We start from the raw sequence: 231247 nt of genomic DNA, 5'->3' as shown, positions 1-231247 counted from the left end.
GCAACTTCGCCGCCTGCATTCCGCTGCGGCCATCTCTTCCCCCTAGAAAGGAGAGTGGCCACTGCGGAACCAACGAAAGAATTGACATGCTGCGTCTTTGATTTCTGCACCGCATGTCAATTTCAGTGCGGCTTGGCCGCAGTGTGTGGATGAGATTTTCGCAAATTTCATCCACTTTGCTGGCTAATCCCGGGATTAAAAACGTGGGCGTAATTTCTGTGCCGAAAGTTCGCACGGACATTCCGTGGCAATGCTCCCCTGTGTGAACCAAGCCTCATAGTAGTGTGAGTGGCAGATGTTGCTACAGCCACTGACTGACACAAATCTTGATAATTATAAAATTGCCTTTACCTTCAACTTCTTATCGACTTATTTGTCAGTTCTTAGCTCTGTGGTTGATTTAAATAGAAAATTCCCTCCGATCTTAGATTCAAATGCAAGTAGGTTATTTTTTTTCACTTCTAAAAGGGGAATACAATTGTTTGAACGATTTCAATAATTGATAATTAATGTGAAAGATACTTAAAGGGGTTGTCCCGCACCGAAACGTTTTTTTTTTTTGCATAGGCCCCCTGTTCAGCACAGGACAAACCCAAGGGATGTGTTGAAATTAAAAAAAAAAAAAATTTTACTTACCCGAATCCCCTCTCTGCAACTTCTTCCTTCTTTTCCTCTAAGATGGCCGCCAGGGTCTTCACCCACGATGCACCGCGGGTCTTCTCCCATGGTGCACCGTGGGCTCTGTGCTGTCCATTGCCGATTCCAGCCTCCTGATTGGCTGGAATCAGCACTCGTGATGGGGCGGAGCCATGCGATGATGTGTAGAAGGGGGCGGAGCCAGAACACTGCTCGTGCCCGGACCGACCAGAAGGGAGAAGACCCTTCTGCGCAAGCGCGTCTAATCGGGCGATTAGACGTTGAAATTAGATGGAGACGGGGATGCCAGCAACGGAGTGGGTAAGTGAATAACTTCTGTATGGCTCATATTTATTGCACGATGTATATTACAAAGTGCATTAATATGGCCATACAGAAGTGCTTAACCCCACTTGCTGCCGCGAGACAACCCCTTTAACTATTATATGCACTGGACCATTTGTAAGAAAGCTGGTGACTTGGGCCTAGATTTAAAATTGGCATGTTGCTTTTGTCTTATAAAATCATGCTGAGCTTCTGCATATCTGCCGCAAATAGACCTTATCAGTTCTAGAAGTCATAACTATCAATATATCGTCTGTAAATGACCTAATGCGATGTTCTCTTCTAGCTATATTAACGACTGAAATCCTGTTACCCTTTTGATTAAAGTATTGAAAATTCGGGGTAAGTACAGCAAAAATAAATGGAGGCCTCCTCTCGTTTCATTGCTCACTGAGAATCCAGGCAGAGGATACATGTTAGCATTTGGGTATGGCGTATAGTAAAAGAACAGCAGATAATTCCTACAGAAGACTTTTTTCAGTACAGCTTCCAGATAGCTCCAGTCTACGCTGAATATCTTCTCCCCAACCAAAGAAAAGAGAAGGTGTTTAAGTGAGGAGACCACATCAATTCTATCAAGCATGGAAACAAAACTGACAACAAAAAAATCTGCCCATATTTCCTTTTTATTTCTCTCAGATATATGTCTATTTGAGACATACTTGAATTTGTTTTTCCAACCACATTTTCTGTCCGTTTCTTCAAAAATATTTTACTGAAAGAATAGATAATTTGGAGGTGGGGTGGAGCAGAAGCAAACTAAGCTCAAATTGTGCCACCGTCCTCTCTAGTGCTTGGCTTCCTAATAAAACCACTTCGCTCCTGAACCCAATTTATACCTTCCCCTGCTTTCCTCCAGGATATACAAAAATTAAGTTCTTCGATAGCATTTGATCTCAACACAACCACTATCTCCAATTCACAAGATGGGTGATAACTGAGGCCTCTTTCACATGGATAACAGTGATATTGCTGCTACAAAATATCAGCTTTGTACATGCAATTTTGTAGCCCCACTGCTGCCTTTTTCTTGTGAAAAGTGTCAGTGTATTGCTGCTACTGTAATTTTATTATAAGTTGATAGTTTCTAATGTTAAAAATGTATCGCATAGCATGAAAATTGCAAGTATGTGCTATGCGCTAAACAAGGAGACTCCATAGGGAACCATGGACTACAAATCGCAGCAATATTCAGCATGTTGAGATTTTTTTTTTCTCTAGCAACACAGCATCAGTGAAAACCTAGTTAGGCTTCTTTCCCACGAGCGTATATCGGCCACCGTTTTCACATTATTTGCAATGGGCAGGGGGGGGGGGGGGGGGGGAGTTAAGTGCTAGCGCATCCCGGTGCCTCCCATTGATGGCTATAGAGAAGGGGCGGGGAGAGGGTGGGAGCTTAGCTCTGCCCACCTCCCACTCCTTGTCCACAGGCAGCAATGGGAGAACGGGATAGGTTGGTGCTTAGCTCCGCCCCTGTCCCACCCCCTCCCATTGCAGAGAGCCAGCAGGGAGGAGAGCAGAGGGAGAGAGTTTAGCAGCCACGCTGCTAAACTCCCTCCCACCTCCGGCCACTGCCATAGGCTCCCATAGGAGCCCATGCAGTGGCCGACACATTCCAACCCAAAAGATAGTTCCAGGACTATCTTTTGGGCCCGACGTAAAAACACCCGGCGCTATATTGGGCAGCTAGGCGCTTTTTTATCTGAGGAATACAACCATGTAATCTGATGCATTGGAATCCAATGCATCAGATCACAGCGTATATTAGCCGGCCCTGAAAACGGCCGAATGATATGCGCTCGTTGGAAAGAGGCCTCAAGGTGAAGAAACCCATAGGAACCCATGGGCTTCACATACATGCGTTTTGTAGTACTGTTGCATCACTACAAAATCGTATGATGTTTTTTTTTTTTTTTTTTATAGCCTGTATGAAAGCAACCTGCTTGTTGGCGGTATGAACGCTGAGCTCCCTACAGCTCAATTAATTTCAACGACCGCACCAGCGATTGCTCAGCACTCAAATGCGGCAATTTCTGGCACAATTATCTAAAGACTAGAGTGACCCTGTACATGTCTAACCTCCATTCTATTAATGCAGGGACTTTCAGGACCCCCATTCTGAGGATCAGTGGTTGGAGCCCCACATATAAAAGTTCTGCCCTACCCTGGAGATATGGAATAACATTAAATCCTGCTCTAACTCCTTTTAAAAGGAACCTGTCATGTCCCCACAGCACCATAAACTATACAAGTCTGTGGGAGAGCGTGTCAGATTTTCATGCTGCACGCTGCCTGCACAAGGGGGACACCACTGGATCGCGAGTAAGTATGAAAAGGAAACAAATCTCCCACGTCCCCAAGCAGCACCATAACTTAGTTTATGGTGCTGTGATGACAGGACAGGTTCCCTTTAAATCTATCTTTGTTTCAATCATTTGTATTAAAATTTTAAAACAGATAACTGTGATAATCTTTTATTGACAAGGATATATTAAATACTGTATATACTCGAGTATAAGCCTAGTTTTTCAGCACATTTTTTGTGCTTTAAAAGCCCCCCTCGGCTTATACTCGAGTCAGGGAAGGCTTAAAAAGAAACATCAATACTCCCCTCCCAGCCAGCATCTGTGTGGTGCGGCAGGCTGCTTGAATTCTCTCCGCTGTCACTGCCCGCCGTCCTCTCTGCTCAGCTCTGTCATTCCCCGCAGTCAGCGCTGTGTAAGTAAGAGCTGTGATTGGATCGAGCACCAGCCAATCACAGCCGACACTCAATCATTCACAGCCAATCAAGTTGCTTTAGAGTTCTCCCCACTGTCCTCTCCATGCTCAGCTTTCAAATCTCCTGCCGTCAGTGCTGTGATTGGCTGGCGCTCAATCCAATCACAGCACTTACTTACACAGTGCTGACAGAGCCGAGCAGAGGATGACGGCAGGGAGAAATCAAGCAGCTTGTTGCACAGACTGGGAGGTGAATATGGAGGTTTTTTTTTTACCTAGTATATACTCGAGTATAGCTCGGCTTATACTCGAGTCAATAGGTTTTCCCAGTTTTTTTGTGGTGAAACTTATTGTCTCGGCTTATATTCGGGTCAGCTAATACTTGAGTATATACGGTAAACAAAAACTGATCAAAAAGTCATGTGCTTTCAGTCCTTTAAGTGATAGGGCTCTGAATATGACAACGAAAAGCATTTTTCTTTTTAATAAATACTGTATATACTCGAGTATAAACCTGATTTTTCAGCACATTTTTTTTGTGCTGAAAATGTTCCCCTCGCCTTATACTCGAGTCAAGGAAGGCTTTAAAAAAAACTCCATACTCCCCTCCCAGCCGGCGTCTGTGTCTCCGCTGTCATCCCCCGCCGTCCTCTTTGCTCGGCTCTGTCATCCCCCGCCGTCCTCTTTGCTCGGCTCTGTCATCCCCCGCCGTCCTCTTTGCTCGGCTCTGTCATCCCCCGCTGTCAGCGCTGTGTAAGTAAGAGCTGTGATTGGATCAAGCGTCAGCCAATCACAGCCATTGCTCGATCATTCACAGTCAATCAATCTGCTTTAGAATTCTCCCCGCTATCATCTCCCTGCTCGGCTTTCAAATCCCCTGCCGTCAGTGCTGTGTAAGTAAGCACTGTGATTGGATCGAGCGTCAGCTGTGATTGGCTGGCGCTCAATCCAATCACAGTGCTTACTTACATAGCACTGACAGAGCTAAGCAGAGAGGACGGCGGGGGATTACAGCGGGGAGAACTAAGACATCTTGTCACACGGATGCCGGCTGGGAGGAGAGTATGAAGGGTTTTTTTTTTAACCTAGTATATACTCGAGTATAGCTCGGCTTATACTCAAGTCAATAAGTTTTCACAGTTTGTTGTGGTGAAACTTATTGTCTCGGCTTATACTCAGGTCGGCTAATACTTGAGTATATACGGTATAACATGGCATGTAGCATACAGAATCATTTGCACAGTAGTCAACAGTTAGATTGAAATTAAAGAAGTATTAAAAAAATATTAAACATGTAGAGAGAAGAATAGACACCAAGTTTGTAAAAGTGGCATGATCAGTGTTCAACGCATTTTTTTCCAACTCGCCCAATGACTGGTAGGCGTATCCTGGGGTAATAGCCTCCTCGCTACAGAGTAGGTGCTAGACTAACATAAACTCCATATGTGATAGAATTTTGGAAACCTAAAAAAGGTGTTACAGGCAAGCATTTTCTCATACCTTATTATTAACATTTATAGAGGTTACAGTTTCTCCTATACTAAGGACATTTGTGTTTTTCCACTATCTCAATACGGTAAAACTAGATAACGCTAATGTCTTGCAACCCAATATCCAAAACTCTGGTGGGATTGTGTGTGAGACAATAATCATCAAGGCTCTGTAGGGGGTTTTCAGAGCTACACAGCCAACCAAGGAAGATAACATTTGAAATATGAAGTCCCAGTATTATTGAAGTGGGCAACGCCACAAAACATGTAACAATGTACCCCTATTGCTACAATTTCTCCAGCTGTTGAAAGTAGCTAGGATACTTTTGAGCTAATCTGACTGGAGTATAAATACCATCTCAATGTGATTTTTATTAAAGGGGTTGTCCCGCGCCGAAACGTATTTTTTTTGTTTTTTTTTTAAACCCCCCCCCCCCCCCCCCCCCCCGCTTCGGCGCGAGACAACCCCGATGCAGGGGTTAAAAAAACAAACCGCTCAGCGCTTACCTGAATCCCGGCGGTCCGGCGTCTTCATACTTACCTGCTGAAGATGGCCGCCGGGGTCTGCTCCCTCCGTGGACCGCAGCTCTTCTGTGCGGTCCATTGCCGATTCCAGCCTCCTGATTGGCTGGAATCGGCACGTGACGGGGCGGAGCTACACGGAGTCGGCATTCTGCACGAGCGGCTCCATTGAAGAGAGCAGAAGACCCGGACTGCGCAAGCGCGGCTAATTTGGCCATCGGAGGGCGAAAATTAGTCGGCTCCATGGGAACGAGGACGCCAGCAACGGAGCAGGTAAGTAAAAAACTTTTTATAACTTCTGTATGGCTCATAATTAATGCACAATGTACATTACAAAGTGCATTAATATGGCCATACAGAAGTGTATAGACCCACTTGCTGCCGCGGGACAACCCCTTTAATGTCTCCATGTGTGAATTACATTTTAATAGAGATGAGCGAGCATGCTCATTCGAGCAGTAGCATACTTGAAGGTGCTCGGGAAAATTTCATTCTCTCCTCCCCACATGTAACCAATAAACATACAGGGAAGGCTTTGGCACCTCCTGCTGTGACGTGCCAACCCTGTGCACGTCTATAGCAGTGACTGGCTGGATCAGGTGATCTCCGAGTATAAAAACTCTGGCTCGCCTCACATGCATGCTGCATTAGCTGAGGGACAGACCTGCTGCTATTCAGGGAAAGCGATAGCGTAGGGTAGAGGTTGCAGTTAGGCAGGGATCCTTGTTCCAAGAACCCAACAGTTCTTTCTAGGACTACAATTCCTCTCATTGTGTGCATCAGCAGTTTAGCTGGCTGGGAGCAGTAGTGCGCACAAAGTATTCTCAAGCATCCTGGCTGTATACTGCATACTGTTACCGGTTTTATGCAGTTTACTGGTAGTGGTGTACAGAGAGTAGATAGGAAGTAACAAAACTCATCATTTTTCATTTCTTGTGGGGGTGGGGGTGGGGGACCTTTAAGCGTACGCTATACACCTGTGTGTCCTGTCAATCTACGCTAATTAACAACAGTTTACGCTGTTTAAATTTGTTTTTTGGCCCGCTCAAAGCGTACATTATATATGCATGTGTGGGTGCTGTCAATCTACACTATCTAACAACAGTATACACTGTTTACAGTGTCTATTTTGGGCTATAAGCGTATGCAAAATACCTCGCAGTTTGCGTTGCATTTTTACCAAATGCATTCTACAACATGATGAAGACTAGGGCTAAGGGTTGAGGTTGAGGACGTGGGCGACCGAATGAGGGTGTGGGCAGAGGCTGAGGTCCTGGGCGGGGTGAAACAGTGGCTGCTGCTGAGGGATTAGTAGAGTGCCGCGTATCTACGGCACGCGTATCTTCAGAGGGGGAGGCAAGTGCAGCACCCGAACAGGTTGGAAGAGCAGTGGGGTAGCCAGAGGCAGAAGCAGGGCCAGAGCAAGTAATCCCCCAACTGTTCCCCACAGCACCTCCTCACGGCAAGCTCCCGTGCAGAGGTCTATGTGTTCGAAGGTCTGGAGGTTTTTTCAATGAGAGCGCGGCTGACCAACGAACAGTGGTGTGCAATCTGTGCCACACCAAGATCAGCAGGGGAGCCACCACTACCAGCCTGACCACCACCAGCATGGCATATGATGGCTTAGCACCTGACAAGGTGGAATTAAGGCCATCCACCACCTGCAGGTCACACCACTGCCTCTTTAGAGACTGCTGCCCACACTGCAGAGGGTACCCTTGCTACTTCCTTCACATCTGTTCAGCGTGAGGAAAGCTATGTTTAGCGTACTGGGGCTCTGGCACACATGGCTAACTTCATGTTAAGCTGCCTTTCCCGTGACCTTCGCCTTAGACACATTCTGGCCAACACGGATTACTGGGTGTTCACCCTTCTTGACCCACGGTATAAGGAGAACCTTTCCACTCTCATTCCCGAAGAGGAAAGGAGTACGAGAGTGATGCAATACCACAAGGCTCTGGTGGAAAAGCTGATGCTAAGGTTCCCATCTGACAATGGAAGCGGTAGAGGACGTAGTTCAGTGGGCCAACTAGCAGGGAAGATGCGAGGAACAGGCAGCATATCCAGCGCCAAGGGCAGGGGAACACTCTTAAAGGCCTTTGCCAGTTTTATGGCACCCCAGCCAGACTGTGTCACCACTCCCCAGTCTAGGCTGAGTAGGAGGGAACACTGTAAAAAGATGGTGAGGGAGTATATAGCCAACCGTACCATTGTCCTCCGTGATTCCTCTGCTCCATACAACTATTGGGTGTCAAAGCTGGGCACGTGGCACGAACTTGCGCTGTAAGCCTTGGAGGTGCTGGCCTGCCCTGCCGCTAGCATGTTATCAGAGAGGGTGTTTAGTGCTGCTGGGTGGATTATCATGGATAAGCATACCCGCCTGTCAACTGACAGCACCGACAGGCTTACGCTCATTAAGATGAATAAAGCCTGGATTTCCCCTGAATTCTCTTCTCCACCGGTGGAAAGCAGTGCAACATGAAGATTCTTTAAGCTGGAACAGGAGAACCATGCACCCTCGATCACCCCAAAAAAGGGGAGACGTAGCTTGGTTTATCCTTCTCTGATCTTCCTCCTCCTATAGCAGCATGTCAGCACACGGAACTGCCAATTTTTCGGAGGGCTGCCTCCAGGCTCTGTTAGCAAATTAAGCAAGTACAAGCTCTGTTAAAAAAAATTTTCAGGGTTTCGCCTGCACTCTTGGTACACAAATGGTCCGGGGGTTCGCCTGCACTCTTGGTACACAAATGGTTCGGGGGTTCGCCTGCACTCTTGGTACACAAATGGTTCGGGGGTTCGCCTGCACTCTTGGTACACAAATGGTTCGGGGGTTCGCCTGCACTCGTGGTACACAAATGGTTCGGGGGTTCGCCTGCACTCGTGGTACACAAATGGTTCCTGGGTTCGCCTGCACTCGTGGTACACAAATGGTTCCTGGGTTCGCCTGCACTCGTGGTACACAAATGGTTCCTGGGTTCGCCTGCACTCGTGGTACACAAATGGTTCCTGGGTTCGCCTGCACTCGTGGTACACAAATGGTTCCTGGGTTCGCCTGCACTCGTGGTACACAAATGGTTCCTGGGTTCGCCTGCACTCGTGGTACACAAATGGTTCCTGGGTTCGCCTGCACTCGTGGTACACAAATGGTTCCTGGGTTCGCCTGCACTCGTGGTACACAAATGTTTCGGGGGTTCGCCTGCACTCGTGGTACACAAATGTTTCGGGGGTTCGCCTGCACTCGTGGTACACAAATGTTTCGGGGGTTCGCCTGCACTCGTGGTACACAAATGTTTCGGGGGTTCGCCTGCACTCGTGGTACACAAATGTTTCGGGGGTTCGCCTGCACTCGTGGTACACAAATGTTTCGGGGGTTCGCCTGCACTCGTGGTACACAAATGTTTCGGGGGTTCGCCTGCACTCGTGGTACACAAATGTTTCGGGAGTTCGCCTGCACTCGTGGTACACAAATGTTTCGGGGGTTCGCCTGCACTCGTGGTACACAAATGTTTCGGGGGTTCGCCTGCACTCGTGGTACACAAATGTTTCGGGGGTTCGCCTGCACTCTTGGTACACAAATGTTTCAGGGGTTTGCCTGCACTCTTGGTACACAAATGTTTCAGGGGTTCGCCTACACTCTTGGTACACAAATGTTTCAGGGGTTCACTTGCACTTTGGGTAAAAAAATGTTTTGTTGTAGAATGGATTGTTGAATTGTTGAGATGTGTAGAAGTACTGGCATCTGAGTCACCTTTATGCCCACGTTTGTGGCTGATGAAATTTTGTGATGGAGCTGGCATGGGATTGGAATAATTGGAACCCAACAGTCCTTTTTAGGACTACACCTCCACTTTTGTGCATCATCAGATTGGCTGGCTGGGACCAGTAGGGGGCACAAAGTATTCACAAGCATCGCGGCTGTATATTGCATACGGTTACTGGTTCTATACAGTATACTGCTACTGGTGTACACAGACTATATAGGCACTAACAAATCTCCTCTCATTTTTCTTTTTCTTTGTTTTTGGCTGAAAGCATTTGCATAATAGGCCCAAGTGTTATATAGAGCAAATCAAGAGCACACACAAGACTGTACACATTTTACACTGACTATTGTTTGGCTGAAAGCATACGTAAAATACCCTCAGTGTGTGTGTGCTCTCGATCTGCACCATATAACAAGACTAAGCCACAAAAAGACAGTGTAAAATGTGTACAAAGCGTACGTAAAATACCTCGCAGTTTGCGTAGCATTTTGACCCAGTGCATTATACAACATGATGAAGACTAGGGGTAAGGGTCAAGGACGTGGGCGCCCAAATGAGGGTGTGGGCAGAGGCCAAGGTCTTGGATGGGGTGCAACTGTGCCCTGCACCCTGGGTAAAAAAATATTTAGTTTTAGAATGGGTGGTTGAATTGTGGAGATGTGTAGAAATACTGGCAACCAAATCCCCTTTATGCCCACATTTGTGACAGAGGTGGCATGGGATTGGAATTATTGGAACCCAACAGTCCTTTCTAGGACTACAACTCCTCTCATTGTGTGCATTAGCAGTTTGGCTGCCTGGGACCAGTAGTGTGCACATTGCATTCACAAGCATCCTAGGTGTATACTGCACAGTGCTACTAGTGTACACAGACTATATAGGAACTAACAAAACTCCTCATTTTTCTTTTTTTCTTTTAGGGTTTTGGCTGAAAGCATTTGCATAATAGGCCCAAGTGTTATATAGTGCAGATCGAGAGGACACACAAGACTGTAAGCCAAAAAATACAGTGTAAAATGTGTAAAGTGTATGCAAAATACTTTGCAGTTTGCGTAGCATTTTGACGCAGTGCATTATACAACATGATGAAGACTAGGGGTAAGGGTTGAGGGCGAGGACGTGGGCACCCGAATGAGGGTCTGGGCGGGGTGCAATTGTGCCTGGTTTGGCCACTCAAATTTCCTCAAAGTACATGCTGTCTTTCGCTGGGGCACTGCTTCAAAAGCCTCTCGCGGAGAGGCAGGGACTGGGACAGGCAGTAGCTTATCAGTCGCTGGACCCCCACCTGGATCCCCTGCTGCCAGTACGAGCTCAATGTTAAAAAAAAATATTTCAGGGGGTTCACCTGCACTCTGGGTAAAAAAAAAATCTTTCAGGAGTACACCTATACTCTTGGTACACCTCTTTCAGGGAATCGCCTAAACTCTTGGTCAATAAAGGTTTCAGGGGTTCACCTATAGCCTAGGTGAACCCCTGAAAGATTTGTGTACCAATACTCCTGGTAAACAATTACCCTGCACTCTCGCTCAACAAATCTTTCAGGTTCTCACCTGCAATGTTGGTAAAAAAAATTTCTTCAATTTAAAATGGGTTGTTTTCTTCATAAAAAATGTAGAAGTACTGGCCTCCGAGTTCCCCCTATGCTGGCGTTTGTAGATAATAAAATGCTACGACGGAGGTGGCATGTGATGGCACTTACAATTGTACATTAAATTTGTCTGCGCTTTGTCAGGTATGAAGCACAATTTTAAAGGGTCACACGGCGTACAGAAACATTTCTATTTGACGCTTCCTCAACCGGCAGAGGCGTTCTGTGCCTGGCCGCGCAGAGGGGATGCCCGGGTCGGTCGGGTGGGCGGACAGGCAGAGTGGGGACTCAAGACTCCGTGGCTCTGTCCCAAAGGGAGGCGGCAGAGGGGCGGCTGCGGCGCGTTGACTCCAGTGTGCGCATCCCCACTCCTTCTCGGCGCTTTGAGAAAATAGGTCAAAGACTGCCAGCTTTCCAATAGTGCTCCTGGACAAAGGAGGGTTGACCCGAACCCCCGGCACGAGAGGAGAGGGCTGCTCCTCTTATGCATGCTGTTCCGCGCAGGGGTGGCGTCGGTCCATCGGATGGCAGGAGCCGGAAGGACCGTCCTACACTGTCACGGAGCTGGAATGGGGACAGCTGGACACTGCTCTGGGAAAATTTTTCAGTACGCTGTGAACGCAGGCTCATGAGGGAGATTGGACTGTGATGCCAGCATGCAACACAGGAGAAGAGGTAGTGGTGTCACCTGCAGGCGGTGATTGGCCTGTGTTGCACCTAGTGTGGTGCTCAGCTAAGATGTGCTATCGCGTGTGCCTTGCCAATTATGATCTGGCCCAACTAAATTGTCAGGGGGGGGGGGAGGAGGAGGGGGTGACTGCCAGGCTCTTGCCCACAATTTAGCTTACTAGTTTGACCTGGGAGCCTCAGATGCATCCATGCATGCTGACCCTGCTGTTCCCTATCCATTTTTGTGGTGTTTCCATCACTTTGACGTTTTTCGGTGAATCACACACCCTCCCCTATGCAGAGCATGGGACACCTTGAAAAATGCTCGAGTCTCCCATTGACTTCAATGGGATTCGTTACTCTAAACAAGCTCTCGCGCATTATGAAAAGTTAGACTTGAGCAACGAGCACCCAAGCATTTTGGTGCTCGCTCATCTCTACATTTAAGTGTAAGGTGTCAGATAAATAGCCCGTTTCCATTCTTTTTTGCTAAATATTTGAGCAAGTTCCCTCTCAGATTCCTTTAGTGGATATTTTTAGAAAAGCACTCGACCATGCAATAAGGTATAGATAGGCTTTAGCCATTTAGTTATTGAATAGGTTTAGTTTACCCTGAAACAAAGAGGGTTTATGGGCATTTAAAAAAAAAAAAAAAAAAATGGATTTGTATTTCTAATGAAGTGCAGGGCTCAAATGGTACCGACACTAACTGATCCTAGGGTACAAGTGATTTTCCCTCAATAATTGTGCCAGAATAATGAGATCCACTTAGGCCAAATAGTTGGGGGCCCCATTACAGGTTTTGCATTGAGGCCCAGGAGCTTTAAGTTACGCCTCTGCATTAGGCCTTGGAGTTATTCAGGTAAGAGAGAGTATGGGACAGTCTAGACCACCAACAGCCTACAGAACTGCACAATCTAGAGGTCCAGTTATTGCAAATGTGGACCGATATGCTGCAGGATACCCTACAGCAGGGTCCCCCCAACTCCAGTCCTCAGGGACCACCAACAGGTTATGTTTTCAGGATATCCTATGGTAAGAACACATGCGGCAATGCCTGAAGCACCGACAATAATTACATCACTTGTGCAACACTGAGGAAATCCTGAAAACATGACCTGTGGGGGGTCACTGAGGACTGGAGTTGGGGAACACTGCCCTACAGAACCTGTATGCCTCCATGGGCACCAGCATCACATATTGCATCCAAGCTAGAGGTGGCCCAACAGGGTACTAGAACCTTACTTCAAGTATCCAGTTTTCAGCAATAAATTATCCTTTTACTCTAATATTGTAATCACTTACATCAATGTTACAAAAATCACACAAAGTTTTATTAGATTCCAAGAACTTCTTGATTTTTTTTTTGGACAATGAGCATCTACAATCTGCAATCCCAAAAGAATGTTAATTGTATAACCATTTACAGTAAATACCAAGCCAAAAAGATTGACATTTTATTTATAATATGTGTACACAGTAAGGTGCTGGATTTAGACATAGTAATAAACTATTACTGCACCATTTCATTCCTATACCTTCATGATCTCATTCTGTGGATCTTACAAAAACCGAGATACTTAGCATTTTTTAAGCATCCTTATATTGTTTACGTATTGTCATCTAACCTGGCAGAAGAAACAGAAGATGGATTTTATTTGTATGTAAAGCACCTGCAACACCTCCACATACTAGAAGTGACCAGTGGTTGTGCTGCAAGCAATTATGTTACAAACTGCTTGTTTCCATTAAAACTGTATGGTATAGAACTGAGGTGCCATGCTTGTCAAAATACCAAAACACAAGTGAAAGGGCTCATTCACATGGGAATATGAAAACGCTACTTATTTACAGACAGGAAATACGCCGTTTTCGTCTGTAATTTTCAGTGTATCTGGTTGGCTTGCTTATTTTTTGCACATGAACAAAAAAAAAAGCCCATTGACTGTAAATATGCAGTGAGTATGCATGTATCATGTGTATTTAGTACATATTTCAAAATGGGCTAGCAATAATGAGCAAAAAAAAAATAGGACATGCTGTGATCTGAAGGTCTAAATACCCCAATGAAAATCAATGGGGAGTCAGCGCTCTATTATTTAGGCAATAGGGGCATATATACACCTGTATAAATAAGCCCTAACCAGGATTGCTTGCTGTATGTGTCCCCTTCATACCTGGGCCTAGATCTGCATTTAAATGTTTGACAGGTCTGCTGATATGGAAGAACAAAATCACAAACTTCATATTGTTTAATAAATGATCCTATATCTCCTCCCATTCTATAATTAGTCAGTCCGCCTGCAATCTGCTTTAATTTTGGAACGTTTCACCACACAGCAAAGTCTTTCAAAATGATCGATCAGCAGCCAGCAGGAGATGGTGCAAAGAAATACATGGAAAGTAGTATGAAGTAAACCATTACCAGGACAGTTCCTGCAAAGAGAAAGTTCTTCATGTTACATCAAGACTAATTACAGATTAATGCATGCAGACCATTTCTTAGGCCCCCTTGTCCACGGCTGAGGCGGAATATCGCTAGCGGGGGACGAGGTGGGAGAGCTGACAGATTTCAGCAGTGAGCCTAACAGATGTACACAACACTACCTCCAAACCAGATGTACATAACCCAGAACAGACACCGGAATGCTGTTGTGTCACATGAAAGTTGTCATATTACAAAAAGCTGTATTAATGGGTCTTTACTGGTATCAGGTTAATAATTCTTTAGAATTGAAGCTCTATAGCCTACTGAAAAAAAATTATATATACACTCACTATAATTTATACCAAAAACTGAGGTAAATGATAGCACAGATTAACAGCAAGTTTTTACATGCTGAAGATTTCAGCAAGTGGCAGATAGCCCAAGGTGCGCCATACGTAATTAGAGGTGTGTAGAACACTGGTCTTAGAATCTTTTGTAGCCCAAAGACTGCTGACTGTAAACCAGTCAAGTACATATGTAGTCCTGCTCACATCTGAGAAGTGGATACAATGCTATCCAGTCTATACAATGCTGCATGAGCCAAGTTATCAGAGATTTGTGAAGTTCATGTATCAGTCTGCAGCCCTGGTTGTTTAACTCAAGGAACACTGACCACCACCTGATTAGCTCTACACCAGGAATAAAGCTCTAAGGCTTCCTTCACACCCAATTTGTCAGATTTCTTGGTTTTAAAATGCTGAACAAAATGTGTCTTTCCTAAAAATGCTGTGTGCGAGATCACCTATAGCCAGCAACTACCCAAGCCAGAGTCTCCTTGAAAAGTTGTAAAAGACTTGACATGTCACTAGGGATTTTAGCCAAGACGACAGAGCTACCTACGGATTGGGTGAAAACGTGTGTAATTGAGTAAAGAATTGGCTCAAAGATAGAAAGCAGAGGGTGGTAATAAATGGTTCATACTCTGATTGGTCCACAGTCACTAGTGGGGTGCCACAGGGTTCAGTATTAGGCCCCATCCTGTTCAATATATTTATCAACAACCTGATAGAGGGGCTGCACAGCAAAATATCAATATTTGCAGATGACACAAAATTATACAATATAATTAATGCAACGGAGGACAATGTGTGGCTACAAAAAGACCTAGATAAGCTAGGAGCTTGGGCAGAAAAATGGCAAATGAAGCTCAATGTTGATAAATGTAAGGTTATGTACGTGGGCAGGAGAAATGGATGTCACCAATATACACTAAATGGGGTACTGCTAGGGAAAAGTGATATGGAAAAAGACCTGGGCGTACTAGTGGATTGTAGACTAAACTGGAGTAACCAATGCCAGTCAGCTACTGCAAAGGCAAATAAAGTCTTGGGATGCATAAAAAGAGGTATAGGGGCGAAGGACAAGATTATCCTTCCATTATATAAGGCACTAGGCAGGCCCTACATGGAATACTGCGTACAGTTCTGGTCACCGGTGCTCAGGAAAGATGTTACAGTATTGGAGGGGGTTCAAAGAAGAGCGACTAAACCAACACATGGAATGACGGGACTGGAATACCCAGAGAGGCTATCCAAATTGGGATTATTTACTCTAGAAAAAAGAAGGTTAAGGGGAGATCAAATAACTATGTATAAATACATGAGGGGACAATACAAGGATCTCTCCCAGGATCTGTTTATACACCCAGGACTATGACGTTAACAAGAGGGCATCCGCTACGTTTAGAGGAAAGCAGGTTTCATCACCAACATAGAAAAGGGTTCTTTATGGTAAGAGCAGTTAGACTGTGGAACTCTCTGCCTGAGGAAGTAGTAATGGCAAAATCCATAGAGGAGTTTAAAAGGGGACTAGATGTCTTATCTGGAGAGGAAGGATATTATAGGTTATAAATCTAAGGTTAATTGTTAATCCAGGTATACAGGCAGGTAGGAACTATTAGGGGTTGATCCAGGGAACAGTTTGATTGCCATTAGGGAGTCGGGAAGGAATTTTTTCCCTAAAAGGGCTAATTGGCTTCTGCTCTTGGTTTTTTTTGCCTTCCTCTGGATCAACAACACAGGAGGATAGACAGGCTGGACTAGATGGACATTGTCTTCATTCAGCCTTACAAACTATGTTACTATGTTACCTATAGATAGCAACCCTGTTCATCAAAAGAGACAGCTTGCACCCAGAGGAGAGGCAATTTGCATACACCTTTTTCCAGGGAGCATTGCATGCAAAACTCCCTATATTAGCTAGCAGTCACCTCCAAAGTGCACATAAAACCGAGTACTGAACTGCTGTAAATGCATCTATATACTATCAGAAGTGTAACTTGTTGACTGAATTTGATTTCCCAGCATCTTGCCAGCTCATCTTGAAGACTGCTACACACAAGAGGCAGACCATGCAACTGCTATGGAGTCCCCCTCTCTCAGATACGACCATCGTTGGCTACTGGGTAGAGATAACGCATGCAGGACCTTCCTCCAAAATGGGACACTTTTCCACTTCCTAGTTTGCATGCCATTTAAATGACCCTTAGGAACTGCACTGCTAGCAATGGGAAACAAAATGCCCGGGGTGGCAAAGCTGGATACCATAATGGGGCAACATTAAGTTTTTGCTATAAGGCTCCATCTCTTATATTCTGATTATGTTGGAGCAGTGGTGTACAAATTAAGAAAGTGAACACATAGTTCCTCAATATATTAGCCTGTATATCTCTAAACAAGACATACGTTGAAAGATCATACTATAGAAGTATTTACATTTGTGTTTGTGATGGTTTTGCTTACAAACATTGGTCTTTTCAGTAAATGGTTTAATTTTTTTTTTCCAAACAAAATAAAAAAAAGACACTCAACTCCTTACCTTGAAAATAGTCACACTTCCCATCCATAAAGATGTAGTTCATCAGTATCACACTGAACATACTGGCCCACAAGTGCAGATCACTAAATATCAAAGTGAATCCTGATGGCTGCATGGAGAAAAACTTAAAATTAGTTAAGAGGGAAATCACAACTGTATTGTCTAAGCAGTAACCTCTTGCTTTAAGGATGTCCATACACAATGGATCACAGCTAACTGCACAACGTTTACTGCCAATTTCCATGCTGCACCTACACTTGTAAGTACAGGTACAGGATGGCAATTAACTATGCAGGTTACCACAGTTTATCCGCAATGTGTACAGTCACACTAAATGGTGAAGGCCAAAAAGGTCATTTGAGAAATTTTATGTAACAGTGATATTACCGATATGTACTATACCACTGTTAAAAAGGGATATTAGTCAGTGGATAAAGTGTCAAGTTTTCATCCATCCACAGGACGGGTGAAACCGGATATACTGGTAGGGGGCTCTACCACTGGTGAAATGTCTATTTCACTATCTGAGCCAGCAGAATGGAATGTGCCGGACGCATCGTGTACTGCTAACAGTTACCAGAATATGCAGCTTGATAGAAACACACGCTCATAAGCTCAGGGCACATTTTTTACCTACACATAACCCTCAGGCGTCATTTGACGACCCATTGCTCATTCCCGCCCCTGCCCCCTCCATCGAACACAGAAAGATTTTGCACCTGAAACCACGTGATGTCGGACATCCATGACGACAGCAACTCATGCAAGACTGTATGTAAAAAGACCATATTTGGACCACCCAATCCCATGCTTTGATTTCCAACCACATATTGCTTCCTGCATGTCCATAAAGGGCAATTAACTCATCATGCTATACAAGATGCTATACGCCTACTAACAGAGTCAGGAAGACTCTACACTGACAATCTTGTCTCCATGCGATCTCTTCCATTGTGCGCACAATCTCTGAACATAAATTTGGAAGGGTGCAAACATTCCTATTGATTACGCCGTGGACCCCAAAATAAAACCACCACAATTTCAATGGGGTTGACGGAAATAGCCGAGCATAGCGCTCAGTCATCTCCACAATTGAGATGAATGGAGTCAGTGCAGTGAATGTACGACCAGCGGCCCATTCCCAACTACACTATAGAAACGCATGATCCCCACCGCTCTTTTAAATTTAAGCCACTGACCAGAATACCCCTTTAAATGTGCAGAGGGAAATTGGTCCAGATTGCAAGAAATACAAGTCCATTTAATCTGTTTTGCTGACCATAATATGGAGCCAAATTTAAAAATCATCGCATTAAATTTACATGGGTGCATTTTTCTGGCTGTATTTTAAAAAACATGGCACACACTTTTGTCTATTTTGCATGAAAAATAGACCCATTATAGTCTTTGCAAAGCGATTAAAATATGGAGGCAACTGTAGGTCATTGGTATTTGATCTGTATTCGCATTCATTGGTAATTTTCTATTGAGTAATTACAGATCCACATTTGCTCAGTAGAAAATCAAACAGAGCAAATACAGAGGCAAACACTGATTATACACTTGCATCATCATCTGGAACACATTTATTATGGATCTGTATTCCAATATGATCATGTGAAATGGACCTAAAACAGGGGGGGGGGGGGGGGAAGCCATAAAACCATCATATTAGTATCACTAAACAGTGCCTGGTCCTCTAGGGTCGAAACACTGTTAACCCCTTTAAAGACCGGAGTTCTAAATGGAGTGGCATGAGCTAAAATATTAACAACTGATCGGGAAAAAAAGTGACCATAGCAAGTCAGCCAGGAGGAAATAGATACATATGAAAACTACATCTCCAGGAAACTTGGCAGACGCACGAGGCAGTGGAAAAGGTCAAGAAATTACATTGTGATTTAAAGAATAAAAAGTGGGCGTACAGTATATGACCAAATGCAAAGCACTAGGAGGAGGACAGAAAGGAATGCCAATGACAGGTACTTACATAGAAAATGGAGAACAGCACTAGAATAGGAATCTGTAGCATGCACACTTGCACCGCGATGCAGCTCCCAATTTCTATGCTGGGAAGCAAAACAAAATATTAAATAAAATTACGCAGATAAGGTTGCCTAAATGAGCGCCAATTATCTTAGCGAATCATTAACATTCCTTGCATTTGTCTTATAATAGTGTACTTTTATCCTTTATTCCGGCGATAGTTTGTGCCATCACCTGGTAATATTTGAAACATGAGGGGACAAAAGACACCAGGCGCATGTAGTTTACAAGTTCATGTACAGGAAACAATTATTAGGTCAGCATAAGGAGACCTTTAACAAGAGAATCAATTATTGTTCGCCGTTTACCCACGGGTTATGGAAACCATGTACGCCATTTCCATAATTCCCATTTGCTTCCACGGGCATTATGGAAACTGTATATAGAACAGCTAGGTCGGCTGTTTCAGTGATCCTGGCCTCGGGTGGTCACAACATACATACAGAGTGGTATTCTAATCGCAGCCATGATTAGATGAGGTGGAATATGCGTTGCGGTAAGCGCCGCATTTTAAATCGCGTTTTTTGGACGCAGCATTTCCGCATCATGGAGGAGCGCTAAGCGATCAAAAATCAGAACAGATACTGCTCGAAAATTGTGGTGCTGAAAAGTGCTGCGATCAATGGGCGGTCTGAGCAGTCCCGTTGAAAACAATGAGCGCTTTCTACTGCAATTAGCGCGGTGCTGAGGGCACTGCGCTAATCGCGGTAAAAACGTCTGTGAGGAAGGCCTAAGAAATAAAAAATTAAATCACAAAATTTCACCTCAAAAAGAAAAAAAAAAAACAAAAACAAAAAAACAGATATCCTATAGCAGCAGAAAATTTTAAGTTTATGTTGGTGGCTAAAAGGGTTACCCAAGCAGAAAAGATGCCCTATAGTACCATTAGTAGCAAAATGAATTTAAAGAACAAAAATAACCGCATAAATTGTATGGCTACGAATACAAGAAGTCTGATCGGCAAAGTGGGTGAGCTTGAAGCGAGAATGACTGATGAAAATTACGATATAGTTGGAAAAACGGAAACATGGCTTGATAAGTGCGATTGGACAGTTAATTTACAGGGTTACAATCTCTTCAGAAGAGACTGTGGTGAACAGAAAGTGGGAAGGATGTGTATGTTAAATCGTACTAAATGCCGAAGCTACGGGGGATATAGGTGCAGGAGATGAACACGTGGAATCTCTGTGGGTAGAAATACAAAAAGAAAAAAACAAAATCCTGAGGGATTTTCTATAGGCCACCAAAAGCAACAGAAGAAACTGAAATCTTATTAAGGCAGATAGAAGGGTGTCAAACCGCAATGAAGTAATCATGGGGGACTTAAATTATCCAGATATAACATAGGAAAACGAAACCTGCAAATCTCACAAGGGTCATAAGTTCTTGAGAACAGTTAAAGATAACTACCTTACCCAACTTGTGCAGGAACCAAACTAGTGGGAGGGCCATTCTGGACTTAGTACTAACAAACCGTACCAAATAATGAGGGTGAAGGTTGAGGGACACTTGGGAAATAGTGACCACCATATAATTAATTTCCAGCTGTCATTTCATAGGAAACCTTACCAGGGAGTGACGAAACTAAATTTTAGTAAGTTTTAAAACATCCTAATTAGAGATGAGCGAACCTACTCAGCCATGCCCCTTTTTCGCCCGAGCGCCGCGATTTTCGAGTACTTCCGTACTCGGGCGAAAAGATTCGGGGGGCGCTGTGGGTGAGTGGGGGGTTGCAGCGGGGGGGGGGGGGGGGGGGTGTGTGTGAGGGGGGGGGTGAGTGAAGAGGGAGAGAGAGAGAGGGCTCCCCCCTGTTCCCCGCTGCTACCCCCTGCTCCGCCACGCCTCCCCCCGCCCCCCCAATTCTTTTCACCCGAGTACGGAAGTACTCAAAAACCGCGGTGCTCGATCGAGTAATTACTCGAAACGAGTAGGTTCGCTCATCTCTAATCCTAATCACCTCAGTGAGTTCATACCATTTAAAAAAAAAAAAAAAAACACTAATAGAAGGAAAACAATGTGGCTCAACAAGACTAAGAGTGGCAATAAAAAGAAAAGAAAAAAAAGCGTTTAAACTACTAAAACAAGAAGGCAGCGAAGAAGTGCTAAAATTATAGAGGGGAAAAAATTTGTAACGAAAATATCAAAATTGCTCAGGAGGAGGCAGAAAGACGGATTGCCAACAAGGGCATTTTTCCATACTTTTTGAGCGAAAGCTTCTCAATATGGCACATTCCAAATATACAACAATTGAGAGTTCTGGTTTGAGATATAGGCAATTTGTAACCTGTGCATAGTTTTTACTATGGTCAGCTTTTGAAAAAGGTTTTCCATGCAATGCTGAAAATGCTGCATACTTTTTTGTACATATGGAAAATTCTGCAGTGATTTTGTTTCCATGCACTGAAAATAACTAAATAACATGAATACATTTATTGATAGTTGTGTGTGGCTGTCATGTGAGTGTTTGACGTCACTATCTAGATGTCTGGAACACAGTCAATGAAAAGACAAGTTGGGTGAGGAAGAGTGATTAAGTGAGAAAGTTCGTATCTCACCGCTTTTCTAGAAAAGGGAGGGGAAAAAAATTGACACACACACACACCAAAATGCCAAGTATACTGTAGTTTGGAAAAGTAAAGCCTGACAAATGGACACCAGCCTAGATCAAATTAGCTGCATTAGGCAATATAAGAGGCAGGAATGCAGCAAATCCTGTGTGAACCTAATAGTTAAGGGCTTATTCAGACGACTGAAAACCCGGCTGATACAGTGTCCCTCTCTGCAGGGGAAGGAGGCGGGCCAGGAGCAGTGCACTGAGCTCCTGTCCCCTCTCCGCCACTCACCACTATTTACAATGGGAGGGGGCAGGAGCTCCGTACACTGCTCCCAGCTCTTCCAGACTGCTCCCCATTCAGAGAGGGACACCGTATATTGGCCGGGCGTGAAAATCCACCTGAAATATACGGTCGTCTGAATAAGCCCTAAGGGGCATATATCGGCCGCGTATTCACGCCGGCCGATATATGCGTCCCTTTCTGCAGTGGGAGGAGGCTGGAAGAGTCGGGAGCAGTGCTCTGAGCTCCTGTCCCCCTCTCTGCCAACTCTCCACCTCCTCTCTGCCCCTCTGCACTAGGAAGGTGGGACAGGGCGGGGCTAATTCACGGAACTTAGCCCCGCCCAATCCCTTCATTGAAAATAGTGCAGCGGGGCGGAGAGGGGGTGGGAGCTCAGAGCACTACTCCCGACTCTTCCAGCCTCCTCCCCCCTACAGAGCGAGACGCCGTATATCGGCCGGCGTGAATACTCGGCCGATATACGGTCGTCTGAATAGGCCCTAAGACTGTACCTGTGTATGTAAAACTTTATTCTATACATTAACTCCTAAAACAAAGTAAACAAAAACACAACAACATTTAAAATATAAACATGGCAGACAGGTAGCTATGGCAGAACAGATTCAGCGACAGGTAAAGAATTGCTTTAATACCCATTAATTTACCAACCTTAGACTCAAGTTGTTCAGAAGTGCAAACTGGATTCCATTCACAATTTCTGGCATTTCTGGGATCATTGCTAGGATGGTGGCTCCAATAAAATACTGAGGAAAAATTAAAAAACAAACATCAACTTGCACTGTACACTAACAGATCCCATCGCAGCTAAACTATGTAAATACAATTAAGTTCTTAAAGAGGTTGTCCGTTTTTCATTGCAAAATTGTTCCACATCCCAAACTAAGCTTAATATACTTACCGTGGTGCCAGAGCACCGATTCAGAGCTCTAGCACCACAGTATCTGATGGGTAATATCTGTGCCTGTGGCCTGGTGATGTGCTGTAAACACGCCACGTGGGCTTCTATAGAAGGCGAGGCAATTATTTTTCTTAAATATTGGATTTCAAGCCACCCCTATTGCTACGATTGTAGGTTGGAAAATCCCTGTTATGTTATGCCAGTTACACGAAAAATTTGTGCTATCCCATAAACTATTATGTTTTACTACAAGGAACTCTATACTAACTCACGTCTTACAATAGTTTTTGCTTCAAGGGCCCCTAGACAGAAGGCAGTCCTGCACCTGTGCAGAAGTAGGTGGCGTTTGGGAAGCGATCACATTTTTTTTTTTTTTTAAAACACAGAAATAGTGCAGAATTAAAAAAAGTGTGTTACAATGCTGCAAAAATTTTTTATAAAGCGATTACATTTATATACAAACTGGAAGCCCTTTAAAAAGGTTAAGCAAACTATATAGGAAGTCATATTAAAGGAAATGTGTCATAAGAAATGACCCATTAAAAATAAAAAAACCCACTAAGGTCTTCAGTTTAGTTTTTTTTTTTTTTTTTTAAAAGAGGGGCGGGAGGGCCCTTTCCATAGCAAGATCTACATAACAAAAAATAAAAAACCCTAATATACTGTAGCTTTCACACTGACCAGTAAGCCTAATCATGTTATACTTCCAGTTCCGTAAGTAAAAAAATAAATGAATTTTGAGCCATTATTACAGGTAGGATTACAATGCAGAAACGCCTATTGAAGACACGAGATCCAATCTTTCTTTTTTTTTTTTTTAAATGAACGTTTATCGGGATTTTACAATGTCCTAATAGCAAAAACAAACAAATTAGCACAATAAGGAGTTGCATACATCTCTCTGCAGTAGGAGAGTTGATTTTTTTTAAAACCAATTGTAAACTAGAAAACGAATACTACAATTCCCAACCGAAGAACCAGGACAAATAATTTTGGCCCAAAATGACTTGAAGTTGAAAGCATCTAAAAATTAAGGCCCATTTAGGCGGGACGAATTTCGGGCAAATGATGGCAGCCACTCGTCCTAGCATACAGCTGCAAGGGAGCTAGTATCGCTGGCTCGCACAGAGCAGCCAACAGGGGGGAGGGGAGGCTGCAGGAGATTTCTTCTCACCGCTGACTTAACATACAGCCGTTCAATACTGAACGGCTGCTATTTACAGCGAACGATCGTTCAGCTCATAGTCCATGCTGGATAATCAATGGACGATGAGCTGAATGCCGTAAAATGGAGAGGGGCGGGAAAAAGCGAGAAGGGAAATCTCCAGCTACCCCGCTATAAGCCAGCAATACTAGTGAGCGTATGCAGGAAAGAGTGTCTGGCATAGTTTGTCTGACATTTATCCCGTCTAAATGGGCCTTTAGCCACCAGTAAGGTTAAAACAATTGTAATTGTGAGAAGCTTCATAAAATCACTTCCTTCCACGATATCGGAGGGGATTGCATTACGTCTGGCAAGTGTTGTAAGTGTGGGAGATATCGGTTGCGCTGTGAGTGTATGAAGAGACCATTTTGTTGTCTAGTCAGGGATCAGAGGACAATATTACAAATTTTTATAGAGTGATGCTCATGGGCACAGGCAAAGCAGTTTTGCAGAAGGCAGGACCCCTCAACAACAGGCCTCTCAGACTTTGTTCAGGGCCCACTGCTCTACATTCAAGGAGCACCACTGGATTAAAATCTGAAGGCAGCCACCATCCCATTTACACCAAATTAGCCAACTAGTAAAAGTTAGGAATGGCTAGCCCTCCTCCCTCTGTGGGAAAGCAAAGAATTTCTAATTTAATTCTGTGTAGAGGTCCGCCACAATATACGGAGGATTGTTTTGTGGAGAGCTGTTAAAAAAAAAAAAAAACTAAATAAAAAACAAAAAAAAACAGCTTATGGATTAAAATTGGGTTATCAAATATGTATAAGATTTTGGGCAGTAACTTCATCTTAATTAAAATTTGTATGGCCCACTAGCATCAGAGGGAGGGCAGCCTAGCGGGTCGCAAACTCTCCTGACCAACACAAGGCCGGGCAAGGTTATCCTCACAAAAACAATCAGACTTGCGTACCACTATCCGACCAACATAAAAAAAGCAGTTAGCGCTAAGGAAGTCACAAAATGAATCAACTGCTAACAAGCAGGCCTTATCCCAATTAACCTTTATTTCTGATACATTCTGGAATAGAGTACCGAAGTCAAAAGAGAACTCTGGATCCTAACCTCGATCATCACCCCCGGAGGGAAGGACCTAAAGAACTCACAAAGTAGAGACATTGCCCCCAGCAGGGTTCCCGAAAACCGACGCAGAATATCCAGCCTGTGACAACATAAGGGGACTGCTAAAGGAACCATCTAACCCGACAAAGGAGGACTGACCAACCGAACCTCAAGATGGACGCGCAGTCTCCCGGGAATCTTGACCCAGGACCTCGGGCAACCGGGCCATTCTTTTATACTTTGAATCCCTCTATAGTTTCCTACCTGTTCCATTTCTAACTAACAGTATTTCCAACTAACAGTATGCCTTCTAAACATCACAGTCAGAGGGTCCTCTCTGCCTCCCTCTAAGACAAGAAGCCCCTACTCCTGTCCTCCTTTCCTTCACACTAACATTCATATAACCACTTATCCACCCTCTCTAGTGTGCCCCACCTATTTGTCCCTCTTAGACTAACCTCAAACGGGTCTGGATGCCCATTACAACTTTCAATAATAGACGTGGAGTGGGGAAGCGTGGCTCTCGGACTCGACCTACCCAGCCACCCCCCCACTAGGGACCGCAGCATCACACTGCTGCATAGACGTTTGCCATGTATATTTGTAGAATGCTTTCCACAATTGAACGCAAAATTAACTGTTGTTTTCTTGTCATTGCTCATATGTGGACTTATGTTTCCCCCCTCTTCCCCCCCCCCCCCCTCTACCCTCTCGTGTTCCCCACACCCCCTCCCGTTCCAGGTTATACCCGCAGGAACGATAAGGTGCCAAGATGCCCACCACAAACTACGGATACCCCCAACAGATCCCAATGGCCAACCTGACGATATGCTCTTTTAATGTAAAGGGCCTCAATTGTCCCAGTAAGCGTAACCAAGTGCTGTACAGGCTCCACAGGAAAGGGGCGATGATAGCGATGCTCCAAGAGACACATTTCCCATGCACCGGCATGCCGGACTGCAACAGGAACAAATATTACCCCAAGTGGTTTCACTCTACTCATCCCGAAAACAAAACCTGTGGGGCCTCGATAGCATTTCACAAATCAATAGCCCCAGAGGTACTGGCCCAAAAGTCTGATGAAGAAGGGAGGTACATATTACTGAAAATACTCATCGCCAACAAAATTTTTACAATTGCCAATTTGTATTTTCCTAACCAGGGACAGGTGGGGTTTGCTTCCAGAGCTCTCCGGGAGCTTGCAGAATTCGCAGAAGGATCACCGATCGTGCTAGGCGGTGATTTCAACATGTGTATGGAACCCCGACTGGATGCCTCCACGGGACGCTCAACATTATCCAAAGCGGCTATCCGTAAGGTACAGAGGATACTAGTGAGTATGGACCTGGTCGACCTCTGGCGCATCCTCCACCCGGGTAAGCGTACTATATACCTTCCAATCAGCACCATGTAACCCCTCGAGAATCTTCTTCGACAGATTGAGAAGTTTGATACTCCGGTTCATATGGAAGGGAGGTTCTAAAAGACTCAGTTATAAAAGCCTGTCCAAGCCAAAATCTAAGGGAGGGGCGGGCCTACCCGACTTTAACCTTTACCATAAAGCCACTATAGGAACCCTAATACTAGACCTACACCACCATGAATCAGATAAACTATGGGTACAAATCGAAAACGAGAACACCTTTTCACCAAAAGGAGCATTTTGGGTCCCGAAAGGGGTCAATTGGGAGAAAGCGGAGGCTTCAAGCCTGATGACCACCCTCCTGGGGGCATGGAAAGGGGGCTGCCGGACAACAGTCCCGGGTCCCCTCACCCCTTTAACCGGAAACCCTCAGATCCCTGCAACACTGGGCATTCGCAGTCTGGGATTCCTACCCCTCGGAACGGAAGCTAAAATAGGGGAGGTGATAGACACTCAGGGCGTGCGCGACCTGGCGAACATGCAGGGAACGGGGGGAACTCCCCCGGGCTCATGGATGCAATACCTACAGATTCGTAGTTACCTGGGGAGGGTGAGACCGGAACAGGGGTGGAACCTAAACCTTACCCCGTTTGAGAAATTATGCAGTGGGGAAGAGACGCCGAGGCATATTGTGTCAATACTGTACAGTCAGCTACTAGAGGAGAAACTTGATGGTCATACCCCCAGGTGGATCACTGCGTGGGAGGAGGTCCTGGGCAGGTCCTTCCCCGGAGAGCTCTGGAGCAAAGCATTCCAACACACCCATAAGATGTCGGTGGCCAGTAGGTTGCAGGAACTGAACTTTAAAATACTATCAAGATGGTACATGACACCAGAGAGGCTTCGCTCCCTCTTCCCATCAGCCTCAAATACCTGCTGGCGATGCCTTGGGGAAGTGGGCTCGATGCTACATATATGGTGGGAGTGCCCCATGATCAAACCCATCTGGCGAGACATGGAAAAAATTATACGGGAAGGTGTGCAGGGAACCATTGACCCTGACACCAGAGGTGGCACTTCTATCCATTCCTCCCTCAGGAACCCACTCGCTCAAAAAAGGCCTGCTGAAATTCTTTATCATGGCCACGAGGCAGGTAATACCCAGATTCTGGAAGCAGGACATGGAAATCCCCAGAGGCGCGTGGGTAGGGGCAATGGATGAAATAGAAAGATTAGAGAGACTGAGATCACAGGACGACGAAACCGGACGAGAGAATTTCTACCGCACCTGGGCAGCCTGGATAGACACACGTAACTCTCCCGTATTCACTAGGTGGCTACGGGACGGCAACTGTGAATAAAAACCAAAGGGTTTCAACCTGGATTCCCCTCCCCGCACCCCCCCCCCTGACCACGCTCTCCCCCTAATATCTTACCCCCCCCCCCCACCTTCCCGTGTCTGTCCAGTAACAGAAGAGAATTTACACAAAACAACATTGTTCTTCATAATGTTCTCTTTAATAGTTGCAATAATCAGTTCGAGATGTGAATTTCACACTACTAATACTACTTGTTAAGTAATGTTATACATGCAACAACTGAGAACTCTGGATCCTGTAAAAATCAGCATATAATGCTATATGCGCCTCATGGGTCCGCAACTGAAACTCAATGACTGACATATGGATCTATATGGCAAGTGGCTCAAATTACAATGGCAAATAGGGCCGGAGACAGAAGGCAGCCTTGACGTGTGCCCATAGTAAGAGAAAATTGCGTAGATTTATTAGTCCTGACTTGAGCTACATTTCTACATTCAAAACTGAGAACGCTCCCCGACCCGCTCCACCTCTATGCCAGCAGCACTTAGTGACGCAAACAATACCCGCTCCTGTGTGACAGCACAGGAATGAGCATCACTGGGACGTGCTGTTGGGCATAGTTTTCCCAACAGCTCGTCCTGTGTAAAAGGGCCATTAGTCTAGGGGTATATAAGGTAACAAAAATGGCAAATACTGGACTAAGCAGCCCAGGATCAGTAACTATGGCTCCAAAACATCCTCACTAGCAAGATAAGCTAATAAATGGCCAGTTTGTCACCCTGATGAAGAAAAAAAAAACAAAAACCCACACACAAGGTGTCAGGAACTCAAATAGGTTTTCTTTGTATTAACAGCAATTTATACTCTGCAGATAATCAAGGATAGAGTGATTAGCTATGTTAGGATCTGTTACACAGTAGCTCTCTGCCTCAGAAAGACATCGCTCCAGATACAGAAAATTCCTACAGCATGATAAGCTAAGTGGAAATGGCTGAAGTAGAGGATCCTTTTCTGAAGGCCTTAAAAGGCCTCCCAGACTACAGACTTGGATGCTGAATTAGTATTAACCTCCCAATAGTTCTCGGCTTTCTGACTAGTATAGTCACAAACCTCAGGTTTATCTAGCCAAATTGGACCAAGTCTCCACAGGTGTGGCACCGTCCAAAATAAAGGGCTCACTGAAGTGGTGAGTAATCAGACACTTAGAGGCAAATAAGACATCACACACCAAAAGACACTCCAGGGACCAAAAACATAAGCCAATCTGGAAAAGAGAACTGCGAGAAGCAGAGTGACAACAAGCAGGATCATGCAGGTACCTTAGACTCCACACCTCCCTCCACAAATAGGAGGAAGCCTACACAGGCAAATGAATGCAGCGTCCGAGGAGCAGGCCCTTAGCCAAGGAGACAGCAGGGTAGATAATTAACCTTGTCACGGGGCTCTCCAAATGGCTAGATAAGAACCCGCCCTGGTTGGAAGGCCAACATTTAGTAACCTAGGTTAACTCAAGTCCCGTTTTCGTCATCGTGACTCCAATGTTCCTGCTTTGGTGGCAGATCACCCGACGAAATAAAGTAGTCCACAGAGTACTTTTTAAACAAGAACCGGGAACGTTCCGTCCTGTTCCTTTACTTAAACAGTTCATAAATTAAGAGAAGACTAACTTGTACACATTGAATTATTAGCAGACGTAGGCTTACATTCCTCGCCTGGTTCCTTTCACTTGTGCAGTTTGGGTTTCCCCAAGGTATTTCATCCACAGCTATCTGTTGGATCTCTCTTGGATAAAACTCTTAACTGGACAGATTCCAGACTTTTCATACTTTTAGCTCACAAGTAGGCGCTCACTTCTCTCGCATCACTTACGACTTCTCAAATAGAAACATGCTGTTGCACACCCACGCGGTATTCAGTAGGTCCTAGATTTTAAACCCCGTAAGGGCAGGCTTCTCACAAGGGTTCCAAGCATGGCTGAGCTTTGGCAGAAGCCATAGACCATCTCTTCAGCTTCAACCAACTCCACCTGCCACTGACCCGCTCCCTTTATGCCTCTGCCTACTGAGACCTGACTCACGTGCACATAAACTCAGACAGACATGTGACTGAACAAACCGATATTTTTTCCCCAGACACCAGACATTAACCCCTTTGTACCTGCAGGTGCTAGTACACAAACCATAAACTCATACCACATTATAGAAAATGACAGAAGACATACATTTCCATGTAATGGAGGGGCCCTAAACTCTGGGCCACTATAAGAGCCTACAGAAGCAGTCTGTGTAAGATGGTCACATGACTGGTCATTAAGATTAAAATATCAGTGGGGCTGGATCTAGGATCACTTTGGCCATAATGCAATACCTGAATGGCAGCAGGAGGTGGTAAATAAAACATTAAGTATAGTAAGGAGGTGTCCATTAAAAAATACCTTGAGTATAAGAAAATGACCCCTTGAATAGCATGATTAGGAGAGCTGATAAAACACACGTTTAAGCACCATCACCTTGAAGCTCTGCAGGTGTGCTTCCTGTAAAAAGGAAAATATGAGCCCTCTTAAAAATCTGGAATTAAGGGGGGGGGGGGGGGCAGATAGGCATAAGGCATCCGCATAAATCCATGGGAACAGTTGTGCTGTGGACTAAACCTGAAAAGCAAAACTCTAAGTGGACAATAACCCTTTCCACCCTACCCATCCATCCAAGGGCAGGTTTAAAGACGAATGAACGTTCAACAATGGGAGCAGGGCTGCTCCCAGAGCTAAAGGCCACAGTCAGGGCAATATAGCGCATATAAGTGTGAATTTAAACTTTAACCTGGGGCCGATCAGGCAGAAACCTTAAGGTGGTAATGGGGGTTATGGTTGACAAAACAGTTGCATCAAACATCTTTTTAGAGATGTGTAGGCAAACACAGACACCAATACAGGGTCAATTACAGATAAATCCATAGTCAGCAAAAAGCCTACCTATCTCCATGAGAAGACAAAAAAAAAAATAGATAGCATAAAATGCCATCAGTGTCAAACGAGTAATCTCAAGCGGTCAGCAAATCTAGAGCACTGAGGATTTATTGATGCTCCAGACATGAGTTACCATTAATTTAGCTGAGTACAACATTGCATAGACCAACTGTTTAGTTTATAGTATGACCCGCCCCCCCCCCCCCCCAAAAAAAAATCTGTCATAAACAAACAATTCAACTTACATATTAGCTTTTGTGCATACATATCCTATTAGACGTAGCAATTTATGCATCGATTTCGATAGAACCATTTATAGTGTTTGGCGTGAACTGTGATATAATCCAGGTTCCCCATATCTTTTGAAATTTATCTGGACATCCAGTGTTGGCAAACTATTTTTTCGCAGGGGATTGTATTAACCAGCCTCGCCCATACGGACACCGGGGGAGTCTCCACAAGCCACCCACCTCATTGCAATTGTCTTCCTGGCCAGAAACAAAACTTCCCTAAGAGGGAAGGGGGAAAAAAGGGAAGACAGGAAGGCGAACACCTCCGGCCAGAAATCTATGATGTGTGGACACGCCCATATTAAAACAGAAACTTGCGTTTAGCTGACAATTATGACAAGAAAGCATGGGAATTCTATCTATTTTATGTAATCTAAATCAGGGTTAAAATAGGATGAATATGAAGTAGTTATCAATTTGTTATTGGCTGGGGTTACAGTTGGATGCAAGTTCATCAGAGCTAGCCAGTCTTCTGAGGATAGCGTAGGGATGTGAGATTTCTATCTGTCATATACAGTCAATGCGTTGTAGCTAATGTGGGCGGAAGGGTCCCTGTGATTTTAATATGCAAATTTTAAGATAGTCAGAATTGTTAGGTAGGGAGGGAATTTTGCATTTAGAGCATGGTGCTCTAATAGTTGGTATTTGAGGGATGTATACAAGGATACTGTGCTGGTATCATTTATTCAATTACGCGAAAACCTGCAACGTGTTTATTCCCAACTTGGTCCAGTACCTCTGGTCCGGTAATAGATTACAATGCTTTTAGACCCAACGATTACACAGGTCTGCAAAAAAAAGTTTAAGAGCCGTTTTGGTTATTCCACGTAATCTTTAAATTTTTCGGAATGCTGAATCTGAAAATGATCTCCATTTTGTCATAGGACATCACGTTTCCTGACAATTCAGTTATGTTAAATAAGGCAATACCTCAAAATAAAAAGACTTAAAACTTGTAATTAAAATTAATTTTATATTAAAATTTTTGAACTGAAATGAGCTCACTAAAAACACAAATAGTTTCTTCTTTCCCGTGAGGCTCCTCTTGGTACATTTACGCTTGCGAGCAGCATCTGAAATGTCTCTCTGAAGCATCCAACAGTAGTCTGCCATTAATGTAATGCTACATTTCCCCTGGTATCTTTCCATCTCTAATGTCCTGGTGGAATCGTTCATCTTGTTTTTCACTCACAGCTCCCAAATTTTCAGGAAAGTAGTTGAGGTGGGATTGAGTTTGAAAGTACATTTCCTCCATCAGGCAACCTAAAGCTTGAAATGCTTTCAGCATTCGTCCGGCGATCTTTTGGTAGTCAGGATCTTTCTTATTGCCTAAAAATTTTTCTATGACCTCTTTAAATGCAATCCGCCCTTCTTTTGGAGAATCAGTCATGGTATTGACTAACTCTTTGTCAGACCAGACATTAGAAGGCTTATAGCTGATCAACGCCTTCCTTCAATTTTGCCTCCAGGAGGCCTGGAAACTTGGTGACCAAATATTTGAAGAATTCTCCATCTCTTGGAAGTGATTTCATGAATTGCTTCATCAATCCCAAATTTTATATAGAGGGGTGGTAGAAGAACTTTATGTGGCGGTACCAAATTTTCTCAGAGGACATTTTTTTGACTGACTGAGCACCCTCGGCTGCCAACTCTTCTTGGTCTAGTGATTGTCGGTCTCGACTGTCCCATAGACACAGAAAACAAAAGGTATTTGGTATATCCAGCTTGTTGCCCAAGCAGCATGCACACTTGCCAACCGTGGTCTTCATATTTAAGTTTAGGAAGAACCAATTCCAAGTTCTTGTAGGTTTCCTTCAAGTGTATGGAATGACCTACAGGGATGGAAGCGTAAAAACCGCCATTGTGTAGCAAAACTGCTTTGAGACGTCTTTTGAAGAATCTAATGAAAAGACCATTGCATTAAATTACATTGGATTTTGAATTGACCCATCAAACCTTCGACATCGATGCAATAAACCAACTTGTCTTCCTGGGCAAAGTAAGGAACGAAGTCCTTTTCACGATGTCTGAACCATGAAAAAGACAATCCTGGCAATAATAAATTCCTGCTTTTGAGCCTTGAACCCAGTAACTCAGCGGCATCTTTGGGAAAATTCAAGTCTTACCAAATCATTCATCTCCTCCTGGGTAAAAAAATCTTAGTCTTGTATCATCTTCAAAGTCAGAACTTGATTAGTCATCTGTTTTAGGTATGACTCCACCTTCATCGGAGCTAGGTATCTCATCCAAGCTAGCAGTGAACTGGATATGGTTTTCTCCAGCAGGTTTCGGGGTATTTTGTAGCTTCCAAATTGTATAGTGTGCACACATCATCGAGCAGATCAGACACAAGCTATCAATCTCATATCCAAAATGGCTCTCTGGTCAGAAACACCCAGACAGCCCCTTTTATTGTAAAGCATACAATGGGCGTGCAACCGGTTACATCAGTAACATATAGGATTCTCATTTGTCGGATCATATAGAATCCCCCCCACCTTCTCTCAAGTCCAATGTATAAGCAAGTCTTTGTCTTACAAACATGTGCTCAAACCTGAAACTGAAAGTAGATATCTCTTTGTTGAAGAAGATTCTGTGTGGGGGATGGGGAGGTCTGGGAAAACACTCAAGATGGACACAAGCAATGACATAACACTGTGATTTAGCTCTTCCCTTATGCAGCAGAGTTCCACATTAGGCTGAAGTCACAAAACACACATAATACGTCTAGTTTAGTACAAATCGATAGACATTTTATACTAACTAATCATCATGTCTATCACAATGGTACTGGTATATCTGTGCCATGGGACGAATTGCTGAGTGAAGATTGGGGAATGAAAAGGAATGCTTCAATTTGGAATTATACCCTTTCACATCGCATGAACAAAAGTAACAGTCGTCACTATGGTTCTTTTGCTCTCGCCATACCATAGGAATCCCATAATTGAAAGCTTTTTTCTCACTGTTGAACTAATTTTGGAGGTCCTCAACACACCATTTGCACACTTTATCTTGATCTGCAAGTTTTAGAACCGAAGTATACTTTTTTCACAAAGTCTGTAATATTCAGCTGTTGCTTCAACACTGTATATTTCACCACAAATAAAACAAACTGTCAGGCGAATTAATACACTCGCAGAGCCATAACGCCAACTTGGGGAAACTTGATTAAGGAATGACAGGTTAACACGAAAAGATTGTGGGAGTTACTCCCTGCGGCCACAGCAGCAGATAGCGGGCGTCTGGGACAGAGCTGAGAGGCGGCACAGATACATCTGCGGAAGGGAGCAGATGGCATGGGGAGATGCTCTGTGGCTTCGTAATTCACAGCGCAAAAGGCTTCGCCAGGGGAGGTGGGAGGGCGCAGCATCACAGTAGGGGGGATTCCTAGAGCGGCTGCAGTGTCACACTGTCAGCACAGGTGCCGCCTAGCGGTTCGCCACAGGGAGAAGGGGGACGGCTGGTCTGGGGAAAGCGATTGCTGCAGCGTGCTATGACCTTGCTCATGGCAGCCAATCAGCTGCTGGGGTTGTCACCACCCTGCATCTTGTCTCCACCCATACTTCTGGTGGCGTCAAGGTACAATAGTATCACAGGCAAGTACAAAGAAAAAAAAAAATTGAATCAAGCCCATGCGGTCAGCTTGCAACATGTTGATGTTGGTTTCCATAAGCTCACTCTGGAAGTTTTTTTTTTTTGAAAGTTATATTTTTTGGCATTGTATATCTTAAATGAACTGATGAATTAATTCATAGTAATTGTGACTAAGTTTAGTTAAAACCCCCTAAGAAACAAAAAGTACCAAAAATTGAGAAAGATTTGCTACATTTGAAAAGAATTTATCATTTTGTGGTAAATCCTGATGTCTAGGATTTTTCAAATTTTTTTCGTTTTCAGCGCACCAAAATACATGGTAATTTGTTGAAAATAAATCAAACAGCTTTTTATAGTCACAGATCTGTGTTATTGCTCAAATTCGCTTAAGCGATCAAAAGTGAGCGATGGTTTTGCCTATCTAACTGACCGCTCATTCAGCGTCTCCTTTGCTGGCTCCATCTCCCCCTCCTCTCCCCCTTGCTGTTAAGGGTCCCCAAGGGCTGGGTCCTCGGCCCCCTCCTTTTCTCGATCTACACAGCCCCTATTGGACAGGCAATCAGAAGTTTTGGCATCCAATACCACCTCTTCCCGTGACATCTCTGCATCTTTCCTCCAAAACATCAACTGTTGTCACTAACACTATGTCCTCTACCTACCTAAAATTAAACCTCTAAAACTGACCTACTGGTATTTCCACCCTCATCCTGACATCTCCATCTCAGTGTGTGGCGCCACCATAACTCCCAGACAGCACACGCGCAGCCTTGGGGTCATATTTGACTCTGATCTCTCCTTTACCCACATCCAATCTCTTGCCCAAACATGTCAGCTGCACCTCAAGAATAATCACAAGAATCCGCTCTTCTCACCGCAGACACGCTAAAAACGCTTATTGTTGCCCTCATCCACTCTCGGCTCGATTATTGCAACTAGTTACTGATTGGCCTCCCCTGCACCAGACTCTACCCTCTCCAATCCATCCTGAATGCGGCAACCAGGCTTATCTTCCTGTCCAGCCGCTACTCAGACACCTCTGCCCTGTGCCGGTCACTGCACTGGCTACCCGTTAAATACAGAACTGCATTTAAACTCACTACCTTCATCCACAAAGCCCTTCACAGCGCAGCGCCACCCTATATTGCCTACCTCATCTCAATCGATCACCCAGCCCGGGCACTCTGCTCTGCTAACGAAACTAGACTGAGCACCCTTTAATTCGAACTTCTCATTCCCGCCCCGAAGACTTCTCCAGAGCAGCACTGGTCCTCTGGAACGCACTACCAAAAGGATACCAAGGCAATCCAGGACTCACAAAACTTCAGGCGTGCTCGAAAAACGCACCTCTTCAGGAAGGCATACCGCGTTCACTAAACAAACCCCTCTGTATGCCGCCAGATATCCTGCTCCCTGAGCTATTGACTGCAATCCTTGCCAGCCACCATCAACTGCCACTGCAGTCATACAGATTCTGCCGCCACACATCTAAATGTCTGACCATTGTCTATGTGTATAGCATACCTCACACTCCACCTCGCCATACTGTGCACATCTCCAGCCCTTTACCTTCTGTATCACCCCATTACTTGTATGTAAGCTCCTTGGAGCAGGACCCTCACCCCCATTTCCATCAACTGATTTCTATGCAACCATGGTTCTGTAATTTTTGTACTTTTGTCTTTCTGTATTCCCCCGTCTATGTATGATGACCATTTAAAAGTAACAATCATTGGAAAATGGACGATAAACAATAATTTAAATGATAGTTTGTTTGCATGGCATGTGCATCAGTGAAGGGAAAAAAAAAAAAAAAAAAAAATTGTTAAATGACTGAACAATTTTCATTTAAAACCCAACGATAAGCGGACTACCAAACGATGGATTTTAAGTGGACTGACAAACTATGAACGAATTACTAACGAAAAGTGCATAATGGGCGAGTATTTACACGTAATGATTATCGGTCACTTTCAACACTTTACATATTTCAGCGATAATTGTTAGGTCTAAATGGGCCTTAAAGCAGAATTATGCCAAAGTTTGAGATCTCAACACATCTGTGAAATGTTAGAGGTTCTTATTAATATGCCAGACAAGGTTAATTTATGTAATGGTAGGGCAGATTTGGTAAATTCCATGTTCTAGGAAATTAGGCAGATTCTTTTCTGACACCAACTCAGCCAGGTAGTAGTTGGCTAGGGGTAGTTTTTCCTCTGTAAACCAGGGTTTTAGTTTTTGCAATTGGCCCACTAGATAATAGGAGTTTAAATTTTGATAAAGCCATCCTGGCTTGGTCCTTGGGTCTCTGTAAAGTGGACAGCTTCAATTTGGAGCAAGAACCCCAAATGAATACAGTGATAAGGAAGTTCAAGGATTGGAAGAAAATTAGTGGAACCTTCACTGGCATGTGTTGTAGGGTATAGAAACACTTGGGCTGTATAACCATTTTGATCAAATTAATTCGGCCTGCCACGGGGAGAGGTAGTTTACATCATAATTTAAGTTTTGTTTTGACTTGTTCTTGTAGTAGAAAGATTGTCTCAGCAATTGCCTGTTCTTGATCATATACCATAGTGATTCCCAGATATTTAAACCTAGAGCCCACCAGCAGGCCATACCTGGGAGGTGAAAGTTATTGGGTGGGTCTTGAGAGGTATACATAATAGCAGATTTTGCCCAATTAATGCATAGTCCTGAGAATTGAGAGAATGTTTATTATGTTAATCACTTGTGGAAAAGACTTTCCTGGGCCTTGAAGAAATAGAATCATGTCATCTGCATACAAACCAACTATACTTTCTTGCCCCTCCCACCGAATACCCTGATCTGTTTTTATATTGTAAAAGTTTAGCAATAAATGCTCAAGGAAGAGCTCTAGTCAAAATGCGATGAGCACGTTCAATGCACAAAAGAGAAACAAGGAGCCTGAGTCATAGGTTTTTTTAAGGAGGGACTCCACATAGTCACAGGGTTGTCTCCACTCCTTCTGGTAGTCCCATCAATCTAATGTTGCATCTGCGAGATCAGAGTTTCAGTTGTTGTGCAGAAGTAGACTCAAGCGCCTGTATCTGAGCTCCAAGTGTTGTGGCCACATACTCTAAAATTAGAAACTCGATTCTCCACTGCAGTGGTGTGCTCTCGTAGATTCTGTACATCTGCTCATAAGCTAAAAATCAGACTGCAAAAGTCTATTCTTTCAGCAATCGCAGACCGACACGCTGTTATTGTCTTAAGTACATCTAATAGTTGGGCTTTGGGTAGCAGTCCTAGAAGGAGACCTTTGAGACTCAGCAGACACCTAATAGAGGATTCGCCATAGTGCCAGTGTAGTGGCCCAGAACATATATTCATGGCCCCTCCATAAAGGTCATACACAATGTTTTGTGTAGATGCACTGTGCAGAAACGGTCTTGTCATTTGTTATGTGTATTGCACAGCTGCAGTGGCTGAAGAGTTAATGTCTAAATATATCCATTTCATGTCATGCGGTATGTTTGGAGTCTATAAATATGAGTGACTGGGTGTGATAAGAGGCTTCTAGTTGTTCAGAGTTTGATCATCAGGAGTTCTTCTGAGTGCCAGCCACATGGGGGTACCTTCAACCATCATGTGGTGAAGAGAAGGAAGAGGAAGAAAGGCATCTTCAGGACATCAATGCAAAGAGCCAGTAGTGAGTGAGGAGAGTGTGAGTACAAAGGCGAACCCAGACCACTGTGCAGAGGTACTGTGTCCAGAAAGTATCTGTGGAGCATCTACGCCTTCCCTTTTTCCAGGAGCCGTTCTGAACAGATAACTAGGACTGTTGGGCGGGTGTCATCCCAAGTATACCCCTTCCAGGAGTGGTGTCATCCTGAGTATACCCCTTCCAGGAGTGGTTCCGTACAAGTCCTAAGGATTGTAGGACCAGCATCATCCTGAGTTCCTCCCAGATAGCATTTCTCTGTATTGTCTGCATTGGTGTATGTACCTTGTGAAGTGTTCCAGTTACTAAAGTAAAGTTTTCCAAGGCCCTGACCATTCCCAGGGACTGAGTTACTAAAAAGTTTACAGTGTGTGGACTCTACTTATTACCAACGTCCTGCGGTGGGCAAGGAATAGTGGCTTATTACCGGTCGGCAAGGAATGGTGGCATCACCCGTGACAACCTAAAAATCTCCGTAAATTTTTATTGGCCATCCCTATCCTAGGGGTGTCCGGAAGCGGCCTAGTGGCACTTGTGCAGAGGTCGCATGTAGTCCTCCAGGAAGGAAACTGCCAAGTACCGCCGTGACCCCTGACAGTTTTATCCTCCCAGCTCCTCCACGTGTGGACCCTACACCACACCACACAAATTGTTGTAGCTTATTATTGAGCTTGGTCTGTTTATAAGGGGCCATTCAAACTAAGAGGATACACAAAACAAGCGTAGTCTGAATCAAAAATATCACCAAGCTGGGAGGGGAGTCCTTGTAGTAAAACATTTTTTTCCCCTCTATCATAAGGTGTGTATAGATATCAGACTGTGGCGAACAGTCCCTATTGGCTGCCGTGTGGTAACAGCAGTCCACCATTTGAGTGCTACTTTAGGAGCAGCTCCCTATAGCAAAGTTACAACACAGGGCGTGCCATTTCAGGTGACCACAAGGTAGTAGCCACAGATTAACACAGTGACGTAAAAAAAAATAAATCTACTAGTTGTGAAGTCTTTTGCATGTATATTAATGAAATTATTGCCACAATAGTTATGTTAGAGAAGATCCCACTGGAGAAGCCTGTTTAATAAGTCCCAAGGGACAGAAGGGGCAATGTGTCTGACATCCACAGTGCTGAGGCTATAGGAGCCAGCAACGTCTTTAGGGATCTGTCTAAGCAGTAGTATATTTTTTCCAGGTAGATTTTGACTATCAACTTACCTGAGACACAGTTGCTTCTTCCAGTATAGGGCTAATATGTTCAGTAGCCAGGTCTGCACAAGCAGACATTAATAGTGTAGAGCCAATAAGAATAACCATCGCCCTCAATCGAGACCAATGGACTACAGCGCTGTGATGATGTCCAGGCACTAAGAAGTAAAGAAAGCCGGTACAAGTAAACAAAACTGGTAAACTCAGACTTATAGGATCTGTTCACAAGGAGTTTTGTATGTGGATTCCTTGCCAAAAACGACATCCTTCTAGCATCCCGCTGAATACAATGGAAATCCACGCCATAACTCAGAGCTGATTTTTCCATGTGCGAATTCCAAAATCTGTACTGCATAAGAATTGACATGCAAGTTATTAACACGTTAGGTGGCAACATGCAGATGTGCTCAATTGAATGGGACTAAATCTTTGTTGTGGGTTTGCATGTGGAACCACAATATGCCAAGTCAAATTCTCTACTATGGCTGACACTGTTGTGGTACTGAAAAACCACTGAAGGATCTGCAGGGTTTTGATATCAATGTGACCAATTCAGTCTATAGGTCAGTGGGGGTCTTTGCAATCAACTCCCACTGACCAGTTACTGAATGCACATGCTAGCAACATGCCATCAATTACCATGGTAGGAAAAATTAACTTTATAAACTTAATTCGAGAAGGAAACTGCATATATTACTATAGCTGTACTACTTTTTTCCAGTGCAAGTCTGTGCACAGATTTAGTGCCGAATCCATATCCCATTCACTTAGAAATCTTGATTGCTGTGGTTTAAAAAAATAAAAAAAAACCTACAGCACCAGCATACGCAAAATCCACAGGTCAGCCACAAATTATGATTTTTTTTTCTATGTGTATTTCACCAGCTTAACATGGCCTAAATGGTCACTATTGAAGTATTAGCCCTTGGCATCAAGAACCAGGTCAAATGCAGAGTAAAACACAACATACATAGTATATTCTCATCATCTGAAAAGTTAGATATGCCCTGCCACAACTTGTCTCTAAGGGCCAACATATATTATGGGTGATAAGTTACTCGTTAAGCTCAGGCACAAGAATATATTTGGATATCTGGGAGGGAAGGTGGGTGGGGGTGAAGCGACTGTCCCACCGTAGAACAAGTTGTCACTTTTTCCCTATTGACCTACAGCTAACATCTGGCCATCAAACTCTGCTGCAAAAAAATGCAGCGCAACACTGTAAAATCACTAAGATTAACATCTATTTTTCCTTTGCCACAAAAGCACCAAAATGCAGCTTTTTTCTGGCAAGCAACTGTGTGCTCAGATGTGCGCTTAAGTGCGTGCTCAGATCTATAGCGAATTCTGAAATGCACTGCAAACTATTTAACAGGTCATGGCTGCTTATGTAACTAGAACCACACAATGCCTGCTGTTAAAAAAAAAAAAATTGACAGACACACAGACACACCTTACCATGACAGTCACTGATGTGAATATCATAAATATGGGAATGAGTCTTCAGTGTAAAAATGAGTCCTATGACATAGGCAGCAGGCAGAAGAATGGAGACCGTGTATACCAAGGGCCTATGCAAGAAGATAAATCACAGGTTTACTAGTGAATCAGTTATCTATTATGTATTACCAATATGCAATGGCATTTTTTGTATACTTCCTGTTCTAATGAGCTGCTTTCTTAAGATTAATGTTGAGAAAGAAAAAATTAGAAACAATGAATAGGTGAGTGGCACACCCGGAAATTTTCCAGGACGAGCTCCACTGCCCATAGCGATACAGCTCGGAAGATTTCCGGGCTATGTTTCACTATGGGAGCTGCAGAGCACAATGCCATAAGTTGTAATGCCAGACCCACACAGAGCAGCGCAGGACTTTGAAAAACAGAAGCAGGAAGATATTGCCGATCTGCCGGCAATCTTCCGCTTCTATTTTCAAAGTCCTGCACTGCTTTGTTTATAGATTGCCATGGAGACCATCGGCTTGTCAGAAGCCAGCCCATGGTCTCTGTGGCAGGGAGAGCTGGTGCTTGGCTGTTAGAGGATAGCCAGGCACCAGCTCTACACAGCAGAGAAGGGAGAAAACCTCCGATCTCTGCTGTGTTGACCATTTAAATGCTGCAGTCTATGCGATTGTAGCATGTAAAGGGCTGTCAACATCGGACCCCCGGAATCTGATAAAGGGGTCCTGATGGGTCTCTATGGAAGTCCCCTAAAAGGGACAAAAATAAAAATTAAAAAACACACTTGTCCCCCTTTACTTATTAAAAACAAGAATTACACACGTGGTATCCCGGCGTTGTAATGACCCAGAGGAGAAAGTTGGTACATTATTTAACCTCTTAATGACAGACCCTTTTTTTCTTTTTTTCCTCCCACCGTTTAAAAAAAATCATAACTTCTTTATTTATTCATTCATCGATGTCGCTGCATGAGGGCTTGTTTTTTGCAGGACAAGTTGTGTTTTTTAATGGTGCTATTTATGGTACTATATAATGTTCTGAAAAACATTTACAAAATTCTAAGTGGAGTAAACTGGAAAAAAAAGACATTCTGCCATCTTTCAGTGGGTTTTGTTTCTACAGCACACAAACTGCAAGAAAAAGGACATAAAACTTTATTCTAAGGGTCAGTACAAATACTGCGATACCAAACTTGTATAGTTTTTTTTGCTGTAGTACTTGTTTTTTTCAGACATTTAATTTTTTAAAGTTTTCTGCTACATCTTCTGCGCGTAATAACTTATATTTCCATCGACGCACTTGATCAAGGGCTCATTTTTGGCGAGATGTCCTGTAGTTTACGTTAGTACCAAATCGGAATAGTAGCAATTCGGAATACATACAACTTTTTGATCGCTTTTTATTGCATTTTGTCTGGGAAACAGGGCGACTGAAAAAGTGCATTTGTGGATTTCCTTTTTTTTTCGGACTACTTTCACCATGCGGGGTAAATAATGCACTACTTTAATAGTCGAACTTTTATGACGCGGCAATACCAAATATGTATTTTTCTTTTATGATTTAGATTTTTTTATTATAGATATGGCAAAAGGAGGGTAATTTAAACTCATTACTTTTCTTTTTTTAAACTGAAAAAGTTGCGAAAAAGAAAAAACCTATTTCAATTTGGTATTGGCATAATCATAGTGGCCTGTAGAATTACTTTAATACATTATTACCTCTCCGCCGCTGCCATGCCCTGTGGGGATGCAGAACACATCCGCTGTGTTTGGCAGATGTTTCCTGCATCCCTGCAAGTAAAAAGAATTCCCTGCTGCATCTGCCACTTCTGGTGCTGTTCCAGTCTCTGTAGTTCTCAGGTATCAGCAGGCGGAATTTTAAATCCCCGGCTGCTGGTAGCTGAGAACTACAGAGCCGAGGACAGCCAGGAGAAGACGCGGCTGAGCCCGGCAGCCGAAGGGAGGTGGGCATGTATTTTTTTTTTTTTAATAAACACTTTTCTTTGTTTTTCAGGGATGGACTTCTATTTAAAGCCCTTCCCTGTAAAATCACTTCAGGGGTGCCGGCAGCAGGACCCTCCACCACAGCTGTCATGTGTGACAGCTGCGGTAGGGAATAATTTATTCCCTGCACGGAATTTTTCCTTGCGGGGATGCAGGAAACAGATGTGTTCTGTATTCCCGTGGGACATGGCAGCGGTGGAGAGGTAGGGTTTACACACACACACACACACACACACACACACACACACACACACACACACACACACACACACACACACACACACACACACACACACACACACACACACACACACACACACACACACACACACACACACTTTTTCAGGGAAGGGCTTATATGTATAGGCCTTCCCTAAAAAAAGAAGGCAGGGGTGCCGGCAGAGCATAGTTTTTCAATGGAGCTGCTGGCAGCAGCCAAAGCTTCATTGACAAGCATGCAGCTGTGTTCACGCGTGTTTTTGCTCACGCCTAGGTGCGCATGTACGCACCCAAGTACGCACAAAAAACACGCTCGTGTGATCCCACCCTAATATATGATAGTGTAACAAGGTGAATGCAATTGAAAAAAACAAAAAACCCCCACAAGAAAAATTCCTTTCAGAATTAAATTTTTCTCTTCACTACATTTAATTCAAGTCAATTAAAATGGTCAGCACCATTTATATGATGCAACAGCAAATTTACTTACTGGAAGTGTATTACAGCAAAGAAAAATACAATGTACAATCATCTTGACTGCACAAGGCCGGTTTCCTATGGACGAGAAACTTGTGCATCGCATCAGATCACTACTTCACAGAAGAGATGGCTGGCATTTTTGCTAGAAAAACTCCTTGCATCAGTGTGAAAACGAGCACGATATTGGGAGAGTCTCTCGGCCAGAAAACATGCTCCCATGTGTAGGTAGCCTTAATTGTACCTACGGCTACCTACACGGGCTGAGAAACTTAGCCCCATAATGCACTCACCAGTATGCACTTTTCATGAACCCCCCTTCCCCCTTCCCCATCCCTTCTGTGAAGGAGCAATCCCTTCGCTACAGGATCAGCCCCTTCGCTACAGGATCAGCAAGCATTTCCCATGGTTTTCATTGGTAAACCTCGCATCGCACCCGCTGCACATCGCATAACGTGCAACGAGTTTTATTGTCCCATTGAAAACAATTGGTGAGGTGTTCTGAGGAACACGAAAAGCTAGGACATGCAGCTCATGTATGACTCCATTTAAAATAATGGGGTTTATATTCGTGCATCTCGCAATATACAAATCTCATGCAAGTTTCAATTCATTCAAGTGAATGAAGTCTAAAGGATAACTATATTGTTATAACAAAGGGCAAGTAAAAGAAAGGGTTATTAAAGAGTTGTGCTTCAGCAGTACATGGTTTCTCTCCTCTCCAATCTCTCACTTTCAGGCACAATCCCTTTGAAATATAACATTTGGAGTAAAAAGGAGCCCAGAGTGTTACAAAACACACCAATGTCAAGTCAGAAAAACTTCTACAGCGTTGGAGCATTAAACAGAGCCAGTACTTACTTTACTTCACTATAGAAGACTGTGGTGTTTTGTTCCATCTACAATGAGATATTTTGAGTGATGCAAGCATTTTAGAACAACATTACTGAAAGAATTAAATGGTCAAGCATTCAACCGAGCCTTTAGAGACACTTTTAGCCACACTTTTTTTTAAATGTACACAATAGGAGATGACCTTTGTTACTTTTATCCTGTACATTTTCGGTAGAAAAACCCCTATTCAGCTATGCAGCTGGGTTAAGAGCTGAGAAAAATCAGCCTTGACTTCACTAACTGCATAGCTGAACCAGGGAGCTCCAGCTGTGCCTGCAGTTATCCCTAGTGCAGGCACAGCTGTCTCCATACAAGATAGTATAAGAAAATGTACATATTGGTGTAATTAAACAAAATGCAGACATTTCCTCCTAATCAGCCCTGACATCTTTTCGATATACTTCTCTGCGCTGTGAAGAGAAAGAAGCAGTCATCTGTTACAGGCAACGCCTCCTCATAACGCACTCAATCCATCAGACTTCATGCACTCAGGTTCTCGGTTTGATAAACTCAAAGAAATCTGATAGAGTTGCGCCCGAGAATCTCACATCACACAGAACACATACTGTCAGTGCAATATGCAGGAGACTGCACATTGCAAGTCCTATTCTCGTGCAACACTATCTCTGCTGCGGTTTTTCGATCTTGCATTGTTACGAGTGAAAAATTGCACATGTAACTACCACCTATGGAACAAAGTAGAATTTCCACGCATCCTGCAACATACAAAACTTGAGCGAATTTGGCCATGTATATACACAGTCTGAGGCTTCACCCAAAGGACTACAACAATACAGAGTTCCTATGATGTCAGAACAAAGGTCCCCAAATTAACTTTAGGCTATTCCCCACAATTAGCTGAGAGATATGAGAACTGTAAATAGATGCATGTGTGTAAATATTTTAATTCTAGATGTTAAAAGCAGATAGGATTTGGCTGGAGAGAGACAATGGTGACGTGTCAATTTGGGGTAACAATTTGCGCGATACAGACACCATTATTAGAAAAGATGCAAAAAACACGCGTAATATGCACCCATGGCAAAAATCACGTCCTTCAACCACTGCTGCATTTGACTTCATGACATGAAAAGTTTCAATGGCAATGGCCTAAACACATTAAGGAAGCTTCCTGCATCTTTTTCTCAGTACTAAAACAGTGTTCACTTTGGGCACTTTAGCTTTAAATTTTTTTTTTGTGATGACTATTTCAACTACCGACACTTCAGGAAAGACAGGTTGTCGCAGTCAACCAGAGGTCTTTAATAAAAGAATGCTGTTTAGCACCAACTACCATTAAGTACAGATATACGCCCTGGCTGCATTAGCATTTAGGATGTGTATCTATCAACTTGATAAGGGAAAGGGTTAAGTTACTTATACAACTGCACTTGAATTCAATGCCCATGTATTACTTACCAACTGAGCGTGGCAATTCTGGCAGATGTACTTCTCTGTTCCATTCTGTCCAAAATTCATGCACTCTGCACAGATCATTTTCCCATAAGTTTTGTAGAAGAGAGTGGGTGCAAATACACCTGAAATATCATAAAACTCTAAATGTACAACTGATATACACAACAAAATAAAATTAGTCTAAGGCAGCACCTGAAAGGCTTGGTACACTCTTCAGAAGCAACACTTGTAAAGCAATTTCTGTAATATAATGTGTAATGTAAGGGAACCAGTCATGACATATGAGCCCGATAAACACTGGTACAAGGACTTATGAGCCATTGTTCCTCTGTAGCAGCCCAAAGGCTGAAGCATATTGTATACTGTTATGCATCTACTAAAGGAAATGTAGCTACTGTATATCAATGTTACCTTTAACTTCCTTCTTCTAAAAACATAATTGTCTGTATATGCAGTCCGCTCTGCTGTGTTTCTAATCTCTTCCTGTGTGATACTAAGCTAAGATACACTGTGTAACCAGGTACCTGGATTGGAATTCACCCACTAACCCCCTCCCCTTACCGTTACTCACTCTACCCCTCCCTACACTGCTGTAATAAGTCTCCCATATAGTTAGCTGAGAACGCAGTGTAAATGGAAACTGGGAGATTGCAGCTACGATCCCCCGTGAGTCTCTTCCTGCATCTCCCGTCCACCTTTTCTACACATAACTCGCATAATTGAAAGTAAATGTACTCTTCCTGGTTTCTTGATGTGATGAAAACACAAGATGAACCAATAAGTGTTATTTTTTAATAAGCCTGCCTACTGGATATAAAAAGCTCTGTGGTGATGTAATATAAGGCAGTCTGAGATTTGAGAACCTTAGTTTCTCCCAGACTCAACGTTTGTGTTGACACAGAATAGGTCTTTGGTCAGTTCCTATGTGCCCTGGGTATACATCAGAGGTCAGATCGCACATCAAAATTATATTATGGGGCTTAAAGGTCAGGGAATGAGGAGTGGTGTTTTATAGTCACTGGGCACCCAGTTCCTGCGCTGTGCCCCTCACCCCAAAAACCATATGTGCCAACATCCCCCTTTTCAGTCCGCTCTGTGCAAGCAGGCAAGTGTGCATACACAGCAGACCGATAAGTCCAACTGTGGAATTTAAGGAGAAATGGTGCAGGAACAGGAGCTCAAGAAGTATAAAACACAGCTTCTTGGACACCATGTTCCCTAACCTTTGGACCACATAAGTTTATGGGACTCAAAAGGTCATGACAGGGTCCTTTTAAGCATTGTGGGCCTATTTTAGGTAGAGAAGAACAGTTTATGTCCATGTCTTGAGACTTAAAAGAACTAAGCACAAACCTTTTAGTTTCAACGGGTTTTATTAAAGTATAGAAATTGATACATTTGTCATTCATGCTTTCACTTTACCCAACGCAGGGGGCAAAAAGATGAGTAAAAGGAATAACATTGATCCATCTTCATATATTTTGATAATCTTTAACAAGTATTTTTTTCTTAATAGTCAGAGTTTAAAAGTATCAAATGCTCCTGAATGCTAGATATAATTTTAACCAAGCAACTTAACTAAAACCAAAGCATAGGTCTTCACTGTTTTATTTCTTACAGTAGGTAGCAATTCTATATATGCTCTTTAGGGCTTAAATGGTCATCGGGTGGGGGGGGGGGGGCGGTTTTAGGTTAAGAGCAGGTTATGACTAAGGCTCAGAATATCCATCAACTCGATCCAGGGTCTCCATAGTTCCCTATATTTAACGTGTCTGTTTGTATGGCATGTAACCTTTCAAACAAAGCCATGAGAAATCCGATTCTGGACTTCGTTGAATGAGAGGGTGGGCTGTTTCCACCTAGCCGCTATATGGATCCTGGTTGCCATGCATATATACTGGATCAGTTTATGTGTTTGGCATCTAATTCCTGGAGGAAGGTCTCCCAATAGGAACATTAACATTGGGAGTAGACCTATGAATAGCCTTTGCAATAACCTGTGAACCTGGAACCATTATCCGGCAACCACCGGACAACTCCACCATATATTAAGCACAAACCTTTTGATGTGATCTAGTTTCTCCAAGTACTGCAAGTTACAAAGTTTATCAAACCCCAATAAACAGCTTACTGCTGGGAACTCATATGATGCTTACCTCCAACAGAAATAAAGAGAAGAGCAGAGCCTACACCAGCTGAGCGACTATTAAATCTTTGTTCCTGATGCTTTATACCTCCAATCACCATGCACAACCCCTGTAAGTAATCACATTTCAGAATGATTATTCTAAAATTCTGGGTCTTTATTGGATGCATTCCTAAAATAGGTTTTATACTAAAATGCAAGTCAGTTCATGACAAGTTCCCTTGAAATAACACTAAGGGCAGCATAAAGTAGTGACCATGGTCTATCAGTCACAGGATAAAATACAGTGGGTTTTAAGAACATCTCTCACCAAGAACTGCAGAAACAAGCTGTGAGTCTTACCAACTCCAGAGCAGCTATTCACCTCACCAACCTGCTTCGATTGACAGTTTTCTAGTCATTACATTGCATATTGAGAAAACTGCCAATCACAGGTTGGACGGTGCCAACAGCACTTATGAATAGGTGTGACTCCTCTCTTGCCAGGAACAAGCTGTAAGTTCCTAAAATCACTGCACATTATCCCATATGTGGCCTCTTAAATCAGCATGGCTAACACTACTTTATGCTGCCCAACGAGGGCAGCATAATGTACATGACAGGCTCCTGTTAAAATAAAACTTTTGCAGAGGACTTACAGGAACGAAGAGAACACATCCCAGCAATGTGCCAGTCAGGGCAGATTTCACCACTTCCTCATAGCACTTGTTATTCTCCCTTGCTCCCTTAATCAGTGCAGTGATGTAGAAGGTCAGTTCAATAATTGAGCCAAATGTAGCATTTACCACTGCTCCCAATGCAAAGGTGCTCTGAGCCGAGATACTACAGTGTTGCACAAGATCGAAAGGGGGAAAAAAAAAGTTGAAATAAAAAAAACTGCACAAAATTCAGTCAAAACCTTGGCATACCATTTTAAAAACTAATACCTAGGAGCATTATGTATAAAGTTAACCAAGCAGACTATGGGGTCACCAACACCAAAGTGTGAAGACAAGACAATAAACTGGGCCATGGGTTAAGGCTCATTTACACGGAGCGGGGGAAAAAAAAATGCCCAAAAAGCGATAATCATTGCATCTAAACGCGCAGGCATTGTGCACTTTTCGTGCACTGCTAGTTGGTCGTTAAATTCAAGCCAACCTAAAAATCATTGTGGGGTCTTATCAGGACCGCACACCGAGTTCTCCGCAGGTAGTGCTGGTAGCATGGTTTCCTGTCGCAGAACAAAAGGTGTTGAATGCAGATAAGAGCCCTCCAGCTATTAACTGCATTCAGCTAAAGGCTTCATTTGCACGCTAATAAGCCATAAGGTAGCTGAGTAGCTACTTAATAATTTACGCAAAATGATCACTCAAAGCTGTCAGTCAAACTGTCTTGAGCAATTTTTGAGTGATCATCACTCTGTGTGTGGGCTTTTAGTTTACCTAAAACAAATGTAAATTAACAATTGGAGTCAGTCATTAAAGTCTAAAAGGGGATTAAAAATGTTAAAGGGGTATTTCCATCTTGGGAATCCCATTTTGGTGTGTTTGAAACAGAACAATGCATTAACCATAGGTTTATTCCCAAAAAGCTCTGTTGTCCGGTTCTCTATTACAGCTATGGATTCCTCTGCCCTCTGGTTTACTACTCATTGCCAAGGAAACAGAACAACTCTCCTATAAAAAGAACAGCAGTAGCTAGTGCTCCTGAGATCTCGGTAATCAGGAGTAAATGAAAGAAGAAGTGCACAAACGCCAGGCCTCCTCTACTATTTCTTTCCATAAAAGAGGTTAGGACGCCTAATCTCTTATTAGCCCCCTACTACCTTTTACTATGAAACTCTCCATTTTCCCCTGGCAATGAGTCTCCACAATCACTTAAAGTTTTGGACTGATTGAGATCTTACCGAAATATATCAATTATTTATTGTTAGAAGGTACAATTTCATTCCCAATCCTCCAAAATAAAAAACAACTTTGATCTTTCATCTTCTGAAATATTTTGTAATTTAAAACTCAAAAACACTAAGGCCGCGTGCAGACAGGTGGGATTTCCCGCGGAATTTCCGACCCTGGAAGCTGCCATAGGATTGCGTTAACAAAACGCAATCCTAGGCAGACTATCGCGCAAAATCTCACGCAGCAAACAAATTGCAGCAGAAACGTCACTCACCGGCCGCCTGGCAGCTGGCACATGAAAGAGCCGGGGCCGTGGGAGCAGGTGAGTGACCAGTTGCTCTCTGCAGACGCTCAGGTCTCGCAGCCGGATCCGACCCGGCCGTCTGCAGGCGGCCCAACTCTTCTCTCATCAAAAACAGTCTACTGAGTAAGAACCCCTTTTGAAATTTGTCTTAAAATACTCAAATGCTAAAAGGCGTCATATCGCAAATCTATTCTAAACTGGTTCAACTCCTCTTACTGCACATAACTGACATATGTCTCACGTTGGGAGGAAGACATACAATACCCTCCCCGACGAAGATTAGTTCCAAATATGGAAATAAACTAACATGTCTGCACCATTCTAACGTTAGACTTTTAAAATCTTATTTCGTTGGTACCTGGTACCTAGCAGAATAGCACATGCAATAGCAGTCTACCCATCAAATTGTTTTCAAGGGTGCTAATCCTTGGGGACCAGACTATGGAGTACATCACTCAACTTAAGTGACTGGATCAGAGTTTATTTCCAGTTCTACTTTAACATACACAAAGACCCTTGGAAGGCACTGTTGGAGCAGCACAATGTAAATATCTCCCCAGATTCTCAGAAATTAATCTTTGTTCGCTACCCACAAAAAAAAAAAAAAAAAAAAAGGGGACAATTTATTGTTTGATTGTTGGCTGCGTTTAGACTGAATGATTATAGTTCATTTTCACTCGAACGATAATCATTCTGTGTAAAAGGGCCTTAGAGCCAGGATTAAATGACTACATGTTAGTGTTCCTATTCTTATCCTCTCCTTACTGGGTTGACTTTTAGAAGATGCAATAAAAGCTACATTTCATTTGTGTGCATGCTAGAAGTCCTGCTTTTTCTGTGACCCATTGGTTCGCTGCTGGAGCGAACGACTTTCTTCCCTGCACCTCCCCATTTACGCGAGGACTGATTCAATCCTGCTGTGGTCAGGTTCCATTTGTAATATTTCAGTATTGCAGTTTAAATAGGTTTACCTACATGCCAGTCCAGGAAGACTTCTCTAAGCCTAGGGCTGCCATGACAACCATCAGCACATCATGGGTTGTTTTAACATGGATATTGTACCACCATTAATTTTAAAAAGTTTTTGATTTGGATATTCAAGAAAGTTTTATATACCATTTTGTTCTGTGCATACAATTTGGTGCTGGTCTTGAGATATTGGTGGCCATTTATTGAAGTCTATATCTAACAGATTAGTAGGACTGTTGACTTTGTTCCACTTACTAAACATTGTAAATGAAATATGCCTCCAAAACACATCCATAAAGACCTTTTAGGCTGGGTTCACATGGGCATTGCACAGAATTTCCATGCGAACCCTCTACATGGAAATTCCACATGCATTTTTAAACCTGAGACTAAGCAGCAATGTGGATGAGATTTGCAAAAAAGCTTGTTCACACGCTGCTGAAAGTCCGCTGTGGACAAACCACATGGAAACGGACTAGCGGCACAGAATTCAAGCCCGTGACATGCCAATTTTGTCACAGTTTCCGCTGTGAGTCCTGTTCTCTCTATGGGTAGATATTTCTGCAGTGAAATACAGGCTGAAAAGCTGCACACCAAATGGCACGGATTTTGAAGCGGCCTTTCCGCTGCGGAAGTCTTGCGGAATTTTCATCCTGTGTGAACCCAGCCTTACAGATAAGTGTCACACATTTGTTAAATTGGTGCTTTGACAATTTGCAACATGACAACTGCCTCTTCAAAATCAACAGATTTATGGTGCCCTCTGGCAGACATAGGGGTGGCAAAGATGCACTTACCTTGCTATAGCCATTCCAATGTAGTAGGACAGTGGTATGATTGAAACTAAAGAAAGCGTAAACTTCACAGGTGAGCTTGTGTAGTCGTTATGACTGTCTACATAGCCAAGAACCAGTGACACAATCACCAACAGTATGAGATCTGCAAGAAAGTTAAGGAGTTGTCCTTTATCCTGCTGAAAACCATATTGTAACAGGAAAGGGAACCATTTACAATATCTGATTGAAAAGTCTCACCTGACAGAAAAAAAAAATCTGACCCAGTTTCTGTTCAAGAATTACTAATTAACCCAGATTACCATGGGTAGACCTGTACCAGTCCTAACTCAACAGCTGTGTATGTAGGTAATCCGGAAAATGTATACATATCTACAGTGCCTAACTACCAATGTTTTTTGTATGCCTGAATGAAACATTTTTAGCATTTTTCCAGTCTTAGTTTTATGTTCCATTTGATAATCTGAATCCGTTAGATGAAACAGAAACAACCCAATGTTAGTTCATAATACCTTAGATTTTTTTCCCCCCAAATGAGCTGAACATGCAAGTGCCGAAAAAAAAAAAAAAAAAAATAATATATATATATATATATATATATATATATATTATATATATATAATATATATAATATATATAATATATATAATATATATAATATATATAATATATATAATATATATAATATATATAATATATATAATATATATAATATATATAATATATATAATATATATAATATATATAATATATATAATATATATATAATATATATATATATATATATATATATATATATATATATATATATATATATATACACACACATACATATACATATACACACATCACCCACAACCCCGCCCCCCCCCCCCCCCCCCGAACATGTTCTACAACAGTAAAGGATACTGACGGCAAAAACATTGAGTCCACCCACAGTGTACTTGTAGTAATAGGCATTAACAGCATAATAGCAGCAGAGGACAACATCTGAACTGCAGGAGTCATCCACCTAGCAGATATATACGTATATAGAGAGAAAGCGGTTACAAAGGGAAGCACAGTGTACATCTGAAGCATCTCCATACAGCACAAAGTTTTGTTAGGAAACTCAAGACAATGTTTTATTGATCTTAGGGAAATTATTACTTAGCTAGGATAAATCCCCCCCCCAAAAAAAATAAAATGCGGCTCTGCCAAATATATTGATCACTGGAAAGTGCAAAACATTTAAAATATCAATTTTAAGTATTAAAACCACAATTACAACACAACTTTGAAATAAATTATGCAATATAGTTGAATAGATGAGATCCAGTAATACTTTAGCGTCTAGCACTGTCCTGTGTTTCAGTTGTGGTATAGATAGTATTCCAGACATTAGATACTACAGCTGTATGGAGGGGTTTTAAATTTCACCATCGGCTCTGTACCCATCCTCTCCCCTGGAGTAAGAGCTAGATTGATGTGATTGGGTGCCCTCTGTTCCAAGCGTGTATGTTTGTTTCGTAGACCTTGTTTTAAGTTTATTAATAACTAGTTTTAGGGTGTTCTTTTCTGTGAAGGGCCATAGCTGTAGGCAATCTATATTTGTTACACAGTGGCCCCTCAAATAGAATATGAATTGGTCCTGAGGCAAGCATTGTACATTGAAAATATCATTTGTTGAAACCATAACTACGGAAAACTTATTTGGTTCTGAAGACGAAAGGTTATCCAAAAATGAAGTTTAAAGCAAATTAAGTTGATAACTAATACAAATAAACCAAGTCCTCACAGAGACGTTAGGGCCCTTTTACATGGGACTGGTCATCCCAGTGATAATGGTTTCTGTGCTTTTACACAGGAACGATCACCACTAGTAAATGGAGGCTGAGTGGCCAGGGATCCCACCTGCCTCCAGTCACAGGAGACAGTCAGGTCCTTTAAAGACTTTGTAAGAATGTTGCCATCCAACAGGTGGTACGGCAGAGCTAGCGTTTCCATCTCTTTCTAGGTTTGGACTTTAAAGGAAAGATAAGACATAAAACAGTGACATTCCTTAGCTCAGAGGGCTGATTAAGCATTTAGATATTTTTTCTGGTTGTTTAGTGTTATTTTAAGTCTTGAGTGAGAGCCAGTGCCAAATTTCTGTATGTGAACATTTATTTAGAGATCGAGAGGGGTGTCGTCTCTGCATTTGTGTTATATTTGTGTCCCATCCAAACCAATTTCATTAGCCTGATGAAGGGTCGATAACCACCTGAAAGCTTGCTGTAACATCACATTTGTGTTAGGCATTAAAAGGGATCATATCTACTAGATTGCTTGGTTTCTCTCACTAAGAACAATCACACTTTCTTCTACTGGCTAACACCGTTCCAAACCTTTTTTTTGTTAAAACAAACAACCACCACATGAACATTTCAGACTTTAGTACCAGGCTTTCAGCAAGCAGTCCTTGCCTATAGCGCACCTTGCTTTCCCGGCAGATATGAACATGCTCTGGAGGCATGAAAAGAACTGTGAATAAAACCCTGCCATTCATCTTTGACACAGGGATAAAAAAGACCAAGATCCAGGAGATGAAACAGGCAAGCCCATGGACTACTGCAAGCACAGGATATCCCACAACCAGCCAGATGTAAGTGCTAACACGTCTCTGTTTGAGAGAAGCAGAATATAGAACATGGTTAAAATGTGTAGTTTTACATGGTAATAACTGTAAACACAGGAGTGCTAGATTTACCCAGTAGTTGACTGTGGTGTCTGGGGAATTTGAAGGTAGTTGCTCACATTTTTCTATAAGGGGAGTCTTTGATAGTTCATCAACCTCTGGAATAGCCTCACACTTTGAGAACCTAACACAGCATTTTCTATGGCGAGTTATACCACCCTAGATGAGAGAACACATTGAACATTATACAAAGCTGCCAACAATTTAAGGTTCAAGGATAGGCAATTTATATGTGTTTTAGTGGGTTTACCATTTACCCAATTCTGAAGGAGTTAAACCACTAAACATGGTGTAAAGAGAATTTTATAATTTTTATGCATAATTGTATATTAAAATTTCAAGAAAGTTACAAAGTAAGAAAACCGAGTTATACATTACAAAGTGCAAAAAATATTTGAGTATGCAATTAAGTCTTTTGCATAATAGCACAAATACCTTCAGCTCCACGTAACAGAATAACGAAACAAAACTCGAACATTGAAAATTAGGACTAAAAGGCCTGTGATCCCATCATAGAGAAGATATCTGGATTGTATTTTTATTCCTAAATAGAGAACATCCCATCTTGGCTTCTATCAATTCAATTAATTTTTCAGTCCCATCCAATTAACAGTAGCAGTCAAACTAGTATCGAGAAGGGAAGGGAGAAAAAAAAAAAGGGAAGGAAATAAAATAAAAAAAGGGGAAGGGAAGTAAGGAGTGGAGCAGATCAAGCACAAGAGATTTGCCCTGTGGGAATTAAGAAGTTGTCGAACCCCAGAACTCAAAGTCCATGCAAGTTGTCAAGAGCTCCATGTAACTATAAATGCCTCAGATTTTTTGTGAGAGTCAGGTATCAATTCAATCTCTGCAGCCCATTCACAGAGAGAGTGGCTCACCAGAGCTAGTGTCATAGTATTACCATTCTGGCAGCAGCTAAGGGGTGTCTCAAGATGCCCTCTCTGATTTGGTCCATAGAACCAGGAAGCAGGGATAGCAGCATTACCTGTAGGGAGTTCTCAACTTGTTTACCAGAGTAGGATTTGTAAATAGCTAGAATGTACTCCCAAAAATGCAGGATGTTTTGGCACTGCCAACAAATATGGAGCAACGTGCCCCTTTTCTCGTTTACACCTCCAACACCTGTCAGGAACTGTTTCATACATGCCATGAATATCTGGCAATAATACAACCTGGAAATGATAGTAATTCCTCTTTTTAGCATTGGAGGCTATGGATAAGCTATAAAAATAAAAAAAATAAAAAAATTTAAAAAAGGGAGCATATTTTGAGAATTCCCAATGGGATAAAGTGCCACCTAAATGTGACCTCATTTAGAGAAAAAAAAGGGGGTGTCCTTGCCAAAGTTGCCAAATCAGAGCAATAGCCGATACAGGCATGATGGGGGGGGGGGGGGGGGGGGGGCGCTATGACCACCAGTAGGAGGAGGTTCATAAGTTTTGTAACTTGGGGAAAGATTTTTCAGGATTCTGAAGAATAAGAACCATATCATTGGCATAGAGCGCCACTATGATTTCTTCACTTCCCCAGCAGTTAACTGTGATAGCAAAAAGTACAACATAACCGTATTGCCAAAGCTTCTATGGCTTGGCACATAAGGCATGGGATAGGGAGGCAACCCTGGCGAGTTACACGCGAAAGAAAAGCTGCTAAAACATTTTCTGGAGATTTGTATAGCATTTTAATCCATTTTAGGAATTGAGGACCGAACCCAAAAACAGATAAGACAAGCTTCTTGGAAGTTCCACTCTAGTGAATTAAAGGCTTTCATTGTATCTAATGAGGCTAAATTTCAGGATATAGTGTGTAACCTGCCAAGAATAATGGTCTGGACTCGGCAGATATTGATGGCTGTAGATTTGCCAGGCATGACGCCGGTTTGATCTGGATTGCTCTCCCCATCTGCGCAGCACCTAAAAGCCACCAGTGAAGGAGCGGTGGAGACTCCCCTCACACTGCTTGCACACTTTCCTGAGGCCTGCCCATCACTGCTGCTCTTCCTCCTCACCATCTGGACCAAACAAAGCACTGGTAAGTGGGTGAGATGCCAATACTACAAGCTTCATGGCAGGAGCTTCACAAGATGCATGCTCACACTGCCATGACACACGCCAATTTTACAAGTTAGTCCATAGAGGGTATTGCAGCTTGTGAACACACACACACACACACACACACACACACACACACACACACACACACACACACACACCATTTTGTAGCTAAGATTCACTTTTAATTCTATGAGGGATGAAAAAGCAAACGGACACCACTTGAATGCTGTCTGTGTACTGTCTATATTTCATTATAAGAAAAAACCTCCCTATACATATGCAGTCTGGTTTTCACCTGCAAATGCAACATGGAGTTTATACACTTTAATTTTACGTGAGGGAGACGCGTGTAATACTAAGGCCGCATCCACACGGGCTACAAAGCACATGTATGTGAAGCCTATTGTTTCCAATGGGTTCTTTCACATGAGATGTTTTGTAGCCTGAAAGGTTTCCCCCCCCCCCCCCTCAATGCTATAGCAGCTGCATATGTTCGTGTATATTACTTGGCATTGCTATGCATAGAATAATTTTTTTGCATACATATTTAACATATGTAAGAAAAACGCACAGACATATCCACCCTTACCTTTAAGATAACTTTTCCAAATGGCCAAATAAAGTATCCTGAAAGCCTCCAACACAGCACACCTACATTAAGAGTAATACATTAAAAAGTCACACTGCTGAAATGCTTTTACTATTTACATACCCAAATATACATCTTGACTAAATACAGCTGCAAGACAAAAGCAAAGTGAACCCTTTGGAAATACCTGGATTCCTTGTTGATTAAAACATACTGAATAATCCAATGTAACTACAAGTGGATGACCACCAATTGCCAGCCCGCATCCTAGATTTGCCAAGCAAAACAGCAAGTTCAGGAGCAGCCTGGCAAATTAGTAATAATTAGCATGTGGTCACCAAGTACAGGCAACCTGAATAAAAACACTTTTTGCCAAATAGCTCTTGGAAGAGAGGAGATTGAGATTCGCATCCTCTTAAGATCATTCCAACAACACAAGGTGGGCAGTTGTGAAATATCAAGAAGAACACAAGGATAACAGCAAAAGATCTACAGGAGACTCTACAAACTGCAAAAACCTCTGTTCAGGTATAGACTAATCATAAAACACTGAACACAAAGTAGTATTCATGCAAGGACACCGCAAAGAAACGGTCTGCTTTCAAATCAGAACACACAGTAGCCCCACTTGTCTTGGGTAGAGGAGGCAAAAGTGGAACTTTTTAGCTCAATGTCATGTTTGGAGGAAGAATAATGAAAGAAGAACTGCAGGTTGGTTGGGGTTGCTTTGCGTTCTCAGGACCTGGGTGCCTTGTGATCACTGAAGGAACAATGAATTATTTTAAAAAGGTGTATCAAAACGTTTTACAAGAGTAAAGGCCCGTTTACACAGAACGAGTGCTGGGCAAATAATGCCCAACGCTCTTCCTAGTGTATAGTTGATCCGTGCTGTTACACAGGAGCTTGATTGCTTACAGCGCAGCCAGCAGGGAGGTGGGCAGCTGGGGGTAGCATTTTCCCTCCGCCCACCTAATTCACTGTAAGCAGCAATCGTTCAGTCCCTGGATGCATTTACACCAACGATAATCGTTCCGTGGCCATTAAACCTTTAAATGCCCCAAACATCATACACCCCCCCCCCCCCCCAGTGAGATCAGGGGAGCCATGCAGGTGTCGTGGCAGTTGGGTGCCTTCTGAAAGGCCCCAGGGCTACCTTTGGATACTGCCTATCAAGCCATCCCCGTGGGGTGGCTTGATAGACTGCCTGTCAAATCGCAGTATGACGTAATGCTATAGCATTATGTCATACTGCAGGAACAATCAAAGCATCGCATGTTGTAGTCCCCCAGGGGGGCTTAAGAAAATAGAGAAAATAAAGTTATATTAATTGTAAAGTTATAAAAGTTTAAAATCACCCCCCTTTTGCCATACCTTTTTTTTTTTAAATTATTAACACAAATCAACATCATTAACCCCTTCCCGCCCCAGGGTGCAAGTTTACTTCCTGGCAGTGGGGTACTTCCCACAACAGGATGTAAACTTACGTCCTGGGGATATCGTGAGATCATAAGCGATCTCATGCTATTTGGCAGCGGGAGCCAGCTGTCAGTGATAGCCGGCCTACTGCTGTTAACCCCTTCCCTGCTATGATCCATGTAGATCGTAGCATGGGATGGATTCACAGAGGGAGCGCGCTCCCTGACGTTGTCAAGCTCTCGCGATATAAATGCAGAGAGTCCGGCTGGTTGCCATGGCAACAGGACACCAGATACCAGCCTCCTGTATTGCCAGTGCCTGTGATCGCAGTAATAAGCGATAAGGCATTGCAGGAGGGAAGTCCTGCAATGCCTTATCACAGCAATCAGTGCTATGGTGAAAGTTCCCCAGAGGGACACAAATGGTATAAAAAATAAATAAATTTTTATACATATATACAGTACAAAACACACAAACCCTTTTTAGGTGCTTTTTCTCATACAACAAAAAAATTTTAATCCCACATATTTGGTATGGATGCGTTCGTAAGGACGTGTACAATAAGTTGCACATGCTTTTTATTCTGCACTAGAGATGAGCAAGCATACTCGCTAAGGGCAATTACTCGATTGAGCATTGCCCTTAGCGAGTACCTGCCTGCTCGGAAGAAAAGGTTCGGCTGCCGGCGGGGAGATCTCTCTCTCCCTTTCTCCCCCCCCCCCCCCCCCCCCACTGCCGCAACTCCTCTCACCCGCAGCTGAACCTTTTCTTCTGAGCGGGAGAACAATGCTCGATTGCGTAATTGACTTTAGCGAGTATGCTCGCTCATCTCTATTCTGCATGGCAAAAAGCGTAAAAAATAAAAAAAACTTAAGCAAAATGCTAATTTTTAGCATTTTGCCTCCCAAAAAACGCAATAAGTGATCAAAAAAGCCATATGTATCCCAAAAGGGTACCAATAAAAACTACCGCTAGTCTCGCAAAAAATAAACCCTCAGAGCTCCGTCCATTGAAAAATAAAAAAGTTACAGGACTTTGAATGCAGCGATTTAGAAAAGAGAAGAAAAAAAAACTTTTTTTGAAAAAAAGGGTTTTTATTGCAGAAAAGTACAAGTTTGGTATCGTTGTAATCGCACTGACTCAGAATAAAGATATCATCATTTTTGCTGCAGTTTGTGAACCGTAGAAACAAGACGCACTGAAAGATGGCGGAATGTTTTTTCTTCATTTTACTCCACTTAGAATTTAACGTTTTTCAGTACATTATATGGCACCATTTAAAAAATATAACTGCCCTCATACAGCGACGTCGATGGATAAATAAATGAATCACTTTTTTGAGGGGAAAGGGAAAAAAAAAAAAAAAAAAGGGGCCGTGTCATTAAGGCCCGATCACAGAGACGTGTAATTAGGGCATTCACACTAATACAACTAGATCATCATCTAATAAAAACTGTGAACCAGTCATGGCATGTATAACAAAACAGTCTTTCTGTAGCATTTGAGCAATAGAAGTTAGCAAAACAAATAAGTCAATGAAAGCGGTGGGCTTTGTAATTATAAGTATAACAGGTTAATGTAGTCTATAATACTGCAAAGAAATAAACTGCTTATGGGAATGTGCCCAGGGTACAGAAGAGTCAAGCCACCTGCTCAATATAGTAAACTTTTCTAAACAGGACAGCCTATACATGCAAAGAGTACATTTACCCATTTGCAAATTTTTTCTGCGCTGATGTACACAGTCACTGCAGATCATCCACGGTGTGGGGGAGGAAATTCACAACCCCACCACCCCAATTGCTTCTAACCTTCAAATGCACTGCAGATCCTAAGCTTCATTAGAGATGAATGCAGTCAGATCCGCTGTAGAATTAAGAATGCTGCGATTATCTGTGCGTGGCATCCGCAAATCATTTAAAAATCAAATCCGCAGGACTTAAAGTGCGGATGCCCAATGATTCTCTATAGGCAGCTAGAGACCCACACGGATTCAATAAATAAAATCCGCCCGTGGACATTGGGCCTTAAAGTCCTGTACAGCAAGTACTGGTTCAGTCATCCAAACTTTATAGAGCCCGGAAATGCATTGCTAAACAGTTTCCAAAAGGAATTTAGTCTAAATGAAGAATATGTCAGAATCTAAAGGGAGACCGCTCTTAGGCATCATGTCCACGGGCATAATTCATTTGGCAAATCTGCATGTGTCTCCCGTGCGTGAAATCTGCAGATCAATTTTCCCATAGAGAATCATTGACCATCCACGGTTAATTTAACAGCTGCGGATGGGATTTATTTTGATTTGCAGGTTTCACGCACGGGGGGGGGGGGGGGGGGGGCGGAAGACAAAAACCGCAGCATGCTCTATTGTAATGCGGATCAGCCCCATTGATTTCTATGGGTGTGGGAGATCTGCAATGCATCTGCAAAAATACTTGCAGATGCACTGCGAATTTGAAGGTTCAATTCAATTAGGAAGGTGGGGAAAGGCTGGGAGGTGGGATTGCATTTTCCTCATGCAAGGATGATCCACAGTGCATCCGTGCATGAAAAATCCGCAATCTGCGATCTCCCACAAGCAAAAAAAAAAACAAAACAAAAAAAACACAATTTAAATATCACCTGCAGTGTACCTGCTGCGGAAATCCACATCAAATATCCACAGGGGCCGTATTAGGCCCATGGACATGAGGCCTTAGGGTCTTCTGGGAGCAGAATTTCCATCCAGTCATGTGTTCAATGAGTGTTACATCCCTGAATTTACCAGTCAGCTTTTTTCCCCCTGCATCTAGATATTATTCTTAATTACACATAAATATTGCTAGTTAACATACCATATGGAAATCCTAGAATGGAGATAAACATCACAACTGAAACTAGCAGATAAAACAGGCTGATCCACCATCCAAACATGATCAGATAGAGAATATTCCCAAATGTCAACGTTGAGTCTGAAATAAAATACCAGTACATTAGGCCAAGACAGTCTAGATTCTTTGCACAACTAGTGTACAAAACATTAAAGTTATGTGAATGTTACCATACCAACTGATGTTTTCACTACATTCAGTTCAGAGTAGAGTTCCTTCACAATATCTGACCGTTCCTCCCACGGTCTCTCCGTTACATGACCTTTCCACTTTTTGAAACCAAACTGTTAAATGGAATAAAGGGAATCGTCATATGGAATTATGTGAATTTTTCGTTCTCAGAATGCATACATTTCGTGCTGAAAATCATTAGTAGCAATAAGTTTCATTAAACGTTCTGCACCATTTGGCTTCTGCAGTTTCTAAGAAGTCATGGCAGATCTATAGAAGAGAATATGCAAGAAAGAAACCTCTCGTCTGTATGGAGCCGTGATTGGTATACAGTGAAGAGGCTGCAGCCGTGCAGCGTTTTTAAGCGGCTGATCGGCAAGGGTCCCGAGTGGTAGACCTACATCAATCAGATATTGATGACCTATCCTAGTGTCCCATTTAGACTGGACGACCGTTGTCTAAATGACTATGCAAGCGCTGAGCAACCAGACTTCAAGGCTTCCATGTGAAGCGCTGAGCGAGGAGCGTTTACATACAATGACAAGACTGCGATTCAACAACATTCTGTATGTTGACTGGAAAAAAATAAATAAATTTTTTAGCATTTACACTAGATGATTATAACACAAATTTGTTTGAACAAATTGAGCGATAATCATCGTGTATATGGCCCTTAAAAGGTAAATCCCTTAAGAAGATCTAGAAAGTGAATAAAAATTTGATAGTCACCTATTTGGTAGTGGTATTTGGATAGGTGTAGACGTTTTTTGGTCTAGGAGGCAGGATTTATCGCCATGGTGCTGTGTCCCTTAACAGTTTTAAGCCGGGTTCAGATGGAGCGTATTGTGGCTGTATTTCTGCATCCTTAATACAGATGTGTTCCCTAGGCCGATTGCAGGGTTAGCTGACCCCAACGCTGATCATGGATCCTTACGATGCTTTGAGTTCAGGTCAGTATACTCAGTGGTCAGGGCCAGGACCCACGTCTATTACAGATGCAGAAATGCCGCTGTAATATGCTTGTCTGAAATCAGCCTTAAGCTTCCCTAGTAGAGCAGGCAAAATAACCAAGTTTCCTTTCCCTTAGACTTGCCTTGTAGTTGTTAGAAAGTTTAAGAGCTTCCACCTCATTCTCTGCAGTTATGGTGGTTTTAACAGGACAGTTTTCACAAAGTTGGACTTCTTCTGAGTGATGAAGACAATAAGACTGGGAGGAGGTTGTTCCTACAAGTCAACAAAAAATAAATGTTAGAAAAACGAAGGTTATGTTTGTCATAACTAACATTAAAGTGTTAATATCTATAGTGCTCTTAACAGGCAATGACAGTTTTGTTTTCTTTAACCCCTTAGGCCTCCCTCACAGGAGTTGGCAGAAATGCTGCGTTTACTGCAGATTCTGCCCGGTTTCAGCAGTGCTGGCATGTGTTATGCCAGTGTTCTCAGCACAGCTGAAAATGCAGCCAAGGATACTGGAAAAAAACAAAACAAAAAAAAACAAAATAACCTTACAGGTGCCGTTGGGGTACCCACCGCTATTTTCGGAGCTTCGGGCACTTGTCAAGCCAGCAAAGCACGTACTGCTTGTGACGGGGATTGAATTCCCCGCCTCCCAGCAATAGATACAGTATCGCATTGAATGGCTGTGATTGGTTCCTCAAGCGTGGCTCTGAAACTGCAGCACTCGAACCAATCACAGCCATCGCATTGAATAGCTGTGATTGGCAGAGCTGCGGCGCTGAAGAACCAATTAGAGCCAGCGTTTCCTGGAAGTGGGTTTTTTGAAAGTCCTGACCAGGAAGCACTGACTGAAGACTACAAACAAGTGCTGGAGCTGCAAAGGAGAACTGCGGTGGAGCACTTATTTATTTATTTATTTATTTTTTTAAATGCAGCTATTTCAAGCCCCGTCTCGAAAATCCTGGCAAAGGAGCGTGACTTTATAGCGACACAAAATCATGTTAGCATCACGAGAAAATGCAGCAATATCGCACGGAACACAGCTGCAATTTTCTTGCAGCGATCTCACTGTCGCCCGCGTGAAAGAAGCCTTGGATGGGTTACCATTTTCACTTCCACCTTGGTAAATACTCCAAGAGCAGTGGAAATGCCAAAAGGCAAGGACACAAACTGAAAGGTTTCTGAAGCCAATCTGACTGCAAATCCAAGATACTTTTGGCATATTGGGTCTATGGGGATGTGGTAGTACCCATCCTTTAGGTCAATTGCACATATTTTTGTTAGAGTAATTGTGGATCTAATTAGTTATTGAAAGTTTAAAATGGAAACTTAAATGATCTTAGATTTTAGTTCTAAAGGAAGCATTGGGCTTGCCAACTAGGAATAATGGGCAATAGAAACCCATTCCCCATTCCTCCCTGGGTACTGAAATAACCTCCCCATGGACAACAGGTCCCAGACACCATTCTCCAACCTTTCCTGAAGTAATGGAGATTAAACAAGAGTTGTTAGAGTCAATCTTGTACCCCAAAGATATTATTTGTAACACCCAAGGATTCTTAGTTACCCATTTCCAGCAATCCTGGAATCGGGATAGTTTTTTTTCACCACCCCACCATCACTGGCCCCAAGTCATTGTTTGGACTCTGGTTTTCGACTGAGGAGGAGAAAGTTCCTATCCTTTCCACCTTTTGAGGACCATCTCTTCAGTTTACCTTAAGTTGAAACCGGGGTTTACAAAAGGAAGGGATCTTTCTAAATTGCCTGTTCTACAGAAAGGTCACTTTACACTGACCTGGCAACGGCCTTGGAGTAATCACACTATGTTGATGAGATCCAGAATGAGTGTCTGTAAAATCAGCCTGCATATTTAAGGTACATTGTCTGTCACAGAGAGATCCTCTTCGATGGTGCGGATCAAATTCACGTGGGAAGTCTGGAGGGGGAAAAGAAAAAAAAAACAAACCCACCATGAACATTACACAGTTAATGAGGCAGAGACTCCTTTAGTAAAAATATAAAAATCAGAAACTACTGAAACTACTGGTTCTGCTTCAAGTAGATAACCATAATGTGATCTTATTAGGAGTAGACCAGTTACTGTTAATCAAGTATAAAGTCTTGACAGATGAGGAGGGGAAGACGACAAACACTTACATCACACTTAAATAAGGTTATAAAGCCTGCTAAGTGTACACTTCTTAATGGCACTGTGCTCTGTCAGCCAGATCTTGTACTGTTCAATAGTAGAAAATGTTAGATTTGCCACTAAATATTTTTCTACACTAGGGGGTGTCAGGTTTTATAGCACATTGCAAACAATACATATACAAGCCTGAACTGAGCTTCTGCACCCGGGCAACCACATCAAAAACCGCACGTGCGGTGTGACTTTTTACGTTTTTTCGGTGTGGTTATGGTGCAGAATGTCCGTTGCAGATATTCCACAACATTTTCCTCTATGTGGAAATGTATTCTAGAGTGGAAGGAAGAGTCACTCGTGCAAGGATCTATAGTGAGGGAATGTCAATGCGGGCTCTCTAGTGGTCCGGAAACAAATCAGAGAAAAATCAAACCACCTTCATTTGTCATTAGACAAAAAGGCCAATTAGTCCAATAATAGTTCCAATCTCAAGATAACCTACCACCTTTAAATTAAGAGGAAAGAGGCCCACCCTCTGCCTTTGAGACATGGCCATTGCCAACCTGGATCACTTCAGTATATATACACACTGTAAAGGGCCAGAGACAATCCTCAATATACTAAGCATAGGCCATTGCCCGACATTGCCATGGCCTGTAGGCTCCAATGTGATTACATAAGGTGGCTACTCCCAAGTCCTCTCAGTTAGGAACCTAACTGAGAACAAACAGCGATTGGGTGTAGTGGTGGAGCGATGGAACGCTGGTCCAAGGTTCCTAGGTAGGATAGAGAAGGTGATCACATATCCACGATGGCCAGGGAAATCCAACTCCACTTTTTTTGGTTGTTTTTTTTTTTTAACAAATAAGTCTTTACGTAGTGTTCAGAAAGTATAATATTGCCAGGCACGCACAAATCAAGTATAAGCATGAGTTACACAACCTGACAAAGGAATAGCCTCATCGTAGCTATATCAGCTGCTGAGAATGACCACTATATAAGGCCTGCTGTTGACACGGGGTAAGGAAGCCATCTGGTGTTACAAAATTAGCAGTGTCATGACCAATACAGATGCTAGCCTACTACAATAATCTCTGCATGCAACAGAGGTAATGAGGCTGTTTGATGTGCATTAAAACTATGGAATCATACTAGGTGTAATTGTCATCTGCAGTACAATTACTACTGCTGGAAGCGGGCAGTCAGATATTTAGGTATGATAGGATCCTCTTCACAACTAGGAGTAATATAATCTCTTCTGCTTTCAGAAGGAAATGGCGCAGCTATGATGAGCATAAGGCCACCACGTTAATACCAGGTATAGCATCCAGATGTGGGGCCGTTACTTGCATGCAAAAGGCGGATGTAGTTGCCTGATACTTGCAGTAACTTCATAAGGAATGCGGACAATAGATTCCAGTGCCAATGTCATAGTCTGTGTCGGACACCTAACAGTAGTATGATGGCCCCTCCTAGAAAATGGGGAGAAAGGTGATGCTACAAAAGACAGGTATGGGTCTAAAAGTATACATACTCCCTCCATAGGGAAGAGAAGTGAAGATGCTAGTTTGCGCTATAACTGTATTCAGGCAATATAGATTTTAGGAGCAATACATTTACCCTCCAAAAGGAAAGGGAAATTATGTGGCATGACCCTTCTCATGACTTGTTGGTGTGTCAGACAGAGTCCGGCAGTACTGCACATATCGTCCAACGGAAAGGAGAATGCAACTGCTGATGCTTGCCATTACTGTGTAGCAGTATCAGATACTGTTCTGAGCAGTAATCTGGCAGCCTCCTATGGCAAGAGAAATGAGGTTGCCAACTCCCCTTCTAATTTGTAGGCATGCCCGATTAGTAATACACTTACCCTGCTATGGAAGGGTTAATAAGACTGCTGATGTTCACCACAACTGCATAGTCCTGTGAGATATACTTTAGTAGTAATACCCTTCCTTGGAGGGTAGAGGGTATAAGGTGTGTATACTCAACTGCTGCCCAAGTATGATTGATGCTGAGTACTCAGTGTTTCCATTAGGCAGTGTTTATACAGGAAAAAACCCCATAAAGCTGAAACTGATTTGTCCTGCAGGAGTGTGGCTGGTGGGAGACACGAACACTTCTTGCCTAGTGTCACCTCCTGGTGTAGCAGCTATACCCATGGTCTTGCTGTGTCCCCCAGCAACATGAAAGAAAAATGTGAAATATTTAGAATACAAGCCATGCGCAGGTGGGGTGTGGGGTGTGCGTAACCTACAGCAGGAATAATGTAGTGTGGATTTCTAGTCTACAGCAATGCAATTTTTGCTGCTTAAATTCACTGCAAATCTCACTTCTTCAAACAAGGTACAAGATTCCAGACAAAATAGTGCAGCAAGCTGTGCAGTTATGTGAAAAATGACAGGAGGCAAACAACTGCATTAGTCAATTGGGTTCATGAGATATATACATACAGCTCATGCCACTAAAAGAGTCCTCACACAGAATCACGCAAAAAAAAGTTATGGGGCTATGAAAACAACAAAAGGCATTTCATTTAAGAAGAGGGCTTTTAGTTGGGTTGAAAAGGGGGAGCAGGGAGAAAATGTGCCATTTTTCAGAGTCAGTACCATTACAATACTGTTGTTTATTGACCTTTTTTTAATCTTTGTTTTGCTACTTAATTTTTTTAAGTAGCAAAACAAAGATAAAAAGGTCAATAAACATAACAGTATTGTAATGGTACTGACTAAAAAAATGGCACATTTGCTCCCTGCTCCCCCATTTAACCCGCTTAAAAAAAGAAAAAAAAATTTGAAGTTTTGCAATAAGTTAATAACACTCAAAAAACAAGTATACTTAGGCAAGTGGACACAGTGCTCAGGTGAGCGCTACAGCCCCCTCATTCTAGCAATCAGTGAGGGTCTCAGCAGTGGGACTTCCACTAATCAACACTGGACATGCCTCTATAAAATGGCCAATATTTTCTAAAAGTGCACGTTCTTAAAGGGTTAAGCTAATTACCCAAGGAGTGAACTGTATCAACTGTAAACAGAGGCAGTCCCATTCATTATAATAGATTTCTGTATTTTTAACAGAACAGAGGCAAACAAAAGTTTTCTGTGTTATAGAAAAAAAAAATCCATTACAATCAAAAGGGAGAAAAAAAACCCAAAAACCACACACACACACCTAACTATATACACCAAAACACAGATGTAAGGGTTAACCTTTTAGGCTCAGTTAACATCAGTGTTCAGTTTTCCTGCTCAGTTCAGGAAGCAGGTGAACGGCACCCCTGGATGTACAGTTCTGTCCAACGCCAAATTGACCATAATGAGGTCAGTTCGATTCCCAGACAGCAGTCTAGTATTTTGCCAGAATACACAAAACAGCGCAGAAATGTTTCCAAGTGTAACTCAACAAAAAGGTTCCTCCAAAACTGATGCGAAGGAGACCTAAACAAAGAAAGACAGCAGCAAGAGGGGTAGCTTTCCATTAACAGCAGTGTTAAAAAACTGGACCCGGTGCAATTTGGTTTCATTCCATTTTATTTACTAGAAATAAAGAGCAGGCTGTCATTTTGCTCCAGTGTGTGGGAAAAGGAATTAATCCATCCACATTGTATCAGTTTACTCAGGATTTCAGCAGAAGCCACATTGAAAGTTGCAACATTTGTCTTCCATTTCCAAAATGGAAAACCAGGTAGAGATCTCCAGGTGAGGCAGAGATCTCCGTGTGAGGCAGGGGGTCTACAGGTGAGGCATGCACTGGTATGGGCGCAGTGCTCAGCATCACAGGTAACATACACCGTTACTAACCAGGTGAGGGGACTGTCTGCACACCTGGCGGGCACTGCTCTGCAGCTTTAGTTTTATAGTAGCCACAAACAGCTTCCTTCAGGTTAATGCTGGACTTGTAGTTCTACAGGACAGCAGCGCCAAGTTGACAAGGAAGGGAAGGGCCAAGAAACAGCGGAGGAAAAGGTGAGGCACCGACATAAACTCCCTGCATGTCACGACACAGAGCACCAGTCACAATATTCAGGACAAAAACATGTGTAGCCAGGCACACAACAGTTCTTACCAAAAGTGTCGTGAGTGAACCTCCTGCGCCGCGCATAGTCCCCGTTAGCTGCCATGTCCACTGTGAGGAGACTGCAGCCACCACACGCGGCCGGCGCCGAGCAGCTGAGCGCTTTTGAAACAGGATTACTGATGTGCGCATGTGCAGCTTGTGTTGCTCTGAAGCACGCCAAGATTTACAGTTGCAATTTCAATCAGGAGCAGTAGGAGGCGCACATGAGAAATGTCTATTTATTGTAGATTAGAATACAGGATTCTAGAAGTTAGGATGTTCAGGTGCATTCACGCTATAAAAAAATCATAACTCTTTTATTTATTCTTCAACATAGCTGTCTGCAGGCCTGGTTTTTTTGCAGTTGTAATTTTCAATGGTACAATTTATTGTACCATATAATGTACTGAAAAGATTTTAGGAAATTCTAAGAGGAGTGAAATGGAAAAAGTTAATTCTGCCTTTTTTGGGAGGTGTGTGTGTGTGTGTGTGTGTGGGGGGGGGGGGGTCTTGTTTCTAGGGCATACTCATTGCAGCAAAAATGACGTTAACTTTATTCTATGTGTCAGTAGTAGTACCATTACTACAATACTACATTTATATAGTCTTTTTGTCTACACTATTTAAAAAGATATATATCTTTGGAAAAAAATGAAATTAATTTCTGTCGCCATCTTCTGACAGCCGTAACTTTTTTTATTTTTCTGTCAACATAGTCTCGTTTTTGCAGGACGTCTTGTAGTGTTTATCAGTACCATTTTGGAGTAATATAGCTTTTTGATTGCTTTTTATTACATTTTTACTTGAAGGGCGCATTCAGACGACCGTATATCGGCTGGGTATTCACGCCGGCCGATATACGGCGTCTCTCTCTGCAGGTGGAGGAGGCTGAAAGACAGTGCTCCCGCCTCCTCTCTCCTCCCCTCTGCACTATTTGCAATGAGAGGAGGCGGGACAGGGGCGGGGATAATTTCCGGGAATTAGCTCCCCCCATCCCGCCTCTCCTCATTGAAAATAGTGCAGGGGGGGTGGAGAGGAGGCAGAGAGGGGTTATACAGTGTTATATGCCTGGGTCCCCCATCGATGCTATCCCTCTTTTGATGTCCATAGGACCAGTACGTGCTTGCTGACCAGGATTGTGGACGTACCAGAGTTTCCAGGTGAAACCCAGTTGTATCCGGGTGAGTCACTAATTTTTCTGGGTTCTCACTCACCGGATTCCTGGTGGAAATCTCGCGGTGTGGCCGCAGTGAAAAAACGCAAGATTTCTGCCAGGAGAAGCGCTGCTTCAAAACCCGTGGCACTTAGCCGCGGGTTTTGAAGCGGCCTGGCTGCTCGCTCCTCTGCTGTGGCCGTCGGTCCCATAGAGGAGAGCGCGGCGGCAGTGGAAGAAGAAAAAAAATTAACATGCTGCGACCGGCGAATCCGCGCTGCAGGATCGGCTTCTGTTGGCTTTGCCACAGCAGATTCGCCGTCCCGTGTGGACGAGAGTTCTGAGAAATCTCGTCCACATGGCTGGCTAATCCAGGGATTAGCGGCCGCAGGCGGATTTGCCGCGGCGTAATTCCGGACGGAATTTCCGCGGGAAATCCGACCAGTGTGAACCCAGCCTTAAAGTACTACTTTGAATATTCTCTGACCCAGCTCTGGAGCTCTGCCTTTATTGATTATTGTCTTTTCTTCTGTTTGCTATATATTATAGGAGGGAGTTTTTGTTATTTATATGGGTTATGTGAAATAGATATTCTCTATCCCTGATATGCGATTTGTGATGCCCTGAGGTTTTTGATAAACTATAATTGGCCCATTTGTTGCCTGTGAATTAACACAGACAGCAAACAGCCCCAAATACGCTAGTGTACTAGAGGCCATATAGGTGTGCAACATGCTATACAGCAAACCGGTAAAATTGAATGTTATCAAACTACTAATGACCACTTGTCAGTTAGTATGTGAATGCTTCTCATGCTCCACCCCTGGTGACGTCATCAAAGGTCCTATAACATATATAAAACACAGAGCCTGACCGACAGAAGAACAACACAGTTAGGGCTCTTGAAAAGGGGAGGACAAAAATAACAAAATAAGAATACAACTAAGCCGTTATACAACTCAGCAATCCTGACAGAAGACACTGACCTAGCGCCACCACAGAGATACGGTGGGCTAAAGGACCTGAGGTGATGTCACTGCTTAGGGATGAGCCATTCTGCAGGTTGCTATAAAGTACTGTATGTGGGTTCTTCTCATGCTCCGCCCCCTGGGGACATCATCACAGGTCTTATAAGATATATAAAACACAAAGCCTGATCAACAGAAGAACAAGACAGTTACATCTCTCGAAAAGGAGAGGACAAAAATAACAAAATGAGAATACAACTAAGCCGTTACTATCTCAGACACAACTCAGCGGTCCTGACAGAAGACACCGACCTACCTCTACCACAGAGATCTGGTGAGCTAAAAGACCTGCGGTGACATCACTGCTGTGAGAGGAACCAAGCTGTTTTTGTCTTGTGTGGGGATTAAGATGGATGTAGTAGAGCTGTGTGTGTGATATATGGGGATCATAATGCATGCACCATGTAGCAGAGCTGTGTGTGCTGTGTGTGGTCAGGATGGATGTAGTAGAGCTGTGTGTGTGATGTATGGGGATCATAATGGATGTACCATGTAGCATAGCTGTGTGGCACATTGCACCACCAGAAACACTGGTACTGGTAATTTCCTGCTTTGAATATTAGACACTGTTATGACAGTTATGGTGCTTTTAGACGGAACAGTTATTGCTCAAAAAATAGTTCAAACACTAAAGTGAACAATAATTGTTCAATCTAGAAGCACGCCAACGAAAATGACGAACGATAATCGCTCGGTTGTTGTTCATTTTATGCAGGCATAAGAATAATCGTTGGCTTATTTACCTATTGTTCGATTTAAACAGCAATTGTTCAGTCATTCTGATTCACTCATACAGAGAACAACTGAATGTTTCTAAACGATTTCTCGTTTGAACGAGCCAACGATTTACCTGCCTGCATAAATGGGCTGCACCAGTGTGAACGAGAGAACTCTGACATCGTTAGCTTGTTCACTCATTCAAACGATAAATCGGCTCGTCTAAAAGGGCCCTAAGTGTATTGTCTAGGAAATACAGGACTAGCAGACTTTGACACTGATATTACCAAATGGTCATGAAAGAATTGATTACACGTCAGTGCTTTAGCCAACACAGCGTTTCACTCTAAGGGCTATTTCACATGACGAAATTTGCGCAGCTAAATTACATGCGCAAAAAAATCACGACTGTTCGAACCAATGGTTTCCTATGGAAACGTTTAGATGAAGGAATTTTAGCTGTGCAAAAAAGGTGCACCTCAATAGGTAGGACATCAGTGACTGAAATCCATGCAACTCAAACTCCCTGCTGTGTGAAAAGATAGGACCTGGCCTATCTTTGGTGCGTGATGCGCAGGAGTTTCCATGGACTACTATGGAAACTGGACTAAAAGGGAGGGAGTTCTGCCATGCTGCTAAACCCAGAAGCACGTTTTAAATATACTGATGTACACATCTGTTATTCCCTGCGGGGATGATATGACTCCCCGGGGGTTCCCTTCATCTCTGCAGGGCTGGGGGGGATATCCACGCAGTGGGGAGAGAGAGAAAGCAATGAAGGGAAGCCCTTTGGGAACCCCCTTCTTCTACGAGGGGATGGAGGAATTCTCCCAGCACCCGCAAAACCATGGTTCCCATGCAGGGGAGAAGAAAGAAATCCCTAGCAGTACAATGCCGGGGTTCCCCTACAGGGAAAAAAAAGGAAATCCCCAGCAGCACAATGCTGGGGTTCCCCTGCAAGGGAGAAGGAAATCCCCAGCAGTGGAACCCCGGTCTTGCCACTGCTGGTGATCTCCCTCTCTCTCCCTGTAGTGGGGATATCTCTCCAGCCCCGCTGAGTTGAAGGGAGGTCCTGTGGCTTTCCTTCATCTCTCTCTCTCCTCCAGAAGCAGCAGCGGCGCTTTCTTAAAGCAATACGCAGCTCCCAATCGTGTGAATGGGCAATTTCACTGCTGATAAAGCTCAAAACTTGATAGCAGAAAATCGTCCATTCACGCGATTTTTAGCAGAGTTAGCTGCGATTTTTTTGGGGGGGGGGGCGAGGCTAACTCCTGCATTATTTTATAGCCCATGTGAATGAGCCCTCATGCGGTTTTCTGTGAACATAAAGTTTGTGTAGTTGGTAAAAAAAAATCGGTAATTTTATCTCTTCTGTCCAGAGGGTGTTCTCCCAGAAAGACAGCCGCTTCCAAATTCATTCTGATAAACTGCAGTTGGGGTTTTCTCACATTTCTTTCTAGGTTTAGCTACTCTGCTTCCTGACCAGTCTCAGTAGTAGGATTGGTTAGAAGCCGTCCATTCACACACAGATTTGGCTGGGGAAGAACCTGCTTTTGTCTTTCTAAGTACAGGTGGAATAAGGTACCTTTACACGGGGAGATTATCACCCATACTAACGCTGGAAACAGCAAATTCGGGCAAGAGTTGTCCTACGTACAGACGACCGCTGACAGAATACGGAGCAACAAATCTTTCATTGGTCAGAGTCGCTTGATTTTTAGTCTACCTAAAACCCAAGTGACTTTCGGCCGTGTAAACAAGAGTCAATCAATTTTTGAGCCAATGCTTGTTTACTCCATCTCCATTCACAAAATGACTATTGCTCCTGTGTGATTGCATAAGAGTAATAGTTGCTGGGATGGCGGTCATGCCGTATAAAGGGACCTTTACTCTTTAGCTTGACGTGATATACCAGTTTGTTGTGTTAAGATACGAAAACAATAGCTTTTTAATGGGTTATGATTATTTTCTGCATCATGCTATCACAATCAAGCTAAAATTTGTCCCATCTGTAGGTTAGATCAGATTTCTGGCAGATTTCATTGGCCATTTGCAAAACCAATTTTCATATTGGTCTAAAAGTATCTTTACACGAGATGATTATTGCCCAACTTATCAGTGGAAGCAGCAAATTTGGGCAAAAGTTTTCCTGTTTACAAGCAGCCCCCGGCAGGGCACTATACAACAGATCAGAACTAAAAACCAAGCAACTGCTGGGCCGTGTAAACAGGAGCTGCTCAATCTTTGATCGTGGACCGCTCCGTCTCCAATTGCTAGTATTTAATTAGAGTGCTAATATAGGATGCATTAGCTCATTAAGGAAAAGTGTTGTAAATTCTGTTTATTAGTGTAAATGCCATAGTGTAAATGCCATAAATGCTGAAGTTTATTAAGAGAAATGTGATGACAACTGACGGTTATTATACAACTGTGTACTTATGTACAATGCCATCTGTTTGTGTGCGTGATTAGTAATTTATGCTTATTGCATAAATAAATTGTTGACTGATGATCACAGAAAATCCACAAATCACCACTATACAATCAGTTACCCCATGCTATGTTTAATCACGAGTCTCTTGGGTTGACCTTCAATGCCGGAAAAGCAAACTTGTGATTGTTTTGCTTTTCATAGTGTTACAAATTAATTAGTTTAGATAGCAATGTGATTCACTGCATCATGAAAGCAACATACTTCTCCTTTAGATACAGTCAAGAGTCACAAGACATTGTTCGATTAGTACAGCATTTCCTTTACCATTGCAATCAACAACAAAAAAAAAAAACATAAGTAAACTCTTTGGACTCACCTGGATTTTTGCATTACTAGTAAAATGTGGTCTGATTGTTATTTAAGTCACGATTAAGTTGCTTTTCACACAGGCGACAGCGATATTGCCATGAGGAAAATCGCAGCAATATCGCATCTGTGTTCTGTGCGATATCACGATTTTGTGTCGCTAGAGTCTCACATGAGTGTACAAAGTCGCACAACTGTCTAGCGCTTTTTTTTTTTTGCCGGAATTCTCAGTCGGAGAGGGGGCCGGGGATTTAGGAGCTTTAAATATAGTCTCTACCCCAAAAATAATCCCTATCTGCATCAAAAAAATAATACATCTCCTACCAGACACTGTCATCTCTGGTACAGATCTCCTCTGCAGCTCCAGCACTTTTCTGTAGTCTTCAGGCAGCCCTTCCTGGGTTGTGAATTTTTAAAATCCGGGCCTCCAGGAAGTGCTGGCTGTAATTGGTTCTCCAGTGCCATGGCTCAGTAAACCAGAGCCAGTGCTCGATGCACATACAGAGCATAGAAGAGGCTGTGATGGCGCTAGGATCCCACGACCTTTCCACAATGATGATTGCGGAAGAGACACCAGAAGGACAGCTTCCATTGACTTCAATGGAGGCTGCACAAAATCGCAGCATGCTGCGATTTCTCCTCCACAAACAGAAAAATCGCTATCAATTTCTGCTCGTGGACATGCAATCGCGTATTGCCAGGGCATGCTATAGGCGGTATTTGCTGCGGAATCCAGAGGTGGAAGCCTGGTCTGCATTCCGCAATTCAAATCTGCCTGTGTGCAGGCGGTGTTACAAGGTAAGAAATTGTCCCAAACTCCTAAAGCGTACACACAGCAGATTTGGTGAGGATTTTCCGCAGAGGAATATGCGCATTAAACTTTCAAAGTACTGGCGCCGTTTTTGACATGGATCTGCAGCACACTCCACTCCTCCGCTTGAAAGAGTAAAATATGCTCTAGATCCAGTTCAAAGTGCATGAAACGATGTGGACTTTGAGGAAAAGGGCTCATTCACACAGCCGTGTTCAGTTTCCGTCCATGAAATACGCAGTGTTTTCACAGAGCTGAACAGTGCATATTCCCTGATTATTGCATTTTTCACTTGTGCATAAAGAACACAAGAAGAGCCCATTGATTTGATGGGATTTTTTGGTCCATAATATATGTAGTAAGCTTGGTTCTGGTTCCATGTCTCTGCAGTACATATGGTTATGGTACTGTATCTATGCAGTAAGCTTGGTTCGACTATTGTATATATGTCATGTCAGGTCATTTAAAAAAAAAAAATTTTATGCTGGTGGAGATCCACAGTCTTCATACAGCCCAGGGCCCGTCATAACCTTAATGCAGCGTTGCTGAATTATGAATTCTAAGCTTATCAAAGCATTTTACAGCAGCATGTAAGGTCAGCAGTCCATGACCTCAAGCGCATGTGAGGATTTAACTGGAGAATGTCTTGAGACCAACCTCCCATTTACTACAAATAGATAAGACGACTCCCTCCAGTATAAGGTTACTGTTTAAAGTATTCACGTGATATTAGGCCAAATATACTCGTATCAGAGGAAAAACTGCTTCACTGTGAATTTGCAACCCATTATATGGAAACTACTTGTAGATAAAGGTTAACCCTAAGGGACGGAGCTTTTTTGCTTTTTCCTCCTCCCTTTTAAGAAAATAGTAACTCCTTTATTTATTAGAGATGAGCGAACGTACTCGGTAAGGGCGATTTCGCAATCGAGCACCGTGATTTTCGAGTACTTCACTACTCGGGTGAAAAGTACTGGGGTGCGCTGTGGGTGAGGGGGGGGTTGCAGCGGGGAGAGGGAGAGAGAGAGAGAGGGCTCCCCCCTGTTCCCCTCTGCAACCCCCGGCCCCACAGCGCACCCGAGTACTTTTCACCCGACTAGTGAAGTACTCGAAAATCGCGGTGCTCGATTGCGAAATCGCCCCTACCGAGTACGTTCGCTCATCTCTATTATTTATCCATCCACGTCGCTGTATGAGGGCTTGTTTTTTGCGGGGCAAGTTGTATTTTTCAATGGTAATATTTACTGTACCATATAATGTACTGAAAACCTTTTAAAAAATTGTAAGTGGAGAGAAATGGAAGAAAAAACGACATTCCACCATCTTTCGGTGCGTCCTGTTTCCACGGCACACAAACTGCAACAACGACCTGATAACTTTATTCTATGGGTCAGTACGATTACTACGATACCAAATGTATATATATTTTTTAAATATTAAATTTTTTAACATTTGTCTCCATTTTCTGCAAACAATAACTTTATTTTTCTGTCGACATAGTTATGTGAGGGCTCATTTTGTGCGGTACGTCCTGTCGTTTCCAAATGGTACAATTTGTGAATACAAACAACTTTTTTTCGCTTTTTCTTACATTGCATAAATTGTTGACTGATTATCACAAAAAAATCCACAAATCACTACTATACAATCAGTTACCCCATGCTATGTTTAATCATGAGTATCTTGAGTTGTCCAAAAAAGGGTGACCAAAAAAGCACATTTCTGGCAGTCTGAATAATTTTTTTTTTAAAATCAGATGTTCACCGTGCGGGGTAAATACATTACTTTGACAGATCAGACTTTTACAGACGCAGCGATATCAAAACACGTATTTTTGCTTTATTATTTAGATTTTTTATTGCAAATATGGCAAAAGGCTTTTTCTTGAACTCTTAGTTTTAATAATTATTGAAATTAAAAAAAATAGTTTGTTTTTATTTTTACACCTGCTTTTAGTCCCCAGGGTGGGAGGGAACCACAAACAGCAAAGGTTTGATCACTCCTGTAGTATGATGTAATGCCATAGCATGCATTACATCATACTGCATTCTGACAGGCAGCCTACCAAGCCACCCCACGGGGACGGCTTGATGGGCAGTCTGCCAAACAGCCATGGGGCCTTTCAGAAGGCCCCTGGCTGCCATGACACCTGGAGGGCTCCCCCAATCTCATCGCGGGGGGACCATATGGGACCCCCGAACATTGGTTGGGGGATTTAAATTCAGCTGTTAGCATAGACAGCAGCATTTAAAGGGTTAATAGCTGCAGTTGGCTATGCGGCCGATTGCAGCTATTGCCTGCGGGTGTCAGCTGTAATAAACAGCTGACACCCGCACTGTATGGAGGGAGATAGCAGTGCTATCTCCCTGCATACAGGTCCTGCAATGGCAGGACGTAAAAAGACTATTGGGCTGTCACTAAGGGGTTAAAATTGTTAAAGAACATAGAATAACTGTATATTTAGTTTACAATTATCTCAGTTACTAACTCAACTATAATGCTTTATTCATACTACTAGGCTTCCTATATGGAGAAGATAGGTCTTATGGGCCCGGGTGCAACCGCATCCCCTATAGCTACGCCCTTGACTGACAATAATTACATCACTTGTGCAATACTGAGAAGATCCTGAACCCATGACCTGTTGGGGGTTGTGAGGCCTGGAGTTTGGGAAACACTGCTGTAGACACTCCTTGTCCTGCTATATTATGCCTTTGTGGGCCCTTCAGGTGATTTTACTTGAAGGCAATTACCCTCGTACTGTGGAAGTGAAGGTTAATGGTCCTGGAAACAGATTCCCTTTGATGCTACGGTTGTGTTCTGCTTCTTTTACATGCGGCACGGGAAAAATTTCCAAGTACAAATACACAGGTATGCCTTTAGCCATATTCAAAACAAAACCAGTGTTTGAAAGTCTACTTCAGTTTTGGTTCCAAAACTTTTTCAGCCATGGAACCCTTTTTGAAGCAAAAGTTTCTTGTGGAGCCCCAAGGTGTGGTCAGGGAAAGGTTTAGGAGTGTGGCTTATCATGGCATATGATTTTTACTTCAGTGGTTATAAAAAGGACAGGGCCCTTAACAAAAAAAACAAACAAAAAAAAAACACTGTAAATTCCACAGAAAATTTGCCCTTTGTAGTAATAGCGACCCCCAAATTGGTGGCCCCAGTAGTAATAGCCTTCCCTACATTAGCGGCCCCAGTAGTAAAAGCTGCCCCAGTAGTGATCCGCCATTGGTCCCCACTCTACTCACCCCTGTAGCAGTGTCCGGACAAGTCTGTTCAGGAAATAAATGTCCAAGACCATCAGCATAGCAACAAGGATCACATGACCAGAGTCTGTTGCTATGCTGACCGCAGGTCTTCGACGTTCATTTCCTCAGTACAGGCTGTCCGGACACCGCTACAGTAACGAGTAGAGCGGGGACCTAGACTTTCCGTTGGAGCCCCCGATAATCATTCACGGAGCCCCAAGGGCTCCGCATAGCACACTTTGGGAAACCCTGGTCTACATAACTGTACTACTGCTATTGGTTTACTTTGCTCCCAACTGCCGTCAGGTTCACTTTAATACGATAAAAAGGCTTTGTCCGTGGCAACCAATCAGTACCAATATTAAAATTGGAGCTTAGAAGCAACTCGAATATAAGTTTGTTTTTATATAAGCAAATTCCCAGATTCTATTCACCCTTCTGTGAAGGCAGATTTGACAAACCTCTACATGAGCAAAGCTACCAGACTTTCAAAAAATATGTAATGAAAAGCAAACCTTTAAAAGTTTATTTCATAAACCATTCCATATAAAATACCTACAGCTGGCTAAACGTTGAAATACAAAAACAAACAGTGTACAGCAATAAAGGACTGTCTAAATAACAATACTGCTTAGGCAATTTATTGCCTTGCTTTAATTTTGTTAAATATAAAATCTATACATTCCTCTCACAGAAGCTCCACTGTAACTATCATGACCATTTTACTAAAATATGTAATTTTTAAATAATTGGACAACCCTGTGATTATTGAAAAAAACATTAGTATTTCAACTGAAATCAGTATTCTAACGAGCTCCTTCACCATTCAGAGATATAAAGGTACTTCATACTAGGGGTATCTGTTGTATTCCACCTCAATTATAGCAAACGTTAAAAACAAACTGGATGCTAGACAAATATCAAAAGAGCACAATGCACCCAATAAAGTTTCCAAAACTGGAATCACGGTAATCAGTTACAAACTCCAAAACCTGGGAATATTTTTATGCTTTGTATAGTTTACAAATCACACAGTGAATGAAGAAATCAGGGAGTATGGTTAAAACAGGATGTGCTATAGCTTCCTAATACAGTCTACTGCACAAGGATGATATAAAGTTTATTTACATAAAACACATGGATGTATGTGCAAGACAAGAGCAAAATGCATGGGTGAGGGAAGAAAAGAAAATAAATAACAAAAGTCGTTTATGGAACCATAATGTACCAGCAAGTTAGAGCACACAGATTTCTCTATTTTAGCCAGGTTTATAAATTCCCTGAGAATCCCTTTTAATGACTACAAAAAAAGTAGCATTTATAGCAAATTTTCAAATTATCATCAAAGGTCACCAAAAATCCACAAGATATTCACTCCAGATAAACCAAGATTGACTCTCCTAGAAAAGAAAAAGAAAATTAGAATGAGAACAGATGACAGTTGTAGATCCTACATTGGTATGTTAACTGTTAAGGTTTTGACTAGGGCAGCTTTAGAAGAGACAGTCACTACATGCTTTATCAAATCTGCAGAATGTTAATTCCACTGAGGATCTTCAGAAAAGTAGTGAGAAGATCAGTACTTGCTAATCTCATCACCCTTCACCACTTAATTTTGGCCATTTATGGATTGCACAACTCACAGGTTTAGCAGTGTCTTGTTTGTGCAATTGATTTGATGCGCCAAACAGCTGCATCTCACAAACCTCAATTAAAAACAAAAACAAAACAAAAAAAAACAAAAAACACAACGAAATGTAGACTATTTTTGTCTTGTATGTATCCAACTTTAGAATAAAACATGCGGACATCTTCTCTAGCGATACCCATTGTACGCTTTAGTGATTCATTGTTATAACTGAAAAAGAATGAATAATACATTTCTAAAAGATGGAAAATATTTCCATCAGTCAGAAAACACATTTTTAACCCAATTGTTTCCATAAAAAATCATTTTCAAATTGTTCCACAAATAAAAAAAAAAAATAAAATATATTAACATTGGTCTTTTTTCTGCCCACATTTGAACCGTAGAAAGATTTTGATGTTGCCCAACTGAAAGGGGCCATCTCAAAGTTATGCGCATTAACAATCTAAATCCCTAAACCTAATGCACAGTTTATATAAGAGTATGGAAATTCCTATAAAATCCCCAATCTAATCTACATGCAATAATAGTTTTGGCACATTTCTGTGGCTTTTACTTTACTTTGAGACATGCGGCTGTGAACAGAGGTGTGGTATCTTGCAGTTTTTACACAGTACATTTTCTTTGTATAAGGCTAATTTCACATGGGCGAGTGCGATATCAGGCTGTGAAGCACATCCCGATATCACACTTGTCGACGTGACGTGCTATTTCCCTGTGGATGCAAGGAGTTAGAATCAAAAACATCTCTCACCATTTCGGAGAAGTAGCGATCCTTCGATGCAGCTGACAGCTGCAGTGGCACATTGGGGATTGCTGTGCCAGCATCCCCAATGGGGTGTGATGCTGTGCCAGCCCTAATGAAATCAATGGGCGATGCAAGGGCATGCCCAAAGATAGAGCATGCCACAACTTTCTTTTCCTGCCTCACGGTGCAGGCAGAGAAAAAAAAAAAAAAAAGGCTCATGTGTATAAATCCCCATTCAAAAAAATTGGAGTTCAAATTTGTGCGCCTTGCAATGCACAATTCCCACGCGGGATTCTCGCCTGTGTGAAACCAGCCTAAGGGAGTCTACTTAAGTACACATTTTAGTTGCAAATTTGAAATTATGCAATTTTTGCTTACAATCTTTGTTTGATACAAAGTTGCCTGAAGTTGGTTGTGTATTAATTATTAAAAGTTGTAATTTCATATAGAGTATACTGTGCACCTTCTAGAACATTTAGATTTTGTTAGTCTAGTAGTTTTTAGTGGCAGCAGTATATACTCTTGAACACATTTGTGGATGACAGCCATATACTGCATGACCTCGGTTCCAGCGTTTTTGAGAGCACAAGCTCATGTTGATGTGAAGGACTGTAGTATATATAACCTTCGCACCCTCCGATTGATTATTTCTATATTGCTTTAGTGCTTGCCTGTTCATTTTAGCCACAAGTGTTTTAATGCATTTTTAAAAATAATTCCTGTTCGTTGCAAGGTTACATGAAGGTGAACATAGCCGTCAAGACAACTACAATCAGCAGGTTGTCGGCTTTCAGAAAACAGAAGGTTTAGGGGATGCACAAACCTTAAATAAAAAGTATCGTCCTTTCCAGTTCTGGTAATCTTATGAAGAGATAGGTCTGAGTGGTATACATAAACTCTACACACATTGAACTTTTATTTTTGGGAGGCGGTGTGAACTCGATTCTCTAAGTCACGTTTTTAGCTACTAATATCAATGTTTTATCATTTCTTGAAAAGTTATACTTTGCTACAAAGGTGCCTGTGTTTATTTAGTGCTTAGTGTCATTCTGACAACGTGCCACGTGTCTACTTCCAGAAAATTTATAAGTGCACACGCCCTTGTGTGGGGTGCTGGCAGAGCTTTTTAAAAAAAATAAAATTCATAACTAGGTTTTAATTTGTACACGTCAAATGTGAAAATTGTGCCAGCTACCAGAGGTGCAAAATAGGTAATAGGGCATTACTTACAAATTGATGGGGGTCCAAGTGCTGAGACCCTACTGATCAGGAGAATTGAGTCCCCACGTGAACAGAGCAGCGGTCAAGTACACTCATTGCTGCTCCATTAATGTCAATCGCGATCCCAGAAATAGAGTTCAAGTGCTTGGCTATTTTCAACAGTCCGGCTGAAATGATCGGAGTAGCAGTGAGCATGCTCAACTGCCAGTCCATTCATGCAAAGACCTACGGGACCCGCAGTCTGGGATTAGTGGGAACCCCAGCGGTTGGCCCCCCACCAAACTGAAAGTTATCCCGCATTCTGTGGACTAAGGGTAACTTTTAATCTGGGTAAACCTCTAAGTTTCTGCAGGGCATTTGCTTTTTTAATAGTATCAGCATGGCAAGTTGATACCACTGGCAAGTTACAAATGCTCCCACGGTATGGATAATGCAGCTTTGGAGGATATGCTCCATACCTGGTATCAAGGAGTACCAGGAAACCATGTACCCACATGGCAAAAGTCAAATTTTATAGATAGTTTTTTCTGTGATTTGTTTCCTCCTTTTATACCTCTATTTTGGTATAAGCCACCTCCTGGGGGCAGCTGACCTCTGTACTGCAATTTCTCCAGAAAAAACCTGTGTATAAGTGTGTGAAGGCAGGATACCTCTACACACACTGCAACATGGTCAGTCAGTGAAACTAAAAGCTTGGAAGAATTTCATGTTCAGAAACTATAAAATCGCTGACAGTTACAGGCAGTGTGATAGCCCAAAACAGAGTATTATCCAGACATGAACGACTACTTATTTACAAGGAGGAATAAATGGGTATGAATTGAGAACGCCTTATGTGCTGTGTGCTATCTACCAAAAGTGGTAGCAAAATAAGTTCATTAGAAGAATTGTAGCATTATGGATTTTCAATTTACTTACCCAAGCATTCCAGATTCTTTAGTCTTTATTATGTACAAAAACATCAGCAAGGTATGGAACAAGTTATTTCTCCCCTTGAAATATACAAACAAAAAAGCCTAATATATTAGAATTTCTACTTTGACAAGCTGAAGTATCAGTGATAAAAGAACATACTGCATATACAAGTATGGCCAGCCAAGTGCCTTTTTGGATGCCATAGTAAGGGCTTATGTCATCGGGCGTATAGGTAAAAGGCTGCAGTAGTCCCCCAGCATTTAAAAAATATAGGCCCATGCTGCGCGTACGAAAGTCCACTTACTTTCATTGACACCATTAATTGCGTGTCACGTGGCAATACACCGCGTAAGCAATTAAAAAAAAAAAAAAAGAAAAAGTTACCCATTAGAGATGAGCGAGTATACTCGCTAAGGCACATTACTCGAGCGAGTAGTGCCTTAGCCGAGTATCTCCCCGCTCGTCTCTAAAGATTCGGGGCCTGGCGCGGGTGACAGGTGAGTTGCGGCAGGGAGCAGGGGGGAGAGAGGGAGAGAGATCTCCCCTCCGTTCCTCCCCGCTCTCCCCCGCCGATCCCAGCATGTTTAGAGACAAGCGGGGGGATACTCGGCTAAGACACTACTCGCTCGAGTAATGTGCCTTAGCGAGTGTACTCGCTCATCTCTATTATCCATCCTTCACCCTGATGAGTCAGGGACTGCAGGTTTCCCTCCAAGAGCAGGAAAACCACTGATGCATTTGCAAAGCTTGATAATTTTATCTGCAAGTTTCTTATTTTTGGGGGTAGATCCTCTCTGGGTTAGTGCAATCGTGGGTGAAAGGAAAAATCCTATCCACTGTTTTCACAATAGCAGCACAATGCCGTGTCCTTCGCGATTCATCCAGATCCATTTGAAAATGGATCCAGCGCAACAGTCACTGCATCTACACAAAGGGCAGCCATGACACCAATTTAAACAAAGCCTAACAGAATTAGGCCTCATGTCCACGGGGAAAATCAGATCCGCTGCAGATTCTCCATGGAGAATCTGCAGCGGGTCCCTCCTGCCCCGCGGACATGAGCGCCGAAAATAACAATAAATCAGAATTAACTCACCTCCCATCCGCTCCGTTTCTTCTCTTCACCGCGGCGTCATCTTCTCTGCCTCGCGGCCGGATCTTCTTTCTTCGGCTCGGCGGAAGCGCATGATGACGTCGGTGACGTGCCCCGCGCATGCGCCGGCCCGAAGCAAAATGATCCGGACGCGACTGAGAGAAGATGGCGCCGCGGCGAAGAGAAGAACCAGAGCGTGTGAGTAAATCCCGATTTTTGTCTCCCGCGGATCCGGACGGCTTCCATAGGCTTCAATAGAAGCCCGCGGGAGCCGTCCCCGTGGGAGACCCGCATGAAAATGGAGCATGGTCCGGATTTTTTCATGCTCCATTTTTAAAAAAAATCCCTTTTATTGACCATCCGCGGGTATTTATCTACCCCGCGGGTGGTCAATGCATCCCTATGGGGTGCGGATCCGCGGGCAGAAGAAGAGTTAAAATCCGCTGCGGATTTTAATTCTTATTTTGCCCGTGGACATGAGGCCTTAGAGGGGAGAAAAGTTCCAAAAGACTTGCATTTTATCCCCCCAAATTTTAAGAGGATATTAAAAAAAGTGATGGCATATTAATAAGATACATATTTATTTCATGGGTCAGTGCCAAGACATAACCCAATCTAAGAACTTCACAATGCAATGCTGCATTGCCAGTGAGAATGAAGAACATCTACATTTTTTGCTCACTGGAAACAGTGTAAAATAAATACTTACTAATAATTGCAGATTCTCTATGAGTTCTATGGTTTTCTTAAAATCATGCAGATAACATGTCCATACACGTTTATGTTAAAATGATACCTTTGGCAAGTTGTATATGTGCCTTTGATAGACAAGCTCATAGTGAGGAGGATTGATGTTGCTCTGGTGGATGCAAAAGACATTTTCATTTGTAGTATCTATTGAGAAGAGTATAAAAATCATGACATTAAAATAGGATATTGTTTACTTATACAGCAGCATTTGTAATACAATTATGAAGGTGGCCACTAAATTTTACAGCAGTTCCCTCCATTCCTCAGTAATAAAAAGTAAATGTATTCGAACTACAAAGTGAAAAATCTTCCTGAACGATGCTGCGCCCTGCGTATGTGGTAGACTAGAAAGACCCTTATGAAAATAAATGTATTGAATTTGCATTTACAAAACAAATGTACACATAGACGAAAATAAGAGCAAAGGGCATTAAAAGACATGCCCTGCTGTTTCCAATATATTTTCCAGAACTGAATTATCCATTTTGCTGTATTTCCCTTTCACATTGTGAAACCTCTACAGTGCATATCTGTTCTAGTTAAAGTATATCCTAAGAGCAGCTCAGAAATAAAAGGGAATATTTATGAAACTGTCAACCAATCAGAGCCCAGCTTTACTTTCGCCAGAGTACAATACAAAAGTTAAAGCTGTGCTGTGATTGGTTGCTATAGGCAACTAAGAGGTTTTGGTTGTTTTTTTTGGGTGGGGGTAAAGCCCATTTTATAAAATCTCCCCTAAAGTTTCTTGGAATATTAAAGTATACATTAAAAGGTCTCATTTGTCAAAACCGTCTATGGGTGTGTTCATATGTATTGTATTTTAGTGCGGATCCACACCCAAGTCCAGAGTATAATCTGCGCTGAGGATTTGGGTGCACATCTGCACCGTAACCCAGGCTTAATTGAATACCTTTACTTGGGAAAACAGGGGCCTTTAATGAAATTACATTCCGCCACAACAAATGTGACATTATAAGACTTGCATCTTGAAACCTACAGACAGTTTACACTTACATACCAGGTTTATCAGGGGTCTGCACAAAGTGCTGAGAGGTGAAGGTTTTGCCATCAGGATACTTGGGATGAGGGGGCAGTCGCGAGTCAAGGTACGTACAGAACACGTGCATGAGTATCTTTAAGATTAAAGCAGAAATAAAACTGATGAAAAGTGTTTTACTATATGAAAGCAATTCTAAAACCATCTACACAATGAATGGCTATATGCAGTGAAAACTAAACTGGTTGTTCAAACACTGTTGCCTTTATTAGTCCACTGGTCAAATCAGTCAAATACAGAAAAATATGTGGCCATCTTTGTAAGTTATAGTGAACTTATTTGTAGAACTAGCTTAAAAGTTAAAGTGGTAGTCTCATGGACACAATTTCTTTATAAAATATGCTATTGCTGTAATCAGATGACCACAATGGGTTCAACCAACCACTGCAAGTGAAATGTAGAATTACATGCCATCCACCACAAGAGCCAGCCATGTAATGCATGGATGCACAGATGCAGCCAGAGCCAAAGAACGGCTCTCCAATCTGGCACATTGAAAAGCAGGGGGCCTGTATTAAGCCTTATACACAGCAGGTGGAGAGAAGTTCTAGCTGTGAGACAAGGCTTTTAAAGAAGCACTCCAGCAACTGTTTTTTGTAAAACTGGAGCAACATGCGCCATTATTGAAAAGGAAAGAATAATGTAGAGGATCTTGCCTATATCTATTTTAGTTTAGTTGGCTACTTCTTCCCTGTGATGCAATTTCTCTACTGCAGCCTTCATATGTGTCTGGCTCTTAAGAGGCAAATGGGGTGAAGTCTCATAACATTAGCCTTACCCTGCATCTTATATAAGGCTAGTAGTGATAGAACCCAGTGACATCTAACCTTTTGCCTTTAATAATACTATGGTCACTGCACAATAACCAGAGTATTTTTACGAGACGCTATTTCATTTACACTAGTTTCCTCTGCTTCCCGCTTATGACTGACAGGTTTCTCTGCAGTAGAGCGGCATGAAGCTGTATCACAGAAATAAGACACTGGAAATTCTACAAATGGCACTTACTGGTAGTATAAGCTGTGCGAGTCAGAGGAGTTTTCTAACTACAGCTAGTTATTGTATGGACTCCCCTACCATATATCACTGCTCTCCTAGTCCCTTACATAGGGCAGAAATGATCTCTTCAACATCACTCTATATATGAAGAGACATATAGAGGAATAAGGAGAGGAGCAGGGTGAGGAGGAAAATCTCCGAGAGCTGCCAGGAGAGATTTCATAGGTCGTGATGTAATCCTGAAGTTCACAGGAAGTCCTAAACACAGGCGAGACAGACTTCCTTTCTATACAGTAGTATAGTGGTCAGGCTGAAGATCACATGACAAGACCGCCCATAATGAAAGGCTTCAAAATGTTTGAATGCAACTGAGCTGGGATGAAACACACTGCTAGAATATTGCTGCAGAGCGTGTCTCCAGTGTGTAACAATTGGGCTCGCAGCTTTGTTTGTCACGCATGCGCAATTGTTTCAGCTTCCTTCTCTCTTGGCGCTAACAGGTGCCTCAGCGATTCTACAAACACCAGCCATCGGGTTCCCGCTACTCTGCTGCTACAGAACCATGCATACTTAAGAGAGCTCACACAGAATTTAAGTACACATGGTAGCGCTGTGGAATGGTAGATGATCAGCACCACAGCTTGCCCATACTTCGGTAGAAAACTGTGGAAGCAAGCAGTCCAAGGAGTGTTAAACCATTTGCAAAGCAAAGTTATACTAAAAATTGGACCATTAAGCTTCTTTACAATAGAGGATTCCCTGGATTATTGAGCATACCATCTCTGTCCCCTTTAGTAAGGCTGTAATCATTTCAGGAAGGTAGAGGCCGTACTGGCATACAAGAGATTACCACTGAAGACGTGGCCTTAAATTTGCTCTAGAATTCACATATTACATGCAAATCTGGATCCCAATTTCACCCTCTGCACATCAATGTCTGAAATTCATGACAAATCCGGAAATCTGCACTAGAATAGAGCATGTTGCGAAGAGGTAAAATTGTCAGTTTGCTCACATGCATTGCACTGTACTTTTTTGCAGATACTCTGTACAGAACCTACACTTAAAATCCACAGCAAATACATATGTGAATGCGGCCTTTTCTTCCTTTCACTTCAGTGTGCGAACAAGAACAAAGCTAACATGTTCTAGCCAGGAGACCAGCGACTAGCATACCGCAGAGTCTGTAGGAAGATCTGTGTCCCATTTCCGCCCTTTAAAGTCTCCACCTCCATTCCACCGGAAAGAGCTCATGCATCCCCCATGGGAGAGTTCTAGAAGAAAATAGCAAAAAGCACATGATGAATAGCAAATATCTAATCTCTCGTTATGAATTACAGACACATTAAACATGAAAAAATGCTCTGAAGGGGTCACTGTATTGTGCATATAGAATCTGTCATAAATAGAGCTGATTCATAATTCGAGTCCCTTAAATACGTATTAACCCCTTAACTCCAGTTTATTTTAGCCTTTAAAAACAGTAAAACTACATATTTATAATCAATTGAATATGTGGCTATAGGGGAGAACAAAGTGTATCTTGGTCTGGTGGATATTTAGATATTAAGGGACAATTTAATCCTATGCACATTTGACAATAGAGCCTGGCTTTTGTCGCCTCCCTTTGGTCGGGGAGGGGAGCCCTGGGACTTCAAGCAGGAGGATATTTGCTGGCGGGACACAGAAAGGTTAGGGCTTTTCTGTGCCACCTTGCCTGAGGGAGGTAGGGAAACAGTAAGGATGTTAGTGGCAACCCTGGTGTTCCTCTTCAGTAGGGGAGTCGAAGGAACTCCAGGATCCCGAAAACCTGCAGCTGGAAGGTCTGCCTCCTATGGACACTAAGCTAAAACTGAGTGGTTAAAGGAGGGGTACAGCTGGTAAGGGGAGTCAACTCTTCCTTTGCTTAGTGTCTGCCTCCTAGTGGCAGGAGCTATAACCCCCCAAAATTTAAAAAGCCATGTTTGGAATTGTCGCATCCGTAGTGACCCATGTAAATTGAATACACTTTTTATCCCACATGTCAAATGCAAATTATAAGCAAAAAAAAAAAAAAAAGAAAAGAAGCAAAGCTGCTTTGTTTTTGTGCATTTTGCCTCCCAAAAAAACCACAATGAAAGTGATTAAAAAAGCCATACGTACTCCAAAGTGTTATGAGTACAAACTAGTACTAGTTCAAACTACAGCTTGTCACGCAAAATAAGCCCCCATATGGCTATGTTGACAGAAAAAATAAAAAGTTATGGACTTTAAAAAAATGGAAATGAAAATCCCTCCAAAAATTGTCACATCCTTAGGTCCAAAACAGACCACGTCACTAAGGGGTTAAACAAACCAATTGAAAAACTAATGTGATATTTTGCAGCAAGAAACAAATACAACAGAATAGCATCGTCTACAATATAGGACACAGAAGTTATTACCTTTAATACGTTCAAAGAGGTATTCCTGATTTGGAGTGATGTCCAGGTACTGAACAATAACATTGAGTGAAGGGATCAGAGGTCCCTTTACAAGAGCTGCTTGCTTTAAACTGCTAATGCTGGACTCTAGAAAGAAATAAACAATTGTGCACATTGCCGAATTATGGAGGGAAAACTCTATAGCTGAATTGATAGACATGGGCGGTAAACAAAATGATCACTATGAAGTACAAAAACTAATTACCTAGGAATAGAAAATAACAATTCTTTATGAAGCGTTCTTCCTAATTTGCCTTTTATTGCAATAGTTCTATATTCCTAACAGGGTGGTAAGAAATACATACGGTAATAAATGCCAAGTATTACAGTTTCCCACTGGCATTCAAGTTAAGTGATCAAAATAAAACCCCGCTCAGCAGAAGTGTTGTGGCGTCACCCACATGATTTTCTAATAAATACTCAAGGGCCCAATGTAGTACACATATGTAGCCTTTTAAATCTGCAGGTGGTGACGATGGGGGAGAGGGGGGGTGAAAAAAGCACCAATTCAACTCTTGGCAAGACTCAAAAAAAATTCCATGAGAAATCAGAAAATTCCATGACGCATATGAACCCTGTGTTATCTTCCCAGTTTCCCTTTGGGTTGATAGGGCTACCAAATCCAGGGAATTCGTAGTGGTTTCCTCCAACACCACAGCTCGAGCGTCAATTTTTCTTCCGTCTGCTATCCTCAATGTCCACGTTTCACAGCCATATGTTGCAATCGGGAAGATAATAGCTGTGATTAACCTCCGTTTGATGATGACTGACACATCCTTGGACTTTCATATTTGGTCCATGCTCACCATGGCCTTATGCCCCAGTGCTAATCCACACTTGATCTCACTTGTCAAGCTGCCACAATGATCGATGAGAGACCCAAGGAATACAAAACTATTAACTACTACGTTTTCCTCTTTGTTGACCTTTATGTGGACTTCATAGTTGGTGGTGGTCATTATCTTTGTTTTCCTAATGTTCAGGTGAAATTCCATCTTCTCACTTGCTTATTTTGGCTTCAGGATTAGCATCTTCAGATGTTTTGGTGTCTCTGCTTACCAGGGCCATATCATTTGCCCTGTGGTATCTTAAATTAGTAATGGTTCTTCTACCTTTTTTCAACCCCATACCCTGATCATTTAAAGGGGTTGTCCCGCGCCGAAACGGGTTTTTTTTTTTTTAAACCCCCCCCCCCGTTCGGCGCGAGACAACCCCGATGCAGGGGTTAAAAAAACCACCCGCACAGCGCTTACCTGAATCCCGGCGGTCCGGCGTCTTCATACTCACCTGCTGAAGTTGGCCGCCGGGATCCTCTGTCTTCATGGACCGCAGGGCTTCTGTGCGGTCCATTGCCGATTCCAGCCTCCTGATTGGCTGGAATCGGCACGTGACGGGGCGGAGCTACACGGAGCCCCATTCAGAAAAGAAGAAGACCCGGACTGCGCAAGCGCGGCTAATTTGGCCATCGGAGGGCGAAAATTAGTCGGCACCATGGAGACGAGGACGCCAGCAACGGAGCAGGTAAGTATAAAACTTTTTATAACTTCTGTATGGCTCATAATTAATGCACAATGTATATTACAAAGTGCATTATTATGGCCATGCAGAAGTGTATAGACCCACTTGCTGCCTCGGGACAACCCCTTTAAGTCCAGCCACCTCTTTATTACTTCCACATACCCTATCCTTACAGAGATCAGCACTCGCACAAGCACGTGGGCACAATGATCACACAAGCAATATATAAAATCGAGAGGTTTGCAGTGTTCTGTGATGAATAAGCTGTATTTAAATAGCCCTGAAGAACAGATATAACAGTCTTCCATACATTATCAATTTTCTACTATTCAAAATATTTACCGCCTATTTGCAACTCTGGACATCCAAGCCGCCTCATCTGCATGTTAACAGTTTCCATTTCTTGAACCAATGGCACCAAAATAGTTTCATTAATCCACTAATAAAGGGAAACAAAAATTTATGCAAATAACACTTCATTTTTCTGGCAGAAATTGTATATTTCAAACATTAATAAAGAAGGACATACATTCCTGAGTTTTTCTGTCCATGAATCCATGTGGTCTAAAAGTTGGCGATTCATTATAACTCTTGCCCATATCTAAGAAAGGAGAAAAAGAGTTAATCAAGTTAAAAACTTTAAAAGCTGAATTGTGGAGAACTTTGTCAGGGGGAGGGGGTGTCTGTCTAGTTTTGAAAGAACCTAAAGACTGCTTTTTCACAAACATTTTTCATCAGCATTGTATCAGTTTTTTCTGTCTGCAGTACGGAGACCCCACTAGAGGAGCTCTGATCGTCTGGGCACAGTTATCTGAGGAGGAAATGCTCAGAAAGGGGATCGATCCATAGGTTATCCTGAAGAACGGAAAGTGGACGTCCCGGTAAGTTTCCAAGGTCTGCCCTGGTTAGACTTGTACCTGGAATCTCAAACTCTTGCTGAGAGGTGGACGAGTGACAGTAGAGGCATTCTATGGCCATTTGTGTATTGCGTTCAAGAAACACTTTAATGTTTAGAAAGCAACCACAAACAATGTGCTGTAGTTACTACTGTACCTCCTCTGCTGCCTGCTTGGAGCCAAGGTCTGCCTCATCCTTGTGTGCGGAAGGAGCCTGAGACCTGCATGCCAGCTGGTACTGGTACTTCCTAAGCGTGTGAGCATAATCTCCCATGGAACGGCTGTAATTCCAGAAGGTTGGGCTATTTGATGTGGAGCTGGATTCTGGACTCCCTAAATTACCAGTCAAAAGAAGTTTTGTAGTAACATCAGAGGAAAATTCTAACAAGACAGGCACACCAAATGTCGTCACATGCACATCAAATAATAGAAAGTGATACAACTGAAGATAGGGTTTTGTACATGCAAGAACTGTGCTTGCTAACCATAACATAAGAAGTTTAAGTTTTCTTAGCTAGATATCAGAAATATTATTGCTACATAAAGCCCTTTAAAGAACCTCATACCCAGCTGAGAACGCTGTTGCTTTTCTTCTTCACTACGGAGGAACGTATCCAATGACTTGAGATCAGTCATATAGTCATCCTTGCCAGCAGGGGAACTGTAAGCAAATGGTGATGAGCGATACCGAGATCTTATCCCACTGTTTTCCAGTGGACCAAGGCTACTGGGGTATGAGGGTGATCCTTGTGTTGGACTAAAGCTTTGCATCTGGATTGAGAAATACAAAATTACAATTGTTTTCATTAATAACCCATTCAGAAAATTTTTTAATCCATAGTCTTAATAAATTACCGATCGTATAATTATTTTATCATAACATTACATTCTGGATGATATACCTGTGTAATATAAGCAGTATTGTTGAATTATATCACTTCAAATCAGTATTTCACCGAGCCACAGATCTAAGGGCTGCTGTCCACGGACGATCTTGCATTTTGTTACTCGTGGCGATAACCCAGCCGCAAGTAACGCAGTGCAGACTTTCCATAGCGTTGCCCTCTGTCCACGAGCGGACTCAAATCGCAGCATGCTATGATTTGATGCGATTCTCCGCGGTGAGCCTATCTGTCAGAAAGGCTCACCGCAGAGAACTGTCAGTTCTCTCTCCTGCTCCCCGGTGGCAGGGGGCCTTAGACATTAGGAAATAATAGCTAGTTTGCATAGTCAATGCCACATATAAAAAATTTTTTGAATAATTTATTCTTTATTGAAAGCACTTTGAAATAACAAAACAAACTTGAGGTAACAGCCCAGTCTAAGGCTTCATGTCCACGAGAAAATTATATTTAGCAAATCTGCACATTAAAAAAATGCCACTTTCAAATCTGCACTGGAACCTCCGTTCGGAAGTTTTGTGACAAACTATCGGAAGAAAAAGAGCTACATGCAGCAGTTTTTCTTCCGGTAAAATGCCAGACAGCTGAGCGGAAACCAAGCGAACCCAATTATACTCAATTGGGTCCGTTCAGCGCTGTTCAGTTCTGTCATAAGACTAATCCTATTTGGCCAGGGAGTTCCCATTTCCTGTACCCCAAGCGGAGCAGGAAACCAATACCCCCCTATGCAGATGTGAAAGCAGCCTTAAATACCAATATTTGCTTAAAAATTATTTTCATATAAAATTGCCAGTGTTCCCTAAACCCAAATTAAAAGTCTGTGTGAATAGAGGATTTAAAAAAAGAAAAAAAAACCGTCAAAAGGACCAATACTGGAACCAGAGATACGGATGAGGAAATACTGCCAGACACGGGCCAAGATAAGCAAGCTCAGTATTAGACAGCTAGGAGTGAGACAATAAAGGGGGAGATTTAACCCCCAAAAGAGAAATCTTATCACACCTTTTATTTGAAGGGGGTGCCCACCAAAAGCACTGCATGAAAACAACATTAACGTCAGGGGCTTTTATTCCACCTATTTCATAGAGGTTAGTTAAAGTGGAAAGTTTAATTCTAGCACAAGTGGCACCCCAAGTGAAATTGTTACAGAAAAGTCCATTGGGGAAGTAGTTTCTTTGGCAGGTTTGGGTAAAGTGACAATAAGGGCCTCTAACATCTCTGAGGGAAAGGAACCCTTGTTCATTGCCTCATTAAACACCACCACCATATAGGGGGCCAGAAGGGAGGAGAATTTTTTTTTAATAACAACCGTTAGCAAAACCATTGGAGATTTGAGAGGTTTTAACGTTTTGAAGGCTTCTAGAACTTTAGAGTTAGAGACCGTGTGTAGAAAGAGAGGCTAATTGGTCAGGTGACAGGTGCAGGAGATTAATGTTCTGGAGACAGTTTGAAATTTCTTTCAATTGGAGTTGATAAATATTTGTATCTTCTCTTAGATTATAAAGAGAGGAGTAATATGAGGCAAAGGCATTAGCAATTTCTTGGGGACGAGTAATTTTATTCCCACCAGAGTCTAAAAGATATTCAATGTTTTCCTTAGATTCAAGATTAAGTTATTCGACCAATAGCGCCCAAGGACGGTTATCATGTGCATAAAAAATGTAATATTCATTTTATGAAAAATATCATGTTTTCCCCCAAAAGACTCTGAAACTTGGCCCGCAACCTAAATATCTCTTCTGTTCTTTAAGGCGTTCTTTTCACCCATAAACATAATTGCGAATGAATTTTATGAGCTGATGGAAGTTCACTCATTGGATATTACCTTGGTGTAGCTATTGTTTGGGGAGTAAGGTACAGCTGAAGAAAAAGAACTGCCACTGCCTGGTAGCAGAGCCTGCATCTGGGGGCTGTACCCACTGATGAAACTAGAAGAGAACTTCGGACTGGTACTAGGTGAACGTGATGGACTGTAGCTCAGTACACTCTGCCCTTGCATGTTAGGAGGAGATGTAGATGCTGGGACCACACTTTTCACAAGATCCTTCGGTGGAGTACATTGCACATCTGCAAATAAGAAATCAGTATTAGAAATTAAACATTAATGGAGAATCTACACACCAGCTTTCTTTGAAATGTAAGGTTCTCAACCGATATAACATCAGAATGGTCTGAAAGGGAGTGAATTTCTTACCGAAAATTCCTTTTTCCCGAGCCATCCTGACGGCAGACATGGAGGTTGCACCTTGACCTTGTAGGGACAGGAAGCAAGAGACTTCAAAAGGCTCCTCCTGCCTCCCATTCACCAGTGTCTTCTAAATTACTTACATGGACATGTCGTGGTTAACCAAGGAAGATTTTATTGCTCCGAGACAAAATTAACATGGTTAGTTCTTTTGAAAATAAACAATAAGAGGGTAAACTTACCCGGATTAACCAAAGAAATTATGCACAAATTTACCGCATAAACAAAACTGTCCAACATAGGAGCCTCTGGGCTACTGGTTCGTGCCCGCACAGGCGTAGGTACCACCGTGTGAATTTTCGGGAGGGAAATACGTGCCGTCAGGATGGCTCGGGAAAAAGGAATTTTCGGTAAGAAATTCACTCCCTTTTCCCAGCGCCATCCTGACGGCAGACATGGAGTATACCAAATTAACTCTCAGGGAGGGACCACTGCTTGCAGGACCTTTCTCCCGAAAGAGAGATCGGAGGAGAGGTCCGTATTCAGCCTGTAGTGTTTTGTGAAGGTATGCAGGTTGGACCATGTGGCTGCCTTACAGATTTGTTCTGGCGTGGCCATGGCCCTCTCTGCCCAGGAGCAGGAGACTGCCCTGGTTGAATGGGCCTTGAGTCCTTCAGGGATAGAACTGTTGCCGGAAGAGTAGGCCTGCTGGATGGTGGATTTTATCCAGCGGCTAATGGATCTTCTAGAAGCCGCTCTTCCTCTGCCCGGCCCCTGGAATTGGACAAAAAGACAATCAGCCTTCCTGAAAGATGAGGTCTGCTCTAGGTAGCATAAAATGGCCCTCCTTACATCCAGGCTATGGTAGTCTCTTTCCCTATCGGTTTGGGGATTTTGACAGAAGGATGGGAGAACAATTTCTTGCTGTCTATGGAATTTTGAGGCTACCTTTGGGAGAAAGAAGGGGTCTGTTTTTAGTATGACCCTATCGTCCTGGATTAATAGGTAGGGTGTCTTACAAGATAGGGCCTTAAGCTCGCTCACACGCCTTGCCGTTGTGATAGCTACTAAGAACACGGTTTTGAACGTGAGGAACCTAATTGGTATCTGCTCGATAGGCTCAAAGGGGGGTTTGCACAGGTTTTGGAGGACTAAGTTTAGATCCCATGGGGGAACCATACTGCGGATAACTGGCCTCATTCTCTCTGCTGCTTTCATAAACCTGCGGATTAGTCTATGCTCTGCTAGGGGCTGATCTAGGATGGCCGAGAGTGCTGACACCTGCACCTTCAGGGTTGCCGGCCTCAGGTTTTTGTCTAGACCCTCCTGGAGGAAATCCAAAATCTCCGCCACAGAAGTGTCGAGATTGGAGACTTCCAACCCCCTCCAGGAGGAGAATCTTTTCCAGATTTTATTATATATAGCAGAGGTGACGGGTTTACGGGACTGGCGTAACGTCGCGATGACCCTAGAGGACAGACCTTGACTTAGTAGCGTCTGTTCCTCAATATCCAGACCGCGAGGTTCAGTCTCTCTAAGTTGGGGCACCGAACTGGGCCCTGCGTTAGAAGATCCATCCTGGATGGAAGGCGGATTGGTTCCGTGATGGCGAGTTTTAGGAGTACCGGAAACCATGCCCTTTTTTCCCAGTGTGGAGCAATTAGGATCAGTGTGATGTTGCTCTGCTGGACCTTCTGGAGAACCCTCGGGATCAGGGGTATGGGGGGAAAGGCGTATGCCAGACTGAAGTCCCAACTCTGGGAAAAGGCGTCTAACCCCTCGGCCCTGTCCTTCGGATCTAGGGAAAAGAAGGCGGGGCATTTTGAGTTTTTTCTGGTCGCGAACAAGTCCACCTGTGGACTGCCCCAGGTTTCTGCAATATGACGGAACTCCTCTCGATTCAGCGACCATTCTCCGGGGTCCAGGCGTCTTCGACTGAGGAAGTCGGCTGTCTGGTTCTGGGACCCCTTGAGGTGGACCGCTGTCAGGGATTGTACTGTGGCCTCGGCCCATCTGAAGATCCGGGCTGTTAGTTTCAGCAGATGCACGTTTCTGGTGCCCCCCTGGTGGCGAATAAGCGAAACGGCGGTCACATTATCAGAGAAGACTTTTATGTGCCTCTTCTTTAGAATATCCTGGGATCTGTGAAGCGCTTCCCAGATGGCCCTAAGTTCTCTGTAATTCGATGTCTGGGTACGCAGCGTCGGGCCCCACTCGCCCTGGAGCAGGCGCTGCCCTACTTGTGCTCCCCAGCCAGACTGGCTCGCATCGGTTACTATCGTGATGAAGGGTTCTGCCACCCATGGTGACTCAGCCTGTAGAGTGTGGGTTGACCGCCACCAGCGGAGGGACTTTAAGACAGATGATGACATGGGCATCCTCTTATCCAGGGAGATGGGTGTCCCATCCCAGTTACCCAGGATGGCTCTCTGTAGTGTTCTGGAGTGCGCCTGGGCCCAAGGGATAATGCCGATGCAGGAGGTCATGAGGCCCAGGAGCCTCATTGCGTCCCTAATTACCATTTGTTTTTTCTGGCCGCCCTCCTGTGCTGCCAATCTAAGACTTTCCTGTCTGAGTGGAGGCAAGGACAAGGTCTGAGATACTGAGTCTAGCCGCACCCCCAGGAAGGTTTTCTGTGTTTCGGGGAGAAGACTAGACTTGGGGAAGTTGACTATCCACCCCAATCTTTGAAATAGAGAGATGACTCTGCTAGTGTTGTCTCTGAGGGTCTTGGATGAGGAGGCGATTACCAGGAAGTCGTCCAGGTACGGGATGATATTTATACCTGCTACATGGAGATGCGCCACCATCTCTGCCACTATTTTAGAGAATACTCGGGGTGCTGTAGAGATGCCAAAGGGTAGGCACTGAAACTGAAAATGGCGTACCCGACTCCCTATTCTGATGGCAAACCTCAGGTATTTATGGTGTTCTAGCAGGACTGGGACGTGGTAGTACGCGTCTTTTAAGTCGACGGTACTCATAAAGTCTCCTCTTTCGATCAGGGTTACCGCTGACCGAACTGTCTCCATTTTAAACCTTTTGTAGGTAATAAATTTATTCAGGCCCTTCAGATTCAGAATCATTCGAAAACTGCCGTTTGGCTTTTTTATCAGAAATAAAGGCGAGTAGAATCCCTGGCCCTGCTCTACTGTGGGGACCCGAACTACCGCCCCCATTTGCAGCAGTTTAAGGATTTCATTTTCAAAGATATCCTGCATGGCAGGGGATTGTGTGGGGGTGATTCTGAAGAAATTGGGGGGCCGGGTGAAGAATTCTATCCTGTACCCCTGGGCTATGAGCTGCAGGACCCACGGGTTATCCGTTATCTCCTGCCATTCTCGGGAAAAATTTAGTAACCTGCCCCCCACCTGGTATTCTTCTATAGGGGTAGGGGTTGTTTTTATCTTACCCCTGCCTCCTTTGGGGTAGGACCAGCGCCCAGTTTTTCCTTTGCCCCGGTATGGCTTGAAGGATGGCTGGCGTTTGTAGGAAAATCCCGTTCTGGCTTGATCCGGGAAACTGTGAGTTTTGTCCGTGGCTCTTTTCAGGATCTCCTCTAAATCCGCGCCAAAAATGTGCTGGCCATGAAAGGGGATGGAACACAGTCTTCCTTTAGAGGCTGTATCTGCCTTCCAGGTTTTCAGCCAGACTGCCCGTCTGGCCATGTTGGATAATGCGGCGCTTCTGGCCGCCAGCCTCATGGACTCGGCAGATGCGTCTGCCAGGAAGCCTGTTGCGGACTTTAGTAAAGGCATACATTCCAGCAACGCCTCTCTGGGGGCCTTCTGTTTGATTTGGTCATCTAGTTCCCCTAACCAGAGGAACATAGACCTTGCTACGGAAGTCGCTGCGATGTTGGACTCTAGCGTGTAGGCCGTCGTTTGCCAGGCCCGTTTCATCAATGAATCAACCCTGTTGTCCATTGGGTCTCTAAGATGTGAGGAGTCCTCAAATGGCAGGGCTGTCTTCTTTGCCATTCTGGCCACCTGTGCGTCTACTTTAGGGACTTCTTCGTAGACGCTCACATCCTCCTCCGCGAAGCGGAGTCTTTGTTTGTACTCGCGGGACAGGAAGAGATGTCTGTCCGCAGTAGCCCATTCATGCATGATTACTTTTTTCAAAGTATCATTGACTGGGAACACGATGCGATTCCTTGGCCTGAGCCCGCCAAACATGTCGTCCTGTACGGACCTAGGCTCCACCGCATCTTCTAGCTTCATTGTATCCCTGACGGCTCTAATCAGGTCATCCAGGTCCCCGGATGAGAAAAAATACTTCTTATCCTCATCCTTGGTGTCAGAGGGACGGTCTGAGAGTTCGCCGTCTGACAGGTCGCCTGGGGATTGCTCAGAGTCTGAGCTCGACAGCCGTATGTGGCTTGCTCTCTTAGTGGCCTTTTTTTCCCGCTGGGCTGGGGGGAGGCTGGAGATCGATGCCCGGACCTCCTCCCTGACTAGGGATCTAATATCCTCCCTAAATGCGGCCTGTTCATCCGTGAGGATCTTTGAAGTACAGTCTTGACATAACGGTTTTTTGTACGCCTCATCTAACTTTTTGAGGCACAGGGCGCATTTCTTGCACTTTTTCCTAAGGTCTTGCTTAGACCGGGTGGATTCCCTGTCCTGCAAAAGACACATGCATGCACATAAGGGAAAAACACCTACACAATGTTAATCCCTGGGCATAACATTCCTGCAGCAAGTCACACTTACGGTTTGCAGGGCTTCCATCTCTGAATCCTTTGCAGTCATACTTGCCAAAAGTGTAGACAGGATCAGGCCGACAGATAAATCCTTCCCTGAAGGTGTACTGTCAGTGGAAGCTTGCCGGGGGGTCTCCATTTTTAAATCTCCCGCTGGGTCCGGTCAGCTGGCGGCGTCTGACGTCACCGCGTCACGCCGCGTCCTTAGCTCCGCCCCCCGACGTTGCGCGCGGCCGCGCCGGCGTCCTGGAGGAGAGAGGCTTCTGAGCCCATGGCCCGCCGCTCTCCCCGGCTGAAAGACGCTGCCGTACATGATGCAGGAGCGGACTCAAGGACCTCTGGTCCGCCGCTCCGATGCGCTGCGGTGGTGATCCCCGGGCGGTCAGACCCGTGGCCTGCCGTGCTCCCGGACCGCGCTGACTCTCCGGAGGTAAGCGGGGAAGCAGCCCCATGGACCGTCCGCCCCGCTGTCAGCAGATTCCTTCTGGAGAAGGTGAGAGGGGAAAACGGCCCGCCGATGTAATCCTGTGGCTCCCTGGAGGGAGCACCTCTTGCATGTCCCTGTAGGGACAGGAAGCACTGGTGAATGGGAGGCAGGAGGAGCCTTTTGAAGTCTCTTGCTTCCTGTCCCTACAAGGTCAAGGTGCAACCTCCATGTCTGCCGTCAGGATGGCGCTGGGAAAAAGCAGCATTTCTTCTTTTGCAACATTTTGTATTACATTGCACATTACTGTGAGAAAAATGGAAAGCATTTAGCTGTCGACACAGCAAATTTACAACTCTTAACCCCTTCCCAACCGCATAGTGTAAATATACATCCTACGGTTGCAGAGGATGTATGGATTTGGTTTGGGAGCCCAATCAGCTCCATACCTGACCATCCCCAATGCTGTTTTCAGCAGCTGTGATGGAACCCCCAAGAGTAGTAAAAAGAACTGTGGGAACACTCCCTTTGCCAAACAGCAGCAGTCTCCCCTTATCCACTTTCAACCGTGGCCGCTCAGTTTAGTGTGTACTTCTCAGAAGGGGAAGGCAGAAATCGCTGCCAGGCAAAATAACCAGGCATGTTGAAATCCAACTGCTAGATCACAATGCGCCCTTTGGGGAGAGAGAGTCAGAAGGCTCCCATACACATTAGATGGTTGGTAATTTTGCCAAAATTGGCCAGTTCCATGGTATATATCAAATGTGTATGACTAGAGATGAGCGAGCGTACTCGGAAAAGCACTACTCGCTCGAGTAATGTGCTTTATCCGAGTATCGCTGTGCTCGGGTCTGAAGATTCGGGTGCCGCTGCGGCTGACAGGTGAGTCGCAGCGGGGAGCAGGGGAGAGCGGGCGGGAGAGAAAGATCTTACCTCTGTTCCTCCCCGCTCTCCCCTGCAGCTCCCCGCTCCGTGCCGGCACCCGAATCTTCAGGGATGAGCACAGCGATACTCTGATAAAGCAAATTACTCGAGCGAAGAGTGCTTTTCCGAGTACGCTCGCTCATCTCTATGTGTGACCAACTCAAATCCTCTATAAAACCATGTAAATGCTATGAATCTGTATATGTAGATTTGGTCATTTGTAAAATAAGAGCTGCTGTGAGACAATCCTTTGGAATAGAGGGAATATTAAAAACCCAAAATTGAGAAAAACACTGCATATTCTATCAATTTAATTTTCAAAAAACATTTTTATATAAATGTCAACACACACATGCCAATCACTACAACACAACTGAATGCTTACATGAATTTTGTACTCCAAGAAGTTTTTGCTGGGAGGGGCTTAGTGTAAGATTTGGCGATGTCATCGTGTATTTGAAATACCTCCAGAAGTCAACCAATGCATTCAGACTAAACATTAAAGCAAGTGCCAGCTCTGGTAAGGAGAAATGTAAAAACATAATGTTACACGATAAGTTTATACATATTACTTACATTTACTTTTTTGTACATAATGTAAAACAACCAGTAAATGACCTTTTACTCTAACCAAGTACCACTAAAAGAAGTATAGCCTAACAAAAGGGGTTGTCCATGCCGATTCTGACCATCACCTGACCTCACAACTGCACTCTGACAGAACGTATTAAAGCAGCTCTCACACATGCGTTCAGAAAAGAACTGCGTGAAATCAATGGCAGCGTTGTACCCCGGCATTTCGGAACATCACGCTGATTGCGGTATAAAGCATTATACCGCAATGTGCTCACAGCGAAAGTATAGCGTGACAGACGGCTTCCTTTGACTACAATGGAAGTCGGCTGCGTGTTTTCCTGTGGCAATTAGAGCATGCTACAATTTCTTTCACGCTGGAGAATTCCGCAGCGTGAACACTGAAATGCAGAAAGCTATTAGGTTCAATAGAACCTGATAGCTGCGGGATAACGCAGCAGAAATCCATTTGTGGGCATTAGCCCTAATGCAGTCAAAAAAGGTTAGAGGGCTTGTCAATTGTCCTGACATGTCTGTTTTAGTATATACTTTTGTTCCATATAAAACAATTCTGAAGCATCTTTTCTTACAACTGAGTTGTTATTCCCCTTGCAAATTTATGACCAAATTGACAACTGGGCGTTACCATTTTCCCTGACAAACGGGTCACTGGAGAATGTGAGACTGTGTTGGGGCATCTCCAAGTAGTAACATCCCGCTAACAATTACTCATTCATTTTCAGAAGAAATAAAGGAACATCACATTTCAGAGTTTTAAGGAAAGATGCTTCAGAATGGTTGTAAGGAACAAGTATTTACTGAAACAGTCATGTCAGGAGAGGCGGCAGGTCCTTTTTAAAAACCAAATGGGACTATGTACTAATAATCCCATATGGTGTTAAAAGTACACGTCAAAAGGTACCAATCATATACATGTTACACAAATGGGGCATATGAACAAGGGTTTCCATTGTGAGACAAGCCCTCTGAGGTTACCTTTACACAGAGCAACTATCAGTCAGTCACTAAGACAAGTTGTTGAAGCGTATGAACACTTGGTCCTTTGCTTTCAATTATTCAGCCAATAGTTGTCCTATGTAAAAGGTACCCAAAGATCTAAGCAAAATGGTGATGAGGGAATAGGATTAAATTAGCATTACAAATGTAAATATTTGATTTATATCCACTTTCCTGAGAAACAGTGCATCAGAACTTACCAATGTACCATAATGGCCAGCATGAAATCTTATAATATGTACCGATTATTTTCCCAGTCCTAAAATAGAAAAATACAATCAAATTAATATATCACCAGAATTTAAAATGATAAGACAAGCTATATTCTTCAGGAGGGTGGGCAGCACTGGCCAATCAAAGCAGTGTGCGGTGTCTTAGAGAAGCGGCACAGCAATCTTTGCTTGACCAGGACTGAAGGGTCGCTTTAACCCCAAGTACCAAAACCTGTTTGTGCCGGACGGCGCGGGTTTTGAAGCTGCCTTTCTGCCGCAGAATTTCCGTGCGGTCCTGCTGCAGTAATTCCACAAGATTTACGCCCCGTTTGACAGTTTTTTTTATGTTTAGCTATTTTTGTATATTAAAAACACTTTTTTGAAAATATTTACTTTTGTGTCACCACATTTCAAGAGGCATTACATTTTTATTTTTCCACTGAAAGATCTATGAGGGCTTGTTTTTTTTTCAGGATGAACTCTAGGGAGAGGAGGATTTCCTGGCCTTCATCATAGTTTGAAAGATGGGTTCGGCAAAACCATGGGTTCTCAGGGCCGTGGCTTACACTGCCACACCGTTAAAGGAAGTGTGGACAAACTCGGGTGGAAGAGGGGTCCCTGTAAGAGAAGATCTTCTCGAAGAGGGAGGGGCCACACAGGGTCAACAAGCAGGTTGACGAGGTTCTCGTACCATGCACGACGGACCAGTCTAGTGCAATAGCAGGCATGCCCTTCATCTTGACCTTCTTGAGAAGTCAAGGTATGAGAGAAAAGGGAGGGAAGATGTACGTGAACCTAAATTTGGCCTAAGGAATCACTAGAGCATCCCACTGTTTGAGCCTGAGGGTCCTCAGATCTGGACACATTAATTAGGAAGTTTGTGGTTGAATCTGGATGGCATCAGATCGATGCTCTGATGACCCCATTTGTAACAGAGCTTGTGAAGCACGTTGGGGTGTAACTAACAATCTCCCAAGTCATCTGACCTCAACAACTCCATGCAGAAGTAACGGTTCAACTTCTTCCGGTCCAGAACAGGTCTGACAGTGCCATCCTTTTTGGGCACCAGAAATAGGTTAGAATAAAATCCCTTTTAGTGTTCTGAGGGAGGAACTGAAACCATTACTCCCCGATGCTATGAGAGGGTTTTCTTTTCGTGGGACTAGTTGTACTTTTAAAATAGTATCATTTGTTGTTCTGTGAGACTTTTTGATCGCTTCCTAGTCTGTTTTTTTGTAAGGTGAAAGAGGCAAAATTTGCTATTTTTGGCATATTTTTGTATTTCTTTTCACAGTTTGCACTTTGCAGGTTAAATAACGCACATACTTTTTTACATGGTTCATTATGAACACGGCGATAAAAAAAAATCATTTTTCCTTCTTTTTACATAAAAAGGGTGATTTGAGTGTTTTTTTTACTTTTGTCCCACTAGAATTCTTGAATTTCACAACTTTTGATAGTTTTTATAATACACTACAATACTTTGTTATTATAACGCCCATGAAGAAGTTCAGGCAGAAGCCGGAACTCATAGGCCACCATAGCTGGCACACCCGAAGGACATCTTTTATCATAAAAAAAATAAAAGTGTATGGGCAGTCGTTAAGATTACTACCCAAATAAACCAAAATATAAATACAAGGGGACCGGTCCACTCAGTATATGCCTTGTTCCTGCACTTGCTTGGTTATACATCTGCGCTTTCCACTAAAAGATGAAGATAGAATAATGTGCTGACGTGGATCTGTGAGTGTAATTCATAGTAGCCTACTGTCCTGCCAAGCTGGCATCATCAGGGGTAAGGGGCTATGGAGAGGTATTGAAGAAACATGTTTAGGAGGCGGCTTGGCAGGTGATTTTAGTTTGCATACGTGAGGCTGTACTGCTCAGTCCATACATAGTAGGATACTACGGACCGAATGCAGGGTCGTCACACTTATTGATATCACATCTATGTGACGCAGGCTTAATTAGGAAGGTTAAAACGGTTAAATCCCTTCTAGTTTTACTCACATTTCTGTATAAATCATTCCGGCCAGAGACAAGTTTAGAAGCCCCCAGGCCAGGACAACATTCCGGGCGTGCGCCTCTCTTCTCATCTGGATGGCTGTGTCAATAAACGATGTAGATGGACTTCGCTGCTCGCTCTTCTCTCCTAGTAAGAGCCAAGCAAAACAATTACCAGCATATCCAAGTCACGATTTTACACAACAAAACACGTCTCTCCAGCATAAAGCTTCCAGTTCTTTGTGTCCGGTTCTCTACGCTGAGGGTAGCAGTGTAGGGACACTCATTTTCTGTTCTGTCACTTATGTGGATTGGTGTGGTAGTTGTTGAGCACATCACGTTAAACTTGCAGTGTGACGTCAGAGACGAGCCTGATGATATGCAAGAGTCCCTTGTATGCCTGATTTATAGATCTCTGCTAAGCAGGCTAAGGCTAGGCTCTGTACCCCTATTAGGATGGGGCTAGGTGGAGACTTTTTGTAGTGCGACTTCCCCAATTGTAACTATGAAGTGACAGCAGCCGTTCACAGAAGTGTATTCAGTTACACGCAACGGATATATTCCTGTACTGCAGCTTGGTTACAATTGGAACGTTGCACTACAAGAAGTCTCCATGTAGCCCATCCTAGTAGAGAGAGACCCTGCATACCATCAGACTCATCTCTGGCTGTGTCCTGCAGAGCTTAAAGGGGTATTCCAGTTGTGACACAAATTTTCAAAAATTCCAGATATGATAGGTGTTTGTGCCATATTTGTGCAGAGCAAGTTGTAGGTACAAATCGTGCAGCCATTACCTTCTTAGACTGTGCAACATTTCTGATGTTTCCTTGCATCACTATTTTGCACGATGGCCGCAGCATGAAACTACATTTTGCACAATTGCCCGCTCTGTACTTCCTTCCTGTCTGTGTATGGATTCTGGCTTGGTTTTCAATTCCCAGTCATTGGTACAAGGCTTGTATAAAGAGGCTAACATTGACTTGCAGGAATGCTGCCTTTCAATAGGTGGTGCTGCAGAGGAATTGTTCCATCTCCCTTATTTGTATATATTACCCAGAGCAGCACGAATGGCCTTATAAGTCTCTTCACCTATTCTAGGTGCTCTCCTTAAATAGCGCCCCCCGTTCGGCGCGAGACAAACCCGATGCAGGGGTTTAAAAAATAAAAAAATCGGATAGTACTTACCCGAATCCCCGCGCTCCGGTGACTTCTTACTTACCTTGCGAAGATGGCCGCCGGGATTTTCACCCACGGTGGACCGCAGGTCTTCTCCCATGGTGCACCGTGGGCTTTGTGCGTTCCATTGCCGATTCCAGCCTCCTGATTGGCTGGAATCGGCACACGTGACAGGGCGGAGCTACGAGGAGCAGCTCTCCGGCACGAGCGGCCCCATTCAGAAGGGAGAAGACCGGACTGCGCAAGCGCGTCTAATCGGGCGATTAGACGCTGAAATTAGACGGCTCCATGGAGAAGAGGACGCCAGCAACGGAACAGGTAAGTGAATAACTTCTGTATGGCTCATAATTAATGCACGATGTACATTACAAAGTGCATTAATATGGCCATACAGAAGTGCTGAACCCCACTTGCTTTCGCGGGACAACCCCTTTAAGGAGAAAAGATAGCGTCCCTGTCCCGCTAAGTACTGCTCTGCTAATGGTCAGCAGCTCTGTCCTGAGAGTTGAAGAGGAAAAAAAAAAAACCCATCCCCGGTCATTCCTACTGAGCATGCCTGACCTGTAGCGCCGGAATACCTATAGGACGTATTCGGGGCGAGCTGGGGATAGACACTCCTGCTGTGCAGAAGGTGATGGTTTGTAGGGCTACAGGCACACAATCCAAAGCAGAACCACAATGCAAACTTTTATAACTTTTGATCAGCATTCATTTGACAGCAACTTTGTGTAACTGGAATACCCCTTTAACATGCAGGTACTCAAAAACTACTACACCAATCCACAAGTGATAGACCACTGACATCAGCGAGTCTGTCACTATACTGTGCTGCCCCCACAGGGTGCAGAAGCTTCCCTTTAACGCTAAAAAGTGAAAAAGTTGTCTTAACCCCCTATAAACCCCTAAAAATCAGGCTTGTGGAACTCTAAAGTGCTGGACATTATTTCCCCCCATCATTTGCCATCAGAGAAGAGTCAGGACATTCTAATGTGGATGGAGATGTCCCGTCTCTGATGCAAATATCGGGGGTAAAGAAGGTCCAGCATGTTAGACTTCAGCAAGCCTGATCTTTTGTACTCAAGGGAGATAAGCAGCCACCAGAAGTATCTGGCAGCAGCTTATTTCTCTATCCCCATGGAGAAAACATGTATGTAGCTAGAATAAGATGAGACATTATGGGGGTTTGTCCCAGGAAAACAACTTTTTCATTATCCACAGTATAGATGATCAGTATCCAGTTGGGTGAGATCAGACTGCTGGGACCCCCCACTGATCCAGAGAACAGGGATCCAGAATGCCCCCAAACAAATGGAGCGATGGTCCGATGCGCACAATACTGTTCCCTTCATTTCTATGGTACTGACCCCCACCAGATGCTCATCTCCTGTCCTGTGTATAAGGGATGTTTCCTGGAACAACCCACTAAGGTCATGCAAAGGATCTTGTTAAAGGGGTTGTCCGAACAGGTTTTCTTATTTTAACCCTTTCCAATCCAATTTGTATCCTGGTTTTTCTAGGGGGCTTACTCTTTTTCTGCTGTTATACAACGGCGCTATACGCAGGCTAAAGCCAGTACTGCATGAGGTGACACGTTGGATAAGCTCCGACAGCAGAGAGGCTGGCAATATACAGTAAAAGAACCCCGACGGACGTCTTCCAACATCAGAGCTTTGCAGCCTTAAATCATAATGTCTTCAGACATCAGACAGTGGATTGGAGAAGGTTAAATCAAGTGTTCCATAATAAGAGATCCTGCAGCCCCCTCTCCTGGATCCCCGCAGCACTGGTTTTCCCTCTGATGCTGTGTTGAAGCTTGTGATTGGCTGCAGCAGCCTGTGTTGTCCCAAGGCAGGCATGGAGGTACAACGCCAGAGATGCAGGAGAGGTGACACCATCTGTTATTATGACAGACCCCAGCAGTGTATAACGGGGTCCGCTGTTCTGCCAGAAAAAAGAAAAAAAAAAAAGCGCTGCGTGCATCACTGCTTTCTATCAGAGATTATGGAGGGCAAAGATGGACATAAGGGTGGCTTCACAGCTGCGTAGGGGGGATTCCGCTTCCTGAACGGAGGAGGGAACGGATAAGAGGAATCCCCACAGTCGATCGGCGGTCTCTGGATGGAGCCAAACAGCGCCGGATGGACTCCAATGACTATAATAGGCTCCATTCGGTTTCCGCTCAGCTGATGGCTTTTCAACGGAAGAAAAAAAGCGCTGCCTGTTGCACTTTTTCTTCTGGTATTTTGGTCTGCGGCAGAACATCCGACCGGAGGCACCAATGCAGATGTGACCCCGGCCAGAACGAATGAAGACTCAAAATTAACACCAAGTTGTTAAATGAGGCACACAGCCTTGTAAAGGGGTAATGCAGGGTGTCAATATTAACCCCTTAAGCAGGAAATCACTGCAGTGTCTATGTATGGTAGTACTACGGCTGCATAGTGCCGCCCCCTACAGGGGAACAGCTAGATGCACTTCCAGATCTCTACTCTTTGTCAGTGAATGGAATCATGTCTATTTACACCCAGAGACGGAACTCCCGCCGCTCCAGCGGTAGAACAGCCGCAGCCATGCCGCACGTACCGCCCCCGGCTGGCCGCTGTGCACACTAGCAGTACCTCGCACGGCATCCAGGAAGGCGCTGCTCTTGTTACTGTCCGCCATGCCGAGGGGTGACAGCCGCCACCGGCGAGGGGTGCAAGGGAAAAAAGACTCTTTCACCAGCGCAGACCGGCCGCACCTCCCGGTGCACAGTCCCTGAGGAACTTCCCGCCTACCGGTAGCGGCAGCATGGAGTGATGTCATCAGCGCCACGTGACTGAGATGTACGGGAAGGGGCGTGGTCATATATGATACAGTGTAGCGCAGGGCTACAGCTCATGATTCACCATGGCAAGAGCTGCCGGAATATCAGATCACTTGGTATTCAGGCAACGACAAGCAAAGTAACTTATTAAAGGGGTTTCTAGGAAGCAGTAATTTTAGTTGAGTAATTCCTCGTATGAGTTGTCATACGGTTAAAGGGGTTGTCCACTTTTAAAATTTAGAGCCCCATTATTTAAAGGGGTTTTGTCATTAGAAAAAAAAATCAATACTCACCTATTCCCATCAGCCTCCTTACCAGATCTTTCCGTCACAGATCTTCTCCTGGCTCCTCCAGTCCCCCTGGTCACGTCATCTCCAGCTGACCGGATCCTGTTCCTCCTGTTTTGGAGCGGCCATTAGCTGCAGTTCACTTTCTGCAGGGCTACGAGTGTTGTAGCTTTAGTGCGCATGTGCGATATCTCGCCACTAGTGTTTCATGTAGTATATGAAACACAAGCGTAGAGATGTCACGCATGCACAGCAAGTGCCAGGGATTCGGCATTCCCTGCTAGGCAGCAAACGCTGCGTCACTTGTAGCCCTGCAGGAAGCAAAACGCAGACAATGTACGGTTCATCACAGGAAGAAGAGGATCCGGCCGCCTGGAGGTGACCTGAGGGACTGGAGGAGCCAGGAGAAGATCTGGTAAGGAGACTGCCTGGGGAGGAATAGGCAAGTATAGATTTTTTTAATGACAGAACTCCTTTAAAACAACAAAACAGAAGAGTACTTACCCTTCTCAGCCTCCGCAGTCCAGCGCTGCAGCCCCGCCATTCACCCAGTCTCCATTTACAGCAGGTGACCGCCACCAAACCAGATGACCATCAATCAGAAGCTGCAGCGGTTACGGGGGGTCTGAACGGTGATGCTGCAGCCTCTGATTGGTTGGCGACGGTCACCTGATTTCCACTGTCAACAGAGACTGGGTGTAATGCAGCGCTGGATCAGCAGGGCTGAGGAGGATAAGGCCCCCTGTCCACGGGCGTTGCGGTATCCTGCGACGGATCCACCCCCCGGGAGCAGAAGCCGCCACCGAATCTCCGCTGGTCAGCCCTATCTGATAGATAGGCTGACCACAGAGAATCGGGGCAATTCACAGCATGCTGCGAATTGCCCACTGCGAGCTGGGAATCACAATGATTCTCCGCTCGTGGACAGGGGGGCGGCGCTTTCCATAGCAGTGCTATGGAAAGCTTCAGAGGGCATGATTCGCCGGCGGTTTACCGCCGGCAAAATCACGCCCATGGACAGGCACCAAGAGTACTCTTCTGTTTTGTTGTTTTAAGTGAAGTAGCTCTAAATTTTAAAAGTTATTTTCTAACTGGACAACCCTTATCACAACTTAAAGGGGTGCTCCTATCTCGAATGGTAACACTGCTGATTACAAGGTAGCTGGGATAACTCAAGATAGGTCGTTGTGGGTCCCACATCTGAAACCTGAACTTATCAGACTTTTAGACATACCCTGTAAATATGCCAAAAAAGTCTGAGATGAGAATAGTTCTTTAAAGAGACTCTGCCACCTGCATTTAGTCCTAAAACCTAAGTATAGGGGCTAAAAGTAGGTGACCCGCTGAGTCCGGGGATGTAAATGTTATACTTACCTTCCCGTTGTTTCCCAGGTGTAAGCGCTAGAAGCCGCTGATATGTAGTCCACTCATTCTAATTTTATAATGGACAGACTACTTAGCAGCACCACTCAATGAACTGTCAGGGCTGACAGCGGGGAAGATAAGTATAACAATTATATCCCCGGACTCTGCACATCACCTAGTTTTAACCCAAAAGGGCTAAAAGCAGGTGACAGAGTCTCTTTAAGGACCAGTCATTTTTTGGGGTTCTGTTTTTATTTCCACTTTTTAAGAGGCACAACTTTTTATTTTTCTATCAACATAACTGAATAAGGGTTTGCCTTATGCGGAATGAGTTGTATCTGTTAATGGTATCATTTATTGTACTACATAAGGTATTCAAATCCAATTAAACATTAAAGGGATTTTTCCATTGTAAAGAAGTCTTTCCCAGCATACCTCTTGCCCCACAGTAATAATCCCGCCTCTTCGATGTAAGCCAGTGACCAAGATTGCAGATAGGTCACATGACCGTGTCGGCCAGCAATTGTTTCTTTTTCACTCTATAGTATACATTGCCGGCCTTTAACTTCTGACCAGGGCAATATATGGAAGCATGTGACCGCTGTGGCCAATCAGAGGCATCAGCGCTGTATCCTGGCTGCCATGATACTAGGAGTTTTGGGTCATGATGCTGTGGCACAGCAGTCACGTGCTTCCACGCAGCCGGTCTACCTGGAAGTCACAGCACTGTCCCGTGGCCCCAGTAGAGATGAGTATGCCCTCATTTATTATTCTAGGGAGGGCCCAGCTGGGGAACGGGGTTTTGTTTTAATGACAAAACACCTTTAAGTAGTTTGAAATAGAAAAGAGATGCAACTGCGCCATTGTTTTTAAATGTTGTTTTAACAATGTGATGAAAATGATGTTCTCCTTATTCTCTGGGTCACTGTGATTATGGTGATGCCAAATTTATGTAGCTCTTTATGTTTTACTACATTTAAAAATTAAAAAAAAAATTATTTTAAAATAAACAAATTGCTTTTGTGTCCATATTCTGAGTCCCATAATGTTTCTGGTTTGTGTTGATGGGGCTGTATGAGATAAAATATAAAGGATTTTTTTTTTATAACAGTGGAATGCATAAAAAACTTTAATTATATTTTTTGTAAACTCCATTTGTTTCCCTTAATCGGCAGGATAACTTTTTTGCTTGGGTGGTTACATTTTTGGGGACACTAAATATATGCAGTATATGTTCTTTGCAGTTTGGAAATTTTCATTCACTAAATCTAATTTAAATTGCACCATTTGTTAAAAATATGAATTATTTACCATATTATTAATCCCATTAGAGGACATTTACTTCTAAACATTTTAGTGTCCATAGGAGGCAGATCTCCATCTCTGCAGGTCTTCTCTCACAATTTTATTTTTTCCCCTTTTGGGTTGGGAATACAGGCCTGGCAGCAGATCACCCGGTAACCCACATGAGGAGGGAGATCAGAGTTGCTCTAACTTCTCTGTAGCTTACCCTACCTCCAGAAGAAAAGGAGGCATAGACAAGCCCTAACTCCTCTGTGGCCTGCCAGCTGTAAGGTCCTTCTCTCACCAAGGGGGAGGTGAGTTGGAGAAGAACACTGTTGGACTCACCATCCAGGCCGAGCCCTTTATTTCAGAAAGTAAGTATCCCAGGCTAGGTAAGTATGGAAATGTCCCTCCCTCCCATGCTCTATCTGAGAACCTTTCCGCCATCCCATCCATCGTCCAGGACACTTTACCCCTCTCATCCACGGTCTGGGACACATTCTTCCCTCATTTCTATGCTCTTTTAGTGCTCCCTTATGTCCTGGGCAGCTCTTTGGTGAGGAGCTCTTCTTCGGCCTCCCCTATCTACCTCATTCTTCCAACTCTTTAGGGGACTTCCCTGCCATGGCCTCTTCTCTTTCTCACATCTGTGATGGGGAGAAGATTCCTGCCTCCTTTCTCCCTCCAGGGCTCCACTCATTGAATGGCTATGATTGATTCATTGAGCGCTGCTGTGATTGGCTGAGCTGCAGTGCTCGAGAACCAATCAGAGCCAGCACTTCCACAATGTAGCAGACTACAAAACATTGCTAATGTGCTGGAACCCATTGAAAAGCATGGGCTTCACATACATGCGATTTGTAGCGGTCACATTATGAGAAAATCGTGCGATTTTGTCTCCCGTGTGAACGCGGCCTAACACTTAAGATTCTTAAAGGGGTTGTCCCGCGCCGAAACGGGTTTTTTTTTTTTTTTAACCCCCCCCCGTTCGGCACAAGACAACCCCGATGCAGGGGTTAAAAAAACAAACCGCTCAGCGCTTACCTGAATCCCGGCGGTCCGGCGTCTTCATACTTACCTGCTGAAGATGGCCGCCGGGGTCTGCTTCCTCCGTGGACCGCAGCTCTTCTGTGCGGTCCATTGCCGATTCCAGCCTCCTGATTGGCTGGAATCGGCACGTGACGGGGCGGAGCTACACGGAGCCGGCATTCTGCACGAGCGGCTCCATTGAAGAGAGCAGAAGACCCGGACTGCGCAAGCGCGGCTAATTTGGCCATCGGAGGGCGAAAATTAGTCGGCTCCATGGGAACGAGGACGCTAGCAACGGAGCAGGTAAGTAAAAAACTTTTTATAACTTCTGTATGGCTCATAATTAATGCACAATGTACATTACAAAGTGCATTATTATGGCCATACAGAAGTGTATAGACCCACTTGCTGCCGCGGGACAACCCCTTTAAGGCATTCCTATTAGTATTTTTGCCTGGTGAGTTACTGCCCTCCCTTAGTGCACTGCACACCGACCACACTGGGCAGTCTGCATGAGTATTAGTCAACCTCATCGATTCCTACTAAGACCTCATGTCCATAGGCGTTTATTCACCGCGTTTTACACGTGCGTTACACAGCCCTGGGATGCGCAATGAATGGAGTCGATGGATTTTTGTTGGTGTATGCACATGTGCCTATGGACACTGCATGTCGATACACGTGAGAAAAAATAGCAGCATGCTCCATTTTACTGCGTATTACAAGCGTACAGCCCTATTGATCTCTATGGGTGCTTGTGAATATGCAGTGTTTACGCAACTGGGTGCATAAGCACTGCGTGTGAAACGCATGTTGCTTGCATACATGCAATGAAGTGATAAAAAAGCAGGAAGAAGTTGTTGCAACCATATGTGCACAAAAAAACGCATACGTGATCATACACAGGGAAAAAGAGATTCAATATGCAGGGATACACAGCTAATTGCACACAGCGTTTTACGCGTATGTCCATGGACATGAAGCCTGAGATAAAGTAAGGGCTCATTCACACGGGCACATGTGTAGAACACTGTGGGTTGGCAGAGATTGTGTATGGCTGTGAGTGCACTGTGCATGGTTGCGTATCACATGGACGCAGACATGTGCAGTGTTTTTTTCTTAATTTCCCGCTCTGTTCAAAGTAGGGGTCCATATGGAGATACTGTCCACACGTAATATATTGCATATGGAGAGCATATCATATGCAGCCCATATAAGTGTATAGGGCTCACGCTGTGTACGTACGCAGAGAAGCAGAGCATGCTGCGATTTATTTCTTGCATATCGATACGCAGTGTCCACACATCGGTGTGCATAGATCAGTGAAAGTCCATTGACTTTCATTGACTCCGTTCACCACGTGTTACACACGGGATATACACGTGCATAATACGCAGTGACAATGTGCCAATCAATAACTAAATAACCTACACATTTATGGAGTGCATCAGAAGGGCACATTACCCTATCATCACCTCTAGTGGTTGCTGCACCTATTAATTCATCCATTTTACTGCCCTCCTTTGGATGAAGGCTGAGGGCTAGTAACTAATCATCTCTTGCTAAATGACCCTCTTCCCATAATTATCGTTACTGTACTTTCTCCTCTTCTTTTCTACTACCGGTAAGTAGAGTTCTCAATGCTGGCAGTTATGTGAGTGCCAATGAGTGTCAGCCTTCCTCTGGTTGGAGTGGTTAGGCTCTACAAATATCATCTTGACTAGTAGGTGTGCTCCATCACATCTAATGTCTCAGTAATTATAGCGAGGCATCTGGCTCATTTTAAAAGTCATCCTTGACATGCTGTTATCATTGTACAATAACAAATCTTCACTCTGATTGTCCTTTTCATCGTCATCTTCGTCCAGACTGGACACATTTGTTAGATTCTCATCCAACCTTGAAATCCACCTTTAAAAGAAAAAAAAAATCTCCAACTGCAGGTATGTCTTGTGTAGATTCATCTCCCCCCCCCCCAGAGGTGATTCTTTTCCCAATTTCGCGCCCCCCACACCCTTTTGGGAACCGTTTCAACTTGATAGCATGAGTATGATGGAGCAGTGGAGGCACACCAGGAGAATTCCCGCCTGTCCTGCTACTTTGGCTGTCTTCCTGGGGTTGTGTTTCTGCCTCCGCTGTGCTGATTGTCCTGTTGATTTCTAAGCCAATGGTTGTGTTGGATCATGGTTCCTACTGTGGGAGAGTAGAGGAGTGGAGGACTGACAATAGCTGAGGCTGGTTTGTTGTGACGCCTGTCTGCAGCTCAATTGAAACTGCAATGACAAAGAGAAGCTGCTGGTGCACATGGATGGTGCTCAAGCGCAGGCCTCTGCAAATGCTACAGTGAATATTTTGTACAGGGTGGCTGCATGTGTCGCACTGGGAGTAACATTGAGTATTGAGTGGGGTGAATGTGTGTAATGCATGGAAGGTTCAGATTGCTTTACCAAGACATGCTGCGAAGTGGCAAACAGGTTAGCGGAATCTACTCTCTCATTCCCACCTGCAGCCCCTGCTAAGAAATGTTCATGAAATAAACACATCTGTATTTGCCTTCTCTGATGGGACTTTTAAAATATTATTTTACTCCTTAATTGAGAAGGGTAAGCATGGCCATGATTTATATACTTTATCTGCTTTACCTCTGTCAGTGAATACTATTATGCAGGCAACTTCAGCACAAACTAGTGGTATGGATATGTAAAATAATATACAAGACAAACCTACTCTACATGATGTTTTTCTAGCTGTGACTCAAAGCAATAGTGTCTTGGTCTCCATTTCTGTTCAGGTTGGTAGCCTGAAAGAGGATGTTAGATTCATAAGACATGATTTGCAGAAAGTTCTAAAGCACAGACAAGTATTAATGAAATGTAAGAAAAAATTGCTCCCTATGCAAGATACAATTAGCAAATGTGAGCAGTCTATCCGTACTTTTTTTGAAGGATGGCTGAAATCAGTGGTTGGAGATATTTTGTCAGCTTTCTTTGCTGACTCATTTAATACTTGAAGATCAGTCCGGCTTTATCCAGAACAAACCAACCTTTATAAACTTAAAGGGGTTGTCCCGTGGCAGCAAGTGGGTCTATACACTTCTGTATGGCCATAATAATGCACTTTGTAATGTACATTGTGCATTAATTATGAGCCATACAGAAGTTATAAAAAGTTTTTCACTTACCTGCTCCGTTGCTGGCGTCCTCGTCTCCATGGTTGCCGTCTAATTTTCGCCGTCTAAAATGGTCGAATGGCCAAATTAGACGCGCTTGCGCAGTCCGGGTCTTCTTATCTTCTCAATGGGGCTCCGTGTAGCTCCGCCCCGTCACGTGCCGATTCCAGCCAATCAGGAGGCTGGAATCGGCAATGGACCGCACAGAAGAGCTGCGGTCCACGGAGGGAGCAGACCCCGGCGGCCATCTTCAACCGGTAAGTATAGAAGTCACTGGAGCGCGGGGATTCAGGTAAGCGCTGTGCAGTTCTTTTTTTCAGTCCCTGCATCGGGGTTGTCTCACACCGAACGGGGGGGGGGGGGGTTGAAAAAAAACAAAAACCCGTTTCGGCGCGGGACAACCCCTTTAAGTAGGCTATATTTGAATCTCCAGGTGGACCATCAAGTCAGTGGGGGCAGAGCTGTTTTTTCACTTTGAGTGTTGAGTGCAATTATTTATGGGCTATTGCATGGTTTAACCTGCTTTATTTAAAACTGGGGGCAAGAGTGGCTGGATGTTATGTTCCGGAGGGGAACAAGGCAGTAGTGCCCCCTGTCCCCTCTTCTCTTTGCTTTGGCAATCGAGCATCCTGGCTGGCTTGATAAGGCAATCACCTGATATAGTTGCATTGCTGTATAGAGAAATTGAGGAACTTGTCCCATTATATGCAGATCATCTTTTGTATAGAGGGATGTGAGTAAAACTATGGGTTTTATTATGTATATTTTTTATATATTTGGTAAGATATCGGGTCTTACTATTAATTGGTAGAAATCTGTAATTCTTCCCTTAGATCCCTTGCCAGTGTATTTTCCATTGGAACGTATGCAGTATTGTATATGATTCCAATGATATCTCCATCTGAAAGTCAATGGGTATCGCAATTATATTTAGTGTATAGAGCTTATCATACTTCATTAAAGTTCTTTAATTTGGGTATTAGATTAGACTCAGACTGCCCGAAATGCAATATGGATGGTGCAGATTTAATGCATATGGTCTGGGACTGTGTAAAATTACGTGAATTTTGGAATGGGGTATTAAAGAAAATTTAGAAAATATATTTTGTTTATATTGGTCTTAATCACAGACTTTGTATACTGGTTATTGTGGATGGGCTTGATGGGTACACTCTTTTGGGAATTCAGAGAACTGTATATCGGGCACAGAAGCTAATTACTGCCATTGGATGCAGCCTCTCCCCCGCTTGCCAACAGTAGAAGATTTTGTTGCAAAGCGAAGAGAGGTTACATCTTTGGAAAGGGGAATATATCAAAATGGATGTTGTTTGACTAAGTTTGAGGAAATGTAGGGACGCTGGTCGGATATATAAGTGAATATTTAATACTGAATGTTGGTTGGATACGGGTACCGTAGTAAAGTTTATGGGATTTAGAGTGGGCTAGGGGGAGAGGCAAGAAGGTAGAGAAGAGTTAGCCTTTAATGTTGTGAGTTTTCTTGTCTATTTAAGTAAGTCTTGTTGGTATGGGGGGTGGGGGTGGGGGGTTGGATCTGCTTAAAAATAATTATGTTTCAATGCATGGTTTGGGTGGGGTAATGATTTACCTTAGGTATATTATGCTTATGTATATACTAATGCATATTAATGTATAGAAATTATGTGATACTGTATTAAAATTATAACTTTAATAAAAATGATCTGATTATAACTTGATAGCACAGATCCTGGACCATCTAGCCTTCCTGATTCCTTGGAAGGTGATCAGCTAAGGGAGAGTCTGGTCGTTCCTTCCCAACACTTGGGGACAGATTGTTCCAGAATTTCCCCTAGCGCTCATTGTCCTGCATCATTAAGTTTTCCCTCTACCACTCATTCACTACATCTCCCCGCTGCACTTTACTCGTTTGTTTCAGTTGAAGAACACTACAGTAATGACAATCCAAGAAGAACCCACAACGCCAGGGTCACAGGTTGTCAAGCATCCTACGGCAGATTGAGTCCCACATGGCGGGTCTCTTGGCCTGCTGTATTCCAGGAGTCGACAACTAGATGGCCAACATCTGCAATCAAGATCAGACCAACGTAGAGGGTGAGCTTTTCTCTTTTTGAAAAGTAGGAAGTCATTGTTAACATTGATTTTACCCTAATCTTGGCTTGGCTTGATAACTAGCAAAGGAGAGATGAAACTGTACTTTTGCTTCTTTCCTATCCCTGCCTTCTTGAGCCTTCTTGTAGGTTGAGTTCTGTCCATTCTCTCATTTCTCTCAGATATTAGGTGTCCTCTGCAAGGCATGGCTCATACCATAGGTACCTTCTAGCCTACATGCTTTCTTGGGATCTTAATCAGATCTGTGATGTTTTTCAGGAAACTGCTTGCGCACATAATCCACATGGCCTCCCCTCCCACTCTAAAACTGCCCCATCTTCTCCAGTGTACAGTGCTCCTGTCTCCCCCGATCTGGTTTTTGGCAGGGCAAACCTGTTGAAAGCCAAGGGCATCACCCTCTTTGGCAGATGCCATTCTATTAGATCGATAGCATTTATTTGTAAATCGACAATGGCTTTGGCCACCATGCTGATAAGGACATTTCCAAGGCTTCACATTTTTCTAAGTTCTATTTAATGCATTTCTTCTTGGCCACATGGGTGAGCAGGTGCCAGCATACTGAGCACACTCATCTTCTTCTTTACCTACCCCTTGGGAACTGCTTTGGAACATCCCAAGGTCTTGGTTTGTCCTCCAATGACACAGACAAAAACCAGGATTATTGTTACTTACCGTAAAATCCCATTTCTCGTCTCATTCATTGGGGGACAGCACCCACACCATATTAATTTTTCATGAGCCCTGGTTGTCTTTCCTGAAGGGATCCTCAGTCTTTTCTGAATCTTACACGGTATTATTATTTTTTTATTATGGTCTATATTATTTAGTGTTCAATATTTTTTTATTGAAAAAAAAATCACAAACTTGTTATGCAGCACAGAAATAAATATTTCCATATGAAATTAGCATAATAAATTTCTAGTGCCATAGGAAATCTGTAATGTCATACTCAATGCCAGGTGATAAATAATATTCTTGGCTTCAATAAAAACTACAAAAACAAAAACTTAGATATTGCAAAAAAAGGGGGTGGGTGGGTTTAAATGCGAAGGGAGGGGAAGGAGGAGGGGAGGGGGGAAGGACAACAGGATCTGTATTTATTTCTTCAAACTTTACCAGCATATTATTATCTGCAGTTCTACAAGTACTCCAACCAAGATTATGGGATGAATATATACTCCAGAAGCACTTCCCAATGTGCACTTCGGGGTAGAGATTGAAATTCAACCTTCATGTATTATGTCTTAACTACAAAATTTTTCAAACAGAAGTAGTCCAACCATGGTCCCTAGTCCCCAACAAACTTCCCGAGTCTATCGTTGCTGTAGGCATGTATCTTTTCATATATACAATGTTCAGAGAGAAGTTGGGTTTGTTTTCTAGCAGCAAATGGACAGTTTCAGACACAACACTTCTGGTAGGTGTCCTTTCGTTTCACTTCTGTAGTACACACAAGTTTTCTCTAGGAGGCACTTTCCTTCCTGACTCTAGGTGTCCTCAGTCCAAGTTAACTGATAGACAATCCCCAGGGGAACACTCATGACACGATGGATCAACACTAGAGATGAGCGAACGTACTCGTAACGAGTACTTACGCACCCGAGTACCGCCATTTTCGAGTACTTCAGTACTCGGGCGTAAAGATTCGGGGGGCGCCGGGGGGCGGGGAGAGGCGCGGCGGTGCGCGGGGGGGAGCAGCGGGGAACAGGGGAGAGCCCTCTCTCTCCCTCTCCCCCCCACTCCCCACTGCTACCCCCCGTGCCGCCACGGCGCCCCCCGAATCTTTATGCGCGAGTACTGCAGTACTCGAAAATGGCGGTACTCGGGTGCGTAAGTACTCATAACGAGTATGTTCGCTCATCTCTAATCAACACACAACTCTTGCCCTTCCTTGTCGGCTAATTACTCCTCTTGTTTTGGTCCTAGTAGGACCAATCACTCTAAGCTTCAGTCCCTGGAGGGGAGATGTCCCACAGCAAATGAGATAGGCCCACGGCTCTGTGCAGGTAGAAGCAAAACAGAGCTTCAGCCTCCCGATGACATGTTCTCCTCCACCAACGACATCTCTGCACACTCCTTAGTTTTCTAGACTACGCCCCCCAACTACTCCTTAACTCCCACGAGACCATGCACAACACACAAGTTAGGTAAGACAGAGTTGCCACAACACAGCTTGTTAGCACTTACACAGAACACAAGTGCACACAAGACAGTTTATACAAAACAAACCTACAACTACTCTAAAGCCACCCAAACTCTGGACTACTACAGTACCACACTTGGTGCCTTTCCCCTCCTGCACTGAGACTACACGTGGGGAAACAACCTGCAGCTAAGACCAGATCCAATAAAAAAAAGGGGTTAAAGGGTGAAAACCAGATGACCCCATTAGAGCAGCCTTCGAAAAGTTAAATTAGTAAGTGATACAGTGGGTCCAGATTGAGGACTGGATGTGCAAGAACGTGGCATGCCATATGATGTTCACTTACAGAAGTTTATAGTCATTTCGTTTAGCACAAAATACACTTATTACATCAGAAATAAAAAGAAAAGAAAGCCAAGTGTTGGGCAATAAGCAACCTTTATTTCAGCAAGTCACCTTGAGATAAACCTGGCCATCTGTAGCTTCTCACTGTATTGTAAGTGCAGATATCAATTCTTATAAATACCTTGTCCTTACTGTGCAGAACTCTCACCTTTACCATGAAATTTCTACTGCTCCTCGCTGCCCTAGTGGCAGGAGTGCTCTGTGAAGAGACATTTTCAGGGTAAGTTTACAATTGTATTTTTTAATGCCAGCAAATGAAAATTGTGCTTAGAGAGCCACCTGTTAATATTTTTTTAGGATTACGACGCTGTTTGATATGCAAAATAACGTGCTGTACTCTCTACTTTTCATTACTCTCAAATGCTATTTAAAGGAGGTTTTCTGATGTTTTTCAAAATTTAGCAAAGAGCACACAAGTGTGTGAAAGAAATAAAAGAATCTGACCCAACCTTTTAAATGTCCCACCACACCAACACCACTGTTCTGGTCCACCCTGGTCTAATCCTGGAAGCCCCTGCAGCGGTCATGTGCTGTTCATCATTCACACGCCACTGGCTTCAGCGAGCATGCAAGTGTTTGGCTGTAGTGGTCAAATGTGTGATTGCTAAAGGAACTTCTAGAACTGGAGTGGGTGGGAGGACTGAATGGACAGCGCTGGAGTGGTGGGACATTTGAAACAGAGCCACGGTTTTTCATTCTTTTACACACTGTTAAAGCTTCAAAAATGTTGGAAAACCTCTAAGTCAATAAAATCTTTCATAAGTGTCTTGGTTCTGGAAATAATGGAAACCATGACATTAGTGTGAACAGAACCATATCTAGTATACATTATTAGCTAAATATACATTATGTTTTTGCATTTATTTCCGCGTGTCATTTGTAAAACAATGTAGAGTCAGTCTATATTGTTATCCAATAGAAAAATAATCAAACAGGTTGTTAGGAAAGATGTATTAAATACTGCTAATAGAGGCAACATAAACCTTTTCTCTTTTTCAGACAGCAGGTGCTTAGGCTCAAAGCCAGCAATGTGGACCAAATACGTCACATGCAAGATCTGCAGTCTCTCTCACACCTCCAGGTATGTTTTATGTGACTTTGACCATATGGATCATTACCTATTGCTAAGGTTATTACAACTAATTTTAACAACCAGATTTGACCATGCCCATTCACTATGACTAGAATATGTAATGGAGAATATTTACATTTTTCTTTGCAGCTTGATTTCTGGACTGAACCTTCTAAGCCAGAAATACCAGTTGATGTTCGAGTTCCCTTTGATAGTCTTCAGTCAGTGAAGATTTATCTGGAATCCAACAACATTGATTACTCCATAATGATTGAGGATCTGCAGGTAAATTAGTCATAGACGGGGTATGATGACAACATGAATGCAACTGTCATAACTCATTTAACGGTTTGTTTGGAGGGACTATAACATCCTTAGTAATCTGAAAGTATTTTGCTTTTTACAATAAAAGTCTTTATATGGTGGATATAAGTTCTGGAAAATGATAAGCTGTCTGCCTTAAGCCTGATGTCCACGGGAAAAATCAGGCCTGCCGCGGATTCTTCATGTAGAATCCCGCAGCGGGTCCCTCCTTTCCCACGGACATGAGGCCTGAAAAGAAGAATTACTTACCTGTCCAGATGCTGCGGATCTGCCCTCCGTCGCGGCTGGATCTTCTTTCTTCGGCCTGGCGGATGTGCTTGGCATGCCGGCAGCGTGCCGCGCGCATGCAGTGTACACTCTATTTTTTTTTAACTCCTGCTCTCCCGCGCTCCCGCGCCGGAGAGCAGAAATTCAGCTGCGTGTGTGCCGCGGATCCGGACGGCTTCCATAGGCTTCAATAGAAGCCTGCAGGAGACCCGCACTAAAATGGAGCATGCTGCGGGTGTTTTCCCACACACGCAATCCGCGCCTCAGGGGGAAATGACATCCGCAGGTATTTAACTACCTGCGGGTGTGCAATGCATCCCTATGGGACGCAGATCACGCGTGCGGGTGAAACGCTGCGGATTTTAAATGTATTTTAGCCGTGGACAAGAGGCCTTAGACTATAACATATTATAAAATAGTTTCTCTAGCCCGAGTTAATAAAAGTGCTTATAGGTGACTTAAAATGATATACCGGCGGTAGTAAATTTCTGTAGGGTGTATTCATTATTTATATTTATGTTGTAGGAGGTGATTGATGCAGAAAAGTTGGAGATGGATGTCAATGAAAGGAAGGAACGTACTTCTGCTGATTTCAACTATGGGGCTTATTATACATTAGACACAGTAAGGGACCATACTTATAGCCCAACAGACTAATTGTCTATGTTTCCTGTTACATATTGTGTCATAACATCTGCAATAACTATGAGAACATAAGAAACGGAATGCATATACATGTATACTGGTACATTTCTGTTTGTGAAGGACTTATTTAATGTTTATTTTTTCACATTAGTTATACAGCGCCATTGATGCTATTGCACTGGAACACAAATCAATTGTCAGCAAACACCAGATTGGGCTGTCTTATGAAGGACGTCCTCTGTATGTTCTTAAGGTAAATATCTTCAAAACATTTTAAAATGTCTTTTCATGTGCCCAATATGGTATATTTAAAGGGTTTATACAGTCCAATTAGCCTTAACAATGAAGAATAGAACCCTATTCAGATAGAAAGTGATATACTGCAATTTAAATATACTTGTGTTACTAAAATCATTATCATACTATTCACATTATAGTTCAGCACTGGTGCCAATCGTCCTGGCATATGGATTGATGCTGGCATTCACTCCCGTGAATGGGTCACCCAAGCTACTGCTCTCTGGACTGCATACAAGGTAAATGTCAGCAATATCAAAGGAGTCTGAGACACAGGGTGAGAAAAAGGATGGAATGTGCGCCACAAGGTCCTGTTGTGCCCTTCTCAAATCACCAATCTCCAATCACCTAAGTTTAGGGAGAGCTGCAGAGTGAAAGAGGGTTCTCTCACAAAGGGAGCCCCCAAAGACAAAAAAAAAACAGTAAACTATTAATACAAAAAGCTCTGCGCTGCCAGAGATGGTGAAAATAAAGAATTGCCTGTGTTTTGTAAATGGAATAGCAATCAAACACTTACTCTGTAGGAGGGGGGTATGTGATGCAGAATCCCCCTCCTTGCAGTGAAGTCTCCGAATGCTTAAAACCAATCTGCTCACAACCGATGTAACAGAGAAAATCCTTTTAGGTTTATTTTTCCTTCTTTAGACAGATATACCGTATGTGCCCAACATACATGTATAGAACGGACAACGCGTTTCGGTACCACCTGCTTGGTACCTTTCTCAAGTCATATATAAAGTTGAGACACACAGTGGGATACATTGCCCATAGGGACCAATTATTATTTATTTTTGTATTTATTTTATCTAATCATTTATATAGTGCATGCATATTCCGCAGCGCTGTACACAGATTGTCATCACTCACGTTGGGCCCTGTCCTCATGGGGGCTCACAATTCACCTGTTACTGTGTTTCTGGGGTGTGGGAGGAAAGCCAGGTACCCAGAGAAAACCCATGTAAACACAAGGAGAAATACATACTGCATGCAGATGTTGCCCTCAGTCTGATTGAACCCAGGACCCATGTGTTGTTAGGCAATTGTGCTAACCACTGAGCCACCATGCTGTATTCTAAAAGAAATGCATACTGCACGATCTACTTTTTTTTTTTTTTTTTTTACTGCATACCGTTTTATGGGATAGAGCAATGTACTACGCAATTTCATTTTTTTTTTTGTAGTATACCAGCCCATTGAAAACCTAAAGGATACTCTTTTAGCTTCTGGAACCGTGTGGACATGCTTAGTGTGTACTGCTGTAGGGAGCTTTTTCCCAGGGTACATGTAAAGCAGAGTCCATTAATGTGATCTGAACAGGACATGGAAAAACTTTTGCAGGCTGCCTGCACACAGCCGAGTTGGATTCTGCATACGGGATCCTGCAATGGAATCTGACCCTGTGCCCGGCTGGCGACCCCAGCTTACCTGTACACCATCTTCTAATCTGTGTCGGCCATTCCCAATGCGCAGTACAGGTTGTGCCGCGCTGTCACTAGGCGTTGATGCGGATCCCGCGACCTTTTCACAATGATGACTGTGGAAGGGGCTCGCGGGGCGGACGGCTTCCATCAACTTCAATAGCAGCTGTCCACAAAGAATCGCAGCATGCTGCGATTTCTTCTCCGCGAGTGTAAAATCGCAATCAATTTCCACCCCCTGTGTAGAGGAAATTACGTTTTGCCATAGCATGCTATGGGCGGCATTAGCTGCGGAATCCGGAGGTGGACACCCAACTCATATTCCGAAATGCAAATCTGCCCATTTGCAGGCTGTCTTACAATGTTTGATAAAATTATAAAATAATAAACTATATTTCCACAAACTGATGAGTTTGAATTTTCTTTCATCCATATTGTATACATTGATGGTAATCCTTAGCTTTCTATTTAAAGATTGTTTCCGACCATGGAAGGGATGCATCTTTAACATCTCTGTTGGACAGTTATGACATATTTCTCTTGGTTGTCACAAATCCTGATGGATATGTCTTTACCCACACTAAAGTAAGTATACAAGTGCCATTCTGTATATTATTACCCATAACGTAGGATAAATGTAGGAAGAAGCTTTAGTGACAACACAAGAATGGTCAGCAGCAATGCTTTGATGATGGACCCTTGAACATTTTCACTTGCAAAGCTTAATTAAAATCAAATGAAAATAGATAGTCAAGGAAATTATATTTGAAGTTGATCTCTGCTTTATTTGTGATGTCATGCCTTATAATAATTATTGTGTAAAGCCTATAGCAAAACAACGCCACAAGCACATTTGGCTTATATTATTGTTATTTTGTTCAGGTTATGATGATGTCATGTTATACGATAAAAACATACAAAGATAATGAGTACAAGTTAAAGTGCAACACTGTCTGAATGTAATTCTTTCTTTCTCAGAACCGTATGTGGCGTAAAACCCGCTCCATTAACAGTGGTAGCCGATGTGTTGGTGCAGACCCCAACAGAAACTGGGATGCTGGCTTTGGAGGTAACTAAGATTTTACAAATAGTTGTTTCCATTCATGTTTATAAAGGACCTGTCAGGTCCTCTGACAAACGGAACAGGCAGCATGCCTTTACAACTGCGTCCCCGTAAATTCCATTTAAGTTTTAGCACCCTCATTCACCCACCATGACCTCTGTTACTTACTGAGTCTGATGTAAGTCCACTGTCAAGTGAGCGGTCTTCTCTGCCCCATGTCAATGGATAATTTGAGAGACATTGTGAAGTGGGGACTGGCCTAGCTTTGTGCTCTATGAGTAAGGGGAGCCACTGCGGATAGGGGGAGGGCAATTTAAACTGTAAAAACTGCAATTGAATCAGTGGCAACACAGCTGTAAAATTAGTTAGCCCGCCCTGCTTGTAAGAGAACCTAACATGCCCTCCTTAAGTACATAGCGGGATGTCAATTTTTATTTACTTACCTCTTTACTTACCTTTTTTTGTAGGTCCTGGAGCCAGTTCAGACCCCTGCTCTGACACATTCTATGGAGCAGGGGCAGAATCTGAGGTGGAAGTAAAGGCGGTTGCTGACTTTATTAGGGGGCACGGCCAAATCAAAGGGTTCATAAGTATCCACAGCTACTCACAGTTTCTGCTTTTTCCTTACGGATATAAGTGTACCAACCCTCCTGACTTTGCAGAACTTGTAAGTCAGTTGCAAATGAATAATCTTAAAGTGGATATATATATATAGATTTTGGATAATACAAATGAGAGCACTAGATGCCAACTGATGGCAGATATCTGCCGAAAAAGTGATCTGAAGTGTTGGATTTTTTTCATCATTGTTGGTTGCTGTGAATGAAAAGTTGTTCATATTGAACAACAGATCCCACCATGCAAATCCTGACTAGGCCACAGATCACGACAGATATTACTCAGAGGTTTTGTTTGATTTCTCATTTTAACTTATGGCATTTTTGTTCAAGTTGAAAATCTTCACAGACCAAATAAGAATCACAAGTCAATTAGAAAATAGACATTTGAAATTCCTTATGTATGCCAGCTTAAATGTCACTTTCACTATCAGTATGCAGAAAATTAGATTGAAATTTCTTATATAGTAATAATTTATGTCTGATGATGCGAGTCTATAGAAATCAGTGTGTACAAGATAATAGTATGATCAACTTGTCATAAAATAGGAAATATCACTATGATGAAATATTGGTTGTGTTTTTATAGAATAGTGTTGGCAAAGCAGCTGCTAGTGCATTGAGCTCCTTGTATGGCACCCAGTATAAAGTTGGAACAATCTGCAACACTATTTGTAAGTATGCATGATAACATTATGTTACCATTAAAGAGGTTCTTCCACTTCTGGCTATTGATGACCTTTCCTCAGGATAGGTGATTAATAGCAGATCAACGGGAGTCCACTGCCCAGGACCCCCAGCAATCAGCTGTTTCCCCAGACTAGTCACTGTATGGCGATGTCTTTCTGTTGGAAGCACACATCTCCATACATTGCTTAGTGGCACACGCTTGTGTTGCATGCCAAGTCCCATGGGACCAGCTGGGGCCACTGCACAATGTATGGAGCTGTCTGTTTCCAGCAGAAAAACCGCTCCATACAAACATGGACTAGCCCCGGAAAACAGATCACCGAGTCTCGGACCCCCCACTGATCTGATATTGATGACCTATACCCAGGATAGGTCATCAACATCCAAAAGCGGGAGAACCTTTTTTTTAAACATGCTTTTCATTCAGTTATTTGTTCATGTATATATGGTAGATCTATTTGCACATTAACAGGTAGTAGATACTATTCAAGTTATACATTAAATATATTGCAGGAACACCATTACTGGTGTTAAAATTACTATTTCTTGTCCGTTGCATTGGGGACACAGCAAACCTGCTCTACAGGTTGTCTGTCTTTTTTTATTTTAGTTTATTATTTTTCCTTCCTCCCCTGTAGCTGGGAATCAAGGGTAAGCTAATTTTCCTGATTGTCCTTAAGTGGGTAGGACAAAGCATCAGACACATTTACTACTTCCTCCAAGAAGACAAATGCATATTTAAAGAAAAAAAGAACAAAAGGGAGAAAACTGAAAATTTCATATGGCATATAAGCTTTGGACAACCAAGTGTTATACAACCCGACCTTTCTCCCAATAACCTCTTCTCAGAACCACATGGACAGAGCAGCAGCACATGCACTTGCAGCATCCTGACTTTCTTCTCTGGCGCTGTTTGCTCTCCAATAGGAATCTGCCCCTCTAAGCAGAGTCCCATCATTCCCTTCTATTGTCCCGGGACAAGGCCACATGAATCCTGCCTTGGCATCATCATCATTAGCTAGGTTCTTCTCGTTATTCTTCTGCTCTCCAGGCGCTGGAACTGTCTAGCTCATTTTTCTGCTCTAGTCTGCAGCAATGGCCTCCAAGCTAACCGAACACAAATATGTTGCTAAGGCCATATCAGCAACATCCAGGGTACTGTTGGAAACTACATGCCATGATACAGCTCTCCTCACTTTTTAAGCTCTCCTACTCTTCTACATCCATGAGCAGGCAGCCATAAGGCCAGCATCACCTGCCAAGAACAAAGTGGTCCATAGCATGGATCTGGCTATTCTGGAAACGGTCCAGATGGAAGGTTTTTTAATGTCGGTTTAACCCTTTCCAGTCCAATTTCTATCCTGGTTTTCCCAGGGGTCTTACTCTTTTTCTGCCATTATACAACAGCGCTATACGCTGGCTAAAGCCACTACTGCGTGAGGTGACACGTTGGATAGGTTCCGACAGCAGAGGCTGGCAATATACAGTAAGAGAACCCCGACGGACGTCTTCCAACATTGGAGCTGTACAGCCTTAAATCATAATGTCTTCAGAGGTCAGACAGTGAATTGGAAAGGGTTAACAGTACTGAGAACACTCAGTACTTTCCTCTTCTGCCTTTCCCACTGGTTCTTCAATCCCTTTTCAGGATTGAGTATAACTCTCCTTCACCCCCTACAAGAACAAGTTATCCTTGACAACCATGACTGTGATTGTATCTACCACCAGCTAGTCTGTGCATATCTGTTTTCAGTGAAGTGAACCGGTCAAAGGCCAAGGACATGCCCCTTCCCTTATTAATGCCACCCTACTATCTTGCAGGCGCTCTTCTTAACAATAGCCAGCGTGATCTGCCTTTCTAAGGACAGGAACACTCTTCTATCCTTATTACCTTGGCATAACACAGCAGCTGCCAGTGGATCTGGCGCTTACTTGCATACACTGCCATCAACAGGCCACCAACACCACCTTTTCTTTCGCACCACCTAGGGTACTGCTCTAGAATGTTCCAAGGTCTTGCTGTGTCTCCCAATGCCACGGACGAGAAAACAGAATTTTTATTACGTACCATAAAATAATTTTCTCATCACGTTCATTGGGGGACACAGCACCCTCCCAGTTATTTATTCTTTGCTTTGCTCCTACTGCTCACTTAGGCTGTCTGCAGACGAGCGGGTCGGATCCGGCGGCGAGAATTCTCGCCGCGGGACCCGACCTGAGCGCCTGCAGAGACGAGCGCGTACTCACCCACGCCCGGCGGCCCCGGCTCTTTCATGTGCCGGCTGCCGGGCAGCCGGCGCATGCGCAGACCGGAGCTGGCGGCCGGGTGAGTAACGTCTCTGTGCGAGGCTCTGCGAGCCCCGCACAAAAATAGGACATGCCGTGGTTTGTTGCCAAACCGCGGCTGTCTGCATAGGAGTGCGTATTGTAATGCACTCCTATGCAGGCTTTGAGCGGCGGAAATCCTGCGGGAAATCCCGCTGCGGGATTTCCGCCCGTGTGCAGGCGGCCTTACAAAGTGATTTAGCTCAGTGCCTGTAGCAGAGTTATAGCTGGTAGGAGGGACTGACTCTTTCTTTGCTTAGTGTCTACATCCTAATAGTAGGAGCTATACCCAAGGTCTTGTTGTATCCCCTAATTAACATGACGAGAAAGCAATTTTACGGTAAGTAACAGAAATCCTGTTTTTAATGTAGCCTACCCTTTAACAAACTCTTTGCATCTGTTAGAGCATAAGAAGTGCACTATTCGACATCACTGAGGAAGACTTTTACACTGGCGAACTAATATCACCATTGAATTATACATATGCACATTGATTGCTGTGGGTGATATGTGATGCTTTAGATCTGCAATGCAGTGCCCTTCTTTAGTGAATGTCAGTTTTTTTGTTCTTCTCTGCTGTACCTTTGGTAAAGCCTTGTGGACTGGAGGTCAGTGAATTAGTGTCAACCCTTTATAATCCATTATTTATCCTTTGTCTAGAAGCTTCTAGTAGCCAACCTAGTGACTAGGTGGCCAACCTTCGAGTTCCAGTGGTAAAGCAACTATTCCATGACATAGTAGTACGCTTACCTATTAGATAGACATAGACCTGAAATTTATATTATTGTTAATTTAGGATGTAATAATATTTTATCAGTTAATATGACCATTATTTCTGGTTGCAGATCAATCAAGTGGTGGAAGTATTGACTGGACCTACGACATCGGAATCAAATACTCATTTGCCTTTGAGCTTAGAGACACAGGACGCTATGGTTTTATGCTTCCAGCCAATCAAATCTTGCCAACAGCACAAGAGACCTGGTTAGGGCTGAAGAAGATTCTAGAGCATATCAGAGACAACCCTTATTAAACATGAACTAATAGTGCAAAATTAGAGTCTGTATAAAGAAAACAATAAAATTTCCATTTATGGTTTTCAATCTTGAAGAAAATGTTTAACATTCTATTTTTTTTCTCTGTTGTATTATTGATTTCTTTAAAAATTCTCCATATGCTGAAACTAGAATTCAGAGATACTGATAATTAGATATTACAAATAAGCATAACAATAGTGTTTTGCACAAATACATTCATGAACAGTGAATCTGTCACATTGCTCTACTGGGATCTGCAGTTCTATAGGTTTCCAGGAGCACACTGCTGCAGGTATGGTTGATTTGGCTGGGTGATCGTGTGGAGTTCTTCAACCAGCCAATCGCCACCAATCTGTGCACATAAATAACAGACCCTCTTATTAGAGGGTGCTGGTAATTTATACCTTTACATCTATTATCTTACCTGAGTGTTGGGAGGCATGTTGAGCAGATCTTTGTTCAGTGTGTCTTCTTCTGTCAGTCTGGTTTATGGTCTGCAAGCATGCTGTTCAGTGTGGTTTTTGTCTGTATTTCCCTATGTCTGATCCACCCGTCCGTTGGTAATAGGACACCTGGTTCATGTTTTGTTGCCCTACCTATTGGGTTGGTGGGCAGAGACCCGAACCATGTCCTGTCTCCTTTGTCTATTGGTAGGCAGATGCTAGGGCCTTGTTTTCTATGTCTGTCCATCTGTACACGTGCAGATGCCTTGTGTGAATGGTGTCCTGTTTCTGATTTGCTGTCTTGTTTGTATTTGCTCTGTTCCTGCCTGTTACCATCTAGGGTGAGCCAGGTTTCCCTAGGTTCCAGCGTGGAGCCGTCCTTATTGGGACGATTGCCCTGCTTGTAGGCAGGGTTCTCTCTTTGTGGTTTTAGTTGTTTTATTAGAGTAGAGACTCACAAGAAAACGAGGACCCTTGATGTGGGCTTGTGAGCTTAGGTTGACTAGCAAAAATACAAACCATTACCTCATATGTACTTATTCATATTTTCATCTGTTTGAGTTGTAGTATATTTGGTAAGTATTTGTCTACCTGGTCTTGTCGTATGCATGTCTGGTTTATGTTTCGATGTCCTTTCGAGTGCATATTCTTTTCTGTTTCACATTCAGCTTCCTAGAGGTTGCGTTCGTGTAGGTCGCTGTTCACACGCCTTGCACGAACATAATAGAATCATGTCACTACAGTAAGTTAACATTTACCCATTGCATACCGGGTGTAATCCAGCTTTCTACTTTCTCTAAGGGTGCTCACCAGACCCTTCCTAAACTAGCAGCCCCTTTTAAAATACTCTAGAGCAGTGATGGCAAACCTTTTAGAGACCGAGTGCCCAAACTGCAACCCAAAATCCACTTATTTATGGCAAAGAGCCAACATGTCAGGGGGCGGGGCTTATCACGACGTATGATTTTACCCCTGTGGTTATAAAAATGACAAGGCCGCTTCAAAATAGACAGGTGGCAGATTTTGACTGCTTTTTGGATGTGGAAATGCTGCAGAATGTACTCAGCGGAAATTTCTGTTGAAAATCTGCAGCATTTCCAAATCCAAAAAACAGTCAAAATCTGCACATGTGTATTTTGAAACAGCCCTGCCAATTTCTGCCACATGTAAACATAGCCCAGCAGTAATAATAATAGCAACCTTCCCCACAGTGGCCCCCAGCGATAATAGCGACCCTCCCCACAGCGGCCCCCAGCGATAATAGCGATCCTCCCCACAGCGGCCCCCAGCGATAATAGCGACCCTCCCTACAGCAGCCCCCAGTATAATAGTGACCCTCCCCACATCGGCCCCCAGTATGACAGCAATATCCCAAGGTGGCCCCCAGTATGACAGCGACATCCCAAGGCGGCCTCCAGTATGACAGCGACAGCCCATGGCGGCCCCCAGTATGACAGCGACAGCCCACGGCGGCTCCCAGTAGGACAGTGACAGCCCACGGCGGCTCCCAGTATGACAGCGACACCCCACGGTGGCCCCCAGTATGACAGCGACAGCCCATGGCGGCCCCCAGTATGACAGCGACACCCCACGACGGCCCCCAGCATGACAGCACCATCCCATGGCGGCCCCCAGTATGGCAGCGACACCCCATGTCGGCCCCCCAGTATGACAGCGACACCCCATGGCGGCCCCCAGTATGACAGCGACACACCACGGCGGCCCACAGTATGACAGCGACACCCCACGGTGGCCCCCAGTGTAGTACTGACACTCCACAGCGGCCCCCAGTGTAGTACTGACACCCCACAGCGGCTCCCAGTGTAGTACTGACACCCCCACCCCCCTTCCCTGAGACCCATATACTTACCGCCTCCTCCTCCTCGTGGAAGCTCCACTCCTCTTCTGCACGGCGTTGCTGCTGGCACTGATCCCGGCACAGACTGTGTCGTCAGTGTGCTGCCGGACGCCTCCTCCCCCTACTCTCGCGAAACCAAGTAGTAGGAGACGTCGGGGGAGGGGGGAGGAGGATCCCGGCTGCAAACTGACATCTTAGTGTGCGCAGGTATATTAACTTTTTCTTCCCCACTTCTGCCTTAATCAGCAATTCCAGCAACCTGATTGGTTGTTTGGGTTGACTGATTCACCAAACAACAAATCAGGTTGCTGGAATTCCTGATTAGGGCAGAAGTGGGGAAGAAAAAGTAAATATGCTGCCTGGAGTGAATGCTGACAGGGAAGCCGCGGCCCCTGCCAGTATTTACAAATGGTGAGTGGCCGATGGCGGCAAGTGCCAGCAGGGAGGGCCCTACGTGCTGTCTTTGGCACGCGTGCCATAGGTTCACCACCACTGCTCTGGAGCATTACCTAGCGATGCCTAATCTCCGCTTTTCCTACTTGAGACACTGAAGCCTCTCCCACTCAGGTCCTGAGGGCACCACAATACTTCGGGTGCTTCTAGGCAGAACGATAATCGTTCAAAAAAATAGTTCAAACGAGCGTAATTGATTATAACCGTTTAGTTTAAATGAGAACCAATAACTGAAAGACGAACAATAATCATTCGCTTTTCGCTAGTCGTTCATTTTATGCAGACATAAAGAGCATTGTTGGCTCGTTCATTTATCATTCGGTTTAAACAGCCCTCGTTCACTCGTTCTTATACATTTATACAGCGAATGTTAAAGATTGAACAATTCTGAAAGATTTCTCTTAAGAATGAGCCAACAATGTATCTGCCAGTAGAAACAGAGTGCATAAGCAAAAGGGGTTGTCCCGCGAAAGCAAGTGGGGTTATACACTTCTGTATGGCCATATTAATGCACTTTGTAATATACATCGTGCATTAAATATGAGCCATACAGAAGTTATTCACTTACCTGCTCCGTTGCTAGCGTCCCCGTCTCCATGGTGCCGTCTAATTTCAGCGTCTAATCACCCGATTAGACGCGCTTGCGCAGTCCGGTCTTCTCCCTTCTGAATGGGGCCGCTCGTGCTGGAGAGCTGCTCCTCGTAGCTCCGCCCCGTCACGTGTGCCGATTCCAGCCAATCAGGAGGCTGGAATCGGCAATGGAACGCACAGAGCCCACGGTGCACCATGGGAGAAGACCTGCGGTCCACCGTGGGTGAAGATCCCGGCGGCCATCTTCGCAAGGTAAGTAAGAAGTCACCGGAGCGCGGGGATTCGGGTAAGTACTATGCGGTTTTTTTTTTTAAACCCCTGCATCGGGTTTGTCTCGCGCCGAACGGGGTGGCTATTGAAAAAAAAAAAACCTGTTTCGGCGCGGGACAACCCCTTTAATGATGACGTCACTCGCTTGTTCAAACGAAAAATCTAAAAGAGCCCTTAGGTGTTACAAGTAAACAAAAAAACAGAAATAAGAGTTAAAACATGTAGACCATCCCGATCCCCCTTACAGGATCACACAGCACCAGCTCCTCTGCAACACGTACACACTGCGCAACTATGCTTGTCTCTGCAATACGTCATCAACCTCTCCTCAATGTGGAATCACAACTTTGATAGCATATCCCCTAAACAAATCATGCCTTCACCCTCTCACAGCCACCCCTGCCATTAACACTGTTTACCACCATTACAATGGGCAATATCATAACTTTTATTAAAGAGACAGTACCATAAATAACTTCAGCATAAACCTTCTAAATAAATTTCTACAATATTAAACAATGTTCAGGCACTGTCGGGATGATCAACACTTTTTAATTTAGTTGACCTGCATGTGCAATCATTTACATTTTTAACTGATATCGGACCTACCCGTACAGGTCTTTACCTGTGTATATGAAGAATAACACTATTTCTGCCCATTATATGACTTGTATTTTGCATTCTTCAGCAGTTTTACACCTCTGCAAGCTCTGTATCTAATTCTCAGCTTTACCAGAGCTGGTGGGTGTGGACCAACTTTGTGGGTCAGTACAAATGTGCCAAACTTATACAGTTTTTAATGTATTATTACTAGAGATGAGCGAGCGTACTCGTCCAAGCTTAAAGCTCGTTCGAGTACTAGGGTGTTCGAGATGCTCGTTACTCGAGACGAGCACCACGCGGTGCTCCACTCCATTACATTTCCTTCCCTGAGAAATTTGCGCGCTTTTCTGGCCAATAGAAGCACAGGGAAGGCATTACAACTTCCTCCTGTGACGTTCCAGCCCTATCCCACCCCCCTGCAGTGAGTGGCTGGGGAGACCAGATGACACCCGAGTATTTAAATTTGCCCCGCCCGCGGCGCAGCACAGATGCACGCTGACAGACATCAGGGAAAGTGCTGCTGATGCTGCTGATGCTATAGGGAGAGTGTTAGGTGTTATTTCAGTCTTCAAGAACCCCAACGGTCCTTCTTAGGGCCACATCTGACCGTGTGCAGTACTGTTGAGGCTGCTTTTAGCAGTGTTGCACATTTTTTTCTTTTTGTATATCGGGCGTGCAGACCATAGCATCCTCAGTCTGCAGTCATTTTACTCAGTATAGGGGTAGTACTGGTGAGGCAGGGTCAGTGGTACAGGGAAAGAGGTATATTGGCTATATAGGCAGTGGGCTTTTTCAAAAACATACTATATTTAGGCTGCCTGTCACCGTTTTCAGTTTACTGCGTGTCTGCTGGGGGTAGTAGTCGCTAATTAATACCCAGCTAAGCGTTACAGCAGGCTTGCGCATAATTGTTTCCTGGCTCTGCTGTGCCCGTTACATGACCGCCGTCATCCCGCCACAGGGAAACAGTACACATTATATCCGCTGCATGCTGTGTCTCTGGTTTTTCACCTCACCATTTTAAAAAATTGAGGCAAAATACTTAAGGCCTACCACTGGGCTTTGTCCACTTCACTGGTTCTGCGCTGTGAATTGCAGCAGCTCAGTCATACGCACCTAGGTCTCACTACAGGCTTGCGCATAATTGTTTCTTGGCTCTGCTGTGCGTTCCGTAACATCATTGTCGTCATCCCGCCACAGGGAAACAGTACACATTATATCCGCTGCATGCGGTGTCTCTGGTTTTTCACCTCACCATTTTAAAAAATTGAGGCAAAATACTTAAAGGGGTTGTCTCACGGCAGCAAGTGGGGTTATACACTTCTGTATGGCCATATTAATGCACTTTGTAATGTACATCGTGCATTAAATATGAGCCATACAGAAGTTATTCACTTACCTGATCCGTTGCTAGCGTCCCCGTCTCCATGGATCCGTCTAATTCTGATGTCTTCCTGCTTTTTTAGACGCGCTTGCGCTGTGCGGTCTTCTCCCCTTCTGCTCGGTCCAGGCACGAGCGGCGTTCTGGCTCCGCCCCCTTCTACGCGGCATCGCGTAGCTCCGCCCCGTCACGTGTGCCGATTCCAGCCAATCAGGAGGCTGGAATCGGCAATGGAACGCACAGAGCCCATGGTGCACCATGGGAGGAGACCCGCGGTGCACCATGGGAGAAAACCGCAGTGCATCCCTGGGAAAGGACCGGTGGCCATCTTGGGAGAAGATTTTTTAAACTCCTTATTTCGTCGGATCGGTAAGTAGCAAGCGGCTTAAAAACCGCTTTACTTTGCTATTTTATGCCAGGAGGGTGACAGGGGGAATGGGGTAAAGTAAAATTTTGAGGTTTGCCGCGAGACAACCCCTTTAAGGCCTACCACTGGGCTTTGTCCACTTCACTGGTTCTGCGCTATGAATTGCAGCAGCTCAGTCATACGCACCTAGGTCTCACTACAGGCTTGCACATAATTGTTTCTTGGCTCTGCTGTGCGTTCCGTAACATCATTGTCGTCATCCCGCCACAGGGAAACAGTACACATTATATCCGCTGCATGCGGTGTCTCTGGTTTTTCACCTCACCATTTTAAAAAATTGAGGCAAAATACTTAAGGCCTACCACTGGGCTTTGTCCACTTCACTGGTTCTGCGCTGTGCATTGCAGCAGCTCAGCCATACGCACCTAGGTCTCACTACAGGCTTGCACATAATTGTTTCCTGGCTCTGCTGTGCGTTCCGTAACATCATTGTCGTCATCCCGCCACAGCGAAACAGTACACATTATATCCGCTGCATGCGGTGTCTCTGGTTTTTCACCTCACCATTTTAAAAAATTGAGGCAAAATACTTAAGGCTTACCACTGGGCTTTGTCCACTTCACTGGTTCTGAGCTGTGAATTGCAGCAGCTCAGTCATACGCACCTAGGTCTCACTACAGGCTTGCGCATAATTGTTTCCTGGCTCTGCTGTGCGTTCCGTAACATCATTGTCGTCATCCCGCCACAGGGAAACAGTACACATTATATCCGCTGCATGCGGTGTCTCTGGTTTTTCACCTCACCATTTTAAAAAATTGAGGCAAAATACTTAAGGCCTACCACTGGGCTTTGTCCACTTCACTGGTTCTGCGCTGTGCATTGCAGCAGCTCAGCCATACGCACCTAGGTCTCACTACAGGCTTGCACATAATTGTTTCCTGGCTCTGCTGTGCGTTCCGTAACATCATTGTCGTCATCCCGCCACAGCGAAACAGTACACATTATATCCGCTGCATGCGGTGTCTCTGGTTTTTCACCTCACCATTTTAAAAAATTGAGGCAAAATACTTAAGGCTTACCACTGGGCTTTGTCCACTTCACTGGTTCTGAGCTGTGAATTGCAGCAGCTCAGTCATACGCACCTAGGTCTCACTACAGGCTTGCGCATAATTGTTTCCTGGCTCTGCTGTGCGTTCCGTAACATCATTGTCGTCATCCTGCCACAGGGAAACAGTACACATTATATCCGCTGCATGCGGTGTCTCTGGTTTTTCACCTCACCATTTTAAAAAATTGAGGCAAAATACTTAAAGGGGTTGTCCCGTGCATTCCGTAAGCGAAGTCAGCCTCCAACCACAGGCCAATAAGCGGCACATTTAATTACAGCGTTCTGTTTCTGCTCTACTCGTAATACACCATGCTGAGGGGTAGGGGTAGGCCTAGAGGACGTGGACGTGGACGCGGGTGAGGACGCGGAGGCCCAAGTGAGGGTGTGGGCGCAGGCCGAGCTCCTGGTCCAGATGTATCGCAGCCGACTGCTGCGGGATTAGGAGAGAGGCAAGTTTCTGGGGTCCCCAGATTCATCTCACAATTAATGAGTCCACGCGGTAGACCTTTATTAGAAACTGAGCGGTGTGAGCAGGTCCTGTCGTGGATGGCAGAAAGTGCATCCAGCAATCTATCAACCACCCAGTCTTCTACGCCGTCCACAGCTGCAACTCTGAATCCTCTGGCTGCTGCTCCTCCTTCCTCCCAGCCTCCTCACTCCATAAAAATGACACATTCTGAGGAGCAGGCAGACTCCCAGGAGCTGTTCTCGGGCCCCTGCCCAGATTGGGCAGCAATGGTTCCTCTCCCACCGGAGGAGTTTGTCGTGACCGATGCCCAACCATTGGAAAGTTCCCGGGGTCCGGGGGATGAGGATGGGGACTTCCAGCAACTGTCTCAAGAGCTTTCAGTGGGTGAGGAGGATGATAACGATGAGACACAGTTGTCTATCAGTGAGGTAGTAGTAAGGGCAGTAAGTCCCAGGGAGGAGCGCACAGAGGATTCGGAGGAAGAGCCGCTGAACGATGAGGTGACTGACCCCACCTGGTGTGATAAGCCAACTGAGGACCGGTCTTCAGAGGGGGAAGGAATTGCAGCCGCAGGACAGGTTGGAAGAGGCAGTGGGGTGGCCAGGGGTAGAGGCAGGGCTAGACCGAATAATCCACCAACTGTTTCCCAAAGCGCCCCCTCGCGCCATGCCACCCTGCAGAGGCCGAGGTGCTCAAAGGTCTGGCAGTTTTCACTGAGAGTGCAGACGACCGACGAACTGTGGTGTGCAAGGTTTGTCACTCCAAGATCAGCCGGGGAGCCACCACCACCAGCCTCACCACCACCAGCATGCGCAGGCATATGATGGCCAAGCACCCCACAAGGTGGGACGAAGGCCGTTCACCGCCTCTGGTTTGCACCTCTGCCTCTCCCCCTGTGCCCCAACTTGCCACTTAGATCCAACCCCCCTCTCAGGACACAGGCACTACCGTCTCCCGGCCTGCACCCACACGCTCACCTCCGCTGTCCTCGGCCCCATCCAGCAATGTCTCTCAGCGCAGCGTCCAGCCATCGCTAGCGCAAGTGTTTGAGCGCAAGCGCAAGTACGCCGCCACGCACCCGCACGCTCAAGCGTTAAACATGCACATAGCCAAAGTGATCAGCCTGGAGATGTTGCTGTATAGGCTTGTGGAAATGGAGGCTTTCAAAAACATGATGGCGGCGGTGGCCCCACGCTACTCGGTTCCCAGTCGCCACTACTTTTCCCGATGTGCCGTCCCAGCCCTGCACGACCACGTCTCCCGCAACATTGTACGCACCCTCAGCAACGCGGTTAATGGTAAGGTCCACTTAACAACGGACACATGGACAAGCACAGGCGGGCAGGGCCACTATATCTCCCTGACGGCACATTGGGTGAATTTAGTGGAGGCTGGGACCGAGTCAGAGCCTGGGACCGCTCACGTCCTACCCACCCCCAGGATTGCGGGCCCCAGCTCGGTGGTGGTATCTGCGGCGGTGTATGCTTCCTCCACTAAACCACCCTCCTCCTCCTACGCAACCTCTGTCTCGCAATCAAGATGTGTCAGCAGCAGCACGTCGCCAGCAGTCCGTGTCGCGCGGCGTGGCAGCACAGCGGTGGGCAAGCGTCAGCAGGCTGTGCTGAAACTACTCAGCTTAGGAGAGAAGAGGCACACGGCCCACAAACTGCTGCAGGGTCTGACAGAGCAGACCGACCGCTGGCTTTCGCCGCTGAGCCTCCAACCGGGCATGGTCGTGTGTGACAACGGCCGTAACCTGGTGGCGGGTCTGCAGCTCGGCAGCCTCACGCACGTGCCATGCCTGGCCCACGTCTTTAATTTGGTGGTTCAGCGGTTTCTGAAAAGCTACCCACGCTTGTCAGACCTGCTTGGAAAGGTGCGCCGGGTCAGCGCACATTTCCGCAAGTCCAACACGGACGCTGCCACCCTGCGGACCCTGCAACATCGGTTTCATCTGCCAGTGCACCGACTGCTGTGCGACGTGCCTACACAGTGGAACTCTACGCTCCACATGTTGGCCAGGCTCTATGAGCAGCGTAGAGCTATAGTGGAATACCAACTCCAACATGGGCGGCGTAGTGGGAGTCAGCCTCCTCAATTCTTTACAGAAGAGTGGGCCTGGTTGGCAGACATCTGCCAGGTCCTTGGAAACTTTGAGGAGTCTACCCAGATGGTGAGCGGCGATGCTGCAATCATTAGCGTCACCATTCCTCTGCTATGCCTCTTGAGAAGTTCCCTGCAAAGCATAAAGGCAGACGCTTTTTCGCTCGGAAACGGAGGCGCGTGAAGACAGTATGTCGCTGGATAGTCAGAGCACCCTCATGTCTATATCTCAGCACGTTGAGGAGGAGGAGGAGGAGGGGGAGGAGCATGAGGAGAAGGGGGAAGAGACAGCTTGGCCCACTGCTGAGGGTACCCATGCTGCTTGCCTGTCATCCTTTCAGCGTGTATGGCCTGAGGAGGAGGAGGAGGAAAGTGATCCTCCTAGTGAGGACAGCCATGTGTTGCGTACAGGTACCCTGGCACACATGGCGGACTTCATGTTAGGATGCCTTTCTCGTGACCTTCGCGTTACACGCATTCTGGCCACTACGGATTACTGGGTATACACACTGCTCGACCCACGGTATAAGTAGAAGCTTTCCACTCTCATACCTGAAGAGGAAAGGGGTTCGAGAGTGATGCTATACCACAGGACCCTGGTGGACAAACTGATGGTAAAATTCCCATCCGACAGCGCTAGTGGCAGAAGGCGCAGTTCCGAGGGCCAGGTAGCAGGGGAGGCGCAGAGATCACGCAGCATGTACAGCACAGGCAGGGGAACACTCTCCAAGGCCTTTGCCAGCTTTATGGCTCCCCAGCAAGACTGTGTCACCGCTCCCCAGTCAAGGCTGAGTCGGCGGGAGCACTGTAAAAGGATGGTGAGGGAGTACATAGCCGATCGCACAACCGTCCTCCGTGACGCCTCTGCTCCCTACAACTACTGGGTGTTGAAGCTGGACACGTGGCCTGAACTCGTGCTGTATGCCCTGGAGGTGCTTGCTTGCCCTGCGGCTAGCGTCTTGTCAGAGAGGGTGTTTAGTGCGGCTGGGCGAATCATCACGGATAAGCGTAGCCGCCTGTCAACTGACAGTGCCGACAGGCTTACACTCATAAAGATGAACAAAGCCTGGATTTCCCCAGAGTTCTCTTCTCCACCAGCGGACAGCAGCGGTACCTAAACAATACGTAGGCTGCACCCGTGGATGGAAGCATCGTTCTCTATCACCATAAAAAACGGGGACCTTTTAGCTTCATTAATCTGTGTATTATATTCATCCTCCTCCTCCTGCTCCTCCTCCTGAAACCTCACGTAATCACGCCGAACGGGATATTTTTTTTAGGCCCACAAGGCTCAGTCATATGACTTTTGTAAACAATTTTTATACGTTTCAATTCTCATTTAAGCGTTGAAACTTGCACCTGAACCAATTTTTATTTTAACTGGGCTGCCTCCAGACCTAGTTACAAATTAAGCCACATTAACCAAAGCGATTAATGGGTTTCACCTGCCCTCTTGGTTGGGCATGGGCAATTTTTCTGAGGTACATTAGTACTGTTGGTACACCAATTTTTTTGGGCCCTCGCCTACAGTGTAATCCTAGTAATTTTTAAGGGCTTCGCCTGCACTCATGATACAGCAAGGTGTGTGGGGTTGGCCTACACTTTTGCTACATAAATGTAACTGGGGCCTTGTCTATACTGCAACTACTGAAATGTGAAAGAGACTGTTATCTCCCTAAACTGCTGCAACGGGAATGTTACTGTGGCCTGTCTTGACTGCTACTACTACTGAAATGGAACTAAGACTGTGCTCCCCCTATACTGCTGCTAGTGATATGTTACTGGGGCCTGTCCCTAATGCTACCGCTGAAATGTTACTAATTATGGGCTCTGACTATACCGCTGCTAATGCTATGTCACTGTGGTGTGGAAACGGAGGCTTCCCGAAGACATGATGGTGGCGAGGCCATTTCCCACCAACGCGGTTACTATTAAGGTACATATTACCAGTCTGACTGGGGCATGCACTGTGGGCCGAAGCCCACCTGTATTGTATGTGACGTTAGCTCTGCTGAGCTGGGCACTGCAATGGGATACATTTATGTACCGCTGATGGGTTCCAGGGAGCCAGCCATGCTGTGGGTCCACAGGGACTTCACATTAGTGATTTGTACCTGCCAGTGTCTATGTATTAAAAACCCCGGTCTGACTGTGGCATGCAGTGTGGGCCGAAGCCCATCTGCATTTCATCTGACGTTACCTCAGCTGTGCTGGGCAATGCAATGGGAATTATTTATGTACCGCCGGTGGCTTCCTGGGACCCACCTATGCTGTCGGTCCACAAGGAGTTGTAACTGCATGTGTCTACTTATAAAGAACCCCGGTCTGACTGGGGAATGCAGTGTGGGCCGAAGCCCACCTGCATTTCATCTGACGTTACCTCAGCTGTGCTGGGCAATGCAATGGGATTTGTTTATGTACCGCCGGTGGGTTCCAGGGAGCCACCCATGCTGTGGGTGCACACGGAATTCCCATTGCGGAGTTGTACCTGCCTGTGACTATTTATAAAAAACCCCGGTCTGACTGGGGCATGCAGTGTGGGCCGAAGCCCACCTGCATTTCATCTGACGTTACCTCAGCTGTGCTGGGCAATGCAATGGGAATTATTTATGTACCGCCGGTGGCTTCCTGGGACCCACCTATGCTGTCGGTCCACATGGAGTTGTAACTGCATGTGTCTACTTATAAAGAACCCCAGTCTGACTGGGGCATGCAGTGTGGGCCGAAGCCCACCTGCATTTAATGTGACGTTACCTCAGCTGTGCTGGGCACTGCAATGGGATTTGTTTATGTACCGCCGGTGGGTTCCAGGGAGCCACCCATGCTGTGAGTGCACACGGAATTCCCATTGCGGAGTTGTACCTGCCCGTGACTATTTATAAAAAACCCCGGTCTGACTGGGGCATGCAGTGTGGGCCGAAGCCCACCTGCATTTCATCTGACGTTACCTCAGCTGTGCTGGGCAATGCAATGGGAATTATTTATCTACCGCCGGTGGCTTCCTGGGACCCACCTATGCTGTCGGTCCACATGGAGTTCCCATTGCGGAGTTGTACCTGCCTGTGACTATTTATAAAAAACCCCGGTCTGACTGGGGCATGCAGTGTGGGCCAAAGCCCACCTGCATTTCATCTGACGTAACCTCAGCTGTGCTGGGCACTGCAATGGGATTTGTTTATGTACTGCCGGTGGGTTCCGGGGAGCCACCCATGCTGTGGGTGCACACGGAATTCCCATAGCAGAGTTGTACATGCCTGTGACTATTTATAAAAATATGAGGCCAGCGTGTGGCATGAGGGCAGCTGAAGGCTGCGCAGGGACACTTTGGTGTGCGCTGTGGACACTGGGTCATGCGGGGGGGGGGGGGGGTTGGGCAGCATGTAACCCAGGAGAAGTGGCAGCGGAGTGTCATGCAGGCAGTGATTGTGCTTTATTGGAGGTAGTGTGGTGCTTAGCTAAGGTATGCCTTGCTAATGAGGGTTTTTCAGAAGTAAAAATTGTTGGGGGGGGGGTCAATCTTGCCGCTATTGTGGCTTAATAGTGGGACCTGGGAACTTGAGATGCAGCCCAACATGTAGCCCCTCGCCTGCCCTATCCGTTTCTGTGTCGTTCCCATCACTTTCTTGAATTTCCCAGATTTTCACAAATGAAAACCTTAGCGAGTATCGGCGATATACAAAAATGCTCGAGTCGCCCATTGACTTCAATGGGGTTCATTACTCGAAACAAACCCTCGAGCATCGCGGGAAGTTCGACTCGAGCAACGAGCACCCGAGCATTTTGGTGCTCGCTCATCTCTAATTATTACTTTAAAAAATAAAAACTTAAATAAATTACTTTTTCGCCACATAATGAGATGCATAAGGGTGCCTGTCTACAGGCATGATCTTGCTGGCGGTAAACCGACGGCGAATCACGCCCTCTGAAGCTTTCCATAGCATGCTGCAAATTGCCCCTATCCTCATCTATCAGACAGGGCTGGCCAGCGGAGATTCGGCAGCGGCTCCCGCGGCGGAGATCTGCGGTGGGATGCCAAAACGCCCGTGGACAGGGGGCCAAAGTGTTTTATTTTTCTCTAGAAATGGCTGTGTGAGGGTTTGTTATTTTGCAGGGCAAACTGTGGTTTTACTGGTGATGTTTTGGGGTACATATGACTTTTTGATCACTTTTTATTCAGTTTTTCAAGAGACAGGGTGCCCCAGAAAAATTAGCAATTCTGTCATTGTGTGTTTTTTTTCTTATGACATTCATCGTGTAGGATAAATATTATCTATTTTAATAGTTTTGACTTTTATGAACGTGGCTATACCAATTACATTAATTTTTTATTTGAGTAATGACAAAAGGTCTTTTTTAACCTTTTTTTCTTTAAATATTTTTTAAAATATAATTATTTCTGCTGGTCATGGATTTCTGCTGTAGTTTTAGATGTGGAGTCTGCGTTATAGATTCCTTGTCGGATTCTGTCATGAGAACATACCTTTACATCAAAGCCGGAATCTCACCCTGTTTGTTCAGGCAGTTGAATACTAGAGATGAGCGTACTCATTAAGGCAAATTACTCGAGCGAGTATCGCCATTTTCAAGTACATGCCTGCTTTTCCGAAAAGATTTGGGGGCCGGCGGGGGAGCGGTGAGTTGCGGGAGTGAGCAGGGGTGAGCGGGGGAGAGAGAGAGAAAGAGAGATCTCCCCCCTGTTCTACCCCGCCGCCCCCCGCCGGCCTCCGAATCTTTTCAGGCAAGCAGGCATGTACTCCAAAATGGCGATACTCGCTTGAGTAGTTTCCCTTAACGAGTACGCTCGGTCATCTCTATTGAATACATGTAAAAATAACCAAGTGGACAATGGCCACCTGTTACATATCTCACAATACAGTTGTCTTGTTGAATAGTCGTAGGTCCCGAGTGGTGTTGCAGTTACGTCCCGGCCCACATGATGCACCATGTCAGCACATGTTCATTTTCCATTAGCACTACTCCTTACTGTTAAGTGGTTAATTGACTGTCTGGGGTTGTTGGCTGCTCAGGCAGTCAGTATAGTTTGGTTATTTAAACCAGTACTTCTGAACAGAAGGTGCTGGTTATACTTTCTGTTTGAAGGTATTTCTGGTCTTGTATCCAGCTCCTGGGTTGAAACTGTGTCTCAGTAAAGATAAGTCTGTTTTTGTTCTATTTATTTATCTGGGGTGTTTGTACATCTTTTTCCTGAACTAGTGGTTGTATACATTTTGAGTCTCATCCTATTTTTGCCACTATTCATCACCGTCCAAACACCTGGCATCAGTACTCACATCCTGAGTGCCATGATGCTAGAAGTTCAGGACGGTGAAGCTACTGTCTTTAACTGGCTGCAGTGGTCACCAGACTTACAGCGAACGTCCACACCGGGTGCCTTGGATGATAAGCTGTGTCTCAGGGGGCCAAAGACAAGCGAGTATGCAATTTTTTTTGTTTTATCCCAAGCCAAGCCATAAAAAATGTTTAATGACATAACCCTTTTAGAAGCAATTCTCCGCACTGTTGGCTATGTCTCCTCTCCCGCCCACCTAGTTGACCTACCTTACACTCTCAGATTCATTGACCTGCCCATACAGGTCATTACAAGCCTCCCTAAAACAATATATTACCTGCTAAAAAAAAACATGGGTGATTATTTGGACACACATGAACTGAAATTCTATATGTGGTTTTATTAAAATGCTGTCTCGCTGTCCAGAGACCCAGCAAACTCCGTAAAGTTTCGTCACCAAGGTTTTTGTACAAATTAATGCTAATTTCTGGTGATTTCAAAGGTCAGGTATGGTTCATCAGAAGGAAACAAAATGAAGTGACACTATTTGATGGTGCTTGTACTCTCATTTTGCACAATGACCACGCAGCATCTTGCTGCTTCCTGCACATATAAACAATATTGTCACCAAAACAAGTAGTAAATGACAGAAGGGAATAAGATGCCGTCAGAATGTGCTGATGGGGCAATTTGAGTGGAAGATCCACTGCGGCATGTTTTAAAAAATTTAAAGCTTTTTATTTGCCAAAAAGATTTTCTGACAAATGATTTTCATGACTATCCACTAGATAAAGTCTAATTGTTGGGGATCCCAAGAACAGGGGTGGGGGATATGTCAGGTTTGCTAAGCAGAGAAATAGCTACTTGTTTTCTAGCCAACTGACTTTAATAAATAATTCACCCAATTCTTAGCAATATGAAGTAGGACAGCAAACATTAGTTCGGGAAATAAATCAAGCACAGCTTTATCTCTATGTCCTAAAGTGACCTTAACAGCTGTGGCAGTTTTTAAAACTTCACAAATAGGTCTTCTTCACATTGGCGCATTTTCTGTCCTTGTGCGGTCTGTGTGGAACTATGAGGCTATAGGCTCTGGCAAGTTTTCATATGAACCGATGGTCTGTGAGAAAAGAAAATTGCTGCATACCCTGTTCTTCTCCATCTTGATGACGTGATTAGGATAGGCAATGTGCACTGTCTATGCCTGATGTGAGATAACATCAATGGTCTCACAATGGTCTATGTGAATAAACTCTTACTAAATGGAAAATATAGGGAAGTCAGCTGTCTATACTACCTGATTTTCATGCACATTTAGTAGTCCGAGAAATGTTTTTTAAGGTTACATGCACACAGGCTTGTTTCCGTTCAATTTTCAGACTGAAAAATTGGGCCAAAAATTGGTTGGAAATAGCACCCACACATTTGAATCGGTGTATGCACATGGGCTTTTTTTTACTTGGACTAGTAGTCTGAGTTAAAAAAAAATAACAGCATGTCCCATTCTTGTCCGATTTATACGAGACTAGCACAATGCGAGTTGCAACGGAGAATCTCAGGTGCAACATTTTTAATGCCCATGTGAATGTAGCCTTACATTGTTGACTATGCATAATTCTATACATTCAACATACATTCATACTACAATAAATCTTTACATAATAAATGTGTACATACCTCAGGGCTGCAAATCACAGGTTTAGTGTCTGTAACTACACGTAAATGCAAATATTATTGGTATTACATATATTCTATAGGTATTCCAGTGTCTTCAATGCATGGGAAAAATACTGTATAGTTAAAATACATTTTATAAAATAGTACAAAACATGTTGTAAATGGTGAAAGTGAGATGGGCATCACTAAAAGTGTGGTGCAACACAGCATCTTTACAAATCTAGATCCATATGTGAATGATTCCAAAGTTCATCATTGAAGTAAGTGTAAAAGTACAGATGTCTACTGTGAACAACAGCATTATCTATCATTTGCAGCACGGCTGATGCCAGGACATAATTAATGGCTTCTGATATAAAAAGTCCTTGGGTAAGGCTCCACTGAGCAATATAAATGAGCAGAATTTCCTATATCTAGTTCTGTTTATCCAAATTATAGGAAAAATGAAGATATTGATAGTTTTCTCTGTTTTCTTGGCAGCAGCATGCAGCCAGAAGACTTTTATTGGGTAAGTACACTTTTTATTTTAATAAAGTCTTATTGTCTGACCTGTAACTGAAATTTTTAGAGACTCGTATTAACTACAAATCCCATTACATACATTCATTTTACACTCTTCTGGACAGTACATCTGTGAAATGAATATGGGCCATCAGCACTTAATGAGATATTACTAAAGATTATTACTGCAACATTTAGCCATTCAAAGGACAGACGTATTTTCACCCAAACGAGTGCTGACTAGACTTGGCAGAGGCTGTACAGAGGTACACAGTGTCCTTGTATTGTCACTAGGAGGAACAGCTTCTTAATATGGCATCCAATGGAGCATTCCACTTTTTTAATTAGAAGTCTATAATCATATATAATAATACCTCCCCAATAATCATGTCCCGTGTTTGAAAGTGGTGACATTTCAGTTTAATCATACCATTTTTTTATTTCCATCTCAGCAGAGATATTTATTAAAAAATATTAGTATTTACAATATTGCATCTAGATAGCTTATTGAAATTACTTGGCAGTAAATCTGTTTTTATTGTCCGATGATTGCCAGCTGGATCACTCAAAAACTAAATATATACTATATACTTGCAGCATGACCAACATGCTGGCATCAATCAACTTCCATTGATGATACCAATCAGCTGATGAAATGGCTAAGAACCTGAATGTGAACAGACTGTTGCATGATTGCAGTAGAGTGACTATTATTGTTAATGAAGAGTAACGTCTGTAATTAGTTATTTAATATATTTCTACTTTTTAGATAACAAGAAAAAAAGGTTTGGTACCATGTTGGCCAGTAGAGTCAAGTGTGATTGTTCTCAGTGAGAGAAACCAAGTAATGTTGTAGATATGATACTTTTTAATGGCTAACAAAAATACATGATGTTAATGCGAGCTTTCAGGTGGTTATTATCGACCCTTCGTCAGACTAATGAAACTGGTTTGAATGGGGCACAAATATTACACAAATGCAGAGACGACACCCCTCTCGATCGAAGTAAATGTTCACCCACAGAAATTTGAGACTGTCTCGCATTCAAGATTTAAAATAACACTAAACAGCCTGAAAAAAGAGATAGGTACTTAATCTATCTCAGTGGACTGATTAAGTATCTTTTTTCTCAGGTTGTTTAGTGTTATTTTCAAGGCCCATTTAGACACGATTATAGCTCAAAATTCGCTCAAAAGTCATCTTTTGAGTGATAATTGTTGTGTCTAAACGGGCGGCCATCATGCACTGTTCGAGCACTAGTTGTTCATCATTGACTTTTACCAAGCTAAAAGTCAGTGATGAGCCTTATCAGTGCCGCGCTGAGTTTTCAGTGGGATACCAGCTGATAGCAATCTTTCGGCTGGTATCCCACATGGAGCTGTCAGTGATAGCTCCGAGAACAAAGCAGCTCCTGCTGTTCTTGGCACTATCAGCTCAGCAAGATACCAGCTGACAGCTCCAAGAACAAAGCAGCTGTTTGCATGAACAAAAGAGCTGCTGTTCTCGGAACTGTCAGCGGTGCCCCACTCCGTCTGCATTTAACTCTTAAGTATCTAAATAGGTACAAAGTTTATGCAAAGATGATTGCTTAAAACTGTCACTCAAACTGTTGTTTGAGCGATTTTTGAGGGATCATCTTTCAGTGTAAATGGACCTTTAGTCTTGAGTGCGACACAGTCTTAAATTTACGTATGTGAACATTTATTTAGATCAAGAGGGATGTCGTCTCTGCATTTATGTTATATTTGTGCTCCATCCAAACCAGTTTCATTAGCCTGATTAAGAGTTGATTACCCCCCCAAAAGCTTGCTGTAACATCATGTATTTTTGTTAGCCATTAAAAGCTATCATATCTACAAGATTACTTGGTTTCTCTCACTCAGAACAATCACACTTTACTTTTTTGATCCAATATCATTTGGCAAAGTTCAAATACATTGAGCATTTTTACTGTAAAGTGGTAGTAAAGTAAAGGGTACATCTCCCTCTGATCCGCTGGTGATGCTATGATAATAGTATGTGTTATTTCTACTATTTCTACGCATGTCATTACCTAACATACAATCCATGTCATGCTTTAATTGCAGTACTGCAACACACTGCTTAATATACAGTATTTTTAATTTTTTGTGGCTATAGAGATCAGGTTCTACGTGCTCATGCTAAAGACTATGCACAGTTGGATATACTGAGAAAACTGGAAGCAATGAAACATTTACAGGTACCTGCAGCTACTTTTAGAGGCTAAATTTTAACTACTGCCATACGTAAATCAGCTATGCTATGTGCAGAACTGGTGTAATAACAGTTATAGAATTTGCAATATTTGAAATGCACATGTGTATATTACCTTTTACTGTGACAATCTTCTATACGCAAATGAAAGTATACAAATGAAAGTATACCTACTATTAGTATTTTTCCTACAAAACAGTGGTATAACTCATTTGGAGCATTTTCTCAATATACTAGATAAGACTAGTTTTTGTTCGTTCAGAGAACCAATACCCTCTTCCCTCACACTCATACTTGTAAAAATATCAGCTACCTATTGCAACCACTAGGGGGATAATCTGTCCATTATATGGACATAGTAATGTATGGACATGGTAATAGTAGCATTATACAGCTACATACAAACTGGTACCCTAGTAGTGGCAATAGACACACATTTTAGAGTGGGGAATGTTAGTGGGGAACTGAGAAAATGTGCATTTTAGTTGTATTAATTATGTTATGAAATTTTCCAAATAATTTATTCTGCCTATACTGTATAAGGCAAAACAATTGTAATGGTCATTATCGTTTATCCTGCTAAAGCTAGCCATACATATTAGATTAAGGTTGGCTGTATGGAACTGATTTTGATGGGATCACCTGTCCATCATTTGGCATATGTTTGCATAAGGAAAGGAGGGCATGTTGTATTTAGTATGTCTGATCCATTTGTTCTTAAAGGAGTTAAGCTGATACCAGAGGTATTTGGCCGTAGCTCATAGCTTTTTTCCTATTAAGAACACATCCATGCTTGGCTGAACTGAGCATGCATATGTGTTGGGATATTGGGAGTAATAGCTGTTGGCCAAATGAGCAGCTAGGTGTATGGCCTTCTCTGCTCATGTTAAGCTATAAAAATATAACCTGAATGTTTCCATCTTATTGTGGGCTATTCCTCATATCCTGAGATGTGCGGAGGGTCTCAGCTCAATATTGCTGTATTTACAGAATGACAGGGTTATTGTACTGCTGGAAACTAGATACACAAAATTACAATGATGATAGGAGATTACTGCATGCAGCCCTTTTTGTCATTTCCTTAGCCAGGAGTGCAGAGCAGTACTCCTATGTAGAAGCTTTATGAGACTTGGAACATTTTTTAAGGGGTTTTCCAGGGAAAATACTATTGATGATGTATCCTCAGAATCGGTCTTCAATAGTTGATCAGACGGGATCTGCTGCTTGGGACCCCGGCCGATCAGCTGATTATGTGCCAACTGACAGCATCGGTATACACTGGGGTTGAACGGAAGCAGATGCCCCAAGCCCTGTGTAGTGGCCGGTGCTTTTAACTGCAGGCACAGCTCCCATGGGTTTTCAATTAGAGCTGCGCTTGCAATTAAGAGTGCCGGCTGCTACACAGGGGTCAGAGCATTTGCTCCCACTCCAATACCAGTGCTTTCAGCTGAAGATCCCAGACGATCAATAATATTTTCCCCAAAAAACAACTTTAAGTCCCATTAATCTTTTTCATTGCAGTTTCTATAGGGCATAGTGTGATACACTTTATGTTCAGAAAAGTTGTATATGCCTCCAAGGCCTATAAGTAGGTTGAAAAAGCTGAAACAAAACAAAACATGCTAATACAACTAAATCAAAAAATATTTCACTTGTTAAAGGGAACCCATCACCTGCCTAAAGCACAATAAACTAACTTATGGCGCTGTTAGGGAAGGTGATAGGGAACTATACTTTTTTATAGTCACCCACTCCCTGGATTCCACGCTGCACGCAAAAATCAGATTATTTTTCAGAGTTCCTTATGTGCCCTCTCCCATACAAGTCTATGGGGAGTGTACGCCCACTTCCCCTCTCAGCAATGACTGACAGGCTGCTGTGAATATTTACATTGTATTGGATATGATCTGCAAATTGTCAGTTTAAAGATATTAACAAATAACTTCTTCTTCAGGTTGATTACTGGCGCAGTCCTTCAAGGTCTGGTCTACCTGTGGACATGAGAGTTCCTAATGCTGCTTTACAGCAAGTGAAGGTCTTTCTGGAATCTAACAGCATTGATTATTCCATCATGATAGAGGATATTCAGGTATATAACACACTATTTTTATTAGCAGCTATTCTGTGGACACTTGTGCAGGAAAAATAAAATAGACATTTGTATGTTGGGCATTATTTCTGTATACAAAGCCAGGAGAAAAATACTCTGTGTACACAGCAGATTGGAAGAGCAGCAATGGAGAGCAATCAAAATGTGTAAATCCAAACGATATATTCAACAAGTATTATTGTATGCTCCTTTTCAATCCTATTCTGATTATTTAAGCCTAACTTGAAATTGTATATTCTTTCCTAAATGCATAGCACAGCCTACAAGCTACAAATCATTGTTACATCCGCTCGGCGCACTTAAGCGCCACTCCTCACAATGGATGCAAGTGTGTCCATTTAAAACACACTTATATAGTATTTGCACTGACAATTTGCACCTCTTTAGGTAAAAGAGGTAAGGACATCTGTCCCTTACTAATCAGGAAAAGTGGGGAGCCCCTACCTAAAAGCAGGGTAATCGCCCCGATAAGGTCGGCCCCACTATCTTCATCTGGGACTTGGCTATCCCTGACTAGGTGCTTGGAGAGATGCAATAAACACACAGAACACAACACTGTGCACACACACTGAACACAGAACAGGACTGCACATAAAGCACATGTCTGCCCACTTGCACAGACATACCACACACGGCACTGTTCACACCAACATACAGAATAACACAACCACATAGAACAGGACTGCACATAGAGCACATGTCTGGCCACTTGCACAGACATAACACACATCAGTGTTCACACCAACACACATAGTTTTGCATAGCACATATAACAGGAATGCCACCCAGAGCTCACATGCATACAGATGGAATACCATAGCCAGTCCACACAACAGGGGAATAGAAAGTCATCCACCATGCTGACATAGGGAACAGTGTCAGTCATCACCCATCTGACACACACATAGGACATCAGACATCTGGAGGCCACACCTGCCAAGGGATAGGGAGAAACCTTCGGGCCACCTGCACCTGCACCTGTGTGGTCACCGTACCACACACTACACAATGCACGCACCCCAGAACGCAAGGAGGGGAGGGACAGCATGTCCCCAGACCATTTTCAGGGGAGGAGAGAGGGACGCTACAGACAAGCATGCACCACACAGCTCTGAGTGGGCTCAACACAAGGTACAACAGTAAGGCACTAAAATGAACAGCAATCTCTTTAAAGGTGTTGCTGGTATTTATCTGCCTCAGACCAGGGTGATTGAGAATACCTTACCCAGCCAGCTTGATTAACCCCTACCTGTTAAGGTGTACACAAGGAAACCTGTAGAACCACAGGTCCCAGACACACTTATTTGCAGATATTGGTTGAAAGGACAAAGTTCCTTGAGAGAAGTAATTTGCACTGTTTTGTCCCAATTCCTTCCTAAAGGCTGATTTACACGCAACGATTATTGCTCAAAATTTGTTCAAATGATAGCTTTTGAGCGATAATCATTGCGTGTAAATGCTACTATTATTTGCTTTTCTGACGAACGATGATTTTCATGTGAGCATGAAATCCATTGTTTGTAATAGCAGGGACCGCACGCTGAGTTCTTCACGGGAGTGCTGATAACACTGTAGTGCATCAGCTGCAGTCCCGAGGAGCTTTATGCAGAAAACAGACCATCTGCTGTTTTCTGGATACAGATCAGGGAGGCTAATTTACATGCAAATGAAGGTAATAAGCTGCTAATGGGCATTAGTGCCCATTAGTAACTTATGCAAAATGATCACTAAAATTGTCAATCATCCTAACTTTTGAACAAATTGTTAGCGATCATCTTTGCATGTAAATAGGCCTTAAAGCCAGGTTCACATATTGTCTAAAAAAATTATGCTACTGATTTGACTAATCTGCACTAAATCCACAACAAATCTGCAAATGCAATTTCATCCATTGCATTGTATTTTTAGTGAGTGGAGCTTGTTAAACTCCTAATCACTTACTGTATTGTGAAATTTTGGTGCAAATTCCACAACCAAAATTAGAAGAGCATATACACAGTGTTTCAGCCCACTCCAAATGTTTGATTCATGCTTGAACTGATTTTTTAGGGGAAGACAAGAAGGCAGAAATAAGTGCTGCATCTTTAGATACAAACTCGTAGGCTATTGAAGTTGGCATCCCAGATGGTCCCATAAATGTTATATTAGCGATAAATCTGTGACTGGACAGGCCACAAAAGTGTAGCAATGTTGTGGAGGTATTCCTCTTGAAGCCCTTCCATGAGAGGCAACACATGTGGCTGCAGGATGTCCTGAACATGTCACTGAGCTGTCATTGTCCCTTGTACCACTACTGTACCATCTCGTACCACTGACTGTTGTATATGAAGGTCCCCCAGACCATCACACCAGCAGTGGGGGCAGTGTGACGCTCCACAGCAAAGGCAGGATTAAGGCGCTCACCCCAGGTTTTTGGACCCAACCGTGATCAGGGCCTAAACTAAACCTGGATTTATCCCTGAAGACAACCTGGTTTCATTCCATAGAAGTCCAGTTTTGTTGTTTATGACAAATGCAAATGAGGGAACGGTGGGTGGATCTCAAAAGCAGTAATGTAATGGGAGCCATGAGACCCAATGTCCTTCAGCCAAACACCTGAAAACAGTTCCGACAGACATAGCCTGTAACGATGGTGCCACCTGTCTAAGGATAGCGGACAACAAAACAGTTGAAGCTTCTGGTGTTTGTTGGATGATCAGATGATCCTCTTTACTGGTGGTCTGGTCTGTTGAAGCTGTTCTGAGCTCGGTCTCCTTGTGTTCACACCCTCACACATCCACTGGTCCCAACACTTCCTAACAGTCTAGTCAGAATGACCAAGGTGGGTGGCAATTCGTCAATACGACCATTAAGCTTCTCGCATTCCAGTAATACGCCCCCTCAAACTCTGACTGTAGGAAATCTCTTCTCTGCATCAAAGAGGCGTCTAGAGGTCAACAAGCTCTACACAAGTGGAAAAAGATGTCCAGTACAGACAAGTAGCCTCTGAGAGCTTTTTTATAGGCCAAAGGTCTTTGATGGCAAGACTGTTCATCTAATCGCGCCACAACTCTATTTATTTGCATATCTTTCTGAGATGTAACTGCATGTGGAGTTTTGCAGCAAAACGACAATTCCTTCTAGGTACTTGATGTTTTTTGTTTTACAAAGAGTATATATATATATAGAGAGAGAGAGAGAGGTATACTTAAAGTAAATGTCGGTCTTCTCTTGAGACGCTTACATATTTTGCTGTTGTATTATCATTTACATTTATTTTCTATTTCTTCCCAGGAATTACTGGAGAAGGAGCAGCAGCAGATGCATTCTGCAAAGTCCCGTGAAAGAAATACTGGTAGCTTTAGCTATTCGACCTTTCACACTATAGAAGAGGTTAATATACATGTTATTCTTATGAATTTTAATGTTTGGATAATGTCAGTGTTAGGGCTTAAATACATGGCTGCGTTTTTGTCACATTTCACTGCCATGTAAATCAGCCAGTTCACATACCCCATACCCTGGCCAGGGATTTATGCCTCATAACTCACAGTCTGGTCGTACTTCAGCACCTTCGCTGCAGTGATCTCTGGCCTCTCTTGGCTGCTGCTCTTCAGCCCCCTGGTTCATCTGGGCCCTGTCTGTCTTGGGTCACTTAGCACTTTGGCAGTCCCCACTTTAAACTTCTGTTCATCCGAGCCCCTTGGTGTTCTACTGCGCTGCTCCCTAGAATGGAGACACCATGGCTTAGACTGGTCTCTATACTCAGCAGCTGCCGCCACATCACAGATCTCTCTTGCTGACCTCTTCTCTAAGTTGCATTACACTTAAAGAGGTTTTGTCATTACAAAAAAAAATTCTATACTTACCTATTCTTCCGTGTGCAATCTTATTACCGGCTCTTCTCCTCCCCGATCTTCTCCTGGCTCACTCAGTCCCCGGGTCAACTCACCTCTAGCCAGCTGGATCCTCTTCTTTCTGCTATGTAGCATCTATTCATTGCATTCTGCTCCCTGCGGGTCAGTGTACAGCGGGGCAGGGAATGCCCAATCCCCAGCAACTTGCTTTAGTATGCAGGTGGGTGCGGGGTCTCACCACTAGTCTTCATGTAGTATATGAATAGTATCTGAACACTCGTGGCAAGACACCGCGCATGAGCATTTGCGGCAATAGAAGAATCGTCTGGCTTGAGATTACATGACCCGGGGGAATAGAGGACCCAGGAGAAGATGTGGTAAGAAGACTGGCGGGGGAGGAATAGGTAAGTATAGAATTTTTTTTTCTAATGACAAAACCCCTTTATTATTGTTATACACTAAATGGCTACATTGTCCAGATGCATGACCCCCACTCATATTTGCCCAGGGGCATGCTTAGAACTTGCTACTGCACTAAAAAAAAATTTAGGAAGAATAATGTAAATTATAAATTTATTGTAGATTTTGAATTTATGTCTCATATAACAATATTTGACGCCGAATTTAGTTGCTTTAAGTGCATTTTTGACCCCTTAATGACATAATTAATTTTAGCCTTAAGAACCAGTAAATTGTTTCCCCTTTCGTGTTCCAACAGTCATAACTTTTTTATTTTTCGTTAGTGTAGCTGTGTGACACCTGGCATTTTGCTAGGCAAGTTCTTGTTTTTTAAAGAACTGATTTTGGACACAAGTAATGTACTACATAATGTTTATTAATTTTTTCTGTGGGGCAATGGGGAAAGCAGCAGTTTCTCAATTTTTAATGGGGAATTTAATTTTACAGCTTTCACTGTGTGGTATAAATAATATATTTTTTATTCTATGTGTCATTATTAGAGATGAGCGAACACCAAAATGTTCGGGTGTTCGTTATTCGTAACGAACTTCCCGTGATGCTCGAGGGTTCATTTCGAACAACGAACCCCATTGAAGTCAATGGGCGACCGGAACATTTTTGTATTTCGCCGATGCTCGCTAAGGTTTTCATGTGTGAAAATCTGGGCAATTCAGGAAAGTGATGGGAATGACACAGTGACGGATAGGGCAGGCGAGGGGCTACATGGTGGGCTGCATCTCAAGTTCACAGGTCCCACTATTAAGCCACAATAGCGGCAAGAGTGCCCCCCCCCCCCCCCCCCCACTGTCAGCATAAAGATCGTCCTCCTCTGGCACAGCTGTAACAGCTGTAGCAGAGAAGAACGATGTTTGCCCATTGAATTCAATGGAACCGGCAATACAGCCGACTCCACTGAATGCAATGGGCTGCCGGCGATCGCAGGATGAATGGTCGGAAAGGGGTTAAATATATAACCCCTTTCCTGCAATTCATCCAGAAATGTGTTACACTAAAAATATATACCGGCGTATAAGGCGACCGGGCGTATAAGACGACCCCCCAACTGTCACCTTATACGCCGGTAATACAGTGGAGCAAAGAATAAAAAGCATTACTTACGTTTTTAGATGATCTGCGGCGCTCCTGCAGGCTGTCACTCCCTCCTGGTCCACGGCAGACAAGCTTTCTCCACGAAAGACTTTAAATCCCTGCCTCCAGAAGCACATGTGCCTTCAGCCAATCACAGCCAATGACAATGATGTCATTGAATGGCTGTGATTGGCTGTGTTTCTGGAGGCGGGGATTTCAAGCCTTGAAATCCCCGCCTCCAGAAACACAGCCAATCACAGCCATTCAATGACATCATTGTCATTGGCTGTGATTGGCTGAAGGCACATGTGCTTCTGGAGGCAGGGATTTAAAGTCTTTCGTGGAGAAAGCTTGTCTGCCGTGGACCAGGAGGGAGTGACAGCCTGCAGGAGCACCGCAGATCATCTAAAAACGTAAGTAATGCTTTTTATTCTTTGCTCCACTGTATTACCGGCGTATAAGGTGACAGTTGGGGGGTCGTCTTATACGCCCCGTCGCCTTAAACGCCGGTATATATTTTTAGTGTAACACATTTCTGGATGAATTGCAGGAAAGGGGTTATATATTTAACCCCTTTCCGACCATTCATCCTGCGATCGCCGGCAGCCCATTGCATTCAGTGGAGTCGGCTGTATTGCCGGTTCCATTGAATTCAATGGGCAAACATCGTTCTTCTCTGCTACAGCTGTTACAGCTGTGCCAGAGAAGAAGGATTTGTCTTCTATATGTTCTCAATGGGGTCAGCGCTGCTGCCGCTGGCCCCATTGAGCGCATATAGAATGCATCCATAGCGAGCAGCGGGAGGGGCAGACTTTCATATCAGGCGGACACCTTATCTCCCCAGCCACTCACAGCAGGGGGGTGGTATAGGGCTTAAACGTTGCAGGGGGAAGTTGTAATGCCTTCCCTGTCTTTATATTGGCCAAAAAAAAGCGCTAACGTCTCAGGGAAGAAAGTTTAATTTACCAGAACACCGCATGGTGTTCGTTACGAATAACGAACATCCCGAACACCCTAATATTCGCACGAATAGCAAGCTCGGACGAACGCGTTCGCTCATCTCTAGTCATTATGATTATATTTATTTTTATAGAGGTTTCAGTGCTTTTTCACAATCTAAGCACTTTTTTTTGTATGGCGCCACATGCCAGGACCAGAGCATTCTTAACATTCCATCGACACACTTGTATGTGGACTTGTTCCTTGTGGGACAACTTTAGTTTTTGTTGCTACCATTTTGCAGTGTATACAATTTTTTTGTAGTTTTTTTGCTGAAGTGAGTGAAATGAAATTTATTTTATAGTACGGATTGTTATGTATGTGGTGATACCAATCATGTTTAGGGTTCTTTTTTGCTTTTGATCTTTTTCAATATTTAAAGCCTTGTATGAGGGGGAAAAAAAATTGCATCTTATTTTTACGCAAAAATGTATAGATGACATGGTCAGCAATGACTGCAGAATCTGTAGAGTTAAATGGTATAGAGGAGTGATTAGATGAGACAGTGCTCATTTTTTAACTCCTTTTTTTGGGAAAGAAAAACCCATATGTGACAATTGGAAAGCAAATATGCTCTCTTATTGATGAAGGATGATAAAATGCATTCCCTCCCCCCTCCTATCCCAGGATAGGGAGATCTTCTCTGTTGCCTTATATCTCTTCTACCTCTCCTCACTGCTCTGCATTGCACATTGACAGTTTGCCTGACCCTATTTTAAATGGCTGTAGTTTTGGGTTCTATCAGGGCTATCAAGATGCCTTTAGAGTCATTTTAAAACCAGTCTTGAACCAGAGTTACAGATGTCCAAAATTGTAACATCTTTTTCCTGCAGAATAAACTGAGCTTATCCTAAATTGCTGGTGGGGGTTAAAATAATTACTGTATAAATCCTTATTAAACGTCAAGCTTGTACCAATCTATAACTATTAGTTGCATTGAAAGATTAACTAATTATTTGTTTCCTTTTTTCAGATTTACAACTGGATGGACAGTTTAGTGATGGAGTATCCAAAATTAGTCAGCAAGATTGATATTGATCAGAGCTATGAAGGTCGTCCAATTTATGCATTGAAGGTGAAGATAGGAGCAATTGCTTTTATATTTGTGCACCTTTGTGGCTGGTTGACAAAAAGTAGTTTACTGCTGTCTCCTAGGGAGCATTCACATGGGTGACAGTGAGTTGCACCCGGCATTCTTGGGTGCAATTTGCATCGTATAGCACATGGTCCCCCAGTCTGTGTGCTGTGCGGGAGACCCCACAACTGCATGTTTTATTCTCAGCACGAAAATAGAACATGCTGCGATTCTCCCGTCTCACTGTGAGAGAAAAATTGCCCATGGAAATACACCCATTGTGCGAGATGCACAAAACTTGAATGATTTTCTCGCCCGTGTGAATGCACCCTTAAATGGCTGTCTGAAGCTGTAACTTCGTGGCACCTGTTATTATAGTGAAGCTCTGGGTCACAAATGGCTGCTGTATGAAGAAAAATAATTTGCAGATAAGAAGAGCATTTGAGGTTTTGTTTCTTTGGGATGAGATGTAGTTTATGGAACCGACACCTAGCAATTGTTGGTCCTGAGGCTAGGACTACACTCGACTTTGTCACTTATTCCCTGTTGCTTCTAGTCCCACTTTTAATCTGTCATACATTGGGCATGTCTGACATAAACATGTGATCTTATTTGACTTAGAAATAAGTTTTACTGAAATATTTAATCACATGAAGTTGATATGTTTCTTTTTTAAGTACTCTAACCATGGGTGGAAGTCCTGTTTCAGTTAAAATAATATCTTTATTTTTTCATTGTGCATTTGCGATTTGCATTTTGTATTGTATATTTGGGTAGATTTTTCGTATTAAAACAGATTCAAAAATTTAGTTTGCTTCTTTTACCCTGCATGTTGAAAGAGTCTTGTGGAAGAATTGCAGAGAACACAGGCAGTTAACTTCCTCCTAATCACTTCTATTTTCGGCTGCCATATAGTTTCGGTGGAGCTTAGTGTTCCAGGTTGTCCATGGCAGACAGACCAGTGGGAGAAGGCTCTTTCTTCAGCCAGTTGCTTTATATCCAGACACAGGAAATGTATAGGATTGGGGTGGTGGCTGCTTTTCTGGAACTCAATTAGAATAACTCTAAATACATCATTACCATTTTTGACTGCAATATGAGATGAAATATCATCAAGCAGAAGGAAGAGATTGAATGAGGAATTCCTAGATTTCTAAAAAATATTTTGTGTCTTTTGATACTTTAATGGTGACCACAATGGTAGCAGTTTGTACATTTTCACATATTTTTATACACTTTTCCTTTTTAGTTCAGTACAGGTGGAAACAAACCAGCTATATGGATTGACACTGGAATTCATTCTCGGGAGTGGATTACCCAGGCCACAGGTGTATGGACAGCTAAAAAGGTTGTGATCAAGGAAGACACATGTTAAAAAATTACATAACTGCTCTAATCTATTTCAAATGTATTTTCAATAGCCATGTTCTAAACTAATTAATTATATTTATACATATTTCTATTCTATTTTGTAGATTGCTAGCAGCTATGGTGTTGACTCATCACTTACTGATATCCTGAATAATATGGACATATTTCTGGAGATTGTTACCAATCCCGATGGTTATGCATATACCCATAGTACGGTGAGATTGCACCCTAAATTGGTGCTGAGACATTGTGACATTGTAGGAAAACGCAACTCTGTAACTACCTTGCTCTAAATTCGTTCACATAATAGCAAAATATAGTAAGTAGTCAATCTGACACACAGTATAAAGGTCCACAATCTTCTAACTCTACCTCCACTGGTTATGTAGTCTTCAGTATTCAACAACAACATTATATTTAGCTACTTTTGGGAAAGATCCATTTACAAGTTGGCACTTTTACAGAAAGATAATTGATTGTATTGTTTGTTTTCATAGATTAATTATTTAAATGATTTTCTGTATGGTTACTTTAGAATCGCATGTGGAGAAAGACCCGGTCAATCAATGAGGGCTCTTCTTGTGTTGGTGTAGACCCAAACAGGAATTGGAATGCAGGTTTTGGAGGTAAAAAAACTTGATTACATGGTTCATATTTCCACCTAAGTAAAAGTAGGGGTGAAGGAGATTTACAATACGATTAAGTCTACATCATACTAAAAGGAGTTGTCCCACGATTAAATATTACATTTCTATTAGATCATGTAACGCATAGTCCTTTTTAATTAGAGTCATTAAAACAAAAATATTCCAGTGTCTTGTCTAGATATTACATACTTGTTATGGCACCCACTGGTGTTCTTTTGATTTCTTCTCAGAATGTCCAACTAACGTGTGCAGTTTGGGCAGTCACACATGCCTGGATACTCTAGTATCTCAGTCCCACTGCCTGGATACTCTAGTACAATGGAGGCTGAGTGATTACTGCTATCATATGGTCTATATATTTTGTCCGTGTGCTGATCATGTATTCCATGGACAGTACATGACCCTTGAAGAGCCCATGAGGCTATTTGCATGGACATTCTTTCACTTGGTTGAGCATAGCACATGCAATGTGCAGAGTCCATATATATCAGACAACAGATGGATGTATGTAAGTGTACTGTTCAATGGGAGTTGTCCTCGAGTTTCTTGGGTGCAACTCACATACAGACATTTGAATTCAGCCTTAGGTGGACGTTCTGAAAGCACATATAAAGAACACCAAGATCAGATTGTTCTAATGGAATAATTTAAGCACAATTTTTGGAGGATTGCAACAGACATTTTTACAGTATCTAGAATGCAAAGGTAAACCATTGAACATGTAGTTTTTTTGTCTTGCAGGCCCTGGTTCCAGCAGTAATCCATGTGCTGAGACATATCATGGTGCTTATCCTCAGTCTGAGCCTGAAGTTGAGTCTATTGCGCAGTTTATTTTGGCTCATGGCAATATTAAAGCTATGCTTACCATACACAGCTACTCCCAAATGCTTCTCTTTCCGTATGGCTACACCCATAATCTAACACCAGACCACGAGGAGTTGGTAAGAATAACAAAAAATTGGACTTTATGTATAAAAATTGCAGATCAATGCCAGTTTTAACATAAGAGCTAAATATTACGACTTTGGATATATTATCTGTTATTCAACAAGATTTATCTAGTTGCCTTACTATGTAAATGCAGTACCTGTTACCTTTTATACTTGCTTAGGCAAGGTCCTTCCATCTGTCATATAACATAACAGCCCAGAGGAATGGTATGTGCACAGCACCAGGCTAGTCCTGCCCAAGAGAAAAATGTAAAGATATTTAACTTAAGTCTAGCAGATTATAATACAGAAGCTATATCTTCTATCCTCTGCATATGTGTCCTCAACATATTCCGCAATGTTGTGCAAGGGTGAGTCAAAAATTATCCACACCCCATCTGTAGAGTTTATTTTAATCAGCTTTCAGAAAAGACAAATACAATCTCTCCGATTTTCAAGACACTATGTCCATCTGTCATCAAGCTTTCATATTCTCTCATTAAAGGCTGAGCCGTGAGCTAAGAATCCACTGCCATCTTCACCTCTTCATCTTCATCTGTTTAGGGCTTCTTACAGGGGACAAAACAGGTGATAGTGGATGGAGCAAGATCATGACTATAGGGAGGATGCTTTAACACCTCAAAACAATAAAAAAAGAAGTTCACCTGCGCGGTCACTGTTGTCATCAGTTGTCGACGTAGACGAGTGTCCAGCTCACTCTTCATGGCTGCCACTTGTGCGACCTTCCTTGAACCTCTTTATCTAATTACACACTTTTTTTGCAACAAAACACTTTCTCCTTACTGTGTATAACATCGATAAATATTGGCCTGGGGCACACCCTAAGACCACAAAAAATGAAGCATTGCATGTTGCTATTCTTTCGTGCAAATCTCAAGTGGTGCAGCCATTTTTTCTTGCACCCCAGTCACAAATTAACTGATGTAACACATTCAAACTTGCACAGCAGTAACTGGGGAGACAGTGACCTACAATGGAAAGCAATGATAAGACAGTGCTGCCAACAGAAGTTTTTTGAAGTGCAGATAATTTTTTGTCTTATCCTTGTATATAAATTGGCATTATCGGTTCCTGTCTCCTATGGGGTTCACAAACGTCCTATCTCACATACACTTAAGGAATTCTTACAAGAAGTCAATTAATTAATCATCACGGTTTGTAGATTTCAGACAAAGCAGAATATCTGGGTAATCCCAGACATATACAAGGAGAACATATAAACCCTATGCAGTTGGTGTTCTTAATTGCTTTTTAATGTGAAAATCCAGATGGTAGGGCAATAGTACTAATTTCTGAGCCATTAGGTTGCCTGTGCACATGCTGCTAAGGAAATAAGATTAGCAGATTATTCACATTTAGCTGAGGTCATCATGGTAATCATAATCCATGTTTTCTTTTCTATTGTAAGTTATGGAATCTGTATCAAACGTTAAGTCATAATGGGCCATATAAACATTGTATGCTTACTAACTGTTCAAGATGGTGAGCCCCATCCAAACTTTGTAATAATTTTTACTTTTGCTATGGCTGTTTTGTGAACTTTTATAACTGCTAGAGACAGTGTTTTTTTCCCATTTGACCACAAGGCTCATGAGCTGTGTGACTAGACATTTACTATGTTTCTCTAGATTGTATGTTTGGAAATGGTTAGAGAAAAAATATATAAAACCTAATATATTGACATAAAACACACACAAAAAGTGTCAGCAAATAATTAATAAAGCAGGGACTAGGAGAAAAATTAGGGTTTCAGAAACTGATTATTTTGTCACCCAACAACTTTCATTGTGTTCTTAGACGGAACTGGCCAAACGAACAGCAACTGCTCTGGCATCTTTGTACGGAACTCAGTATACTTATGGAACTACTATTGCCACCATTTGTAAGTAACACAATTCTAGAACTGTCTTGAATATGGGAATGGATAATAATAGATACAATTGTATCTTCTAAGCACTAACCACATCAACAGCACAAATATATTTCCTGTCCTGACATTTTGCTACTATGTATCAGTTTAAGTAAAATATATCAGCCAGTTGTCTCGACTGTTCACAGAGCATCGGATACAATTGTAACAAAATGTCTGGAAAAGGACAAGGCTAGATGTGTACATGGTTGAAGGCTCTGGATATAATTCTAATCCATGACAGCAATGAGAGATCTTGAAAATGGTCAGGAAATGAAACAAAGTATATTAGAAGCTTCAGGACTTTTCATTATTCATTTATTAAGCTTAGTAATATAAAAATCAAGTTCTGCAAGTGACACAACAAGGTCCAAGAATATGCTAACTGTAAGTAAAGTTTACCATATATAATTGTTGGATACTATCATAGTGTTAAAGACATTGGTCAGTGTACCTGCAGGTACTAAGCTAGTAGCTAGTCAAGGAGGGGCTCTGACAGGAGACAGGCTAGCCATACCTCCCCCACTGCTCAGCCTGCATCTGGAACCTCAAAATCAGCCTTTCATATTTCTGTGCATTATATGTAAAGTAGTTCGATGGAAAATCCATTGCTAGAGAGTGATCACTGCTTAATGCCGAAAGCCAAGGACCGCTCTCTAGCAATGAATCGCCCTTCAGACCTCTTTGACTTTATTTACATATGTCACATAGCATCATAAAAGGCTGATTTTGGGGATCTTGATGCAGGTTGAGCAGTGAAGGAGGTGTATGTAGCCTGTGCCCCATATGTCCCTGTAGTACTACTGGTTTAGTAGTTCTAGGGATGCCGACACATGTCCTTTAGAAACTCAGAATTATATAATTTTGCAAATAATGCTGCAAATAAAAATATTATTTTTTTCTATTTTATTTTCTTCAGACCAAGCAGATGGTACAACAACTGATTGGGCTTATGATAATGGCATCAAGTATTCTTATACCTTTGAGTTAAGAGACACAGGAAAATATGGCTTCCTTCTTCCTGCTGAGCAGATCATACCCACAGCAGAAGAGACTTGGCTGGCTCTCATGACAATTATGGAACATGTCAAAGATCACCCATATTAATTCCACATGCCTCTGAATGATGCAGTGTTGAACACAATTACAACAATAAATTTACATTTTGGTCACTTTTTGTCATTCTCTTATTATTTCTATTACTATGGGAATTGGTTAGTTTGTTGTTATTGACATACACATTACAGTTAATATTTCAGTTTTCTAAATACCATATGTTCTCTTTTAATAGAGTTTTCCTCTGTAAAATTTAAGAAAGAGCGATATTGCAGCACTGAGTATACATTTTATTTAGGGCTCAGTCCCACGGGCGTTTATTCGCGTGTAAAAACATTTGCACTGAATGCGTTAAAAAGAACTCGTGACCATGTTCATTGCCACCCATATGTTCTATCTTTGGTGGTCACGCCTTTTTTTTAACGCACGCAGTGCAAATGTTATTACGTGCAAGTAAACACGCGAATAAACGCCCGTGTGACTGAGCCCTTAATTAACAGATTCTAAATAATGTACTGTAATATGAACAATATTGGCATAAAAAGGGAGGTGAGTATACAATTTGTGGTTACATTTCTGGGAAAGGACACAAGGACTTAATATTTTTATTTATTTTTCTCTCCCCCTTTCTTTTCTTCACATATGAAAAAAATAAATACAAAAATGTGTTGCATTTATTTAAAGTGAACCTAACAACAGGTTGAGGTGGTACTAACATGGAAAAAAGCATAAGGCCGCCTGTCCATGGCCGCAGGAGCCACCACGGGAGACCACTAAGGTCACCGTGATTTTCTGCGATGAACCTATCATTATTCCATGATTTTTCTATGCAAGTAGAAAATCGTGGCGGATTTCCGCTCATGTGTATCAGGCTGCGCTTTCCATAGTCATGCTATGGAAAGCATTCATTGTATTACCCGTGTGCGGATTATCGATGCAGATAACGCAATGCAGAATCGCCTGTGGACAGGAGGCCTAAAATAGCAAAAGAATCCCTCGTCACAATGAATTATGAGTTAACATGAAATACTGCAGGGTTTTAAAACGTGTTGTGTTTGAGAAGTATCCTCTGAGTGTCTCAACTTTGGCTTCGTCCTGCGCAGCTAAGCTTGACTACAGGTCTCTCCTATACCACTATACAGAATCATAGCCTAGTAGAGGGCTAAGACACATAGATTCACAGTACAGGGATAAAGGACTTAGGGCTCATTCGCACGACCGTGATTTCACTGTGCATCGCGTGCATAATACCTGGTGAATGGAGTCAATGGAATGTCTTGCTGAAATGCAAACCAACAGGTCTCTTATTTATCAGGGTTCCGTTCCTTTCTGGCATTCTGAGTGAGAAAGAATAACATGTTGGACTGCCAATAAAAAACTTTGATGAATCCACGTTTTGTTTTAAGTTGGAAAAGCTTGTGTAACTTATTGTGATGTAATTAACATTTTACTGGTCATAGTAAATGCTAGTAATGTCTTTATATCAGTACTCTGTATCACTTATAATCCTTAGGATTTATTATGGATTTACAACGTGTCAAATAAATGTCAGTTGTCTGTGATTTTTTTAATAAGTTGTCTAGAAAATAGGAAAAATCAGGTAGGCACCCTGCCCAAACTTAAATGATAATTGTGATATTAATGCGGCCTAAAAAAAACACCTGTTGCACGCTTTTACTGAAACTGGAACCTACACTTTTTTGTTATGTTCCCACACATACAATATGTCCAGACTGATGCAGGTCTCTAATTTGCATCAATGAGCAGAAATATATTTTTAAGATCTGAAATGATACATGATAGGCTGAAGTTTCCTGACAAAGGATCTGTCCAAACATTGCATTTTGGAGCATAAATCATTATGATTTTGTTTATAATGTTTATGCCAAATCTATTTTATTCATTACTAGTATTGGAGTGCAGGGATTCACACTATTTTCTTTAGTATTTTATGTAATAATGCATCTACATATACATATATAATGTCTTTGAATTTCTTTAACTTTTGTTTTCTAGTTCAACTGTTAAAGTATACCGTATATAGCTATCTATAAAGGGTTAACATAGTGGCGGTGCCTATCAAAAAACACCTGGGGCTATGTTGGGAGGTTGCATCACTTGAAGCCGTTATGTGAGCAAAACAGCCTATCAGTGTAAAATTAACTTTTATGCTTTTTACAAACAAAACGCAAAATAGAGTACAAAACAACAAGAATGGTGCAATAAATAATAAATGTGCATGTACTTTACTGTATTTATAAAAACATATTCCATATTTTAATAGTTGTCATCATATCACTCCAGTCCTGGAACCCTTAGGCCTCATGTCCATGGGGAAAATCAGGCCCGCCGCGGATTCTCCATGCAGAATCCGCAGTGGGTCCCTCCTTTCCCGGGGACATGAAGCCTGAAAATAAGAATAAACTCACCTGTCCTTGACGCTGCGTGTCTCCCCTGCGTTGCGGCCGGATCTTCTTCCTTCGGCCCGGCGGATGTGCTCGGCACGCCGGCAGCGTGCCGCGTGCATGCGCCGGGCACATCCGCTGGGCCGAAGAAAGAAGATCCGGCCACGGCGGAAGGGAGACCTGCAGCGTCCAGGACAGGTGAGTTTAATTATGGTATGGGTGTTCCATGGATCCGGACGGCTTCCATAGGCTTCAATAGAAGCCTGCGGGAGCCATCCCCATGGGAGACCCGCACTAAAATGGAGCATGTCCATTTTTTTCCCCGCACGCGGATCCGCGCCTGAAGGGAAAAATGACATCCGCAGGTATTTAACTACCTGCGGATGTCCAATGCATCCCTGTGGGGTGCGGATCCGCGTGCGGGAAAAACGCTGCAGATTTTAACCCCGTGGACATGAGGCCTTAGAAGAATGTGGGTTCTGCAATTGCTTTCTGCCAGTTCAAAGAGGATATAAGTGGCAGCTTTCCTCCATTAAAATCAATGTAAACCAGAGAAGCCCCAGGCCAAAGATTTTCCTTAACACCTTCACTAGCCGACATACAAAAAACAATAAGACATAAATTCAATAAAAAAGGTAAGAGCAGGCTTTTCTCGTAATGGAAAGGGATTACGAATCATGCAGATCTAGAAAGCAAAATACTGAAAGGCTGGAACTGGATCCGTATACATGTTCAAAGTGAGTTATGGAGGGAAACTTTTTTCAAGGCGATGCACTATGCCATATATGGCTACAACATACCTGCAGCACCGCATAGACCTGATCAATTGGTTGAATGCTCAAAGTGTGGCACTCACACTACCAATTTTGAACATGGCATATGGTCGTGCACATATGTAAACGCGTTCTGGACAACCATAGCACAACATATCTTGAATATATGGAAGATAAAAATATCGGTAGATATACAATCTATGCTATTTCACACTGAACCACAACAGACAATGGACACGCCAGACCAACAGACATTACCACCATTCCTACATATTTTTCTTTTGCCACCCAAATGGGCATTACTTAAGCACTGGTTAGAATGAACAATGCCAGATGTAATGGAGGTAGAAGCACAACTCATACATGTAATGATGCTAGACAGAAAAGAAGTGGAGCGCAACAAAGAGAAAGGGGCAAAACACCATTTTTAAAAAAGGAAACATTTTCTGGTATCACATTTCTCAGATTCTGAGACTTCTGCTATAGTTGCTCCCTTCAAATACACGAAATGGTACCTAATAGAGGAATTGAAGGGAACATTAGGAAGACTAGCAGGGTGAAAGAGAAGCTAATGTTCCCAAAGAGAACTGACACATAAGCAAGAAAATCGCAAGGATCTGACAAACCACGACACAACGGAGGCAAATTGATATGAAAGATCATCATCATTCCCCCACCCTTCCTATCCCATATTTTCCCCAGTCAACTATGCTCCCCCCAATAAAGGGGTTAGGGCAATCGAAATATTGACTAAAGGGATCTAATTTAACCTTTGCTTAGGAAAATGCTTTGAGTACATTTGTTTGGATGACAGGGTTAAAACAGTCTCAGAAAAAAATCTAAATTTTTTAAATGTTTTTCCCCTCTTTTTGTTGGAATTTACTAGTTATGAATATGTGCAATACGAGTACGCTACAACTATGTGTATATATTTTTTTGCTCTGCAAACAGGTGATTTAATATTCATAAGTTGCACATGATCTATGCTATGTAGAAAAAGAAGCGGGATGATAATTGTCTTTGTACTTATTTTTATTGAAAAAATATGCAATATCAACAAATAAAGAGAAGTTTGAAAAAATAATATCAAGGTAGAGGTAGCTACTTGCTCAGCTCTTTCTGTAATTCCCATGGACTCCCATTGACTTATTAATTCCTGTTTTTGCACATATTGTAAAGTCTTGGAGGCAGGGCCTTTACTTCTATTGTTCAAATTGTTTATCAGCTATGTAATGTCAGATTTTGTCTGTTCATGTACCCTTGATTTTGTGAAGTGCTGAGGAATGTGTTGGAGCCATATAAATAAAGATTATTAATACGGAAAAGTGACTACTGGCAGCTAGTTTGCATCAGTAAATAGGGGTTTGTCATGATAGTTGAGGGTCCTAAAGGTGGAACCAGCACCTATTAGGCTTTTGTGGCATATCATGTGAATATGAGACTTAAAGGGGTTGACTTAAAGATACTGATGACATTGATAGGAATATCATGGCAAATCTCAGGGGTTTTAGCCATAGTGACCCCCACTTTTTGCAAGACCAAAGTGACACTGGAACTAGAAAAGTGCTGTGCCATTTCATCTTGCCATAGCTCTGCTCAATTTTTTTGGATGCTGCATAGTTAGCCATTAACTATAGCTGGCCAACCATGCTACTTAATAAGGTGTTAGAATTGGGGTTGCCACCAGGAGTGTGGGGGAACTGGCTGGCGTCTCTGTCTGGGGTTCCCCCACTCTGGTGGTTGGTTGTGGCGGCCGGCGGTGCGCCCCGCATCGTGTGCGGGCGCGCTCGTCCACTGGTCGGCCGTGCGGTGGTCTGGTCAGTGCGTGCCGCCGGGGGGAGGCGGTTTTATGATTCCCCCTGGTGGTCGTGTGACTTCTCCCCACCGTTTGGGCGGGGAGTTCTACATATAGACCTGGTTGGCCAGTCTCTCATTGCCAGTGTTTGGTTTTAAACCTTTCTGCCGACACCCACTATCTCTGACTTGAATTTTAGTGTTTGACTACTGCTTGCCTCTGACTTCGCCTCTGATTATCCTTCGGTACTGCGCACATGCTTTCTGGTTCTGACCATGCCTGGTTTTGACTATTCTCTGGTTGTTTACGTCCTGTTAGCTTCAGGTTCCCACCTGTCTATTTCCCAGTCCCTCCTTCCCGGGATCCCTGACACTAGTGCAGCGTAGGGACTGTTGCCCAGTTGTTGCCCTGGGGCTTAGCCCAGGGGGGCAAGTAGGTAGGGACACAGGAGAGGGTTGGCATAGGGAGTCCCTGTCCATCTGCCCTGGCCAGCCCTAACATAAGCAATGACAAAGTGGCACAGCTCCTACTGCCAACGCCACTTTAAAGGAAGTCTTTCAGCAGTTTTGTCAGCGCTAGGTAGGGGTGGTAGAGCTGGGTTTACATATACTTTTGGCCACAGCTTTATTAGCAGCAGGACTAAGAAAATGGATGTTTATTCCCCTGTGCACTACCCATCATGTGCCCTGAAAGAGGGCCTTCTCTTTAAAGTGCTCCTTGATTTCTCCATTGAGCTGCTCCACAGCCTTTCCTCTCTGCTCTGATTGACAGCTGTAGCAGTCTCCTGTTCAGATGCTACTGTTGTCAATGAGAGCTGTGGAGCAGCTTAATGAAGAAAGTGGAGAGCATTTCAGGGAGAAAGCCCAACTTCAGGGCACTTACTGGAGTGGGGCGCGGGGTGCTTAAAAGTTCATTTTCTGAGCCCTGCTGCTAAAAAAAAACACAGGCAAAGGTAGCTCTAAAGGGAAACTGTCATGTCCCCAGAGCGCATATTTCTGTTTTCAGCCGCACTTAAGCAGCGCTGCTGATTAGAGCCACCTGATTGGCTCTTCGGCACCACGTGACTACACAGCATACACGCGGATTGCCTTCAGCAGCCGTGTGCACTACACACTACAGTTAAGCAGACGTGCACTACACACTACACTTAAGCAGCACAGGGTTAGGGTTTAGGGTTAGGGTTTAGGGTTAGGTTTAGGGTTTGGTATAGGGTTAGGTTTAGGGTTAGGGTTAGTGTTTAGGGTTAGGTTTAGGGTTGGGGTTAGGGCTTAGGGTTAGTTTTAGGGTTAGGTATAGGTTTAGGGTTAGTGTTTAGGGTTAGGTTTAGGGTTGGGGTTAGGTTTAGGTAACCCTAACCCTAAACCTAACCCCGTGCTGCTTAAGTGTAGTGTCTAGTGCACGTCTGCTTAAATGTAGTGTGTAGTCATTGCTGAAGGCAATGCGCGTGCACGCTGTGTAGTCACGTGGTGCCGAAGAGCCAATCAGGTGGCTCTAATCAGCAGCGCTGCTTAAGTGCGGCTGAAAACAGAAATATGCCCCCAGAGCATCCATCAGGCTGTAACTTCCTGGGTTGTAACCACAGGTCCCACTATAGGACATCGAGGCCTTATGTTGCCGTCATGGAGTCTGTTTCTGACAGTTTGGTCAAAAGCATGCAGACTAGTAGTCCGTTGGAGGTCATTCTATAGGGTTCTGGCAGTGCTCCCCTGTTGCTCCTTGCATAAAGGCGCAGACACCAGTCCTGATGCTGTGTTGATGCCATTCTATAGCCCTGTCCAGCTCTTCTTGTATAACGGCCCATATCCTGCTATCTCCTTCCTACTCTTAAGACTGTGCTGGGAGACACAGCAAACCTTTTTGCAATGGCGCGTATGGATGTGCCATCCTGGAGGAGCAGTGCAGCCTGTACAACTGAATTGGGCTGCAGATACTGCCTCATGCTACAAGTAGTGACAAGGACACTAGAAAAGTGCAAAACAAGAGGAGAATAAGTCACCGCCTGAAAAATCATTCCCTTTTTGGGGGTTGTCTTGCAATTTCTTTTCCAGTGTACCTATTTCCTTTAAGTGACTCATACTGTGATCCATAAAGGGCCACTGTGGTGAATTCGTTCCCTATTTATTATGTAACTAGCCCCTTAGTATATATGTCAGCTAGTATCACGTTGTTTAGGTATTCATTTCTGTCTGAAAATTCTTTCCCTTTAGCTCGATCTTATTGTGACTGCCTGAGAATGACTTGGCTTTGTACTCTCTCTAAAAGCTCAATCCCTAGAATTCCTGTTTGATAAAACTGCATGGACTGTAGCACACTGGCTCTTCAAAGGGGGTACAGAAACTCCTGTCACAGTTACTGATGATGATTAGAGGCCCCTGTCACACATTTATAATGAAGGAGGTTCATTCTTCTTGACTGTCAACTAATGGTTTTTAGTTTATTTAGGTAAATACAGAGAGGGTAATAATAATCACAGTGTCCTCCCAGCAGGCAGAAAGGTACTGGCTATAGCTGGTTATGTGATGCTGTACTGATGCATCATGGGATTACTAGCACAGCATAGAGGAAGAGAAAACATGGAAAAATCTAAAAATCAAGATGGTGACTGTTAAGTATCAGACAGGAGACTGCATGGGAGTGAGAGCAATATATATAGGAGATGTCCAGAGTATGACAGGCAATCATGTAAGGGGGCAGGGATGGAAAGTGAGTTTTCGTTGGAGTGGCCCTTTAAATGTTCTTTTAATTTTTTGAGCAGTGTGCATGTCCCATACTAGGATATTAGTTACCTGTGAAGTGTGGGAAAGAAGCACATTGTGAGTTCTAACACCAGATTTGTAAATACAACGTTTGACGTGGCTCACTAATTCATGTGGCCTTGTTGCTGTATGAGCACACGAAAACAAGCCTTATCTAGATAAACTACGGAAAGCTAAGGAATACATCCTGTCTCGTGTACAGTGTATGTCTTATGCAAACTGAGTATTTCCAATACATAAAGAGTTGAGGAATGGCTGATAGTTCAGTTCCGTAAACTGATAGTAAAAGTGACTCCATAGTGGAACTTCAGGCTATATACACTTTCACAAGTATATTATTCATTGCTCCAACACATCTAAGGCTACTTTTACATTTGCGCAGTTACCTCTGTTCGGAGATTCATTGCACATCTGGCACAAAATACCAAAAGAAAAAGTCTTCATGCAGCGCCTTTTCATCCAGTAAAATGACGGACAGCTGAAACCAAAAGCACCCCAGTATAATTAATGGGGTCTGTTCGGCGCTGTTCGGTTTCGTCATAAGACAGAGCCGTTTGTCTAGGGAATTCCCTTCACTTATTCCTATAATGGAGCAGGAAAATGAAACCTCCAATCCAGATGTGAAAGCAGCCTAAAATGAACTAGTAAGCAACTTTGCAAAAGGTCTTAATTCAAAATTTCCTATTGCTTTGGTTCTACAGCTCCTATGCAGGCTATATGTTGGTTCTACAGCTCCTATGTGCGCTATATGTCGGTTCTACAGCTCCTATGCAGGCTATATGTCGGTTCTACAGCTCCTATGCAGGCTATATGTTGGTTCTACAGCTCCTATGTGGGCTATATGTCGGTTCAACAGCTCCTATGCAGGCTATATGTCGGTTCAACAGCTCCTATGCAGGCTATATGTCGGTTCTACAGCTCCTATGCAGGCTATATGTTGGTTCTACAGCTCCTATGTGGGCTATATGTCGGTTCAACAGCTCCTATGCAGGCTATATGTCGGTTCAACAGCTCCTATGCAGGCTATATGTCGGTTCTACAGCTCCTATGCAGGCTATATGTCGGTTCTACAGCTCCTATGCAGGCTATATGTCGGTTCTACAGCTCCTATGCAGGCTATATGTCGGTTCTACAGCTCCTATGCAGGCTATATGTTGGGTCTACAGCTCCTATGCAGGCTATATGTCGGTTCTACAGCTCCTATGCAGGCTATATGTCGGTTCTACAGCTCCTATGCAGGCTATATGTCGGTTCTACAGCTCCTATGCAGGCTATATGTCGGTTCTACAGCTCCTATGCAGGCTATATGTTGGGTCTACAGCTCCTATGCAGGCTATATATGTTTCCATGGCATCAGACAGCTAACAAATTTTGTATTGTGTAATTCTGCATACTTTCTTCCATTTGTCCTCTACTTTGTGCTATTTGAACTTTTTGTTATTTGCTTAACCAGTGAGGGGCCGCTTCCTATCAGTTAGAGAGTGACTATGCATGTCATAATCGTTTTTCATAGGAAATTTTGGCGAAACCAAATTTATAGTTCTGTTTTACTACTTTTGCATCAGAATAACACTTATTATAAAAGTTTTTTTTTTTTTTCATATTGTTAAAGCTATAGCATCTTTATTATTCCTTGTCTGGAGCTGTATAAGGGTTTGTTTTTAGTTAGACAAGCTATAGTTTTTACTGGTACCATTCTGGGGTAAATATGACTTTTTGATCTTTTTTTATTCAATCTTTTTGAGAGGCACTTTATTTCTTTTCCACATCACTCACCGTGATGTACAATTGGTATGCTAATTGTATTTTGTGGGTCAGTATGATTATGGCAATACCACATGTAGGTAGTTTTGTTTAATGTTTTACTACTTTTGCCCGTTAAAATCACTTAAAAAAAATTATTATTTTTTTGTGTTGCCATATTGTGAGAGCGATAATTTTGTTTTCTGTCAATGGAGCTGTGGGGGCTAGATTTTGCAGTAGAAGCTGTAGCTTTTACAGGTACCATTTTGGAGTACATACATCTTTTTATTCTAGGTTTTGAGAAATGGGATGAACCAAAATCAGCAATTATTCACTACTTTGCACAATAAAAGCACTTTTTTTTGTCTCATTATATTCTTTTAGCAAAGTTATGTGGGGATTGTTTTTTGCAAGACAAGCTATAGCTTTTATTTCTACCATTTTATCCTACATATGACTTTTTGATCACTTTTTTAAAATTTTTCTGGAATACAGGACGACCAAAACAGCAACTTTGTCATTATAGGCTTCCATATATAGCAAACATAGAGGCAATTATTAGGCTATAATGACCCATCAGCATCTCATGATCACGTTGTTGGGAGCGCCATTGAGCTGACAAAGAGAGCTTCCTCTCTCCACTGCTTACATGCTGGAGTTGCTAAGGGATTAAGCCTCAGTGATTAAAGCTAGTTCAGATTTTTGCCATTGCAGCCGGCACCTGGCTGTATACTGATGTTGATGATCTCCCGCCCTTGCTATACAAAGCGCAGGGTGGGAAGGGATTAAATGAAACCTTTCACATTGAATAAGCAGTCCGATCTGTAGGCAGTGGGTTATAGAGCAAGGAGATGGGGAGTAAATTTATTTACATAGTTTTGCGGGAAAAGTTTCCGCATAACTTATATAATTTTTTTCTAGTTTATTTCGTGTTATTTCTGTGCACAAAACTATATATCAATTTGCCCAACTCCTCCTGCTTTATAATCTGCTGCCCACAGATTGGACTGCATGTTCAGCATAAAAAAGTTACCTTTAAGTATAAGAATCAGCTGTTACATTTTTGTGAACACACATGAAATCAGTATTTAGCACAAATTGTAGAATTTTCTTATTTCTTAAGCTAACTTCACTATGGCGAGTGCGATATCGTGCTGAGCAATTCAGCCTGATATTGTGCTCGGCAACGTGCGTTTTACATGTGGATGTGAGGCGAATTTTAGACAAAATTGCCTTGCATCGCTTCTTTGAAATTCCAATCCTGTTATGCAAATGTCATGCACAATAGAGGATCGGAAGTGTTTCCCATTATTTTTAATGGTAAACCTTGCTACAAAATGTCCATAGGAGGGAAAGACTCCTGTTGATAAAAGCAGTATTTAACTTTAGCAACCTATCTAGCAGCTGGTTTGTTCCCGACATGTTAATCAGGCATGCAGTAAGTGGGAATTAAAACAGGTGTACAAGAGATGCTGGCCAATCCCCTGGCCAAGCTCACTGTAGTCTATGAAGACAGAACTGTATATATACAGTGACAGGTATGTTAACAGTCTAACAATTCCAAGATGAAGGGTGTTCTGGCATTGCTTGCCTTTGTGGCGGCTGTCACCAGCATGGAGAATTTCAGCGGGTAAGTACAAAGGCTCTACGTTTCTGTTCCCTCCTTATATAATTGAGGTACTTGTACTACCACCATAGGTTTTCTATGTCTGTTTGAAAAAGCTTTTGATTTTTAAGCTTAAATAATATTGTTTATAGTTAAATCCAGCCCATAATTACACATTTTTGGTATTTATACTTATTTTAAAAATGTTTCTGCCGCCAGATATTTCAGAACTAATGTTAGAATAGCACTACCTCCTGTTTGTATTCTGTGTCAGCCACAGTAAATGTTCTAAGGTGGTCACATATGCTTGGTCTTCCTTCTCTCCCCATTCCACTGGGTATGCAGAGGGATCTCTAGGGTGGTGAGTGGCTACTTCTGAATTGCTCAGTATCTCCTCTAACAAGCAAAGAAGACGCTGGAGCTTCAGAAGCAGCTGGTTCACTATGCCAGGGATGCCTCCACATATTAAGTGTAGTACAATAGAATTAAAACAGTTTTCCGTCCTCACAAGGAATTTTTTGGCGTATGGTCTTACTCCAGCCAAGTGCACTTCAAGTAATCCATGAAAGTAAAGTCTCGCAGCTGGAGATCCATTTTGCAAAACTTTATTGCATAGTTAGTTTAGCATTCAACATTCATAAAAAACAGAGCAAAAGCGCAATACCTCCTACGTATTTAAGATTGTTATATTGTTCTTACTTATATGTATAACTACCTGATATACCTGGCTTCGCCTGAGTTAATTTGATACAGGTGTTTACATGTTGTTTGCACGAAAAATTTTATGAAGTCAAAATTACTTTAGAGGAACCAAGGAATAAAATATGTATAAACATAGAGGAGTATTTGATTCTCCTCAGGCTGCATGTACTGATGTCCCTATGCAGAATGTGCCACCCCTCCCACACTCCTCACTTAGGACGTAAGAATGCTAGCTCCTAATTTCATGCTTGTACGACACCAGGAAGTTACATTACATAGTTGTGCATTTACTTTTGCAATTAGCATAGAATTATCAAGTTGTGACACCTTTACTTTTTCTATTAAGGACCTAAAGAATGGTCGTCCCAAATTTCACGTTGGTACGACATCGGGAAGTTACAATGCATAGGAGTGCACTCACGTTTGCAATTAGCATTGAATAATTGAGTTGTGACCTCATTACTTTTCCTATTTAGGACCTAAAGCATGGTCGTGCCAAATTTCATGCTTGTACAACAGCGGGAAGTTATATTACATAGGGGTGCACTTACTTTTGCTATTAGAATTGAATAATCGAGTTCTGTCCCCTTTACTTTTCCTTTTTAGGACCTAAAGAATGCTCATGCCAAATTTCATGCTTGTACAACAGTGGCAAGTTATATTACATAGTGATGCCAATACTTTTGCACTTAGCATTGAATAATCAAGTTGTGACCTCTTTACTTTTCCTATTTAGGACCTAAAAAATGCTTGTGCCAAATGTCATGTTTGTACGATGGCGGGAAGATAGAGAATAAGATTTGGTACATTACACAGGTGTGCCAATACTTTTGCACTTAGCATTGAATAATTAAGTTGTGACCTCTTTACCTTTCCTATTTAGGACCTAAAGAATGATTTGCCAAATTTCACGTTTCTACGACACTGGAAAGTTAGAGAATTAGTGGCGAGTCAGTTAGTCAGTGAGTGAATAAAGAGAAAGTGGGAGCATCAATTGATGCAAAAAAATTCCTTGTAGGTTTTATTCTCCCATAATGTAAAATAGCAGCAATATTTTGACCTGCGATTAGGTCTTTGTCAAGGAGCTTGACAAAGACCTAATCGCAGGTCGAAACGTCGCTGCTATTTTACATTATGGGAGAATAAAACCTATAAGGAATTTTTTTGCACCAATTGATGCTGCCACTTTCTCTTTATCCAGTCTGGTTTATGGGACACAGTTCTGCTGCATCTCGGATGCGTCCTGCCCCAGTGGGGATTTTTTTTGTGCTACTGGTGACAAACTGGACTCAGTGAGTGAGTGAGTGAGTGAGTGAGTCAGTGAGGGCTTTCCCCTTTATAAATATAGATATTCTTCGTGGGACATCTTCTTTAAAAATGCTGAACAACTTGATAGAGGGATTGATAAAAAGCAGATGGAGGTTCAATTTATATATTAATATTCATACTGACAAATCTAAATGTACCAGCAAAGTGAGAAGGAATTACTGATTTGCTGACTATGAATATTCACAGACCATTCTAAAACCAAGTACCATGGCATTAATGCAGGAATTACTGCAACAGACAAGTAAATTACCTAACTGCATACCTTACATGCTAGGTTATTTTTGATGTATCTCACTTGGCCAAAAGGCACCACATATTGACAGCCAAAGGAATTGCAACAGTGAACATAGAATTATCATAAAATGAATGTTTTTGGGAAATATTAAAGCTAAACAGATTCCCTTCATTGTATTGCTTACATTTTATTTGCAGTGTACAACATGGTTTAGCATGTTCTGACTATGAAATTGAATACTAATACTATATAATTCCCCAATGTCTCCACAGGCAGCAAGTCCTGCGAATTCTCCCAGTCAATGAAGAGCAGGTGAACTTGGTTCAGGAGTTGGAAAACCTTGAGAATCTGCAGGTAACAGTCAATAAAATTCTATAGTTGTGGTTACAATTATTTATAGGCAGCTATTGATACAATAGAAATAATACTGAATATTTAGAGTATATTCTAATGTTGCAGATTTATTGTATATTCTATAGTACAGGTCTTCTCAAACTTTTCGTAAAAGGAGTCTCACCAACCAAGATATGGTGATGCCTGAGCCTCACCACCAGTGGTTTATGTCCATATCAATATTATCAAAATTAAAAATATTGCTCAAAGGAGTTTTCTAGCAATTAAAAATTGATGACCTATCCACAGGATTGATCATCAATAGCTGATTGGTGGGGGTTTGCCACCATGGACTCTGGCCAATCAGCTGTTCATCTGGCCAGCTGTCACCCTATATGAAACAGGAAGCTGGTAGCCCTCTACCTTGTGCAATGTTCAGGCTTCTTATGCAAGCACAGCTTCTAATGACGTTAATGGGCCACAGCACAATGTACAGAACTACTTTCTTCCTGCTCTGTATAGGATGACAGCTGGCCCAGTGAACAACAGACCCTTGCTAAACAGCTATTGGGGACCTGTCTTGTGAATATCATCAGTTTTTAAAACCTAAAAAACACCTTTAATTTGTCTTTCGGACCTAGTATAACATTAGAATAAGCTCAAAAGGAAATAGTTATTTTACTAAAGCAAGAGATTGGTACAGTCTGAGAAAGGCTTATTTCCCTTGCTAGATATGGAACTCTCTGCACTGCAAGTTCTGACTGACATGCTTCACTGCAGGATGCCAGTCTTAATCAACCTCACCCAGTGGCATAACTATAGGAATTTCAGTGGTCACAATAGAGGCCCCTAAGGCCTCATGCCCACGGCTAGGTCGGATTCCGACTGCAAAATCTCGCAGTGGAAGTGATTCCCGTATACCCATACTCACCTGTCCAGATCCACCGTGAATGTCTTGGCCGGCGAGCTGGTGCACATGCGCAGTGCAGGACATGATGCGCCGTCGCTGGCGTGGATCTGTGGTGAATCACCATGGGATGAATGGCTTCCATTGACTGCAATGGAAGCCATCCGTGCGATTTTCCGCACAAAATAGAGCATGCTGCGATTCTTCGCAGAGAGCGGAAACTCGCAGTTGATTTCCGCTCGTGGGCAGGGGAAAATCGTTTAACACAGCATGTCTATGGACGGACATTGCTGTGGAATTCGTGGCAGTCGTCTGGCCGCAAATTCTGCAGTGATAATCAATCCATGGGCATTGGGCCTTAGTCAAGCGGCTCAAAGGTCACTTTCACCACAGTAACAGGGCTTTTTCACTTGCCCCTGAAACACTGTTCATCTCCTACTTTACCCATGGGTTGTGCAGACACAAATACAGCATGGCAGTCTGCATACAGCACATCTTCCTCCAATTGCATACAGACTTTGCCTTCTCTATGACGCATCAGAACAGAGGAGACAGGGAAGAAGGAGGAGTCTGTATGCCCATTGAAGGTGGATATGCTGTATGCAGACTGCCGATCTGTGCGACCTGTGAGTAAAGAAGGAGCTGGATTGAGTTTGGGATGGTTGGCACCTTTGGGTTGCAAAGGGAAGAGGGTTATTACTTTGAGAGGCACTATGAGTCTGCGGGGCACAGAGAGGGGCACTTTATAGGATTATTATGAGTTTGTGGAGGCATGGAGGATGCACTGTGAATTTGTTGGGACACAAAGGGGGCTCTTTGAGTTTGTGAGGGCGCACTCAGAGGGAGCACTATGAACTTGTCAGGGCACGCACTGAAGGTACACTCTGTTTGCCAGGGTATACGTAGATGGGGCTACTGAGTTTGTGAGGGCACAGAGGGGGTATTATGAGTTAGTAGGGGCACATACAAAGGGGGCACTATGAATTTGTAGGGGCACACACAGGAAATGTAGTATTTCTTGTGGCTACATGGGGAAATTACTACTCTGTGGGCACACTATTACTTTGGGGGGCACCATAACTTACGATGGGAAGCACTATGAAGGGAATTGGGAGTAACACAAGAGGAAAGGGAAAAAATGACTGCAATCAAAAGACAAGTAATTTGTGATCAGTGGAGGTAACTGCACTGTAATCACTATCATTGTGTAGAACTGGTATCTAACCATTGTTTGGTGACTGTATTATTTAGAGGCATACTGTAGCTGAGGTCTGTAGACAGTCTGGAACTGGAACATCACTGAATGTTGCAGCCAACCACAGACCTCAGCAGTGGACATCTGATGTCTGTCATTGCCTGCAGCAGACTGTGATGTACCATAAACAGCCTGATTGCAGCATGCAAGCCAAGCTCTGGCAGGAAGAATGAAGATACAGTGCTGGTTCTGTAGGGTATAGCTTCTTTTATTATTTTTCATATGGACAGCTTAAAAAAAAGATCTTGTAAAACTCCTTTAAGAGAGCCAGTAACACAGGTGAGAGTTATGAATAAGCAGCTGCAATGAAGAAAAGTTGTGCCATGGGTGAGTGGGGACCTCCGGGGTCCCGAGCTGACCTTTTCACCATTAGTCTTTAGATATGCCCCGATCTCACCATATAGTTCTCAGATCTTTTAAAGATATTATTAGGACATAATGCTAATTTTACACAATTATTGAATTAACCCATTCATGCTTTATTTTACAGCTGGATTTCTGGCAGGGACCCTCCAAGCCCAAGAGGTTCATTGACATCCGTGTACCATTCTCTAGTCTTCAGGATGTAAAAGCCTATCTGGAGTATCACAATGTCCAGTACAGCATCATGATCCAAGACCTGCAGGTGAATGTTGGTTTGCACTATAGAAAAGATCCATGTTTTGTTTTTGTGTTTGTTATTTTATTTTTAAGGGAAAGGAATCTAGTAGCCAGCAAAAAGAGATAATAGTTCAGTGGAAATATGAAGATTTGAAGTCCAGCAATTCACATATTCTCAAAATGTACTACCTAATGGCAGGTGCTATGTCAGATATGCTAGCAGTATTGACTGTATAATACTTGTAACTGTAAAGTTTCTGTTTCGGATGTCTTACTTATGTAGAAAATGTTAGTTAATAAACAGTACAAGTACAAGATACAAACTGACCAACAAGACCGCTTACTTGTTTACAATAACACAATATGAGAAGAACCCAGTTGCAGCTTGGTGAATGTTAGGCTACTGTATCAATCTTTGTTATGAAATATGAATTAGGTAAATCACTTATCCCTTGCACCCTTATAAGCGCTAAACTGTCTAATGGTTATTATGGTACATTTGAAACTGACCTTTCTGTATATATTTTAGATAGACTCTGGGTTTTGAGGTACCCTTGGAAACAAAAGTGTCCTATACCCAGTTGTGTGTCTGCTGTTGTGTAGCCAACAGAACCCATTTAGACAAAGTACATGTTTTAAAGTTGATACTGAATTCCGTGGTTGAATGTATTAATCAAAATATCTTTATCAATATATTTTCTTACTTTTACAGACCTTGTTAGATGAAGAGAAGAGAGACATGAAAATTGGTCGTGCCATGGAAAATGCCCGCTCTACTAACTCATTTAACTATGCCACATACCACACCTTCGATGAGGTAAAAAATGATGCCTGTCAGTACATTTTAATGCATTTAGGCTGCCTGTCCACGGGCATAGCGATATCCCGCAGCAGATCTCCGCCATGGGAGCTGCTGCCTGGGAGTAGGTGAGAGTTTTCAGCTCTTCTCGCTGACCCTATCTGACAGATAGGCTCACCGTAGAGAATCACGGCAATGCCGCGATTCAAATCCCGCGAGCGAAGAAATGCTATGATTCTCCGCTGGTGGATGCTGGCCCTGCGCTTTCCATAGCAACGCCGGCGAATCATCGCCCGTGGACAGGAGCCCTTACTGTATACTCTCTGTATTTACCAGAATCAAGGTGATGTTAACAATGCCTACATACTGCTGATAGTGCTTGCACTCAGGGGTAGGGTCACGTCAGAGACATAACTTGAAACCTCTGGGCCCCAATGCAAATCTGTAACAGGGCTCCTAACTATAATGCTTTATTCATAGCACTGGGCTCCCTATGTGAAAAAGAGAGGCCTTATGGGCCCCCTAGCGCTCCTGCGCCCGCGTGCAACCGGATTCTCTGCATCCCCTATAGTTAAGCCCTTGGCGGTATTCCCAGGGGCTGCCGTGTTTTACTTTAATAATTTGTGTCAAAATACGACTGGCTTCAAATGGGTGATTTTCTCGTGTGTTGTGAGATGCTTAGAAAGAGAACCCATTGTTCCAATGGGTTTATCTACACGTGTTTTTTTCTCTCACAGCGATGCTGCGAGATGAACCGTATGCAGCATACCCTATTTTTCTGCGAACTCACATAAAACTTGTCCATTATTTGCTATGGGCAAGCACCACGTTTGCATGTACATGTCTTAAAATTCATCCTTTATGCCCACAGTCTTTGACAATGTCATTTTTACCTGTGAAATACACCAAAAACTGATATTACTCACCTCTCGCTTACCTCGCTGCTATGACCTCCGCTGTATCAGCATCCTCTTACTTACGGGTAGTGCAATCAATACTGTGGCCAATCTCTGGCCTTAGCCATACTATCGCTGAGGCCACAGATTGGTCATGTGATCAGTTGCTGAGAGGCAAGCAGAGACTAGAATAGTGCCCAATGGTCAGGCATGTGTAGCAACAGGTGAGGTGAGTAATATCAGTTTTTATTTCATTTCACATTTTCTATGCCTCGGACTGCTTGGGTGGCCCCCTTGGGAATGGGGGGTCTGGTTAATTTCCCAGTTTGCCCTCCCTAATGCCAGCTGTTATTACTAAAATGTAGACCAAAGTTTCAAGCTTTGTTCTGTATTTTAGCAGTTTTCCGTTTGTTTCTGGCATTTATGCTGGACAGAATAGTGTAAGGGGGGTCTCAAACGAACGGATGTTAATTGAGGAATCTGCAATCGCCGTCTGGGCGGGAGATCTGCGGTAAAACACAGTTATTGAAAAGTATGTATTTTTGAATTTTCCTTCACACTGGCAGATACGAATTGCATATTCCGCAAGCGGAAGAAAAATCGCCGCATACTCTATTTTAGCACAGATTCTGCGTGGAAGTCAATGGATGCATGTCTTCCGTCGCCCATTGCATATGAGCAGCAGAATCGCTCTGAACTAGCAAGCAGAATACATAGAAAAGCAAGAATATGTATTCTGCTTGCCAGTCCAGAGAGAGAGAGATTGTAAGGCTGGGTTCACACAGGGCGGATTTGCCATGGAAATTCTGTGCGTCATTTTGCTGCGCCAAATCCGCCTGCGTCCGCTAATCCTAAGGTTGGCCGGCCATGTAGACGAGATTTGTCAAAAATCTCGTCCACACGGGACAGCCAATCTGTCGTAGCAAAGCCGGCATTAGCCGGCACGGTGGCGCGGATTCCTGGCCGCAGCATATCAGCATTTTTTTTCCGTTGCGGCCGCGATCTCCTCTCTAGGAGTGCGACGGAAAAGCATGCGGCCAAGCCAGCACCAAGCGCCACGGGTTTTAAAGCTGCGCTTTTTCGGTGCTGCAAAACTGCGAGATTTCTATCGGGATTCTGCCCTGTATGAACCCAGCCTATGTGTTCTTTCCCTGTATGTGATGTTTTTTTCAGCATGGACAATTTGGTGTTCATACACGTACATCCGTGCAAAAAAAGATTGCAACCACGGTCTTCCCTGACAATTTGCAATTATTTTCCGCAGTGTATCGCTGGTCTTCCACTGCACAAATACGCCTGCAGAATCTGACCCATTAGTGTGAGCCCAGCCTAAAACAGCTTTGGTTTTTAATGGATACATTCAGTTTTCTAGATGGGATAGATTAAATGTACCAGAATAATGTCATGAGTATATTTCATATATTCACAGATTAACAACTTTATTGACACACTGGTAGCTGAAAATCCTGGCTTTGTTAGCAAAATTCAGATTGGCAGCAGCTATGAGGGTCGCCCGCTAAATGTTCTGAAGGTAAGATTAATCCATACTTTTGATATATTCTTGGACTATGGGGCACATTTATAAACATCAGGTATGTGCTAACTAAGGATGAGCGAGTATACTCGCTAAGGCACTGCTCGTCTGAGTAATGTGCTTTAGACGAGTATCTCCCCACTTGTCCCTAAAGATTCGGGGACCGCTGCGGCTGACAGGTGAGTCGCGGCGGGGAGCAGGGGAGAGCGGGCGGGAGAGAGGGAGAGAGAGATCTCCCCTCCGTTCCTCCCCGCTCTCCCCCGCAGCTCCCCGCTCCGCAGCGGCCCCCGAATCTTTAAGGACGAGCAGGGAGATACTCGTCTAAGGCACATTACTCAGACGAGTAGTGCCTTAGTGAGTATACTCGCTCATCCTTAGTGCTAACAGCATTTTCAGCTCCATATTTATATGCTGTCTATGACAGATTTCATGTATGTGTTCCAGTCTCCCAATGACTCCTATTATTTTTCTCTTTCCCTATATATTCATACCTGTTTTTTCCTTTTACTCGTATTCATTTTGCTTGTGCTGCACAGGCAAATACTGAAGCGTACCTGTAGTTAAACATCTTGGATCCATAATGTACAGTCTATTGAATTATTAGGAATTAAAGGAATTATTGGACTTTTTAAAATCTTAGCATGATTATTTGTATGCTCTATAGCCATCTAAAGTGGTACAACACATGACATGATTTGAATCCCTTCTCAATAGGCTTTTGACTTTGACATTAAAGGGGTGGTCTCGCGAAACCAAGTGGGGTTATACACTTCCGTATAGCCATATTAATGCACTTTGTAATGTACATCGTGCATTAAATATGAGCCATACAGAAGTTATTCCACTTACCTGCTCCGTTGCTAGCGTCCTCGTCTCCATGGTTCCGTCTAAATTCGCTGGCAGCTTGCTTTTTTAGACGCGCTTGCGCAGTCCGGTCTTCTCCTTCCAGCACGAGCCGCTTCAGTGTGCTCCCCGCTACAGCTCTTCTGCGCATGCGCAGACGAGCTGTCACTGCTCGGGAGCACGCTGGAGCGGCCATTCTGTACCTTCCTCTGTTAGAGGAAGGTGCAGAAACTGGAGCTGCCCAGCGGAGAAGCCCAGCCCAGCCCAGCAGAGAAGCCCAGCCCAGCAGCCCTGAGAAGCCGCCCAGGTAAGTGATGGGTCGGGGGGTGATCTTGACTAACAGGTGAAGTTCCCGGGCCACAGCGGTAGGCCCCGGAGCCCAGCGCTGGGCTCCGGAACCTAGCGCTGGGCTCCGGAACCTAGCGCTGGGCTCCGGAACCTAGCGCTGGGCTCCGGGGCCTTCACCTGGGCTCCGGAACCTAGCGCTGGGCTCCGGGGCCTAGCACTGGGCTCCGGGGCCTTCACCTGGGCTCCGGGGCCTTCGTCTGTTGTCAGGGTCTAGCGCTGGGGAGCCGGGAGCGTAGCGCTGGGGAGCCGGGAGCGTAGCGCTGGGGAGCCGGGGCGGTAGCGCTGGGGAGCCGGGAGCGTAGCGCTGGGGAGCCGGGAGCGTAGCGCTGGGGAGCCAGGAGCGTAGCGCTGGGGAGCCGGGGGCTAGCGCCGGTTACCTGCTGCCTGGCGGTGGGTGACTGGTCGGCGGCTGCGGTGGGTCCGGTCGGCGGCTGCGGGGCGTCTGGTTGCCATGGAGACACAGCTGGCAGCGTCTCTGGAGCGCGCACGTCGGGCTGCAGCAAGCGAAGGGAAAAGAGCCGGCGGCCATCTTGGGGAAACTTTTATAAGTTGCTGAAACGCTGGAACGGTAAGTACGAACCAGCTAGAAAAGTCATTTACAGGGGGGCTTAGTTATGTATGCTTAATTAGGGGGACTGGGCAAAAAAAAAAATTCACTGCTTCCTCGAGACATCTCCTTTAATCTATATTAATTGCTTTGAAACAAGCTATTATACAGAGCATGTTTCCTAGATGAAGAACATCATTACATAACACACATACGCACTTCATAAAAATCATGTAAAAGTATGAAACAAAAACGTATGGTGCTTATTATGAGTATGAACTCAGTGGTTATTATGTTACATATTTATTCTATATGTTATATTCTAGTTCAGCACTGGTGCAAACCGACCAGCATTCTGGATTGACACAGGAATCCACTCTCGTGAGTGGGTGACTCAGGCCAGTGGTCTGTGGTTTGCTAAGAAGGTATGTAATTACACTTTTTTACTTTTTCAATATTTTTATAATTAATGGAAGGAAAAATTGTTATACCGTAGTACATATCATCACTTGACTGCTATTATAATCATGGCTTCGCAAGTTCCTTCCCTACTATTTTTCCAGGAGTTATGATGCGCTAATTTCAATTTGTGCATTTAAACATTTTTTATTTTACTGTTGGGACATTAATTTCAATTGAAAACAAGATCAAACATACATGGGAGACTAATAAGCTACTTTGGTAAATAATAAATGATCTCATGCATTCTATTATTTTGCAGATTGTTACAGATTATGGACGTGACGCATCTCTTACTGCCACTCTGAACCAAATGGATATCTTTTTAGAAATTGTGACCAACCCTGATGGCTTTGTTTACTGCCACACCACAGTAAATATTACTTACTTGGTTATAATGAAGGCATTATTCTCTGTATTCTAAGGTTTCTTTATTTACATGCCATCACTTTATAGCAGTTGTAGGAAAGATTTCAAACCAAACACTTCACTCATTATCATTATTACATTACAGAACCGTATGTGGCGTAAGACCAGATCTCGCAATACGGGCTCCACCTGTATGGGAACTGACCCCAACAGAAACTGGGATGCTGGTTTTGGAGGTAAAAATGCTTCATTCTGCCATGAAGTATATCTCTAAAACCTCAATGTCAGGACCAAGATAGCAGGGCTTAAAGAAAAAAGAATACTAAGATTATTTCTAGGTGGATCAAAGAAATGGCTCTTTAACATGATTATACAATACATCTAATGCTGTCATATTTGTAGAACATGGTATTGGTTAGTAGGGCATAACAGCTTGTGTGAAATCCTGAGTATATAGAAGTAGGAACCCCAGAGTGAAACTCAAAAATAGATTTCTGGATAAAGAAATGTTGTAAAATGACAAAAGGGTCATTTAAATAATCGGAAATTCCTTAATCATACCTTCTTATTGATATTGAGGTGGCGGATCAAGCTCAAACCCCTGCAGTGAAACATACAGAGGACGTGCTGCTAATTCCGAATCAGAGGTCAAAGCTGTTGTTGACTTTGTGAAGAGCCATGGCGAAATCAAAGGATTTGTTTCCATCCATAGCTATTCCCAGATGCTTCTCTACCCATATGGCTACACTAATACTCGTACCCCAGATAATGGCGAATTGGTAATTTCTTTATAATATAATATGTTATTATTAGTGATGAGCAAGCATACTCACTAAGGACAATTGCTCGAGCGAGCATTGCCCTTAGTGAGTACCTGCCCACTCGAGAGAAAAGGTTCGGGTGCCGGCGGCGGGCAGGGAGCAGCGGGGGAGAGCGGTATGAGGGTTAAAATTCTAAGTGCAACACCAATCGGGCCCACCCCACTTGCCCCGCTGCCGGCGGTAAGAAGAGACACCACACACAGGAGTCTGGTCTAGCTCCTCACACGGGAGAAAAAACTGCGCACTTTATTACAGATTACATGAGATCTTATACCCTCTGCCCTCTCACCACTAGGGGGTGATGGGCTCATAATCATATATGGGCAGTCCGGATTTGCGGACTGAGACAGTGAAAATCATATAACAGTCATGTACATTTGAACATCTTGATATCTTGTTCCAGCGCTTCTGGGAAATCGGCCAAGTACATGCGGCCTTGTCTGGTTCCGTATCTTCTCTGAATTTCTTAGAACATCTCTCTCAGCCTTGGCATATCTGATGTAAGGCGAAGTATTAAAGTTTTTTTCTCATTTGGAATTGAATAAAACTTGCATATAGGTATAAAACCATAAAAAACACATATGGCAATATATATATATACCCTCACAAACCCCCCTAAAAAACTTAATATGGAGATCAAGCATCAGACCTTGCACTTTTCCTCGGTCGTCTCTCCCTTGCGTCAGGGTTTCTCCACTGCCCGTAAGTCCCTACTCCTAAAAGGGAAGGGATCCCTACCTCACCTCAGAAGGAGGCCATGGATTCCCTGGGCTTATTTCCGGGCCTCCATACCCTCTATCTGTACAAGTTAACACCCCGCAGGGTGTGCCCTCGCCGGAACCTAAGGTCTTCTGCACTTTCCCTAGGCAAATGGGAAGTCCACTGACAGTCCATCTTATGAGACTGAGGCAGACACAGTACTAGTCCATCTCTCCATTCTTTTGGTAACGTATCTGGTTGGCATTATCGGAACTGGCTCTTCATCTTTTTCAAACAAGGGAAATTTTGGTCACATAAAAGGGATAATACACAAACAGGAAATTACATACCCCACCTCTTTCTGCTAAAATCATATCCACGGCCACTCTATTTTGGAACGCCATGGATGCAGTGGGCCCTAACTGGTCAGCTAACCCTTGTAAAGCATCTCTGGTGTAGTTTACAAACCTCTGCTGATTGTAAAAGATATAATTCATCCAATCTACATTATTATTATTATTATTAACAGTGACAAAAGCAAATAAGGACTCAAAACCTGCTTTAACCTGATCTCTAGAATTAAATTCATCTGGCACCCCCCTTGGCACTCCTATTGTATCTATGTGTACATGTGGATCAAAGCTACCACCTGGAGCGTCAATGTCTCTCCTAGCACGATGCGGTGTTGGATTCTCACCCTCAGTGTAGTCTTATTGATTGCACATTTGATTTATTAATTTGTTCTAAAACAGGGGGCTAGTGTACAGTAGTCAAAGGTGTGTGTTAGAGGAATTGTACCACATTATAGCATTTAAAGGATATGCAGGATCATTAGTTTTTTCAGTGCGAGGTGTGGATCCAAGTGGGCTTTCCTTCGAGCTTGACTGCAGTTGGGGTGGTGAACAACATCTGGTAGGGACCTTTAAACCGGGTTTCTCTCTCAAACTTTTACATAGACCCTGTCACCTGGTTTCAGATTGTGACACTCATCTGTAGGACCTGGGATAAAAGCAGAGACTACAGAATACATTATTGACAATTACTTGGAGAGGCCTATGACAAAATTAACAAGAAAATCATTCCCCAAACTCTGCTACTGTGACGTGTACCCTCCAGAGAAAAAGAAAAACTAATAGGAGACACTCAATTCAAGATTTTACCATTTTCTTCATTGCCTTTTGTATCTACTTTCCCACTACTCCGCGGATAGTAGGGTGTGTGAAAAGCCTGGAATATACCCAAAACAGACATGATGTGTTGCATTATTTCACCTGTGACATTTGTACCTTTGTTTGACTCAATCACTTCCGGTGCCCCATATCTGCGGATTACCTCATTCATGAGCTTCTGTGCGGTTACCTGCTTATTTACTTTGGTAACAGAGTAGGTCTCCAACCTGAAAAACATCAACAACAAGCACATATTCATGCTTCCCAACAAGTAGGAGCTGAGTGTAGCCAATTTGCAATCCCTGAAATGGGTAGAGTGGTCTAGGCAAGTGTGATGTGGCAAATTTACTTCTGCCCTGTTGCTTTATGGCAAAGATCATGCAAAATTGGACAAATGATGCAGCAGCTACAGAAAACCAAGGAGCCACCCGTCCTTGTTCAAGCGTTGACATCATTGTTGCTTTGAGAGGTACGTCTTTCCGTGCGTCAGCTGGGCCTTTATTGGGCACAGGGACTATGGTAAGCAAGTTCTGTTGACTGTTCACCATACGCCGTCCCTTTTTAGTCCATTTGTAGTTTTAGTCAAAGTTCAAAGTTATAATCAAAGTCCAAGTTTTTTATCAAAGTTCAAGTTTTTATCAAAGTCCAAGTTCATATCAAAGTAGTCAAAGTCCAAGTTTTTATCAAATTCTTCTTTTCTTCTTTCTTCCACGGCTTAAGGGCCGCTGCTTTTGCTGTGTGGTCTGTGATGGCGTTGCCTCTTGCTTCTCCGGTGTAGGAATTGGTGTGAACTTTCCACTTTGTCAGGTAGAAGTAGGGCCTCCATGAGACTCTGCACCATTGCATCATTCTTAATTGGCTGTCCTGCTGAGGTAAAAAAACTGTCTGGCCTTCCATTTTGGGCCGTAATCATGAGCTATGCCAAATGCATACCGGGAGTCAGTGTAAATGTTTGCCGTCTTACCTTCCTCCACTCTACACGCCTCAGCGAGTGCTTTTCATTCCGCTTCTTGTACTGCGACATGCGGAGACATTCTGCTTTTTAGGACATCTTGTTGTGTAACCACTGTATATCCAGTGTGGAGTCGTCAATCACCCTGGTACCATCTATAAAAAACAACTCAAAATATGCATTATTAACAAGGGCTTTCAGTAACTTTTTAAACTTAAATTTTCTTGTTGCATCACTGCTAGACAATCAGGCTGATATTCTATTTCAAATAGATCAGAATCTTGTTGCAAAAAATTAAAAAAATTTAAAAATGACTTGCAAAAAATTTAAAAATGGCTGATTTGCAATACCTAAAATGGCTGATTTGCAATACCTAGATCACCTACGCCTTCTCCTCCCCCCCTTTGAAACCAGGGTACTCAATTGGAACAATAGTAGCCGGGTTTAAGTTATTATAACATTGTAAAAAGATTTGATGGATGCAGATAAGGCCTGTAAAATGTTAGCACCTATAACAGAAACATGAGTTACATCGGGGCAGAATAATCTACAAAACATCTACTAATATTGGAAATGTGAGATCCCTTTAAGTGAATTCATTATTAGTCTGTTCCTGCCTGCAGTCTTATCTAAATTTCAGACAGGAGAAAACAAAACAAAACAGGAAAAAAAACTAGCTGCTCAAAATTCTCCCCCCTCCCTTGTGCAGGAGGGATGAAACATTATTACGTACTATTACATCATCTAGCTCCACCCCTTCGATATTGGCACATTGCGTCCGTCTTCTCAACTTAATTTCAGCTTAACCGTCCACACGTCCACATCTCAACCAAGCAAAGTCCCATGCATGGGGTAGGACTTTTACCCCCAGTCAATTTCCACATCACACATTCCACCACAGCCCGAACACGGGTCACTAACTCACATCCATCCATGCGCTCAAGTCTGCTCCGTCACCCCCCCCCCCATTGAGGTGTACCAGTACATACAGATGCACAGACAAAAAAAGTTTGGCAAACATACATACATCAGCTGAAAAACACCGAGGTGAGTGCTATTATAAAGTACATTATTCTATTGAGATGAGATTGTGAATGAGCGCTATCTTTGACAAATTATGTGAAAAAGTTTGCTGAGTGACTGAAATATTCTATATTTCTTATCTACTGAAGCTATTATATGCTGTATTAAACGCTGAAGTATTTAGTTTCTGTGACCCTGACTTTGGAGTGAATTCTGAAAGCCCCCACTTTTTCAAAACAAATCTCTTATCTCTCCGCGACTATGAAACACAAACTGATTTGTTTTAGCTTAAACTATTGAAAAACATTTTGAAATCATAATTAACACATATCCTGGGACCTTGCAACATTCATTTTCAACCCCTGTATAAGTAAGAATATATATTAGAAATTACTATATTTCCCTGCCTACTAAGACAGTATAACTAATTAAATTCATTTCAATTCATTGCAAGCAAGCCAAGATATTAACCAAGGATGTTATTGTATTTTCTCTCTCGCTGTTATCTTCCTGACCTTGGAGACTGAACACAAGCTCACAGCTATATGTCAACAGACTCTTCTCCCCTTCAGCTAACTATTTGCACTTACAGTATATATATATACACATATATATCCACCTAGTATGGATTATACATTATCTATTATCTATCTTGTATTATACACATTTCCATCTCTCTTTGCCAACCAATCACGTGCATTGTAACTTCCTTATCGACTTGCTTGCTCCCCTTATTTCTCTCCCCTACCTAACTGCCAATATAACCTTTAATAGACACTCTCCTGACGCCCTCTTGATCACTTACTGTACTTTTCAACATTTCACTTACGGATACTTTCTTAAACAAATAATGTGTATATACGTAACTTACTCTGACTGTCTCTCTCTCTTCTAGCAAACCTTGGTCTTCCAAGGCACCTCTGGGTCCTAAAGACCTCCCCCCAGACACCATTTTGTAATCTGCCATGCGGTCGGTGTCACACATTTTCATTAGAGTTTTCTTACATTCTACAAATTCATCCACACGGGGGCAGCCCTTGAGGGGCTCTGTCTTCTTTAATAAGATCTTACGCATATTACAACAAAAACAACAAAAAATAATAATAATAATAACACGCTCCATAGAATGCATCCCTCTTAATTCTCAAATTGTCAGCCCCTTATATACCGGCAGACAACCGAGGGTCCCTTCTCCTTATGGAACCAGTCCCATAAAAATGCATCTCTCTGAAATCAAATCGCTAGCCCCATATATAAGGCAAACCGACCGAAAGTCCCTTCTTTCTATGAGACATCTCACAAAATGCATCCCTCTCTGCTAAACCATTAACAACTAACTAAACTAACCTGAGGGTCCCTTCTCTTGTGAGATCAAATGAAAAGTAAGAGAAAAAAAAAAATTCTGCAGATACAACAAACAATCTCCACTATCGCTAAAACGCTACGGACTTCAAAGTACAAATAAACTACAGACTAGTTTCTGGGTGAGCCATTGGTGCGCATATCACGGTCAGTGGTCCATGACGGCAAACCCGGAGCCCACACGAGTTACCGTGTAGAACTCTTAACCCAACCCGTCCGGTCACAAACCACAGATAGTCCATCCCGCTGCAAGACTCGCAGTGTAAAACACAACATAAATATATGTTTGTCTTACCTGGAGTTCTTGTGAGTTGATCAGGCTCGGTTTGCAGTAGGACGGTTTCTCAGTAGCGTGGATCCGGGTGAATTGCGCTGTAAGCTCCGATTTTACCGCCGCACGTTCGGGCGCCATTTATGAGGGTTAAAATTCTAAGTGCAACACCAATCGGGCCCACCCCACTTGCCCCGCTGCCGGCGGTAAGAAGAGACACCACACACAGGAGTCTGGTCTAGCTCCTCACACGGGAGAAAAAACTGCGCACTTTATTACAGATTACATGAGATCTTATACCCTCTGCCCTCTCACCACTAGGGGGTGATGGGCTCATAATCATATATGGGCAGTCCGGATTTGCGGACTGAGACAGTGAAAATCATATAACAGTCATGTACATTTGAACATCTTGATATCTTGTTCCAGCGCTTCTGGGAAATCGGCCAAGTACATGCGGCCTTGTCTGGTTCCGTATCTTCTCTGAATTTCTTAGAACATCTCTCTCAGCCTTGGCATATCTGATGTAAGGCGAAGTATTAAAGTTTTTTTCTCATTTGGAATTGAATAAAACTTGCATATAGGTATAAAACCATAAAAAACACATATGGCAATATATATATATACCCTCACAGCGGGAAGGAACGGAGGGGAGATCTCTCTCTCCCTCTCTCTCCCCCCCGCTCACTGCCGCAACTCAGCTGTCACCCGTGCCAGCAGCCGAACCTTTTCTCTCGAGCGGGGAGATACTCGCTAAGGGCAATGCTCGCTCAAGCAATTGCCCTTAGCGAGTACGCTCGCTCACCTCAAGTTATTTTGGGCTATATAAAAAACTGTTTGTATATGAAGATATGGGAGTCTTAGTTTTGTTATTGGCGTTATTATTATTGTCTGTTTCTGCCTTTTTGTATACAGGACAGGCTTGCTAAATCTGCAATAGATGCATTGGCTTCACTGTATGGAACAAAATATACATATGGAAGCATCATTACTACCATCTGTAAGTACTGGTTTTACTCGGTATACTTTTACAATAGGAATATTAAAAATATGGGAAAGATATTCTTTGTTTCACAAAGATCTGGTGTCATTACTGGTGAGACCACGTTTGACCATACTTGGAAAATTGAGCAATACATGGCAGCCACTCAAATGAATGGCTACTAGAGATGAGCGAACGTACTCGGTAAGGGCGATTTCGCAATCGAGCACCGCGATTTTCGAGTACTTCACTACTCGGGTGAAAAGTACTCGGGTGTGCTGTGGGGCGGGGGGTTGCAGAGGGGAGTGGGGGGTAGCAGCGGGGAACAGGGGGGAGCCCTCTCTCTCTCCCTCTCCCCCCCACTCCCCGCTGCAAGCCCCCGCTCACCCACAGCGCACCCGAGTACTTTTCACCCGAGTAGTGAAGTACTCAAAAATCGCGGTGCTCGATTGCAAAATCGCCCTTACCGAGTACGTTCGCTCATCTCTAATGGCTACCTATGCAATACATGGATGGGCCAGGTAAGCCAGAATGGGATCAAGTCTTAGGCTGGCTTCATACTGGTGAGAAAACGTGCGATTTTTCCAGCAATGCGAGAGTGAGTAAAAATGCAGAATTATGAAACCAATGATTTTCAATGGTTTCATTCCCATCCCGCAAAAATCACACCATGTTCTAATTTTTTGCAAAGTCGTCCATTGTTTTCAATGGGTTGGCAGCAGCAGATACTGCAATTAAAGCCCTCCCACAGCACCATTGACGGAAAAGTTTTAACCCTTTCCAATCCACTGTCTGACGTCTAAAGACATTCTGATTCAAGGCTGTACAGCTTCTGATGTTGCAAGACATCTGGCAGGGTATTCTTACTGTATATTACTGGCCGCTCTGTTCTCAGGGGCCTCTCCAGCATGTCCAATACTGCAGTACTGCCTCTAGCCAGCAGGTGGCACCATTGTATAATGGCAGAAAGAGAAAGCCCCCTAGGAAACCCTGAATCCAAAATTGGATTGCAAAGGGTTAAAAGGTATGAAAATGATTATCTGAGCAGTTGCATCCGACCCTCAGTCACTCCATGGATCAATGTTCTCCACGCATTTCTGTCTTTCACGGCTTCTTTCAGTTCCGCGATTGACATGTTCGTGGGGGCCTTGATTTTATCTAGCCATCTTGTTCTTTGCCATCCTGATCTTTTCTTTCCGCTGACTTTGCCAAGCATCAATACTGTTTCCAGTGAGTTAGCGTGCATCAGGTGGCTAAAAAAAGAGAGCCACTGTTTGATGATTTTGCCCTCTAGTTATATTTTCGGTTTGACGCGATCTAACACTACCTTGTTCATTGTCATGGCAGTTCAAGGTATCCGTAGCATTCTCTTCCAGCACCAAAGTTCAAATGCATCAATTTTCCAAGCTGAGTCACAGCATATGGCAACAGAAAGCAATCTATTTACTTAGTTTTTAAATGGATTTTATTTTCAAAAAGCAGTGAAACATTAAATAATATATATTTGGTGTTACTGTAATTATACTGACTCACAGAATAAAGTTAGTAAATTATTTTTACCACACCACCGTACAAATTGAACCCAAAGAACAATAGCACAATTGCATTTTTTTTCAAATTTCACCCCACTTAAAAATTAAACATTTTTTTAGTACGTTCTATAGTTTATTAAATGGTGCCATGTCTGTTATTATTAACCCTCAGAAAATTCTTGTTTTACAGATCAAGCCAGTGGAGGTACCATTGACTGGACCTATAATCAAGGCATCAAGTACTCTTACACCTTTGAGCTTCGTGACACTGGCCGTTATGGTTTTGCCTTGCCAGCAAACCAGATTATCCCAACTGCTGAGGAGACCTGGCTGGCTCTTACTAAGCTCATTGAGCATACTCGTGATAACCTCTATTAAATAATAAACCTTGAAATGCAATAAAGATCCTTACTAAGACCAAACAAAATAGTGTTTGTATTTAAATATGTTATGATATGTGGCTACTAGCTCACCCCACCTCCGTCCACTGGTGGCTACACATTCTCTCCATGTTCTCCACAGCTGTCCAACTTTGTGTACCTGCTTGATCCTCTCAACCACCCAAAGGCCATGAGGACACACTTGAAGACTTAAAGGACCAGCATGCCCTTTGCTATGTTTCCCACCAATCATAGAGTACCTAAGGTTATATCAGGGAATTTCCCTCTAAGGAAGGTACCTAAGGTTTTGGTCTTTCTGGTCCAACTGAATGTGCTTATAGTTTGTACTGACTTCCCGATTTCTGACTTGTTATACCTGACTTCAGTACATTCTCTATTCCAGACCTCGGCTTCTTGTACTGAACATTCTTCAATCTACTGCTTGCCGCGACTCCTGGCTTGTTGTACTACACTGAACCTGCTTTGTGTCCCCTGACCTCTGGCTTGTCCCTTGTACTGACAATATGCTACCTGCCACAACCCAGAATGCTCTGATTGCACGTCAGTTTACATGCGCTGGTATAGCACCCTTGTCTGTTCTAACACCATCTGCCACATAACTTGGACCACTTCCATTATAATGGAAGCCTAGATCCCAACTGGTTAGGTGAAAGAGTGAATATTATGGTTCCTCGGGTATCTCATCTGGATTTGGCCCAAAGTCAAACCACTGTGTGGCACAGCAGGTGAACATGCACTGATTTTAACAGTAAGCTTACGCCATGGATCCTGCTAGTGCTCAGGCTGCTAACCAGGATCTGACCTTGTAGCAACACAACTTTCAGGAGCATGTGCTTTCAGCAAATTTCCACCAGACTACATGCAATGGATCCCTTCCAGATGGTTCAAAGTGCAGTTCAAGCCACCTCTCAAGCTGCTATGCAAGTGGCTACCCAAGCCACAAGTCAGGTATTTGTCTACCCTTCCCACCGTGATATAAGGGGGACCCTAAGATGTGCTGTGGTTTCATTAATCGATGCCTAATCCACTTTGAATTATAGTCAGCTCAGTTTCCTACTGATTGCACCAGATTGAATAGAGAGGCCTTAGTCTGGGCTACTCCACTGCCGTAGCAAGGTGACTCCATGACATATCTGACCACCTTCAAGAGAGTATTTGAGAAGCTAGGTCGGTCTTCATCAGCAGCCTCCTCTCTGCTGCAACTCTGTCAAAAGTCTATGACTGTAGGCCAAAACACAGTCCAGTTCTGCACTTTAGATTCTGAATTAGAGTGAAATGAATGTGTTAGTGGCAACCTTTTGGGAGGATCTTTCCAGCAGAATGAAGTAGCAGGTCTTGAACTACTTATAACCCTTGATGAGCTAATTGCACATTTTGCAGGAATTGATATCTGATTTCATGAGCAACAGAGAGAATGCATTCGAGAAAAGAGGAGCCCTTGACTGGCACTTAAGTTCTTGCATCCTCCACAACTACATCCTCTGACCACAGCTGATGTACCTATGGCACAAGAGTCAACCAAGCTGTCACCTGCTGAGTGATAAAAAGATGCACCCAGGAGCTTTTCTGTACGGTGGTCAAAAGAGTCACTATCTGTGTTCTTGCCCAGTTAAGTCATGAAACTGTCACCTAGGAGTGTGCAAGACGTTATCCAAGGTGATACCAGCATCTTTCCAAAAATTGTGTTCCCAGTGATAAACAGCCACAAAACTACTCAGTTTTCTTTCGAGGTCTTCCTGGATTCCGATTTGGCTTGAAACTTTATTCATCAAGCACTAGTGTTCACATAAGATACCCACGCTACCCTTGAGGAAGGCAATGTCCATCACTTTTGTCGATGGTAAGCTCTTGCCTGATGTCATTCAGTTTGTCATGGTATGTTTGAACATGAATACAGGGGTTCTGCATAAAGAAAAAACTGCTTTTTGTGTCCTATCAAGAACCGTTAATTCCATTCTTCTTGGGTTTCCTTGGTTTTGTTTCCCTTTGCCAGTGGTGGATTGGGTCTCCAGACAAGTATTCCACTAGAGTAGTCATGCAACTCGTAGTACTTGCTTCCAATTTCTCAACTATGCATGACTCCTGTTTCCAAGGAGCTGTCTGGCCTTCCAAATCCTTATACTGGTTTCCAGAGGTCTTCAGTAAATGGGAGGCTGAGACTCTACTGCCTCATAGATCCTATAACTGCTTTACTTAATACCAGGATCTACTCCACCTCAGGGATGAATTTAGCTCCTCTCTCTGCCTGAGACTAGGGATATGCCTGGTAATATTCAGGAAAACCTTGAACACATAGATTCACCTGAAAATTATTCTCTAAGCCACGCCAAGGAGGTGAAAGGGCTGTACTACATAGCATGAAATCAACAGTGGATATGCGGCTGATTTTGAGTCAAAATGGATTTTGACTGTTTTTGGGATGCAGAAATTCTGCAGAATTTGCCACTGAAGTTTCCGCTGCGGATATTCCACAGTATTTCCACCACATGTAAACGTGCCCTAAGTCAGCTTGAGGTATGCTGCTACGTACAGAGTGACCTCAGTAGTAATAGTGACCCCCACAGTGGCCTCAATAGTAATCGTGACCTCCCCACAGTGGCCTCAGTAGTAATCGTGACCTTCCCACAGTGGCCTCAATAGTAATAGTGACCTCCCCACAGTGGCCTCAGTAGTAATAGTGACCTCCACAGTGGCTTCAGTAGTAACCGTGACCCCCACAGTAGCCCCAGTAATAGAGCTGCTCCTGAGACCTATTTACTTACCTCCTCCTCTTCTTGGCACTGCTGTCACTGAAAATGTGTGCGCCTTAATGTCTCCTCTTGCGGAACCAAGGAAGAGAGGTCATGGGAGGTGGATCCCGGGTGCACAATCTGATGGTAGTGTGTGCATCCTGCAGCAGTGCCACTGAGTGATTAGCAGCCGAGGAGCCACGGCACCCAGGCTGGTAATCAACTTTATGGTGACCCGGCGTCCCCGAAAGCTGGACAGATGTCCTGGAGGCGGGACAAAAAGCGTTTAGAGACCCTGGGGACACAGAGTCCCAGAGCGGGTCTGGTCACCTTAGCTAAGTATATGGGTTAAAAATAGGTGACCCATTGAGTCCGGGGATGTAAGTGTTATATTTAACTCCCCCATTATTCCCTTGGTGTCAGCGCTGTAAGCACCACTTAGCAGCGCCACTCAATGCACTGAGTGGTGGTATCCAGCGCTGACACCAAGGAAACAATGGAGGAGGTAAGTATAACACTTACATCCCCGAACTCAGCAAGGCACCAACTTTTATCCCATATGCTTAGCTTAGAGGGTTAAAGTAGGTGACTAATCCCCTTGTAAAGATATTTCAAAGTTATGGCTGTGTCTCTTCGCTGCACTATTCCCACATGGAGCCACTCACTAATGACATGCGTACTTGCTGCGTGCTGCCAATCCCCATGCACTATCGTGCTGTGTATGTGCGCGTGACATACACCAAGATAGAACGCACTCTGTGTTTTTTTTGCATTAATAGCAACATGACAGCCATGGGAGATCGGTACCGCGCATTACACACATAATACACTGCGCCCAAGCACTCCTGTGATTCCCACCTAAGGAACAAGAGTCACACACAGGACCCTCTTCCAAGAAACATTACACAGTGCAGCCTGTTCAGGGTGGAGGATGATCCATTTAAATCTTAATAGTTTTACTATAAAATGTAATAGAAATTCTCCGATTTGAGCTCCTTAGTAGAGGAACAACTAGTACAACTACGAGGAGGAGAGCCCATCACGTGACTGACAGCCGAGGACTGTCCGCAGCCCCCGGGCAGCTAAGCGGGAACACAGAGCAAAGTAGAGGCGACTGCGGCGTCCTTATCGCCTAGCAACCACAGCGAACTGTCACCAGCCGCGCTGGACACGCCCCTCCGCGCAGTAACGTTTCTGCTCATTAGTGTCTTTCCAACTTCCCACCAATCCCCTGAGCGGTTGTTGCAGGGCTCTCCGGCTGAGGCAGTAGAGGGGAGGAGGCGGGCGGCGGAGGCTCGGGCTGCTGTTTGAAAAAATAGAAAGGATGTCGACTAGACGGAACATCGGAGACCCGGAGGTGAGAGCTCGGCCGGTTCCAAGCCGCTGGGTGATGCGGCGCTTGTGCGCGCTTTGTTGGTTTTCACTCTCAGCTCTTTCCATCCATGTGTGGTCGCCATCCGCCGGCTCCCTGCAGCTGTAGCAGCAGCGGCTCCCGGCATGTCCTGCAGCAGCTGGAAACCACATGTACCGTTACATGGGGCTGCGGGGTTACATGGGGCTTCCTGTAAGGAGCTGTTCCCACAACTGATTCCTATTACCTCTCCATAGGATAGGTGATGAATGATTGATTGGTGGGGCTCTCACTGCTGGGACCCCCACTGATTCTGAGAATGGGGGTCCCATATCCCCCTGTGCGCCCCCACAGTGAGGAGGGGATGGGAGTGATGGTTGAGCATCCATAGTGCCACTCCATTCCTCCTCAGTGGGGCTGACATAGCCGACCGCCTAGACTTGGCTTTTTCTGTCCGCCCCATTGTAATCAATGGATCGGCACCGTACGTGCTCACGCCATTCAATTCCTTCCTCACTGTGGGGGCGCAGCAGATATGGGATTCCCATTCTCAGGATTGTTGAAAGTCCCAGCAGTGCGCCCCCTACTGATCAGACCTTTATGCCCTATCATTTTAGGATAATCCTCTAATATCTGGGTAGTTTGGCTCAGCCATACGATATTTATAGCAGCTCCATAGGGGCTCGCACACCTGGCCGCAGTCTGAACAGCCTCGTAGGCTTCGGGCACTGCTGCAAGGCTTTTATTCCTTTAACCCTTTCCAATCCAATCTGTATCCTGGTTTTCCTAGGAGGCTTACTCTTTTTCTGCTGTTATAAAACAGTGCTATCTGCTGGCTAAAGCCGGTACTGCATGAGGTGACACATTGTATAGGCTCTGACAGCAGAGAGGCTGGTAATATACAGTAAGAGAACCCCGACAGACGTCTTCCAACATTGGAGCTGTACAGCCTTAAATAATAATGTCTTCACAGGCAGACAATGGATTGGAAAGGGTTAAGGCAGGGCTGAGGGCTGTACGGCCTGTGCATTCAGCCACCTCTACGGAAGAGCGTGCCACAGGTGCCTGACATGCCGTAATTTGAACCCAACATTAAAGCTGGGTTCACACAGGGCGGGTTTGCTGCGGAACGGAATTTCCCTGAGGCAAATCCATCTGCGGCCGCAAATCCTGGGATTAACCAGCCATGTAGATGAGATTTGTAAAAAATCTTGTCCACATGGGGTGGACAATCTGTCGCAGCAAAGCTGGCGCTGCGGCGCGGATTCCCGGGACGCAGCATGTCAATTCTTTTTTTTTTTTTCCCGTTGCGGCCTCCCTCCTCTCTATGGGAGAGCCGGCTGCAACGGAAAAGCATGCAGCGAAGACGCTCCAAAACCCGATCTAAGTGCCGCGGGTGTTGAAGCTGCCCTTATCCCGCGGAATTCTTGTGGTTTTGCCACAGCGAAAAAACGTGAGATTTCCGCGGTGAAACCGTCCCGTGCGAACCCAGCATTAAAGGGTTTTCCAGGACTAGGATATTGGTGACCTATTATCAGGGTGGCTGGAGCGCATTCATTTCTATGGCACTGATGGAGATGGCTGAGGGCTTGGGCCCCGTAAATCATGTTATAACGTTTACATGTGCAACATTTGGTTGTGTATTGTTTCCACTGAAGCACAACATGCTTTATAGAAGATACCAGGAATAATATCATAATACCTGAAAAACTGCTAGGAAGACATTTATATTCTAGGAGATGCAAAATGAAATGATTCAAAAAAATGCTTGAGACTCCGGTCTACATATAGTCTCCTTCTGCGTAGGATCAGGTGGGTAGCAAGGAAGAGGTTTCTCTACATGCGGTATGAAGTGTTACTAACCACCCCGATGCAGTTAATGGAATAACCAAAAAGAGAAGGCACGTTCTTATTGGTGATTCAACCACAAGGGCCCGTTCCTGCGGGTGTATTTTCTGTGCAAGTGGTATATGTGTAGTACATTTTACTGTATTTTATGTGCTCACCGGGCATGTTCACATGGGCGCGTGACACCCCCCTCCGGCCAAGATTTAAAATGCTTTTTAGCCTAATGAGGTCCCCTCCCCCTGGCCTGTAAAGGCTCTCAGAGGCTCCTTGTGTGTAGCAGACCTCTTATTTTCCACTTGTGTAGAGCTTGTTGACCACTAGACGTGTCTCTATGATGTGATTAAAGATATTTGGCCCAGTTAAGAGTTTGAGAGGGGGCGCGTTATTGGAATGTGAGAAGCTGGATGGTCGTATCGACGAATTGCCGTCCACCTGGGCTGTTCTGACCAGACTGTTAGGAGGTGTTGGGACCAGTGGATGTGTAAAGGCACACACACAAGGCATCTGGGCTCAGGACGTCCTCAACAGTTCTCCAGGAGAGAGGGTCATCTGATCATCAGACAAGTAGGAGTAGCTCCAACTGTTTTCTGTTTAGTTGTCTGCCATCCAGAGACAGGTGGAACCATCGTTACACCCCTGTGTCTGTCGGAGCTACTTCCAGGGGCTTGGCTGAAGGACATTTGATCTCGTGACGCTCATTACATGTACCGCTTTTGACACCGACCAACTGTTGCCTCCATTTGCAGTGGGGTTGTAAATGATGAAACTGGTCTGCTGTGGAGTGGAATTGGGTTGTCTTCAGCGACGAATTCAGGTTTAGTTTGGGCACTGACAATGGTCATGTTTGTGTCTGAGGGCCTAGGGGTGAGCGCCATGAGTGGTATGACGGACAATGACAGCTCAGCGATATGTTCAGGACATCCTGCAGCCACATGTGTTCCTCTCATGGCGGCTTCCAAGAGGCATTTCCCAGCAGGATAATGGTCAGCCACACATAGCAAGGGAGCCACAGGAATGTCTCCACAACATTGTCACACTTCTGTGGCTGCCTGGTCACCAGATATATCACCAATACAACATGTATGGGACCATCTGGGATGCCAACTTCAACAGCCTACTAGTTTGCATGATCTAGAGACTCAGTTACAGCAAATGCATCCTGCTGCATGTTGGTCCACTATATGGAACCTGCATGCCTTCATGCCCTCCCGTATCACATCTTGTATCCAAGCTAGACGCTGTACAACAGGGTACAGAGGCTCCATGCCCACCTGTATCACATCTTGTATCCAAGCTAGAGGCGGTACAACAGGGTACTAGAGCCTCCATACTCACCCATTTCACATCTTGTATCCAAGCTATATGTGGTACGACAGGGTACTAGAGCCTCCATGCCCGCATCACATCTTGTATCCAAGCTAGAGGGGGTACAACAGGGTACTAGAATCTCCATGCCCCCATATCACATCCTTTATCCAAGCTAGAGGGGGTACAACAGGGTACTAGAGCCTCCATGCCCGCATCACATCTTGTATCCAAGCTAGAGGGGGTACAACAGAGTACTAGAATCTCCATGCCCCCATATCACATCTTGTATCCAAGCTAGAGGGGGTACAACAGGGTACTAGAGCCTCCTTGCCCCCATATCACATCCTGTATCCAAGCTAGAGGGGGTACAACAGGGTACTAGAGCCTCCATGCCCGCATCACATCTTGTATTCAAGCTGGAGGGGGTGCAACCGGGTACTAGAGTCTCCATGCCCCCATATCACATCTTGTATCCAAGCTAGAGGGGTACAACAGGGTACTAGAGCCTCCATGCCCGCCTCACATCTTGTATCCAAGCTAGACGCTGTACAACAGGATACTAGAGCCTCCATGCCCTCCCGTATCACATCTTATATCCAAGCTAGAGGCGGTACAACAGGGTACAGAGGCTCCATGCCCACCTGTATCACATCTTATATCCAAGCTAGAGGCAGTACAACAGGGTACTAGAGCCCCCATGCCTGCCCATAATACATCTTGTATCCAAGCTAAAAGTGGTAAATGCCCTCCGCTTTATCGCAGTAATCAGCATTGGTTTTTAAATAGCATAAAATGTATGGAAATTCGCAACACAAATCTAGTTTTGATGCTTTTTGCTTTGTTTACTTCTTGCATGTTAGTTTATCTAAAATACTTTTATTTTAGGTTCTTAAGAAAAGAATTCCCCAGAATCCAAAGTACCAGCATATCAAGACAAGACTTGATACAGGTCAGTGCATTCTAGTATTTAAGAAATGAAGTTTGTAGGAGTCTATGTAATACTAAGGGTGCGATAATGGATTTCTTATTGTTATTTTAGGCAAAATAAAGCTATATGTGACATACAATATATAATGTCAGAAGACTGCTGTCATTAAATAACAACTTTTAATTCTGCAATTAGTGAATTAGTGCTCAAAAGATGGCTGACTGGAGCAGGTGTTTTATGGTCAGCAGCCATGTTTGTGCTCACAAAAAGAGAGCAACCCCTTATATTGTAAGGCTGACTGTTATGTAGAAATGGCGCCTAAGTGATAGTTGCATAGCTTTCACTAACATTCGCATACACCACAATATTTTAAAGTGTATTTTTAAAGTAAGCATATTAAAGGGGTATTTGAGAGACTAAGCCTGGGGTCACACGGGGCGGATTTGCCACGGAGTTTCCCTGCGGCCGCTAATCCTGGGGTTAGCCAGCCATCTGGACGAGATTTGTCAAAAATCTCGTCCACATAGGGTGGCGAATCCATTGCGGCAAAGCCGACAGAAGCCGGCGTGGATTCCCGGGACGCAGCATGTCCATTCTTTTTTTTCTGCTGTGGCCGTGCTCTCTTCTATGGGGGAGCCGGCCGCAACAGAAAAGCATGCAGCAAAGCCGCTCCAAAACCCACAGCTAAGTGCCGCGTGTTTTGAAGCTGCACTTTCCCAGGGGAAATCTTGCAGTTTTTCACTGTGGCAAAACCGCCAGATTTCCACCTGAGAATACGACTCATGGGACCCCAGCCTTAATGTGTGTGTGTGTGTCCCCCCCTCCCCCATCCGCTAGATGGGTAAAAACTAATAGATCAGTGGGAGCCCCCAACAATCTCAAGAACGGGGATCCAATCAGTCTCTGAGTAAATGGAGTAGAGGTTGTGCAGGCACAGAGCTGCTCCATTCATTACAATGAGAGCACTGGAGATTAAGTCACATTAATCAGATCCTCATAGATTTAACAGTTTTCACCTATCCATTGGAAGGGTGAAAATTTGAAAAAAAAGATTGTTTCCGGAATACCCCTTTAATATATGTTGTTTGGGCAGAGTTACCTTTTTATTACTGTACACAGTCTTAAGGATATTGCAGTTTCAAGGACCAAGAAATAACTTTTGTCCAGTAAATACTCCACTCAAATCCAATTGGTGGCCTTCAATGCCAGCAGATGCATTGGATGTGGGTTTTAGAAGAAGTCCTGAGTGCCTTCACAGTGCACATAAGGGGTTATCTATTGTAAATAATCTTATTGGGGTTTTGGAGCCAATATAACTTCCTGGAATGCAGAGATCCGTAATTAAATGATATCAATTAAATGGATTCTTCAGCTTTAGACTATTGATCGTCTTACACTTAAAGTTCCCATTCACAGCAGTGGGAACTTTGCATGTAATACAAAGCGGAGCCGCTGCTGTGGGGTCGGTGCTGTCTGCTTCGGTAGTAGTGCATCATTCTAGTGTACAGCTGATCGCCGGGGATCTCAGGTGGCAGACCCATGCTGATCTACTATTAATGGCCTGCTGTAAGGATAGGACATCAGTAGTGTACAGCTGAACAACCGCTTTAAAGTTACCTGATGTATATAGACGTTATTTTAGGCTAGGGCTATGTGACGATTAGCTGTATGACAATTAACTGCGACATCGTGCTGCCACTGAACTCAATGGAATCGCTGCTATGTCCTGAGTGCAAAAAAAACAGCTAGGTTGGTTTTTTTTGCAATCGCCACTTTGTGGCAATTTGTCAGTGAATTCAATGGCAACGCGATATCCCAGGACTACACAGCGATCTTAAGTCACACAGCCCCCATCAAGACCAAATTTGGCGTGTGGCCCTAGCCTGACTTTTATATACATTAAATGTGCCTGATTCACTGATTTCTGCATTCTAGAAAGCTTTATGCTGGTTCCAAAAGGCACATAAGAATGTTTGCAGGAGACAAGCCCTTATAACTTTTATGTGCAATAGACAATCCCTTGTAAGTTACCTGTTTGGAAACCACTTTGCATCTGGGGAGCATTGCAGATACTTATGTGTATTTGTGATATACTCCCAGATGAACAGCGGCATCGGTTTACGTGACTGTAGAACTTTCCTCCCAGTGAAAAAACACTTCTCTGCCTTATTAGTAGTATGATACAATATAAATGTCTTTACTCTGATTGTATTGATTAGGTCTGCTTGTAGGGTGGACATGAATGTAGTTTACTAGTGGAGTTGTTTTGCATTGGAACAACAAATAAACGTATCCGGCAGGAAGAGATTTTGGCTTTGTCTGAATACACTGATTACGCCATTTGAAAGCAAATAGTTATTGTTGCTAGTGTGTTTCACCAAACAGACTATTTAACGGTATGCCTGAGTGAAGAATAAAGGTGCTCTTCTTTCTTATTCTTAGTCATCTTACAGTGCAATGTTCTCTACCCAGTGCTTCAGACCTCACAAAGCCCTTCAGTTCAATCTTTAGACTTTAAGACTCGGAAACAAATGAAACACTTGTTCTCATATTGAATATCACCTTGGAAGTAGGCATGTTCCTTGTATTACCTTTTAAGGACCAAGCACGGTAAATATACAACGTTTAGTCATTGGCTTTAATCCACGCCAATAGCAAAAATACGGAGCAGGATTGAAGCCTCTGCTCCTGCAATCAGGTAGAAGCAAGTTGGGTTGTCAGCTGTTGGTCACAGCTGAGAACCCAGATCAGAAGGGAAAAGCGTTTAACCACTGCTGCCTTCTCCTTTCCTGGGTACAGAGCGCTTATTGAGTGCTATGTACTAAGTGGAAGTGTTTCTTCCACTATGCAACCCAGCGATCACGTGACCGCCGGGTTCCCCCTGTTATAGCAGAGCTGCAGGGTCTTAGCAGACCCTGATCAGCTCTGCCAGTGACTATTGTCACTACAGGGAATGTTCTCTGCTTTAGCTGAGGCTCCTATGGATGGCCCAGCTACAGTGGAAAGTGTGACATAAAAAAAAACCAAAACATGTGTATGACCCCTAGAGGTCTAAAAAAAAAAAAACAGAATAAAATAAAAATATATACCGTACATAAAAAAAGAAAATGACCTCTAACTGTCGCCATATATGCCCTGTAATCCAAAACCATACATATTGTATATCAAAACGTCTAAAACAAAATGAGGAACCCATTTTCATACTATATTTTAGCGTAAACATACTAATTAAAAAAATATATATAAATGTTAAAAAATTTTTTTTAGCTTTTTACCTCCCAATAAAACTAAAAAACCTGAAAAATGGATATAAAAATACCCCTACATGTCACGGGGAAAAAAAGGCAGCAAAAGTAATTTTGGTAGTGGAAGGAAAAAAATAGAGAAATAAAACCACCATTTGGTTAAAATCCCTAAAAAAGGTCTAGTCCTTTAGGTACAAAACAGCCTGGTCCTTAAGGGGTTAACTTTAACTAATATCAATTCAGTTTTAGTATAGCTAACTTAATCCATGTTAAATTCCATAAAGCCAACATGTTCTAATAGTTTACTAAACACAGCACATGTTAAAATTTATACAGGAAATGCATGATTTAAGGAAGAATTAAGGTGTCTGCTGTTTAAGCTTAAATCACTAGGAGTCCAACCCTCATGAATAGCATATGATACAGTTATGGGTTTATGGAGGTTTTAGTATGCTCTGCTTTATGCACCCTGCTCAATAAAGTATCTTTGCCAGTTGATTACTTCACTGCTGTCATTAAATCAGCATTCTCCTCTTATTCATATTATCATCTCAACGGGAGAGCAAGGATCCCACAACCCCTGCTGCCACAGCCTCCATAGAGCCATATAGAGGTGTCAGGTCTGCGTACTTGGCTCTTTCCTTAATTTCAAAGCAAGCACCCCTGTTCTCCTAGGTGACTGCTCCAGAGGTAGGATCTGCACCTATGAGGCCTTTGCCCTTTGCATATGCCATAAATGATTAGGTGGGTATATACCTTTAATTAAAATCTGACAAACTCTACCAATCTGCTCATCTCTTCCTCCTCTATTACACATTACTTGTGAAATGATGACTCCCAATAATAGACGCCGATCAATGAAATCGGCACTCCTTTGCCTTGCCTTCAAATAGGCTGATTTAGAGTCAGAGTATCATTATTATCGTCAGCACATCTCCCATTTACACTGGGGAATGTGTCCAATGATTTTTTTGGGGGGAGTGAGGGAGCACATAGCAATTCCAGCCAACAGCTGATTGGTGGGATATTGTATCGGTGTCGGACCCCCATCAAGGATAGTTATCAACAGTTTAAACTGGAAAAGTGGTTTAATATGTAAATGAGATAGTACAATGCCTCAGGTCCGCCACCTATTAGAACATAGGATTCCCACAAGTCAATTTCTGACTTTTTAGTAGGCCTTGTAACAATGACTGAGAATATTAGTCACAGTCATAGTCTTCTCCAGAAGGAAGAGATAACCATGTACAGACAGGCTGTTTTGGGGTTTTTACCCCTCACCAGTGTACAGTAGGTTTCTGCCTGACTGCGTGGGAGATCTATACATGTGGGTGCAGAGCGGGTATAGATTCTCCTTGTGAAGACTTATAAGGCCATGCGCGCTCCTTTGGAAAATGTAATATGGAAATGGGAGATGTACCAATCTTCAATTTGCATGCGAAATTTCCTGGAGGAATGTGCATGGCCTTATAAGACTCTTCTTACCTTCTAGGTACTCTCCACAAGGAGACACTATATACCCCTCCTAACCTTAGACTGTCCTAGGAACACTCTTAAAAAAAAAAAATTAAAAAAAAAATGAAATTGTGGTTTCCAATTTCCCTTACAAATTTCCCCCATTTTTTTCAATACACCCCAAAATGATGCAGTAGAAAATATATAGTTTCCTACAAAAAAAAACAAGCCCATACACTGCTACATTAATAGGTAGGAAGGGGGTTAGCGGTGCAGAACCTGGTAATGGTTGACACGGTGCAGAGCCTAGCAGACACATTATTATGGACTTCTAGAGATGATTTGTTGGACTAGAGAGCTCTCGGGAGCCAAATAGCCAGTGCGCCTAAAAATAAGACACCTGTTTATGGGTTACATCAAAAAGATACGTTAAGAGAAAAGGTCAATGGGCGGGACATACAGTACACTGACTTCTAGGTTATTCCAATCTGTAAACATTATTATTTAAAGGACATTTGGGTAATATTTAGTGTTTGTAAATACTGTACATGAATTAATATTTTCCTCCTAACTGCTTACTTTTGCTCTCCTATTGTGCTAGTTATGCTTCAATGTGTGTTTTAGCCTGTCAAGATCAAAGCCTAGTTGTCCTTTAAGCCTGGAATGCATGTGCCACAATGACCAGTTGGTAGTGGCCTGTGACATCATAGCGTGGAATGATTAGCTGCTCTACTAGAGCAACTTGTTTGAGGTGACACTTAGAAGTACCATGTCTCTCTTTCCAGGTAACAGCATGACCAAGTATCTTGAAAGGATAGAAGAGATTAACAAAAGTAAGTTTAAAAAGCCAAACTATAATTTGTATTAACCCTTTGCAATCCAATTTAGGATTCAGGGTTTCCTAGGGGGTTTTCTCTTTCTGCCATTCCACAATGGCGCCATCTGCTTGCTAGAACCAGTAATGCGGTATGGGATATGCTGGAGAGGCCCACCCAACAACAGAGCGGCCAGTAATATATAGAAAGAATACCCCGCCGGATGTCTTTAGACATCGGAGGTGTACAGCCTTCAACCAGAATGTCTTCAGACGTCAGACAGTGGAGTGGAAAGGGTTAATAGTTGGAGAGAAGTGATATTGCTTTCAGACTATATCCACATAACACAATTTAGTATTCCTACAGGTCGGTGTCTAACAGATAAGTAGCCAGAGTACTATGAGCATTCTGGATATAGACTTAGATGTCACAATCTTCTAAATTATAGTATTCGCTTGCTCCTTTATATCTGTTAAACAGACCATGAAGAAAAGTTGATGAGTCTAATATTGGACATGACACTAGATGGCTTGTCCCTCACCATTCTTATACGAAGTAATGTAATAAAAATGACTTATGAAGCAGTCAGGTTTCATTAGCCTGATAAACTGTGTCAGTACAATATTTGTGCAAATTATCTCCACTTACCCCGCTGCATTGTCCGCACGGTAGCAGCCTCACAAATACAGTTTTGTTGCTGTCCAGAATCCAATTCCCTCAGCTCTCATCAGGTTTCTCTTTATTTTTATACTCTTGTTGAGAAGAGTCTGGAGCACACACAGATCTTTGTCTGTATAATATACACCTTCTGGGTTTACTAGAATAGGTACTTTTGTACCCCCTGGTAAGGGTACCTCCTATCCATGTGTAATCAAACCCTTGGTACAGTAATTCTGTCTTATGAGAGCAACTGGGGGAATATGATGTCTGAAAGTATACAAATCTGATAAAAGCACAATGGTTAGGACTGTCTTGGCATAATGAGGAAATGTGGGACGAGATGGACCATTTCTCACAGGCTCAGAGACCTGTTGAGTCAGTTTACTAGTCGGACTAAATCCTACACACTTGGATATTTTAAGTGTTCATCAGTAATGTCACAAAGCTCTGATGAGGCTTCTGGTCAGACGGAACCAGGTAATGCATTGTATCGTTGTAGTGTGTATGTGTGCTAGTCATACAGAACCTTCTCGCTAGTATGTTACTTTTCGGGGGGGGGGGGGTGTTGTATGTCTGTTTTTTATCTTCTACTTGCTTAAATTGGTTTTATTATTAATCAACAACATGGTCTAAAGTAAACTGTGTTGCCTGTAGATGCTGGTAACCATTTGGCCCTTTTATTACATGGAAATGGGATTGAGGGTTGTTGGATCTGACTATGTAGAGGTGGTTTTCTTTCCCATACAAAAACATTTCTGTACAGAATCATTGAGCCATCTCTCTGTACGAGGGATTTGGATGTGGGGTTAACTGCAGTCGGAGCTGAACGGTTGTGTGTTTGAGTATCTTTACATGGAACCTGTCAGCTTGAAGAAGCAGTCCTAACTGCAGGCAGCATGTTATAGAGCAGGAGGAGCTGAGCAGATTGATATATAGTTTTATGGGGAAAGATTCAGTATAAATCTCTGCAGATTCTGAGCTTAGAGGTCCAGTGGGTGGAGCGATCAGTGATTGGAAGCTGTTTCTAAATACAAAGTCATGCACAGCTAGTTGTCGATCACTAATAGCTCCACCCACTGGACCTTTAAACTCAGAATCTGCAGGGATTATAACGTATAAAACAGAGGTTATACTGAATTTTTCTGCATACAACTCTACATCGCTCTTCTCCTTCTGCTCTATAACATGATGCCTGCACTTTTGAATCCTGTTTGAGCTGACGGGTATCTTTTAATCCGCAGTCCTATGTTTCAATACTATGCAACTAGTACAGATGGACAGTATCATAGTTGATTTGATTTTTTTTTTTTCATGCTAATTAGGAAAATTTGCTAAATTGTTTTATTTATTTATTTTTTATATCCTCAGATTACAGATATAAAAAAGATGAACTTTTCAAACGGATTAAAGTCACTACCTTTGCCCAACTGGTGAGTGAACATAGTTGAGAGGTCCTCTTTTTAAATATTATTTAATCCCTCAATGACCGCCATAAACCTTTGTGTGGTGGCTATGAAGGGGTTTTATTCTGATGTCTTTTTACGGCACCACATCAGAAGCCTGGCACAAGTCTTCTGTGCCAGGAGGAGTGAGTGCTTAGCTGTTGAACAACAGCCTGGCATTTGCTCAAACAGCGGGGACTGGAGAGACCTCTGATCCCCGCTGTCTAACCCTTTTACATGGTGTAGTCAGTGCGACCGCAGCATATAAAAGGCTGACAGAGATCACCCATCGGACCCCTGTAAATTATACTCTCGTTCCTGATGCCAGCTATCGTGGCCTATGAGGCTCAGCCTCTGGCTGAACTTCACAAGCTTTATAATACACTGTTATACTGAAGTTTATAACAGTATATAAGAATGATAAAAGATACTGATGTTTAATTTCCCTAGCGGCCGAAAATGAAAAGTTAAAGTGTTTAAAAATTAGCAAAAAAATAATTTAAAAATAAAAACATCATAACTCCACTTTTGTAAAAGGAAAAAAAATATATTAAGAAAAATCACAAATCTGGTATCCCCACACTCGTAATCACCCAGTGAAAAAAGATAGTTATTTAACTCACATGGTGCACGCCATGAAAAACTAGTACCACAAAAGGAATCCCCTCACGCAGCACTTTTGGCAAAAAAGAAAAATGTTAGAGGTATTTGAATGCAGCAATTCAGAGTACAAAAATAGTAAAACATACAAAAAAGTGTATGAACTTGGTATCACCAAAATCGCAGTGACCTAGAGAATAATGTCACATTATATTGCATACTGAACGCTGTAAAAACTATATCCAAAACGCAAATGGCATTATACATTAGATGTACCCCAAAATGGTGCTGTTAGAAAATACAACTTGTCCCACAAAAAACAAGGCCTCATATGCTTATGTTGATGGAAAAATTAGGAAGTTATGGCTCTAGGAATGTAACCATGAAGTAAACGGGAAAATGAGTTGGTCATTAAAGCTCAAACTGGCTTCCTCACTAAGGTGGTAAACATGATTTATGCTGATAGATCTCCCTCCATCCTAGGTGCCATCCACTGTTGGGCTCTTTTCACACTGTGCTTTTTTTAGTCATCTTGGGCTCTGGCTACATCAGGATGGATTGTGAAACGGAACTGGGATCAAACCAGAGGTCACTGTGTGAGACCGAGACCTCTCATTTCCATTTTGCATAGTTAATTTCCCTATGTGAAATGCAGACCAAAAATGTCTCCGTCTCACTTATTGGATTCCTCCATAGAAGATGCAAAGCTGCCACGAAGGCTATGATAGGGTTGAAAGAGCCTTACTTGTACATGGATTCCGGTATGCACCTCTAGATGCCCAAGGGACTTGACGCTGCATTCTACTGTAGGTCACTGTAGACTACTAGTACATTTTGGTTTTGGTATTAGTATAGCTCTTGGGCAACATTACCAACAGTATATAAAATGTGGTCTGCTTTAGGTTTGTCAAGTGAGATGTCTTTTTAGACAGCTAGGACAGCCCATAGTTTGCACAAATCTAGGCTATTATCGGAAGGCAAGGTCAACCAGAAGAAGATTACTGTAGGGACTTTTTTATTAATGCTTTGAAATGACTACACAAGTTTGGAATATTGAAATGCTCGTCAAACTTTGAACCGAAAGGTGTAGTTGATATGTTTACTCAATAACTAAACCTGATTAGTCTGTTAAGTTTCACCTCTTTGCACCTCCAGTCTGCCTATTTAAGTTGGCAATTTGTTGTTGATTACTTTTAACCCTTTCCAATCCACCGTCTGACGTCTAAAGACATTCTGATTAAAGGCTGTACGGTTTCCGATATCGGAAGACGTCCGTCGGGGTATTCTTACGGTATATTACTGGCTGCTCTGTTGTCGGGCGCCTCTCCAGTATGTCCAATACTGCAGTACTGGCTCTAGCCAGAAGATGTCGCCATTGTATAATGGCAGAAAGAGGAAGCCCCCTAGGAAACTGAATCCAAAATTGGATTGCAAAGGGTTAATAGAACATTGCATTGCAATTCTCCAGACCAGGTTGTGCTAGTGATCAGTTGAGTTTACTAATTTGACAAAGGAATGAAATTATTTTTTGTTAATAAAAAAAATACAAAAATGGTGCCACATATAAGTGCCAGGTTCTGAAAATTAAAAATGAACACTTTTCTCATTCCTATTAAAAAAATAAATAAATAAAACAAAAATCCTAAAATAAAAAGAAAAGGTACAACAAATTATCAAACCTCCTCCCCTTCTAGTGCGGACACACATTTATCATGCATTCTGTCCTATCAGAATGCCACATTGTGCCCCAATGATACAGAATGGAGGCTTCCCAAACCCACAAGCCATAATCGCTGTTCTCCTTGCTGCTCCTAGTTGTAACAAAAAAAAAATTGCACCCAACTGTTCTTCCACCGTATACAGATGCTCCATAGATGCCAGGAAGGGGAAAATGGCTTAAAACATGAATTGAGATCTTTGTTGTAAGCAGTAATGGTGACATCAGTCATCAAGAGTAACCTGTATATATTTGGTATCTTTATACGTAAGAGAATTGGAGGATTTTTTCTTTTTGGGGGTGGGGGGTGGCAATTCCACAATCTATTGCATATCACTGAATTGCAAAGCAACTTCAAAAGCAATATTTGTCGATATTTGCTTTTAAAGAAATCCATTGTTCTATAGTTATGGGAGAATTGAAATATTCTATTATGTTCAGGTACTTCAAGTGGCATCTGTATCGGATGAGAGCGAGGGGGCTGACATTACGAGCGAGGAGCTGCTGAAACTGGAAGGTAATGAATATTTTAGCGGTTTAGGTATCCAATTATGTCACCCAATTCCCTTATTGACAAGGTGACAAATGTCAAGAGAAGGCTATTAAGCCTTTATCCCCTTCCATTGGTTTTGTAACTTCCTTTATTAGGTGTTCCAGTCAACTATATTTTTTTTTCTAAATCGCAGTCTCTCTAAACATCTGCTTCCCTCTTAGGCTAGCTTCACACAGGTCAGCGCGATATGGGACCATGAATCCTGCTCCCATATCACGCTTGCCAACCGTGTGAAAACCCCAGGGTTGGAAAAGTAAATAATGTAAAAAGAACTCCACCCTGACACGGATACTAACTTCAATTCATAAGGATAGGAATAATCATTGTCGCCCCTTACTTTGAAGGCTGGGGTGTGGCATACAGAAGCCCCCTCCTAGTCGTAGCAACCACAGTATTTAGATAATCTGCATTAGGTCCATAGATCCATAGATTTCCATGAACAGACATACAAGTGATTATCCAAATCCTGTGGTTACTACTACTAGGAGGGGGCTTCTGTATACCACCCCCCCCCCCTCCTTCAAAGTAAGTAGTAAATTACTGTTATTTCTATTTTACAATTGATGGCAAGTATTTGAGATTTGTGATTGCTACTACTAGGAGGGGGCTTCTGTATACCACACCCCCCTCCTTCAAAGTAAGGGGCGACAATGATTATTCCTATCCTTATGAATTGAAGTTATAAATGTCAGTACCCCTATGAGTGCACAGTTTTGTTTTTTTTTACATTATTTACTTTTTCTTTCATGTTCAAAACTCCTTGGGGTTTATTTGGATTCCTCTGTGACTGCCTTGTTTTTGGATGACTTTGGTGGCATAGGAGGTCTGGTTATCCGCTAAACTAGGACTGCTGATGTAGAGGTCATGTTCTATCTGGCTACATGATCTCACATCGCACACCCATTGTTTTTAATGGGGCCGGCAGCAGCAGAACCCGCCCCATTGAAAGCAATGGAAGAACTATGTGATCTTCTGCTGTAGCTGTGACAGCTGCGCCGGAGGATCCCTGCATCCCTGAAATGATGCAAGTTTTTTTTTTTTTTTTTTTACGTGAAAACAATGGGCGCTGCGATGCGAGATCACGCAGCCAGATAGAACATGATGCGATTTGTTTCCTGCATCGTGGTGCCATGCAGGAGAACATCGCTCATGTGTATGACCACATTCAAATGAATAGGGTTCATATTTGTGCGTCTTGCAACGCACAGATCTCTCCTGATTTTCTCGGCTGTGTGAAAACGGCCTCAGGCAGTGTTCATACAGCATAGAAATCTATATTACTTGCCTTAAATTTCTAACAAAGATTTAATTAGCTTGAGCTGTGGATCCACATCACAGCCCCATCAGTGGGAAGATCCTGCATGCAGATTCTTCGATGTGGAATCTGCGTCAAGAAGTTGCATGTCTCTTCTTGATGTGGGTTCTGCATCAGAGAATCTGCATGCAGAATTTTCCCATTGATAGGCTAAATCACCTTATGTATGGACACCCGCTGATTGGTGTCATCTCTATCTGCCCCTATGTTTTAACACACAATTATTTTGTAAGTAAGTAGTTTTTTTATAACCTTTTATTTAGAGAGCAATTCCATTACGTCAGAAGTGGATGCAGAGCTTGTGACTGACCGAACTAATGGAAAAGGAAGTCCCTGTAATGTCCCTCTGAGTCCAATCCAGTTAGTGGACACTATAGAAGCAGGAGAATCTGTTAATTCTGCACGCTCTACACTGCAGAGGTTAGTAACCATTGTGGGATTGTATATGTTTACATTACATAAATTTAAATATGGTTTATTACAAACTAGCGTACCCGTCGCGCGTTGCTGCAAAGACAGACAGACATACATACACACATTCGTTTTTATATATCTAGATAGCAGCTTTCAAGTTACCTCAGCGGTATAATATATAACAACCAATCACAGCACAGCAGCTTTCATGTTACCTCAGCAGTATAATATATAGCAACCAATCACAGCACAGCTTTCATGTTACCTCAGCGGTATAATATATAGCAACCAATCACAGCACAGCTTTCATGTTACCTCAGCGGTATAATATATAGCAACCAATCACAGCACAGCTTTCATTTTACCTCAGAGGTATAATATATAGCAACCAATCACAGCACAGCTTTCATTTTACCTCAGCATTCTCAATATCCAGCAATTGTCTTGTGAAACGTTCGGCGGATGCATCATTTTGTAGTTGAACACGCATCCCGTTGCTCGTAATGCCTTTTGCTTTTGTGCTTGAGATGGAAATCAAACGATCTTTGTCTGGGGGGCATAACTGTCGACGACGCTCACACGCACCCCACCTATCGTAGGATAGTTGTACTATGCCAGTAATCTTCACAGGAGTGTACTCAACAACTTCCCAAAGTTTCATGGCGATTAGATGAATGGTGTAGTAGCGCAAAAAGGACAGACAGACAGACATACATTCCTTTTTATATATATAGATGACATCAGGAAGTGAGAGAATTAGATTCCGTATGTAAAATTTGAACGCTAATTATTTTGTGCTTAGAATTGAATAATCGAGTTGGGACCCATTAACTTTTCCTATTTATGACATAATCAATGCTAGTGCCAAATTTCAAGTTTCTATGACATTGGGAAGTGAGAGAATTAGATTCCGTACGTAAAATTTGGACGCTAATTATTTGGCGCTTAGAATTGAATAATCGAGTTGGGACCCATTAGCTTTTCCTATTTATGACATAATCAATGCTAGTGCCAAATTTCAAGTTTCTATGACATTGGGAAGTGAGAGAATTAGATTCCGTACGTAAAATTTGGACGCTAATTATTTGGCGCTTAGAATTGAATAATCGAGTTGGGACCCATTAGCTTTTCCTATTTATGACATAATCAATGCTAGTGCCAAATTTCAAGTTTCTATGACATTGGGAAGTGAGAGAATTAGATTCCGTACGTAAAATTTGGACGCTAATTCTTTGGCGCTTAGAATTGAATAATTGAGTTGGGACCCATTAGCTTTTCCTATTTATGACATAATCAATGCTCGTGCCAAATTTCAAGTTTCTACAATATCGGGAAGTGAGAGAATTAGTGGCAATGATGGAAATCGAACGATCTACGTGGGGGGGGGGGGGGGGCGTAACTGTCGATGAAGCTCGCACGCGCGCCATTTATCATAGCATAAATGTACTATGCCTATAATCTTCCCAGGAGTGTACTCAACAACTTCCCAAAGTTTCATGGCGATCGGATGAATGATGTAGTAGCGCATAAAGGACAAACAGACAGACACACACACACACACAGACAGACATACATTCAATTTTATATATATAGATGTAATTCTTTACAAGGGGACAGAATGTGATCAGTTTTCACTTGGCTCATTGTTCAGTTACCCTACACTTATTTATTAGCGAATTGCTTGAACAACAGTTACTCGGTAGATTCATTTTACAGAATTGCTTTTTAGAAACTAGCTTGAATTTCCTGCAGTAATCGTACCATCCCCTCTAGGACCTAGATAGAAAATGTAGGAGGAAAAAAAATTCTTATCTTCAGCCACAAGTCTTAATTCCAGTCAAGGATAAATCTTAAATAATTTATGTTTAAGGCCTTATTCCCACTAAAGTATTTTCTCTACGATGTACGTGCACGTAATATGCAGTGAATGGAGTCAATGAAAGTACATTGATTTTCATTAATCCATTCACACTTGTGAATATTCATTGCTTGTAATACACGCAGCGTGTTCTATTTTACCTCCTATTACACGCACACAGCCCTATTGTTCTCATTGCATATGTGCGGTGTTGAATACACAACACCGCTATGAGACGGGGCAGGGAATAAAAAATAAACAAGTCCCACTGTGAACGGCTGTGTGTGAGATACGCTGGCATGCACAGTGCACAATGGCTGCCGTACGCAACAAAAGCTGGCTCTCATGGCAGTAAAACGCTACGTTCTACGCATACGGCTGTTGGAATGAGATCTAATACTTTGGTAGTCTTACTAATTTAACTTTTGTATTTACAAACTACATGCAAGTAAATAAATATGGGATTTCGATATAGCTTTTATTGTTTAGGAGGTTTATTCACTATGTCACTTTGCTGCTTTCCTCTTTCCAGTGTCATCAGTGGAATTGGTGAATTAGACTTGGGAAATGATCCTAATATGAGCAAAAAAGATCTTCTCTCTAGCCCAAGATGCCTGGACAAACCATACCTAGATTGCCCTTTCCTTCTCCTTGATGTCCGCGATAGAGATTGTTATGACCAGTGCCATATTATTGGAGGTCAGTGTATAATTTAAAGTTACTCGATATTGTATTTACTTTAACTGAATCTTAGGGAAATAAAGCGTAAAAAATAATTACACAATGACGCAATATAGTACCACACTGCTGTGTATGTTTTCATTTTTTTTTTTTTTTGAGTTTAGGGTGAGCCTCAAACATAACAATAATTCTGAAGAGCAATGTAACTGCTGATCCTTTTGTCCACATTTGTGCAATGTGACGGCCATGGGGGCCAAAGCCTTCACTACTCTACATATTTAAAATAATCTTCTGTTGCGTTTTCTGTCACCGGTCTGAAGGAAACTATAAGGATATATTCATGCAGCAGATTTGTTGGGTCCTGCAAAAACCCATGCAAGAGCTGCAGAAGTAACCCAATTAAGTGGTAGCACCTAAATATGTGCTATCACTCTCTATGGTGGTACTTTTAATTATGTAATTTATACTTAAACAATAATTTATATGTAATTAAAGCCCTCTAGAGGGGACCTACTAGGCCGGAGGTTCCATTGCAGAACCAGCTGAAAATACTGGGAGAGAAGGCAGCTGGGCGGAAAGTGGGAGGTCATCATTATAGTCAGTAGGCGCTGTTCAGACGCTGGGATTCCCCTTTCCAGGTTCCCGAATGGAGCAGGAACGCAAATTCCGCAATGCAGATGTGAAACCACCATAAGGGCAGAGACACACTAGCATTAGCACAAATACACTCGCCGCAGTGTATTGCGCATGAACAAGGCTTAAAGAGCAACATAATCGGCCTGTTGCTTGCATGTCTGTGCATATTACTGGGCCGGTTTACACGTTTGTGAGACGCACCCTTTCCGTAGAAGTTAATGGCTATTTGAAGCCTAATAAGGGCCTGCTGCCTCCTTTTCCTGTGTTTTGCGCAGTGGCACACCCTTCCTCTTGCGTAATTTCGCCCTGCCATAGACTCCTATGGCAGTTTTGCTGCGCAAAAAGCAGGACCTTTTTTTTTTTTTTTTTTTGCGCACGCACAAAATCCGTTCTCAAAACTCACTTATGAGAATGAACCCATTGAAATGGGTGCGCAAACAAGGTGGTGTGAAGAAGCCCCAATGCATGATCTACCTCGATGGCTTTGTAAAACGTCAATGTAGAGGGTGTCACTTAAATTTTTCCCCAAATCCTTTCAAGACTGATAAATTAATCTTTCCACCTCTATTCCAGCCATTTATAAGGTATACAGTATTCTGTAAATCTTGTCCTGTAACATAATATTGTGGTGTGCTCTGTATAATGTCATTATTTGTCTTTGCATCTGCAGGCTACAACTACCCGACTGCAATGCTTGCTAGAACAATGAATCCATTCTCACAAGAAATCCTAAATTATGTATCCTTTTGTATCGCTCTATATACTAAGAATTCTGACCAAGATTTATTGTGACAGCACACTATTTCACAATAAATTTGGCGCATATTTTGTGTCCGTGTGCCTGAAAGTGAAATCCACTCCAGCGACAAGCTCTGAGAGCCTACCAAATTCATGTTTTTGAAAAGCGATGAGCTTGGTTTTAAACTGCGATAGAAAATTACAAATTTTTGTACAAAAGAAAACGTGCGCCAAATTTTACAACCTTTTGTACAGCAAAATCCTGGCCCAGGTACTTTTTACATTTTATATATAATACATGTTAATTTTATGTATTATTGATGGAGAGGACAATTGTCTAACAGTAAATAGACAATAGTTTTACTGTTGACTGTTAGAAGTAACACTGCATTCCCGAGAAGTGCTTGAGAAGGATCCCACCACCCATTAGAAGCAATTTCTTGAGTACTTCTAGACTATATTTTTCTTGTAAACTTATTTTGTATTTTCACTGAAAATCTGTGATGCTTCAGTCCGGCATTCAGACTTTTTTCCCAATTGATTACCTGTTACTACAGTAGTGCAGAGGTTTAGTGATGTCTGTCCATGCTTTCATAAAGCTATCTTTTTCGGATAATGGAATTTTTTGAGCCTCTGCCTTATGCTATCTATATGCTGAGGAGAAGAGTTGGCAGTGTGGCTCATTTCACCAACTGTTGCTGGAACTACTAAGGGTTCATTCACAGAAGTGTAAATATGTAGCGTGTAATATGCAGTGAATGGAGTACATCGATCATTCACATCTGTGTATATACATTGCGTATAATACACGCGAGAAGAAAGCAGCATGTTCTATTTTACCGCCTATTACGCGCATATAGCTCTATATCTATTGGTTGGATAGTAAATGCTGTACATACGCAATACAGGGAATACGCAATTTCCTGCTCTATCTATAAAACAGAGGAGGGAATTAAATTTATATATATATATATATATATATATATATATATATATATATATATATATATATATATATATATATATATATATATAAAAAATTCACATGATATATGCTGTCATGCAGTGCACAATTGCTACCATATGCAGCGATAGCCAACTCTCACAGCGGTAAAACGCTGCATAATGCACGCAGCGTTTTACGCATTCGGACAGATGAATGAGGCCTACCTGGTTGCATAATGAATAGTCTCTTCCACTGTACAAGACATTAGTATAATAATTACTTATTACCTTTTCGACTTAACTATATTAAGAAAAATGCCCATGGAAAAATAATTATCCTGTATGATGAAGATGAGAGGATATCCAGCCTAGCCGCAACAACAATGTGTGAGCGAGGATTTGAGAATGTATTCATGCTTTCTGGAGGTAAAGGGATGGATTTATTTACTCCTGTTAAAAAATAAGACCTCATGTGATTAATGGTGGACAGGGGTGCGGGGAAGGTGGGGGGGGGGGGGTATGGTTCTAAATGTAAGCAATGATTTAGTTGACATTCAGTGTCATTAGCATTGTTAGTTATTACAATCTCTTGGAGTCGGCACTACATAGACTGCTGCTTTATGCAGATTATGCGGGGTTGTATATGAAAGCTGTCCTGCTTTTGGATAAATTCTTTAAAAGTAGTAAATTCTGCATATGATATGTTCACATGAGTCATTCTTGCACAGGTTTGAAAGTCATAGCTCAAAAATTCCCAGATGGCCTTACAACTGGTTCATTCCCAGTCACCTGCCTACCCCAACCAACCAAATCCAAATCTGCTCGCAAACAAAGCACTCCAAGACCACCTACCACAGCAGCGGAGAACAAATGGAGATTTTCCAGTGAAGATCTGGAAAAAATAGAGCAACACCTAGAAAGATTGCTCATGCCAACAGACACTGCCAGTGAGTACTCACTCTTACCCCTCTTCCAACAGGGTACTTTTTCCCTCTGTCAAAGCAAATTGGTTTCTTTCACAATGCATGCTTTCACCTTTTTGCTGTAATGTATGTAACCAAGAGCCCTGTGTGATGCTTGTGTTTTAGGCCGAATGCACACGGCCAGATTCTTGCTGCGGAATCTGGAGCGAATGTCCATTTTCTTTTTTTTTTTTTTTCTGCTTGCGGAGGTAAAATCGCAGCAAGCTTTATTTTAGTGCAGACTACTAGAGATGAGCGAGTATACTCGCTAAAGGCAATTGTTCGAGTGAGCATTGCCTTTAGCGAGTACCTGCCCGCTCCAGACTGAAGGTTCGGGTGCCGGTGGCGGGCACGGAGTTGCGGGGGAGAGCGGGGAGGAACGGAGAGGAGAGATCTCTCTCTCCCTCTCTCTCCCCCTTGCGCCCTCCTGCTGACTGCCGCTACTCACCGCTCCCCCGCACCGGCACCCGAACCTTCTGTCTCGAGCGGGCAGGTACTCGCTAAAGGCAATGCTCGCTCGAGCAATTGCCTTTAGCGAGTATACTCGCTCATCTCTAAAGGCTACGCATGGACAGCTTCCATTGAAGTCAGTGAAAGACAGTCATCCCGCAGCCCTTCCACAATCATCATTGCAGAAAGGCCATGGGATCCACGTCATTGTAATGGATCCTAGTAATGCAGAGGCATAATTTATATTGCGCATGTGCGCTGGCACCACGGCCCGCCACATCCGCAGCACAGAAAAAAAGAATCTGGACAGGTATGCAGGGGTCACCAACCGGGCACTGGGTCGGATTCCACTGCAGGAGTCCGCATGCACAATCCGACCCGGTCGGGTACATGCGGCCTAAATCAGATGACTGACATTGGCAGGACTGGGACAAAGATGTCGGGAGTGCCAATGTGGTTTGATCACAGGAGGAGGCAGGGATTCTTGTTCGCTTTTGATTGGCTGCAGAAACCAATTACACAAGTGGACATGGCCTACAGCAATAGAAACCAACAGCAAAATAGGCAAGAAGTACTATAACTCCGGAACAATGTAACATAGAAAACTGTTGTGCATTGCAGAAATACCGATTTGCACAATCTTTATTGATCTATGACTGGGTTAGGGGATTACGCTTTTTTTTTATTTATTCACATTTCTCTGTTGTAAATGCTGCTAACAAAATATTTATGGAAAAGACCCTTTAACCCCTTAACACTTCAGGCGGCACATTTACACTACGCAAGTTCGGGGTTTGTATGGGGGCAGATCGGGAGTCGACCCCTCTCCTTACACTGTGGGTGCAGGCTGTTATTACAGCTGACACCCGCCCGCAACAGCTTTGATTAGCACCAATGCTGATCGGAGCTGTTGACCCTTTAAATGCTGCTGTAAATTCTGACAGGCATTTAAATACCCTGATTGATGTACGGGGGTCCCAAAAGGCTCCCCAAGATGAGATTGTGGGGTGCCGTGAGGTTGCCATGACAGCCATGGGCCTTCAGAAAGCCCCGAGGGCTGTCATGGCAGATTGCCTGGCTTGATTGCCTGTCAGATCACAGTATAATGTATAATGTTAATACTATGGTATTACATCATATTACAGGAGTAATCAAACTATCAAAGTTCTTGTCTGCTATTGGGACTAAAAAAAAATCTGAAAGAAAGTAAAACTCAATTTAGGAAAATTTTCTTTTTTTTTTTTTTATTTAAAAGAAATTAAAGGTAATAAAACCTTTGAAGAAAAAAAAAAAAAACCTTGTCGTGTTTGGTTTTTTTTGTTTTTTTTCTTTTGAATTTAGATTTTTTTAAAATTATATTTGGTATCATTGCATTCATAAAAGTCCGATCTGTCAAAGAAACGCATTATTTACGGTGAAAGCTGTCAGGGAAAAAAACAAAACAAAATGCCAGAATTACCCTTTTTTTGTTACCCCTGTCTCCAAGAAAAAAATGGAAAAAAAAAAGTTTGAAAAGTTTAAGGTACTCCAAAAAGGTACCAATAGAAACTACGGGACGTCCCTGTAGGAAGAGAAAACGGAGAAAGATCTAATTCTAAAGATGCTGTCCCATAAGTATTAGGCCGCCTGCAGACCGCCGGGTCGGATCCGGCTGCGAGAATTCTCGCAGCGGGACCCGACCCGAGCCCCTGCAGAGAGCAGCACGTACTCACCTGCTTCCGTGGCTCCGGCTGTTTGATGCGTCGCCTGCCAGGCAGCCGGCGCATGCGCAGACCGGAGCCGGTGGCCGGGGAGTGAGATTTCTGTGCAGGGCTCTGCGGGCCCCGCACAGAAATAGCGCATGCTGCGATTTGTTTGCTGCGCGAGATTTTGCGAGGACAAATCGCAGCCTTCTGCCTAGAATTGCGTTTTCTAATGCAATCCTATGGCAGCTTCTACAGGCGGAGATTCCACGGGAAATCCCGCTGCAGAATTTCCACCCGTGTGCAGGCGGCCTTAGGCAGGTGGCTGCACTTCATGGAAAAGAGCACAATGTACACACAAGGCATCCAGAGTGATGGGCAATCAGGTGAAGGTTGCAGTGATGGAAAATGTGTTTTCCTGGAGTTGCTCCATAATGATTGCGTGTTTCCTGGAGTTGCTCCATAATGATTGCGTGTGTTTTTAAATCCAGTCAACACATTCCTAGTACTGTAATTCTGTTGCCCATCAAGGTCAGTGCTGATTTCGGACAGAACTGAAGTGTTGCGCCCTCTGAGAGGGCTGGTTGCTGGAGTTCCTCTGCCAGTTATTGTAATATTACACTGTATAAGGCTCTAGGTTCTACAAAGTTTGCACTAGTGTTTTTTTTCTTCTTTAAAATATCTCACCCTGTCTGTAGACACGTGTCCATTTCCCTGTAGTGGGAAAACCATGTTTTTACTTAATTCCCATAGGGCACTTGAACTAACGATTATCTGATTGCATGTCCAATATACTGCAATACTTCACAGCATATTGCAGCATATAATACATTTACAGGCATTCTCTTAAGCCCTGACAGCGGCATCTAAATCATTGGTCAGAATTGGAGTCCTCTCTGATTCCAGCTGTTTCAACTGGATGCCGGCAGTCAGACAGCTGACACCAACCCCGTATTGAGTAGGCTCGACTCCAGAGCCTGCTGCATACACTGACGCACAGCGTTTTCCTTACGTGTACAGTGAATTAAATATTCCAAACGTGGTTGTCAGTGCTGTACTACTATGTATTTATTTAACTTTTTTTGCACTTTCACTTTCTAAAATATAGACCAAAAATTCCTGATGGGTCTACTTTTAAGAACCAGGAACCTAAATATAGACTTGACTGAATAGTGCCTGCAATATAGATTGCATGACCGCTCTCTTTGTTGCCTTTAGGCCGTCTCAGCAGATTATCTACTGGAAGATCTGAGTCAAAAACGGCCAACTCAAGAAACAGCCAAGTCCCATCGTCTGCCAGTTCCATCAGTTCCCGATCCATCCGCAGCATCAGCCCGCACTGCAAACCATGGAAATAATTAGTGTTCACCCGCTGTAATAAACAACTGTTTTCACTCATCCCTACATGTCTGTCCCCAGTAGAGCAGTTCTTATTCATGCTCCAGCAGTATTGCTAGCTTGACAATGATTGGTTGGAGGGGATGCAAGACAAATAGAATGCTGTTTACAGGTTAAAGGGAACCTGTCAGGAACTTTTTGCCCTCTAAACCACTATCGCTACCTAACCGTCCACTCATGTGCTTTCTAATGGTGTCCCAATTGGCCCAAGGGGATGCTGAGTTTGGTTTAAAAAAAAACAAAAAACTGCTTGGGCTATTGTGACTTTTTTTAAAAAGGCCCATGGGCGGAATGGTCAGGTAATGGTGGCAATTTGAAGGGCAAAAAGCTTCTGCCAAAATCCTTTTAAATCAATGTATAGAATGAACTGTTAATTTAAGTTTTTATTTATATACATGTAATGGATTGCTGTTTTCTTGTATGTGATAGAACAGGTCCCCAAGGGCTCCTGACCTTCTGAAGTTTAGAGATTGCTTTTACCCTGTTGTCTTGTACATAACACTACAGAATTTTCTACGACCAAATTTCTTTGACTATATGACTTCATGTTTCTACTTACAAGCTGTGGTCCTAACTGGCAGAACAAACTGCAAATAAAATTACTTTTTATGACTTTATTTCTGAGAAGTGCAAATTTAACACCCATTGTGACTTAAGACTCCTTTTACAATGAACTTTTGCCCACCCAATCATTGGGCCGTGTAAAGGGGACAACAATCGGCCAGCAGACTAGCAATTGCATGTACCTTGCCTCATTTGTGGTGTTTTGTAGATATGAGAATGCTCGCTGTTTGGTTATACATCTCTCTGTATGAACCAGATGTACAGCCGGCAAACGACTGTTCTATCGGGACGAATGGTTGTACTATCATTCTTCCCCATACCAGCGACTCAGAATTTTAAACTTGCACCCGTCACCATGCTCTGACAATATGCACTCATCCATCGGGCTGAGAACTGGTCCATCTAAAAGGACCTTAAATTTATCCATGCAGCTTTTTTCAAGTGCTTGATCTATTAATGTTCTAGTAAGGTGCATAGTACTGGGCCCTCAGTCTGATAGCTTGATGGCATGTGTGAACACTGCGGCTTTTTATAAGGTCTCATTCATACAGACATGTGCAATTTTTGATCAATAAAAAACTGACCAACTTCATTACAAGTGTGTGTGCATTTTGCATCCACTTTTGCGCAAGTGTCATCTAAGTCCGTTTTTAAAAAAGGCATATAAAAAAATTATATTCAATGGCCCAACTGGTGTAATTTAAAACACTCCTGAAGTCAATCGGTGGCTAAAAGAAAAACAAAACGCACTTGCTAACAATGCCGGTGATTTCTTTTTTTTAGGGACCCATTAACTTGAAAAAGGGCAGTTCTGATCTAGGAATCGCACCACAATAGGACATGATGTGATTTTTAATTTTTTTTCCCCTGTCCGTGAAAAGACAAAACGCACATGTCCCACTCCTTGTCCGCAGCCAGCAATGGGAGGAGGCGGGACAGTGCTTAGCTCCATTCCTGTCCTGCCCCCTCCCATTGCGAAGAACGGATGGGGAGGGGAGCAGAGGTGAGCCTGTGAGGGGGGAGGAGAACAGAGGGCTGCTGCCATTGGCTCCCATAGGAGCCCATGCAGCGGCCGACGTATGCTGGACTATCTTTTGGGCCAGACGTAAAAACGCCCCGTGCTATATTGGCCTGGCTGGGCGCTTTTACATATCAGGAATACGGCCATGTAATCTGATGCATTGGAATCCAATGCGTCACATCACAGCGTATATCAGCCGGCCGTGAAAACAACCGGCCGATATACGCTCGTGGGAAAGAGCACTATGGCATATAGTAGCATAGTTTACCCATTGTGAATAGAAAAAAGTATGATAGTTGAGTTTATTTAAATTTTGATTATCTTATCAGTGATAATAATTGCTCTTGCACCATGCTAGTCAGTGCAACAGAGTTTATGTCCAATTTACTTGAAATATCTGGTGATATTAGAACTGTGTTGGCATAAGCTAGGCAATTTATATAAACCAGTGTAGTGTTGTGTGTGTATATACAGAAACAATCAATCAATTTGACAGTCTCGTATGGGTGTCTATACACTTCGATGAGGCAGCCTTCAGCTGCCAGGAGGAGCCTAAAAGCATGGGAGACAGTTGAAGGTGCACAGGGCTCTGTTGAGCACTGCAGCCCCCCGGTTCTAGAGATCAGCTGGGGTCTCAGCAGTGGGGCTTCCACTGATTAAAATTTTTGATATGTCTCTCAGACATGTCAAAAGTTTGTGAAAAGTGCAGCTACTCTTCATATGGAATATATCATATATATATATTTTTTTCTTTTGACTAATTAAAACCAGATAGTGAAGCACATTCCACTTTTCTATTTGTCATGTACAGAAAATATAAGAAAAATCTATAGTGGGGCAGCCATCTTGCCTCAGTTGCTGTTATCCAGATATATTTGTTACCCTTCAATATAATCCCGCCCTTTTGGTGATAAAATGACTGCTGAAAAGATTTGTGTACAAAACAAGAAGTTAAGGCCGGTTTCACATCTGCTTTGCAACTTGTGGCCGGAGGTTGTGTTGCAGACCCGGCTCAAAGTACTAGAAGAAAAAGCCCTGCAGGCAGCGCTTTTCCTTCTACCCAAAGGCTGGGCAGCTGTATGGAAATCAAACGGACCCGATTGTAGTCAATGAGGTCCATTTGGTGCTGTTTGGTTCCATCCTGAGACATTTGGCTGCAGGGATTCCCCTTTCCTGCTCCCTAAATGGAGTAGAAAAGTGGAACCTCAAGCACAAGTGTGTTTCACAAGGACTCTTAGTGGTCCTTGTGAAAACTGCAGAATATTAGGATTCCCCCCAAAAAACTTAAAGGGGCTGTTCAAGTATTTTTTTTCAATTTGTGTTCCCCATGTATAAAAGTAATAAAATATTCCTTACTATCTTGTCCTAACTCCCCAGAGCTCTATCCTTCCCAGGGCTCTATCCTCCCCATTGCGATGTCACAGGTTGTTGCAGCCATTCAGACTTCGGCTTTTGAATGCTAATGTCTGTAATTGGCTGCAACAACCTATCAACACTGTATCAGAGTGGAGACAGGAGCTGCTGCACTGGACACAGTGGGGAGTCGGGAGAGGGGCGGATAGGAACCTTTATTGTTTTTGTACGAATTAAAAATCTATATAAATGGACTGTGACAACCCCTTTAAATATGTTTAATATATAAAAAAAAAATTTATATAATACTTCAATTTCTAATCACACATTCCCTTTACTATCTTGCAGTTTCATTCCATGAATACTTAAATGACACATTTGCTTTTGTTTTATTTTCCAATCCATGTATTTTTTTTGCATGTAAATCATTTTTGTAATTGGATGACATTAACCCCTTCCCGCTCCAGGACGTAATGGTACGTCATGGAGCGTCTGGGTATGTATGAAGAGAGGTCGCGGGGCGACCTCTCTTCATACAGCGTGGGCGTCAGCTGTTTATTACAGCTGACACCCGCGGCCAATAGCCGCTATCGGCCGATCGCAGCTATTAACCATTTAAATGCCGCTGTCAATTCTAACAGCGGCATTTAAATCCGGTGAGATCAGGGGAGCCGTGCAGGTGTCATGGCAGCTGGGGCCTTCTGAAAGGCCCCAGGGCTACCTTAGCAGACTGCCTATCAAGCCATCCCCATCCCAGACTGCCTGTCAAATGGCAGTATGACGTAATGCTATAGCATTACGTTATACTGCAGGAGCGATCAAAGCATCGCTGGTTGTAGTTGCAGTTTGTGCGCCGTAGAAACAAGACGCACTGAAAGATGGCCGAATGCCTTTTTTTTTTTTTTTTTTTTCATTTTACTCCGCTTAGAATTTTTAAAAAGTTTTTCAGTACATTATATGGAACATTAAATGGCACCATTGAAAAATACAACTCGTCCCGCAAAAAACAAGCCCTCATGCAGCGACGTCGATGGATAAATAAAGGAGTTACAATTTTTTTTGAAGAGGGGAGGAAAAAGCGAAAATGGAAAAAGAAAAAGGGGCCGCGTCATGAAGGGGTTAAAGGGACATTACCCAGTCTTTAAAGATGTATGGTCTATCATCAGGATAAGCCACATCTGATCGCGGGGATCTGCTTCTCAGGATCCCTGGTGATCAGCTGATTGAAGGGGCTACGGCACTCGTGTGTGCTGCAGCCTCTTCAGTGTTCATATCTGAGAACAATCTTGTCAGTGCTCAGAATGCCGGATTTGCAGCAGCCGTCCCGCGTACTATAGGCTTGTCCCATTCACTTCAATAAACAACTGCTATGAAAACTGTGGCATTTTGAGAAAGAGTAGTTTTGGTAGACCAATGTAAACCATGCAAAGGCTGCAGCATTCATAGGCTCCTCATCCTGGCCTTAGGTTTTTGTCCTGCTTCTCCAACATAAAGGCGCACGCGGTCTTACAGGCGTAATACACTCTACCAATCTGCCATAGACTGCCATGTTGCCCCTTAGATGATCTATGAAGAATATGTGCACAAGAAAAATTGCAGCGTATTAAGTGCACATACACGCCAAGATAGTACATGGCTATGGGTGGTATGCAACCAGTATGCCTGCACGCTGCTAGAT

At 43.3% G+C, this 231247-nt stretch overlaps 6 protein-coding genes across 7 annotated transcripts; 4 read left to right on the top strand and 2 right to left on the bottom strand.

The window, feature by feature from the left end:
- Positions 1–13134: 13134 nt before the first annotated feature.
- Positions 13135–69176, bottom strand: LOC136612067 (uncharacterized). The gene is made up of 20 exons (XM_066592154.1): positions 69070–69176; positions 64657–64797; positions 62998–63128; positions 61909–62017; positions 61698–61814; positions 57448–57509; positions 54817–54963; positions 54544–54729; positions 52998–53100; positions 52092–52233; positions 48780–48963; positions 48152–48251; positions 45999–46117; positions 44547–44584; positions 40984–41096; positions 39535–39683; positions 22587–22681; positions 19028–19106; positions 17038–17146; positions 13135–14168 (listed from the first exon to the last, which is right to left on the bottom strand). The coding sequence occupies exons 1-20, from the start codon at positions 69122–69124 to the stop codon at positions 14095–14097; spliced, it is 2253 nt and encodes a 750-aa protein (XP_066448251.1). The 5' UTR covers positions 69125–69176; the 3' UTR covers positions 13135–14094.
- A 10147-nt stretch (positions 69177–79323) lies between these two features.
- On the bottom strand, positions 79324–109050 carry TMEM209 (transmembrane protein 209). 2 transcript variants are annotated; one of them, XM_066592153.1, is made up of 15 exons: positions 108836–109050; positions 105083–105224; positions 103058–103116; positions 101653–101784; positions 94855–95096; positions 92694–92898; positions 92285–92460; positions 91761–91832; positions 91574–91670; positions 89675–89800; positions 88428–88525; positions 86214–86328; positions 85242–85339; positions 83356–83429; positions 79324–80220 (listed from the first exon to the last, which is right to left on the bottom strand). In XM_066592153.1, exons 2-15 carry the CDS (start codon positions 105166–105168, stop codon positions 80163–80165), a joined length of 1638 nt encoding a protein of 545 aa, XP_066448250.1. In that variant the 5' UTR covers positions 105169–105224; positions 108836–109050; the 3' UTR covers positions 79324–80162. The 2 variants fall into 2 exon arrangements, with proteins under 2 accessions (XP_066448250.1, XP_066448249.1); XM_066592152.1 differs by having other exon boundaries at positions 108871–109050.
- Positions 109051–120992: 11942 nt separating this feature from the next.
- On the top strand, positions 120993–130670 carry LOC136610713 (carboxypeptidase A2-like). Its single transcript, XM_066589925.1, has 11 exons — positions 120993–121069; positions 121849–121930; positions 122072–122206; positions 123038–123136; positions 123309–123410; positions 123595–123693; positions 125347–125457; positions 125851–125941; positions 126403–126602; positions 127142–127226; positions 130413–130670. Exons 1-11 carry the CDS (start codon positions 121005–121007, stop codon positions 130598–130600), a joined length of 1257 nt encoding a protein of 418 aa, XP_066446022.1. The 5' UTR covers positions 120993–121004; the 3' UTR covers positions 130601–130670.
- Positions 130671–147650: 16980 nt separating this feature from the next.
- Positions 147651–165561, top strand: LOC136610712 (carboxypeptidase A1-like). Its single transcript, XM_066589924.1, has 11 exons — positions 147651–147725; positions 149859–149940; positions 151909–152043; positions 155338–155436; positions 159421–159522; positions 160772–160870; positions 160998–161108; positions 161429–161519; positions 162282–162481; positions 164288–164372; positions 165319–165561. Exons 1-11 carry the CDS (start codon positions 147661–147663, stop codon positions 165504–165506), a joined length of 1257 nt encoding a protein of 418 aa, XP_066446021.1. The 5' UTR covers positions 147651–147660; the 3' UTR covers positions 165507–165561.
- A 10931-nt stretch (positions 165562–176492) lies between these two features.
- On the top strand, positions 176493–196920 carry LOC136612065 (carboxypeptidase A1-like). Its single transcript, XM_066592151.1, has 11 exons — positions 176493–176557; positions 179072–179153; positions 181785–181919; positions 182607–182711; positions 185019–185120; positions 187188–187286; positions 187583–187693; positions 187835–187925; positions 188269–188468; positions 194902–194986; positions 196691–196920. Exons 1-11 carry the CDS (start codon positions 176493–176495, stop codon positions 196876–196878), a joined length of 1263 nt encoding a protein of 420 aa, XP_066448248.1. The 3' UTR covers positions 196879–196920.
- Positions 196921–200861: 3941 nt separating this feature from the next.
- Positions 200862–227248, top strand: CEP41 (centrosomal protein 41). The gene is made up of 11 exons (XM_066589923.1): positions 200862–200987; positions 205023–205086; positions 210551–210598; positions 212609–212670; positions 215441–215516; positions 217131–217287; positions 219672–219838; positions 221127–221194; positions 222451–222565; positions 222868–223086; positions 226452–227248. The coding sequence occupies exons 1-11, from the start codon at positions 200955–200957 to the stop codon at positions 226589–226591; spliced, it is 1149 nt and encodes a 382-aa protein (XP_066446020.1). The 5' UTR covers positions 200862–200954; the 3' UTR covers positions 226592–227248.
- The last annotated feature ends 3999 nt before the right edge of the window (positions 227249–231247 follow it).

The sequence above is a fragment of the Eleutherodactylus coqui genome, chromosome 2 (assembly GCF_035609145.1).
Source record: "Eleutherodactylus coqui strain aEleCoq1 chromosome 2, aEleCoq1.hap1, whole genome shotgun sequence".
Classification (NCBI taxonomy): Eukaryota; Metazoa; Chordata; class Amphibia; order Anura; family Eleutherodactylidae; genus Eleutherodactylus; species Eleutherodactylus coqui.
The sequence above is the reverse complement of the archived record's forward strand: the minus strand, read 5'-3'. Positions and strand labels throughout refer to the sequence as shown.

Coding starts and splice junctions, on each gene's coding strand:
- LOC136612067 (XM_066592154.1), bottom strand. CDS start 69,124: ATGGCAGCTAACGGGGACTATGCGCGGCGCAGGAGGTTCACTCACGAC. Junction 57,510..61,697: donor CATTCTAGGATTTCCATATG/GTATGTTAACTA, acceptor CTCTTAATGTAG/GTGTGCTGTGTTGGAGGCTT. Junction 17,147..19,027: donor TGCTGTTCTCCATTTTCTAT/GTAAGTACCTGT, acceptor TTCTCCATGCAG/CCATCAGGATTCACTTTGAT.
- TMEM209 (XM_066592152.1), bottom strand. CDS start 108,916: ATGGCGGACAGTAACAAGAGCAGCGCCTTCCTGGATGCCGTGCGAG. Junction 103,117..105,082: donor GGAATGATTTATACAGAAAT/GTGAGTAAAACT, acceptor TTTCTATTTTAG/GACTGGGAAAATAATCGGTA. Junction 91,833..92,284: donor CCAAGCAGGCAGCAGAGGAG/GTACAGTAGTAA, acceptor CTCCTTTCTTAG/ATATGGGCAAGAGTTATAAT.
- LOC136610713 (XM_066589925.1), top strand. CDS start 121,005: ATGAAATTTCTACTGCTCCTCGCTGCCCTAGTGGCAGGAGTGCTCTGT. Junction 123,694..125,346: donor CTCTCTGGACTGCATACAAG/GTAAATGTCAGC, acceptor TTCTATTTAAAG/ATTGTTTCCGACCATGGAAG. Junction 126,603..127,141: donor CTCCTGACTTTGCAGAACTT/GTAAGTCAGTTG, acceptor GTGTTTTTATAG/AATAGTGTTGGCAAAGCAGC.
- LOC136610712 (XM_066589924.1), top strand. CDS start 147,661: ATGAAGATATTGATAGTTTTCTCTGTTTTCTTGGCAGCAGCATGCAGC. Junction 155,437..159,420: donor CCTTTCACACTATAGAAGAG/GTTAATATACAT, acceptor TCCTTTTTTCAG/ATTTACAACTGGATGGACAG. Junction 159,523..160,771: donor GTCCAATTTATGCATTGAAG/GTGAAGATAGGA, acceptor TTTCCTTTTTAG/TTCAGTACAGGTGGAAACAA.
- LOC136612065 (XM_066592151.1), top strand. CDS start 176,493: ATGAAGGGTGTTCTGGCATTGCTTGCCTTTGTGGCGGCTGTCACCAGC. Junction 176,558..179,071: donor AGCATGGAGAATTTCAGCGG/GTAAGTACAAAG, acceptor ATGTCTCCACAG/GCAGCAAGTCCTGCGAATTC. Junction 181,920..182,606: donor TCATGATCCAAGACCTGCAG/GTGAATGTTGGT, acceptor TTACTTTTACAG/ACCTTGTTAGATGAAGAGAA.
- CEP41 (XM_066589923.1), top strand. CDS start 200,955: ATGTCGACTAGACGGAACATCGGAGACCCGGAG. Junction 205,087..210,550: donor CAAGACAAGACTTGATACAG/GTCAGTGCATTC, acceptor CTCTCTTTCCAG/GTAACAGCATGACCAAGTAT. Junction 212,671..215,440: donor TCACTACCTTTGCCCAACTG/GTGAGTGAACAT, acceptor TATTATGTTCAG/GTACTTCAAGTGGCATCTGT.